Below are 262,479 nucleotides of genomic sequence, written 5' to 3'. Positions count from 1 at the left end.
TCAATTTTTTCTGGTTTAAGATGAAAAGAATAAATTAAACTGTACCATAAAACAGACAAGAATGACGGTGTCACCAACAGCGAGAATTAACCAGCCCATACATTCCTGCTATTGACATCATACACGAAACATACAGCTGTGATCATGCTCCAAAACCACGCCATAAATATGTAACAAATTAAACCAGTTAAGGACGTCACGGGAAAATTGGTAAAGTTAGGCATGTTTTGTATACATATAACTTACAGTAAAATAAAGACAGATGCTTTTCGTTTTCCTTCCCCTTAAATTCAGTTGAGCTAAAACAAAACCACATTTTCAGGGTCCCTCACTGGCTGTGTGTCGTTTCACCTCTCTGGTATCTAACAGGGGAGAAACTAGTTTACCTTCATAAGGTCTCTTGACAGTGTCACTCAGATGTATGTAATGAAAACTGTCAGAGTTTGGAGGATGATTGACGTGAATCGTCCGCAACGTGTACCATACATTTATGACAACATGTCCGTCACAGCTGCCAGGACTAAATAATTCAATGACTTACCACCCACAGTTTAAGCAGCTCCAGCCGCTGGTTCCTGTATTTATGAACACCGGCCCTGCAGAGCCACAATTTGACAAAAATGTTTGGATTAAATTTACAGTCGACATGGTATTTGCTTACTGCTATACACTAAAGTTGAAGTTGTTTACTTATGGAAATCACAGCGATATATTATGTTCATTCCTGAAGCTTTTTCACACAAAAAAAAACTAACTAACAAAAATCTTGATTACGATTATGACTTAATATGACCTGGATGAATTCAGTACCGAAATCTTGTTCATACTCATTAACTGCAATACAGTTTAAAGGTGCCCTAGAATATACAACTGTATTTACCTATGAATAATAAAAGTTCTGTACATGGTAAAGACATCTCGTGAGCCTCAAACACAATCGTTTCCTCCTTCTAATGTAAACCTTGTGCATGCAAAAGACAGCTGGAAAACAGGCCAATCTCAACATAACACCAACTGTGATGCAACAGTCGACATGTATGCTCCCAACATTAAATTACACATTAAATTAAGTACAATGCTAAAAACAAAGTTATGACTGCTGAGTTAGCGCTATATGCTAGTTAATGCTATATGCTAGCGTTCTACTATTGACGTTACAGTTACGTTTTGCTAGCCTGGCTCCGCCCTCCTACCTGCTTCCGCTTAATTTTCATTTCGCTTCAGTACTACGTCTGGGACTGCTGTGTAGAGTTTCATTTTCTCCTGCAAAAATCTGCAGGTCCAATCAGTGAACAGAGGGGGTGGCTAAAAACGATGACGTTGAGGTCGTGCGTCAGTTTGAATTGTAGTTCAGTAATGGCAGCGTAGAAAGACGTGAGAAAAGCTATTCGGTCCGTTGTTGCAAAACTGCCGAATATACAGAAGTTAAAGCCGGAGCAAGAACAATGTTTGCTAAGTTTTGTTGGTCTGATCATTCGGACTTGTTGTTTCCGGCCGGTTTCGGCGCATGATATACGTCACAACCACACGTTAGCGATTGACTATGGCAGATCCTGATTGACTCTGGCAGATCAAATAGTTTTAAACTTCACCAGAGAACTCTCCTTAATGGAAGTAACGCTTTGCAATGAAGCGTGGCCAGACTCTCTGTACAAATGAAATTAATGTACGAGAGTCTGGTTGAACCAGGCTAACGTTTTGCAGGTCCATACAGAAAAAAATACAAACTTACCACTCAAATATGTCCATTAACAATCTACAAACAATTATTCCTCAAATTCTGTATCTTCATCTGATAGAGGGTCGCAGACACAGGGTCTGTTTACATACACACAAAGCTACTGAAGGAGCTGTTCTGTGAAACAGCCAATCAGAGCAGAGCTCAACATTATTATTAATAATAGACCATTTCATTCTAAAGGCAAATCCTAGGGTTGTAAATGGACATGTATAACTGGATAATTTTTGCAGGTAAAGGCGGGGTGCATGATCTCTGAAAGCCAATGTTGACAATTAAAATCACCTAAACAAACATGCCTCTACCCAATAGAATCTGGACCTAAATGGTTAGTAGACATGTCCCTTACTGCTGATTGGCTACAAGTGTGTTTTTGGTAATCGGCCCTACGTCCTTTTCCAAAGTGTTTCCAAAAATCATTGAATGATTCAATTCATTCTTTGGCACCTTTAAACAAATGCTATCTGCGCTGGGTACAATCTAAAAAGTGCAGCAAATCCCTTTGGTGCAAATCCTCACGTTTTATGTAATTTAGCCTTAATGCGTTATTTTAATATCATAGTAAACACTATAGGCCTATTAAGGATGGTCACATTTTTACAAGAAACATTTGTTTACATTTACATTGATGCATTTGACAGACGCTTTATCCAAAGCAACTTACATTACATTCAATCTATTTCTTTATCAGTATGTCTGTTTCCCTTGATCGAACCCACAACTACAAGAACACCTTTTACACAATTGTTTACTTGTTTTGTGTAATTGTTTATATGGATTATGACAGCAGTAAATATATACTGTGATATGTTATTTTCAAACCAGCATTTGTTTAACAATGGTTGAGCCCTGCCGTTGGGTTAAATTAACCCAAAAAATGTTTATATTTGACCCAACAATGGCTTAAAACGACCCAGCATTTTAGATTGAAACAAGGTTAAATTACAACCCAATGGGCTGGGTTCGTCCCTTTTTGACCCATTGCTGTGTTGAAAATAACCCAGCATTTCTTAGAGTGTATTATATTAAATATCAGTATTATATATTTACTGCATTAGCAGCACAAAAAAAATTGGGTTCAATCCCAGGGATCACATATAGGCATACTAATAAAATACAGTATAAATCATAAAAGTACTGTAAGTCACTTTAAATCAAAGCATTTCAAAAATTAATAAATGCATGTAAATGTTTTCAAAATGCGACAAAATGTGATACTCCCTATGAAAACCCAGCTAAAGTCAATTTTTTGTGATTTTACAAATCATCCTACATAATGTACCTACATATGTTGTATGAAAATATATGAAGTAATAGCCATTAAAATTAATGTGAAATCATTAATTGATGCTCTTAATCTCCTAATTAGATTATAATACATTAGCCTGAATTTCACAGACAGGATCACACATATTAGTCATGGGCCCAGACAAAACAAATATTCTACAACAATTGAAAAACTGTTGACATACAGACATGTAAACTTCAGAACTGTACACACAGCTGTTGTTTAACTCGCTTGCCTTGCTGAGGTTTAAACAAAACAAGTGTTTTACTACGGCATGGTTTTGTTTTGTCCCATTTGAAGGCAGCTCGACTACATGAGGATAATTAAATGATTTTGGATGGTAAAAAACAGGAAAGCAAACCCATAATCAACACGCTTGTCTCGTGATGGACATACGCGCCATGCTCCTGACACATCAAAGAAAGCCTGCGGCCTCTTGTTAAAGCTCAACAACATCTCCCACTGCTGTAAACCTTCCACAAAACACACAGGCAGCACTTTCCTCCCAACGCAAAATAACTGTAAATGTTTAATTACTTTCATAAAGTAGATAGAGGCTGTAAATCACCCGGGGTGAACACTTGTGTGTTTGTGTATGAACCAACAGAATAATGCATTACAGTAACTGTTCTTTGCATTAAGGGGCTACTTTTGGGTGGGGAGCACACAACAGTGGCATGCTTATATGGAAGGGGGTGGCCAGTTTCTCTAGAAGTAAATACATTAAAAACCTCATATAAACTATTCTAGGCCTTGCGGCTGGCGTTGAGTGCATCTTGAGGTGGGGGCAGAGACTGAGCTGATGGGGGCTCAGGGTGGGCCAATTCCTGCTTGCTGATGGGTACATTTTAAAAATTATGACCAGATGTTCATTAATGAGCTTTCCGAGGACCACTGGGGGAGATGAGTAAGAGAGGGTGAGAAAGAGAATTAGAAGAACTCAAGACGAGGACAGAAGGGAAAAGTTGCTGTTTGCGTGCCTGAAGTCTGTGGGTAACAGAGCTGAAGAATTGATGCCACCTGCATCGGCCGCCATTGGATGTCTTTCACAAGAACTTCTTTGTTAGCTCATTGTCCACACCAGCTGCAAAACAGCGGCGGTTTCACCCTGGGAAAAAACCCAGAGAACGGATAAGGTGATGAGATCTTAAATAGGCCTTTCAGCACAGAATGGTGCAACCATTACCAACAAAACATAAATGAATGTATTGTACAGTTGTTTGTAAACAACATTCTGCAAAAATATAACCTTGATATCTTAAAGGTCACGTTCTTCCTGATCCCATTTTTCAAACTTTAGTTTGTGTGTAATGTTGCTGTTAAGCATAAATAATACCTGCAAAATGATAAAGCTCAATGTTCACTGCCAGGCGATATATTTTCTTTAACAGAATTAATCTTTCAAAGCCTACAGCGAACGGATGGTTTGGACTACACCCCTCCATTTCCTGCTTTAATGACGTCAATAAAAGAGTTTTTGACTAAACTCCGCCCACAGGAATACGTCAGTCGCTCTGCTAAGCTAAGTTGCTATCAAATCACAACACACTAAACAAGCTACACAATCAGAACTCGATACGTATTTCTGAAGGAGGGACTTCATAGAACAAGGAAGACATCAGCCCGTTTTTAGGACAGTGAAAACAGCGCTAAAGAGATAAATAAATTATGTGAAACATTACCACATGTTTTATTGCGCAATATAAACACAATTAAAGCTCTAAAAACACAGAAAGAACCGGACCTTTAATATTGACTGAGTAAGGTGATGACAAATATTGAAATTAATGTGAAATCAATGATTAAAATCAAACTTTGATGCTCCTAATCTATTAGTTTAGGAGACTTTATTTTGAATTTGGCAGACAGGATAACAATTGTTTATATCTGGTAAAACAATAGCAGACATCATACGAACAACTCACTGTACATGATCACATTAGCATGTTTTTCATTAAACTGCTAAAAAACATTTGCTTTGTCAGCTTTTATTTATGCCCTGCAGTATAATAAATTTTTTTGCAGAATTGGGCATGACTGAATTTAAAAGAGTCATCTACACAGTTACTTTGGAGTAAACTGATAAAAATGGTCTTATTGTACAGAAAACGTTGTGCTCCACAACTTAGATATATTTTTTTAAACAATTGAATGATGCAGTTTTGGACCCACCGGCGCGTCCGCAGAGTGTACAATACACTTTTGTCATTTATCCCAGCTAACAATTTAACGTTATAAAAACGTTCCCGTAACGTCTTACGAAAGTTTGGAAAATGTTTATTTTTTAGCGTTCTAACAACGTTAAAAGCGTCCAGTTTTTTAGACGTGGTATTAACGTTAATGTTTAGTTATAAGAACGTTATTCAAAACGTTTTTAGAAAGGTTCAGTCTGTTGTTATATTAATGTTCTAATAATGTTTTTAAAAAAGTTATTGAAACGTTAAATTCACCATTATTTTCATGTTTCATCAGCAGGTTATAGAAACATTGATTAAACGTTCTTAGACAGTAAAAGCGTCCAGTTTTTTAGACGTAGTATAAACGTTATTGTTTGGTTACAAGAACGTTTGTAAAAACGTTTCTAGAATGGTTCGGTTTGTTGTTATATTAATATTCTAAGAACACGTTTCAAAACGTTATCCAAACATTCCATTCACCATGATATTAATGTTCTAAGGACGTTTTTAAATTGTTCTTGAAACGTTCCATTTGCCATTATATTAATGTTCTAAGAACGTTTTTCTAACGTTTGTAACTGGTTACAAAAACATTAGGTTTAAACGTTTTTGGAACGTTAAAAGCATCCAGTTTTTTAGACGTAGTATTAACGTTATTGTTTGGTTACAAGGGCGTTCTTAAAAACGTTTCTAGAATGGTTCGGTTTGTTGTTATATTAATGTTCTAGGAACGAGTTTCAAAACATTATTAAAACATTCCATTCACCATGATATTAATGTTCTAAGGACGTTTTTAAAACTGTTCTTGAAACGTTCCATTTGCCATTATATTTATGTTCTAAGAATGTTTTTAAAAACGTTATTTAAACATTACATTCGCCATTATATTAATGTTCTCAGAACGTTTTTCTAACGTTTGTAACAGGTTATAAAAACATTGTTTTAAACGTTCTTAGAACGTTAAAAGCGTCCAGTTTTTTAGACGTAGTATTAACGTTATTGTTTGGTTATAAGAACGTTATTTAAAACGTTTTAGAAAGGTTCAGTCTGTTGTTATAATAATGTTCTGAGAACATTTTTAAAACGTTATTAAAAAGTTCCATTCACCATTATATTAATGTTCTCAGAACGTTTTTCTAACATTTGTAACAGTTTACAAAAACATTAGGCCCTATCTTGCAGCCAGCGCAATTGACTTTGTCAGTGACGCATGTATCATTCATATTTTGCACCAGCGCACAGCGGGTTTTTCCCTCCACAGACGCACGTCGGCAAACTAGGGAATGAACTTGCGCTCCCTGGGCGGTTCAGCGCAAAAAAGGAGGCGTGTTCCGGCGCAAACCATCACTGGTGCTATTTTGCAGTTTCAAAAAACAATTGCGCCACTGATCAGAAAAAAAAATTTTAAAGTCAGTGGCGCGTTTCGCGTTGTTCAATATGCTATTTTAAGGGCGAATGCTTGACCATAATGTATAGCATGCACAACGCGCATACACTTTGCTTATCTAATCTACACAGATGCAACAGTTATTTTTGCAAATCATAAATTGTTACACTAAAAAATATTAATACACGAGATAAGGGAAATCATAGTGGTGAGCATTGTGGTGATAGTTTTTATTTATTGTGTGGCTGCGTTAAAAAATTCTCATGCAAATAACGATTAAAATATTTTCATAAGTTTGTTATGTGGCTTTATTACGTTTATTTTATGTAAATAATAATTAAAATGTTTTCATAAGAAACCTTAATGTATATGAACTTGATTTGTTAGTGTACTTTGGGGTTGGACCTGGTTGCGTTTCTTGGGTCCGATTTCAAAGCCCCCAAACCCTTTCAGCGGTGAGGGTGGACGCAGCGATGTCCTCTGCTGGCGTCAGGTCCTGAGGCAGATCCACCTCCCGTTACACGGCGTGCCCAATTTATGCTGGCAAGCTTGGGATTCCCCCGTCTCCTGAAATCATTGTAGTGCTTGGCGCAACGATGGGGATGCCAGCTGATGAGACAATTGTGGCTATTTCCTCTCACGCCTGTTTAACCGACGCTGATTTGGGCGGGTTTCTCCTATCCCCAAACAACTCTGTCTTTGACTGCTCTTACAAGAACGTCGGTCTCCTCGGCTGTAAACCGCTCCTGGCGTGCGCCTGGTAAATCCGTCATAATAATAGCAACCCGCCATGGAACTTGCGCCCTTGCGTTTAAAGGGAATGTTGGCTAGCGTTCTGATTGGTTTATTTGACGTTACGCCAAAACCACACCTATGAATAATGAACCTACTTCAGACCAACCCCTTATTGATTTGCGCCCGGCGCAAGAGTTATTTCTCACGCCGGGAAAATAGCAACAGCGCCCAAGATCCGCCCACAAACTCACTTGCGCTTTGCGCTTCGTACTTGCGTTTCAGATCGTTAAAATAGGGCCCATTATGTTCTAAACGTTCTTAGAACGTTAAAACTACAATGTTTTGACATTTTTATAAACTTTATTGTTTGGTTATGATAACTTTATTAGAAAGTTTTTAGAACGTTCCAGTCTTGTTATAAAAATGTTCAAATAACTTTAAAACATTATTATAATGTTTCACCCACATTATATTAATGTTTTCCTAACGTTTGCATTACAGTTTTTCTCCATTGGTTTGGCTCATTTCTTACAGTTCAGCTCAACATAGTTTGCTTGCAAAAGCTCATATATTTCCCAAAACTGTTCACTCATGCTTCAAAACTAAATTCCTTTCCCATATAAAGAGTCAGTGCCACAAAAATGGCAAATATCCTTCTCAACTGCTTGCCTCATTTCTTGAAACAGACCGGACGTTCTCAACACTCTTGGTGCTTTTGTCAAAATAAAGTGGATGGTTCGGCACAACACCATGGTTCACCTGCAAAAGCTCATACCTCTCCCAAAATAGTTCACTCATGTGTCAAAACTAAATATCCTTCTCATTTTAACAGTCAGTGCCCCCAAAATGTATCGTCCCTTTGGCATTGTGTAAGCACTGCAAGTCGAAATGTTTAGATGTTTTGTCACTATGGCAGGGGACCATTGAAATATCTCTTATGTCCACCTTTCAGTCTTAGCCCTTTATTGACAATGGTTACTGTACTGTTTTTTGTCTAGCTAACAGAATACAATTGTGTATAAAAAAAAAAAAAAAAAAATGATTTTAGGGAAGAGCAGCCTCCAAGGTTTGACACCACACATTGCACTCACACTGCCAAGGAAATTGTAACGACTTTTATTCACACACAGTAACTTTCATACACCAGACCAAAATAAAATATATAAAGCATAATATACTCTTATATAAACACAAAAAACAATGAAAATTATATGCAGCCTGCTGTAAATAATGCAGGAGTTTCAGAACTAACATTTCTTCACTGGTCGCTGTCCTCACCCTTCCTCTCCTGGCCACCATCCTCACCCTCCTGACCATCCACACGCTGCTGTCTGTCTGGCCACAGATTCTCATCCACATCACAGTGTATTATTCTCCCTTGCGATGCAACGAGGGAACAAAACGGCGTGCCTGTCGCAACCATCCCCTACACTGATCTCCTGTAATATCCTAACACGCAGCGTTCATCATGGAGCAGGGACCTTTGATTTTGAGCCCTATGCTCATATATCTCCACCTCCTAGAGGAGAAAAACTCAATAGGATTGAGGAAAGGAGAGTAAGGTGGTAGGAACACCATGACCATCCTCGGATGAGTAGTGAACCAGTCCCTGATTAGCAGGCCACGGTAGAAATTCACATTGTCCCATACAATGACATATTGTGGTAGGTGAGGCCCGACGAAGATGAGGATGCGGTCCAAGAAGATGAGGAGCATTTGTGTATAGTATGGGCCAAGACTGGGGATGTGAGTGGCCACACCATTCTCAGATATGGCATCAAACATAGTAATATTGCCCCCTCACTGGCCTCGGACATCCACCGTGGCCCGGTCGGCAATAATTTTATGGCCACGTCTTCGGCCCTTGGCCAGGTTGAAGCCAGCTTCATCCACAAACACGAGGATGTGGGGGGCCTCGTTTCCTTCCAATGCCATTATTCTCTACAAAAGCGTAAACTCCTACTTTGTTAGTCAAGTTTTAGTTTTACCTGACTGTTAATTGCTGTAATAAATTTATCAAACTTTCAAAGCATTCATATGTGTTATTCATGGTATTATGTTCTTGACTAATTTTGCCAATTGAACAGACTATTGTGCATGTGATGACTTATACAATGAAATGACGCTGACACATTTTGGAGTGAACAACCATTAGACTGAAAATCAACCAATCAGTTTAGATCAACAAGATCTATTCACTTGGAAATTGTGCTAAATGTAGGCTACCTGTACTTAATCAGTTGCAAAGATGTACTGAGCTATTGAGACATGTACTTAGATATTTGCAATTTGATGAAATGAATGAGAAATTCAATTCTGTTGTGAACACTTGCCAAGTGGTTTGGAGGTTTGTCCATGTTGTTTTGAGAATGTAATTTCTGTTTCAAGAAATGAGCCAAACCAATGGAGAAAAACTGTAAATTATAAAAACTTTGCTGAAGGTTTTTTTGGTTATAAGAACATTATTCAAAACATTTTTAGAGGAACATTCAAGTCACTTGTCAGGGACAGAAGAAATGTGCAGTTGAGCAAAAATTTGCTGTGTTTGGGTGTGTCCCTTTAATTGCAAATGAGCTGATCATTGCACTAAAATGCAGTGCAATGATTGGATGGTGCAGATTAAGGGGCGGTATTATCTCCCTCTGACGTCACATAGGAGGCCAAATTTCAATTACTTATTTTTTCCCATGCATGCAGAAAATAATTTATCAAAACTAAGTTACTGGGTTAATCTTTTTCATGTTTTCTAGTTGATAGAAGCACTGGGGACCCAATTAGCACTTAAAAATGGAAAAGTGCGATTTTGATGATATGTCCCCTTTAAATATCTCATTAGTAAAAAAAAATAGTTTCCCCAGTAGGGAAACCACTGTTGTAACTTAAATGACCTATGTTTACGATAATACAGTACATACTTTCCTTTATCAGCATTTCATTGCCCTGTACCATAATTTACTGTGAACAGAGCACTTCTGTGCATCTTTATTATCTCAGGATTCACATTTAAACCACCTTCACCTCATCTTGGTTTGCTTCATGCCTGAGGTTTTGCCAGCTTTACTGAGGGTGGCTTTACCTAAGACCTGCAGTGAAGCTCGGGATCAGAGCTTGAGCTGATCTCAGAGCAAAACTGCTTATTCAAGTGGTTTTGGCACAACTATAGACCATAGATGCAATTAGCTTCAGGTGACACGAGTCAGGACGGGGGCCAAAAAGTTTGAATCCCGCTACTTATTCGCAAGTCTCGTTTTTTTCCTGATAACATCTAGTAATGTGGTTCAGTTTACTTTACAGGACAGGGATTAATTGTGACCATCAATGCCACAGCATGTAAAAATGAGAGGGTATGGGAGAGCACGAGCAATGATTGATAAAGGAGAAAGAATAAATTAGGCTTTTCATGTAGCTCAAATGGTACAGCAATGTGCTTGCCATGCAAAGGTGGACTTGATTTCCAGCATACTTATAGCTAGAATGCACTGGACATGAACGTTACATGAAAACAGTGTAAAATCCAAACAAAGACGTTTATTAAAACACACAAGGCAGACGTAATCCAATAAACAATTCAATGGAACAGGCACAATGATCATAACATAAAACATGGACAGTGAAACGCTCAGTAAGCAGATATACTGACAATACTTTGGAAATCTGAACATGGATAGAGCATGGCTTAAATATACTACAAACAGGAAGTGAGAGTAGAATGAGATAGTCCAGTTTGTAAAAGGGTGCCATCTGGTGGCAGGATCAATGGGCACACGCCCATTCCTTACTGTGCGTTCACACTGCCACAGGCAAGAGCGTCAAAGTGGCCGGAAGTCATTCATTTTCAATAAGAGACGGTATCTTGGATGGTGTGAGCATCAAGGAACGTTTTAAATCAGCTCAACTTTATGGTAATGAGCTATGACGCAGTTCGGCGGCAACCAAACGGAAGGCGCAAACATTCATCAGCAACCAAACGGAAGGCGGAAAAGTTTGGCGGCAACCAATTGGAAGGAGGAAACCTCCTCTTGAGAAGATTTCAGAGAATGCATTTGAGCGTCAGAGCCTCCACTACACTTTTCCTATAGCGTTGTTGGCAGAGCAGCCAGAGCTTTTTTTTTACGCTCTCGCTGCTGGAGTGAACGCACAGCACTGTATGTTGATTTGCTTAATCAAATGCATCATTGTAAAAAGTTCTAGGACTTCTATAACTTTTTACTTGTTTCCATCCATTTAAAGCAACACTATGTCGTTTTGTTACGTTTAAATAATGTCTCTAAAATTATTTCAGTGATTGAACAACTTTTAACTGGACAAACTGTACTGTTGCTGCATTCTGAGCAGCCTCCTAGCTGCAACAAGCACACTAAAGTGGCGGTGGAGGGTAGGAAACACAGCCCCGCCCCTCCCCCTGCCTGCAGAAGAGTGTCTGATACCAGGCACTGTTGCGCTTCTCAATCACATGGGGGAGCTGTAAGTAATTTTTACATGGAAACTACATAGTGTTGCTTTAACTTGGCACAATTACATATTAAAGCTGTAGTGTACGATGTTGAAAATCGGTAGAGAAAGCCTGAGACGGTTAGTAAGTTTTAAAAAACTCATCCCGCCCCTCTGTGCTACCTGATCCCTCCCCCCGGGGAACCACCTGAACAAAGTCACTCATTCAAGCTGTGATCACTGGTAGTAAACATCAGAACAGAGATTTACCGAGCAGTAAACACATAAAGCCTTGAAGGAATGTACAATTACAATTATGATTGTAATTGACGTTATTTACTTTCACAACAACGTTTGGCATACGTTTCCCCTCCTGAGCTTCAAGAAATGACTTTATAAATATAATTATTTTGACCCGTGATACGCGATGCTAAACGGCTAACATTCCGATGCCGACCGACAGCATGTTGTCAGACTCACACAATACAAAGTATAAATAAATGCGTACCTGTTCAACAAAAGTCTGCCGTGTCGGCGTCGGTTTTCAGCCCCAAATCTCCCAGAAGCTTCCTCCAACAGTCAATGGCGGAGCGTCTCTCCAGTATTTGCAATTTTGCAGTATTATTCCTGCTCATCTCGGGTCTGTTCGTACTGAACAGCTTTGCTTTAACATCATACACCCGACAGGAGCTTTTGGGTATCGGTGAGGACTTTACCAGCAGTTTTATCACCAATCTTCGACTCTAGAACGCTAGAACAACCGAGGCTTCGCACTCTACCCGGCCGGGCGGAAGTGCTCGCAGGCGGCGTCGAGATCGTAAACAAAGGCGGGGGAAGCGCGGAGGTCTAAGAGCCAAGCTAAAGCTAACACCGCTCCGGCTCTCTTTACCCAGCATTTTCCTCGCTAATGTGCGGTCACTGGTGAACAAAATGGATGAGTTACGACTCCGCATCACCCACAGTAAGAGACTTACATATTATAGACCTTTATTCTGTACTTACTGCTTATTGCACTTCTGGTTAGATGCTAACTGCATTTCGTTGCCTTGTACCTACATGTGCAGTGACAATAAAGTTGAATCTAATCTATCTAATCTATGTTGCTGCTTCGCTAGCTACCATACACTGACACAAATTTCATGTCGCAGGCAGGAGAGGGGCGGGGTGGTGTGCGATGGGGTGGAGACGCGAGCACGAGGTGGATTTTCAAATGTAGCAGGGATTGGATGAGAGCAGTTAACCAATGTAAGCTGTCCGGCCGGACAGTTTACATTGGTCAACTTATCTGCTACCATACACCCAATAGACTGAATGAATTTTTTTAATTCTTTTTTCTCTTTATATTGTTAGGATGTTACTGTAGAACCATAACCAGCATATAAACGAGGTTATTAATAATGAACAATCTTTGAAATCGTAGACGATAGCTTTAAAGGGGACATATCATAAAAATCAGACTTTTTCAATGTTAAAGTGCTATAATTGTGTCCCCATTGCTTCTATCAAACTAGAAAATGTGAAAAGGATCAACCCAGTAACTAAGTTTTGGTAAACCATTCTCTGCAAGCATGTGAAAAAATGGGTCATTGAAATTTGGCTCCCCTTTGTGATGTCAGAAGGGGATAATTCCGCCCCTTAATCTGCACTATCCAACCACGGCACTGCCATTTAATGCAGAGATTCACTCATTTGTATTTTAAAGGACACACCAAGTGGCAATTTTAACTTGCTATAATAAATAATCAATATGGTATTTAGAACTTCACATACGTATTCTGGGGACACCAAAGATTTATTTTACATCTTAAAAAGGTCTTGTGAAATGTCCCCTTTAATAACAATTGTATGAGCAATTTAATATTTGTCATCATTAAACTCAAATTGGTAGACAACGTAAAAAAATGATCACTGCAGGCACCGTCTTGATTTTACTTCAAAATTTAAGGCAACAATAAAACTCAAGGTTTAAAATGCTCTAGGTTGAATTCATCACATTCTTATGGCAATTTGTAAGTATTTGTATACTATTTATTCATAACTATTTGATCTCATTTTAGTACGATCTGCTTTCGCTTCATTCTTGCTTTTTTAATAATCATATGCATGTTTATGTACAATTGGCATCATACAAATTCATACAATATCACAACCTCCTAAAATAGTTACATTTTCTGTGAGATGTGAGGTTGGTTGAATTTTGTTTACACGCGCTCCTGGCATCAGAGATGGATTAAATGAGAAAGAGAATGAGCTTTATGATAAACATACAGTGAAAGGGACAGCAGATGATCACAGGATAATTTCTGTCTTTTCTAATCAGTGCGTGACATCACACAGATCCGTCTCTGGTACCCAAACTCTTTGCAGATGGCCTGGAATCCGAAACTCTGTCTCTCAGCATAAACAGAAAGAAAGGCTCTGTGAGGGACAGAAATGTGGGGGAGTCAAAACATGTGGGTTTTTGGAACCATTACATGTGCCTGAAGTTCAACCTTTCCACGAGGGAGACCGCTCTGACCCCCAATCATCCCCGTATTGACCTCAACCCCACATCTTCCTTAAGGTCAGCCATGAATTGGCTGTTTGTCTTTTTGACCTGTTCCCTGGTTGATTAAGGGAAGTGTATTTTTATTGATGATTAAAAGTCAAAGAGCGGGCACGGCGTGCACTTGCCGTCCCTAAACTGATTCCTACTCAATTACGTGTGAGAGCCTTCAACAGCAGTAATGCAATCTCTGCTGTCTATCAAGAAACCTGTCAGAGACACCCTAGAAATACAACAAAACTTCCTGTTTGCCTTAACGTGGTTTAGAATGTCAAGCTTGATCTAATGTGGGAATTTGTCTGGCTCACAAAATAAATATTGTTTTATATTGGACTGTGCAGCGGTAGTTTTGTTGATGGCAAAAAGACAGCTCTTATTATACAACACATAATGCATCATTTTTTTTTTCATATTCGTCCATATGATTCATATACATTTATATTATGTTTAAAAGAAACACTATCTCTGGCTTTAATTGTACACGGGCAAGGTTGTTATCAAGGTGTTGGGTGATTTACTTTTCATTTCTTTGTATCAACTTCTCCATTTAGGACAATTTATGATCATTATAAGTCAAACACAGCTTATTGAGTGTAACTGCGGCCCCTGTCTGCAATGAATGTGGTTTTATTAATAGAGCAAACTAGATGGTATCCAATAAAACTGTATTTATTTTGAATTCATTACTCTGTCCCTGCAGACTATCCAGTCAGTAAGTATTTAGATGTAGGCGGGCTTTCGCCCCATAGCTTCGCATAAACACATCTAAACATTACCTCAAAACAAAAGTGCAAGACTTATTATGCCTATAGGCGTATACGGGACGCACTTTATCACTGCCATTCGCTCTAACAAATTTAAATATATGAACTGCAAATACAGACTTGCTCTGGAAGTTTCCCACTGGACTGCCTGTAGCGTTCATACAGGCCTTCCTTGTAATTGGGCATTTGGTCGGCACTGGGACTTAGAGTCCTCCATCTTAATTTAGCACAAGTTCAGAGTGATAGACCGTTCAGTCGTCCTGCCATATGGAGCCCATGCATCAGTCTCTTTCCCCACCAGTCTACATTTGTCCTCTCCTGAGGTGTTGATTCTGCTTCAAAGTGCACAAATAATTCCAGATGGATAAAAGATGTGTGTGCCTTTAAAAAGCTGCTATGAAGCGGTAGTGATTGTACGACCACCCTAAATGTCTTATGCGGGGCAATTAACAGTGCACGTTTTTGTTAACAAACGTTTATTAAATAAAGCTGAGGGATGGCGGTAGGACCAGAGGCATTTTTGGCATTGCCTGACACGTGAAGCAAGATCCATTATAGTTACTTGAGCTTTGTACTTTAATGAATTTAAGATGAATACAGAAATACGTGTGTGTGTGTGTGTGTAACAAATAGAGAGAGAAAGAGACGGGGGAAAATTAGGGTAAATGTCAGCTGCAAAGTTTTGTCCGTTTTTATTTATGGTTTCCTGTCTGGATGAGGTGTTGTGTCATGGCAAAACTCCACCTTGAGGGCAATGGGTCAACACATCAAATAGGGTCTGTCAAAGATAGCTGCCAATTTATTTGAATTAATAGCTGATATTTGTGAAGTATCGCAGAATTTATGTGAAGTGATTATACTGTCAACAGTGTTTGAACTGGCACAAAACAAGAGCTTTAAAAGGAGGCTTCAGTATTCCACATCAACTTAGACAGGGATGTACGACATCAGGAAATTTGTTTAATTTCAATGTCAAAACATATATATTTAAATAGTAATTTAACGTTTTGAAATCGGACTTTTGACTAAAATCACTTTTGAAGCTTCAGCCGCATTTGAATTATGTTCGATCTTGACAGTGTTTGACCACTAAGTATATCTTGGTATTTCTGCTTAGGCTCACTTGTAGGCTACCAAACCACTCGCCACAAATAAGGTCATACGAAAATTTTCATTGATGATTAAAATAATGTGAAATCAGGCATCTGTGGCTTGTGGACTTATACACATTCGAGCCTCATTTGGCAAATCATCACACTGACAAGCAGGTACAAAGAAATTACAGGCCCTGCATCGAACCGTCAGGCTCTTTCGGTGCTTGCTTTCTGTCACAATCACGGTTGCTTTTGGCAATAAAGCAAAAGTGTAACTTGAAACAACTGTTTGACATTTCCTACTCTCTGCGGATTTCATGCTTTTTATCACCAAGCATGCTCTTTCATTAACCTCTGACCTCTCTGGTCAGTAGGAGTGCAGGATGGCTCAGTGGATGTGAAGAGGGTAATTGGAGCAAGAAGAGGAGGATAAACAAAATTAACCATCGACTCCACTAGTCTGACAGCTTTCCTGGACGACTGATTCATATACATTTATATTATGTATAAAAGAAACACTATCTCTGTGTCTAATTTTACATGGCCGAGGTTGTTATCAAGGTGCTGGGTGATTTACTTTTCTTCTTATTCATTTCTTTGTATACATTTCTCCATGTAGGACAATTTATGATCAAACACAGCTTGAGTATCAATACAGCCCCTGCCTGGACGACTGTTGAAATACAAACACTTATAGGCTACTTAATAATTTAGCCTAAATGATTAAAGCTTCTGAATATATGTATTGTATCTATATATTTAAAATATATTTTAATCTGTTTTAACAAGAAAGGACTTACTTGATGTACACTCTTATTCCTGCAAAAAAAAAATCAAGGGGGTGGGTTAAACCCCGCAAGTCTGACAAGAAAATAAAGAATTTTTAACCATATTTATTTATTTTATTATTTTCTATCATCTTTACACATTTATATTCACACTGAGAAATTCGCCAAAAGACTTTTGGCAATAAGTCCAAACAGGCAAAATGCGAGGACACACGCGGAAAAGGGGGTCCTTTTTGGGTCTTGAACGTGGCAGTACACACAAACATGGCGGCAAGATGAAACCCAGAAGTTAATTTCCGCAACTTTATGTTGAAGAAATACGCTTTTAGTTATATATATTTTTACATTTGACAAGTCCGATTTGAAATGTAGTTATATAGGCTGTCATAGATTATGGAAAATGGCGGCATGGGCTGGATTTTCAGAAGACGAGCTGCGAAGAATGCAGCAGAACTCCGATCATCGTAAGTATAAACGTTGACACTTCACATAAACTGCTTTTAAATTGTGTGGTCTGCAACAAAATAAACATGTAACTATAATGATTGCCATTTCGTGCATTAATATTTGAAAAATATTCACAGGTAAAAAATATTTTATTAAAAATATACTTTAAAAAGTGTACTAAGTATATTTTCTACATTTTGTACTATTTTCGTCAAATCTAAGTATAGTTAAGGGTATTCAATTATGTATTAACTTCAACTTAACATCTATTTGACTACACTTAAAGTGTAAATAGTATACTAAAATGGAACAACTTTTTTAAACTTCAAGTGCACTAAAATGCACTACTGAAAATCAAGATTCATGAGCAATTATTAAGCACCCTTACAGTACTATTGCATTGTATCGCCATTTTAATGGAAATACACTTAAAAAGGCAGTGCAGCACAAATTATAGTTGTGTTTAAGTACATTTTGTGCATACACAAAAAGTATACGTTTAAAAAGTACATATTAAATACTCTTTAAATAAAGCACAACATGTAGAAGTATACTTGTTTTATACTTCATGTACTTCAATCGTATTTCTAATACACTAACGTTTACTTCTTTTTAGCATAGATCTTACTTGTGGAACTAATTTAATGCCAAAAATGCTACATTAGGAGCTAATTTTTTTGGACAAAGCAGTCCTGACATGTCTGTGCTTTATTCAGCAAACCAGACTGTGGCTGCCACGTTAGGTCGTGGGCGCAGACTCGCCCCAACTAACCGGAGCAGACAGCAGCTGCAGCGGGAGAAGGCTCTGCAGATGGCCGCCAAACAAAAGGAGGACGTCGGGTCTTTACCACCTGAACAACAGCTTACCAAGCCCCCGGATCCACCTTCTATCAGTCACCCTGCTCCTCTTAAATCTCCAGAGCAATCCAAAGTGATGGAGTCGGAACTGGTTAAGCAGGAACTAGTTAAGCATGAGCCAGAAGAACCAGAAGCAGTTGCGCAGGCACAACCAACAGTCGCTATCAAGGAACTTGACAAACAGGAAGTGGAATTGTTAGTAAGTTTATTTCTTCTGCAGACATGGCCCAAATATAATGTGCTGATAATGAATAATAAAACCAACAATGGTTGGTTAACTGGGTTAATAGTGTTTAAGAATATTTATATTAATAATTATAATAATGTTTAAATGTAACGCTTCACATTAACAGTTGCAAAATATCAAGCAATTATATACAAAACTGTACAGAACTGTTTATGTTACTGTGTAGATGACAGTATGTTGTTATTTAGTTTGATGTAATGTGATATTTAAATTTTAAAGGGATTCCCCTTTTTTTAAATATGCTCATTTTCCAGCTCCCCTGATGATATAACGCACTAACCGAAAATAGTTATCTGCTATTGAAAGTAACCAAGGGGCCATATCTGTCTCATCTATCTATCGCAGCTTTTAATTTTCCGTCCGTCTTATTACACGATGTAACTACAGAAGAGTCAAGTTTTAAATAAGAAAAATATCGAAACTCTTTGGTTATTTTTTAGCGCGATGCTAATGGTCTAATCAGATTCAATAGATTATGCTAAGCTATGCTAAAAGTGCTTGCGACAGACCCGGAGATCAGCTGGATTCCAAAATGGTAAGAATCAAATGTTTAACTCTAGGGGAGCTGGAAAATGAGCATAATTTAAAAAAAGTGGAATGTCCCTTTAATGTAATACTTTACCAAACTATTCTTATAACAGGCGGGAGAAGAGTCGTCTGGAGCAGTTTCAGTGGGAACAACGGATAATGGAAGAGAAAAATAAAAAGAGAAAAGCTTTCCTTACAAAGACCATTGCTGAAAAGTATGATTATTTCATGGTTATGATCAAAAGTCACGTATTTTGTATACATTTACAAAGTTGTTGTGAGCTTTATAGATAAAATAAACTCTTATTTTCCAGGTCCAAACAGACACAGGCTGAAGCTGTGAAACTGAAAAAGATCCAGAGGGAACTTCAGGCACTGGATGATTCTGTGTCCAATGATATTGGGATTCTGAGAAAACTGATAGAGGAATCCAGCATGGACTATTCCTTGGCATGGTATTCATTTCTTTGTCACTTTTTCAGTCTTTGAGTCAGGTAATCGGCAGTTCCACTTGCATTGCCTTGTAGGAAGCACCTGTGTAGTAAAAAAATGTATGCTTCTAACCCTCCTCTTTCTTCCAATGTCTTATCATCGACAGGAAGCGTTTTGAGAAGGCAGAAGCTGAGTATGTTGCTGCTAAGTTGGATTTGCACAAGAAGACTGAGGTAAAGGAGCAGCTCACCGAGCATCTCTGTGCGATCATCCAGCAGAATGAGCTACGCAAGGCCCGCAAACTGGAAGAGCTGATGCTTCAGCTGGAGCTCAATGCTGAGGAAGTCCCCAACCCAGAAGAAACAGAAAAAGAGAACAAGGAGAGCACAGACAACTTGCAGTCTATTTCTGAAAATAATCTTACAGAAGGCATGAAGGGCTGCACAGAGGTGGATGGTTCAAGTTTGAGTAAAGACGGTTCCATTACAGAGCCAAAGATCAGTCAAGACAATCAAGAGATCAGAGCAACAGATGTTTCTACAGATGGGCCAAGCTAGCCCACAATCATCTTTATAATGGAAGCTTCATGATGGTTAACAAAACACTTGTTATTGGCTTTAGAATTTTTCTCATTGTGAGAAAGTTGAACAAAGCAACAGGGCTGCATCTGTGATTGAAATGTTGACATTTTGGGAGAAGACACCGTGTCAGTCTCAGTCTGGTGTCAGGATTAAATTCCCTGATGCCGTAAGGCAGATTCCTGATTACATTACCAAATGACACTAAAATGTTCTTGGCTTCATAGTGGTGATGCTCTGCTAAACTCAAAAGTAATGAGAAGGCTTTAGTGGATACTGTTTCCTGATTGTCAGTTGTTTTATTATTTGACCTGTCTTGTATTAAGAAAATGGGTTAGGAATCTTTTAATTAAAAAATGTCCTTTATGACACTATAAATACCATATGGTATACTGTACTGTTAACTTTAAGACTTTTCCATAACTGTAACATTAATTTATATGGGGTGTTGGCAAATGGTCTGGTGGAAATTTGCTGTTTCGCATAACATTGCACAAGTAAATAGAGAAATAATGATTCAGCTGCAAATGTAAAATAACTATCCAAATGTTAGTAAATCAGCGGCTATTAAATGTTATTCTAAAATAGATCTTGTGTATGTTATTTATACCTTTTGTTAACACTATTGAATGGGTTATGTTATGATACCTTTGTTTTTGGCTTAATGTCGAACCTTATCTAGGTTTTCTTTATCCAGTTATTTGTAGCCTATGAGTGTTTGTATTATAGTGCATATAAAGTATAATACAAATTTAAATTAGTTAATTATTTAAATTTTTTAAAGCGTCAATGAAAATGTGTAAAATTTTGCTTGTAAAACTTTATATTGAATGACAGTGCATTCATTAGGTTATTTGTAAAATAATCCATTTATTTACTGATGAAATTTAATTTATATTTTATGTTAAGAATTTACAGGTAGACATTGCGGTTTATCAAAATATTTGAGAAAAGTCATAAACCTCTCTTTAAATGTCAATTGACTGCTTTAAGTGCTCCTTAAAACCACTTCAAACTTTTAACAGTGATTTATTGAAGTGAAGACATTTCAGAAAGATCACCAGGAATCGTTGTTCAGTCGTTTTTTCCGACAAAACCTCTTATTGCGAAAACACTGCCACATTTATTAAAGTATTGAATATAATCGGATAACACACCTCATTAAATTCGTTTTTACATTACTTACACTCTTAGAAAGGGTGTGTTAATTTTTTACACATCATTGTGCGGTAAGCTTTTAACACATTATGTGTAATTTTAACACATTATGTGTCATTTTGTGTTGATTTTGTGTTAAAATATAACACATGTTGTGTTAAAAGTAACACAAAATGTGTTGTTTCAATAATAACACAGAGATGGGTGGATTCTTTAATCAACACTAATGTGTTGTTTTTAACACATTCGTTCTAAGAGTGTATTTGAAAATCAAAATGATGTTTGATATAGTTAAAGGACAAACAATAGAAAAATAAAAAAATATTTTTAAAGGCAGGTGTGACAAAACAAATGAAAGAAATATAGGAAACGAAAGATTCATGCATTAAAAGAACTCATTTTTTTTAGAGGTCTGTGCATCTTTCAAGACACGCAGAAAAGGCCTCTTTACCCGAGAGAACAGCAGCTTTTATTAAAAAAATGTTGCTTTCTGTCAAGTCCGGTTGTTCATTTTTTTATTCACAACGCTCATATGGACGGAACAAAAAGAAAAATTTGCGAAGACGTCTCGGTTCACTTTCAGTATTTATTAAAAGAAGATAATTTATTAAGGTTAATTAGAAAATTATAAAAGTTCGTTAGAAGTAATTTTCGTTTGTTCATCAGGCGCCTTAACCTATAAATAAAACCTATTTAACAATTGGCAGAATTGTTACACATTTAAACTCAACAGCAAATCGTTATCTTTAATGTGATGTAATAACAGTTGTTTATTAAACAAAATGCCAACAACACAAAAAAATATTTGCGCAAAAATAAATTATATAGAGGCTGAAATCACAACTGGAACGCCTCTTAACTTTACAATGCTTAAAAACAATAACAAAAAACATAGCTTAGGCTACATAAAATCCGTGCTCATGTTATACTGCACTAAACTAAATTATTTGACAAATGAACAGAACATTCCTGACACTCACACCAACTCATTTTTGTTATTGTAGCTTAGCCTATATTAATAAACAAGTGATTTATCAAAAAGCCTTTCTTTAACAGTGCTCTCTGTATTCAGTCGACTAAATCTGTCATCAGGACGGTGTTAAACACTATTAAGAGCGCTCGTGCTGCCCCTTAACCCCTGGTGCTGATGAGACTACTGTAAAATAGGTCCGCTTTTATTTCCCGAAAGCGCCTCCTCCTGTGCTCCAGCTTCAGATCATCAAACTACATATGCTCTGATTTCTCATAACAAGTCATCTACTAAATTCTACATTTCATATTATGGCGTCATGAGCAATAGAAAATCAACTTTTATCAACTGTTGCCATTATACTCGAGGACAATCATCACTGAAAAATAATGCGCCACATCTAGTGTATTTTTTTAATAATCCATAATTTGAGCCTGCTGAAAAACTATTTGCAGAAAGAAGCCTTTGTCACACTTGAGCTTTAAATTTAATATTAGTAAGCCGTAAATATGTCATATTAAAATAAAGTTAGCATTTTAATTAATTTACCCTGATGCGACATTGCTTGATTCGATATTATAGGCCTAAATAGCAAGTCGTATTTCCTTTGACCCGCTAAGTTTTATTAACTTATCGTTTTCACAAAATTGCTCGGTGTATTTTAATTTTTTTGTCTGTTATGTCATTGAAAATAGCAATTTAAACGAACGGATTACACACATTTTTTAATTCGCGAGCGGTCATTGTTTTCCATTTTAATTCTGTGGGTGCAAATGCATGTAAGTATAAGTGTAGCGTCTCTGTTGTAATTCACAGACGTATGGATTGTTGTGCATATCAAAACGCCATGTCAGTCAAAAACACTAGAGTTATGTTTTAAATTAACTTTATATACATTATCTATAGAGGCATCTTATAAAAAACTTTTAAGAAATATATTTTAAAAAAATCACACTTTTCTTTGTAATCAGCTTTATATTTTTACACGCCCTTGATGTAGATTCGTTTTATTGAAAATGTCCATTATGTGCTTTCCGTTTTAAATAAAATTCGTTTGAAAAGAAAAATGTATGTGATGTAGGCTATGTAAGAAAATGACTCCAGGAAAATTATTTCGAGTCCAAACTAAATTTTCTAAAAATATATAAATATTTAGAAGCACTCTACCTAAAATCCATCATGAAAAATCCAAAAGTATGGATTTTTTGGCCATAAACAAATAAACCTCGTAGCACGTCTAAGCTCAAACGAAGATGGGCATATGTGAGAGGAATTTGACAATTGGATGAAAAAGTTTTTCTGGTTGAAAAACGATCAGTTTTACAGACTGTCTCCTATTGCGCGATCCTCTACCCCAGCAGAAGGCCTTTAGAGAAGTCGCTTTTAGAGGAGCTAGGGAATGTGGAGGGAAAACTATAATGATGAAAAAGGTCTACTCCATCCCAACAGCGACTTAATTAAATACATGGAAAGAACGAAAGCAGCACATCTGGTTTAAATCCGTTTCCCTTTGATGGCATCAAGTGTTCTTTTCCCAGATCTGGACTTGGAAGCTACGGGATGTCTGCAGTGAGGAGCCTATAGACTCTTGCCATCGAAAAACATGGACATTTCTACCTTGTTAAAGCCCTCACTTATAACTCTCTGCCCAGCCACTATTGCAATGAGTTTTTATTTATTTTACAGATAACATATAAGCTTCCTGCTTATTTCTTTAACAAACCCTCTTCACAAATGAATGTGCATTAGTTATCTTTGTTTGCCTTCATCCTTAAAATGCAACATTTGGCTATTGCTTATATTTTGCATGTATTCTTTATATATAAGCCTATTTTTATAGTAGGCTACTAAAGCTGCTTCGCTAAAATGTAAAATGGGTAAAAGCGCTATGGAAATAAAATTGAACTAAATTGACAACGGTTTTCTAATGTGCCTTTTAGAATTGATGTACATTTCTTTTATTTCTTTATAATTTATTAAATGTAAACTATAATTTCCATGCGCAATATCTTTAAGGTCACATGACGAACGAATAACTTCAACTAATCGATCATCTCAACAGTTGACGACTTCTGTAACAGCTCTACAAATTTATTTGTGCCACCACTGACTAACTATAAACATTTTTAAAATTGTTTAACGTCAGTTTTGTTGAGTGAAAACCTAATCGGTGACAGATATGTGGGGTTCAGAGATTGGGGAGGGTTAACATTCGTGTGATGGGAGGGAGGGGGACTGTTAAACGTCAAAGACAGCACAAAGTCTTTTGCCACGTAATTAAGAGAGCCTTTCAGCTTCATCTTCTCTCCCAGAGGTCTCGAATTCTCATTTACAATCCACTCCACTGCGTGCCAGTGCGCGCACCGTTTGAAGTGCCAGAACGTGCCTTCCCGTGCATGCGTGTGCATGACTGAATAGTGAACGGCGTGGAGAAGAGGAGACAGCCAACAGCATCGGGAAGGCGGTGGAGTGTCCTGCCTCCTTTCGCCTTTACACACATGCATCTGTAAGGCATCAGCATTTCTGGATCCGCACTCAGTCAACAACTCCGTGGAGCTCGAGGAGGTTTCCTTTTTGATACACAGTGCTGAACAAACTGTGCTTTGCAGAAGTGCAAATATCCTATGGCTATGAGCGAAAGGACGCAACACGCTTCTTGGTATTCACAGCTACATTAAGTTAAACAAATTTGTAGACTGGGTTGAAACGCTGACACCTGGATCATCCGTGGGAGCAATTTTCTTCAAACTAGCTGTTATATTGAGCACAGTCAACTAAATCCCCCCGTTTTGGAGGCGCTGTTTCATATGATTTTGTCTTCAAATATATGCAAGGAGGACCAGCTTGGTTAACCTGATAGCCTACCGCGGCACCGTTTTTTCTTCTGTATCGCATTTGCGTCATGACTTCTAGCTATGCACATGTAATGGACAGACAAGCAACCATATCCAGTAGACTGGAGAGTCCCATTACAGTCAATCTGGAAAACCTGCAGGCCAAAAAGAACTTCTCGGTGAGCCACCTGTTGGATCTAGAGGAGGCCAGGGAAATGGTCGGGTCTCAGACGGACGAAAGTGTGGGAGACACGGGCAGGACTATGCTGGAATCCCCCGGTTTAACCAGCGGCAGTGACACAACGCAGCAGGAAAGTAAGTGTTGGATTAGCAGGATAGATAGATAGATAGATAGATAGATAGATAGATAGATAGATAGATAGATAGATAGATAGATAGATAGATAGATAGATAGATAGATAGATAGATAGATAGATAGGTAGATAGGAATAACTAGCAATGCAAAGAAATTGAGCAAAAGAGAAATGTTTACACATAACTTTTATTTTGACATTCTAGCCAATAATCAGTTTATTTAAACGGGATCAAAAGTTTACACCGTCAACTAATTGTATTGAATTCTTATTAGCATTTGTGCGACGAACTTCCTCTTAAAAACGATTTTCCTCAAATTATTTCATTATAAAAAAATTAGCATAACATTTAAACAACTTTCGTATAAAATATAAATTACAATCACCATCATTTTTTATTTAATTATGTTGGAAATATAAACGATATAAAGCGATAAAATAGACAATTTCTGTTCCTTTAAACACATAATTTGTCCTCATTATTCTGCATCAGGAGGACGTAAATCAGCAATTATATTGAAGTATCAACTTCGGTCTATTAACATAGATCGTGTTTTCCATGCGATTGTTTCTTTTACCTAATTATTTGATTGTTTATTTTACAATCATTTAAGCTTAGAATGTATTTTACATGAGGAATATTTTATTATGGCTCTGTCAAAAGAAATTACACATAAATGAATTTAATTTATTTACCTGTGGTTCTCTCTTTTCATTGTAACAAATCAATAGTTTGGCTTGTAAATTGTCGTTGTTTTGCCAGTATTAGTTTCGGAAAGTTAAAAGTACACCTCCCTGGGTTTTCTAGTGTTTTTAAAAATGTATTTATTCTTAAAATATTATCAGGTTCTAATGTCCTAAGAAAAAATAATCCATATTACTACATTGTTTGACACGATACTACAGACCGCGCCTATGTAGAAGCATAAATACTTTAGTTTAGTAAGGTACGACTCATATTAACGCAGATAAACTGTTAACTCAATATATAAATAAAATACAGGTGTGGTGTGTGTGGTTTTCAAATTACCTTATACTAATTTGTTTGTAGGGACAACAATAAGTAACTTCCGAAAATGTGAACAGATCGTCGTTGGTAGGCGAAAGCAACAGAAATGAAAATATTGGAATAAATGGTAAAAAAAAGTAGTAATTTACAAATACAAGGTAATTATAATAAAAACATGACAGAACAGATTAGATAATGTGAAGTGTTATATTGTTTTCTTATTAATTTATACACAAAGGTGTTGACAATAACAAGCATACTGTCTTATTCAACAGCTTGAGTTCTCATTTAATTGTAGCAAACAGGAAGTTTAAAAAGTAATTAAACTGACCTTTACAATCTGGTGACTCAGACCAATAAAATGCCGCCATTTAACAATCTTTCTAATAAGATGAAATTGCCTGAGCACCCCAAACTGATACACGCCTAAGCCAAAGTTACATTTTCATCATGCTTTACTACGGTTATGTAAAACGCAAAGGGATGGCACCTCGAAAAAGGCTTAATTGCTCCTGTTAGGGTTAAAATGTGCATTGTGGGTCTACTGTCAGGTATGTAGAATTTGACATAAGGCAGAATTAAATTGATAAACAATTATTTTAAAATTGGAATATAAATGGGTTTGTGTGTGGACTAGTTTGTGTGTGCTGTCAGTTAGGTGATTATCATGTCTCATGAGAGCCTAAGTAACTTATGGGCTTTTGGCTGTAAAGTAAGACTACTGTGATAGGACTTTTCAGGCATTTCTTGAAAACATGCCTGTTGATGTTGTCAAAAGTAGTAGAAGACAGATAGTTTTGCTATGTGCTATCCATTAGTTAGACTACAGAAAGTCACTGTCAGGTCACTTCTGATCACTAAACTTGTACATTATATGTCAATAGCAATAGCAAAAATTCTGTTTTTGTCAAAAGCAATTTGAATTTCAAAAAAGCTAATAATTAAAAATAAGTAGAGTGAGGATCATCTAGGGCTATTAATAAATGATTCTTAGATGCTCTGTACAGTAATAACCGCATCTTTAATAACTGGGATCATTTTGTCTATTGCTTTGTTTTGTTAATTCTTTTTATAAAGGTATTTATAGGCAAATGTTGTTTTTCATGATAAATTAAAAACCATACAAAAAATCGTAAATAGTTTATTCATTAATGGTTCCTTGCAACTTATTTTGCTGGTGATATTAAATACATAAAATGTTAATAAAAATTAAAAACAGCCAAAGTTGCTGTGGTATTTTATTCATTTTTCCATTTTTTTCTGATTTTTTGTGTGCAACAGCAATAGCAGAAGAAATGGAAACAATGTTAACAATAATAATGCATATAGTGAACCCCATAAACTCCCCTTAATTGACAATAAACAGTACTTCAAAGTGTTAACTGAAAGGTACAGCTGCTTCTTCAAAACCAAGATAAGTCAAAGATAAGCCTGAGATAACCCTGGATAACTAAATGTGTGTCTGTGCTTTACCAGATGAGCAGCTTAACTCAGAAGAGAAGAAGAAGAGGAAACAACGAAGAAACAGAACCACGTTCAACAGCAGCCAGCTGCAGGCTCTGGAGCGAGTGTTTGAGCGGACACACTACCCCGATGCCTTTGTTAGAGAGGACCTGGCACGCAGGGTCAATCTCACTGAGGCTAGAGTTCAGGTAACAGCCACATGCCCACATCTATTGGTCACTGATACAGTATAGTCCGCTAGATCAGTGGTTTTCAAACTGGGGGCCGCGAGATGGTGCCACGGGGGCCCCAGTTTTATGACATTTTATGAAATACATTAATTTATCATGAATTCTGTATGATAAAACCTAAAAAAATAAGGCTACTAACCAAAAGCACTACTTTTTTGTATAATTTAATGTTTATGTTGAGTTTTAGAACAGTTTTTGTCACAAATTTTCTTTGGGGGGCCGCAAAGGAATGCACCGTACACAAGGGGGGCCACACGCTGAAAAAGTTTGGGAACCACTGTGCTAGATCTACAGTATATAAGTGAAGTTTGTCAAAATGGATCAAAATGGATTAGTTTAGGGTTGATTAGAGAATACATTAACTTGAGTATTTAGCAATAATTAGTAATAGATATTATTTAATAATAATGACTGCATGGACTCATATGTATACTACATTAAGAAAATGACAATGTTTCAGTAGACGGTGCACCAATCACTGTCAGCACACTAAAGCTTTTTATACCAGTCTCACCCTCGTCATCATCCCCATCATCAGTGTTTAAAAAACCTCAGCCGATCACTCTGCCTCTCAGCACATATGTGCTATAGGCACATGCAGCCAGTCTCCACATTTTCCTGTAATGAGAATGTTTTTGTAGAAACGGGATTATTCCCGTTTATAGATCAAGAGAATGGAGAAGGAGAAAGAGAACAAGACATCTGCAATTAATGTGTCCCAGAAAGGGAGCGATACAGAAACGCTGGATAAAAGAGACTCAGAGCTCATTCCTGAGGCGCTGCGTAACCGGACACTGTGCCTCCACCAGACCCGGTGCTGCAGCCAAAGCTATGAGATCTGGGCTCCCGGCTCTGTCTTAAACCATGTTTCACAACCGGCCTTATTTTATTTGCCGGCCTCTGATGTTTCTTTTGCAAACAGGTGCGCACCTGTGTGCCAGAGGCTGGATTTGAAACAAGCACGGCAAATTATGTGGAGGTTCTGATATGGTGTGCCTTGGGTCTTGACCCCAAAATGTAAATGGGCGCGCACACTTTGAATTAACACTGATGAAGCGTCCAAAGTGACATCAATATCAAGGGCTAAAATGCAGTGTGTTCACATTTATTATCATTTCTCCTATTTTCATGAACTTGCATGTTGACTTTTTAGACGTTGTGGTTTAACATTAAGCATGTAAATGCATGAAAAAAGCATTTCTGTAAACCACCACCATAAGTAACAATAATAAGAAAGCATACCACGTATAATCATATGGTCACAAACCCAAAAACAGAAATTTTGTAGTCAAAACTTTGTATATATCATTTACTTTTTGTTTTTAAAACAGGCAACACTATACCAGCCACGTCTTAACTCTAACAATCTGCTTTACCGTACAATTTGTCTTTCATCACAGTGCGAATTATATAAAGTGTAACCACCATATCATATCATTTCGGGTTTAGGTGTGGTTTCAAAACAGACGTGCAAAGTTTCGACGTAATGAGCGGGCGATGCTGGCCAGTAAGAACGCTTCACTTCTGAAATCCTACTCGGGAGACGTGACAGCCGTGGAGCAGCCTATAGTCCCCCGCCCCGCACCCCGTCCCAACGACTACCTTTCCTGGGGGAGTACAGCTCCGTACAGGTAATCCTCAGTACCCTTTCTCATTTAATTTCCTTTCTGTATGCATCAAGCAGTTCGAACCATAACAGCTCTCTGTTTTTCCCACATCTAGTAAGATCTTGCTGTACCCTGACTTCATCTTCTTCAGCTTTCCAAATTTATTTTCTTTAAGACAGCTCATTATAAACTGTGATTTTGGTGAAGTCAGAGACATATTAAACTAAAATTGCATATATGTATTCTAAGCTAGCACAGGCGTACGTTACCCCTTTTTCCGTTACTCTCTGTAGAAAACATGGAGGGCCGAGCCCCTCACGATGAAGTGATAATTTGAAAACAAACCATATCAAATCCGCTCGTGACCCCAGTGACCTTTGGGTCATAGGATACACACTGACTAGCAGAGGAAAAAGTCTATTGGGCAGAATTTTTTGTGTCTGGTTGTGATTTACAGTAATCTTTATTCTTAAAAGGCGTATAGAGTAACTAACCCTTCTGCTCCGGCCAAATACTTTTTCCCAGCAGCCGAAATACGCAACTCAATTGGGAACGTTTTCTGGTTATTCGTTTGACAACCGTGCCAATAAAACAAGCTTACACAATTCTAAGGCACACCTAACACATTACTGTGCACATATTATGCATTTACTTTTTTATGCAGTATATTTGGAGCATTAATAACTATTTATATATATATTCTTAAGCTGGTACCCAAGGCCGGAGGGAGGGCCAATGCGAATGCCACAGAAAATGCTGCCCACAGAAAGCAAGTACTTTTTACATTTCTATTTGAAAGATGTTCATTAAATAGGAGATTTGCATTATTTTTGGATTCAGTTGAAGCAAACAGTCATGTTTTGTTATTTGAGTTTAGCCAAAAAAAGATTAGGGATTAGATTTGGGGCTAAATTTGTGATATACATATGTGACCCAGTCTGTGAAAACCCAGCTGTTTTCCATATAAAATCATCCTACATAATGTACAGAACATAATAAACTTAATATCTTTAAGATTGAGTGAGTTCATGTCAAAGATTAAAACCAATATGAAATCAATGATAATCTCATTATTAGATTATGAATCTATAACCTGGATTTCACAGGCAGTTTAGCATAATATTTAACTTAACTTAAATAAACATTTTCCCAATGTTAACGTTAGCTATCTGTTTCTTATCTTCCTTTCAGCACCATGGCAACCTACTCACCACCCGCTTGTGCCAACGCCACTTCCACCCAGGGAATGAACATGGCCAGCAGTATTGCTAACCTGAGACTGAAAGCCAAAGAATACAGCCTCAATCAGGTGCCCACCATCAACTAAACTTGAAAAAGAGGTAGAAGAAGGGACGAAGAGAAGCAATGAGAAGATCTCAGTGGACATGGATGAGTTATTAGAGATTTTTTTGGCCTTCTGTTCTGCACTGTCAGGGCATAATGGATATGACCTTTCACCCCCTCCCACAACAATGGAATGGCATTGTCATCCCTTTCATTTGGCTTCGTCACAGATGAAGGTATGTTTCAAAGACTGATCTGGAGACTGTAAAGACTGCAAAAGGTCCGCTCCTTGGAGAACAAGTCAATAAACAGGGCTCCACTAAATCAGTACGAAGTAGCAGAGAGAGAGCCTGGATACTGTAAGCTGTTCTTCTTTGTTCTTTTCTGGCTTCATTTTTGGGTCAACTGGATGAAAAGTAAAGAAACTTTTATGGCAAACAACGAAGGACTGACGTTCGCCATTGACCGGTTTAAATAACACCTGTGTGTGCATGTTAAATGCAGAGATTTGGCAAAATAAGCAATCAGAAATTTGCTCTGGAAATAAAGACACATTTGTGGACTTCATAGCCTATGTTTAAAGGCATCACTTCCAAAGAAAGATCTGGGGCCGGATTGCAACATCTTTTAATGTAATTTCTTAAATATTACACCACTGTTTACGGTAAAATGATGTTCCCCATGATGACCCATGTATCTGCTCACAGTACACTTCTGTTCAGTAGGTGTTGAATTTTTTTTTAAACCTATTTTTCTTATATTTTGAAACCATATAGTAATAAAACATTTTTGAGCAATTTATCTTATGATAGTGTGTTGAATTCTGCATTTAAAGACTTACAACTTTGTTTCTGTCATTTTGCTGAATATAACACTTGAGAAACTGTTGCAGGCAACAGAGTAAATACCAACCCAGTCTCATGGAAATCTGTATAAAAAGCATGAAGTGTGAAAACTTGTGCAATACATAACCCAAATTCCAATTTGGCGTGCATACGATACGCCAGACCTTCCTGTTTACTTAAAACAGTGCATCTTTTTTTGTTGTTTTATGTATTGGTTTCTCTTTTTTATTTTATTTTTGGGGTTAGAACAACTTTTTGTTACATAAAATGACATTCTAACCCAAATCCCTATTCTAACGACCATGGCTTAAAAATAGACCAAAACACGGAGAAACCTATATATTAAATAACATCCTAAAGCAAATCTCAAATCTAACCCCATACCAACGAAAATTTGGTAATTTTTTTTTTTTTTTAAACCAATACATAAAATGACTAAAAAAATTGTGCTGTTTTAAGTGAACAGGAAGGACTGGCGTATATGCACACCAAATTGGAATTTGGGATATGTATTGCACAAGTTTTTACATTTCGTGCTATTTATTCGCATCAGGGTAGGCAAATACATGATGACTTAAAAAAATGTGACTCTGGACCACAAAACCAATCATAAGGGTGAATTCTTTTTTTAAATCGTGATTTAGACATCATCTGAAATCTGAATAAATAGCCTTTCCATCGATGTATGGTTTGTTAGGACAATGTTGGACGATATTTGGCCAAGATACAACTATTTGAAAATCTAGAATCTGAGGGTGCAAAAAAAACAAATTATTAAGAAAATGTTCTATAAATTTGTTCAAATGAAGTCCTTGGCAACACATATTACTAATGATAAATAAATATTTGATATAATTCTGGTAAAATTACAATATAATTTAGGAATTTTCATAATCTTTATTTAACATCCTTAAAATCAATCATTTTTACCCATGAATTGTTGGCTATTGCTTCAAATATACCTGTGCAACTTATGACTGGTTTTGTGGTCCAGATTCACCTACATCAGCATGTATTACTTTATGTAAGTCAAAACACCAATGTTCAAATTAAACTAAAAATAAATAGCTCAAATTAGATTTATTTTTCTATCATAAACTCCATCACTTCTCATTGGGATTGTATTAAAATGCGATTTTGAATTTGGATTTAACCCACATGCTTTTATTGATAGCAACCAACTATTTGCAATGAAATGAATGAGACTTTCCATGACACGCATAATGCCATCAGAAATTATTTGAGAATTGTGGAATAGCATGAAATGTATCTGTCAAATGTTATTAATGTTGTGTTAAATCTTTAAAACCCTAATCCACTTAACATCTCAGAACATTTAATACGAACAATATGTTGAAAAATATGTCAATCAAAAGTATACCATAGACTTTTATTCATTTTCTGTTCAGCATATTCCCACTGCATACACTCATATTTATTGCGAGTTTTACATGTTGTTTTAAAAGATGGTAAACGCGCATAATGGAGTAGCTTTTTTACTTCATGTATTATTCTGACGCAAGAAATATAATACAGGTTAGATCCTCACACATGCTTTTACATCTCATGATGAACAATGTGGTGAAAGGGACATTTTTTGGGTGTAGAGTGTGAAGTTGTGCAGTATACTCACGCAAATCGCTGAAATCTTTACCACTGAATCCTCTGCCAATGGACTGATTATTTGTTTAAACACAAGTGTATGTGTATGACGTGACTACTTAGGGGAATTTTACAGAATTTCAAACAGTTTTAGTCAGAGTCTTATTTCATACTGTGCCAATGCACAATTGATAATGTCTGGTCCTATTTTTTAAAGAAGATTGGATTACAGTAATGATTAAGCGAGCAATCAAATTTGTTTATGTGACATAACTAAACTTTTAAATATAAATATGTGCCATACCTACACATAGCATGGTGTCACATGTAAGTCACAGTGGAAAGAAAAGAAACAATCCCATTTGCTTTCTGCTGATTGGTTATTTAAGCCACTTGTTGTTTCATACAATAGGGGTGTGACTTAGAAATCAGAAGATAAACCCAATTTTTCCAATATTTTGCAAAGCATGCAAAGCTAGCATATGGCTTGCATTTCCAGTAAACAGAAAAGTATTTTATCCTGCTTGAATAAAAGGTAGTCTGCAGGGACTCTTTTTTTAGATTTTATAAATAAATTACCAAAATCACCCTATACTTTATTAACTATCAAAGACTGGATTACAAGGTATTAATATACAGCATTCATCTTCAGAAAAATAAATAGTTTGTTTTTCTGCTGTTTATTATAGTCACGCCGATTTATAAAAAAACAGAAAGCAAGTTAGACATATATTTTGATGGCTTATAATGCTTTTGCAAATCTATGATTCTTATTTCTTATCGTCATTCCCAATGCAACCTATTGTAAATGCCTTACTGATTCTTATTTACAAATATTTGACTACGTTTTGATTACTGGTGAGTGATTAAAGACATGACTTACGTGTATTCAAGTGTGTATTCTCGTGTCTAAGTTTGGCTCTCCATCCAGACTGTTGCATGCTCTTCATGCTGTGCTGCTCAGGTCAGGTCGTACCGTCTCACCTTTCAGGCAGCCGGGCCCTGCTGACCTGAAGTGCTTCCAGATGTGTGTAGGCTGTGACCCGGTGGCCCCACCCCCAGCCCATCACCTCAGGCCTGGGGCCCGGGCCCCTCCATCAGGTCTGACAGCATCCCCTTTGGATGGGCGTACGCGCAGCCGCCAGCGCAGATGACATACAAACACCTCACCCCCTTCAGCAGCACATCTGGACCCTATTACAGAGGAGACAGTCGAAGTGAGCATGGGGGGAAGAGTCTGAAAAAGCGTGTGTGTGTGTGTGTGTGTATATGAACTACATGCATGATAAGGTGGAGATGTTTGGGATATGCTTGTGCATGCATGTGCCTGTACACTTACTTTTGTTATTTCCTGTGACCTTTACCCTATATCATTCATGAATCTTATGTTATCCCTGCTGGTCATATTTCCTTTGCTTCATCATAACAAATATACCGCCTTCCCTTCCATGTGAGCCCTCAGGCTATTGGCTGAGGTGCTAAAAACATGTGGCCAAGGCAAGTTTATTAATGCGAGATTTTGCACTGGGGTTTGCAAAGAACTAAACTCCTTTTGTAAAATATGGTGCAGATGTTTACAGTGTGAATACCGAACTGTGACAGCATTGTGCTTGACACATTCTGACGCTGAACGTAAATGCAAAGCTTTCTGTCATGCAAAGCTCAAAGACCACAATCCACCTGCTCCGTGCAAGTAGAAGAACAAAATTACACAGAACTTTGACCTTTCTGATGGCTTGATTGACATTTTATATGTATGTTTAAATGTATGTGTCATGCTGAAATGCCCTTACGTCATTTTCCTTGGAGGCACAACTGCTTTGACTCTTGTGTTTGTATTTATACATGAAGCTATTAGTTCCAGTCCTTTATTTTGATTTGGATTTTATTTATGAAAAACACATCTATGACACGAATCGATTCTGTGTATCATTGTGAAGCACCCTTAGCAAACATACTTAGCAACTTAAACATATGTGAAACATTTCATTGCCGTTTACTGTTGGCCAAGGAATTTTTTTTAGTGGAAGTAGAGCTTTTAGTGATTTTACTTAATGAGACTTGTGTTGATAAATTTTTTTTGCTTAAATATTTGTATTGTATGATAACCATTTCTAAAAGCAAAAAGGTACTCGAGCCTAGTACTTTATTGTGAATAAGTCACGGCTACGCTTCACGACGTGCCTACAACGCCCTTCCACCATCACTTGGTTCACAATACAGCACAGCGTCTCCTTATTGCTTATTGGATATTTTGTACAACAAAACACTCAAATCCAAACAAAAATATGATCCATTATAATAAAACTGGAAATTTTGAATTACACATGAATTTAAGGTAACGTGTGGGTTTTTAGCGACATCTAGCAGATAGGTTGCGAATTGCAACCAACAGCTCAGTCCACACCTCACCCGTCAAACACATCTACGGTAGCTGCCACAGGACAAACATGTCATCATCTGAGACGAAAGCTGTGTCCCAATTCGAAGGCTGCATTCCAAGACCGAATGTGTCACAGCAGCACGACTGAAGGCTAATAAAAGAGGTCGCACACCGGATGAGAAGCGCAGTGCCGCACCGCGCCATGAATCTAAAAACAGAACACATTATTTTCTATAAGTGTACACAGAACGGTGGCGCCTGTTGGCAGCTGTCTGCTGTGACTCTGGACACTGCTCAATTCCCTGTCGCGCCACTCACATAGTTAAACATTTAATAACATCATATTTGCTCCAAATCCTTAGCGATTAACATTGGCTGCTAACGTATATTTTGCATGTTGAAGAAGACGCTATCTAACTTAGCTTGCGCTATTTAATGTGCACTTCCGGTGTACGATACTTTTGAGTTGTCCTAGACGCGGCGCTTCTCGTCTGGTGTGCGACCCCCTTAAGACCGTCCCAATCCGAAGGATGCTTAAAATGGAGCCCCAAAACTTGTCCTTCTTTCATTGAACCGAGAAGGATAGAACGAATCGATCCTTTATAGCTAAAGCCCGGTACACACCACAAGATAATCAGGCAGAATTTGGGCCGATTTTCCTCCTAATGACAATCCTTACGACCATGTGGTTGAACTGATTATCTTATCAGAATTTCCTGTGGTGCGCGGTGTGTTAAGAGCGTCTGAATCTGCTTGGAACCACATCTGGCCCAGTTTAATCACAAATCATAAATATTCAACATGTTAAATATTTACGATCAGAAATCTTGTTGTGTGGGGGAACCCTGAGGACAAACGCACACACGCTGTAGATTGTCACATGAAACAAAACGATACCCAATAAGAAAGCGAAAGTTGCTGATGAAAGACAAAACCATAGCAACTACAGTCTTGGTGCAGCAGGCATGACGCAGCTTAAGGCTATCCCGAGATATATTGCGCGGCACATTCAGAGGACGCGACCTTCGAGGATTTAGCATTCCAACTGGGACACAGCTAAAGCCCGGAATAAACTGCACGATTTTTGGCTAAGATTTCCATAGTGGTGAAACAATCGTCGTGATTTCTGTGATCGTGGCTCTTTATCGGTGGTTTAACGTGTGATGCAGCTGTCAAAGCCTCCGATTCAATAGGTGTCACTGTAGAACAGTAGAAACATGACGGCGACTTCCTAGTAAGGAGGCCCGTGGTGTATGTAGATAAAAAATACTTATTTTAAAGTAATTCAAACAGTACAGTTGATTATGCAAGATCTTTGTGCATCACTAATAATAATATTGCTATGTATATTACATTGCAGTTCTGTCAAGAGATTAGGGATGCTAAACAATTAATCGCAATTAATCGTTAGCAGAATAAAAGTTTTTGTTTACATCACATATGTGTGTAAACTGTGTATAATAAATATGTGTTAATATAAATATGAACACATTCATGTATAATTTTAAGAAAAAAAAGTATATATTAAGTATTTATATTTATATATAATATAAATTATACATAAATATACAAATGTATATACACATGTAAACATTTCTAAAACATATACATGTATGTGTGTACATTTATTTATACAAACTTATTATACACAGTTCACACACATATATAATGTAAACAAAAACTTTTATTCTGCTAACGATTAATCGCGATTAATCGTTAAGCATCCCTACAAGAGATCCTTCTAAAAGTCACACATTTTTGTCGCACCTTTATTGGAATCAATGAAACAATAAAGTGTAAACTAGGGATGCTAAACAATTAATCGTGATTAATCGTTAGCAGAATAATTTTTTTGTTTACATCACATATGCGTGTAAACTGTGTAAAATAAATATGTATATATATAAATATGAACACATTCATGTATAATTTTAAGAAAAAAAATGTATATATTAAGTATTTATATTTATATATAATATAAATTATACATAAATATACAAATGTATATACACATGTAAACATTTCTAAAACATATACATGCATGTGTGTACATTTATTTATACAAAGTTATTATACACAGTTCACACACATATATGATGTAAACAAAAACTTTTATTCTGCTAACGATTAATCACGATTAATCGTTAAGCATCCCTAAGTGTAAACCTTAAATGAGCCATCAGAATGTATTTGAATCCAAGGCTAAGTTGTTGCAAAATACAAAATATAATTGTGCTGATCAGGTTGTTATGCTATTTATGAACTTCAAGCTATAAAATAAAACATTTAGGCATGTTTATGACTTTACATGCTTTCAGATTTTTTATAATAACGCAAAAATACTGGTTCAATGTGAGAGTGTTTTGAAGAGCCTCAACCTTACACAAACCTGCTAAAAGGAAAAAGTAACAGGCACCCATATAACTTTCTATTTCGCTACACTTTCACTGCGGCTATAATTACTGGTGTCTCAACAAGATCAAGAGATGCTAATTGTTATGCTACGTATCCTTGCGGGATGCTAACTGGCTATTTGGACGTCTCCACGGATGAGTGCGTATTTTCATTTCCTATCGCCTAAATCGTCGGCGTGCACAAAATCTGCGTGACAGCGTTCCTCATCATCTCCAAATAATCACCCTCAGCTTCACCCATCACGAAAAGTCACATTTATTCCCACAACAGCTGCACTATTTAAAATATGCTCTGTTAAAAGCCTTTATTTATATATGGGGCAACAGAGAAGTGGAATGGGATTTGGGTTTGCAGCGCTCACAGCAAAACACATGTGAGACCTGGCCCAGCCTGGTGACAGCTTTCAGCTCTCTGTTCTGGAGTGAAGATGGAGAAGAAACGCAGACCAAAGCATCTTTCTCTCCTGCCAAATTACTTCAGAGCAAAAATCTGTCTGTCCTTCTGGTGGTTTGGTTTAAAAAATGTTTTAATGGAATACAATTAACCATTAGTTGACCTTGAAGGGGTCAGTGAATAACAGCAGGGCTACCGTATCAGCTATTAGAATCTATCACATTTAAATTTGAGTGAAAGATACATGGTGAGTAAATAATGGTCTCAAGTCTTATCAAAGGAACTCAAACTCTTCAAATCTCACATAGTTTATACTCTGACTGGCTCAACAAACAACTTACAAGAGTACTTAAAGACCTTTCTGTCAAAAATGTATTAATACGTATATCAGTGGACATTCATTCAAAGGAAGTTTATTGATTCATTTTCACACCCTTTGATCTGTTCGCCAGCACTATGCCTTCCTAAGGAAAGCTTCGGTCCGTTCCAAATTACCATTTCTCTCACAGGCATACTTCCCTTTTTGACACCAATAACAGTGGCTGTTCTGAATAAAATATAAGCATGCACTTGCGAATTCCCACAATGGAAAAAACCATAGCTTTCTCGAACAAGATCAAACCCAAATTTCCCCCTTCAGCGAGCCGATGGGATCTGAGGCCTCGGACTTGTCACTCGTTTGCTGATATATTCAAGGAGTGTGGAATAGGCTGTTTAGGCTGACCTTGGTGTTTAAACTATCACTAATTTGAGCTGGATAACTTCCTGGTTTCATTACTCTTGCAAGCATGGCAGAGATGACAGAAGTCCCAGCGGCGCCGGCCTGATGGAGAGGAAGCAGCGCTGCCACGGCGGCGCCCGAGTCAAACGCAAAGGTCAACGTCCAGCGTGCACCCCAATCCCCAGAGCTCCTGTTAAAACCGCAGGACAACGCAAATAGGTTGCGTCACGCAATTTCCGTTGGGCGGGGGTAATTTAGGATGTTTAAAGGTTAATTTGAACGTACGCACTTCATCAGTTTTTCATCCAAGGTCTACTTAAAGAAGACCCTGTGCAGTTTCAAAAATAAATGCGTACTTGTGTAAAATTAGAGTAGGAAATTAAGTAAACGTAACAAAAGCATCAGAGAGAAAATGTATGAGGCAAGAATCAAAAGAACAGGTCAAAAGCTTTTGTTTTAAGTATCCCCCTTCGCCGTAAGTAATAGTAGTTTGTTTTATATTACACAGTAGAGTCTATTCTTTTAACTTTATGGGGAGAAAGTAATCTGCTCATTAATCTTTATTAAAGCCACAATCCATCATATCTTCTCTACACGGACAATGCTTAGATCTGCTTACCATTGGTTTTTATCTTTCAAAACTGGGAGAAATGATTCTCTCACCGTGTCTTAGGTTTCTATTTCAGAACCGAGTTTTGTGAGCTCTGTGTAAATGGGGGGAGCGGAGGGGTGGGGGGGAGGTACACGCTGAAATGAATATTATTGTCACATCTCGAGCCAGGTCAAATTCCCCAACAAATGTGCAATTTGGAGATGACGCCTGCCACGGAAAGTCTGCCTTTAATTTTCTCCGCCGCTGGCACACACGCTGACATGTGCACGCAAAAAAGCACATGTACACACACACAGATGCGCACTAAGAAAGAGAGAGAGATGAGTGAGAGACACTGAGAGAGACCAAGTGCAGGAAACCAAAGTTAATGGTTTATTTTGCTCAATTGCCTGTTTAGTTTATAAAGTAAGGTTTTGATAGTACTCAATGATCTTTATTAAGTAAAGTCTTTATGTGCAATAATAGACGCTGTAAAAATACACCGACTTGATAACCATCTATAAATGTTTTGCTTCATTTTGATTAAGATGAGATGGGACTGATTTCCTCCCCCGATGCTCTTTTAGAAGTCGATGTGAATTGCTGTTCCCATCCAAATTTACTTCCATATATGACGTAATTCTCAGTGAATCAAGAAAAATATTGAACAAGAAAGTGCACGTTACTCAATGGAAGTTAAAAGAAAAGTTTTACATTTACATCTATACATTTGGCAGACATATTGCATTACAAAGTACATTTTAACAGTATGTGTGATCTCTGGGATCGAACCCATGATCATTTGCGCTGCTAATGCAATGCTCAAAAACATTCGTTTTACATTTTACTAGATTGTATGTTGTATATAGGGCGTATGTTGTAAAATTCAACTTTATAATATTTTTAGCTAACACTAAAATATTTGCATTTGACTTGCATTAACTATACGGTTCGTACATGAATGCAGACGTGCAAACAAAATCATGTACGCTCAACAGGGTAACCGCCAGCCTGCCTGCTTTGATTAGAGAACAAGGATTGATGGGATTTTAAAAGCTGTGTTGTAATTCAGATGTAGAGAACTTTGCGGTTCTCACTTTTACTTACACTAATTGAGAACATAACATTCTTTACATCTGTAACTGTATATTGTACTGAATTACTGTTTATTGATCATTTTAACTCATATCCAGTACATCTGGAGCCTGTTTTAAAGCAAATTTAAAAGTGCATTACGTGACTGTTGAGCTATTATTAGGCTTTGTTTAACTTTATGAATCAAAGGTATATTTATATAAGACCCGAGTATTTTTTAAGCATGTATTCAGTAAGGCTTTGTAAATCATTTGGCTCATAAAGTATTTAATACTCAGTTTGTTGGTGTTTTTATGTTGGCATTTATTAAAAGGCAAGGGCCCCACTCACCACAGGTGACCATGACGTCTTGATTCACATCTATTTATTAGTGGTTCACAAGCTTTTGGGCATGCGCCCAACCTAATGTGGAGTGCATCCCTTCGCAGCCCCCCATAGAAAATTCATGATTTCATAAAACAATCTCAAACTTAGGTTTTGAATGAAACAAAACATATTAAATTATATAATGTAGTGCTGTTGGTATAGCTATATTTTTCTGAGGTTTGATTACACAGAATTTATGATAAAACAATGTACTTTTGTAGTTTGAGAACCAGAACTAAGAAGAAAAAAAAAAAAGAGTAAACCTAAAATCCATCTGTTTGCATTTAATGAAGAACATTCCATCAGCTTTTGAATTAATGAAATATTTAACTGCAACGTTCAAGAATACCTTTTAGATGGATTTATGTGGGAATGTGCTTTTGACATTTTGCCTTTAAGGGATTGAACAGTCCTTAGTTTTTCAAAAAAATTGCAATAAAAATGTGCAATTTTTTAAAAGCAATTCACTTGTTTAATATTGCTTCATAAATAAGTCTTTGTTTTAGTATCTTAACGCAGACAAGGTCGCTGCAAACACCAACATAATGGAAAATAGTCCTTTTTTTGTGCAGGGAACAGCAGCTTGCTCTCCAACTGTGCTGCTCTGAGGGGAGCAGAGTGGAATTTAGTGCATTTCCCCTTTTCGTGAGCTGGTCTTATTCGCTTGCTGCCAACTCTGGGCTCCATTTCGACTCCACATGGATTTTCCCCTCAGGGGTCATCATGAGAGCGAGCAGATCAATAATTAAAAAAACAAAAATGGTAGGCAGTGGACGTGGAGGGCAGAGCGTAGTAAACACAGACACCGGCGAATAACAGAGTGTTATGACAGCTCCAAACAAATCAGGGGATGGCAGAGGGACAATATGAGGGCTGGACAGGGGCAAGACGTTTATGACACCCCACCATCAGTCATAAACGTAATGCTTTTAATTTTACAGTCTGAGACTTTTAAGTGAAAATGCTTCATTTATACAATTAAAAAGTTTTAAGTGAAGTTCACTGAAACAGTTGACATTAATCTTCATTCCAATGTTCATTGTCCTAAACATTGTTTATTTCTAGATTTAAATGAATAAATCCCTGGTTTTCAATTAGACTGTCTTAGTAAATATCTTGCAGACTTACTTTTTGATTAACTTAATTGCATACATTTCCTCAAAGTGGAACATAATGTGGTAAACATTAAATTGCTTGTGAGTAATAGAGAAAATAAAATTAAAGTCAATGGCATCTGTTTTCCTGTGGATATGATTATGTGCTTTATCAGGTCTTGGCCACAAGGTGGCCTTCAAATGCTCAAAACAACCCCACACACATGGGTTTGAGGGTCGTGGGTGGCAGGTACCATGTGTTTTGTGACCCCAAAACATTTGACAGCAATCTGTTTATTTACATATGTTGTTGTGGGTAAATTTTGAAGGTTGAGCTTGTTTTGTAAATTAACTGGTAACTAACACATAATTATGTAAGTGTTGCTCCAGCAAAAATTGTTTCCTCATTTACTAAAAAGGCAAAAGAAACCAAAATATGTCCAAATCTCTATTTTTAGCATTCTGTTGACTCATGTTAAGTCATAATATATTATTATCATAAAAAGAGGTTTTAACATCTTTAAAGAATGTATATTAAAAGTTTACATCACAGTCAGTCATAACCCAATTTAACTCTTTTACTGCCTTTGCAACTAAATTAAACACTGTTTAACACTAATTTGAAGAAAAATACAGTACTGTGCAAAAGTCTTAGGCCACCATGCCAGAATAAGATTGGTTGTTTTTGCAATGTTATAGTGATCAAATATTATTGTTTCTCAGTCTCTTTAATAGAATCCAGAAAATGCAGGAAATGTGTATATAGTATTAAAAACTGTACAAAAATGTAAACTGATCTGTCAAGTTTTTTGGGTAAACTCCCCTTCCACTTGAGCAAGAGAAGAAAACTCTTAAACTTAAATAAAATTAAATCCTAATATCTAATTTTAAAGAAATTAGTATTTTTACTTCATTCTGCTCAAAAACGCTCAAGATGTGTTTAGTGCCAAGAGAGGTCACACTAAACACAGACGATTGATGCCTAAAAAAGATATTTAGTCCTGAATTTTTTTTTTTTACACATTTCCTGTATTTTCTGTTTGTATCTTCTTAATAAAATAGATTGAAAAATAAATATGGATGAACACATTAAAACTTCTAAAACAACAAGTCTGGTGGTGGTGGCCTAAGACTTTTGCACAGTATTGTATCTGTTTTTTATTATTTATTTTTCTGCTACCTATCTTCTTTGCCTTTTTAAAATATATATATATAGGCCTTTGCTTAATATAATCATATTTGCAACATCACTATACTGCTCCTTCAGTTACGTAACTGAAGTCCCTTTAAGGTTGTAACTCAGTTTTTCCCTGTTGATGATGTAGCTCATGGTTACATTTAAATTGATGTGGCTGAAAACAGAAACTGTCTGTTTTAAGCTCTGATTCGTCATCGTAACCCTGCCAGAAATGAGCAACTATAATAAACCATTTTTTCCAACAAAACCATAGGAACCCTAGAGATCAAAAGTTAAACAATGTTTTTAAGATTTCTTAAGGCTGTATGTTTGCTTAAAGACGTAAACATATCTAAAGAGGTCAAAACCTAATAAAAACGTATTAAATCATATTTAAAGTGGTATTGTTAGCCTAAGAACAATTTCTCTTATCTGCATTTCTTTGCCAAGACATATAACTATTCTTTGGTAATGTTATTGGGAGCGTTTACACAGGGGACTTCCCAGTAGCAGTTTTAACACGGTTGCTCTAATTCAAAGGGTCGGTATTTTTAAAAAGGCGAAAAAGTTCTTAGAGCAGTGCAACGCAGACAGTCCGTTGTATGACCACAAAGTACCGCGAGAGCCATTCGAGAGAAACAGTACTGGACGCTTTCGAATTGCTCTCGCGGCATTTTGATGTCATAATCCGATTAGTTTGCGTATCGCTACTTCAAGCCGAACACACTTACAGATACGCTGTGTGAACGTATTTCTGTCACATAATATTGCCGGTTGTATCATGAGGGTAACCGCTACTGTAAAGATTCTATTATTTACCTCAATCTTCGGTTGTGTGTCATCCGAATCTGTTAGATCGAGTCGCTGTCCTAGAAGCTTCTCCGCTGCTGGTCAAGTATGAGAAATAGACAAACTTTGGCCTCTAATAATAACGTCGATAAAACTCACAGCAACTATAAAAAAGTGGTTAAATTTGGTGACAAAATACCTAATCACACGATGGTCATAACAGGAAGGTTTTTTTGTCATTTATAATCACGTGATTCTGAGTGCCGTGGCTGGCGAATCCTAGCTCGCGATTCATTAACCTAATTTATGCTGCTGGGATTTCCGACGTAAAATATACATTTGGTGTTAACATGTGTGGCTATAGGTAATCCGAAATTTGTTACAACTTGACAAATATATGGAGATGAATGGGATTGATGATGCACTTCAAGTGCCATTTCAGACTGAGGGATTAGAGAAGGAGCATACCAAAATTCAGTAATTACGAGATTCTCGCGACTTTTGCGGTCTATTTACAACTTGGAGGCTCAAGATTGTCGTAAAATTCCCATTTACCACTTGACCGCGTTATTGTTACATGCGAAAACACAAATAAATGAACCTGCCTATAAAGCAGTTTTTCATGTTATTTCTCCTAAATAGTTACAATAATCGATTATTGTCCATTTTCGACGAATATTTTAATGTAAAATTAAAATAGGCATAAACGAATGCACTGCTCATACAACCGATGGCATAAGAACGCAGTTAGCTTACTTTTCGTACGAATGAACAGATGATTTCCAAGTCATCTTGGTAAATGTGTGTTCTGTGTGCTGCTTGTGTGTTCACTTTAGTAGGCTAACAGTACTGTTGTAAACATTAGCCTTCATCATAATTTCCCTGACCAAAACCATACGTGAATCATTAGCTATAATAAACGTCAAGCACAAGTACATAATGAATTCATGTTTGGCACCCATCAACAGGAGGAGACCCGTTTGATGTATGATGCTCTCGTGCAGCATCTCCTGCTCTGGCGCGTGCAATATCCGGAGCACTGCCAGCTGTGTATTGAACCACGGGGGGTTGTACATGCACTCTGTACGAATGACAACTGCGCATCCATTTATCGCATCCGAAACAATAAGACTCGTTTTCTGGCACCTGCAATATAATGACAGATTTTCTTAATTAGCCTAGAAGGTTTGACCACATGCGCTATCGTGGATTTTTAGGCAGGCGCACGAGAGATGGACTAATATGGACTGGTCACCGTATGAGGAGCAACACAAGGGAGATGTCGAAAGGTACAGTATGAACAATGAAATCTATGTAAACGAGTTTAATATTTATCTTGAGATGCTATTTTTAATATTATTATGTGTTATAATATTATTATGTATAAAATGTAAAAAAATATTTTGTGTTAGCGTGCTGTGAAATCTCAAACAGAAGACATCATTTTTATAAGCTGTAAAGGGTTAATTACCACATTAGTCAACAGACCTATCTGGACCATGTGACAAGCAAATGCCAAAGCGTCTGGTTCTAAAGTTAATTTTCTTTAAAAACCCGAAAAGTACAAACTTACTATGTGTATTTACAATAGGCCAATGTGAATTTAACACCTTTATTAAACGTGCATATGCATTTGATCAGTTTTGGATAGGTTAGATGTCCAAATTACTTACTTACATTATATTAAGTTCCATGGGAATCGAACCCAAAACCTTTGTACTGCTAGCAATGCTCTAAGAATTGGGGTACCATAATTAATTTCTAAAAACTGTTTTTATAACAATTCTTTTAAATCTGCTTTTGCAAATGGACACATCAAGGAAACAATAAGTTTAGCCTGGGTTTATCAGAGTGTAGGAACTCTAGCTTGTTATGCACATGTCAACGCAGTTTGTGCAGGTTTCAGTACTCTGGCTATTTTGGATATACAATATTCACATAAAGGACAAATTGTCTTACACTCTCAGATATAAGGTACAAAGCTGTACCCTTTCAAAAAGGACCTAAAGAGTGCATATTAGTTCCTCAGCTGTACCTAAATGATACATATTTGGACCTTTTTAAAGGGTACCATCCCAGTAACAGCTTTTTTGACAGTACAGGTACCTGTGGTACTAATATTGTTCGAGTGATGAGAGGAAATGATGTGTGTGTGCAAGGATGTAACCAAATAAGGGTTTGTGGGTTAAATAAGGATTTATTATAGAAAGAAAAACAATTTTTATTAACTAGTTTTATTGTATGTAGTGGTTCAGGCCTTGCATGTGTGTTTTACTGCGACATTGTTTGTGTACACCCTCTGTGAGTTTATTTAAAGTAGATTGTTTGGACTAAACAGAATAGTAAACCACAGATATTATACAATACTACTTGTTTATAGTAAATGTTAGTGTTTCTTAGGGCTGGGTATCGATTCAGATTTTGCAGATCGATTCGATTTCGATTCACAAGCTACCAAATCGATTCGATTCTCGATCCAATTTTCGATTCTGGTTCTCGGAACGGTTTTTATACTCTATTCAACTCAATGAATATAGATTTAATACAAATACTATATTAATAAAAAGAACAGTGAACAGCAGGTTACAAGTGGGTAATAAATAAAATCGACGAAGCACCTGAAACCGCCATTTTAAGCACTGAATGAATGAATGACAGGCTTGCCTCTTGCTCCTTGGTAACATGCGCTACACACAAAAGAGGGTGACATCTAGTGAAGAAGACTAGTAATTCGATTAATGTTAATCTTTCGTTCAATGTTTGCAGAAATAAAAATCGATTCTGCTCTTTGAGAATCGATTCTGAATCGACCACGTTTAAAAAAACGATTAATCGAAAAATCGCCCAGCCCTAGTGTTTCTTGTATCGATATAGTCATTTAATGGTAGAGCATGTGTAAGAGCAGCTTTAACATCTCTCAATGTTGTTCAATAGTATTTTAAAATATAATTTCTCAGAGTCATCTACTTCTTTGTAAGAGAAGATATGTAATACTTGAGTATGAAAGTTAAAAATATCTTTCTTTAGTTGCACCTGCTTACAAATGACTTTCTGATTATAGTGGTTGACATAATATTGTGTTTGCTTCTAAATCACTGCAAGGAATTATAAGTTACACAATTTCATTAACAGATTGTAAAAATGTTACAGAGTTAGTTACGGAGCCCATCACCTCTCTCCCTCCCTCTCTCTTTCTCTGTCTATCACACACACACACACACACACACACACACACACACACACACACACACACACACACACACACACACATACAGTATATATATAGAATGAAGGACATGACCTGTTTCTAATCAGCCTGTCTGTTAACATTGAGGGGATTGCCTGGACTTTATTCCACTCAGATGGAAACCCATAGGTTCCCTGTCACTGTTACAAATTCCCTGTATACAAGACATAGAAGCGTGAACCATTCAACTGATGAAATTATTAAATACTAATAGTCATGGCGTGTCTTCTCGCAAACCATGTAATAGTCAGTAAATGCAACCATAACATGTGAGGTCATAGCCCTTCGAAAGCAGATATGATTATATGTTTCCAAATTCCACTCGCCTTATGCTTAACAAAACATTATGCAAATAAAAAGCTTAATAGTTTTATGTGGTCTATAAATAAAGAGGTCTTGTGATGTCATAGCTATGTTACAAAGTTTCACCTGTTTTCCGAAAGGGAAATGCTCACTATGAAAGAGCCCGCTTTTGATACGAAACAAACTGTGGTTTAGTTCTAGAGGCTCGTGTGACTTGTGGTTCTCCATCAGTCGTACACCCGGGCAGCTGTTCAAATACAGGAGTTTTAGATTGAAGGGTGGGAACATAGTATAGTCTCAGTGGTAATTACAGGGTCACAGCAGCTCCTGGGTTAGACACACTACTTCTTGCTCGGTTATTGAAAATATAGTTAGCTTTAGTGTGCCTGTGAGTGTTTCTGTAGGCTTTAGTATTTCAGAGTTATATTTATACCGGTACGTTGAATCTCAAAGCATCTTTAATCATTCTGTCAAGCCGAGGAGAGTTTAAACAAGCGTGCTGACTTTTCCTAAAAGGGAACGTGTGATATTTCTCAGGCCTGCTAGAAGAATAACAGCAGGTTTAATAGGGAATAAAATGTAGCTGATTGTGAACAGATGATGATGATGAAAAGTGCAAGGATTTTCCATGTAAATGATTGAACAGATTTTGTGAAATTATGTAACTTGCTGGCTGAATGGCGTCAATCATTTTACTATTGAAACCCACCTCAAGGAAAAAGTAGTTCATAACTGCTTAACTGCCAGAACTGGTGAGCTTTGTTTAACAGCTTCGTTTTAACAGAAGTCAAGCATAAAATGTCTTCCTATATCGGTCACTTTCCTAGTGAGAATTTGTGTATTGTGATATTCACACAAAAATTTCCAGACTAAACTGAACTCATCAGCCGCTCCCCACCTGACTGGAAAACACGTCATCCATTCCAGCCTCCCTAAATTCACACTTAGGAATTCCTGTAATCATGGAGCAAGACAGGAGCACACAGTTATGTCTATGCTTTGTGTTTTCTCTCAGTCTTTCACAGCTGATCTTTGTTTTTCAAAATCAGTCTGTCTGTGATCTTAAACTTGCACTGTAAGATTCCTTATCCTCACTTGAAAGACATATTTTATCCGCAGACCTGTTTGAACCTGCATCCCTCGCTCAGAGACTCCACCCCTTCAACCAAGCGTTAACAGCCGGGGGCGAATAGCCCATTTGCAACTTAAAGGATGCTCCTCGTGCCTAGGCAGGAAGGCCTGTCAGTTGTACCGGTTGGAAACCACACACACACCCTCCTTCCCATACATACCCTCACAGACAGAGAAACCTGTCTTTGAGCATGCACAAACAGATCAGCCTTTCAGGACAAGTCAGTGGTGCTCAATGTGTGTGTGTGTGTAATCTCACCTCTGTGCTGTTTACTGTGCGTCTCGCTGACTCCTGGTCTGGCCTTGCCACGTCAAATGACCATTTCTTGCCTACTGTCCAGGGAAAAATAACAGCTCTGCGAATGTTTGTGCTTGTTTGGTTGGACTCCTGACCAGCCTGGTGTATGGAAATGAAGAGTTATTCTCTAAAAGACTGGATTGAGATCAGAGCTGCAGAGAGCCTGGATTTTTGGAGCTGAGCTGTAGAGTTTGTTCCTGTCGGTTTTTATTTTCAACTTTGGTGTGGTTTGGATGGAGTCAAAATGAGTGGATTTCTGTATCGTGGCAGGTAAGGGATTTACCTACTGTATGACTGAGCACCATGTATATGTCGGAAAAACTGTTTTGAGGAATTTGTATGGCAGAATTTGTATGGCAGCATGTTACTCCATGTCTATGGGAACAAGTTTGTTCCAGTAGGAATCCAGGCATAACTTGCAGTTATTTAAAAAATGTGGAGGTGGTACGCCTGGTCCATCTTATTTGTATGAAATAATAATACACAAGTAAACTTTATATACAGTTTTTTTAATGCAACTGCTGTCCATGTGAAACAGTTATCTGTTTATCCAGTAAAGGAATGTGAATACCGTAGACTATGCCCCTTAGTTTATGTTATTCCAATGTTTAAATAGCATTCTGATGTTGGCAACAGTTTGACCATTTGTCAGTTTGGGAAGGGGGGGCTTGGTTTCTCAACTGACTGTGCTTGATTTTCACCCGTGTGATAATGGGTGACCCAGAACAGGTGGTCATGACTCAAGAGTTTACTAGGCGTCTGAATTTGTTGGACTGTTATGTCATGTTTTTATGCCATGGGCATTTTTTCCATCATTAGAGGCAAACAATAGGAAACATTACAAACTGTATTGTCATTGACATGGTGACCCATCCTCCACAACATTTACCCTTACTTATTTAAAGGGACATTCCACTTTTTTTGAAAATATAGTACTTTTCTAGCTCCCCTAGAGTTAAACATTTGATTTTTACCGTTTTGGAATCCATTCAGCTGATCTCTGGGTCTAGCGCTAGCACTTTTAGCATAGCTTAGCATAATCCATTGAATCTGATTAGACTATTAGCATTGCGCTAAAAAATAACCAAAGAGTTTTGATATTTTTCCTATTTAAAACTTGACTCTTCTGTAGTTACATTGTGTACTAAGACCGACAGAAAATTATAAGTTGTGATTTTCTAGGCAGATATGGTTAGGAACTATACTCTCATTCCAGCGTAATAATAAAGGACTTTGCTGCTGTAACATGGCTGCAGGAGGCGCAATGATATTACGCAGCAGTCCCCTTGGTTACTTTCAATAGCAGGGGACTATTTTTGGGCAGTGTGTAATATCACTACGCCTGCTGCAGCCATGTTACATCAGCAATGTCCTTGATTATTACACCAGAGTATAGTCCTAGCCATATCTGCCTAGAAATTCGCAACTTTTAATTTTCCGTCGGTCTTAGTACACGATGTAACTACAGAAGAGTCAAGTTTTAAATAGGAAAAATATCGAAACTCTTTGGTTATTTTTTAGCGCGATGCTAATGGTCTAATCAGATTCAATGGACTATGCTAAGCTATGCTAAAAGTGCTACCACCAGACCAGAGATCAGCTGAATGGATTCTGAATGGACTCTAGGGAGCTGGAAAATTAGCATATTTTCAAAAAAGTGGAATGTCCCGTTAAGCAGACGCTTTTATTCAAAGCGACATACAAATGAGAGAGCATTTAACATTTAGTCTAATTCACACCCTTACATTAGTGAGGGTAAACTGCCGACATTGTGAAGTTGTTGACACCCTCAGCAGTCGGTCATCTGTGCGTAAAAAACATCTGTTCGTGTTGGTTTTGCCTGCTAAACCTTCTGTCAGGCTCAGTAGTTGTCTCTGTGGTGCAATAAAACAATGTGAGCTGGATGTTCTTTGGGTGTTTGTGGATCTTTTAAGTGGTTTAATAGGCATCATGTAAATTAGGCCTATTCTTAAACGTCTGCTTCTTTTGTCTCTGGGATTAAAGTGAAGAAACCTAATGGCCCATCTGTCTCACTACTGTATTATGATAATTAACACTGTGTCTGAGTCTATTTATATGACAAGTGTTAGGAGTTTATATGTGACTGTCATCAGCTATGGACTATGATCCTGTTTACACCTGGTATTGAGGCCACATCCACATAAAGCCAGAGCATTCCCTATCCAATCTTTTTTCCTCATTCTAACAAAAAATTCGTAAACACGGCACCGTCTCAAGAAATATCTGTGTACACATAAAAACCGAATCAATGTAGTATTCATGCCAGACTAGTATGTAATGCTGTAATTCTGCCATGGAGATACACTAAAAATGGAGCATGCGCATAAACCTTGTTGTTGTCCATAATCATTTGTTGCTCACCGTGTAGCAAAGGAGCAGAAAATTTTGCTTTCGTAACACTCATAGGATCACTACCTTTTGCAACATGAACACAAGCATGCAGTCCACCATTGTTGTTGTTGTTGTTGCTGTTACGTGATGTAGCGCAGTGGTTCTCAAACTTTTTTAGCGTGCGGCCCCCCTTGTGCCCTTCGTGACCCCCCAAGGAAAATTTATGACATAAAACATTCTAAAAACATAAAATTAAAACAAAACTTATTACAATTATACAATGTGTTGCTTTTGGTTAGTAGCCTTATTTTTCTAAATTTTAATAATGCAGAATTCATGATAAATTAATGTATTTTATAAAATCTCGTAAAACTGGGGCCCTCTGGCCCCCAGTTTGAGAACCACTGATGTAGCGGTATCTGATTAGGGTCAAGACGTGTGATCATCGTATCACAAAATATATACAGATTGGCCGTACACACAAAACTGCAAGGGTTCTGTTGTGTTCAGATTTATCCACTCTGGGACCCAGTTTAAAAAAGTAGTGGTTTCAGGCTCCCAAAACGCTGGATCCGTCTGGACAAAACACTGATACAATATGATTATTCTGCCAGACAGGCCACCATGTGTCTTTGGACATGCTCAGTTCAGCGTTTTCTATTTAAAAATCCATTTTAAGGCATGTGAGCATGAGAAAGCAACATCTTACCGTATTACTCTATTAGAGCAACACACAGCTGATTCTTAGCTGTATCATGACATCAGTGTATGATGTGATTACTGTGGTATTCTACTATATACAATGATAGACAGACAGACAGACAATTGAGTGCATGGGTAAGATGAGTGCTCTTCTGTCTCAGATGTCCTTGTGTCAATTTGTGCTGATGATTTGCAATTTGAGCTGCATTTTAGAGCATGAGGGCATCAATCAATACAAATGTACTTTGGAGGTTAAATATTAATGTGTGGAGGAACTATGCTAAGTCCCTGAGATCTTTGCTATCTAGTATCAATAATGGGACAGAGTTAGGACAAAGCTGCTTAATTTAATTCACTACATTTATAATTATGGTACATCATTTGTTTATGTTATTATGCTATAGAAATTACATAACCAATCACAAATTATTGTTTGTTTCAGACACTATAATGGACATAAAGCGGCCCGGCCTAAGAGCATGATCGACATGAGTGGTAAGTGTATTGTTCGAGTTCTGTTTTACTTACAGATCAGAAACGAACTGTTTCATCATTTGAAACAGAGAGTGCTCCTGATATTCAATTCTGATAGAATGGGGGGCATTTGAAGAAAAATTCCAGTTTTATGACCACAAATTTTATATTTATGTGCCATGATGATGCTAAGTAAGACAGCCTATAGTTATGCTAATGAACTGTTTTACTAATCAAGAAAATTATCAGAATTACAGTAAGTTTTAAAGGACAACGCCACTGTTTTTTTATATTTTACTATGTCCTTACCTCAACTTAGACGAATGAATACATGCATATCTTTTTTCAATGCGTGCAGTTCATCTTTGTACAGCGCGTTATGAATGTGTTAGCATTTAGCCTAGCCCCATTTATTCCTTAGGATCCAAACAGAGATTAATTTAGAAGCCACCAAACACTTCCATGTTTTCCCTATTTAAAGACTGTTACATGAGTAGTTACACGAGTAAGTATGGTGACACAAAATAAAACGTGGCGATTTTTTTAAGAGGATAAAAACTGAGAACTATATTGTATGGCGGAAGAGCACTTAGTTTACAGCACTTTGACCTTGGCACGCAGTAAAATCATCACTTCTGACTTCGGAAGTTTGAGCGAGAGGGGGGAATTCACAGCAGTGATGATGTTACTGTGCGCCGAGGTCGAAGTGCTGCAAACCAAAGCGCTGTATTTTGTGTCACCATAGTAACTCAGTCTTTAAATAGAAAAAACATGGAAGTGTTTGGTGGCTTCTAAATTCATCCCTGTTTGGATCCTAAGGAATGAATGGGGCTAGGCTAAACGCAAAAACAATCACAACGCACTGTAAAAAGTGCACGCATTGAAAAGATAGGTATGTATTAATTGTCTAAGTTGAGGGAAGAACATAAGACAATATTAAAAAATGGTGGTGTTTTCCATGAATGTAATTATTTATTGAACATTGTCGTCTTTTATTATGTTGCTGTAGCTCAATTGGTAGATCATTAGCAGCACAAGGGTTGTGGGTAAGGGTTCAACACACACACAAACAAACACAAAGTGATAAAAAATGTATATCACATAGATACACTATAAAGGCTGTATATAGTCTGTTTTATATGTGTACATGAACGTAAAAAAATGACCTTAGGTCATTTATTCTTTTTTATACTTATACAGTACTTTGACCTTAAGTCGCTTTGAATAAAAGTGTTCTGCAATGCATACCTTTAAATGTAACACCACCTTACCATATTAAAATTACTATAACTGGCTTTCAGCTTTAAAACTTTAGGGTTGTGTTTTGGCCCAACCCATTCCAAAACCAGTTTTTTAAGAATAAACCCCATATATGTTGAAAAGCAGTTTGTTCATGTCCATCTGTAAAGTGTGATTGGTGAATTTGTGCATTGTTGTATCACATTAAACTCGGCTGGTTTGTTCTGCTTCACGTTTCTGGAGACCAGTCGGGTACAGGCTTTTTCAAAGCTGTTCCTCCCTCGTCCACACACACACACACACAAAAAAGGTTTATTTCAGGACATACTTATATGTTTCTATTAAAAACATAAAGCTAATGGCCAAATTATATAGGTGAAAGTTAAAAACAAAATCTGACCGTCAGCATGTTTGGCATGGCATTGCTTTGGCATGGTTAACGTCTCTGTTTAGCATGCAGCCTTCTCTAATGCACCTCTAGGCTCACTTCCAGTACACATTACTGGCAAGTATTAAATAAAAGTCCTTTAATAAGCTTTAATGAGGCCATGCCATGGTTTTAAAGATCTGCAAGAAGTTTGGGCCTTGCCAGTGTTTTTGTGATTATGCCCTGTGGGAGCTCCTCTCCTCTCATGCTGAGAAACAAAAAAACGAAACATAATTTTAGCCCTGTTCCTGGAATGTTCCTGGTAATTTTTTCTGTAATGGTTCGGCACAGTTGGGCTTCTTATGCATGTGAATGTTTTATATTGATGGTATGTATGTGTGCACATTAAAGAGTGTGTCTGTAATAATTTGAGTTGTTAGTTTTTATTATTAAACTGTTCAATTGCTTTCACAGAGGTCTAACTTCTCGTTTAGTTAAAATTATTTTGTTATTGTCCGAAGTGCAGTTAACCAATGTGCTTTGAGATGCTGAGCTGTGCTCATGTGGGATTCACATTGAATGGCCTCACTTAGTCAATATTAAAGATATCAAGGTTACATATTCACAGAATGCTCTTTACATTATGTAGGACAAATGACTTTCACAGGCTGTGTCACATATATTTCCCCTGTGAGATTTTAACTATTGGTTGTATTTTTAACAGATTCCTCCAATGATGACACTGAGAAGATCTCTGTACTTCAGACACCTAGTGTAAGAGAGTTTGAGCAGGTAGGTGCTTGTCTCTTTTCTACGAAATGGGCTTTTGCATTCAGCTGCAAGCCTGTGAAAACCATTTGTCAGGTCTTGAAGTGCTTTCACCCTTCTGAGAGTTTAGATCTTTGGCATTTGTGTGCAGAAACAGTGATCCGGTGAACCAGCAGATAGTCCGCTCAAACCACACATCCAAACACTATTGCTTTGTTTTCCAAAAATAGTTTGAGCAATCAGAAATCATTTGAGTGATCAGAAGCTAATTGCTCAGAGTAACAGCTCTGACATGTTAATACGCCGTCATGTTGTCGTATTTCACTACGTGAAAGCATGATTTTGAACGTCATCACTATCGACAAGTTACTTCAGCTTGTTGTCCGTTCCAATCTGACTGTTTCCTTGTTGTTGTTCAGTAAACACAATGGAATCCTTCAAGTTTCCCAACAGCTATATGCATACACACATTGAGTGAAGTCTCATATGGTTTTTTTGTAGGGGCTTTTATGTGATTTCCATAAAACACATACTGGAGTAAAGTAGGATCTGGAATTTCTTCTGTACACACACACTGCTGTGGTCAATCTGTATGTGAATTGCTTTCTGGGAAGTGGGCCAGCCTGTTATGCCTCTGATATAACTTCAGCCCTGCTACCTTCAATTACGACAGGCCCGTATAAAAGACTGCAGTTTTTTTAACCTGATAGTACATTGGGATTGTGGTGTACGGTTAACTTTTAGAGACGTTAAAAAAAAGAAAGATATTATATCAGCATATTACACAGATTAGATACAGACTGCAGATATACTGGGGTCTAAAAGTCTGAGAAATTTTACAATTTTGGAAGTGGAAACCTGGAATAAACAGGGTCATATAAAAATGTAAACTTTTGAATAAGAACTGTTACATACACTGACACAATATTTTGAACTATTTCTAGGTAACCAGTGAAATTTGTTATCACAATAACACCTATGTAATGGGCCGTTAACACGATGGATGATAAAGATAACTGTAATATAAAAATATAGTTTAAAGGGGACAGAGAATGAAAAACCATTTTTACCTCGTCTTTGTTGAATAATTGTAGTCTACCCGCATTCACGAACATACAAAAAGTGCTAGACATGCTAAACATCTCAGTCTCATAGAAATTCCTCTTTTAAAAATGTCAGCCAGAAAACGGCCCAATCTGAAAAACTGATGCTTATGACATCACAGGCATCTCACTGCCCCTCCACTTTACAGAACAAGGATAAATACCCCGTTCAATCATTCTATGTCACCTTTAAAAAGTCGTTCAAAAATAAAGAGAATAGTGGAGTTCACATCACAACTATATCGATAAAAATACAAGGAACTATATCATTGGATCAGAGCGATTTTAAACTACAAACAATAAAACATTAACTACACCGATAGATAAAATGAGAGGTGATATAAACTAGATTCACTGTTTAGAGATAGATAAAATACAACGTGCTGAAGATATTTGTTGGTTATAGCCATGTAAAGGCAACAAAAACAGTTTATTATTTACATTATCAATTATATTTAATCATTTGCAAAAGTTTTTTATGAAAGGAAATTTAACAATGTAAGTTAATGCCATTTTAATGTAAATAATTTGCTTGAATACTTTGGCAAACAAGCAAATTAATGTTAATAACATTAAATTATAACATTATTGTTATTGTGGAACCTATATAGGGTGACTTGTTGCCTCATGAGGCAATGACTAGTAAAAAAAAATTAATTAATTTTTTTTTTACTCGACCAATCATAGAATTGTGGGATGATGAAGGTATCTCAGTCAGGAGACAGAAAGTAAACCAAACATTGGATTCGGACGCGTCTTCATGCCTTCAAATGCCTACGAAGGCAGCATTTTAGAGATTTTGGATGCAGCCATAGTTTTCTTTGTAGTTAACGTATTGTGAATGGCCCTTAAGAAAGGTAACATTTCCTTGTTTCCATTTTTTACTTTTGAAAATTTGGAACATTGGAAATTGGGATTTTTGGAACATTCGAGATGGGGCATTTGGGGTTTTGAAACACTTGGAATCTGAACAACCCCCTTTATCTGGACCAAATTTGGAATTTTGGAACATTTTGGAACAAGCAGTGTCAGGTTTTGTACAAGCAGATAGAGTCTAGCAGCTTCAGAGACAAATCAATAATACTGTTTCATTTAAACTTTTTATTAAAAAGTAGTAACAATACAGGTTAAGTTATGCTAATAATATCATGTCTAAAACCATAATGCTACTGTAAATAGAAACATTTTCATTGTGGTCTTAGACTTTTGGAACCTATAGACCTTTTGCGTGTTTGCAAACAGAGATGACGTTTTTTGTGGGCGGAGCCCAATTGGTGGCAGAAAGTGAATGCTTCTCAATAGCTGTGTAAAGTGTTTTAGCATTAAACTGTGATTTTTAAGGATCCGGTGTTCTGTAGAAGTCTGTTTCCCCTATATTTCTCTTAAGTGTAATGTTTCTTATAATGTTTTCACCAAGTTACGTTTATTTTTTAAATAAATTAAAAGTTTTAATGGCTTGGCTACTGATATGCTTGCATGTATGTAATGTATATGTATTGTTCTTTATTGGTAAATCAATTATTTTTACAGTATGAATCTCTGAAGTACTTATAAGAGCAATACTATCATGTATTCTGTATAATATCATTTATTAAACATTTAATCATTTCCTGTTTTCACTTTCTTCCTTATATTTTTATCCTACGTGTTTGATCTAAAACTATTATGTTTACATACAAATTAATTTGTATAGGCCTGTTTATATATTATTAACACTTTACATCGTGTGTGTGTGTGTGTGTGTGTGTGTGTGTGTGTGTGTGTGTGTGTGTGTGTGTGTGTGTGCGCGTGCTATGTTTATATATTTATTAGTAAACATCATAATTTAGAACAAACAGGAAGAAGACATAGGCTAAGATATATGGTAAAAAGAAGTAATAGAAAATGAAAAAAAAAAACGAAAACTTTAATAAATGGTAATATTATTGATATTATGAACTAATTAAAATCTTTAATCTTTCTAAATAAATTATAAACGTAACGTGATGAAAACGCTATAAGAAACACATAGAGGGATCAGACTTCGACAGAACACCGGATATCTTCTCTAATTATTTTCTATTCAAATAATTAAAAGATTTTCAGATGATTTCATCACTCCAGTCTGTCCGGTTGAGGGCTTTTATTGCAACCATAAACACCTACGTTTATCTTCAAATGGTGTCTTCGACGACGATTACGATATACTATAAAAATGAAGGTCATCTATTTTGGCATTCCTATTCTGACACTCAACAGCACAACAAAACATTTTCTAGTGAGTTATATTGTTCGTTTCACTCGTGTCTCATTCATTTCCACTGTTTTTCTGCCACCACATGCGCGCGTGACGTAACTGTGACGTCGACTCGCAAAAGGTCTATACTGTTCTTCTGTTGGTAATGGTTTTGTTATATGACCCACTAATTTCTGATAAAAATTTCTCAGACATAACTGCAGTGTAATTTCCATTCAATCTACATATTCAAAGCTCCCTGAACAGGAATCCCATTTCATGCTCCTCGGTTGTAGCCAAACCATTATATACTTTTCGCTTAACTAAGGTGCATTTTCGCTGATGTGACCTGCTAATGTGGTGCACATGTGCTTTATGTTCTGAGTGTGAGATATCAAGTGAGTAGTAGTGATTCTTTCTCTATGAATATAACGTTTATGTTATTAAACCCATTCATCCTCTAGCTTGTGTTCCACAGATCTGTCGGATCTTTCCACACTAGCTCAGTGAAATATGAATCAGCCAAATATCATTTGTACATGTCAAACATCTCGGTGGGGTGTGATTGGAAGGTGGATGAGTTAAAAGAAAAAAATTAAATGCTTTTTTGTGCATTTAAGAAAGCATATGGTTGCTTGAAGTGATTCAAACTGACCACGGAGGGATTGCATTGATATAAAAAGAAGGTTTGTGGTTAATTCGTGTTATTAAAAGATCAGGATAAATTACAGTTGTTAATCTGTTTCTTTGCCCTTTTTCTGAAGTCTTGGCAAAAAATATTAGAGATTTTGATAGGTGCTGTCAAGACCAGATCACTGATACTTATGGCCTGGCCTTCTGTGCACCTTTCAGCATTAGTAGCTAAATTCAGTAAGCAACAATAAAAGAGCTTTTAAGTTTCTGGCCTAGGTCATTTTCACTGTTGTTTTTCATTTCGTTTGTCATTAGAATAGAAAATAGGTCAGATATTTTTGAATAGCAACATGTGCCTTTAAGCACTGTGCTTTTTCTTGTCTCATATATGTCAGAAATATACTGACGGTCACATTACTAATTCTTACTGAGACATTCTGTACTTTTGTCTAAGTGCACTTTTGGCATTTTAAAAAGTTGACTCAGGTGCCTGGATCGCTGTAATGGATTAGTGCAGTCCTAGCAAAATGCCAGATTGTGCACTCTCAGAAAAAAAGTACCAAAGTTGTCACTGGGACGGTACCTTTTAAAAAGTTCCTACAGATATGTACCTTTTAAGATACTAATATTCACTTTAGGTACAAAAGTGTACTTTTTGAAAAGGTAGTGCCTTGGTGCTAATTATTTTACCTTCTGGAATAGAATAGAGCAGTCTGAACTGTAGATTAAGATAGGAAAATGTAGCTCTTTTCTGAGACAGTTGCTGTTGTGAATCTTCAGCTTATCATTGTACTTTTTATCTTTCCATGCTAATTGTACACAATTATGACTTATTAAAGTGTGTTATTTTGCACCATTTTTGTATTGGATAACTTTAAAGGGCACCTGTTTCATTGCTAAAAAACAAAATTATTTGTGTATTTAGTGGTATAATACAATGTGTTCGCTTTATGGTAAAAAACCAAAGATGGACACTACTTGAGTATATTAGATACATTTTCCAAGCATCTGTGCTTTATCAGAGTGTTTGTCTTGGGAAAACATTTACTTTACTTTACTAAAAAAATCGCTACATTCTAAAGCATAGAATCATACTGTGTATTCCTTTTATATTGCATATTAAAATTGATTTAATACCTCGTTACATTAAAATTGTGTGCTTTTACTTTTTTTAGTAATAGTATGAAAGTACATCTTACTTAAGTAAAAGTAAAAAAGTACTAGATGTTTAATGTACTTAAATATTAAATATAAACCAAAAACTTGAAATTATGAAATGTAGTGGAGTAAACATTATGATAATATGCTTTGGAATGTGTTTTCCAAAGAAAAACACTGATAAAATACAAATACTTGAACATTTACTTTTATGTAGAAAGTAAAATACTTAAAGGTGCAGTGTGATAAATTCAATCTAGTGGTGAGGTTGCAAATTGCAACAAACATTTCAGTCCACCATTCAACGAAACGCATAGAGAAGCTACGGTAGCCGCCACCGGACAACAATGTCATCGTTGGAGACAACTTAGTAAAAAAACTTGTAGAAACAAAATGGCGACTTCCATGTAAGGGGACCCTCTGTGTATGTAGATAAAAACGTCTCATTCTAAGGTAATAAAAACATAACACTTCATTATGAAAGGTCTTTATACACCACTGATAATATAGTTATATATTTTATATTGCATTTCTGTCAAGAGATCCTTATAAAAGTTACACACTACACCTTTAAGTAGTGTCCACCTCAAAAATACATTATTTTCCACATACCGTACATTTTTGTAGCTCCAGATTTTACTCCTGAAATGCACCGATTTTGTACAAAAGTCATCGATTTAAAAAATTTTTGTGTCCCGGATTGGCCAGCTAATCTGTATGTTGGGATTGGCTAAATACCTCTTACGTCAGCCAGAAATGTGACGCTCCTTACCATGTTTGAAAGATTCGGTCACATTTCAATGCTAACAGGAGTTAACTTACAGGCTAAGTCTGAAGCGGGAGGAATTATTATAATGTCGGTCTTGACTATGTCATAAATCCTAGGAAGTAAACTATTGCCTATTGTCCATGTGTTTGTTGTAGTCCAAGAAAAGAGATTTACATTGGAGACGATAACTTGCATCATAGTTTACTTTGGGGTTTGTACCTTTTGCATATCGTTAACATGTAGGCTACTAATACACGCTTACACATCAAAGGAAATGTAAAATCGTGAATCGGTTCATAGGTGCTCTTTAATTATAGATTTGTATGTAAATACCAATGAACTTTAGTTGAGTTGAGTCTTAAGCCGGATGCACTAAGAGCACGCGCTGGATTGTGTAAACTACTGGCTTATATCTGCTCGGTCAGAAAAGGGTATAACAAAGTACACATGGCCGTCTGGGAAACCCAAGCTATACATATGGAAAGCTATCTTTTGATTTTTTTTCTCACTCTTTTTTTACCTCTCCCTCTCATCTCACTCAAATTCATCTGGATTGTTGGGTTATTATTCTCTGACATAGAGTGATACTTGATACAGTTATTCTAAATTGCTTTCATTTCCAATTTACAGAGAGCCTGGGAGGAAAGGTTGGGATTTTGGGGAATGTAGAGTGCATATAGCTCTGAGTTTAACCATCAGCTCCTTGAACGTCTGGTACTGCCCTCTATTGGATTGTACAACAACGTATATCATCTAGCCCCATCCCCATTTTCTCTTCACGTTCTCAGTGATCAGCAACATCAAGCATACACTGAGAGAGCAGAGGCAGACAGCTTAATTCGAGCCAGATCTTCATAGTAAATCAGTGGTCCGCATCAGAGAGACTAGGCCATCACACTGAGTAAATTATGGAGACAGTCATGGCTAATAATGATAATGTAGTGTTAGATCTAATCTGTACCATGCCTGTCTACAAAAGAGACGTGTTTCTTTATAAGGATGTGTGCTATATGCTACTCATACATTTTCTCACTTCCTCGCAGATCACTTCTGTATATTGTGTACTAGTTTGGTTAGGTATCGTCTAAAGCAGGGGTCTCCAACCTTTTTGTGAGCAAAGGCTACCACAATGGGTAAAACTTTTTGTTTTACTTGTTGATTTTATTTGATTTTACTTGTTGATGTGTTTTATTATTGTTAAAAATGTAACATACATAAAAGAAGCCAAGCTAAAATATGTATAAATAAATATTAAAATTGAGGCTATTAATAGAATGTGCTTTGGCGGGTAACTCGCAGACTGAGTGCGGGCAACCTAGTGCCCGCGGGCACCATGTTGAAGACCCCAGGTCTAAAGTGTAAAAATTTCATTACTCACTACTGATGTAATAGCTTGAAGTAATTGCTAGTCTCTACAATACTACATTTAAATTTTGAGTTAATTAAACTTAAAAAATTGGAGACTCAACTTTGTTTGTTTTGATTAATATTTTTGCAACAACCCATAAAAAAAAAGGAAAGTAACATTAATCTGTGACGTACATCAAATTCAATGTTAAAGAATTATTTAAAAATTAAAATGTTAAATATGTACTAAGAAATATTTAGGATTGTGCACTTTTCTGGGTCACTAGTCAAGTTTAGGACAACATCATGTTAACTCAAAAAGTATAGACCAATTTCGTGTTTGCAAACAGAGATGACGTTTTTTGTGGGCGGAGCCAAACTGGTTGCAGAAAGTGACTGCTCCGCAGTAGGGTTGTGAAGTGTTTTAGCATAACCGTGATTTTTATGGATCCGGTGTTCTGTCGAAGTCTGATTCCCCTATGTTTCCCTTTAGTGCAATGTTTCTTATAGCGTTTTAATCACGTTACGTTTATTTTTAGATAGATAAAAAGTTTAAATGGCTTGGCTACTGATATGCATGTATGTAATGTATATGTATTGTTCTTTTTTGCTAAATCAAATATTTTTACAGTCTGAATCGCTAAAAGTACATGTAAAAGCAATACTATCATGTATTATACATAATAGTGTTTATTAAATATAATTTTTTCTTCCTTAATAAATTATAATTGTAACGTGATAAAAACGCTATAAGAAACACATGGAGGGAACAAACTTCGACAGAACACCGGACATCTTCTCTACTTATTTTCTATTCTAATTATTAAAAGATTTCCAGATGATTTCCTCGCTCCATTCTGTCCGTTTAAGGAATTATTGTAATCATAAACACCTACGTTTATCTTCAAATGATGTCTTCGACGATGGTATTCTATAAAAATGAAAGCCATCTTTTTTGGCATTCTTATTCTGACACTTAACAGCACAACAGGACATTTTCTAGTGAGTTATCTTGCTCTTTTCACTCGTGTCTAATTCATTTCCACTGTTTTTCTGCAACCGCATTGCGCGCGCAGCTTGCAGTGACGTAACTGACGTCTACTCTAAATTGGTCTATAGGTTTTTATTAGGACTGGGTATCGATTCAGATGTTCCGAATCAATTCGATTTCGATTCATAAGCTTATCGGATTGTTTCCATTTCGATTCTCTGTTCGATTCCGATTCTCGGATCGATTTTTATACTTGATTCTCGATTCAACTCAATGAATATAGATTTAATACAAATACTTTATTTATAAAAAAACAGTGAACATAAGTTTACAAGTGGGTAATTAATAAAAAGAAATTAAGAGCCACCAACCTGTATATTACACTTTTTTATGTAAGGTACACTTGGGTACATTAAAACAGAACCCATCTCTAATTTTCAAATGCATACAATTATGTTAAATACAATACAATTTTGATGCAAAATGAAAAAGTATGCAAAAAAAGTCAAAGCAGTCACATTCCTTGATCAAACAGGATCAGGTTATTTCATAAAAAAAAATCGATTCGTGGCCTTTGAGAATCGATTTTTATAAAAAAAAAAGATTAATCGAAAAATCTATTTTTTTTTTGCCCAGCCCTAGTTTTTATGGCTGAAATTGGAACACAAACATATATTACAAGGTCTTGTACAAACTTGTCAAGTCTTTAAAGTAAAAGGGGGAGGTACTAAGTAATTACTATTAAATTACATCTATACTTTTTATGGTTATGCTGATAATTTGTATATTAAAAAACTGAATTTTGATTAAATTAGAGTATGAAATAAAAGCATTTACACTTAATCTCAGACCTTTAGACCCCCCTATACATTTGAAGCAGCCAGAGATCTGGATAATGTTTTAAACAGTCTGCTGTGAAATCAGATCTGCATGGACACTGTTCATAGATGACATATTTCCCAAAGGAAGTCTGCGTGTGCAAATATATACATTTGTGAGTCATTCATAAGTCGTTCCCTATCTGTGTGCATTTCAATATTTATATAGAATTCTTTTAAGCCATATGGGAACAATTACATACAAAATATGCAGGGTGGGGGAAAGCCATATTTTTATGAATTGCTTCAGCACTTAGTGGCGGATCTTATGCCCGCAATTATTGTACAATAAAGCAAAGACATTTACTGAGGTCAAAGAACTAGCAAACCAAACTCTACTCTGTAAATCTTGACAGTCGCTGGCCAAATTGGACAGCAGAGCTGTTTTAAAAATGAAGAAACATTCAAACGTACAGATTTAATGAGACCTCGTATGATAAATGGACTGCGGTCAGATTCCTGAATGACAGAAAGATTGGCTAAGTCTTTTTTCCTCCATTTAAAAGGCTCTTAAATCATGAATCAAACTGTTCTTAATTAAATGTAACCTGTCTTTTGAGCACGCCAGCTCTCATATATCAGTGTACTGAGTCACTCTGTAAATAGAAATGAGTGCTGTAATCCACGACTGTGACACTAGTTTGTGCTCACAACAAAAATAGCACCATCGAAGAGAAGAATTGTATACATTTGTTTTTATTTATGTTTTATTTTCTTTGTGTTTACCGGTATCAAAGGACTTAATTTGATTATGTTGAACGGAACTCTTTAAGTTATGTAACATTTTAAGTAATGTTACTACATTCCTAAAAAAATCTTTTTGATCAATTCTGTATTTTTAAAATTTGTGGTGTTTCAAGTTGGTGAAAAGAGAGCAGAAATATTGATGACTTATCTTGCGCTCAATACATTGTATTGTATCTGGCAAATGCTTTTATCTGAAGCGACTATTTTATTATATTTTTTGATTTAACGGCAGTTTAACTTTCGTCAAGAAGTCTGCTGCGAAGCTCGCACAAGTGCGTGCTCAGGGAAAGTGTGCATTAAGGGCGCATATCGACCGAAAGGGGGACCCATGAGCACCAATGGCAAATGGGACACCCTACGCCTACTGTCTTGTGTTCACATGAAGTGAGCCATTTGGGACAGGGGACAAATGTTTTAGTTTGTAAAACAGCAAAAACAAACTGTACTTGTAATTTTTGTATACGTTAGTATGCATTTGATTGAAATTGCATTAAATCTTATGGGTCATCAATCAGTTTTTGAACTTTTTGTCTTGTGAGTGGACAGTGTCTTACCATAAAACTGAAAACAGAAGTGATTGTGTATTAATAAAGAGCTGTGTGATCTGAACTTAAGTTCTGCACACCTCTCACTGTCTTTATTTACTTTGATCTGTTGTTTTAATGCTGTTCAATTGGAGATACAAAATTTGCAGATGGGTTATAAAATTAGCGTTTTTAATATCCAACTTAAAAATTTCACCTAACAAATATAATAAAGTATATTGAACCAAAAAATTGTAGTCGAAGAAATTATTTTGTGTATACTGAATAACCCCTTAACATGTTGCTAATGAATATTAATTGGTTTACTGGACTTAAATACCTAAGTATTTGACCAAAATTTGTCAAAAAGTTTGCTCAACTTAGATAACTAGGTTATCTAAACAAACTATTTTAAAACTAAACAAGCGTTCCCCGCATGCATTGATTGCATCATGTTCAATTCTGTGGTTAAATAATTAAAAAAGATGACTGTTTTAGTGTTTGCTGGCTTTATTTATGCTGTTGATTTTGTCTATTTCTGCTATCTGTTATATTGAGGTTGTTTTATAGTAAGTGATGTTTGTTGATTGTTGTGATTAAGGTTTGTGTGTTCAGTTCGGAGGTCTCTGTGAATGACACAGTAATGTAACTGGTTGAAAATGATCATGCATTCAACAAAAAAACATTTTAAGCAGTTACTTTACCAATTGTTTGGTCTCTCTTAAGGACAGTGTATATATAAATGAAATAATAAAAAAACATAATATTTTAGGTTGGGTGGACTGAAGTCCCTACTGTAGGTGGTTGACTAGTTATATTAAGTTGGCTCAACTAATTTTTCTTTTTTTGTACTGAAGTTGGTATTAAGATTGTTTTCGCTGTGCTGACGAAAGATTTTTTACAGTGAATATGCGCTTCTTTTTTCCCTTTTTCCCATTTTCTTTTTTCTTTTATATATATATATATATATATATATATATATATATATATACAATCTGACCAATTTTCCCTGTTGATTTTAAATTAAATCAGTATCATAGTAAAAAAAAACTAAAAATCAAATACAAAATTTTGTTGCAGTTTATATAGTGACAACAAATTAACAAAACAAATCAGCATTTTTGCCATTTCAGGGAGCATTCCTGGATAATTTTTAACCATAGTTTGGGCTGTTTATTTTTTTATTCATTGCCTATGTAAATTATCTAATCCAGCATCGCATGTAGTTGTGATCATTGTTGATATGAGTGTAGCAAAATTTTATTCTTTCTTTCAATATTTTTTGGCCAGATGTTTTGCTGCAGGGTTCCTCAAACAGCTTTGTTTTGTTCCAGTGTTTGGTGGTTTCCCTCATCATGTTTTAGTATTCACAGCCCACTCAGGTTCTGCAGTTTATGCCGTTACATTTCCTATCATCTAATGACATTCATATATATTCTTTAGTTTTTGTCTATGCTGTGATTGCACTTTTGAGTGGTAGTTTGGAATGCTTATAAAACTAATTTTACTCCATCCTGAGGGAAACTCAAGTCTGTGAGATTGCATTTGGGGATCTCAGTCCAGTTTTAAGATCAAAAGCCCTAGCTTGCATATTTTTACAGACGGGGACCTAATCCCATTTCGAAAATATACCCAACGTCTGTTTTAATGAGGTAACTCAAGTGCCCCATACCCCCCTGTGAAAATATCCTAACTGCCTATGAAATACAAGAATTGAACCATCAAACTCTTGTTAAAGCACTCTGGGCTCAGTGGATGATACTGCAGTGGAAGCAAAGGGCCATTATGTTTTCTGGCGGGTTTTGGTAAAACGGTGGGCCGCAAGGGGCCTGGAAGGACGGAATAACTGTGTTTGTAAATACCGCTCCAATTATCGGTAATGCGGCACTAATAGGAACCAGATGAGCGTTTATTTAATTTGTCAGGAAGGTAAAATTAAGAAGAGAAAATCTCTCTGCTTTAGCCAGTCATGCGAGCGCACCGAGTCCGTATGGAGCTCTCATACCAGCGTGCTTGTGTTATTTTTTGAAGGTCATAATCAAAGATTAGAACCGTCAGGAAATGCCAGGGGTCGAATAACTTCGTCTAATTGGATTTAAGGCTATTTTTCAACTTTTAAACGAAGCATACAACCGAGACTGAATTAATCAGATCAAGTTCTTTACGAAAGAAATATGAGAAATAATTTAAGGTTTAGGTAACTTAAATGCTTAAAACTAGCATGTCTAGTATTATATTTTATTTTGTTAAATTGTTTCCTGAAGCTTAAATATACACAATGATGTTAGCTACATTCAGATACATTCATATGTTCATGTCCTTCATCACTAGAAGGGCATATGAACAGTCAAAAAGTTAAAAACATTACAAACTGTAAAACCCTTTTTATTTGCAGAAAAATTAATTATGACCACCCGTCATGCTATTTCCACGTCTTGTTACTGACCAAGGACTAAACTCGATTGTATTTTAGTCATGTAAACCACTTGTAAACAGTGTTTTTGGGGTAGCAGCACTGCACTATCACAAGTTTTGCAAAACCCAGACTCAAAAAGCCTTTGTGGCAACGGCCAGAAGCACTTGGCTGAATGTGTTGACTGCTGATGATCATAAAAGCTTGAAAGAAGGAAGCCACAAAAGATTCGGATGTTACGCTTCTCTGGTGCGCGTTTGAATACATAGTGTTTGACAGTGGTGCCTTTAAGCATTGCTCTGTAATTTGATGTAATGATATATGGTAAGGTTTGAAATAAGACAGACACCATCGTCCTGTGCAATGTATATGTCTGTGTTTATTTATTTTTCATTATATTTTAACAAATATATTTATATATACATGGGGGTCACACAAGTCTTTCCACAGTGGTCTGTTCTCTATAAAAATCCTTTGTGGTCAAGACCACAGAAGTGGGTTACTGCATTAACTTCTACCCTCAAGCAAGGCCTGTGATTGTTTATTGCCATTTACCTATATATAAATGGACAGCATGCTGGTACACACAAACCCATGCATGTAATTTTATTTTCCGAATATACTGCTGTTTTTGTCAGTGCTCGGAGAGGGTACTTGTAACTTTAATATACATCCATAACTTAAAGGGTTAGTTTACCCCAAAATGATAATTTTATCATAAATCACTTACACCTGTTTCGTTCTAAACCACCAAGTTCTCCGATTGTCTTCAGAACACATTTTTAGATATTTTTTATGAAAACCAGGAGGAAGGGTTGTGCCGATAGACGATAGTATCGTGTATCGACGATCGTCAAACATATCGCTGTTAGTGGGCATTCGTGACGATAGTTGGCGATTAGTTATTATTTTTATCATCATAGTTTCACATTAACATGCGCATTGCATGCTTTGCATGAGAACGCTTGAAACGTGCCTGGTTTCGTCTTGCACGCACCTGGACTTAATGCGGTCATGAAAGGATTGCCCTTAGAACAAGGCAGCTTCTTTTTTGTCCACCAGTCAAATGACTTGTCATAAATGAGTAAAAAATAAAAAAATTAGTAAACCATTGCCCCGCCCCTGATACTATCGTGCATCGGCGATTTCACAGGCTGATGATAGGACAATCTCACAATGGGGAATATCGCCCAATGCTCCTGTCTGTCCCATTGACTTTATTTCCAAAAAGGTCCATGTTCAACAGTCATTCAATAATAATATTATGAAGTGACGAGAACACTTTTGTGCACAAAGAAAACAAAAAAATGGTTTTATTCAACAATTTGTTTTCCTCCTTGGTTGTTCAGAGCTCGTTCAAGACCAGACTACAGCGCATGCTGCTGACGTCACCCGCTGACGTAGTTGCCAGCGTACAGACACAGAATATGCTGGCAAGTAATTTGTGGATTTATACAGGCTTTTGTTAACTATTGAGGCTATTAACTATTGCTTAACTCTTTCACCGCCAGCGTTTTTAAAAAAAAGTTGCCAGCCAGCGCCAGCGTTTTTCATGATTTTCACCAAAGTTTAATGCCTTCCAGAAAATGTTCTTCTTTAAATATATAAACATACAATATACCAAATGAAAGAACAGACCCTCTGCTTTCAAACAAAAAAAACCGTTTCATCCTACCTTTAGTGGTTCTTTTGCAATCAGCTTTTGAATATGGGTAGGTTTTTGCAAAAACACCATATTTTGAGCAAAAAGCAGAGATAATTCCATTTTTATGACGGATTTTTCATAGAGATCCCATTCAGAGCGATCTTTAAAACAGACACGGACATGCAGCAGCTTGCCATAGGGCAATACTTCCGGTTTTAAAAAGTTGCGGAAGGGCGGTATTGCGGAAAGACGGAAAATCTCGTCATTGGCGGGGAAGCGTTTTCTCTTAATTGACGAGATATCTCGTCAATGGCGGGGAAAGAGTTAAATGTTTGCATAATGGATTAAATAAAAAAGCGGGAAAAAAATGCGTTTAAAATTGCCACTAGTGGTGTGACTGTGAATTGCAAGCAACGGCTCAGTCCACAAGTCACCCCTCCCTTTCAAAACACAAAGTACAGCTATGGTAGCCGCCACAGGACAAACACGCCATCATCTGAGACAAAGTAGTGACAAAACACATTATGAACTACCACAGCCAACGTCCCAGTCCAAATTATGGCTTCAGTCAGCATTTTAAAATAACATATATTTACCTGTAGATAGTGCACTGTAAAATGCAGCATAAACTACTATGTTTTGCAAGTCAATTCAACCTACTTTTTTAAGTTTGATTATATTGCATTTCTGTCAAGAAGGCCTCAAAAAACAAAAAACCTAAAACACAATGCATGTTTGCCTCTTTACCACCTCTTCTGTTTGAAACATGAAATTGCAGGTTACTTTATGCATTAATCTTTATGTGTAACAAACACAACTCGCATTTCCCATTAAATCTGACCTGACACTGTAAATTAGAAATTATTATTATAAGCTTACCATTGTGAATCAGGATAAGGAGACAGTTTTCCTGACTGTTTATGTACATGCTCAATATAGAAAAACATTGTTATGAATTTCAGCTTTTACAGAAATAGAAGCACTTGGTACCTTCTGCTTTTTAAATTTCTATGTAAAGCATCAAGTTAGTACAGTAAGTAAGATGCAGACACTGTACTCAGATCAGCTATAAAGGACTCGTTTGTTCCAACAGCAGAACTCAGTCTTGACAATATTTCAAATCCCTGTAATTTCTCATGCAGATGCTGGAAGCCTGCAGTGACCTGAGGAGGTCTGGATGTTGGCTTCAGTTTTTTTTTCTTGTTTTGAAGAATGACTGCGCTCTTTGTTTCTGAGCTCCATTTGGTTTGAAGCAACTTTTCCAATCATGGTAAGAAACCGAAGCAAAAGTAGACAGAAAAACACAGAGAGAACGAGGTGCGCCAAGGAAAAGTACGTTTGGGGTAAATTCTGTTCTGTGTCACTCTTGGACAATGGCATCTGAGGATGAAGTCCACAACAATTGGCAGAGATTTTTAGAATTGGTTGAACTTGATCCCATCATATAGCCTCACCATAAACACAAAGAATTAAAGGCAGATTAAGTCTTTGAAGTGCGATCGGAAAAAACAGCGATTAAAAAAACAGAATTCGTCCTGAAACACAAAATGTTTGCTCAGAGGAGGTCTTGTACGCTGTGTTTATGGTTCGCTCTGGGAATATGCCTTGCCGGACAGCTTGTCACAGATCACACAGTAGTCATTTTGTTGTATTTCCTTTAGGAAAGTTGGTATGATCACAGTGAGATTTATGACTCTTTTTAGGGGAGTGCTGGGCACAACCTAATGCTTTTTGGTTTTGGCTCAATCATTAAAAAAATATTTGAGTTTGATTAATTATATTTTTACACAAGCAACACACACATCTCTGCTACAAATGAGCATTTGAAGTTTGTTTCTAGTACTTACCATTCTTGGACAATTACACCAAACGTGACGGAAGTGCAAACGTTACAACTTACCCCATAGGTGGGGTTAATTGTAACAGCCAGGGGGTGAGTTGTAACACTTGCTAAAAAATAAGTTTGCAGGCAAATATTTCAATACTATTTTATCTATATACTTGAAGTGGATATTGTTTATATATCTGTCTATAATAGACAGATATCCACACTGTATTTATTCATGCAGCACTTTTCTAACAATAGTTCAATTATAAATGGGCATCAAAGTCTGATTTTAGCCATTCATTTTATTATGATTTTAATTTTTTATTACGTGACCTTATTCAATCAATATTAAAGATATGAACAAAAATAAATTTGACACACAATTTTTAATAAGACAGGCACATTTATGTTGGCAGCCAGCAATCATTCGTGTGTAGCCTATTTAAAACAACGGCAAGAATTACGCTAACGTTAGCGGTTTTCATATTGTAAGTGCTGAGGTGTTAGTTGTAACACAGCGTTACAATTAACCCTGCTGTGTCAAAATATTTTCTAGCCCACCAAAAAAGTTGTTAAGAGCTGCAGACATATTTCAAAACGATGCTATGTTTAATCAACAAGACACTGATTAATATGACACAGCATTGGATTTGGTATCTTACACACCCAACTTAGAAACCGAAAAAAACATATTTACTTACAAAAAAATTACTTACATGCCACCAAAACACTGTTCATCAATAACTCTTTGGAAAAACATTATACATTTCCAATAATTTCCAAAATACTGGAAAATAAATCGCTCAACCTTGTGTTACAACTAACCTCGCGTTAGTTTTTGCCCTGCGCACCCCTACATAAACAAGAGTTATTTTCAATTCAAATCAGATATCTAGGATTTTGAACATATTCAGCAAAAATTTGGCATCATTCATTTTACGTTGGTCCAATTATGTAACATACATGAACACAAATACAGATATGGCGTGCCAAGATTCATCATCATAATTTGACATCACTGATGCTAAATGTCAAGTAACCAGTCCGTGATTAGCAGTATGTTACCCTGCTTTTGAAAACCCAAACAAAGTTCTATTGACTGAGTAAAGCCATGTCAAAGTTTAAATTTAGTGTGAAATCAATAAAAATCAAACATTGATGCTCCTGATGCGCTTGTAAAATTTTATCTGTGCACATAGCTTTGTTTAAACACCTGTCAATTGTAGCAACTGCATCCACCAGGAGAGGCTACCTGACCCATGCTAACCATACAAACTTAGACCCTTTGGTTGATTCAGCTGCACCTGCCATCAAATAAAGCCATCTAAGATGGGTGAACCCTTCCAATAACATGTTACTGAGGTCACTTCCTCTTCTGGCGGGAACTCAGAACCTGCACTTCTAGCTGACACAAGAGATGGATGGTAGAGAAGAATTTAAAGGGGGAAAGCGCGCCAGACCCTTAGATCTTCCATAAGTGCAGTAACACCTTGGCAAGACTCTCAATCTCTCTCTTACATCTAGTCTCTGTTTTTCTCTCATGTGCTTTTCCTTCTTAAGAACTGAAGGAGATATGACCAAAGCAGCATATAGAAAACATCTATTACTACTATACCTGGTGCTTTCACATAATAACATTGAATATTGTTGCCAGAATGTGCTGAAAGAGAACAGAGTGCAGTTATCCCTTTTTCAGAGCTTTGATCTGTCAAAGATGAATTGACCTCAGGTTTTTCCTCATGGCTTTATGATGTAGCTGAAACTTTCTTTTAAACTCAGATTACTGTCCTGCATCTCATGATTAAAAACACATGTGGAAATAATCAATAGTTGTTTTTGTGATGTCATAGAAGTGATGATGTATGATGTATTTCGTGTCAGGCATAGCAAAGGGAATATGATTTAACATAAAAGGAATAGTCACCCCCCCCCCCAAAAAAAAAACACTAACATGATGTCATCATTTACTCCATATGTTGTTCCATTTTTTTATTGGTGCATTTATGATGATTTTCAACATGAACTGTCATTGTATGGTTTTGGTACAACATGAGTGATAAATATAACTAAATATAACTTCCTTTCTTTGGCTAAATTATGAGGAAATGAATAAAAAGATGAAATCAAATGTAAAGAAATGAAGACTGAATCATCATGTGTAGTTCGACGCAATCATTCCAGCAGCCCTTATTGTGTCGTATACCCCGAGGTCTGAAATGAAGCCAGGACTCTCTTTGGGAGTATCGCCGTGCTGTGTGGATGTGAGCTCGAATACGAGCACCATCCGTAACACGCCTTGCTCAGCGATGTACAGATTTCCCTCGGTTAAGTATCATAACCTTGCAAGGGCTGGGGAACTCCAGCAGGAACATTAGATCTTCAGCCAAGAAAGCTCTGGTTTGGTATTCAGTGTCAACCTGAAAAGTAATTTGACTGTTAAAATGTATGGTTTCGATTCTTAAATTGTACCAGGACGTAATGTTCCCGCTAGAAGTTCCTGCAAAGAATGCTTTGTAAAGGTCGGCCTCTGGAAATTGGCTGAGCTGTTGCTACCTTCAAAAGTACCTTGGCTTGTTTAGTATCTGTCATTGATGGATCACAGACCATGGCATCTTAGGAAGTTTTTGGTTGGTTTCAGCAAGCACTGCTTAAAATGTTACTCTCCGAACATTTGTGCTCATTTTAGAAATACATTTATTTCATTTACATTGGACATCATTAATCATGTTAGCTCTTAAATGATTCTTTGTCCACTGAAAAATGCTTTTATGACCCCTCCATCTTCACATGAACTCCTTTTTAGCAGTAGTTGCCACAACAAGGAACTGGTGGCTGTGATAGCAAACCTGTATTTTGTAGTAGTAGTTTTTTGAGAGATGTTAAGTCTGTATCCCGTGGCTTGCGTGCCTGTATGTGCTGCATGCTTTAGCTTGCATGTTAGTGGGATTGGCATAGTTTATGGAAAAGCTCTCCCCTCGTCTCAGTGTGATGCTGGCACACAGGCCAAAGCTCTGCTGTACCAGCAGCACCATCTTGTGCCATCACATCTGGAAATAATTTACAAATGAGAGAGGGAGAGAGAACGGGGGGATTGTAAATGGAAAAAAGTGACACAACAGATACAACAAAAGAACATCGGAGACAGAGTTGATTTTGAGGAGGACAGAAATGAGGTCCAGAGTTATTATTTCTTAAACATTTTTATAAAAATATACAACTTGTACCAAACTCAAAAGGAGATTTCTGTTCCCCCCTTTCATCTTTTCTTTTTGTCACCATGGCAACCAAAGAAGGATTTGCTCACAAATCTGGGCTTCTACAAGTTAAGCTATTAAGGAAACCCTGTAAACGGCACAAAACAAAGTTAAAACATGGACACAATTATCAGATTTCACATGAAGCAGTGCAACAATGATGATGGATGTTGTAGATTTGTGGGTTATTTTGTTGTGCACCGATGGTCGTGTGCGGTGTGCCTGTGACTGTTGATTTTCTGCTTGATTTATGTGTGTGTTAAATAGAGCGTAGACGCTGAGGTCTCAACCCTCTCGGGCGCAGACTATGTCAGCTGAAACACTTGAACCATGTCATAATCATAATTACAAGATACGAAAAGTTAAATAAACACAGAAATTGGAAAAAAAAATGATGGTTTTATTGGGCTGTAAAATTGCAGTTAATTCTGGGTTTATTTTGAATCGGATGAACGACATTACAAGCCTTTTGATTTGTTTTTTTATAGCACATCAGGCTGTTTAATATGTTTTTGTAGCATTATCTAAAAAGCATTTCACATGGATATCCAAGACTGTATTGGCTGAGGATAGCTTGCTGTCTTATTTATCATTTAATAATTTAAATATTGCATTACTCATAGCTGTATATTTCATAGCTGAGGTAAATTTATAGTTTTTTTTTTAATAAATGTTTAATTTGCATTTTTAAAATACATTTTAGTTATTCATGAATACATTTCTGCAAGGATGATTCTGGCTGTAGTTAAAATTCCTGTACTTTATTGTTTTGTCGTGTGTATTTATTATTGACTGACTAAAATCATACCAAGATAAATTTAATGAATCAAGCTTGGGTGTTAAATACTGTTTTGGGTACTTACATCTTATAAAACATGAGTAAGAGTGAGATATATTTCATTGTCTTCATGCATTAGCATAATTATGATTAATCCTAGAAGTAATTGATATTATAATGTAGGGCTGCATAACGATTAATCGCGATTAATCTATTGTAAAATAAAAGTTTTTGTTTACATCATATATTTGTGTGAACTGTGTATAATAATTATGTATATATAAATATGCACACATGCATGCATAATTTCAAGAAAAAAAAATATTTATATTAAGTATTTATATTTATATATAATGTAAATGATACATAAATATAAAAATGTATATACTTGTAAACATTTTTTTAAATATATACATGCATGTATGTGTATTTATCTATACAAAGTTATTATACAAAGTTTACACACATACAAACAAAAACTTTTATTCTGCAATAGATTAATCGCGATTAATCGTTATGCAGCCATATTATAATGTCATTTATAACTTTCAAACAAAACCTTATTTGAACTGTGTCATCTGTCGTTTGAAATTACTGTTAAAGCTAATTTATTAGACGTATGCAATTCTTTAAATTACTATTTAGAGCCAGTATACATTAGGGCTCTTTTAATAGCAAAGCTCAAGTACTGAGAAAGAGTCCTGACCCCAAACCTCTGTGAGAGTGAATGGAGAATTTGTGTGTACAGTGCACAGAAGCTGACTGTCTTTGGTCTCTACTCTCTTTATGTCAGACTTGCTCTCTAGATTGTGACAGGAGGACAGAGTCCAGACGCCGATGTGTCTCTTTACAAATATGTCAGACCTTCTATTTTCCCTCCACAACCGAAAACCTCAGACCTCCAAAAGTCAGGATCTCTCGCTGACAGACAGAGCAGCACAATCGACCTCGTGAGACCAGGCACAGACGCACAAGCGCTAGGAAAAATAACTATTTACAGAGTCATTATTGCACTTATAGGAAGCTGTATGCATTTGTTGGTAGTAGTGAGTCTAAGTTCAAATTTATACAGTAAGTGTATAAAGGAGTGTTGATTTGAAGGGACATTTCACAAGACTTTTTTAAGATGTCAAATAAATATTTGGTGTCCCTAGAGTACGTGAAGTTTTAGCTTAAAATACCATATAGATAATTTATTATAACATGTTAAAATTGCCACTTTGTAGGTGTGAGCAAAAATGTGCCGTTTTTGGGTGTGTCCTTTTAAATGCAAATGAGCCGATCTCTGCACTAAATGGCAGTGGCGTAGTTGGATAGTGGAGATTAAGGGGCGGTATTATCCTCTTCTGACATCACAAGGGGAGCCAAATTTCAATTACCTGTTTTTTTCACATGCTTGCGGAGAATGGTTTACCAAAACTAAGTTACTGGGTTGATCTTTTTCATATTTTCTAGGTGGATAGAAGCACTGGGGACCCAATTATCACACTTAAACATGAAAAAAGTTAGATTTACATGATATGTCCCCTTTAATTTACAGGACCCTTGAGATGTTTTTATTAGAGATCCATCAATATTAAATTTTCCACCTTTTTCTGATGGCCGATTATTCCGACTGAGATTTGCAGATACCAATGCTGATACAGATAATTTGGTGGTTATATTAACTTGCATTAACTAAATTCTAAAGAGTGCATTTTCTGAATGTTATTCATTCATATAATGACCATTAATATTATTGAACATTAAACTCATTGAACTTTAGTAATGTTTTTTACATTTTCTATACACAGAGCTCAAATTCATTGCATTTTCCTGTTCTCTTTTGATTTGACAGGATATATCGGCCATGACTATCATCTGTTTTTAAACTATCGGCCGATAACTGTAAAACAATTCCTTTTATATACCGATTATTGGCTGATATTTTGGTGCATCTCTAGTTTTTATCTATGGGCTTCCTTTACCAGTACATTGTTTTCTAGTAGGACTCAAATAAAGGTTTTTATTGGACTGGGTTTGTGAGAATGATATGCCATTGTTTTATTATGTTTTATGCATATACGTTGTGTAAACATACAAATCAGTGCTTGTATTTACATATGAATTTCATAGGTTTTTGCATGTTTTGTGATGAAACACCGATATGACAGCTAATCACGAGACATGCAAGAACCAATGAGATTCAGTGTTACCGACGTGCCATATTTGAATTTACAATTGCTGACATATCTATTTTATATATTTTGCTTCAAAACCCACAATTCAATGCCACTACAAAGCTAGAAAGAGCTAGGGTATTTACAACTCCGATTGTGCACAGGAAAAAAGACGTATACACCTATGATGGGGCAATTTTCATTTTCCAGTGAACTGTTTCTTTGTTTGATCATTTCTAGGGTCCTCATCACCCGGTTGGTATTTATTGTATAGTGCCATAATGACTTGCAAACTGTACATTTCCATTTACGCATTCTTACTAAAATCTGTCACAAAGTCAATTTCTAAACGGATTTCATTTGTAAAAAGTGAATCTATCTTAATGTGGAAGTGTTTTTGTTGATATGTGTATGTTGGTTGACGTTCAAGTAGGTTGACATTATCACGAGAGACAGGGATCCCACTACAGAATGCCTCAGTGACAGCTGGTGCAACATACCTCACAAAAATAACCCTTCTCACCCCACACTACCCACAGATTAGAGCCATACTGCCCTCCTATGGTTAAACATTTTCACAAATAAACAAATAAAATGTGCATGTGAATTTAAGATGAATAGTGCTGGCTTAACATAAATAATGCTACTGTAATAAATTAGATTGTGATGTAATATTACACTTGTGTGTGCCTATGCAGTAAATTTCCAGTGTAATCATAGAAAAATTGTTAATAAAATGGAGAAGAATAGTATAACTGGTCATATAACAAGACTGTATTGTCAAGATGTGTTAGGTGACTGTATTGCGGTTTTGGAGTGATTCTGTACATTCAAGTGGCCAGCAAACAAATAATATAGTTTGGAAAATATTGTAATAACTGTCAATGTTTTGGATATTATTATGAGGTTACCTAATTTGCATGTTTCCTTAAATAAACAAATGTGTTCACACAGGTCAGGTTCGAGCATATTAAAGGGCAGTCGATCCAGTTGAATCTAGCTGGATCTGCTTTTGCCTCCGTTTTAATATTTGGGTCATCTAACGCTTCAGATGCACCAGTGATCCTCACATTTAATTCCTAGGCTGGCTGTTGAAGTAAAAAAAGACCCCCATATCACTGTGACACCTCCTCCTTATTCCTCCGCACCACACTGGGGTCGACCCCTCAGGGAGGAGGACCCTCAGTGTCACTTTATAGTTCATTTAGTTCATGTTGTTGTGGTTGTAGTTTAGGAGAACCGGCTACATCTTAGTAGATCTTGATTAATTGCGTTTTTATGTGAACGTGTGATTTAGTCAGTATGGAGCGGAAATGAGGGGTCTGAGAACCCCAAGGTGAAGAAAGCGGTCATGTTTAACGGCTATCGTACTATTTCACAGCACCTCAATGACCTGAAGAAGGAGAACTTCAGCCTCAAGCTTCGCATCTACTTCCTGGAGGAACGTTTCCAGCAGAAGTTTGAAGACAGCAGCAGCGAGGATGTCCATCGCAGGGTGAGTGGCAATGTAATGAAGGGGTGAGAAGTGTGGGGTAAAACAAGAAAAATGGTTGACTTAAATGATGCCTGGGAAAAGTAAACCAGTAAAATTTTAATAATAAACCAATTATTAGTGTTCATGTACCTCAACTGGTATGGCATTGTGCTAAGGGTTGTAGGTTTGATACCAAGGGAACCTGGATACTGCTAAATATGTATACCTTAAAGTCACTTTGGGTAAAAGTGTCCACCAAAAGCATAAATGTAATTTTATTATAACAATAGATATTTATAATGACTATTTATAATGTATTTAGTTTTTTTCTGGTTTGTGCGACTATACGCCGCCCGTAACATATTTATATTGTAATGCTACAGCATTTGTTTTGCTGGCTTGGCAAATGCTAGGCCCTAAAATATCCTAAAGACAGAGCAGAACACAAACACATCTATAAGATAGGCAGTGAACAACAACTGCAACCTACATATGTGCTACCAAAGAATCTATATAAATAAGCAGCATTAATATGGATCAGCAATATCTCACACCTGCCACAAACTGAGTATCATTATGGGTGGTGTGGTAGACTGACTGACTCTGGGTGGCTCTGGTTACTCTGGAGGGAAGTAAAGGTGACACTCTTTAACAGCTGTTGTCTGTGTATTACTGTACCAATGTGGAACACAGGAAGAGTAAAAGCAAAACAGGACTCCATGAGAAAGAGAATTCACAGATGAGATCTCTTAAATATCTAAAAATTTTCCTGGACATCAGTGAGATGCTTTTGCTTTTAAGGATAGTTTACAGAAAAATAGAAATTCTGTCATTATTTACTCAACCTCAAGTTTCCAAATTTGTACACATTTCTTTGTTCTGCTGAACACAAATATAAAAAGATATTTTAAAGAATGTTTGTAACCAAGTTGATTTGGGGCACCATTGACTTTCATAGTAGGAAAAAGAATAGGGAGTAAATGGTGCCACAGATCTGTTTGGTTATTAACACATTTTTAAATATCTTAATTTGTGTTCAGCAGAACAAAGAAATTCATACAGGTTTGGAATAACTTGAGGGTGAGTAAATGATAACAGAATTATCATTTTCCGTGTCTCAAATATTTCTCCTGAAGAAAAGCCAAGAAATCTCACATATCTCTATTAAAGTTTAGATCTCAGTGTCACAAACTGAGCTCAGATTTGCATTTAAAAGTCAATATTATTGAAGATTTCTCTTCAGGTTTACCCCAAATCCAGATCAGGGTTTCCCACAGAAAATGTGTTATTTAAGCTGGTAGGGTTGGGTGGGGCCAAGGGCGTGGCAATCAAAGGGCCGGGCCATTTGCGTCATGTACGCGTCATGATGAAATTAAAATATTTTTATTTAAAACACTCAAATAAAACTTAATCTTAAAGGAGTGTTACTACTGTAGCGTGTAAATAATGCTCATAAATAAAGTGAGCAAGAGCGCTCAACAATTATATCTAATCAACAGGCACGTGAAACCTAGCTAGCAGGTTGCTCAAACAACAAAATCACCAGCTTACTTATTTAAGTTTGCAAGAACTGTAGACTAATACAATAACAGGCTTAAATAACCCCAAAACATTAGTGCAAATACAGTTCTCATGGACACGCTTTTTATCAACTGGCTATCCTCCAGACATGACTGACCACGTCTTTATCTCATTTCGGCCAAGTGGCACGCGTGCACGCTCGCGGTGTGAAGAGCGTCCAAGCTATTCTCCGAGATGTTTTATCAACTGGCCAGACAGTGACGGTCCGGACCACGTCTTTCTCATTTCGGCCGTGTGGCGCGCATGCCCGCTCGCAAGATGCACTTGACGGGCTTTTGTGCAGCTAATTTATTTATTTATTTATTTATTTATTTTGGGACAACCTAGTTAAGGTGGTAGGGTTTCCCAGCTTAGGCGGGCTGCCCGAACTGCAAAGTGCTGCGGGAAACCCTGCAGACAGTGTTACCTATACGTTTTACATTTTTACAACTCTGTACTCTTAAAATATTTGAACAATTGTTTCATTTTTTTTCTACTTTTATTTCTCCTAAGCAATTTTAAGGAAAACGTCTGAGATTAGATTGATGCTTAAATGAAACACAACCTGAGAACTCCACATCAAATCTCCTGAGCTATGAAAGAGCAACATCTGAGCAATGAAATTGTCCTCTGGGTTCAATTAGCATTGCTTCTCAGTTTTAATAATAATCACAGCTGAAATATTTGTGTGTAACCAAAAGAAACAGTATCACTGCTAAGAAAACACTTTTTTATGAACCTGCTGTGAATAAACAAATATTAGTCCCACTGACCCATATTAACTACATTAGGGGCTTATTCATTACAGCTGTTCCTCACTGCTGTCATTCATCAAAGTTTACTGGCGGAGGATTATTATGGGATACATACCTGTAATATTCACATAAGTGGGTACTTGCCAGCTATGTTGAATCTCTGGTGTTAAGAGTTTAAAAAAAGTCGTAGTTGCTAAGGCCTGGTGCATTGTGGGAAGGGAAGAGTACAGGGGGTGCATGTGAGAGCGATAGCAAAGAGAGCGAGACAGGTGCTTGTCTGTTGGTCTATTTTAGGGTCTCTGCAAATCCATGTGACTGCAACTGTATGTGCAGAGGGCTCACGGCTGCCTCTGCAGAGATTATTAGCAATTAAATGTTTTACATGGACATTCGTGATAGGCCGATATATTGCAATGGCAGATATATCGGCTGATATTTAGATTTTTTCCCGGCAACGGCTGAAACATATTTTCAGTCGGCCAGTAAATTTATCTGTTACTTAAATTTGGCATAAATGTACTGCTTTTATGCAAAGTGACTTAAAGGAATAGTCTACTCATTTTCAATATTAAAATATGTTATTACCTTAACTAAGAAGAGTTGATACATCCCTCTATCATCTGTGTGCGTGCACGTAAGCGCTGGAGCGCGCTGCGACACTTCGATAGCATTTAGCTTAGCCCCATTCATTCAATGGTACCACTCAGAGATAAAGTTAGAAGTGACCAAACACTTCAACGTTTTTCCTATTTAAGACGAGTAGTTATACGACCAAGTTTGGTGGTACAAAATAAAACTTAGCGCTTTTCTAAGCGGATTTAATAGAGGAACTATATTGTATGGCGGAACAGCACTTTTGGGAGTACTTCAACTCGCCTGAAAAATCCGCTCCCCTTCTTCCTCTCATAATGGGAGAGGGAGGGTGTTACTGCGCCGAGTCGAAGTAGTGTTTGGTCACTTCTAACTTTATCTCTGAGTGGTACCATTGAATGAATGGGGCTAAGCTAAATGCTATCGAAGTGTCGCAGCGCGCTCCAGCGCTTACGTGCACGCACTAAGATGATAGAGGTATGTATCAACTCTTCTTAGTTAAGGTAATAACATAGTTTAATATTGAAAATGAGTAGACTATTCCTTTAACAGTGCATTACTAGGTATAGATTTAATCAGTATGTATGTTGAACCCATAATCATTTGCATGCTTATTTAACAGAAATTTGTAGTATTTACTTTATAAAAAAAAACATTTTTCAGCCTCTTAGCTGTAGTTACATTTGTTTTGAGTAATGTCGGAGCCAAACTTGCATGAATTTCTAAAAAAATAAATGTAATAGAGAATCAAAATGATTGACTTAATAGGAAATTCCCCTTTTTTGAAAATATACTAATTTTCCAGCTTCCCTAGAGTTAAGTATTCGATTTTTACAGTTTCGAAATCCATTCAGCCGATCTCCTGGTCATGCACTTCCACTTTTAGCATAGCTTAGCATAATCTATTGAATCTGATTAGACCATTAGCATCGTGCTAAAAAAAATAACCAAAGAGTTTTGATATTTTTCCTATTTTAAACTTGACTCTTCTGTAGTTACATCGTGTACTAAGGCCGACAGAAAATTAAGTTGTGATTTTCTAGACAGATATGGCTAGGAACTATACTCTCATTCTGGCGTAATAATCAAGGACTTTGCTGCTGTAACAAGGCTGCATGAGGCGCAGTGATAGTATGCAGCAGCTGAAAATAGTCCCCTTAGTAACTTTCAATGGCACGGGACTATTTTTGGACAGTGCGTAATATCACTACGCCTGCTGCAGCCATGTAAGGGCAGCAAAGTTTTTGATTATTATGCCAGAATGAGAGTATAGTTCCTAGCCATATCTCCCTAAAAAAATGGCAACTTTTAATTTTCTGTCATTCTTAGTACACAATGTAACTACAGTGAGTCAACTCTTTGGTTATTTTTTTGCGCAATGCTAATGGTCTAATCAGATTCAATGGATTATGCTAAGCTATGCTAAAAGTGGTAGCGCCAGACCCGGAGCTGAATGGATTCCAAACCTGTAAAAATCAAATGTATAAATCTAGGGGAGCTGGAAAATTAGTATATTTTCAAAAAAGTGGAGTGTCCCTTTAAACCATGCAGCTTGAAACCATGAAAGCTACTTCTAGTTGATGCATTTAATGACTGTGAAATGGACAGTATGCTGTAATCACACAGTGCACAAATGTCAGGCATGTCAGGCCTATGTTCTAGAATGCACGTACACAAACACACAGACTATATACTACCATAGTACACAGTTATGATGATGTTTGATGTAATGGTTATACCCTGAACCTGACTATATCACTAAACCTAATCCTCATGCAAACTTTCAAATAGGTTGTTTTAATTTAAGCTCTTGTGCAATGTGCGACACGTGTTGGACATGTTTAAAATGATATAAAATCATAATAAAAGATTATTTTTCAGATATTATGGCCCCAGTTTAGTTGCAAGAAAACCCCAGAATGTGACTTTCATGACTTTAAAAAGCAATCCTGTTGTTTTTCAGAACATTGAGCTGAAGGTCGAGGTGGAGAGTTTGAAACAGGAGCTCCAAGAAAAACACGAGCAACTTGACAATGCACTGTAAGTATATAGATTTCTGTCTTCATATATCCACACATTATTCATGTCTGTCACATTTAGAGCTATGAAATGTGCATAATTTCTGAACCGTAGTGTTTATACTGTTGACGGGAGATTAAACTTAAAATGGCTTTGTTATAGTTACTTCTCAACATCTAAAAACGACACGCATCACATTAATAAACACAACATACATTTACTATAATAAACAAAGTAAAATAATAGTATTTAGCACAGGGGGTGAGGCCAAACCTAGACACAAAATCCATCAGGAAAGCAGTTAAACTGTAAAGAGTACAGTAAATCTATCCGCTCTCCAGTGTGCTGATCCTTTCTCTTGCTCCGACTTCTGGCCCACTATCTGCATACCTGCTTCTCATAGCTAACAGACATGTGTGACTTATCTATCTGACCTGCCAAATGCAAAAAGCCAGACTCCACTTATGTCAGACACTTATCTTCAGGTTGAATGCCATCATACACTTTAAAACATGCATATGGTCCAAAGTCACCTGCCATGTGTCTATAAAAAGTCAAGAAGCAATTCATTCTCTTCAAAATATACCACAATGACGGGATCGAGTTCATGCTTGATGGAAGATCTTTGCTTTATCTTGTATGGTTGGGTGAAAACATGTCAGTGATGTTTAAATTTACAGTCGGATCCACATCACCTATGCTTGAGACCCCCTTCCCTTGTGTTATTCTTTGGGTGACATCATTCTTCATTGGTTTGCTTTGTGCCATTTCCATCACAAGCTCTGTTCATATCTGATGACGTGTCTACCCCAGTGCCAAACAAAACTCCCCTCACCTCTGTATTCTTCATAGCTTCCTCTGAAGCTTGTCGCTTTAAGCCTCAAAACGAACATTTAATACTCAACACTAAAAACTGATCAGAATTCAATGACATTACCTTCTGAACTAAATGACATCTCTGTAGGCTGCGATAAGTAACACTAACTGCTGATGTGAGTGACTGGCTTAAACCACTATTCGCATAAATGGACGTCCTGGCGAGGTAGTCAAAAACCCAGAGGTGCTGTTTGCTCTGGATCAAACGCTTACAGCGGGGTCAAAACCGCAGCAATCATCACTTTTTAAAAACAGCTATGCGGCAATGGAGCATGGGATCTGGAAAAGCTGTTATGAAGCCCTCAAGAGGGCCACTCTTTAGTTCTCGATCGGTGTGTTGAGTGAGTGACCCTCAAAGACACCCCAGAATACTTACAGTGTCAGGACAACACCGTTCGCACACACAGAGGACTATTAAGCATCCCAAAAGAGAGGTGAACAAAGATTGTTACTGCTCCCATTGGGACCCTTTTCGTTTGCTTTCACACTTAATATTTCTTTGAGGAATTGAGAAATGAAACGAAACTGGTTTACTGAGTGTAAAAGGTATGAGGACAAAGATTAAATAAATCAAACATGACAACAAGGAGTAGGAGAGACTTTTTCAAAGGCAATATTAAATCTCATTTAACTGAGAATGATCTGTGTAATATATACCTAAAAACATGATTTTATCCTTAATACTAAAGATTTGTGTAGGCAAGCCAAGGTAATGCATTACTTGCTTACATACAATATCACAGTCTTCCTCTTAAATATCCAAAACTGGATTATTTTGTTTTTGGGTTCACTGTTTCTTCAAGAATTAACATTGGTGTTTAACATTGGGCGGGGGGATAACCCTCGTGGTCCTAAATTATGTGCCGATAAAGAGCTAAATAGATGACAAGAACTGCATTTTTCTGTCTACCTGGAGTTTTACTGTATGTGCTCATCTAAGGGTCCTTTGAGAAAAATCCATCTGGGTAAACAGCATCAAAAGTGTACCTTTCATTTGTCTTGGTAGGTTGTTTTGGTATGCATCCTTTTTTGAATAGTTCACTTAAACTTTTGTTTTTACTCTTATTTCAGAACTTCAGCCGTTAGTCAACATGAAGTGGAGGGGCAATGTCGCTGTAAGGAAGGGCAGCAGGAGATTGGACACATCCAAGAGGTTCTGGAGACCAAGATCCAGATTCTGCAGGAGGTAAACATGCAAAACACTTCAACAAGTTTACATTTTTTATTGTTTATTTATTTTGAGTTTTTGTTTTATGCAGAGGGGGAATTCTCAAACTGGTTAAAAAATTTTAAATAGTGAAATTATATTTAAACAACTTAAAGGGACATTACACTTTTTTTTGAAAATATGCTCATTTTCCAGCTCACCTAGAGTTAAACATTTGATTCTTACCGTTTTGGAATCCATTCAGCTGTTCTCCGGGTCTGGCGCTAGCACTTTTAGCATAGCTTAGCATAATCCATTGAATCTAATTAGACCATTAGCATCGCACTCAAAAATAATCAAAGAGTTTTAAGATTTTTCCCATTTAAAACAGAAAATTAAAAGTTGTGATTTTCTAGGCAGATATGGCTAGGACTATAGACCGTTTCATAGGTGTGCACGTGCAGTGACACGATAATCGTCTAGTCCGAACTTTACTCCAGGTTTCTGTTTGTTTAATGGTCTGACTAGTTGCTGAAACTGAACTCTTAAACAAATACCTTGTCAAAAATAACAAATGTTTTGGGTTCCTATGTAATCTACGTGTTATTTATTTTGCTTGTCATAGAAATAAACTACTTTAAAATGTCTTTGTTGTTATTTATTCTTCGCAGAGTTTACCGGAAGTTACGTAATGACCACGAAAGCTACGTGTTTATGTTGTTACTGCTGAAACGCTCTATACTCTCAAACTGGCGTAATAATCAGTGACTTTGCTGATGTAACATGGCTGCAGCAGGTGTAGCGATATTACACACTGCCCGAAAATAGTCCCCTGTTATTGAAAGTAACCAAGGGGACTATTTTCGGGCAGTGCTTAATATCACTACACCTGCTACAGCCATGTTACATCAGCAAAGTCACTGATTATTACGCCAGTTTGAGAGTATAGTTCTTAGCCATATTTTTTAGTGCGAGGCTAATGGTCTAATCAGATTCAATGGATTATGCTAAGCTATGCTAAAAGTGGTGGCACCAGACCCGGAGATCAGCTGAATGGATTCAAAACAGTAAGAATCAAATGTTTAACTCTAGGGGAGCTGGAAAATGAGCATATTTTCAAAAAAAGTGGAATGTCCCTTTAATAGCATTTAAAATGATTACCTATTATGAGTTTTTTTATTTAAAACTATTATTTTATAATGCATCATCAAGCTTGTCACATGACACTTTACAGTCACAATGGCACTGTATGACTGATGTATCGGTTTCATTTCAGAATTTTCCTCTTATTTAAAATATCCATTAACTAAATTTCCAAGTTGTCACATTACAATATTTTTCTTTAACTCGAGGACAAATGTATTTATTAAATTGTTAAAAGTTTGTGTGACTTAAATACTTAAGAAAACATACTAAGAAGTCATCTAAAATCCCCCCCCCCAACCAGAGTCCCCCAGTGAATTTCTGCCAATTCCAGCCCTGATTACAAGGTGTACATATTATCATACATACTCCCTGTGGATCAAACCCATGAACTTTTGCACTGCTAATGCTCTATCAGCTGAGCTACAGGAGCAGGCAAACTTATACATAAAAACTTTGTGTACAATGGAAACAAAAGACTAGTTCACCCTAAAATTACTCATCCTTAATCCATTTCAAACCAGTTTAACATTTATTATTTTTTGTGAAATAAATACAAGTTTTGAAGGCTTAAGGCGATGTTATCTTCTATGCAATTACAATAAATGACAACTTTTATGGCATTTATGTTGAAAAATAAAAATTTGAGTACAGTTTAAAAGGTTAACATCTGATATGTAAACATTTATTTAGTGTAATATATGTTATAATATATAAAGTGGAACACTGTATGGACCATTCAGCATCCCGGACCACAAGTTTTTTTTATAATAATTATTTTAAAATACTTTTTTAAATTTTTTCTTTCAGGAAGCTCAGCTTGCAAGAACCGAAGCAGAAAAAATGGCTTCCCTTGCTGACTTGGAGTCCCAGCGCTGTTTGGCTCTAGAAAGAAGGATGATGATGGAGATGCAAGGAGATGAACCATCATCTGCCACAGAACAACAGGAAGTGTTGGCGGAGAAGAACAGGTACCCTGAAAAGACAATTACATTCACATTTATAAAACTAAATAACTTCTGTTTATATCTGGATAAATTATGCTTAATGCTGTAACTACTTTGTTTCTGTTAGGCTGATACAGGAACTGAATGAAACATTATTAAGGAGAGAACAGGAGGCAACTGGTCTGATTGCAGAAAGGGATGTTCTTGCTGCCAAAGTAACTCAGCTGGAAGAACAACAGCAGAACCTAAATGGTCCCCTCCAGCAGAAAGTCAAACATGAGCAGGTAACTGTACAATTGGGCTGTTATTGTGTCCAACAGAGACCACGAATCACCACTGCAGTTTTTTTCTAACCTAATTTAATTTGTGTCACATCTGAAGCAGACAGTGTGTGCTGTCACGTTGTGCTTTTTAAGCATAAACATTTGAATAAATAGACGTTGTGCTAATAATAGAGATTATACATATAATTGTTAATAATCATAATTGTAGTTAAAGTAATAACAGTTATGAATATAACAGTAATGGGGTCATGCCATGTATTTATAGATGTACATTTAAAATAATTGGTGGCATGTATTTATAGCACTGGGACATTGTCCTTGTGACACCTAAATCTATGCCTCTAATTTATTTGCTGTAACCTAAAAAGCTGATATCTGGGATATGTGCATGTGAGGTCTTGCTCTACTGTAAATAAATTTGACTGGCCTGTAACTAACTAGGTCACATTGTCTTTTGGCCCCTAGTCAACCCCATAAAGAAAATAGGTTCAGATATCCGACTGTATTTATAAACACAGGGTCTCAGGGTCATGCCATTATAAATGGGTCAGTACCATGATGGCAAATTCTGGAGTGATGTAATGTTTATTCCAGAATAGAATATTTACAGTGTAGGGAATGACAAACCAAAAGAGGGAGCTTTAAATTCACTTTCTCTCTTTGAATTTTTAGGACCTCCGAGAAGACATTGCTCATGGAAAAAACAGCAAAGAGAAGGAGATGCAAGTATGTTTTTCCGCTATATATAAGGGATGAGATGAATTTCCAAAAATTAAAATGATGACATTTATTTACCCTCAAGTGGTCCCAAACCTGTATACATTTCTTTGTTCCTGTGAACACAAATAAATATTTGTAATTAAGCAGGATGCAGGTTCATCAATGACTTCCATAGTAGGAAAACAATACTATGCAAGTGCCTTTGTGTTCTTTTATTTATTTTTTATTCATTTAAACAGGGACAGTGTAAAATATACATAAACCTTAAAAAGGAGAGATGGATTTTACCAAGTTGTAGCACTTGTGCAGAACATAAAAAATGTATACAGGTCTGTAACAACTTGAGGGTGAGTAAATGATGAGAGAATTTTAATTTTTGGGTGAATTCAATGTTTTACTATTTGGATAATACAAACATTATTATTATTAGATGAATTTTTACTAAATGCTCTTCGTGTGTTAATACTTTAATTATATTGTCATAAGCATAAATAAATAAAGCATACATTTTTGGGGAAAGTGGTTAAAACAATTAAAAGTGGGCTGAGAGAGACATCTAGCGGCAGTGTAGAGTAATAGCACGCAACCAAGCATACACATTCACAACCAAAACCACGTTTTAAATGAACCTAGCTGTATTTTAAATAAGTTCACATAACATTTCATCCAGTTCTCTGGAGTTATTTCATAACTATTTCATTCTTTACCATATTATGTTTTTTCTATGCTCCTGGTTTTTGCTTTGGAATGGATAAACGATTATGTCATAATGCTATAAAACATCAGTCAGTCGAGAGAGTTTAAAAATATGCAGTATTCTGTGTCTTGCCTAATTAGCTTTTCAAAATGACGTCATCTTTCTCTAAAATCCTACCACTTTCTTTCCAGAGTCAACCCAAGTATTACAACGTTAAAGTTAATATTTCAATTATAAGCTTACAAATAAACATTTCAATACTGGTGAGGTACTGTACATACTGTAGAGTAATAACGGAAACGCACTCATTTAACTTTACTGGGTCTGACTGTCAGCAAATCTTTGCCATCTCAGTGACTGGTAGACATAAACAATGAGATAATGCTACATTTGCCTGATTAGAATAAATAGGTTTTTGATTAAGGGGAGTTTTTTGTTTTAGTGCTGTTATGGTATTCTGTCCACTTTGTCTAAATTCTAGAGACATGTGAATGACAAATTCACACAGGCACACCAAACAGACTGCCAGACTGTGCAAATATCCCCAGAAAGCATATGTCACCACTTATTTTTTTTCTATGGTCGATGGGATCATTAATAATTCAAAAGATTGGTCTGTTTTAAAGAGTGTCCAAATGGTTGCTGTGAGGGGTATGACAGCAAATCTGATTATTTGTAAAGATAGATAGATAGATAGATAGATAGATAGATAGATAGATAGATAGATAGATAGATAGATAGATAGATAGATAGATAGATAGATAGATAGATAGATAGATAGATGAAAATTATGTTTAGTATGATGAAATGATGCTTAGTATGTAATGGATACTAAACACTGAGATAGATAGATAGATAGATAGATAGATAGATAGATAGATAGATAGATAGATAGATAGATAGATAGATAGATAGATAGATAGATAGATAGATAGATAGATAGATAGATAGATAGATAGATAGATAGATTTTTTAGATTTTTTTTTGTTTGTTGGCCTGTTGCCATGCATTGGAACAGGACAACTGCAATACCTCGAGGGGTGATCGGATAATTGATAAATGGCATATTAATTATCGACACAAAAAATGTAACGATGATTATGGTAGTTTAATATAAAAAGGTACCGAAGCTGGGGTTATGTTGCTTTTAAATGAGTAACACGCATCGTAAATCAAAAAAAATGTTAAACACCCCTCTTTGTCTGTAAAATGGTACGCGCCATTTTTGCCTCAGCTCGCTCTTGCCACATCGCTTCCCGTTGTCTGTATATACTGAGAACCCGGTAATGGAAATCTAGTGATATATTTAGATCGACTGTTTTAATATGGATATTTTAAATATCATTTTCGTGTAAAAACTGTGTAATGGCGGTTATATAAAAATGATGTAGAGTCAGGCGATGGGAATTAAATGATGACAGCGGTCCTGTCATGTCGGCGTCTTCAGACGAAAACCAATGAGACACATCTGAAGGAGAAACCGCGCATCCTTATTTCAACAAGAAGAAAGCATCGCGACAATCTATTATTTCGATATGTACCTCCAGCAAAACATCTATATACCTAAGGGATAAATTAACTTAAGTAGACAACGTGACATTGTGTTTTAATATTACACAATTGCACTGATGGTGGATTTGGGAACTTTCAATGACATGTCCGTTATTTTCAATCCAGCCTTGGTATATTCTTGATACCTTGGCAAAAACTGCTATATATCATAAGTAAATTGAATATTTATAATGCTTGACTCAAAGATGAAGGACGTTTGTCGTATATGTGCGAGGGAGCTGTATGGTAACCAACGGCGATGGATCTTCCACCCCACTGCCAAACTGAGCCTGCAGGTGCTGTTGTCTTATGCATTGGGCAGGGAGATGACCAGAGATGGCCGGGGAGAGTTTGCCTGCAGCAAGTGTGCCTTCATGCTGGACCGCATGTACCGCTTTGACACCGTGATAGCCAGGGTAGAGGCATTGTCCATTGAACGGATGCATAAGCTCTTATTGGAGAAAGACAGGTTGAGACAGTGCATCGGTGGACTTTATCGTAAAAACAATGTAGATGACTCTGGGGTGCTCACGGAAGTGGACGTGGGTGCCGGAGACTCTTCTGTGGTGGATTTCTCTGGGCTGACCGAGGCTAAATACAGTGCTCTGCTGCAGGAAGATCTCACATACTCTGTCTATGAGTCTTGGGCCGAACAAAGCCCTCAAGAGCAGGCCCAGGACCACCCCGTTCAACACCATCATCAGTGCCCCGCCGCACTGGACGGCAGTTCGGGACCCCGTCCTAGAAAGTGCAAGGGTTGTGCTGCACTGCGAGTAGCCGATTCAGATTACGAGGCCGTCTGCAAGGTTCCCAGAAAAGTAGGCCGAAGCACGTCTTGTGGTCCCTCTACACGGTACTCTAGCAGTGCCCTAGACAATCCTGAAGAGTCTGTGCCAACTGCTCCAGAGATCGCTGAGAATAACCAAACTCGCCATTCCAGTGACCCGGAGCACACCAGCGTGAGTCCTGCCACGTCTGTGGAGTCTTTGGACACTGCTGTAGACTCAAAAGTTCAAAATGTTATTGAGGAGGAAACTGAAGAGGAACGTTCCTCCAATAGGAGACCTGGCTCTGTGTGTGGACTGGAGGAGGCTCTCAGCCTCCTTAGAAGTTATGAGTATCACCCAATACAGAGCCCTCGAGGTAGTCGGATTCCTGTGCTCGTCAAACCCAACGCTACATCCGTGGAGAGTCTTTACCCCCTGCTACAGGTACCTCCCAAAGAGATCGCATGTCCACTTTCGCCAAACCTTCAAGATGTTTCTTCCAGCATCCAGCAGGATCTGCAGCTCGAGCTGGCAGAAATGGAGAACCTGTGGATGGATGATTATATGCAGTGCAGACCATTAGGCCTTCAGAAGGTACACAAAAAAAATCTGCATGCCCAGCAAAGGCCTCGTATCACTTTGACATGTGCAACTTATTCAGTGCTTGGAAGAAAACAATGGGATCAAAATGACGAACTGTGCTCCTATCTGTGAAATTCAGGCTAAAGTCATAATATAATAGCAAATTTGGAGCATCAAAGTTTGATTTCAATTTTTGACAACCTTAAGGGCGATTTATAATCGTGCGTAGGTCCTACGGCGTAGCCGCGACGGCGTAGGTTCCACATCGGTTTTTTATTTATACTTTTGCGTCGTCCTCCGCGTCGACGTGCAAACACACGCGAAACCGCTGGTTGGCAGTATCCACGCGTGTAACCACAGTAGCAGCACGGCGGTCAGAGAAGAAGAAGCTTGGGAAGTTAACTCACAAACGAAGAAGAAATAGCAACTTGTTGTGTATAATTTGAGAAGACCAGCAATGATGGAAGTAAATAAACAGCGACTTATGTTGCAGTTTGAGTTAAATCACGCCTCAACTTGGCTCATCTTTGTTTTCACCGTCTCAAACGGAAATACCTATGACGCAGTTTTTTTACCTGACGGGAGGGGTTCTGGTGGACCAATCACAGTGCTTGCGGTCCGCGAAGAGCCGACGCGCGTATAGCCAACGCGCTGTTAGAAATTTTGTGAGGTCCTACGCACGACTATAAATCGCCCTTTACTCAGTCAATTATAAAGATATCAAGGTTATATTTTCACAGAATGTTTTTTTAACATTATCCAAGATGATTTTATGGAGAAAACAGTAAATCAAAAAATGACTTAAGCTGGATTGTCTAAAGGGGGGGTGCATGTTTTTTTATAATCACTTTAGAAAAGGGACTCGGCCCGAGTACCAAAACACACTTGTAGCCAATCAGCAGTAAGGGGCGTGTCTATTAACCGACATAATTTTTGTTTAGGTGATTTCAAATATCAACATTGGCTTTCAGAGATCATGCACCCCACCTTTAAACTTGTTTGTATTAATATAATTATAAAAATAAAAGAAAAATGTATAGGATGCAAACTAGAGATGTAGGTTAATAATTCCTCATCTTACTACAGTAGTTTGCCTATCTAAGCTACTAATGGTGTGAACAACCACTTTCAAAAGGATCCTCATACTGTTGTTCCTCCAGTTTGATCTTAACTCATTCCCTGCCAGACATTTTTTGAAAAGTTTTTTGTGATTTTCAAAAAAGTTTCACAAAATGCCTTTCAGGAAAAATTTCTTCTAAAAATATATAAACATACAAATATATCAAATGAAAGAACATACGATCTGCTTTCAAACAGACAAAAAGGGAAAAAAAGTTTCATCCTATCTATATTTTTGCTCTGCTTATAAACTCTTAAATATGGGTATTTTTCTTAAAAATATTTTTTTTTTTTAGCAAAACGCTGAAATAATTACATTTTTGTGAAGATTCAGAACGATTATCAAAATATACACAGAGTTTAAAATTAGTAAATAATTTTTTTGCTTATAAATTGGATAAGTGCGTCATCTAGTTGATAATCGCGGTATTACAGATTAATATAAAACCTCATCAGGAACACTTTTTTTATGCAAATGTTTTCTCTTAATTGACGAGATAAAGAGTTAAATGTTAGCAGTCTTGGACTACTTTATTACCGTGCCATTTAATCAGGGCTTAATTAGAAACATTAGCCAGAAGCCAATTTAACTAGCATTATTTGTATTTATGTACCATACTTTTTGTTCTATTCATTGTGGATTCAAAAAAATGTATAAACATAAATATTTAATTAAGATTTAATTATTTATAGAAACCATTAGTAAACAAAAAGAGAAATGAAAACAAGGAAGTCAACGACATGCCACTTTGGAAATCTTCCAAACTTCCTGAGGAAGTTGTAGAGAGAAACTTTGGCCAGAACTGTTTGTTCAGCACTGTGCCCCCATGCTTAGTCGTGCGGTGCACTAGATTATCTACACAATATCCCAAAGTGTTTATTTTTATTTGATCTCTGTGTGTGTTTCAGAGTCTGATTGAAGAACAGCAATCTCAGCTGGTGCAGTATGAGAACGCAGCAGGTCAGTGTGTCAGTGAACTGCAGAAAGCCCAACAGCAGGTCCAGTCCCTGCAGGCCAAAATCAGAGAGAGTGAAACCAACAACAAGGTATCGTCAGACTTCTTTCCTTCAACCTCAAATACCAAATATTTTTTGTAATGCTCCGTGTAATGTTGTTTGCTTTGTATGTTGCTATGGTCATGTCCCAGGAGGCATGAGGATCATTAGATCATTATTTTACAAAGCGCTTGTTTTGCATGTGTGTGCACAGACGCTACAGCAGAGGCTCGGGGAGATGGAAAATGAACTACGTTCTTTCAGAGAAGCAGCATGTGGTCAGGAGAGGACAATACAGACTTTGAGCGACTCGCTCAACACTAAAGACTCCGAGGTATGTCTTAAACTGAAGGGCTGACTGGAATATTATGCATTCCCCACAGGCTTAAAACACAATGTTAGTTTGTTTTTAAAAATGTTAGAGACCCTAGATTCTATGAGCTGTATGTGAGCCATCCTATGTGTACTGGATATGACTTCCCACGCCGGCTCTATGTTGGTAAGATTGTCATTGGCTCGCACGAGTCTCTTGACTACCCGTCATATGCCCAGTGACAAACACGTATTCAAAGGACATGCAGGAACCAATGATCATCTTGCGTACAGTCATCTATTCAAGCGCTACATGCCCTCGCTCAATACATAAATAGTTTTCTCACAAATGTATCGTTTAATTTTATATTCAGTACAAATACTGCTTTTTATTCACTCTTAGATCACTGATCTCCACCGGCTCATTGAAGAACAGAAGGAGCTTTTACGTTCTCTTAAGCAACAAAACAACCATTACCAACTTCAACAGCAGCAGGTCAGAGCCCTCAATTGATGCGCAAAGATCACAACCACAGTCTCATTGTAGTAGTTACATATCATGACTGTTTGTGTCACGTGTCCCTGCAGGTATCTGGAGTAGCTCCAAGCCGTCTACAGGCAGATCTCTTGGACCTCCAGGGGTCCCATTTCTCTGCCCAGCTGGAACTGCAAGGTCTCCAGAGATCACAGCAGCAGGCCCAGAGACGAGAAGACGACTTGGCCCGCGAGATCCAGCGACTCCGAGCCGACCTGCAGAAAGCCCTGCAGCATAGGCAGGACACGGAAAGGCACAACCAGGATCTGCTGGCCACTCTGCAGACGGCTCGCTTTGAGCTCCAGCAAACGGAGGAGAAATTAAAAGATGAAAGGAGTGGTCGAGAGAGGGAGGTCGAGGAGAAAGAGAGGACCATCCGTGAGATGAAGACGTCACTAGAGAACAAAGAACGTCTGATACAAGTAAGACACACATTTATGCCACTGCCATTTATGATACTGATAGCATCAGTTTTTAATGCTGTTACATCTCATTTTTTAAACCATATGCACATCTGTGGTCCGTGAGTCCATTGGTTTCAATGGAACATACTTTGAAAGGCAGCGCACTCACCTCTAGCAATGCCAGTTGGTAAAACAAAGCATACTGGAGGTTATACAGTAAAGCGGGCATGTTTGCAATGGAAGCGCCTCGCTTTTCAAAATGCCAGCAGCTGGTGGGTTTTTCTCGCGCCAAGCGCCCAGAGTTAAAAAAATTTCAACTTTGGGCGAAACACTCAGCTCGGCAATCTCACTTTTCACCTGGCCCTCCAATCACAGTGGATGAGGGGTGAGACAAATACCACAACATCCAACCGGCGCATAGTACAACGACTGATAAACAAAACAGAAGTATCATAGCAACCAATGTGCCCAGCTGAAAAAACCCACAGTTGGCATCTGCCTGGCGTTTTAGCCGCGTGTAAACACTTTGATGGGCACAATCCTAATGCAGCGTTCAGACCAGCCATGGTAGAGGCGTCAAGCGCGAGTGATTTCAATGTTAAGTCAATGTAAAGACGCGTTGACGCGCGTCTGGAGGTCTCGCGGCGGAATGAGGCGTTTAGCGCTGCGCGGTAGACGCGATTCTGCCTCATTCGCGCATTGAGCGTTGTTGCAGCAAACACTTTGGTTAAAAAATTGGAACTTTGCCGGAAAAACATGCTGCGTTAACCAATCAGGAGCTTGCTCTAGTAGTAATGTGATTACAGGAAGCGAGCGAAGTCGCAGAAGCCCCTCCCATAAAGTGAATTTCCACGTGAATGTCTCGATGACTAGAATTTCACGCGCAAATGAAGCGAGTAAACACAAAATGTTCAAACAGCAAACTAAACTCGTTAGACGCGAATTTGACGCCTCAAACACGGTTGGTGTGAACCCACGGTAAGAATATTAATCTCTTGTTTCTATGTACAATCTTTGGACAGGACTACAATGAGGTGACTGAGCCAGCTGCAAACAGAGACAACCTCCTTCACAAGCTCAAACAACGCATTCAGGAAAGAGACAGAGCGTTGGAGGTAAATACCCACAGACGTCACAAACCGTTTTGTTAAATATACAGCATAACAAGTGTTTAACAGTACCTTGCTTGCTGTCGTCTCAGCGAGTGATAGATGAGAAGTTTGCGTGCGTCGAACAGAAAGACGACGAGGTGCGAAAATTGCATCTGGTGCTGAGAGAGAAAGACAGAGACCTGGAGAAACTTCAGTGTGTGCTGTCCAACAATGAGGAAACCATCACGGTACTGATGTCACACTTACATGCAACTAAAACTGCTTATCATTACCAGATCATCGGTATGAAGTATTTTGACATGAATTCAAGTATGACGTGTTTTTACAGAGTCTGGAGATGTTGCTACGTGGTAAAGGTTTGGAGCTCGAGCAGGTTTCTGAGGCCTGGCGTAGCGCTCAGTTTAGTCAGCGAGAAAGAGAGGAGTCATACATGTGCAGTCTAAGAGAGAGAGACAATCTCATCGGCCAGCTGCAGACGTCCTTGCACACACGTACCAAAGAGGTGGAGGTAAACACATTATTTTTTTATATTGTAAAACACAAATTAATAAATACCTTCAGATCAAATATCAATACAACTGTTTTCCTGCAGGGGATGACTGCGGTTCTGCTTAGTAAGGTGTCGGTCCCGTCCGGCGAGGTGTCCGAAGAGCTCAAGTCTCGTCTGCAGCTGAAGGAGCGTTTGTTTCAAGAGCTGTTGTCGGACTGCAACAGGCAGACTCAAGAGCACCACCAACAGGTCCAGGATCTGCTAAACGCCCTCAATGCCAGAGAGCAGTACATCAAGGTAACATCCCGTCACTTATCTCCAAACTGCAGTACTATCAGTATTATTATAAGAGATGCTATAATAATATGTGATAATATATGTGTTCATCTATAACACCGTATCTCCTAGGATTCTGCTGAGCGTGTGGATCAGGTGATGGTCGAGCAGACCTCTCGCTTGCAGGAGCTACGCAAACAGCTTGGGTCAACGAGCCCTCGGTCGATCCTCGATGACACACAGACGCTCCGCGATGAGCTCCAGCTGGCTCTGCGCAGAGAAAGAGAGGCCCAGGATCAGCTGACCACCCTGCGCTGTACCTTGATATCCAACCAAGATCAACTTCAGGCCCAGGCTTCAGATCTAGAGGCCTTGGCTAGGACCGTCAACGTTAAGGAGGAAATCATAAAGGTTTGTGAGCTGGTCTTGGGTATATGTGAACATTGACCACAAAACCAGTCTTAAGGGTCTTAATTAAAGCTGAATAAACTTTCTATTGATGTATGGTTTGTTAGGATAGGACAATATTTGGCTGAGATACAACTATTTGAAAATCTTCGACTTTTACGTGCAGTAACATCATCACTCACGCTCAAGCTTCCGTCAATATTATGGCGCCCAAGGTTGAAGTGCTGCATAGTGCTCTTCTGCCATACAATATAGTTCTCATTTTTTATCAGCTTAAAAAATCGGCACGTTTTATTTTGTGCCACCATACTTACTTGTGTAACTACTTATGTAACAGTCTTTAAATAGGGAAAACAGGGAAGTGTTTGGTGGCTTCAAAATTCATCCCTGTTTGGATCCTAAGGAATAAATGGGGCTAGGCTAAATGCTAACACATTCACAATGCACTGTACCAAGATTAAATGTACGCATTGAAAAAAGATAGGTATGCATTAATTAATCTAAGTTGAGGTAAGAAAATAGTAAAATATTGAAAAACGGTGGTGTTTTCCTTTAAAATCCTAATGATTTTTAGCATAAAAAATCTATAATTTTGACCCATACAATGTATTGTTGGCTATTGCTACCAATATACCCATGCAACTTCTGACTGGTTTTGTGGTTCAGGGTCACATATGATTATACATTACATTTTAGAGGCGATAGACAATATATTTAGTAAAGTTCATTTTTTAGGACTTACAAATGCAATTCGTGGAACCTTCGGATTTGCCATTGGTCGAGCGCTTGAGCCAAGAACTACAGGAGCTAAAAGAGAGAGTTGGACAACAGGAGCCCAACTGCATTAATCACAAGGTAAGTCAAGGCATCTATAAAAAGGACTCCCATACAAATTTGCAATGAATTTGGCAAATTAATAAATAAATGATATGTCTGCACCGTTTCCAATTTTCGTATATGTACTGTTTGCTTGTTTTTTAAGCAGGCTGTGTTGGATCCATCGGTGTCCATGGATACGGGACATGCAGCCAAACCTCTTGCTGAATTTGGAGGTGGGCTGGGCTGAAGTTTGGTCTGTAATGTGTCCTCCCAGGCTGCAGAGGAACACTGATGCTTTGATCATTGCATTGAATTAATATTTTGCTAGCTAGACGAGCATGTTCGGATATGAAGAAAAGCTTAACTGTGACCCAGGCTGTGAAAACCGAGCAAAGTCATATTTCGTGATTTACTGTTTTTCACAAAAAAATCATCTTATGTAATGCAAAGAACATTCTGTGAAAATATAACCTTGATATCTTTAATATTGATCATGTCAAAGATTGCAATCTTATAATAGGTTATGACACTTTAGCTTGTGTTTCACAGTCACAAATAAGTAATAATAATATTTGAGTGCTTATGAATTATTTCACTAGGGTGTTTGAAATGATTGTAGGATTCTAATAATGTTATGTTTAACTAGTTTGTGCTTTCACTTACCTGTGCGCATGAGGTTTTTACAGTATGTGATACTTTGTTTTTAACCTAGAAAATTTTTTGTAATTAAGTTTTTGTCTAATTTTTACTAATATATGCCATTGTTGTCATCTAATTAACTGCAATTTATAAAAGCAAAACAACATTAATATATTCATTCTGTACCAAAAATTCTATTATATTTTAGTCACTGTGTTCACTTTAGACTGTAGACAACATTTATCTATTCAATATATTTAGATAGCATGTGTGCATGACTGTATTACTTAAACAGGACTGTTTCATTGCCAGGGCTTTATTTATAATTGTTATTTAATAGAAGCCATTATATAGCCTTTAGCCTAATGTATAATAACAGCATTGTTCATCGGCATGCAAAGTAACAGGACGTGAGGTTTGTAATGCACTTATACCAAGTGAGTTGCATACATTGTGTTGCTGCCTAACAGATGCATTTATGAACATTTGCAAGTCAGAGAAATGATTGTTTAGTCTGCTTTCTTATATAAAATGAATACTTTTTGTATGTCTTTACCCGGATTATTTTGACTCTCAGTAAATTATTTATTGAAAAATACTTGAGGTGAAAAATAAGTTACCCTCTTTCTCTTCTTCGGCATCTTTTTAAAGTCACAAGCACAATTTACCCCCACATGCAAGTGCCACTAACCATAACTGAACCATAAAATCAAAGGGAAATGATAAGTGAAAAACAATGGTCTGTAAAAAAAAATATACGCTGAATTTACTTAAAAATATAGTGCATCATTTTTGCATCCACTTTTACTTGAAGTTTTACTCCATGTAATAAAAAAATGGATGCAAAAATTATGCATTATATTTTTAAGTAAATGCAGCCGTTATTATTTTTCAGTGTAGAAGCAGCTGATCCTGGTTGTAATCTTAAACTTTAAACAAACAAAACTTCTGAAATCTGATTGGTTAATTGAGATGTTGTCCAGGGTCAACATAATGTTGCCCTGAGGACATCAACCACATGGCAAAATCAGGAGAGCCTGCAAGGGTGCTCAAAAATGACAAAATCCTTAACATGCCCATACACAATAGAGATTATCCCAAAATAATGCCAAGAAGAAAGCTTTTTAAATGCTCTTGACCCACACTTAAAATTCTTAAAGCTTTTCAGAAAACACTAAATGACCCTTGCATTTCTCTGCTCATCATTCTTAAATAAATGCAATTTGCCATTAATATGAAAGCATTGATTTGTCAACATACTTATACATACAACTGGGATGTTAATGATAACTGAATTTATTTAGAATAAATATAAGTGCATTCTTATTTTCTAAGCCTTGTTATTGTCATATAAGCAGGAAAAAAGTTTAATGTACCACAAAATTTAACCTACACAACATTAACTTGTGCAATAACGTAACCATGCTGCCAGAAAATTATCTAGAAAATTACTTCTGCCTTTTTTTGCACACTTGCTTTTTGCTACTGAGAGTCAAAATTATCCTGAAATAGTTTAAAAAATCAACCTACTCATATAAAAGAGCCTGCTGTTAGTAAGACGAGCCTCATTTGAGTTTTATGTTCACTAGTCTCCATAGAGATACATGCAACAGTCAGAGCACAATGTCTGTGTGTAAATGCGGTTAGGTGTGTTTCTGTACTGACAGTGCCACATATTTTCTCCAGGTTTCATCTTAGATGATGATGAAGAAGAGGAGGAGGAGGATGAAGAATGCAACAGTGAGTTTGCAGACAGTGCTGAAGATGAGGAAATCTCTAAACTGACTGCTCAGTCTTTGCTCTGCATGCAGGTAGGGCGAACTGCTGTATACTATACTATACTATACCAGATCATCATTTTACTGCAGCATTCAAACAACCTTATACTATACAGCGCCATAGTACATGATCTTGTACATTAGTGCTGTCAAACAAGTAACCTTGATAAATTGCATACAAAATAAAAGTAAGTGTTTGCATTTTTTTTATTTATATATAATTTAAAATATAAATAAATATATATACAGTACTGTGCAAAAGTCTTAGAATTAGATTAGTTGTTTTTGCAATGTAATAGTGATCATATATAATTGTTTCTCAGTCTCTTTAATAGAAAACTTCCAGAAAATACAGGAAATGTGTATATAGTATTAAAAACTGTATAAAAGTGTAAACTGATGTGTCAAGTTTTAAGAGTAAACTCCCCTTTCACTTGAGCAATAGAAGGAAACTGCAGGATCTCTTAAACCTAAATAAAATAAAATCCTAATTTCTAATTTTAAAGAAATTAGTATTTTACTTCATTCTGCTCAAAAACGCTCAAGATGTGTTTAGTGCCAAGAGAGGTCACACTAAACACAGACGATGCCTAAAGAAGACATTAGTCCTGAAAATAATTTTTTTGTACATATTTCCTGTATTTTCTGTTTGTATCTTAATAAAATAGATTGAAAAATAAATATGGATGGACATAAAACTTCTAAAACAACAAGTCTGGTGGTAGTGACCTAATACTTTTGCACAGTAGCCTACTGTATATACACATGTGAATGTTTCTTAAATTCATACATAAATGTGTATATACACACAGTACACACACATACATAGTATGCAAATACAAACTTTTATTTTGTATGCGATTAATCAGGATGAATCATTTGACAACCCTATTCTATATACTAATACCCTAATCTGCTGTTATTACAGTATATAGTTATGCACTGTACTATGCTATACAATACAGTACATTGCCTAATCGCAGTCTTCTTCTTTTTACAGAGCTGTGATCAGCACAGAGGACTTCAAGGTTGTCAGGATGCTGTAGTCGAGGGTCAGGGGCTGGCCGAGGTCAAGCTGCTGGTGGAGCAGAAGGGCGTGGTAGAAAGAGAACTGATGGAGCTCAAATCCCAGCTGGAGAAGAGTGGTTTTTCATCTCTCTCTCAGATGAGGTACAGTTATTCAGACACCAAACGCGTACTTAAAACATGAAAGTCAATCAAAGTGCTTAATATTTGTATATTTCCTGAAATAGGAAGGCATTGTTTACTTTGCGCTCGGAGAACGAGGAGCTCAGGAGTACGATGATCAGAGGAAGATCTGAGAGCGATCAGAAGATCATACCAGATGGGTCTGATGTACATTTCGAGCATGCAGCTGGTATGGGGGTAAGTTGGCCTTATAAAGATAAGACAAATTTGGTCATTTGTATCATGTTATAAATAATGTTTTTATTGTGTATCAAAATGTAAAGAAGCTTCTGGAGGTCTCACCTTGAGATGGATGTTTTAACAAAAATTTTAGTTTTCTAATGAAAGAAAGAAAAACTGTATTTTTGTTTACAAAGGTTTTGACCGGTACTATATATATTTTAACAGTAGCTTCTTTTTTAGTGGTTTCAGTCTTGTGGACCCCACTGTGTGTGTGTGTGTTTCAGTGTAATGAGTCTAAATCTGGACGGAATCCATTAAAGGACCAGACAGTACGTCTGAAGTCTGACCTTGAGCAGGTGCAGCAGGAGACCAAAGAGCTTCAGGAGAGACTCATGGTATCAGAAGCAACAGTTCAAGCCCAAGCCGAGCAAATCAAAGACTATAGAGAGATGCTCAGTGAGTATCATACGATTTAAAAGCAAAGCCTCACCTGGACTGGCTCGGTTCCTGACGTTCCTCTCCGTCCTGTTTTGTTTAGCGGAAACATCAGTACAGCAGCACAATAAGCAGATCCAGGTGGACCTTCAGGATATGGGCTACGAGACCTGTGGTCGCAGTGAGAACGAGGTGGAGAGAGAAGACGCCAGTAGCCCAGGTGACTTACTTTTGTGACCACCAGGGGGCGTTAACATGTTAAAATCAAAAGGGGAAATTCACTAAGAATGAATTGGATCTATTTCTAACGCTGTTTGTTTGAATACAGTGAATTTCATCAGTTATATGCTAATCATTTATAAGTGTTTTTCTCCACTGCAGAGTTTGATGACCTGGAGCTGTGCACATCTCTGTCCTATCGTGATGGAGCATCTCAATGGTGGGGAGCTTCTGCCCCTCTGCACTCTGGGAAGAAGGACCAGGACGTGACCCATCTGCAGCAGTTAGTCGAGGACCTGCGAAGTCAGCTGTCTCGATCTCAGGCTCTGATTCGTAACTTGCAGGCCCAAACTCGTGATCACACCGCGGGCAGTACTCCCCGTAAGGTCAACTGGGGCTTGGAGAACTTTGAGGCACAGAGCACAGCTGAGGAGGACGAGGGCTGGCAGTCGTCAGACGGATTTGGGTCTCTTCCCCGCCAGCCCAAGCAGGACAGAGGGCTGCAGGAGCTGGTCTCTCGTGTGACGTCACTGGAAGAACAGCTCAGGAAGAGTAAAGGTCATGCAGAAGATGGCAAATCTGGAAACTGGCAAACAGGGTAAGTGATAGTCTGTGCAAATTGAAGAGTTAACTAAAACGGTACAATCATCATTTACTCAACCAAATATTGTTCCGAACCTGTATGAATGTTTATCTTGCTTTTTTCTTGCACAATTAAAGGATACAGAAACATGTTTAAGTTTTGAGAAGTGGTTAAGACAGAGGGGTCTTAAAGAAAATGTAGAAATGAAAACACTTGAAGAACATGAAGATGAATAAACAATTACTTTTTGTTTTTAAGACAGAATTTTTATTTTCATTAAGCGAGATGGATATGTAAATGTTACTTTTTCTGGCCCTCATGCAGTAAGTTTGACACGCTGATCCAAGCGCAGGCCCGTGAGCTGTCTCACCTGCGTCAGAAGATGAGGGAGGGCCGTGGCATCTGCCACATTCTGACTCAGCACCTGGGAGACACCACTAAGGTCTTTGAAGAGTTGCTGCGCTCCAATGATATTGATTACTACATGGGCCAGAGCTTCAGAGACCAGCTGTCTCAGAGCATCTCGCTTGCCCAGAGAGTCAACACCAAGATCAGCGGCCGTAAGTACACTGATATATGCACAGATACACAGAAGAACACATCCTATACATGCACAGATAGATGCACTGATACATGCACGGACACATTCACCAATACATGCACCGATGCATGCACTGAAACATGTACCGATATATGCACAGACACATGCACTGATACATGTACCAATACATGCACTTATACATGTACCGATACATGCACAGACACGTGCACTGATATATGCACAGACACATGCACTGATACACAGAAGAAAGCAAACGATATAGGCACCATTGCACAGAAAAGCACATCCGATACATGCACAGATGCATGCACTGATACACAGAAGAACGCATACAATACATGCACAGACACATGCACTGAAACAGGCACCGATTCATGCACTGATACATGTACCGATACATACACTGATACATGTACCGATACATGCACTGAAACATGCACTGAAACATGCACAGACACATGCACAGACACATGCACTGAAACATGCACAGATACATGCACTGAAACATGCACTGATACATGCACCCATACATGCACTGAAACATGTACCGATACATGCACAGACACATGCACTGATATATGCACAGACATATGCACTGATACACAGAAGAACGCAACCAATATATGCACCATTGTACAGAAGTACGCATACAATACATGCACAGACACATGCACTGATACATGTACCGATACATGTAGCGGTACATGCACAGACACATGCACTGATACATGTACCAATACATGCACAGACAAATGCTCTGATAAATGTATTGATACATGCACCAATACATGCACAGACAAATGCACAGATACATGCACTGAAACATGCACTAATACATGCACTGAAACATGTACCGATACATGCACAGACACATGCACTGATATATGCACAGACACATGCACTGATACACAGAAGAATGCAACCAATATATGCACCATTGTACAGAAGAACGTATACAATACATGCACAGACACATGATACATGTACCGATACATGCACAAACACATGCACAGAAACATGCACAGACACATGCACTGATACATGCACCGATACATGCACTGATACGTGTACCGATACATGCACATATACATGCACTGATACATGTACCGAAACATGCACTAATAGATGCACAGACACATGCACTGATACACAGAAGAACGCAACCGATATATGCACAGACACATGCACCATTACACAGAAGAACACATCCGATACATGCACAGAGACATGCACTGATACATGTATTAATACATGCACAGACACATGCACTGATAAACAGAGGAACGCAACCGATACATGCACATGCACTGACACATGCACCGATATACATGCTCAGACACGTGCACCGATACATTCACCGATGCACCTTTCTTAAAGAATAATATTGCATTAAAATGTTTTATTGCTACAGGTGATCACTCTGAACTTCCAGATGATAAGTCGGGCCATGAACTGCTTGCAATACGGTGAGTCAACTGAACACAGACAGACCGACAGACTTGCACGCACGCACGCACGCACACACACACATACACACACACACTCCTCTCATATTCTTTTCAATCAGCCTTAAGATAATATTGATTGTTGTCAGCCAGAACGTATGATGACCACAGCATATGCCGTCACGTTGATTGATCTTCGCTTTTTATTGCCCTACTGTAGTGATACAATCATTTCCTATGTAATTTGAGCAGTGTCTTAACTCAGCATTTGTCTAAATTCTCAATTCAGTCTCATGGTGTTCAGTTACATTAGTAGCATGTTTTATGCTGGTCTGGTTAAATTGAATGACCGCAGAGCCTTGTGCCTTTGTATTGATACAGACATCAGCTGTGATGAGTTTCTCACCCAGTCAGCATCATGGAAACATTTGGTCTGTGTTGTAAATCTCTGATCAATGTGATCATTTTAGTAATGAGACATGCTCACGTCAGTGACCTTTACAAACATTCTTTAAACATTTTGTTGACACGTGTGAGGTTGAGGGGGTTTGACTTCATAAACTAAAAACAACCTTGAGAGTATAAGCAAATTTTTGTTTATCGTAATTTGTTTGCAGAATTCACTTAGTTTTTTATTTTCTAATGCCATAAAGAAGAAAGCTTTCTTTCATTATTTCATTACTTTCATGAAGTGCACATATTTGACTTTGGCCTGCGGGCCCAGATCAGTAATGCTGGAAGCTTATGCCAATGTAAACTGTCAGGAGTTGGCTACAATAATGTCACCGCTGGTTCTAGGGCTGTAGTCTCTTGAGCGTTCAGAACGCATGGGACATTTATGACCCCATTCCAGCACTCCATCCCCCCAGCAGCCTCAGAGGATAGGATATGACCCTAATTTTTCCAGTCAACCGTGCATTGTATTGGGAGGCAGTCACCGGTTAGGCACGCATGAGCTGGAAAGATTTGCGCAGTCTGCCTATGAACAGGGTCATGTGTTTGTGTATTAAACAGAGATGTGGAGAGAGAGAATATTTTTTTGTAATACCAAATAAAGCAAATAAGAACCCATTCACTGCTATATCTATTTTTGTTTTACCATCATGTGGCTTCACTTGAGTCCGTAGCAAAAGATGAAGACGTACACGAAGAAGAATTATGAGAATCATACTAAAATGTCTTAACTAGTATTTTGTCTTGTTTTCCAGGATAAATATCAATTTCAAAAATTGACCCCTACGACTGGTTTTGTGGTCCAGGGTCACATTTCATCATACATAGCCATGATAAGGGAAGCACACAGACAGCATTGATTTCTAGCTTGTAAATTCTCTGTGTGGAAATGTATCTGTTTTTTGTGAGATTGCAAAGAGAGAGAGTGCACAGATTGTCAACCAGATGCATGGCTGGACTTAACTGTATTTTGTCGCCCATCTGCTCATTTAGTTGGAGCTTGTAATTGAGAGAGATTTGCATTGGTTTAATGTGATCTCCCATAAACGTTTGCCATGGGACGGAGCCGTCGTGTGGTTGGTTGTCGTGCTGTGAGCACCAGGCTTTGGATTGGGTGTTGAGTGCACTAATCAGGTTAAGTTATTAAAACCTCAGGAGTGAAATAGGTCAGAGGCAGTTGAAGAGAAAGAGAGAGAGGAAGAAAGAGAGAGTGCAACGAAAAGATACAGAAGACAGCATGAAAGACCATGTGACTGAACGGCAAAAGAGGAGGGAAACATCAGTATTAACTTACACGTGGAAAAGGATTCCCCTGTGTTTTCTTTTTTTGTCATTTGGACATTTATTGGATACGGTGCTGGATCAGGTTTTATCAGTAAGGATGTTATGAACGTGAAATATTACTTACAAAATCAGTACAGACGTTATACTTTGCCTTTCTGTTTTTTTTCCAAAAAATCTTTCTTTTTTTTAAGGTTGACTGATTTCAAAATTACGTAAAAGGTTGAACATGCTTTATGTTTGATCACTGCAGAACGGATGTTTCTCTTTTGACTGTAGTACCCATTTATGCGTAGAGGAACACATCAGCCCGATGGCAAGGATCCAGACACACACTTTGTGTTTGTTGTGTTTGGGAGCTCATGGGGAAGGACGTCACGTTTCAGGAAGACACTCTTGATTAGCCTTTTCCTCTTTTGGGAATAAATAGAGGACTCCAAAGGGACTGGTTTCTAAAGAGAAGTACACTCTGAACATTCAATTTTTTTTTTAATCAAGACGTTAGGAATTTCAGCAAGCTTTGTGAAGGTTAATTTTTCAAGGCTTTGGATTGTTCTTAAAAGAAGGACCTAAATAGGAGACGTACTATGCTGGACATCACTGTTTCTGCATTTTTGTGGATGTGTATCTAGTAAAACTCTCCGTTGGGGATTGGACAAACGGAGTACTTTCTGGAAATCGGCACTTTGTGTAATCTAGGGATTTGCTTTGCTGTCTGCCTGTTGGAGATTCCCAACTCCTCCCCCACTAATCCACGCTATCCGGGCAACCCCCCAGATCTTATTACGTGAATGATCACGGTTCAGTTACAACGGAGATCCAGCTGACGGACGCTACGCCGGCGGCCAGATCGGTGGCCCCCGATCTGCTGCTCTGCGTTCCTCAGTCGGCATTGAATACTGGAGGTGGAGATGAAGTGACTATAACCGGGTCCCAGGGGAGCGCAGGTGGTCAGGTTGGACGTGAGACCATGGCCCCACTGTGGAGGTCCATGTTGTCCAAAAACAGCCCCATATACCGTGAATCGCTCTTTTCCTTTTCACTGTGGGAATGGCAGGTGCAGAAGAGGGAATTGTCAGTTTTAAAGAAACAACTGCACAGACAGATGGAGAAGTAAGAGTTTTAATTGTCAGTAGGGTTTTAAAGGTTTACTTTTGTAGATAGAATTTTCCAGTAGGCCTATATATGAGAAAAAACTTTTGGGGATAGTTGCTTTAGTTGTTGGGTATGGAATAGAGCAAAGTTGAGCGGTTTATTTGTTCGTCACTTTGTCTGGTAGCTCCTGTGGATTTTATTTTTTATTTTTGTTGGATATAAATTATTATATACTGTGGGGGTTTCTGAGGTCTAGATGTGCAAGTACAAATGCTGACTATGTTTTTTTTTGGAAAACAAAAATTTGTGCATTTCAGTGCTGAGACAAATACATTTTTATGTTCCAAAGAGCACCTTTGGTGTTAGTTATGCGCGGGTCGGGTATTTTCCAACCTGCGGGTCCCGCTTTTATGAAATACTTGTCACTCCCCACACCATTGTATCTATTTTTACAACTCGCTCCACCCCTTACCAGCGAACATTAAAATAGACATACTAGGCATTTGTAATGTAAACGAATATATTATTGCATTTTAATCTTTATACATAAGCGTTTGTATTATCTATTCACAAATTCCCGACCTTAATTTCTCCTGCACCTCGTCTTTCATCTTCACTTCTCCGTTTGTTTTGTTGTCGTGGCTGGCAGGGCGAGCTGACGCTTTTGTGACGTACGGCCAAAGGTTTGGGTACATCAAGGCCTACGTATTTTAACCCTATCAAAGTACCCAATTAAATATAAAAATATATATTCCCAAATATTTAATTTAGGCTTTAGGGAAATGCACGCAACATACATCTTTTTTCATTTAGTTTTTAAAGGGATAGTTCACCCAAAAATGAAAATAATGTCATTAATGACCCACCCTCATGTCATTCCAATCTTGTAAGACCTCCGTTCATCTATAATTGCATAAATAATACCTGTAAAATGATAAAGCGCAAAGTTTACTGCCAGGCAATATATATTTTTAACAGAATTCGCCTTTCAAAGCCTACAGCTCTCTACTTCCTGCTTTAATGATGTCAGTAGAACAGTTTTTTTTACTAAACTCCGCCCACAGGAATACGTCAGTCGCCAGCTAAGCTAACGGCAAGCTAAGCTGCTATCGAATCACACAACACACTAAACAAGCTACACAATCAAAACTCGATACATATTTCTGAAGGAGAGACTTCATAGAACAAGGAAGACATTTTTTGAGGACAGTGAAAACAGTGCTATACAGCTAAGTAAATTGTGTGGAAAAATACCACGTTTTTTTTACACGTGAAACATGAACACATGTTATATTGCGCACTGTAAACACAAACAAAGCTTCAAAAACACAGAAAGAACGGGATTAATTATTTTTTATATATTTATTTCTTAGGATGTAATATTTTATGTCATTTTCCTTCTCAAGTAAATTTATCTGAATTTAAGATGATTTTAGATAATCTGTATTGGAAAACAAGACAAATATATTAATTCTTCATGTATTTAGTGAACTAGACATCAGAGTGCATAATATAAATTATTTATAAATTTTACATCATGCTTTTTTAAAATCCTAAAGGTTTAAATGAAAGAAATCTTGATCTTGGATTTTCAACATAATGTCTCACATTTGCTGATGTTATTACTGTTACTCTTGAGCATGTGAACTGTGAAAACGACAGAGAAAGCACATGTGAGACAGATGATAGACGCTGGTGTGGTGTTTCCTTATCTGTGTGTGATCTGGCTTCAGCTCAGACTAAACACAAACAGGCCCTAATTAATCTAGCTTACAAAATGTGGGTACAAAATTAGCCTAATGCACCGCATACTGGATGCACTGTGAACATGTGCCAAACGCACAGACTAAGCTGCAGATTTACATGTACAACCCAAGTTGGGTCCAGGTGCATGGGCTTAGATGAGCTAGATGATTCAATTATATTTGACAATGACATAAATTCAATTATCATTTTGTTTGATATCACTTATTTTTGTTAAGCAATAATGAAAAACTTCTTTTGTGTGTTTTGTTTGCTTTGAAAGTTGAGTGAATACATTACTTACTCGTACAGCACTTGATATTAAATTGTTAGATATTTAAGTTCTGTTTTAAGATACTGAGCTTATGTTTGGTGGCTAAATATGAAGATATTCAGATTTAGAAACACAATGTGAATAAATTATTTATATTATGAACTATTATGTCTAGTTCACTAAATATTATATATATATATATATATATATATATAAACATATATATATATATATATATATATATATATGTTTTTTGATCTGTCTAATGACAGATACAGCTTCATTATAATGCATATTATAATAGTCTGTGTTTCTGCTCTCAGGTTGAGTAAAGAGCTACAACAGAAAGACAAACTCATTGAGTCGTTGCGCTCTAAACTCGACCAGCAACAGCCGCGATCGGATACACCGGCAAGCAGCAACGCCCTATCCGAGCCAACAGATCAATCAGACAGGACTTCTTTTGTGTCAGATGACCACGGCTCAACCAATGAGGATCTAGAGTTGTGCTCTGAACTGGATGCTGCCAGCGAATATGGCCAAGAGGGGGCAACAAGGAGTGCCACAGGTTTTGAAAAATATATTTGTATGCTTATGTTTGATTGTATGTTTACGGTTTTTACATTTTCACATCCAACATTCATCTTTTCATCCTCCATCTGTTTTTTTTTCAGACTCACATAGTCATAGAGGCACAGCTTCATTACATCCATCCCGTGCACCATCCATTACATCCTCTCACAGCCGCCAGTCCTCCAACACATGCCCCAGCATGCACTGCACAACACACAGGCCAATGGAAACCCAAGCACAAACAGGTACTGTAGGAAAAGAGCAGAATGGTATGAAATCACAGATTATTGATTACTCACATACAGGTTTATACAGGTATCCTTATTAGCATCACCAATAACAACAAAAATATGGATTTACCTATTCAATTATTATTTATAAAGTAGTGATTGAAAAAGTTTTTCTTTTTTTTTCTTTAGTCTGCTTCTCAGTCAATCAAAAATCTTTTTTAGATCTCCTATCTTCTGTCTTTTTCCATCAGGCTTTTCAACTGGACCTCTGTCCACCTCCCATTCTTCCTCCTATTCCTCTCACTGTGTCCTCAACCCCTCATCTCAAATGTCCTGTCCACCTGTGTTTGACCCTCAAACTCATCCCTTAAGGACCCGTCACCATTACGGTGGAGGGTTCTCATTGGCAGAGGTTCATCAAGAGCTTCAAACTCTCCAGAGACAACTTGCAAATAGTGAGCGTGCATTCGAGTGTAGCTGATAATGACTAACACCAACTAAATAATTCCACTGTACAGTAGATGAGATTCACAGAGGAATGGATTGTGCCGTTTAACACATTTGTGTGCATGATTTTGAGGTTTCACGGAGGTTATCTGATCATTCACAACACTCTGCTTGACTTTGTGGCGTGTAAAATTAAAAGTCTTAAAAAACACCTGGTTGTCTGACCTTTGCTCACACATACTTCTCATTTTTGTCTATTAATATTTGCTTTTTTATCCCTTATTAGGCTACCACAGTCCTCAGGTCAAACCTCTGCCTGGGTTTCCACTGGGCTCTCATAGGCAGCCTGACCATGGCAGCTTACACCTGCTGTCACATCATGGCTTTCAACAGTCTCCTCTCAGCAGTCTGCACGCAAGTCCTGCTTTAAAACCTGGGGCAAGCCTTCTGGAGAGCAGTGCGATGTGGGATATGATGCACGACCCGAGACAGTTAAGACCAGGAGTGTATGGAGATGTGTCCTCTGGTTCTTCAGGATATCTGTCAGGACATACAGGTACTCAAGCTGTTGTTATTATATTGATGTTAAAGAGCCAAAGTTGCTGTGTCATGCTTTATGTAAATTATGTTTTGAATGAAGTTTCCCAATTCGCTATAGGCGCAGACCTGATGGAGGAGCACCTCCGAGAGATTCGCACATTGCGACAGCGTCTAGAAGACTCTATCCAGACCAATGACCGTCTGAGACAACAACTAGAGGAACGACTGGCTTCTTCCGCACGAAACACAGGTTAGACACTCAACAGTGTGTTTTTGCTATAGGCTGTAATATCTTAACTTGTCATTCATACCAGCAAACACATACGGGTGAATCTCACGACAACCAGATTTAGAAGGTGTCCAGCATCAGAATTTTTAAAAGCACTTAAAGCCAATTTTTTACATACAAGATTAAGGTCTGAACTTATTATAACCATTACTTTTAGAGGATTTTAAAAATATTTCCTATAGAATTATTTAAATTAATCAATATTTTAAATCATTATCCAAAATTATCATTACCGCAACATGATATTACATTAAAATATATTCATTTAAAAACTCATGTTTCGGTAATGAGAACTAAAAAGTTGTCTAGGTACTATGACAAAGAAAATTTCAACTTTTATCTGGAGAGAAAAAATAAGAACTGCTTACCTGGTAGCCATCTTGAGTGTCACAGTCAATTATGTCCCTTCCAACAAATTTTTTTTTTTTTGAAAATGTTTCTTGAGGGCTTAAACAATGATTGAAAATTTGAGAAAATTTTTCTTGGACACATTTATATTCCTTATTATTGTCTCTACATTTACCAATTATCACCAAATACCACATGTTTCTTTACGGTAAATGTTTATAATATAACATGCACTGAAGCTTTTTATTTTTTAGAGTTTTTAATTATAAATATTTCCATGTCAAAGAACCCAAATCCAGTCATGGACACGTTGCGGTAATGAAAATTTTCCCCTTAAATGTGGAAAAAACAACAAAATTGGTTTGTATGTCATTTGAAATCATGTGCAAAATAGTACATGAAGAGATGTTTTTAACTGTATGCTTCTAATTTTGATAGCATTTACTTTTATTATCAAAATGTTTCATGACACCTCATAAGTCTAATTTCACGAGAATCACCCATTCATGTTTTTATTAGGGCTGTCAAATGATTAATCGTAATTAATGACATACAAAATAAAAGTTTATGTTTGCATAAAATATGTGTGTGTCCTGTGTGTTATTAATATGTATATACAAATACACAATCATGTTTTTATTAAAGAAAAATGTATATATATATAAAATAATATATATAATATTATATATAAAAACCCTTTTTCTTAAATTTATACACGCATGTGTGTGGTTTTCTATACATAATAATTACACATAGGACACACACATATATTATGCAAACATAAACCTTTATTTTGTTTTTTTCAATAATTGCGATTAATCGTTTGACAGCAGTAGTTTTTATAATAAAAATATTTCATATTTCTGTTAGAAAGCCTATGCTCTGCAGTGTAACTTTTTTTGGTATAACATCATTATATGGTGATGCAGTTTTGGACCCATCGGTGGGTCCGCAGTGTAAATGCATTAAAGCCTACATTTACATTTAAAACCCTGCTGATGCTATTTTGTTCCATACACCAATTAAATAACCCATTATGTTGCATCACAATCTCTGTTAACGTTTACCTTTCTCCAGCAGGGGGAGCAGCACCCACTAACATCTATATTCAGGGTCTCGACTCCGTAAGCCAGCTCTCCAATGAGATTCGAATGTTGAAAGAGGAAAATCATGCCTTGCAGAAACAACTCCAACAAGCCAGGACTGGTAAGATCTCAGTCTTGCTATGTACTGTGTGTCATCTTCAAAATAGTATGCCAATATATATCACCATGATTTATCACCTCCAGATGGCTGTAAAGAGATGGAGCGGCTGAGAGAGACGGTTCTGTCTGGGCGTGGCCAGTTAAAGCAGGCGGAGCTTGATGCGGACCGGTGGGCGGATCAATGCAGGCAACTGCAGGCTCAAGTTAGAGAGCAGACTCAGGCGATACAGCAGCTCAAACGAGACAAACAGAACCAACTGGACAACAGCACCAGGTACAGCTAAACCTACACTATGCACTTAAATGTGTATTAGATCTGGTTGAAATTTAATGTGTGTACATATGTATGGGTCTGTAAACAGGCTACAGCATGAAGTGAATGTTCTCCAGCAGCAGTTGAGTGAGAGTCAGCGTCTGCTGCACAAACTACAATGTGAGCTGCAGGTGTACCAAAGAGTCTGTGGTACCACCGAGAGCAGCACGGGTAAGAAACAACTGTAAAAAAAATGTCGATTTAGGATACATAAGGCATTTTGTATTGATTATCTTGCTTTTTCATCTCTATGGCTCAGGTTTGAGTTTAACCTTTGACCTGCGAGACTCTAACATGCATTTATTGGAGCAGCAGTTGAGGGAGAAGCTGGATCAGTGTATGCCCCGCCTCTCAGCCAGGAAACAGCTCTTCCATGGTATGACAATGAATTTATCATGATCATAATTTCATGAGGTTTAGGGTATCATGGATAACTAGTTCAATGAATTCAAACGACTTAAACAGACGCCATTTTTATTATATTTTGTTAATCCCGTCTGCTATAGACCAAACCCCATCTCCTCCTGTTCGAGATACAGGGTTCTCCAGCCCTGCTTCACCGGCGGTTGAACCTGATGACCCACAGTCAACTGCTAGTGGTAAGTCATATAAAACAAATGCTAACCGCTACTATCACAGTACACAGATTAATTTTGTGTCCTTTAAACTATCTATCCCTCATGTAAACATGTATATGTTCTGGTTAGACTCATGTAAGCCTGGCACTGAAGGTCTTGAAGGTGAGGCCCCAGATGGCTCCTTCGCCTGCAGGACCGGGCGTCATGTGATCGGTCATGTGGATGATTTCAGTGCCCTTCAGCAGCAGCTATTGGAAGGAAAAGTTATCATACGCAAGATAGAGGCAGCGCTGCAGTCCAACACAGAACGGACCCTGCCGGAGGTCAGTATAAGTTGGGACGCATAATAAATATATATAGTTTATTGGTAAAGCATTGTTGGGTTCAAACCCAGAGAACACACATAACATGTTTACTTTGTGAAGCACTGTAAGTCGCTTTGAATTAAAGTGACTCTCCACTTTTATGAAAATATTCTCATTTTCCAGCTCCCCTAGAGTTAAACATTAGATTTTTACCGTTTTGGAATCCATTCAGCCAATCTCCTGGTCTGGCGGCAGCACTTTTAGCATAACTTAGCATAACCCATTGAATCTGATTAGACCATTAGCATCGGGCTAAAAAATAACCAAAGAGTTTTGATATTTTTCCTATTTAAAACTTGACTCTTCTGTAGTTACATCGTGTACGATGAACGACGGAAAAAAAAGTTGAGATTTTTTTAGGCATATATGGCTAGAAACTATATTCTCATTCTGGCGTAATAATTAAGGACTTTGCTGCCGTAACATTGCTGCAAGCAAGTGCAATGATATTACGCAGTGCCTGAAAATAGTCCCCTGCTATTGAAAGATACTATCCAGTGTAAAATTTAGCATTCTGTCTTTTTTCACGTTCTGTTTTTTTCTCCGTATAGGGTTATATGAGAACCTTGTACCCCAGCACAAAGACACTAAAGCAGATTTTGGATGAGACGAGCTCTCTCTTGAGAATGTTCTGGAGGGCTGCCCTACCCACCACTGACACTTCTGCCCAACACCTCAAAAAGGTCAGAGGGACCTTATGACATCACCCATGTCTATCTTTCGGTATCTTTGCAGTAAGGGACATCACTTACCAATACTATGTGTGTGTTTGTGCAGGAGCAGTCTCTGAAAAAGGAGGTTGTTCAACTGAAGCGTAAGCTATCGGAGCAAGAGCTGCTACTCAGGGACACGATGGAGAGTCTAAGAAACGCCACTCGCACTAAAGACGGCATGGAGCAATTCATTGCCAATCAACGTGAGCGACCTCTTCTGATCTCGTCTCATCTATTTTCGGTTATCGTTCCAATCTTCACAGTTTTCTTGTTTATTTTCAGTCTCAAGAACGCGAGATGTGTTAAAACAAGCTCGCTCAAATCTAGAGGTGAGTTTATTCATATCATGCACGCCCACTGGTGTCACTCACCCTATTTTTTCCAGCCTCATTTGTTATTTTATTGTAGGATAGGTGTAGCCCAATGCATATTTGTAGTTGGTTTTAGGGGAATAGACCTTTAAAGATATTAAAGATTCTCGCTTTCTCATCCGATAATTTCCTTCTCGTCCATCTGTCTCTGTCTTCTGAGTTACTCCAGAAGAATGAACACAAGATTTCCTCTCTAGGCTGCTCCTCTCTCCCTCCATCCTTCTTTTCCTTCTCCTCCAAACCTTCTAGAGGTACCGGCCTGTACCCTGCTTTGTCTGTGTGCATATAACCCATGTTTTACAGTTCATTGATGTGTTTGTCCAGTAATCTGTGCATGCCAGATTTTGTATTGACTTGTGCAACGACTTGTGCTCCTGTAGCTCAGCTGGTAGTGCAAAGGTTTTAGTTCCAGTCCTTCCAGAAAAACTGTGTTTTTTTGTGATTGTTGCGGGCAAAAATACTTGATCTTGCGCCATGTTTTCTTAAAAAATGTGATGAAATATGCGGAATATTTATGCAATTTTATGCAATGAAATTGAGGGAAAAACTGTTTGCAGCTTTTCAATGATGTTCACATCACATATTCACATTACTTTATAACGTTCCCATGGCAACAGGGGACATGGCTACGCTTGTGTAAAGTAAATGCAACATTTTTTAACTTTCTGCTAAGATATGTGATTATTGATACAATATGAAATCATGCAAGCCCTGCATATTTTGCGCATGGAAATCTGCAATTTGTGCTGCAAAAGTGCGGCGTATTTGAAAAAATGCAGCCTTCGCATAAATATGCGGACTTTGGCTGATTATGCGTTAAATAGTGTGATCGCATAATCACGTTTTTTGAAGGACTGTAGTTCTATCATTACTTTTTAATAGAGATCCATTCAAAAGCTAAGAGCAATGACTTGCAGAAACAAAGCAGAAGGCAGATTGGAATTGCAATGACATTATGCTGTCCTTTCTTTGCTTTGAGTGAAAATAACTATTTGTTTTTGTTTACTTACCATAAATTAAAGGTGCAGTGTGTAAATTTTAGCGGCATCTAGTGGTGAGGTTGCGAATTTCAACCAACGGCTAAGTCCACTGCTCACCTCTCGCTTTTGAAACACAAGGAAGCTATGGTAGCCAGCACCGTACAAACATGTCATCGTCGGAGACAACTTAGTAAAAAATGTGTCCGTTAAGGGCTTCTGTGGAAAAATGGCGGCACAAAATGGCGACATCCATGTAAGGGGACCCAAAGGGGTGTATGTAGATAAAAAGGTCTCGTTCTAACTTAATAAACACATAACGGTTCATTATGAAAGGTCTTTATACACCCCTGATAATATAGTTTTGTATAAAATTTGGCATTTCTGTCACAAGATCCTTCTAAAAAATTACACACTGCACCTTTAAATAAAGAATATCACTCTATCTTTGTCCTCAGTTTGTGTAACTCTTAATCATTTATGCAACATTAAAATAATCTCTCCCATTCTCCCATACTCAGATGAGATCGCACGAGCCTCAGGCAAACACGCCGCCTCTTTTGGTTGGGATATCATGAGCGCTCACACACTGGAACAGAACAACATGACGGGCAGACCATGGAATGCTTATGGGAGTGATGAACAGCGCCTCCTAGAGGTGTCCTATAGAGCACAACCAAGATTTGATGCTGCTGTTTATTTATGAGGTGTCAAATTAAGTCACCCTAAAAGTTTAGTGATGTATACAGAGTATGCATGGTTTTAAATGGATTTGTGTTATAGACATTTGGATTAGGAATCGAGTTTTAAACCAAAGTAACTTCTCATGGGTTTATGTTGTGTGTTTGGGGTTTTATTAAACCTGCAACACTAATAATGTGCAATTATAACAACTACTGAGTTACCAGCCAGATAAGACTGTACAACACTGTAACCTTAAGTCACCCCAGGGATGAGCTGAAGATCGATGGTGCAATAATATTTTTATGGGATGTACAATCAATGAGAAAATCTTCGTTTTATGTTATGTTTAAGCCAGACTGCTTTTGAAGCATTAATCCTCTGCAATGTTTTGTCCATTTAAACCTAGTCTTTTTGTTTTTATTTCCTAATACTGAAATATATCAAAGGAAATATTTTTTATCTTTTGGTCCAAAAAAGGTCAGTGTTGCTTTTGAAGCATTAATCCTCTGCAATGTTTTGTCCATTTAAACCCAGTCTTTTTGTTTTTATTTCCTAATACTGGAATTTAATATTTTTTTTATCTTTCGGTTTTGGTCCAAAAAAGGTCATTGTTTTATATTTCTATTTGCTGTATCAGCTCTTTCCGATGGACCATTTTATTTTTAATTTGTTTAGTTTCCTTTTGTTTTTATTTTTCAAAACAAACAATGTCTCACTACAGCTGTTATTTTCAAATTATTAGACATTGCAGATGATTTTGCAAATTTTAGATGTCATACACTACACTGGTTATAGTATTTTCATGTATGTAGCTTATCGGTTTTAACATTTTGTGCAATGAACAGATTGCAATGTGAAATGCCTGTTGCCTCTGCATGAACCACATAAACACAGGCTTTCATATGCAGTATGTCAGTATTACATCATATTATTCAGTATTTCAGTGCAATGTATTGGGGTTTCATCTGTATGTCAACTCATCGGCTGTTTGCTATGTATATTATGTGTTTGTTTGTGAGTCGGGATAGGATTTCAGCGAGTCGGTGTTTACTGTCAAAGGTCAGGCATACAACAAAATGAATGTTATATTACTTCTGATGCACCGAGAGAGGTCAAACTCTGTTTCTATGACAATCAAACTCAGATATTTGTAATCTTTTTTGGAAATGCAGTAACTGTACAATTTGATTTTACATTTCCCTTTGCAAAGCAATGTAAATTGAGAGATTTGTTAAAAAAAGCCTCTGTTCATACTTAATGCATGTGTATATGAGTGAAAGGCTTGTTGAGGTAACTCATTAAAAAGGGAATATTTAATAAAAAGGGAATCTTATACAGATAATGGTCAATGTGTTTTTTTACTTTGCTGGATCTAAAGTTTTAAGCACTGCTTGACTTGTAATGTATCAGTTTTATTCAGATTTTCGTTGACAAAACATCTTAATTATAAGAACATTTTCCCTTTTAAAATATATTCTTAAAGTTCGGATAAAGTCATTTCAAAGAACTAAACACAAGAAATTTATTGCTGAAATACGTTACAAAGACAGAGTTGTGGAGTTACGCCGTTAAACAGTTTTTCCATATTTGTCTCCAGGATTATTTGGGCAGGGCTAAAACGGTGGCTTGAAGATGCACTGGAGCCACCGCGCATTGCCCCGCCCATTACATAATCGGGAGAATCCGGCTGTATTTGAAAGTTAAAGGTGCATTGTGTAACTTTTAGAAGGATCTCTTGACAGAAATGCAATATAATTTATATTATATTTATATTATATATATATTTATAACTATATTATCAGTGGTGTATTAAGACCGCACATAATGAACTGTTATGTGTTTATTACCTTAGAATGAGCCGTTTTTATCTACATACACCCTAGGTCCCCTTACATGGAAGTCGCCATTTTGTGCCGCCATGTTTATAGCACTAAACGGACAAATTGCTCTACAGAGCACATTTTTATTTTGTCTCAGACAACAACATGTTTCTCCTTGGGCGGCTACCGTAGCTTCTCTATGCGTTCTGGTGACCGGTAGACTGAGCCGTTGGTTGCAATTCACAATCTCACTGCTAGATACTGCTAAAATGTACACACTGCACCTATAAGGCAGCTCTCCCGCGAGTGGGCGTAGTTTCAGCGCCTACACATCGGACATGCCCGGCGTTTGAAACAGACAATCCTGCCTGTTTTTCTAAAATTTTGATAACTTATTTATTTGCCGTTTTTTATCACATTTTTCTGTGGTGTCAAACTAACTAAGAACACATTTAATATCGGACTTTACACAGACTTTAAGGGGTGGATTCCCGGACAGGGCTTATCCCTGTCCCAGAATAAAATGCATGTTTGAGGTGTTTTATTTTAAAAGACTGTGTCCGGTTTCATTTTAACATATATCGGTGACATAGTTTTGTCTTAAGATGCACACCTGTGTTTTTTGTAAGGTTTGTTGGTAAAAACTTCTTAAATGACTTAATATAAATAAGGCCTAGTCCTGGATTAATCTAACCCTGTCCGGGAAACCACCCCTTTGGGCACTTTTGCCACTCATCAAAGTGACTTGAACAGTTGACTCATTCATTTTAATATTACATATTTGGAACAGCAGATGGCACAGTATATATTTACTTCATATCAGGTCTTATGATATGCTTAACACGTTGCCCATACATTAGTTGTGATGATATGGTTACACTATCTAATCTTGGCTATCATTCAAACATTAACATAGCTCGGACCTTTGTTTATGATTTACATACAAACACACTGTACTGTGTAGAGTAACTAGTTAGTTAATCCTTTAATATTCTCAGTCAAGCTCTTATCAAAAGGCAATGCTTTGTATTGTACTGCACTGAAGTAAATCCATACACATTGAGAAATCTAGTGCTTTTAGATGTCTACTGTAAAATTTGTAATCCTTTGTTACAGTACAACCTTAAAATTTCTGTATTTTCCAACCCACAAACCCAACGATTAGTTTACATTAACCTAGAAAATGTACGTTTTGTTTTTCATTTTGACCTTACACACTTAAAGGGATAGTTCACCCCAAAATGATAATTAAACCATATTTTACTACCCTCAAGATACCCAAGATGTATATGACTTTCTTCTTTCAGCCAAAACAAAGTAAGAGTTACTGTGAATAAATAATAATAAAAGTCTGACTCTTTCTAGCTATATAATAGGACTGGATAGTGCCCCATTTTTTAAAGCTCCAAAAGCTCACCAATCCATCAAAATCTAACCACTACAATAACAGTATGGATTATTTTATTTCTTTTGAGGTAAATTATTCCTTTAACATTCGTATTATGCCAATAAGAATGTGATTTGTGCAAATGTGCAAAAAAACATCACAACAAACTATTAAAATACAACCTTTAATATAAACAGGAGTTTCTAAACAGCAAAGCATTGAGGATAAAAGGCCACACGTTACACCCAATGTACAGTGTCGAAGGGAACCCGCATGTAAAACAAATTATAAGGCACATCTCTTTGTTTCGTAGTGTGCAAAACAATTCATTGTCTGACATGTAATAAAATGACAAAATTATGAACCCACTAACTGATATCACACCCATCTCCCATCCAAAGTACAGACAGCACAATCTGGACTGTTGCCCTTGTTTGTACAAATAACTAAGTGGAAACGAAGTTAACAATGTAAATTATAAAAAACAGGGATATTTAATTTTATTTATTTATTTATTTCAATAGTCCCTGTTTAAGTGTGAATGCAATAATACTTTGGTTTATGTATTATTTCAAGAGTGATTCTAATCCTGATAAGCATACAGGGTCATAAAAGTCTTAGCTGGTGCTTTAATATATATCTAAAGCATCAACAAACAATGTGACAAAAAAAAAATGAATAAAATGTAAACAGGAACTATTTTCGGTGCACCAATCTCAGTGTAAAACACCATTATGGAGATATTTTGGACAGATATGCTTTGGTTTTTGGTGCGCGTGTAAACACATGCAAGACTTCACACACAGACACACACTCCTCTCTCACATACATAGAGATACATCATTTAGAAATGCCTAATCCAGACCTCATGTACTCATACACCACATAGCTGATGCTCACAGCAGGAATGACCTTCATGAAGTTAGGCAAAATCCCACGGTACAGTCCAAAAAATCCTTCCTTTTTAAGGATAGTCTGCACCAACTTGGACATGGACACCTGCTCTGATCCCAAAGACGCTGAGAAGAGGATATCAAACACAGTTAACATTAAACATTTAAGACATACAAAAGCAAAGCAAGAGTATTGATAGGCTATATAATATTTTGGCCCGAGTGGCCCGTATTTACCCTGGGCCTGCATGCGTGTGCGGATCAGGGCGAGGGGGTAACTGGCCAACTGGCCACATGTGCTAGAAATGGTTCCACAGCCAAGTAGCACCAGTATTCCTGGGTTGGCAGTGTCTTTAGCATAGCGTGCCAACCAGGTATTCTTGAGCGTCTGCAGAGTGAGTAAAATCATAATGTTTTGCATTAAAGGCATGATCTCTGAAAGCCAATGTTGACATTTGAATTCACCTAAACAAACACGCCCCTACCCCAATAGAATCTGGACCTTCTTTTGATAGACCCGCCCCACACATATGCAACCCAGGCACAATGACGGTTAATAGATACGTCCCTTACTGCTGATGGTTGGCTACAAGTCCGTTTTGGTACTCGCCCCTTTAATACGTTTTTAACTTTTAAATAGGTTCCTGCTCTGATCACGGCTTGTTAAATTCCCGCTAAATCATGCCCCCAATATAGGACGCATACTGTACAGCAGAGGTAGGCAACGTCGGTACTGGAGTGCCGATGTCCTGCAGAGTTTAGCTCCAGCTCTAATCAAGCACACCAGAACAAGCCAATCAAGGTCTAACTACAGGTAGGCAAGGTTTTATCAGGGTTGAAGCTAAAATCTGCAGGACATCGGCACTCCAGAACCCTACCCCTGCTGTACACAGAGTACTACCAAGAGAAATCTTTTGCATTTTCACATAAAGTAGGTCACAAACTTTTATTTCGCTCACCCCGCTTATTCCATAGATCTAACTGTTTAGATGTTGTTGATAAAATAAGTATTGAAAATCAACATTTTGATTCTTCTACGCAGTCTTTAAACCTTGAAGGTTTTGTGGGCCTCTTCTATGAACTCTGATTTTTAGTTCTTTCCATTGATTTTCAATGGGATTCAAGTCAGGTGATTGTCTGAGCCATTCTTGCATCTTTTTTATTTTCTTTCTCTGAAACAAATTGAGAGTGTCCCTTATGCTGGGTACACACCAAAAGATTTCCCCCCTTCCGACAATCCTTGCTATGTCCCGATTATCTTGATGGTTCAACAGATTATCCTGTCCGATTTTCTCTTGGTGTGAGGTGTGTTAAGAGTGTCCAAACCTTCTCGGATGAATGTTGGAGCCGCTCCGATCGTGATAATCTCATGAGCATGAAGCGCATTTGTCCTAGCAGTTCCCCCCAAAAAATCTTTAATATTTATGATCAGAAATCCTGATGTGTGGGGGGAACAGCAAGAACAAACGTGCGCATGCTCTTGAGATTATCACGCGAAACGAAACAATATCCAATCAGAAAGCGAGATGATGGAAGACGGAAGCAGTCATGGTGCAGCACAAAGTGCCGTCGATATATACAGCAGAGATGCACCATATTCCCGCTGTCTCCAAGACTTCACCCAAACCCTTTTCTTTTTTTCCTTAAATTTTCTGTGAAAATCATTCCAAACAACATCACTGAATTTCTTCCTGCATATCGTCCGCCATGCTTATTCTAAAGTCTCGCAAAATTATAGGAGCAAAACGGTTAAATCTAGGATTTTTTATTCTTATGTTTGTTGTATATCACATTTTGAAAATCTTAAAAGATTTCCGACAATCCTATCTATGTCCCGATTATCTTGATGGTTCTACAGATTATTTTAAGCCCGGTGCACACTGTGAGATTTTAGCCACGATTTAGCTGTCTGGGACAAATTTTGAAATCCTAAAAGATTTCTGGAATCCTAGGCTAAAATCTGCCGTCTTTGATCGCTAGTTTGACATGTTCACAGACAGCCAATTAATGACCGTTGCAATCAAAATTATCCTCCGACAAAATTCTGGCAGTGTCAGAAATTTTGTGAGACAATCCTGCTATGTGACATCTCCCTATGACAACCGGCAAATCAAGACCCAATAGAAGCACAGAACCAGATGACGCAATTAGTGTGGCGACAACAACAAATCAACACAGACAAATGTCAAAAAGAGCCAGATAGACTGTACTGCAGAAAGAGAAACTTTTGGAGTTACGGAAACATAAAGAGTGTTTGTACAATGTGTCATCGCCACTGTATAGGATAAAAATGAAGCAGCCTGGAGAGAAATCGCGCTGGAAATACAAATGCCAGGTACTCGTCTCCTTCGTTTTTTCTTCTTTTATGCTTGAGACAAGTCATGATTAAAATGAATGATAGATGTTGTTTCGGTTTGCTAGCCTAGAGATTTTGTGAGATTTCTTGTGTTCACAGTTGAGACTCTGCTTGAAAATCTGTTGACACATCATGGCACACCACACACTACAGGAACAAAACAGTTAAATCTAGGATTTAAATGTCACATATAGAAAATCTTATAAGATGTAAAAAATCTTTTGGTTTGTACCCAGCATGAGGATTAGGGACGTTACTCTTGTAAATGCGTGAATGTGTGAATTGTATATGTTGTTTTTTAATATCTGGTAAAAATGTATGTCTATCCGTTGTTAAGTCTGACGTCATGCGCTGCTTCCGTGTCCAACCACTCACAGATGTCATAGAGAAATAACAAAAAAATCATGGCTATGATACACTTGTATCATAATGAAAAACTAATCTAAAACACCCAATCCTAATTTTTATCTCCATAACAAAAACCGAGATGACCAGACATGGATTTATGGACGTGAATTTTTTATGAATTATTCCTATTTTGCTGTCTTTGATTCTGGTAGCCTGAAACTGCAGTATACACATGATTTAAAAAAAAAAAAACTTAAATGTGGGCTATGAAAAAATAGTGCTCATAAATGGCTGTTTGAATGTGGTTGCTTGGAGCTGGAAACGGTATTCCTTACGTCATGACTTAACAAGCGGATAATGTGAGCATGGAGACTGCAGTTTACATGTGAGTTTATAAAATTTCCGATCAAATGTGTGATATGAATAAATAGCACTCATAATCGCTTTATAAATAATATCCTCTATTGAAATGAGTGGAGGTTTGGACCCAGAAACAGTGTTCCTTACGTCATCACTTAACAACCGGATAACACCTTTAGAAATAAAAACAATGGGGACTTTAATACTTATTTTACCTGCTGTATGTGTTGTCTCCCTCCTCTTAGCTTTATTGGATGCTTACATATATGTGCACTTGTTATCTGTTGTTATATTTGGAAAACTTTAAACATTTTGGTCAAAAAAGGTAGATCACAAACTAGAGCTAGAATGCCCCGGTCCAATGAACTGAAATATTTAACACCTATAATCCTGTGGCATTTCACAATGTTCTAGAAAGTTTCTACTTCTACTCACCTCATACACTGCTAAATCTATTCCTGCATAAGGAATAATCCCTAGAATATTGGGAATGTAGCCTTTGTAGAAAGCCTTCACTCCCTCTTTCTTCATAATCTTCTTGGCACAGTCAAACATCCCAGAATACTGTCCGGTCTTTCTCAGAGTAAGTCTGGTCTTCAGCACCTGACATTTAAAACAGTTTATATGTAATATCAATCTTATCATTTGTGACCCTGCCATTAAAAACCCAGCAAAAGTCATTTTACAAAGTCAATGTACATTATATTATTATTTCTATAATATTGACTGAGGAAGGTCATGTAAAAGATTGAAATCAATGATTAAACTTTGATGCTCCTAATCTCATCATTCGATTACGAGACTTTATCCTGTACGGAACATAAGGGTGGTTTCCTGGACAGAGCTGATCATACTCCCGGACTAAAATGCATGTTGTTGGAGCTGCCTTAATTTAAAAACACCTTGTACCGACATATCTTAACATATATCAGTGCCAATCATTTGTCTCAAGATGCACACCAGTATTGCTTTTTTAAGGTTTGTTTGTAAAAATTACTTAAATGTCCTAATATAACTAAGGCCTAGTGCTGGATTATTCACTACATCTAACAAAACCATATAAAGACTGATTTAAATATTTGTTCTTATTGATATATGAATACAGGTGATGTTGAAAGATACATTTTAGAGAGATCTTAAAGGATAAGTCAATTTTCTTAAAAAAAAATCCAGATCATTAACTCACCACCATGTCATACAAAATGTTGATGTCTTTCTTTATTCAGTCGAGAAGAAATTATGTTTTTTGAGAAAAACATTACAGGATTTTTCTCATTTTAATGGACTTTAATGGACCCCAACACTTAACAGTTTTAACGCAGTTTAAAATTGCAGCTTCAAAGGACTCTAAACAATCTCAAATGATGCATAAGGGTCTTATCTAGCGGAAAGATTTTAATTTTTGGCAAGAAAAATAAAAAATATGCACTTTTAAACCACAACTTCTCTTCTTCCTCCGGCTGTGTGACGAGCCAGCACGACCTCATGTAATTGCGTAATGCCGTGGAAAGGTCACGTGTTACATATATGAAACGTCGGAACGGTCCTCTTTCTCCACACTTGTAAACACTGGGGCGTAGTTTCGCATACTTCATCCTTGACCTCTTGACGTGATGACGTATTACGTGAGGTCGCGCTGGCGCATCACACGACCGGAGGAAGAGAAGTTGTGGTTTAAAAGTGCATATATTTTATTTTTCTTGCCAAAGAGTCCTTTGAAACTGCAATTTTAAACTGCATTAAAACTGTTAAGTGTTGCGGTCCATGAAAGTCCATTAAAATGAGAAAAATCCTGGAATGTTTTCCTCAAAAAACATAATTTCTTCTCGACTGAACAAAGAACATTTTGGATGACATGGTGGTTAGTAAATTATCTGGATTTTTTTAAGAAAATGGACTAATCCTTTAACAGCAGGTGTAAGGCCCAAAACAGTGCTTTGTTCTCCAAGTACATCTAGATGATACAACATGTCTCACTTCTCACCTCCATTGGATAGATGGCTGTCTGAGCGGTCGCTCCTGCTAGAGATCCGGCCATAAACCTTTCATGAGGTTGGATTTTCCCACCCTCTTTTGTCAGCAGCTTCTTATACTGTCAAACAGAAAACAAATCCCATTGTGCAACACTCATTTAACATGTAAAGGCATATGCAAGCAAAACTGAAAAGGTTGATATCGGTTCTGTTTTCATTAGCTATAGAAACACATTCCTCTCAATTGCAGTTATCCTCTGTCCTCCATAGAGGATTAATGTCTCTTCTGTGAAGCTCTCACTGAGACGCTGCTTGTGTAAGACAGTTAAGCAACATTACACAAGCAAGAACACTGTTTTATACGAATCATCAATTGTGACTCAGCCATAGGCCCCAGGCCGGAGGTAAATCCTGGTTGGCATGAAACTTTCTGTCTCTAAATGAGTCTAAGACCGAGGTAATAGTGTTTAGCCTAACTGATAAAACTGAGCCTACTTATTGACTTCTGATCTGTCACCTTATACAAGTGTGGGTGGACTGCAAGCGAGGTTTCTTTGCTTTTTTGAAACTTTATTTCCTTGCTGAGCCATTGTGAATATAGACAATTGGGACGATAAAAAACAGCGACATGTCATATAAATAATATCAGCATACTGCTTGTACAATACAATTAGTGGACGAGGACTGACTTTAAATGAACAGAGTATATTGTCTGAATTTAAAAGAGGAAGTGGTTTTCAGTGTTGATGGGAGTTTCATGGTTACGTGAGTTTCTAAACATACCAATGTGATCTGTAAAATGTATCGGAAAGTTCAAAAATAGTACATCAAGTGTTACTGTTGCTCAATTGGTAGAGCATTGTGTTAGCAATGCAGAGGCTGTGGGTTTGAGTCCCAGGGAACACACATACTGATAAACAAATGCATGTGCATAAATTGCTACATTAGGATTATAAAGGTTATAAAGGACTACAACCTGTACAGCTCTGTTTTTAAAAGGTGCCAAATAATGCATAGATACAATATGTTAAATGGTTCTCCGATGTCTACATAGAAGGTATGTGGCTTTATTGACTGCTAAAATGATCCAGAGACGGTTTTACAAGTCTTACAACCACATGATTTGTGCCCAGAATTATATTGTCTGTTATTACCTTATTTGAAAGGGTCATGAATAATAATGTTAAGCTCTGCTCTGATAGGCTGTTTCTCAGAGCGGCTAATTTCAGTAGCTCTGTGTGTGTGTAAACAGTGGTAAGTTTGTGTTTTTTCTAGGGCTGTGACACACGTGAAAGTTTCTCAAATAAATACATACATACATGTATGTGTATTTATATATACAAAATAATTACACACAGTGCACACACATATATTTAGCAAAAACAAACTTTTATTTTGTATGCAATTAATCGCGATTCATCTTTTGACAGCCCTAGTTTTTATCAATATGGATCTGCAAAACGTAACTGTAATGTCAATAGTAGAACTTCAGTCTAAACGCTAGAGTATAGCATTAACTAGCATATAGCGCTAACTTTGTTTTAAGCATTATAACAACATTGTACTTAATTTAATGTTGGGGAGTACATAACAACTGTAGCGTCACAGTTGGTTTTATGTTGAGATTGGCCTGTTTTCCAACAATCTTTTTGCATGCACAAGGTTTACATAAGAAGGAGAAAACAATAGTGTTTGAGGCTCATGATATGTCATTACTAGGGTTGGTAACCGAGAACCGAGTTCTGTTTTTTAAAAGGAACCAGAACCACACGTAATTCTTAAGTTTCGGTTGTAAAAGCGGTTCCGATGTGATGTTTACAGTCATGCAACCAAATTAACGCAGAAAACACTCGCGCTGCTGAGGTACACTTTGTATACTTCGTGTCATACATGTCTAAAAGAAAGTCAAAAGTGTGGATTTTATGGCTGTTGATGGTATATTGTGACCCGCAGTGGTGTGCACGTCACAAATTATGAGAAATATTTTTCATAGTTTTTTGTTTTGCCCAATGAGATGTCTTCAAGTTTGTGTGAACACAAACGGCCACCAGACTCAATGAGGTAAGATGAGGTAAGATATTCTCTCTTGGTCAAGGTTGCGAAAAAGTATTAATATGCACTACCAGTACAGCATCAGAATGCATGCGTTTTCATCGCGGTTGGAGACATAACCCCAAAAAGGTTCCTCACTGGAACCGTGTGTTGTTTCACAGATGAAAGTGATACAATAAACACACACAAAGATGCTGATCCCGTGGGTGCTCCGGTGCTTGTCTCAATTCAACTCAATTTCTTAACATTTGCTTCAAATTTCATGTCTAAAACCATGCAGAAAATGTGACCCTGCTGCTTTCCTCCTCTTCAAAGCGTTTGGGGGCTCCAGAGCATCTGTATATCTTTTATTATGTGGATCCGGAATCGGAACCGGGAATCGTTAGGCAGAACTGGAACCGGAAAATTTCTTACGATACCCAACTCTATGTGGATCCGGAATCGGAAATGGGAATCGTTAAGCAGAACTGGAAGCAGAAAATTTCTTACGATACCCAACCCTATGTGATATGTGGATCCGGAATCGGAACCGGGAATCGTTAGGCAGAACTGGAACTGGAAAATTTCTTACGATACCCAACCATTACCATGTATAGAACTCTTATTATTCATCTATGCCTAGGTAATAACAGTTTTACATTCTACTGCACCTTTAAGGGTCGGCTTTACTCACCTGTTCATAAGCCATAAACTTGATAGCAGTTTCTGGAGCAATTTTTATGACGTTGACTCCATTCCCTCTCCACAATGAGGCCACGCCCCCTTCTTTAATCATCTGCTTGAATCCACTAACAAGACTGATATTGTTCGTTTTTGAGGCATGAACCTGTAAAAGGTACCAGATTGTAGTTAACGTTTTAAATTTGGGCTTCCGATATGAACATCTGCAGGCAAACAGAGACTGACAAACACAGCTGCTCTGTAAAGCAAATACTGTACCTGCATGAAGACTTTCATTCTATCCAAAGGGGCGGTGCCTGTTCGAGAGACCGCCCCTGCCACGCCCCCAGCGAACAGCTGCCTCCACCAGATGCCTGTGGTTTTCTCTTCTTCGGTGAACTCATCTGGAATAGTTAAACTATCACCTATATCCAACACCTAACACACAAAGAGGTGATGTTAGCTAGCTACTAACCAAATATAATACAGATTAACTTATTTTTTTATCCTTTGTGAGTAAACAGTAAGTTATACGTAATTATTAATATTTAAATTGTGGTTCTTAAGCAAATATGCAATTAATATGATCACAATACTACTTATTTTAGACTACAATTTAAAGTTATGTTACATGCATCGCACTTACATCATATCTGAACCCTAACAATATTAATTCCCTTTTTATAACCTTCAGATACATTTAATTAAATTAATACATCAAAATAATACATTTTCTTGCTTCAAACAGGAAGTTCAGCAATTTTTCAATAAAACACAATGGCACAAATGCAAAACAATTACTTCTACCACCAAACATTTTTATTAGATATAGTCTACTGACCAATGTGTCAAAGACTTTCTGGCGTTTATGAATGAATGAACTGTCGAGAACCTACCATATCTACATCATTCACATCTATAGCCTCTTCATCCTCAAGATCAATGACGAACCATTCACTCTTGGGCTGCTCCTGCAGCAAACCCATGCCGACCTACTGCTGCCAGTCTGTCTGATATCCCTCATGAATGCTAACAGAGGCAATACAGACCTGCTGGTTCACCTGCACTCCTCTTTTATCACTCCATCAGACAGATAATGAGTATTTCCAGGGCTAATCCCAAGACGGTCTTAAATTAACTTTGATGCAATTGGCTGTGACGTTGACGGCTGAACCTGCGGCGCTATGCAAGTCGGCCAGTCTCTCCTCACACTTACTAGTAAAGTTTCATCAGTCTTGTTTTACGTTTCAAATCATAAGAGTGGACTTTGCTATAGGGACAAATGCTCTCCTCTGAGGTTAGTTAAAGGGATAGTTCAACCAAAAATGCTGGAGATTTTGATAAACTATGGCAAGCACACAGTAAACTGTACCCATTGGCTTCCATAGTAGGATAAACAAATACTTTAAAGTCTAAGGGTACCAATAGCTGTGTGCTTACCATCATTTCTCAAAATATCTCTTTTGTATTCAACAGAATAAAGAAACTCCTACAGGTTTAATACAACATGATGGTGCATATTCTGCGTAAATTGTTTCATTTTTTATTTTTCGGTGAACTATATCCATTCAATCTGACAAAGCCTTCTGCCCTGGAAAGCCCTTAAATTGAAAAAACTATACAAATCTCATTATTTCAATAGCTCTATAACGAAAATGTGACATTTGATAACATCCTAATGTGATATTAAGTATGCAATACAACAATGCATTACGTTTGTCCATTTGTACTAATTTCAAATCTATGCAAACTATATTTAAAATACACATAAAAACGCAATTTTTGGCAATTTTTCCACACATTAGAGCATATGTACTTATACACAAGGTCACCTTACAGACATACAGGCACCAACATTTGTGTGCCACTCTCTCCGCTATCTATATCAACCTTAAACACTGATTCTACATAACTGTAAAGGAATATAAACATTTTATAATTTGCAAGAATTATGATATATTGTGCAGCCCTATATCCTTACAACTACAGTGAAACATGTTGAAAACTAATTTGTGAGGACATCTGGTCTTTACTATTTGAAAGGCAAATTCAGCAAAGTCACATTTTGATTTATGCCTTATCCAGCACACAGGGTTCTGTGTTGGTAAGGTTTCATAAAGTAAATGTAATTGTAAATATAAAAATCGTGAGAGGTGTGTTTGTCTATGAGAGGTCGTCCCTACAGCCTATAAGAATTTGTGCAATAGATGCAAATTAATAATAGCGGCTGCACAGATCAGATGTAAATGCATATATATGAGTGGTTGTGTTTAATAACTTACAGTGGAGTGTTTCCAATAGCGTATGATCTCTTGAAGGTCATCTGCTGGGTTAAAGAGGAAATGTTGTCTCCACTCATTCCAGTCCACAGACATTGTTCCATCTACATCAATACTGCAGGAGATAACAAGTCAGATTAGAAATAACGGTTTGGGTGGGTCTAGAAAACAGTATCTTAAAAATAATGTTGCATTGAAAAAACTGTATGCTCTTAAAAATAAGCAGTATGTTCTTTATGCAGAGTACACAGTTACAGTACATATGTTTTGATTTATGGGTAATATATGATAAGGACATTTCTTTGTGAAATACATCATAATATTACACTCATGTCTTTCATTATACTCACAACTACCTTTAACCTGAAACATAATGTTGTCCTGTCTAATATCGGTCACATAAAATCAGCAACTTATCAGACATTTTGACTCTTTTTACAATACTTTTATCACAATTCCAAACAGATTTTAGTTTGTTTTTTTGTCTATTTATTTATTTTGTAATGTCATTCCAGCTTTTTAGGGAAATAGTCATGACGAGAACCAGTCCACATACAATTTCATCCATACACAAGCTGGGTAAGGACAGTTTGGCATCTCCAATTCACCAAACCTTCATGTCTCTTTGGACTGTTGCATCAAAGGAAGTAGTGTTAAAGGGATAGTTCACCCAAAAATGAAAATAATGTCATTAATGAATCACCCTCATGTCGGTCCAAACTCGTAAGACCTCCGTTCATCTTCAGAACACAGTTTAAGATGTTTTAGATTTAGTCCGAGAGCTTGTTAACCCTTCATTGAAAATCTACGTACTGTCCATGTTCAGTATACCGACTAAAGTCACGTGACTGCAGGATGACGTGTTATTCTCAGACACGTTTGCGAAGTTGTTGTTTTTTCAAACTTACAACGTGGGTCGTCCTCAGACTGTAAACGAAGCCCGGGCGCACAAAAAAAAAACAGCTGGGGCGCACCAGATAACACGTCAGCCACGTCACTGCAGTCACGTGACTTTAGTCTCGTGCATGTGCTTCACAACAGATGCGGAAGAGAAGACAATGCTGAATAAATTCGAAAAAAACAAAATGTATTTTCGATGCTTCAACACATTCTGACTGACCCACTGATATCACATGGACTACTTTGATGATGTTTTTATTACCTTTCTGAATATGGACAGTATACTGTGCTTAGATTTTCAATGAAGGGTCAACAAGCTCTTGGACTAAATCTAAAACATCTTAAACTGTGTTACGAAGATGAACAGAGGTCTTACGAGTTTGGACCGACATAAGGGGGAGTCATTAATGACATTATTTTCATTTTTGGGTAAACTATCCCTTTAATGGGTCTCATAAAAAAGTGAATCCCAGTCCTTGATTCTGATTGGCCAATAGCTGTGGTTTATTTACGATGACAATGCACGAAACAATTTTGTGTATCACGAAACAATTTTGTTTATTTGTGTGTATTTAGTGCCTGCTTAAGATTACCTGTGCAAGATCTTTTCTGCAGCTTGATCTGACAAGTTTATGCCGAGCTCCTTAAGGGACTGCTGAATCTCTTGGACTTCGATGCGACCTGTGTACACATTTATGTTTATGTTGTGCAAAATATTAACTTAAAATAGTATAATATAAACATGCTTAAAATCATATTTGGATTAGTTAAGGAGACTAAATGATTGGAGAAATTTTTTTTGTCCTTCCAAATCCTACCATCATTATTTTTGTCCAGACTCTTGAATGTCAGCATGAGTTTTTTTTCATGTTCTTTCAGGTACTTTGAAAACTCTTCAAAGTCCAGCCCCTCGTCCTTATCAGTGTCTCCAGAGGAAACAATTTTCTGTCAAAGAAAAACATAACAGATGTCATTACTTTTCCAGTGTCTGTTTGACCTAATGAGTTGCAAAGATAATTAATGATAAAATAGCATTCGGCAAAGATTTATGTATGATAAGGGATCTTGTCTTTGATCCTGCTCGTCTCATTTCCTTAAGTAGGGTGAGGTTTATTTGTGGAGTGGCTTAAAACTTCTCAGCCTGCCTTCCTAGACAGCACTATAGGCATCTCTTATGATGCATAAAAGGCGGTCTAGAAAGGCAGCTTACTAGGTTTTGATACACAGTCAATATCAGCTGTCAGGTAAAGGAATGTGGGTTTTGTTTGAGCAATACAGGAGTGTCTTAACCTTAGCAATAAAATCTCACTCTTCCGGTTTAGTTCAAATACTATAAGACTATAAAACTCGATTTAGTGAATGTCAAACCGCCGTCCGTAGTATATCTGTGGGTGTTAAACATGCTGCCATGGCCATTTTATATTTCAAACTTGAACAGTACAGCACGTGCATATAAGTCAGAGAGGAGGATGTCAACTAGCACGGGATGGGGTATTAAATCTTTAAGCTTGTGCTGGTTTTATTTTAATGGTTTATCTTTGACGCACGCACAATTAAACATAGACAGCAAACGTTAAATGCATTTATCCTGATAGGAAATTGAGGCTAATATAAGATCTTAATCGTCTGTCAGCAGCACGGTTTATTGGTTTTTGTGTGGTTTACACTGCACACTATACTCAAATACGCCTCTGCAGTATATAATAAAAACGACCCAGCATAAAGTAATGCAGAGCCCTTTGTGGTGTTAAACTGGATTTACCTGCGCTTCTCCTTTCCCCATAGAGAAGCCCATGGCAGCCAGGCCCGTCTTCAGCTCCGACACATCCACTTTCCCATCTTTATTCACATCCAACTTCTCAAATAACTCCGCGAAAGTTTTCGCGCTTTCATCCCCCAAGCAATGCGAGTCGGTAAACACGAATTTTCTTATAGCCTGATACATCGCGATGTTTATTCTGTATGTATGCTTTACCGCACGGGACCCAAGATTGCAGTGTAACCGCGGAAGAAAACAGATGTTGCCTGGCACCGAACCTCCCTAGTCACTCACTGTATCAGACTATCGTAGTCATTATTTATTGCCTGTATAATCGTTAAAAACTCAACAATACTATCGGTTTTAATTTGTAGACACTCAGCCTCGCCTCCTCAGAGAAGGAGGGGTTTATATTGCTGGGTTCTTTTCCTGCGGTACCTCCTCGATTCAGAGGGACACACCCAATGTATAAACAGGCTCCTGCCAGCCAGTTTAACGCAACTGCTTCTCGCTAGCAAGAATTACTTAGCATTTAGTAAACCTTTATCAACTTCACATTTTCATTCAGAAATTGACACTACGGGATATAATATAAATATTTGCAATAATACCATTTATTTATTTTCATATTTCCCCTTATACCCCTATACTGTCTGACTGTAAAGCTGCTTGCAAACTTCAACCTTTCAGTCTTTCCTTTTGTCTATTAAACAGCTGTCGAAGTAAATCCTACACACCATCCTAAATATAGTAGGTTACCATAGTAGTCAGATATGAATAGTGTAAACATAGTTTGCATATGAATTATAAAAAACTAAAAATGTCAGGAAGCAATGCATGACTGGAGTTTGTATTTTTTTCACTTTTGAAGCTCATGATTTTTCACAACATTACTGTGTGGTAACAATAACACTTTCATGATGCTAATAGCTGTCGCCAAAATACTTTTCTGGAATTCTGTCATTAATTTATTTGTTTCAGAAATTGTTGAGAATTATTTTAGATAAGACTCACGTTGTTTCCATCTATATATACAGAAAAAGGTATCATATGAACACTAGAGGTCCTCAAACGTTACAGAACGAACTGCTGTACTGCTGTAGGGCTCAGTGAACGTGCTGACTTTACGACAAAAGCTAAGTTTTGCTTTACGACAAATGATTCCGCTTTACGGCGGAATGTAGCATGCTCGCCTGCTGTTGACATATTTGAGTTTTCACCGTAGTATACTGTATTATATTTAGATTGTTTCCAACATGGGAAAGCCTAAAAAGAAAAGTAAGTATTTAACGTTACTTTTTTGATTTTATGACTTTATTCACAGGGCGCGATTTTGTAATATAATGCTACTGACAGCATGTTTAAATGTGTGTCTATTGGCTTGAACATTGGTTTAACATCTTAATTATGGGAACAATTCATCTAAGTTTAGAATTAAACAACGGTTTTTATATTGCTTGGTCACCTACTTTCAAATTACTGTCAAATAAAGTTAACAAAAATGTGAATCATGCTAAGTCTTAGTGCTGACTTTTTTGGATATCCTGACTTAATGTAAAGTATAAGCAAGAGATTTATTTTACTTTCTGAAAGACAAGAAGTGTAAAAGTATGTATTAATCCAAGTTGTTTATTTTAAAAAAGTAACCAGTTCAGATACTATCCACTACTTATCTGGGTGCATTTATATGATGTTTCCTTAAAGGAAAACACCACCGTTTTTCAATATTTTACTATGTTCTTACCTCAACTTAGATGAATTAATACATACCTATCTTTTTCAATCCGTGCACTTTTAATCTTTGTACATCGTTTCTTGAATGTGTTAGCATTTATCCTAGCCCCATTCATTCCTATGGCTCCAAACAAAAGTTGTATTTTGTGCCACCATACTTACTCGTGTAACTACTCATGTAACTTTATATAGAGAAAACATGGAAGTGTTTGGTGGCTTCAAATTCAGTCCTGGTTGGAGCCATAGTAATGAATGGGGCTAGGCTAAATGGTAACACATTCATGAGGCGCTGTACAAAGATTAAAAGTGCACGCATTGAAAAAATATATAGGTATGTATTAATTCATCTAAGTTGAGGTAAGAACATAGTAAAATATTAAAATATATTGTTTATCTTTAACATTACCTGTTTGTTGAACTTCTTGTCTGTCTCATCAGGTGACTTCAGCCGTGCAGAGCTGATGATGATGACAATTGCAGACGTCATTAAACAGTTAGTTGAAGCCCACGAGCAGGGAAAAGATATTAACCTTAACAAGTCAGTGTTTTTCATAAAGTCATTAATATGCAAATCTATGTGTCAAGCCTGATAGTTGCATTTTCATACACCCTGACAAATCTTTCAAATTTAGAAATGTTTGACACTCAAAATATGATAACCAAAGCATGTTTGTAACTGATTTTTACTCTAGACTCAAGACAAAGACATCAGCCAAATACGGCCTTTCTGCACAGCCACGGCTGGTGGACATCATAGCTGCGGTGCCACCTCACTATCGACGTGCCTTGGTGCCTAAATTAAAAGCCAAACCTATCCGTACTGCCAGTGGGGTAAGAAAGCCAACCACAAGCTTAGTTCACTTTCATTGCCTTTCTTATCAGAAAGTATTATCATAATTCAGAAATGAAACGACTACATAGACTCATGCTGACTGTCATGTTTTTGTGTAGATTGCAGTTGTTGCTGTGATGTGTAAACCCCATCGCTGTCCACATATCAGTTTCACCGGCAACATCTGTGTGTGAGTATGTCCAGGAAGGATAGTGCTACTGTCTCTGTGTATTTCTTATACAAAACTATATTTTATTCAAACTATTAGAGCATGGGACTGTCTGAGAATGCATAAGATGCATTGCATTGGATTGGACATTTTATACTGAAAAATCTGACTTATTACATCTTTAAGTCCACCTAGAAAATGTAAAAAAGAAGAAGAAAGCAGAAACTTACTTTGGGTAAACCATCTCTCAGCATGCAGGTGAAAAATATGACATTAATATTTGGCTACCCTTGTGATGTCAGAAGGGGACAATACTGCCCCCTAATCTGCACTATACAACCACGGCACTGCCATTTAGTGCAGAGAGAAAGAAAAAAATGCAGTTTTCACCACAATTTGTGTCTGTATACTGAGAAATGTTGACTTGTTTAGCTCAACAGGACAAGTTTTAGCTTGTTCTGTATCTTATTAAAATCTTTTTGCACTTCTGTGGTAAGTCATCTGGTTCAAGCAACTAGCATTAAACTTTAATAGGCGGGCAGATTTTTATGGGCACACAATAGTGATATGACTGGTCACAGATGGACTGCAATTTATGAACAGTAAAAATACGTGTCTTGGATTCCGATGCTGATCTTCTTTTTTTTGTCTTGCTCAAACAGCTATTGCCCCGGAGGTCCAGACTCAGATTTTGAATATTCCACACAATCTTATACAGGATATGAGGTTATTCTCCATCTGTCTTTCAAACCAACACTATCACACAATTGTTTGAATAGTGCCTTGATGTTGCGAAAGAATAAACATAATTTTTCTTGTCTTTTCACCCTCTTGCCCAGCCCACGTCAATGCGAGCCATCCGTGCACGCTACGATCCCTATCTCCAGACAAGACACAGGGTGGAACAAGTGAGTCATCTTCATACCCAAGTTCATACCCGTCAGCGGCATTTTATTGTCAAAATACAAAGTATCCATAAGCTATATAATGGTTTTGGTTTTATGATCACATTATGCTGAGTGTCAATGATGTTCTCAGTCATTTCCGCTCATTCTGATGATGTTAATATGAGCAAACTGCTTTGTCTAGCTCAAACAGCTTGGTCACAGCGTGGATAAAGTGGAGTTCATTGTGATGGGAGGCACATTCATGGCACTGCCTGAGGAGTACAGGGATTATTTCATCCGTAACCTCCATGATGCGCTGTCAGGACACACGTCCAACAATGTCACGGAGGCAGTAAGGTACCAGAGATGCATAATAAACCCATCTGAGTGACTGAATCAGGCCACACTTGATTATTAGTTCAATAGCACAAATTGTTAGTCGTGGAAGTGGGGAAGAAACATTTTACTAGTGAGCGCTGTGCCATATGTAACAATGGCATGAATGGTATCGAATCAAATAAAAACTTTATTGTAAAATTCTGGAATGGATCAACAAATAAAACTATATTATAAAATTACTGAAATAATACAGATGAAATCACTATGCTCACTAATAGCAGAAAAATAGATCCATGAAATTTCCAATATTTTCCAAATAAAGACAAAAAGATCCACACGACCTTTCAATTTTGGTAATTTTTCTTTCAATCTTTATTATGCAACACAATTAATTGTGCTGTTGCATAATAAAAGATTAAAAGAAATCAGCAGGAAGGTCTTTATTTAGAAAATTATTGTCATAGAAAAATGGAAGTTATGTCCAAAGGAGTTTTCTGTTATCAGTTAGAAAAGCTTAATTAAAGGAAAACACCATCGTTTTTCAATATTTAACTATTTTTTATCCCAGCTTAAACAAATTAATACATATCTATCTTTTTTCAATGCGTGCACTTAATCTTTGTACAGCGCCTTGTGAATGTGTTAGCATTTAGCCTAGCCCCATTCATTCCTTAGGATCCAAACAGGCATGAATTACAAAGCCACCAAACACTTCCATGAGTAGTTACACGAGTAAGTATGGTGGCACAAAATAAAACGTGGCGATTTTTTAAACGGATAGAAAATTAGAACCATATTGTATGGAGAAAGAGGGCTTAGTTTGCAGCACTTCGACCTCGGGTGCAGTAATAGTGATGGAATATTGAGCGATAGGGGAAATAGTCAGTATTTTGTGCCACCATACTTACTCAAGTAACTACTCATGTAACAGTCTTTTAAATAGGGAAAACATGGAAGTGTTTGGTGTCTTCTAAATTCATCCCTATTCGGATCCTTAAAGCAACACTTAAGACTTATTGCTCTTTGCTCCCCCTACAGGTTAGAAGCGTAATTGTTCATTTACCACTGTCGTAAATACTGCAGCATAGCTGGCTCTGATTGGATTGTAGGTCTGCCGTAAAGCAAGTTTTTGTAGTTTTCACTCGAACTACAGGACCACTACCCGATGGTTGGAAACTTCTTTAGTGCGGTTTTGACCGATAGAGGGCTGCAAAGCGAATGTGAAAGTGCCGTTCACCCTGTTTTGAGTGGATGAACCACTGAAACTTTTTTGGAAACGTTATTTTAAGGTAAAAAAAACTCTTTGGTGTTGCTTTAAGAATGAATGGGGCTAGGCTAAATGCTAACACATTCACAAAGCGCTGTACAAAGATTAAGTGCACGCATTGAAGATAGGGATGTATTAATTCATCTAAGTTGAGGTCAGAACATAGTAAAATATTGAAAAACGGTGGTGTCTGTTTTCCTTTGCGTGCATCAAATGTATTAGGAAATGTATTGTCTTTAACCTAAAATGTAGCTGGTCTAAGATCAGTTCAAAAGTGCAGAAATTAAAGTGCATGAGTTAGATGAAGGCAGAAGAGACTAGAGCAGCTGTGTTGTCTGGAAACTAAAATGCTTGTTAATAAGCTCTGACCTGAGATCGATGCTTGTTGTACACGAGTAATTTAATTCTAAATAAGTAAAACTGATCTTTGGATCAGTTAAAACCCCCTGGTGAGCAAATTTTGGACAGTGGCGGTGTTGGGAGGAATAGCTGTTTCTTTTGAATCTGTCTTCCACTTTACAAGCAGCTGCATTGGTTCTGCTATCTTCACAATCAAAGAACAATAAGAGAGAATTTGGCGTCTTGATCGGCCTTTGATTTATAGGTCTCGTTCCTTCTGTGTTTTTGAAGCTTTGATTGTGTTTATAGTGCGCAATATAACATGTGTTCATGTTTCACGCTGCATTTTTCCACACAATTTACTTACCTGTATACCGCTGTTTTCATTTTCCTAAAAACAGGCTGATGTCTTCCTTATTCTATGAATCCCTATTTCAGAGTTTAGTCAAAAACTCTTTTATTGTCGTCATTCAACCGGGAAGTAGAGGGCTGTAGTACAAACCAGCTGTTCACTGTAGGCTTTGAAAGGAGAGTTCTGTTAAAGAAAATATATTGCCTTGCAGTGAACTTTAAGCTTTATCATTTTGCAGGTATTATTAATGCTCTAACAGCAACATTACACACTAACTAAAGTTTGAAAAAATGGGATCAGGAAGAACGGGACCTTTAATGATGGTCACAAGATAGTGTGCTATTAGTCACATCTCCTTTTTAATAGTTTAACTGTGACACAAAACAACTTGTTTTTAATTATGCATTTGTCTAACCACAATTTTATTAAATTTAAATGTTCAGTGTATCATTTTTATGCCACCAGTTGTAATTGAAAAAACTATTTCCCTTTCACACAGTGCATTCATCCTATAAATTTGCCATAAATTTTCCAGAGTGCCATTTGTGTGAATGCAAATACGTCCTGAGACCGTAACATTCCCAGAAAGCTTCCCGTGTGAACAAAGGCAGCCAAAAAGCCATAAGGAGTGTGTCATAGTGTGGTGGGCCCAACATGGGGGTATTAAATGCAGATTGTGCTTAAAAAAAAAAAAATGTCTGCAAACTGGAAAGAAGCAGCGATCAGGGAGATCCTTAAAATCCACACAAACGTGATGCACTAGTTTATAATAAAATCGGAAAATGATGAGATAAATCCTTAAAACATTATAGTGTTTTTCCTTTAATCTATGTGAAAATGACTTTTTTTGTACATTGAACTCATGCGATTGGTTAAACTTGTTTTGACATGTCAGGTTGTTCTGATAGCATCACACCTTATGTACTTTTTAGGGGAATTAATTAATCTATAGATTTTCTACCTATAGGTATCTCTTCATACTACACTGAAATAGGAGAACATTATTACATCAAAACATTTCAAACATCACCTTAACAAATACCTATCTCTCGACTATACTATATAAAGTATTTGAAAGTTCAAGACTGTGTATCAAAGGTGGGGTTGGCACATCGTATTCTTCCTGCTTAATTTACTTGAACCTGTTATCTTTTCGAAAAGGCTGCTTGCATCCAAATTGGCCAACTGTGACTCAGACCCTGCCAGTGACATCAGCACCAACTTTTTGAAGTTAGAGTGACAGGCGAGGGAAATGACTGCAAGATGAGGATAGACGACCACTGCATGGCGCTGTTAGTTTGTCGGCGTGTCTGTCATGTTATTAATTATCCTGATAAGAGAGCGCGTGCTGGTTGGCAGAGGTCTGCAGGATTGTCAGCCCACCGCAGCTTATCAGCGGGTTTGTTAAGATGACACGATTGCCATAATTGTTCCGCCTGCTAATCGGGTAGAGATGGGGGAGACAACAGTTCGATTTCAGCCACAATTCTTATCTTAGCAGAGGGTGTGTGTGTGTATGTGTGTGCGCGTGAGAGAGAGAGAGAGAGAGGAAAAAGAGAACGAGAGAAAATGCTAGTACAAATGACAAACAGTCTATTGGTTTTATAACTATAATGGCTAAAATTAAGAAAACCAAAGTTAAGCTGACCAGAGACAAAGTGATTTTGGACAGTTAGTCCATTAAAAAAAAAAAAAAAATGTCATGCGTGACATGGAAACCAAAAACCGTGGATTTTAGAAAAACTAATGCAAGCTAATTTAGTTCATTAGTTACAGTCAATTAAGGTCTTAAAACTATTTTCATAATATCATCAGATCGTCTAGCCATTTCATTCCTTAAAAAATAAAAATGTTGGGCTGTTTTAAAACATTGTTTGGTACAATTTTAATGAACCCAAATGTTGGGTTTAGATTAATCTACACTGTGTTGTTTCAATCCAAGGCTCAGTCAGGTATGGGAGTTTTCTAGGTTAATTTTAACCCAAAGTTTGAGTTTGTCTGTATTTTACTTAACTATTAGTTGAAACAATCCACTTATTTAGAATGTATGTCATGTATCTTCAACAGGGGGTCTGGGTCCTCACCCTTGGGGGTCTGTGGTGGTATTACTGGGGGTCCTCCAAATATTGGCTGTTTCTCAATGTCAAGGATACGTCCTTGGCAGGACCGGTCCTTTCAAGTTACTTCCTTCAGGGGCTAGGCGAGGCTCCTCTTTAGAATTTGGAGAACACGTAAATGGAACAGGCTAGCATTGTGGGTGATCTGAGAGCATGAAGAGCGCGAAGGATACACATATGCATCCTTTCCTGTATATGGGATATTTTTCGAACGAAGGACTCAGTCCTTGGTTGCAATTCCTTCGGATGTCGATGACGTAGGATCCTCGAAATTCTGGCTTCCGAGGATCCTTCCTTGACATTGAGAACCAGCCATTGTTTGAATGCAAAATAATGTTTGGGAAAATGAAATTAGGCATCAAACAAAAATGCATTAATACGTTAATAATAAAAAATGTAAAATGAAAAGCATAACGTTCTATTTAGGTAAATTAAAATGTTATGTAGTTTGCTAAAAAGTTGTTATTAATATTTTAATATCTTAATATTTTAAGTGTATTATTTGCATATCTTTGTAACCATCATAACAAAGTATGTGTTATAAATAATAACACTGTCTTCATTTGATACATGGACTGAGGTCTCTGCTCCTCTTCTTTATCCATTTCAGGGGACATTTCACAAGACTTTTTTAAGATGTCAAATACAGTTTCCTTGTCCCCAGAGTACATATGTGAAGTTTTAGCTCATAGCATTTTTAAATTAGCACTTTGTAGGTGTGAGCAAAAGTGTGCTGTTTTGGGCTTGTCCTTTTAAATGCAAATGAGCTGATCTCTGCTCTAAATTGCAGGCCATGGTTAAATAGTGCAGATTAAGGGGCGGTATTATCCCCTTCTGACATCACAAGGGGAGCCAAATTTCAGCAACCTATTTTTTACATGCTTGCAGAGAATGGTTTACCAAAAAACTAAAGTTAGTCGGTTGATCTTTAACACATTTTCTATGTTGATAGAAGCACTGGGGACCCAATTATAGCACTTAAACTTAAAGTCTGAATTTCATGATATGTCCCCTTTAAGGGGTCCTTGGCCTCTGGTGTATGTGATTATGTGTTTCTAAAGGGGAAATGTGTGTTTTTGTAATATTGAAGTTCTTTTATTACAATTTAAATTTGCATAGACTGCTCTAAAACATTTATTGGTTGACTTTCCAAGCAATAAAAACACTCTCTGTTTGTTTTTGCGTGGCCTGACGTTTAACTTTTAAATCTGTAAATTGTGTGAACATGCTCAAGAAGTATGATTTGTTGCATTTTGTTGACTTTTATTATATTATGCCCTGGTCATAATTGTCACTTTGTGTAGTTATTGATATGATAATAAGCTGTTTATACTGAATAATGTCTTTGTTCCTCAAGGTACTCTGAACGCAGTAACACCAAATGTGTTGGCATCACAATTGAGACGAGGCCAGACTACTGTTTGAAGAGACACTTGAGTGATATGCTGGCGTACGGTTGCACCAGACTGGAGATTGGCGTACAGAGTGTTTATGAGGATATAGCTCGAGACACCAACAGGTCAGGCTTCAATAAAGACATAGTTTACATAGACCGGCATTATAGTTGGTTTTAAATAACGTGAATAAGAACAATGACAGCGTCAACTTTAGCTAAATTGAACATTACGTTAATGTTTATGTATATGCTATGTTCACAGGGGACACACTGTCCGGGCCGTATGTGAGTCTTTTCATCTGGCTAAAGATGCTGGTTTTAAAGTTGTAGCTCATATGATGCCAGACTTACCCAATGTCGGCATGGAAAGAGACGTGGAGCAGTTCATAGTGAGTATTTCATTTTTTCCTTTGTTGTTTATCTGCTAACGGCAAAAGTCAACAACGTGAGGGAAAATAATGAAAAAGTTCTGAGTGTGAACTTTCCTTTTAAAAAAGGAAAAGAAAAAGAAAATGATAAAAGTGTCACTGTAATAAACACAGGATTTGAAAGGATTTTTTTCAAGTTAGACTTTCAAGTAAGTCACATTTATGCAAATATTTATTTTGTTCGTTTTTAGGATTTATTCTCTAAGCTTTTTAATGTAAATAAACTAAGAACCTGAGAGAAACAACTGATTCCTTATGCAGTGATTTATCTCCTGTTTTGCACTCACAGGTTTATCTCATTTCAGTTTGTGCACCTGGTTTACAAAATGTCAGTTTCATCAGCTAAACAGGTTTAATTATTCAACGTCAACCTGTTGGGATATTAATGATTTCCATACGGCTTTTATCTGCTCACTGAAAGCAAAAAACTAACAGGCAGCGTTGACTTGATATTATATTAGAGAAAAGCAGCTCTTTTGTAAATTTTGTAAAATAAATTGTTTCCCATATCAACAAGCCCACGGTTATAATACATAGTCAAGCAAATGTTATATACGGTAAATGAAACATAAAGTGCAGGAACACTAAAGCACAGCACTCTCAAGCTAGCACAGATTTGGGAAAATTCAGTTTTTGTCGGGCGCGGTAGCTAATTATTACATAGCGGGAATGACAGTTGAATGTAAATGAAGTAGGGAGTGATGTACCATGGCAGGCTGCTCTTTTATAGCCCCTGTCAGTGTCCAACTGTGACGCATTGGTTCACATTATCAGGGGCTTCATTATGTGAAGTGAATAGAGCATTCATTATTGTGGGTTTCATTACCAAGCCATGGAGATCCAATCGGCGACTGGGCTCTGGAACCCATTCAAAGTGCTTCCCTACGAAAACTGTATTAAACACCAACCGGGAGCAATCCAGGTGCCAACAGGTTTCTTTCATGTCTTAAGCGAGTACTGCCTGGAGTTTACAGATACTAAAGCGGGTGATAATTTCCCTTAAGGTCCTATAGACATGAAGTCAGGGTGATGGTAATGTTGCATAAGAAACTAATTTAAAAGAGTAAATTTTCTGCATTTACAGTCACATAAATGTCACTTAACGATAGTGGGGAAACGATTAACTCTCTAGAGTCTCTGCGGTCCCTGCAGCTAAATGTATTTAGTTAGATTTGTACATTGTTGTACCAATCCCACATTGCACCTCCCTCATTTCCCCCGGGAGCCTCTTTCTCGCCTCCACAACAAACTGACAGCTTCAGAATATTTAGTCGGTAATGCTTTTTTGTTTTTTATTTGCAGTTTGTATCAGCTTTAATTTAAAAGATATACCTAGTTATCAAGAATGTATGAAATAAAAACATTTATAACATACATATTTATTTTCAGTGCTCTTTATTAAGATACAGCAGAAATTGCAGGAATTATTTACATAAAAGTATCCAAAATTTTCAGAACAAACTGTCTGCTTCTGGAAAAAATCTATATTTAGTTTGACCTCTTTTAGCACTAAGCGCATCTTAAACTCGAAGTCATTAGATTAAAATTAAATCATTGCTAAAAAGGTTATTTTGTGCATATTTCTGTGTATATTTGTGGAATATTGTGGTATTTTTTTACAAATAACTTATCTTTGAGCTCCATTATTTTTTAATTTCATTGCTAAGAACTATGTTATTTTGTGTATTTGGTATAATACAAAGTGTTTGTGTGGTTTATGGTTAAAAAAACACACTATTTTCCACATACCATACATTTTTGTAGCTCCAGATATACTGTCTTCCTGAAATGCATTGATTTTGTACAAAACTCATTGATTTTGAAAAGTGTTGTGTCCCTGATTGGCCAGCTAATCTGTACGTTGTGATTGGCCTGAATACCTCAGACTAGAGGTCTTCACGGGTCCACTTAGATCCGAAAACCCGAGGTCCGACCCGAGACCCGATCGGGTTCGGGTCTAAAAGTTTCACATGTGCCTCGGACACGGGTCGGGTACAATAATAGCGGCATCGGGTCTCGGGTAATTTAAAAATGAATGTGTTTTTTCTGAACGGACCCGAGAAGACCCGAACTCTCTCGCCTGTGTGCGTTAATGTCCTTTTCAAACCTCTCATCTGTTTGCCAAGAGCGCTTGCGACATTGTGTGGTTGTCGGAAGGTTCATTTTCGTTGAGACAAACATGTCAGTCAATTATAAATGTACATTTTAGCGGTTACGTGGGTGTCGTCGTCAGATAACAAAGTAAAACGAATGAAGCAGCTCGCCAAATTGGTTGCAAGGCCACCGGAGTTTCTTTCTGTCTGACTGCTGCGCGTGGGTCTGCAGAATGCACACACGTCAGTGCCGTTTGCATTCGGTTCCAGTCGGGTTCAAAAAAAAATTTCACTAGTTCGGGTCGGACTCGGGTCTAATTTTCTCGGGTTTGTCTCGGGTCGGGTCTTTCTTTAAAAAATTTTTATTTATGCACGTCGGGTTCGGGTATGAAGTGATTCGGGTCATTTCGGGTCGGGTACATTTCTTTGGACCCGAGAAGACCTCTACCTCAGACGTCAGCCGGAAATGTGACGCTCCTTACCGTGTTTGAAAGATTTCCTAGCCTGGTCCAACCAGACTCTCGTACATTCATTTCATTTGTACAGAGAGTCTGGCCAGGCTCCATTGCAAAGCGTTACTTCCGTTAAGGAGGGTCCTGTGTTGAAGTTTAAAACTATTGGATCTGCCCAGAGTCACTCAGGATCTGCCATAGGCGATCGCTAACATGTGGTCGTGACGTATATCATTCGCCGAAACCGACCAGAAACAACAAGTACAAATGATCAGACCAACAAAACTTAGCAAACCTGGTTCTTGCTCAGGCTTTAACTTCTGTATATTCGGCAGTTTTGCAACAACGGACCGAATAGATTTTCTCACGTCTTTCTCCGCTGCCATTACTGAACACAACTCAAACTGACGCACGATCTCAACGTCATCGTTCTTATCAACCCCCTCTGTTCACTGATTGGACTTGCAGATTTTTGCAGGGAAAACGAAACTCTATAGAGCAATCCCAGACGTACTGCTGAAGCGAAATGAAAATTAAGCGGACGCACGTAGGAGGGCGGAGCCAGGCTTGCAATTTCCATCCAATGGGCTGTCATTGATGACAGACTACCTAATTCAAAGTGTAAATCCATTGTCAGAAATAGCATTAAAGTGCAAAAGTAGTGACACAATCACACAGCATGAGTCAAATTTAAACAAAGTACAAACTAGAGATTAAATTTTGATTATAAAATGATTTTACAAGTGCACTTTTGTTTTGCATAAACATCAAATAAATAACATTAACATTAATCATGGCACATTTGGGTTTGTGAGATAAATGCTCATGTAGTTCAGATAAAAATCAAGTGAATAAATCAGATTTCCACATTTTGCGTCTTTTGCGAGCACAAAAACATCATTTTGAATATAGATGGTTGCAAGTGCGCTCAAACAGAGAGCAAAACGGTCGCGGCGCTCTTTTTTTCCTGGCACATCGGGTCGGTATAGTGCATTGAAAAGAACGAGGAAAGTGGCTCGGCCGCATTTTTCGTGTGGTTTTGGAAGAGAAATGTGAACTGCCCCTTTTGAATGGTGATAGATAGATAGATGTATTTACCTTTAAAATGTCTGTATGTAAATGATGTTTTGATTGTCTAACCTTGCATGCTAGTGTAATTCACACTGTTGTACATATGGAACAGCAAAGGTGTTGAATGCTATAGGTATTGATATATAAACATAATGTAATGTGTTTTTAAAGCTGACACTTTCCACAAAAAGGGTATAAAATGTCACTTTTTTTGAAGTTACACACCTCTCATTGGTATCTGTAGTGAGTCACACCTATAAAGGCACATGTCAAATGATCCTTTCTGACCTGAAGCAGTGCCTGTCATTTCATATTCCTGACCACGCACCCTGTACCAACCCTTCAAGTTGCGTCACTGTGGGGCTTTTTTGACGACAATGCTATTCGCTCCGCCGCTTAATTCCTTTAATCTTTTTTCGAATTCGTTTCACGCATGGGTTTGAGCATTTATAAAAATTTCCCCACTCATACCCGTTGTGATATCTTTGTGATAGACTACCTAAAGGAGGTAGTGTGTCAGACCGGAGAGAGAAAGAAAGAGAGATTAATGGCTTTGGATGGTGCTCTTTGACCCTGCTGCTATCAGCACTGCTTCTCCACCGTGTGCCCACACAACCTCAACTGTGGTTTATCTCACCTAACTTGCTTTCGCTGATGCCTACGCTGTCTTTTTCCCCTCCCACTTCTGTATTTACTCGCTCGCTTCACCTCGTGTACCCCCCAAACACCTTAGGAGTCGGGGACCTGTCGGCACTATCTCAGGATGGGTGTGCGTGGTGGAAAAGAGCGTAGCTCTGTGATAATGGAATCCCATTACAGAGTCGTCTGACTCGCACTTCTTACTTATCAGACCGTGTGCAGGCTCCCCTCCCTAAATAAAAAAGTAAAAGTCTCATTTCATTCCTCTATGGAAGAGTAAGAGAAAGCTCATATGCTACGGCTATTCGTGACTCAAGCAATCCGTCTTTTCAATTCGTCTGTGAAAGGAAACTATTTTTATTTGCTTGCCTTGACTCTATTTGAGCCTTATGCAATCTTCGTTCAGATCCATCAAGTGTCCAGTTTGATGATTTGCTTGTGGGTCAGGAATCAAGACAGTGATGATTTAGTGACCATCGACGTTGTCTCTTTGATTATAATGGATACATTTTAAGTGTTGTGGTATGACCTCTGGAGCTATCTAAGTAACAAATTCATCACGATTACACAACGGAGTGTTTCAACCAAGGACACGAGCAGTAACCATGTCCTAGGTCAGAAGTATTTATTTAGTCATTACCAATACCTGTCATAAGTCATTGCAATAACATCACTCTCAAATTACTTTATGTAATTGAAGTGAAATCACATATCGACTTACAGTCTTTGAAATCCCAGCTAAAGTCATTTTTCTGATTTAGTGTTTTCTACATAATGTAAATACCATTCTGTGAAAAATAACCTTGATATCTTTGTCAAACATTAAAATTAAAGTACAATCAATAATTGAAATAAAACTTAAATGCTCCTAATCTCATATTTAGATTATTATGAGGCTTTAGCCTGGATTTCACAGACAGGGTCACATTTAAAGTCACCTTGAATCGGAAGTCGCGATCGACTTTACTTCCGGGTTGTGCATATTTTCGAGTGAAACAATGGCTTGGGTTTTCCACTGTGCTTTGGTTGGATTTAGAAAAGTAAGTGTTTTATTCAGAAATGGAACTGGCATCAGACTGACAGTTGAAGGGGGCGGAGTTAAAGGAATACTCCACTTATATAGATGGATTTCAGTCATGTGACCTTTTACGTCATGCCGCCATCTTGAGGACCTACCGAGTACCAGTAGGTTTTTGACAAGCATTGGCTACCTTGCTACGATTTACGGATTTCTTATCTTTTACTGTCTATGATTTTTACGGATACAGTAAAGGGCTACGAAAGACAACATGTTGCATCTCGACTGTCATGAAAATAAACGATACTTTAAAAAAATATATCTTGGTTAGGGTGTGATGCCTACTCGATCCCTGATGCGTTCTTCCAGCCGCTGTTTGCTGCTACCGAACTATCACTATTTTACAACATAAGAAGCCGTGACCCAACATGAAACTTTGCTTGAAGTATCACCTGGATCTCTACACATGAACGCGAGCATTGAGAACATTGTTTGTGTACACTAAAAAGAAAGGTTTTGTCAGAAACTGACTTTGGCTGTTATGGTGTCCGCTCGTCATCTCTGCCAGACGTAAATAATCGATTTCCGAAGGGGAATGAATGAATCTCATATGAGGCTCCTTTTTCAACTAGAAGGTCAATATTGTTTTTCACTTGCGACAAAACAACGACTTATCCGTGCATTTTTATGGAACTATGCTTTAGGAGATATCAATCTTCACAATCCTCCCTCCTTACGTCGCAATTGGAGATCGATACATCTTGACTGGGAAGAAGGCGGCGAGCGGACGCCAAATCATCCAAAGTCAGTTGTTCAAAACCTTCTTTTTAGTTAACTCTCTGTTCACAATGAATGTTCTCAATGCTCGAGTTCTCTTGTAGAGACATAGGCGATACTTCGAGCAAAATATCATGTTGTGTTGAGCCTTCTTAGTGTTGTTAAAATAGCGATTTTGATGCTCACAGCATATTGAAGGCATAGCTTCTAGTTCTTTTGCGACCACTTCAGGTCCTCAAAATGGCAGAAGACAAGTGAGTGACTGATATCCATGTATAGAGACATAGGGCATTTATTCTAATTGGAAAACCACGCCCACCGGGGGAAAACAATCCAACCATCTCCATTCACTTTGTATTGCGAGAGGCTGCCTCCTTGTCATTTTTGGCTTAAAACAAAAAACAGAATAATGCCTAAAAGCTGCTGTGTGACAAGGTGTACAGCTAACAAGCTAAAAAAACAGAAATAAGTTTTTATAAGCTACCGAGCCGTAAAACCCAGCCTTTAAGGAGACAAAAGTGGATCGCAGATTACGTTTCCCTCCAGTGGGTGCAGTTCTCATAATAGTAGTACCATGAAAAGTTGTCTGTATCCACTTTTTATGGCTTTAAACATTCGTTTCTTGGGATCGACAGCTTATAAAAATGTATTTTTGGCGTGGTTTTTAGGTTATGACACGTTGCGCTCTGTCTCTATAAAATTAATTCTGATAATTTACTCACCTCCATGTCATCCAAGATGTTTATGTCTTTCTTTGTTCAAAGAAAATACCACAGTTTTTCAATATTTTACTATGTTCTTACCTCAACTTAATTATTAATTATTAAAATACAAATGAATGCATACCTATCTTTTTCAATGCTTTTACAGTGCGTTGAGAATGTGTTAGCATTTAGCCTAGCCTCATTAATTCCTTAGGATGCAAACAGGGATAAATTACCTAACACTTCCATGTTTTCCCTATTTAAAGACTGTTACATGAGTAGTTACATGTAAGTATGGTGGCACAAAATAAAACGTGGCGATTTTTTTCCTGGATAAAAATAAGAACTATATTGTATTGCGGAAGAGCACTTAGTTTGCATCACAACGAGAAAAAAGTACACATGATCGTCACATGAGGCTGGAAGTTCTTTTTTCAGATTTTGATGGAACTTTTGAGGGCACATGAATTAAAACAATAATGACTTGCACTGATAATTTGTTTATAATAAACACTGCAATATTACATAAAAAATAAGAATGGTCAGTTTCTGCATTCCTTTACCAATTGAGCTAGGACACAAAGTCAGTGGACTTTGTACTCTTTCATTAAACTTCTTTTTTTTGCCTTTGTGTTTATCTGTTCAGGAATTTTTCGAGAATCCCGCATTCAGGCCAGATGGGTTAAAACTTTACCCTACTTTGGTGATCAGAGGTACTGGACTGTATGAGCTGTGGAAAACAGGCCGATATAAGAGCTACTCTCCCAGTGCTCTGGTTGACCTGGTAGCACGAATACTTGCACTGGTCCCACCGTGGACACGTGTGTACCGAGTGCAGAGGTAAGAGGTTCAAAACTTGTGTTGTAAAGGAGGGGTTTTCACTCAAACCCCTTTACCTAAATTATGTACTTAAAGTACCCCCTGAGATTTAAAGTAAATATTTTAATAATTTAAAGGGGACATATTGTTAGGGGTTTTTTTAGATGTCAAATAAATCTTTGGTGTCCCCAGAATACGTATGTGAGGTTTTAGCTCAAAATACCATCTAGATAATTTATTTTAACATGTTAAAATTGCCACTTTGTAGGTTGGGCAAAAGTGTTCCGTTTTGGGTGTCATTTTTAAATGCAAATGAGCTGATCTCTGCACTAAATGGCAGTGCCGTAGTTGAATAGTGCAGATTAAGGGGCGGTATTATCCCCTTCTGACATCACAGGGGGAGCCAAATTTCAGTGACAATTTTTTTCAAATGCTTGCATGGAATGGTTTATCAAAACTGGGTTGATCTTTTTCACATTTCTAGGTTGATAGAAGCACTGGGGTCCCAATAATAGCACTTAAATATGGAAAAAGTCTTTTTTTCATGATATGAAATTTGAATTTTTAAATTATTAAATATTTAAAAGTATCTATTTAAAATCTTTTCAAGGTTTTTTTTATCAGTAGTATTTTAGGTATTGTTATTATTACCCTTATCTGTTAATTTTTGTAGTGTTGTGTAATGGTCACATGACATGCAGATTAAACAAATAAAATGTATCTTTTGTGAGTAAAAATCTACTTTGTTAGTGTTTTTTTTAATTTATTTTTACATTTTGTGATTTAATTGTAAGTAATTGATTAAACATTTTTCAATAACTCACGAACCCCCTGCAAGTCCTTTGCGAACCACTAGGGATTCGCGAACCCCAGTTTGGTAAACCCTGGTGTAAAAGATCAGTCACACCAGATTCTGTATTTACCTTTTCATGCATGTGAGCGAATACTCAAACTTTTATCTTTAGCATACACTAAGTTCAAGTTTGGTGAACTCTGCCCAGGTTATTATTGTTGGATGAAGACAGTTGACCAATAGAGAATCTAAATGTACCAATTGGCTGAAAATCAAACAGAGGAAACTCATAATGGTGGCTTGACACCTATACATAAAGTTTATTTAAAGTTCGGGAGGAGTGTGGTCATGTAATCCAACCAATCAGCGTGAAGAGGTGTCTTTATATCGCCGTCCCTTACCTCTGACAGTTTTTGCAGCATCCCTCCTCCACCCCATCACCTCACTCTTAGCTAGTACATCTATCCCAGTTAAAGAGGGGGAAATACTCTCGGTTTGAGCTAAAATTCAGAGCTTGGAGCTCTCCCCTTGGACAGCACGCCAAATATGCTATATCTCATTTCCCTATTGATTACTCAATCTTATTACTCAATATAAACTTGAGTAATCATTGTTGCATCTATTTTTGATTACCATTCAGTTTAAATCTAAGAGGAAAGCTGTTAATCTCTGGTCTTTTTCAGGGATATCCCCATGCCACTGGTGAGCTCTGGGGTGGAACATGGAAACCTTAGAGAGCTGGCATTGGCCAGAATGAAAGACATGGGGACTGAGGTAACATCACTTGAATCAATAGTTGTATGTGCTTCTTGGTTGTATGAATAAGTAGGCACTAAGCATGTTGTTGGTTCCTGCAGTGCAGAGATGTAAGAACCAGAGAGGTGGGCATACAAGAGATCCATCACAAACTTCGACCATACCAGGTAATTCACGTTTAAGTTATTTGTGTTACTGAAAAATGCACAGTTATAAACTAAAAGGGCTTTGTGTGCGCTTCGCACAGGTTGAGCTTATCCGCAGAGACTACGTGGCTAATGGCGGCTGGGAGACCTTCTTGTCTTACGAGGATCCGGAGCAGGACATTTTAATTGGTCTCCTGCGTCTTCGCCGGTGCTCGCCGCAGTCCTTCCGGCCAGAGTTGAAGGGCGGCGTATCCATCGTCCGAGAGCTCCACGTCTACGGAAGCGTGGTCCCTGTCAGTAGCAGAGACCCTAGCAAATTTCAACACCAGGTAAGGGGCACTTTATTTCTGCAGATAGAACCGTAGCTATTTGCTTTAACAAAATGATCTGTCATATGCCGATAAGTGCTTAAAGCTGTAAATTTAAAATGGTTCCACTCATGTCATTTTCTGAAGTAAACCACAGAGAAATATGTAAATCGCTCGGCAATCTTAGAAACCTCTCATTTTCTTGCAATTTAAGGCTTTTGTCTTTTACAAAGACTATTTACATAGCCTCACACTGTGTTTTTTCTCCCATGCGCTTTTTTTGTAGGGTTTCGGGATGATGTTGATGGAGGAGGCGGAGAGAATAGCCAGGGATGAGCACGGCTCAAGCAAACTGGCTGTAATCTCGGGTATCAAAAATAATCGCTAATGGAAAAAAGCTCATGCATTTTGTTGGTTCTTTCCCTTTTGCTCACACTGAACGAATATAAGATACTGAAATGCGCATCTGCTGCAGGATAGAGATAACTGCATTTGGGAAATACATAAAAATCTGCATTTATATTATTCTGTCTCCGAGTATCCGACGTGATATTTGCTTGTGTAACAAAAAGCATATACAGGAACGCCAAAGCCTTGTGGCACGATGCTGTAGAGAAATAAGTAATAAATTGTTTATGTTTTGTATTTGTTTCAGGTGTTGGAACCAGAAATTACTACCGAAAAATGGGTTATGAACTGGAAGGGCCGTACATGGTGAAAAGTCTTTATTGATGGTGTAAAAGCAACCAGAGGATATTGTATAATTTTAACTGACTTTAAGGGGAACTTGTGGTGTGTGGTCAGCACAAAGCAACCATCAGGCAACAAATCTATTCTGTACATGAAGATCATGATGCCTTTATGCTTGTTTATAGTTACATTATTTTCTCCTGTGCATACATTGCTCTCATTTTCTTCAGCTGAACTTTGGATATAAAAGGGGGAAATGCAGAGGCTCTCTGTTATAGAAACGCACATTTTATGTGGATTACGGAGAGGAATTAATGCCAACAGCTTGGTGGATTTTGATTATTTGACATTTACTACAATGCTGTTAATTTTGTAGATTGATTGCAATTACATGTTTTTGTCTTGGCTTTGCATTGAAAGTTCTCATTGGCTATTTTTATCCGTTAATAAAAGATATTTATATGGGATGAATTTTACACTTATGTAAAGCACATATTGGCTTAACAAGCAGAATAATTTGGATGGCGTTGAATAGACACAATATACCCATCACTGGTCATTGAGAATAATTTATGGGTAAAAAATCATCCACCATGTTCTCCTATTTGGCCAAAATGATTGAAGTCGAATTGATTTTACTTTTGAGGGAATAAAAAGTTTCTCTTCACGTCGTTTTTCACTGTACTCTCTTGCATTTTGATGTCCGTCTTCACACCACCAATTTCTGAGAAATGACGCCCGGCGTGGTGAGTTCTCTTCACAGCGGGAGACCTCATGATATGTCCGCTGATGGGTTTTTACTGCTCCATTTGACATCGCAATACCCGATTATATCGCTGTCTCTGCTTGTGAGCCAAGGTGTCAGTCGAATGATGACTGACCGCCCTTTTAAGCTAAGCTCCGATGAACGCACTCGAGGTTTGTCGTCACAGAAATGATTTTCAATAAATTGCAAGATGTTCCTCTCTATTTTTTTTAAAGTCTATGGTTCCTCTACGTCAGGGAGATGTTGCTTTGCCTCCAACCCACAATAAAGGGATGACTTAACAATGGTTCCCGTAATTTCCCGCCACATACCCTTTGTCGTGACTCGATGGAACCTGATGGTTAACAATAAACCAGTCACACTAGTGCCAGCCCCTGACTTATTATGATATTGTATGGTCATTATTCCCCATGAGTGAAGTCTTTCCAATACAGATTAACAGCGGTGTATCTGAGATGATGACCTTAGAGGATGAGTGCGCTGTTTAGATAATGTGCATATTTTGCTGCGGAGGTCGAGGTGAGCAATCCCAGTGTTTCATTTGCAAACCGGTGAAGCGTAAGGAAAAGGGCAAAGTGTCTCCAGAGATGGAAATGTCACAGATGAGATCCACTTAGGAAAGTCTCAGATGCTTTATATTATTGCCGGAGAAGGCCGTAGGGTTTCATACCACTCTCAATGACCCATTTGCACATTTATCTTCATCATCATCATCATCCTTTAAATCAACACTGCATTTAACGACTTGATCAATTTTATATAGAACCAAAAAAAAAATGTCGGACTGGAGCTTTGTGGTGTGCAGTCAGGAAACTACTGAATTGAAATAGCGTTCGAATCCTAGCGGATATTATTATATCCATCATAGAAGGAGACTCCAAATTCTGCTGGAAGATGGAGTACTTTGTCCAAGCAAAAACCCATTTGATTTCCTGTCTTGTGTGAGTAAAATCACAAAAGGAAGATTGGCCACTAAGCGTTGAAAATCTTGTCCGTGGAAAATAGGCGATCTGAATGATTGATGTGTGCCATTTTTCACAGATGCACATTTCAAAGACTTGGGAAGCTGAAATATCCCTTTAGCAGTGAAACTTCAAAGGCTTGAGTCAGTGTGGCTTTCTAAATTAAACCGTTGCTTTAAGGTGTTGATTTGTAGTGTGACCATCCCGAATCCTTCATTTTTTTGTGTGTTTAGTTGTTTGACAACACAACCGAAAACTTGATTATGACATCTGAACAGGCTTTCCTCAAGCGTAAATGCTGTTGAAACAACTTGAGCATCTATGTGTAATGCAAGCTTATTTTCATTGAAAAGAATTATTATACAGGATGGTGCCGATACTTAAATTCTTCTTTAATAGTCTCTTTAATAAATACGTAAAACATAAAAAATATCATAATACAGCAAAGATTTAATAATATGCTTGTACAATTCTTTCACCACCACCACCATACAGATACGCAACACACAATGTGACATGACACAAATATAAATTTATCTTTTTTTACAAAGTCTCAAACAACATACAACATCACAACTGCTTTAACTTTTATTGGCTTCATGGTGAAAATAGAAGAGTCTCTTGTGCAGGTATGCTGTTCTGAGGTCAGTTCATCTGTATAGCAGAGTGGACCCGCTTCTTCAGCTGGTCGGCATTGGGCCGAGTGTCGGGGTCAGAATTGAGCATGTCCAGCAGCAGCGAGCACATGGTGGGGTTTGGAGTTGGCGGCAGTGGGGGAGCGCGTCGTGCCCTCATAGGGATAATCAACTGCAGGTCGGGATTCTCACACAGCGCCTCTCCTAGCGGTGCAAGCCAGCGGCCTCGCATCACATACGCTCCTATCAAAACACAATATAGGGGTACGGTTCATAAATGTAAAGCAGTTTAAGCATTTTGACAGGTCCTTGTTGAAGTGCTTATTTAAATTCATCCTATTCCTGCTAGGTCATAATGACAATTTTGAGAAATTTCTAGCTAATTTCTTCAATGCATATTCATCATTCTTCACAAAACTGCAAGGCAATAACACATCGGTGTTAATCGGTGGAAAGATGAAAATTGCCCTTTGAATGAAAAGGCATTTGACCTTTCTGTATTGCTACTTATCGTGCAGTCAGCAGAGTTAAAGTCATTACTGAACAGCTCTATATCCAAACCCTGAGTCCTTTGACCACTCTAGATTATCAAAACTATTACATATCAAGTTAATGGGCCACTAAGTTAAGCGCTTAAAAACAAGCACGCAACAACACAGCTTTCCCACCGATCTCAAGTCCTCCAGATGAGGTAGCTACTGTAGTGAGATAAGAATAACCAAAATAGCCCTCTGCCTGCCAATGCTAGGGAAATGAGGCTTCAAAAATTGGGACAATTGCTATTCTTGGGCTTTGTAATGCGGTTCTGACAATCACAAGATGATGTTTTTTATATTTTAACTTTCATGTTCTGTTGGGTTTGTGACAGCCAGCGGTCCTTTATAATGACTCGAAAAATTTGATATTTCAGAATCTGGTTGAAACTTGGTACATTTTCCTAATCTATGAAAAATGATTTTCAACTTTCCTTTATAAAAACTATTACTTTTGCTCATCTCAAAAGATCCAATGTCTGAGACATGAATAAATTCAATTTATTTCCACATTTTAAGATTACCTGATGTTGAATATTGCGCTAAAATTTTACAGGATGCGTGTGTACTGATTTCATTGTAATCATAGAAACATAAATCTCCAAAATGATTAAATGAAATGAACATGTGACACATTAAAACATATTGGGGCGGATTCCCGGACAGGGATTAGACTAATCCTAGACTAAAATAAATGTAAGAGCGGTCCAAGTAATGTTTTTAGTATGGTATGTTTGTTAAAACTAGTTATATTTCAAAATTAAACTAAGGCCTAGTCCTGTCCGGGAAACCGCCCCATTAATGTCATCTTAAAGGGATAATTCACACAAAAATGAAAATTCACCCGTCATCCTGGTGAACATAACTTAAATACAGTTGACGTATCCATTGACTTTCATTGTAGGAAAAACAAATACTATGGAAGTCAATTGGTACCGTCAACTGTGTGTACCACCATCCTTTATCAAAATATCTTCTTTAGTATTCACCAGAACAAAAAAAAACTCATACAGATTTAAAACAACATGAGGGTGAGTAAATGATGACAGAGTATTCATTTTGGGGTGAACTATCCTTAATTTATTTCTTTGACTCACCTAGTTGTTCTTGACTGCTGCCATCCTCAAGGAATGTGATTCTTTCCAGCACGGCCCAGAATAGCACACCCAGAGAGAAGATATCAGCCTGGGCTGTATAACTACGACCTGCCCACACTTCTGGAGCCATGTAGAAGTCTGAGCCACACGTAGAAGACAGAGTTAGTCTACTACGGACACCATCTGTAGGACTGTCGACCATCTTACTCAGGCCAAAGTCTGCCACCTGTAATACACGTGAAGAGAGTTATAACATAAAACATAAACATGTGTCATTAACAACTGGAAACTGATCAACCAAAAGATTAAGAGACATTAAACACATTTTACAAAATTACTGCATATAATAATAATGTAAGAATGGAAGAGAAAGATGTTAAATAAATGCACTTGTTAAGGCAGGCATCACTACTAGTAGTGGTCAGTCCCAGGGTTTATGATTTGAAAATCTGTTTACGAGTTTACAACAACATCTAAACACATATGACAATAAAGCATATTTGAAGTGCTGTTGAAGGTGAGAGCTTTCATTTTAACCCGAACTCAGACTACTGCCTCTTCTTAATAAGAATGGGTACTAGTCGAGTGAGGCAATGGGGTGGAGGAGGGATGCTGCAAAAACTAATGGGACAGAAGGGAGGGATGGCTAAATATGGAGACCTCTTTATGTTGATTAGTTAAATGACATGACATGACCAAGCTCCTCCCGAAATAAATCTCATACATCCCACATCTTAAGACAACAAATACATAGTTACAAATAAAATCTAATGGTTTAATGTCATTGCAAATGTTTAGCAAATAAATTTTCAACCAATTCCAACTTGTATCAATCCCACACTATTACTACACCCAATGAAACACTAGCCTTAAAGGGACAATTGGACACTCATTTTTCAGTTCCTCTAGAGTTAAATATTTGAATTTTAACGTTTTCGAATCCATTCAGCCCATTTCCAGGTTTGGCAGTACCACTTTTAGCATAAATTAGCATAATCCATTGGATCTGATTAGACCATTAGCATCGCGCTCAAAAATAACAATTTAAAACTTAACTCTTCTGTAGTTACATTGTGTAATAAGACCGACGAAAAATTAAAAATTGAGATTTTCTAGGCCGATATGACTAGGAACTATACTCTCATTCCGGCATAATAATCCAGGACTTTGTTGCTGTAACATGGCTGCACAAGGCGCATTGATATAACACAGTTCCCGAAAATAGTGTGCTGCTATTAAAAGTTACCAAGGGGACTATTTTTAGGTGGTGTAATATCATTGCGCCTCCTGATAATATCACTTTTAATTTTCGGTTGGTCTTAGTACACAATTTAACTACAGAAGAGTCAAGTTTTAAAGGAACAGCATGTAAGAAATGTATATAAATTAATCATAAAATGGCCCTGATATGTCACTAGACATTAAGAAATCCTTTTCATTTCAAATACTTATTTCACTCACAACAGTGGTCTGGCCAGGATATCGTCATTTAAAAAGTGGAGTTGCAGCCCTCAACTGATGTTTATGTTGTCATGTTGTGTATTGCCCACCAGTTGTGTGATTGCAGTACCAGTTTTAGCCACAAGTTTTGTGATTGCAATATCAGTTTTGGCCACAATCCTACATCTTTCAAGAGGAAAAATATCGAAACTCTTACAATGCTAATGGTCTAATCAGATTCAATGGATTGTGCTAAGCTAAGCTAAAAGTGGTACCGCCAGACTGGAGATCGGCTGAATGGATTCCAAAACAGTAAAAATAAAAGTTTAACTCTAGGGGAGCTGGAAAATTAGCATATTTTCAAAAACCGTGGAGTGTCCATTTAACACATGAAACTACAGACAAAGATTTTTTAACAATTAATTTGAAACTTTATCTGTAAGGTTATTATTTTCTTAGGTCCTTTTTACAGATGAACAGAAAAGGTTTGAAAGATTCAGGTGCTTTGCCATCTGTGACTATGCAGTAATTTAGGGAAGACATTTAGAACTTCAGCAAAAATGTAGATATTGATAAATAAGATATTCAGACAAGTTTGAATGATCTAAACAAGAATAATGATTACGCTCTGTAAAAACAGAGCAAATATAACACATGCAAATCATTCATTTTTATTTCCTCCCAGAAAATAAAATCTAGCTAAACCTTTAAATCAAATAAAACTTCAGACAGTGAAGTCGCTGAAGTGTCCATCATTCAAATATAGCTACAACTTCAAAAGCATTTCTGCATTACTTTGTTCTTTATAACTGCTTTGCTATTACTGAAACATTAAAAGCGCTTTTATGCCTCCAAGCTAGTAAAAATGAAATAAAACATGGACACAGGAGTAGAAAAAACTAAATGATGCACCCAAATGCAATATGAAAGCTTGTATAACGGCAAAACAAAATTGCCCTCAGTTTAACTCCTAGGAGTCATTGGCACTCCAATGTCAAAATTGTTGTTGGTTAGTAAGGCATGCATTGTACTAAAACTTTGTTAAATCTCATATTAACTTTTTCTGATAGTACCTTGACCACTGGTCCTGTTTTTGTAAGAGACACAAGCACATTATCCGGCTTTATATCACGGTGCACTATTCCACATCTATGCAGGAACGCAATGGCACTGCTGAGCTGCTGAACCACGACGTGGTTGCACTCAGCATCCGGTGGCCTGGACAGAATGTACTGGTTCAGATCGCCTTCCTCACAATACTCCATTACCAACCATAGGGCAAAGCAGCGCCTGGGGACCTCTTCTGTGGATATCAGTCTTCTCTTTGACTTGGATGGATTCCTCATTTGGGTTTTTGAGTTATTGTCCACCACTTTTCCTTTGAGAGTGCTCTCTACTAAGTCCAAAGGCAGTCGACCTGATCTCAGGGGCTGCAGTGTTTTTGGTCCAGTCTGTAAAAGGCAGTTATATAGAGCAATGATGTTGGGGTGGTTTCTCGAAGTGATTTTCATAGCCCAGAGCTCCTGCAAGTATAGCTCTATACTCTCTGGGCTGCAACATGGTAGACGTTTGATGGCCACAGTGTCGCCACTTTGGCCCCACCAGCCTGTCTCTGACACACGGCCTTTGAAAACGACCCCGTAGCTTCCTCTTCCCACCATCTGCTGCAAAGTGTAAATATCATCCATCTTTTTTCCGGTGGTCACCACATCAAACTGAAAATCTGCCGGCATTCTCAGGTGTTGTATGTGGCTGTCCTGTTGAGTTACAAGCATGGTTTAATAAAAACGCAAACTTATTATATTTAAAAAATTTCATGTACGTTAATGTAGATTTAAATAAAAACACACCACACTCCCAGCTGTTTATGCCAGCATGAGAGTAGGCCTTATCTATAAACGTCATCTAAATTACTGCTAGTTTGTTCTTTTTAATCAGTTTATAGTTTTTATAAAAAATATATATTATAATTAACAAAAGCAATATTATTGGTCTTGGTATTTAAATAGCACTTATATCCCTTTACGATAACAGATAACTAACTAACTGTCTACTGGCATTTCCATTGTTGTTGCTATCTGCAGACAATAAAATGAAAGCGAAAGAAAACACGAAACTTACTCTTAAAACCGCGGTAAACGTATAGTATGGTTATTCCAACGTGTTTTTATCCAAACTGAAATTATTGCTATAAGCTGTAAACAACGTGCGATTTAAACACACTCATTATTGTTTAAATCAAACGTAAACAGCACTTCCTCTGTCAAACTTCCGTCTCTTTTAGATCTTCGCGCGTACCGCGCTGTTCTGCGTTTCTATTGGACAATGGCGTTCAGACGTCAGAGTTTAACATACGGAAACGCCCACAGCGATTCAAAATTGACCAGTAAAATACGACCACTCGCGATGTGTGTCTATTTAAAAATGAAGTCGTCCCTTTTTACGCCCCTGTGGTTTGTTTAACATGCTCACATCATAGCAGGTAATGTTAAATTGATCAAAACTGGTGGTACGTTTTCAAGTTGTGTCAGAAATAAGGTGAACTTATTTATGAGATGAACGCGGCACCATAAAGTTGTAAATACGAGAGGAATGCTGGATTTCTTTGAAAGCAGCATGGGCATTTTTCTTCTCAAGTTTCCGAGTTGTGGGCGTGTCAGTGAAAAAACAACAGAAGCAATGAATGACGTCCGAAGTTAAAAATTTATTCGACCTCAGAAGCTAATTTTAGCGATTTTGTTATATTTTAAGATAAGTTCTCACAAAATGGACTTTACAGAACGTGATGTTGTAATTACGAGTTCTTACGTAATTCCTAAATACAAACCTCCCAGATGGAAGCTTACGAACATTTTCTGTGGTTTTATTATAGCAATAGCGTAGTAACTATTGCCATCTTTATTACTTTTTGGTTTACAAAAACCTTTGTTCAAACTATGGTTATTGTAGCAAAACAATGGTTTTACTATGGTTACCATGTTATTTTTTGTTTTATTGGTAGTACGGCCATGATTCATTTTCATAAGTATTTGAATGCACCAAATTCACTTATTTGTTTGTCATAACAAGCGGCTACATCTACATAAACAATAAACAACTTTATTCATCATCATAGTACTATAATAGACAGCTGTAAATTTACAACCTTAAAAACACATGTGTAAACTTTACAACTCAAACTCTACTTGGTGTAAATCCTGGCACAATGTGGCCCTTTAATGCTTCCCAAAAGTTACCTTAACACAGATAAGGAAAACCTCATCGACTTATGACTGTCACACCTACGTTCTCACAGAACAGAAAATATTCAACCAATTATTTTCTTCTTGTTTTACTTTCTTGCTAACTATAGCAGCATCTGTCTTATCAATTACCAAAGAGTTTCCCATTTTTTTTTTTACAGTCAGTGAGGTTAGCTGAGAACTCTTCACTTTTACTGTACCACATTTTTTTTGTCATTTCTGTGAGGAATAGAAACTTTGTTTCATAACTTTGTTCTAGTTATATAAATGTACAACATATAAATAACTTATTTTTAACCTTTTTTCTACCCTCAATCTGACAGTGTATCTCAGGGGATAAATACATTCAACATGTGCTGAATAACAGCACGAACAACATATGACTTAATTTTCTTTTTCAGCATCTTAAGAACAGATTTACTACCAATATTATTTTAATTTTACTTAAGAAAAGTAAGATTATTATATAATAATTTACCACAGCGTCAGCATCCAGCAACCTTGTTAGTTTGGGTTATCCTCATAGGCTGATTTCGCAAAGTGGTTGATGTCCTCAGGGAAACATTGTATGTTGACCCTAGGACAACATTTCAATCAACCAATCAGATTTCAGAAATAAATTTACAGTTTGTTTCAAGTTTAAGCTTACAACAAGGATTAGCTGCTTCTAGACCATTGTTTTTCACTTGTATCATTACCCTCTGATTTTAGGGTTCAGTTAGGGTTGGTTTAGGTTTTATTTACAAAAATGTTGTCCTTGGGTCAGCGTAAGTCACTCAGTTCCAACTAAATAACAGGAAAACTCTCTGATGTCCTCTTATGTAGTTAAAAAGTATGTATCCATAGTCCACATAGTTAACCCGTTTAAGGGTTAAACTCTATATCCCAGAATAAAACTGCTGTTTAGGTTGAAAAGACACTACTTTCATCTTTCATATGTATGATCTTTTTTGCTCACTCCACTAAATATTTCTCACATTCCTTATTGACTTTTGTCTTTGAGTCATTCTTATGAAATCAATTATAGCGCATTAATAGACCTTTAAAATGATCGCCATAGGCTTCCCATAAAACATGGCAGTGTCTCCCACAGAGATGTGGACATGCCTCAGTGCTCTTCACCGCCTCATATAGCAATAAAACTTGGCCCCGGCATGATGAAGGGAATGAAACAACATTGACCAGAGAGGCCTCCAATCATTCTGCGTCACACAGGTGAATAAGCCCACTTGTATAATTGCATATTTGTGAAAAACCGACTTCAATTTTTCTTTTGAGGTGGCATCACACCACAATGCATTCAGGACAGGTGTTGGACCTGCTTGTGTGATTCAGCCGCTTCGGTAATGTGTTGTGGCACAGAAATTTGATGAGTTTCGGCTGTAGCCCCACAGTGCATTTCAGTTTGTGTATAATATGTAATTCCAGATTTACTTTCAAGAGACGTATGCAATGCATTGGACTCAGAAGATAAGCAGTTTTTTTATTGTTTATGATTTAGTTTATCAAAGGTTGAATATTGGGAATATTATAATTGTAAGGCTTATTGGTTTAGTTCCTCAGTGAGACTAATTCATCAAAAGCATGCTTTTTATTAAAGGGATGTTTCACCCAAAATTAAAAAAATAATTTTGTTTGAGGAATGTTTGTAAGCAAACCGATCATGAGATCCAATGAGTTCCAAAGTAGGAAAAAGAATACTATGGAAGTAAATGGCGCTCATGAATGGTTTGGTTACAAACATTCCTCGAAATATCTTTCTTTGTGTTCATCAGAAGAGACATTTACAGGTTTGTAACAACATGACTAAATGAGAATTTTCATTTTTGAATGAACTACTCTGCAAATTTGGAGATTAATTACAAATCAGGATCTGGTTTATTTTTTCATCTAATCCTTGTTATTTAACAGTCACTGAAATGATGCTATTAGAAAGATCAGAGAGTTTTTGTTGCTTAAAGAAAAGTTGAATCCAGACCAAGCTGGTCATACCCAAAATTAGTTCATTTTTCAATAGTTTTTCATAATCTACAAGCAATTATTATGATTAGTAAGGGATAATGTGAATAATTTGAAATATATGTAAAATTTTTAATGAAAGCAGACATTCCGCAAGGAAAACTCGTTTACTTTCAGATTAAAGATAAAACAAGACGTTCAAATATCATGAAAGCGCTATTTGGTTTAATCTTTGTAAATATAATGTCATATACAGTACTGTGCAAAAGTCTTAGGCCACCACACCAGACTTGTTGTTTTAGAAGTTTTAATGTCCATCCATTTTTTTTTCCAATCTGTTTTATTAAGATGTAAACAGAAAATATGTGCAAAAAATATTTTCAGGACTAAATGTCTTCTTTAGGCATCGTCGGTGTTTAGTGTGACCTCTCTTGCACTAAACACATGTTGAGCGTTTTTGAGCAGAATGAAGTAAAAAGAAATAAGGATTTAAATCCTAAAAAGAAATTAATTTCGCCCCCCCAACCTTGCCTGTTGGCACTGTTAACTGTGGCGCACAGGTCTGTTAACAACATATACTTTTAATAAGGTAGTCAAATATTTTTACTTTACTTTTTACTTTAAAGGGTAGATTTAAATAAAGAAAATTGAAATGTTTTGGGTAGTTTTTGACTCGTGACTAACTTCTCTGCCTTCTCTTTTGTCTATAAGGACCCACTTTTATGTTTATATTTGTCCGTCCTTAATGTTTATGTAGATAGCCACTAGTAACCTCTTACACTGTTTTCTTTTTTTTTGGTGCAGTGATGCGTCATGTAAAAAAATTATGGCGTAGTAGTCTACGGCAGCTGCGGAGTGCAAAAAATTAAAATAAACGCAAACAAGAAATAAAAAATAAGAAATCACTACACATGATATGCATACAAAAATATATGTATTGCAGCCACAAATAAAAATTAAATTGAAAAAATTTTTTTATTAAAAGCTGGGGCGAGCCCAGGGCCGGGCCCCGTATTGGCCAGGGCCCATTTGCACGTGCATACCCTGCATGCCCAGACGCTACGCCACTGGTTCTTTGTAGTAAAAAATGGTTCTTTAAATTATAAAAAGATATAAAACAAATGGTTCTTCTATGAACATTTGACCTGTGAGGAACCTTTTGAGCCCCTTTATTTTTTAAGAGTGTTCCTTAATAACCACTGTCGATTTTGTCTAGTCAATGAAAGCATAAGCTCTGTAAAAGCCCAACATGTGCATATCTGAATATGGGATAGACTGCATGTGAAAAGCATCCAGACTCTTATTCCATTATCTGGACACACCTGCAGAGGTCTGGCCCCACAATTTGAACAAAAACATGGACACAAATAGATTTCATTTATATTCTGCATGATTTATACATCTTTTATCATATCAACAGTTATCTTAATTCTACCAGTACACAACCTGTCTTCCTTGATGGCGTCTTCACGTCCACCGAGACTTCCCTTTGCCTTTGGGAGACTTTGTTTTTCACCTGTATGCACCGCTCAACTGTAAATTGCATTTCGGTCTTAATTTGCAACTTGTTTTCCCAAGCCATTTCTCTTCTTGTTAAACGAACGTTATCACAGGTAAGTTTTAGATAATCATTTAACTGATGGGAACTACATTTGGACATATACAGTCAACACATTATTATATAAAATTAGCAATTGTCTTGCTCGCAAATCAAAAGGCTCGTATTTTTAGCCCAGGTAACGTCTTGTGGGGTGGAGAAAGACGTGACGTTGATCATTTCTCGTACGTCAGCATTGACTAAAGGTTGTGTGGCTACCCAGGTTGTGCGTAATGCCCCGTTAGTGTAGCCCCGTCCACAGATACTGGGGGGGGGGTGATCCAGAGGAAGGGGTGTGTCAATATAAGAGAGGAGAGAAAGGGAGCAGGCAAGCAGTTGATCAAGCCCAGAAGCTGAAGATTGGACATAACCACAACACTTCAAGACTGAAAGTGAGAAAAAGAGACAGAGAATACATCTCAGACTGCAGGTAAAACAAAGTGTCATGGTTTTTCTTTTCACGTTTCTTTGTAATGGATCTAATTTCACAGTGAATGGGTGCCGATTATGCTTGTATTGTTGGGTCATTGGTTGTTTTTGGCCGTATGCGATGGTATATTTTCCCATTGTTGGTCTACTTTTAGTATATAAATTTTAGGTGATATTTGTTTAAGCCAAAATGACTGCTGTTCAGTTTTGCTATTCATTGTTAACAACCCTAATTTTATAAGGGGGTGTATAAAGTGGGCTAATGTTAATGTGAATAGGTTGTTTAGGTCCCTGGGTGATGTTTTAATGATTAGTGTTACTGATCTTTTTCCATTAGTCATGGTTTTCCCAATGAATCATCTTTGTTGTTAGTTAACCAGCATAATATCAGAACCATAAAAAACTTAGAAGAATAGCTGTTTTTGTTGGCTTGCAAAGTTTGGTAAAAAAGTTGTCTCAATTTATTCTATTCTATTCATTATTGTAGTAATTTTTTATTTTAACTATTGTTGTTTGGCACATTTGTTATACGCCAGTGTTTTCAAAGATGTAGCATTAATAGTAGAACAGAATATTGAATTATTTGGATGGTATAACATTTTTAAGTCCACCTAAAATTGAAAATCCAAATGTATGTGCTCTAAAGCTTTATTGCCTCTGGGTACTTGGCTTTGATCACAGACACCTGAGCTGCTGTGTTCAGTTTGAAGTCAGTAAAAAGGGGTGCACAGTAATTTTGACCCTAAAATTACTTCTAATTTCACAGATATGATTGATTCAACCAAACGCAATACAATGAGGTCCGCTGTGAGTCAAACATTGTCATTGCAACCTATGCGCAAGAGCAACAAGTTTGTTAACATGATGACTGAAATAAAACAGCAGACAGGCATTTTAATGTGAGAAATTAGCAAGTTAATGCAGCAAATCACAATATTCAATTTGTATATAAACAGACATTTCCAATAAATGTACCAAATTAGTGGAAAAACAGTTCACTCAATACTAAATAAATACATTTCCTAAAATGTGAAAATGTTTTTATAAATAAAAATTCTGACCAATATCTCTGTAGCAAACATGAATAAATTTATTTTAAAGATAATGCACATCATTTTAAATCTATAGGCTGCAGAACTGCAGTATGCAACATGTGTTCACTAAACTTCAGAATGTTTTTTCTCATTTCCTACCTACATTTAAGACAAAAACAAGTAATCTATGCATGCGCTAATAAATTATTCAATAAAATATATTTGTTTAAACATGAATGCATGTTTGTAATTTTATGTAATAATTAAACGTTGCAGTGCTGAGTTTCCTTCAAATTAATGACCTCATTGATTTTAACCCGAAATCCATTTCAGCTGAAATGTTGCATGTGTAATCGCTTACATCTATCAATTATGGTTGTACTCTATAAACAAGCAAATGTAAATCTATTAATTCAATTAAAGTCCTCATGGATTTCCTAATGTCCTAAACATTTAAGCCTGAGCAAGTTATTCAATATTAACTGCAATGATAAACATGACTGTACTGTAGTTTGCATGTGATCACTCAAACAGGAGCAGCATTAAGTCAACGATGCCATTTTTAATGTTCTCTCTTAATGAATGTAATGATAAATAATTGTGACATTTAACTGATTGCAATTCATCCCATGGGTCTGGCTATGTAAAGTCACTGGCATTGTGAGTATCGTTCAATTATTTAACTAAAACTTTTTCATGAAGTCTGAGTCATTCTGCTTTTACATTAATATCGCAATCCCTCTGAAGAAATTGGGACTGTCTGTGAGTCAAACCATCTATATCAATGCATTTGGCAACGTTCGTTCAACCTTTGCTTTTGATTTAAAAGGAACTGACAGTGGCATTTATTCAATTTTCTTCTCACAATGGAAAATCACGCCCTCGAAAGATAAATAAATAAATAAACTTTTCGCTCCCTACTCCTTTTCTTTATGGTAAATTCAATGCTTATTGTCATGACCATGGGCAGGATAATGCAAAGATTGCTGCTATTTTTCCAGGCAGTATGTGTGTGGAGAACCATGATCAACTGCAATGGCACTCCAGACTCGCAGCCCTACGGCAATCATTTTGCTTTCAATTAAAGTAACCATGCGAATCCCCCATTCCTCAGTGAAAATGATTATGACAACGACTCGAGTCTGGATTATTTCGATTTGATAGCATTGCGAAGGACAAAAAACAACAACCGCAAGATGTAGCGAACAGGTGAACTTATGTTTACTGTATAATAAATCTGAGATGCATTTACATTCAGGGTAAAATAGTCACAATGTGGACCAGAAATTGTGTTCTTCCTGCCGCAGGCAAATACAAATGCTTATTGTTGATTCTTGACATGCCATGACGTGATTGCCAGAAAAAAGAAAATAATGACAAAAGAGAAAGCAGAGCAGAGGTCCAAGAAAACCACTAGACGTGAATTCACAGAATCGAATGTTTAAGTATCTGAGAGCTTCAGCTGTGGGACAGAATGAGAATTGGGTCTGGTGTTTACTGGAGAGGTGATATGATCAGACTGTGGGAGACGGCAGGCCGGCCTAATCGGATTAAACGCATACCCTTTGATTTGTCACTTCAGGTGGGTAAAGGCTTCGGACAAAGGTATCACCACAATACTACATCATAAAAAAGCTGGGTTGTTTTTAACCCACGCTGGGTAAATTTTGGACGAAACATGCCGCTGGGTAAAAAATTACCCAATGCTGGGATTTTTCAACCCTGCTGGGTTTTTACAACCCATGGTTATACAACAACAACCCAGCATTGGGTCAATTTTAACCCAGTGGTGTGTTTTGTCCAATACCCAGCGTCGGTTAAAAACAACGAATGTATGACCTTAGATACCAAAACATTCATTCTATATAAAAATATAGATCAAAATCTTTGTGTGGTATTTGAATTTAGTATTTTGCACCAATATCTCTTATTTCATTTTTAATACATTTCCCTTTATAGTTGAGGGATTTCTCTTAGACAGCAATACGTCAGTCTGACATCAAGCTGTATGTTGGGTTTATGTCATAAATTAACTTCGACCTGACTTCAAAACCCAACGTTAGCTTGACGTACAGATGTAACTTTGGGTTGACGTCAAAACCCAACGTCAGCCAGACGTCAAGCTCTAAATTTACCTTAAGACTTACAGTTTTATTTATTTAAAAAAAATAACTGCTTAAAGTGCACCTATTTCATTGCTTAAAACAATGTTATTTTGTGTATTTGGTATAATACAATGTGTCTGCGTGGTTTATGGTTCAAAAAACACTTTATTTTCCACATACCGTACATTTTTGTAGCTTCAGATTTCCTCCCTTCCTCAAATGCTTTGATTTTGTACAAAACTCATCGATTTGAAAAGCTCTGTGTCCCTGATTGGCCAGCTAATCTGTTTGTTGTGATTGTCCTTAATCCCTCTGACCTCAACCGGAAATGTGACGCTCCTTACCATGTTTGAAAGATTCGCTCACAATGCAATGCTAACATGAGTTAACATTTACGTTACAAGCGATAACTCGCATAATCGTAAAATTTGGGGTTTGTACCTTTTGCATATCATTTACATGTACTAATACACACTTACACACCAAAGGATGTGTAAAATCATGAATTGGAGGATAGGTGCTCTCTAAAGAACTATATATATATATATATATATATATATATATATATATATATATATATATATATATATATATATATATATATATATATATATATATATATATATATATATATACACACGTGTGTGTGTGTTTTATAATCTTTTTGTTTCAATCAAGTTAGATATTACTACCTCACTCTAAATCAAGGGTAGACAACGTTGGCCCTGAAGTGCCGATGTCCTGCAGATTTGAGTTCTAACCCTGATAAAACCTCGCCTACCAGTAGTTTTCAGGTGACTCTTTAGACTTTGATTAGTTGTTCAGGTGTGCTTGATTACAGCTGGAGCTAAACTCTGCAGGACATCGGCACTCCAGGACCGACATTGCCTACCCCTGCTCTAAATTCTGTTGGGTTATACTGCCTAACATGTGTTCTGTCTGATATTTAACATGCATTGGGTTAAAAATATTCCAGCAGAATTAAGAGTGCTTTAAGATTAATTACTTCGTTATTAAATTATTTCGAATTTAAATTTCTTCATTTTGGTGTTTTTTTCACTCGACCGACCAAAACTCAGCCAGATCCAAATTTTCTTTTTTTGACGTACCACACTCAAGCCAGGAGTGCCTTTTTCTTTTAGTTGCCTAGAGTTACACCACAACTTAACAAAAGAGTGAGTTTCATTTGTGTTTTGTTTGACACAAGTAAACAAAAGAGTCAGAATTAAGCCAGGAATGCCAAATGTAAGCCAGATTCGGAGATTAAATTGATAGAAAATTTAGTTAAACATTTCAATAAAATTCTTCCAGTGGTTTCAGCACTCTCATGGAAATTTGTTCTTATTTTACGAGTTGACAAATTTGTATAAATTCATACAAATTGAATCGTATTAAAATGATAAAAAAGGAGAAGGATACCCCACCCTACCTGCTCAAAACCCATTGACACATGGTCGAAGGCAAATGTACAAAAACGTATGTACAAAAATTTGGCTGTATGAATTCATATAAATTGTTAAGTGTGTCAAAAAGTGTCTCCCTTTTGTCGGAGCTGATGGTGTAGTGGGCAGCGCTCCGACATATGGTGCAAATGCACTTCCGGCAAGCCAAGTTCGAATCCAAGCTCGAGGTCCCTTGCCGATCCCATACCCCTCTCTCCACCCTCTACTTTCCTGTCCTCTCTTAAACTACTGTCTATTAATAAAGGCAAAAATACCCCCCCCCCAAAAAGTGTTTCCCTTTCTCAAGTCTGAAACATAATTGATCTTTGATGCTGGAGTACAGAATTGTGCCATAGAGCAGTGGTTCCCAAACTTTTTCAGGGTGTGGCCCTCCTTGTGTACGGTGCATTCCTTCGCGGCCCCCCAAAGAAAATTTGTGACAAAAAAACTGTTCTAAAACTCAGCATTTTTATAAAAAAAACCATTAAATTATACAAAAAAAGTAGTGCTTTTGGTTAGTAGCCTTATTTTTTTAGGTTTAATTACACAGAATTCATGATAAATTAATGTAATTCGTAAAATGTCATAAAACTGGGGCCCCCTAGCGCCATCTCGTGGCCCCCAGTTTGAAAACCACTGCCATAGAGTACTAAAATCTTTTGCTACATTCCAGACAACTCACCTTAACCCGGAAATGATGTCTGGAACGGCACTCTTTTAACGTTATTATACATTATGTTACTAATATTAATGTTAACACTTTAAATTATGTTATTAAATACATTTAATGTTATTTTAATTCCGGTGGGAAATATCCTAACTTTGAGTTGTCGGGAATGCAGCATTACACCAAGTTTAGTCCTAAAGCATTAATAAATGAAATTAAGATGATTAAATAGTTTGGACAACAGTTGACAACAGTTAACAATTTTAGTATTGCAGTATGATGAATTTGATGCTTCGTTTTTACCTAAAGCTTAATACTTTTCGCTTTCACGTTTACCATTATCTCTGACACACACTTTCAATACGCGATTATAGCAGGAGTGATCATAAAAAAATCCATCAAATCACTCTCCAAATTGAACTGTATTATTCATGCTTGCGATTGAACAACTTTTTAGTGTAATGATTTTTGATAGAGCGTTCATTGTCCACATCATCTATAATTATATATATTTGTTCACAGAGCCCCCAAAATTCATTACTTCTCTGATGTTCAAAAAGATTTTTGTTGGCTTTCATCAAAAAAAGCTTTTAGAAGTGTGTGTGCGCGAGCGTGTTTTTCTCCTAATGCGGTCGTGACTAATGTGTGCTGGCGCAGCGCGTGACTCAGAGTGGGAAACTGCATTCCTGCCCTCTCTCCCGCTCTCATTTCCTTCTCATTACCCCACACACACAATAATTCAGCTGTTAATTATGGCCTATGATGAGTTTCCTTAATGAACTTCAATGTGTGTGAAAAAAACAGATGGTGGTTTGCAAATTTTGATGTTTCATTGGTAGTAATCCAAAGTGTTATACACTCTTAGAAATAAAGTACAAAAGCTGTCACTGTCACCTTTTAAATAGGTCCTAATATGTACCATTTTGGTACAGATATGTACCTTTCAGGTACCAGAATGTACCTCTAAAGTACCAATATGTACATTTGAGGTACCAGTATGCACCTATAAGGTACAAAAGTGAACTTTTTGAAAAGGTGTACCACCACAGTGAGAACTTTTGTACCTTATCTTTTTGTCTGAGAGCGTAAATCTCTTTTTGTATTTTTTTTATATGTGGGAACTTTTCAGATCTGTGAGGGAATTTGATTCCCTTTGAGTGACATGATGTTATCTGTACAGTGCTATCTTCGGCTTTAGGGAAAATTGCCCATGTGTTTATCTATCTGGGGTTTAACCTAAATGCTTCATTATCGGTTAATATCAGGGATTAGTGAGAATTAATTCAAATTAATTGGAAGGGTCAAACAGGCTGTTAAGCTACAGGTCATTTTGGCTCTGCAGTGCACATAAAGGTTCCTAAAAGGTTCTTATTAGGTTGCACACATTTTTTGTAGTGAAATAAGGTTCTACGTATTATAAAAAGGCAAGAAAATGGTTCATTTGACTGAAAGGTTATTCAGGGAATGGGAACAGAAAGGACCCTATTAAACCCATTTGTGGCACCTTTATTTGGAAGAGTTTTTTATGGTGCGTTTACACCAACCGTGTTTCAGGCGTCAAAATCGGGTCTACCGCGCCTAGTTTGCCGCTTGAACAGTTTGAATGCATTCGCGCGTGTAGAGCAGAGTAGACGCGCGGAAAAAGCAAACATTTGACGCGAGTCAGAGGCAAAATCCGCTTCTTGTGGGAGGGGCCAGTGCTATGCGGTTGTCTGTTTGCAAGATGACTTATGTTGATTGTGCATTTATCAAGAGAGTTACCAGTTTGTATTTGGTAACCTTACTATAGGGGGAAAATAAACGGCGCGGGTCGATAAACGGCGTGGGTCAAGAAACGTCACGTGACTCAAAAGTGAAGTGTGTATTACAACTTACCAGGTTGCCCAAAGCCCTCACTGACACTCTTCCAAGCGAGGTCCTTTTTATTCCTGTCTCATCTATAGAAATAAGAACTTGTGTCGTATAGCTCCGGGTGTCTGCTTATGGACAATATCAAGCGTTGGTTGAATGAGTGACTCCGGACGGGGCTGCCACCACAGCAGCAAGCAGGCTCCTGATTGGTTAACGCGGTGCGAAATTCCACCAAAGTTAAAATTTTTCAACTCTGGCGTCAGCCGCAAATTAGTTGTGAACCACAAAATGCACAGACGCGTGAATGAGGCGGAAACGCGTATTCCGCACCAACCTCTCTTCCGCGCCGCGGGACCTTCAGACGCGTCTTCACATTGACTTAAACACTGAAATCACTCGTGCTTCACGCCTCTACCGCAGTTGGTGTAAACGCAGCATAAGAGTTCACCTGCAAATGCAGTTGAACAGTTTATGGTAAACAATTTGGGCTTGCTGTCCTTAAAGTGAAACGAGCTCAAAATCAAACCCCCTACACTGTTACACGTGTAATTACTCATGTAACAGTCTTTAAATAGGGAAAACATGGAAGTGTTTGGTGGCTTCTAATCATCCCTGTTTGGATCCTAAGGAATGACTGGGGCTAGGCTAAATGCTAACACATTCAGGACGTACTGTTCAAAGATTAAGTGAATGTATTGAAAAAAGATAGGTATGTATTCATTCGTCTAAGTTAAGGTAAGAACATAGTAAAATATAAAAAAACAGTGATGTTTTCCTTTAAGGAACAAATTTGTTCCAGTTCGATTTTAGGGGTACAAAATAGTTAACTGTACCTTTAAAGGTATACAATACAGTAGATCCTTAACTTAAGGTACATTAATGTAGCCAAAAAGGTACAACATTGGATTATTTTCAACATTGTATTATGTTTAGTTTACCTGTATAGGTACCCCAGCGACAGAAAGGTGCAGTTTTGTACCTTTTTTTCTGACAGTGTATAATGAAACTGAACAGAAAAGGTCTATATAGAAGATGGGGAAGAGGAGGGATGCTGGAAGAATAGTCACTGGGAAAAGTCAGAGACTGCTGCTTATATACGCTCATGATGATGATGATTGACAAGACTAAAAGGCTCCTCCTGAACATAGGTGCCCAGGCACACATATAATTGTACATGTGAAAGGTACCATGGTCATAAAATGAGAAATAAAAAGAACCAGACAAAAACGCAAACAGCTGGAAGATTGCTGGCTGTTTTATGTAATTAAATATAACTTATTTAAAACCCTGGTGCAGCCAAATTGCATAACATATTACAGTGCATTGATTTTCAAACTGGGGGAGACTGTGCCAGGAGGGCCCTAGTTGTATGACATTTTATAAAATAAATTAAATGATAAAATTTTTGTTAGTATACTTACAAACATTGTATAATTAAATATATGTTTTAGAATGTTTTATGTGGGGGGCATGAAGTAATACACTGTACATGGGGGGGCACGCCAAAAACGTTTGAGAACCATTTCATGCAGTATCAACTGAACATATACCTTCAATTTCTTGTTAAACAACAAAACTTAGAACCAACTATTCAGTTTCTTTTTCCAAGATGTCAATGCAACTGTTGTAGGGATTGACCGAAATGGATTTTTGTTTCATCAGCCTTAGCCGATGACTGATACAGGCTGTTGTTTTTCTTTAGCCGATATTTTGAGCCGATACTACTTTTGCTCACTCAATTTACATCATTTAAATCACACAATGATGATGCCAAATGTTACAAGTCTCAATTTTAAAAAAGTAACATTTATTGAACTTAAAAAAAAACTATATTTAACAAATAGTAAAAACAGGTGAGGGTGCTATGGAACCATCTTTCGATGTTGTCATGGAAATGTTGGTTATTTTTAGCCACATGACCTGCAATCGCTTGTGGCTTCCAGCACTCTGTCTGTAAATAATGCCGGGAAAAAAACGGTGAATACGGCAGCCACGTATCGACCGATGCCGACATAAAACTTGCAAATATCGGTCTATCACTAAACTGTACACTGCAAAAAATGACTTTCTTACATAGTTTTTTTTGTCTTGTTTTCAGTAGAAATATCTAAAAAAATTTAAATCAAGATGTATTTTCTTGATGAGCAAAATCACCTAAGAAAATAATACTAGTTTTTAGAAAAAAAAAAAAAACAATTTTAGTGAATTTGTGCTTAAAACAAGCAAAAATATCTGCCAATGGGGTGAGAAAATTTTACTTGAATTAAGTGTTTCAGAAAAAAAAATCTTATTTCATAATTTTTTTCTCACCCCATTGGCAGATAATTTAGCTTGTTTTAAGGACAATTTCACTTAAATTGTGTATTATTTGTCTTAAAACTAGACTTATTTACTAAGGTCATTTTGCTCATCAAGAAAAAGCATATTAATTTAAGAATTTTTAGATATTTCTACTGAAAACAAGACAAAAATACTAAGTAAGAAAGTCATTTTTTGCAGTGTAGACACCTCTGAGGCTATTTTGACTAACCTTCTGCTCTGTTTGTTTGTTGCAGACAGTGCGTGTTCAGTATATCAGTCATGAAGACCCCATTTTGGACCCTTCTACTTTTTAGCTTGTGCAGCCTGGGTCACAGTGACTGCCAGGGGGACTGTTTAACCTGTGGGCTCCTTCTACCCGAACAGCAAGCTTTTAATACACTTGTAAGTGCCTTCAACTTTGAACCAACAGTTTGAAGAGTAACATCTTCTGGTCCACTTTAATAAAGGGAAAGTTCACCGAAACATAAAAATTACTCTGAAGTCGTTACAAATCTGTATAAATTTCTTTGTTTTGCTACACACATTTTTTTTGTATATTTGTAATCAGGAGCACCATTTAATTCCATAGTAGGAAAGAAAAACTATGGAAGTCAATAGTGCTCAAAAATGGTTTGGTTACAAACATTGCTTAAAATATCTTTCTTTGTGTGGCTGTTTACACTTGGTATTAAGATGTGTTTTCATCGATCGGATCACAAGTGGACGATAGAGACACATCACGTTTACACCTGGTATTTAAATCCGTCTCTTTTGTCCACTTTTGACCGCTTTTGTCCTGAATACTTTGAGGGGGTGGTCTGTGAGACGGTGGTCTTTCTGCTGTCATTCAAATGCAAGCGGGAGTAATTACGAGTTTATATGGAGGTGAACTAATATTATGTCGGGGTCCGCTGCTTTTTTACCAAGTAAAGATGCTGCACAGAGTTTTGTACGTGTATATGTTAGAGCTTTTCCACCAATCAACGTAAACACATGTTAATGCCAAGTGTAAACAGCCTGTGTTCAGCAGAACAAAAAAACTAAATACAGACTTGTATCAAGGATTTTCATTTTTGGGTGAACTATTCCTTTAAGTCTAGGGTGGATATTGACTGGACTGCAGAGAACCCAGATCTAAATCCCACTGTATACATCAGAGAACATATTTCCTGTGTTTTCTTTTTGTATTGTATCTTAATAAAATAGATTAAAAAATAAATATGGATGGACAATAAAACTTCTAAAACAACAAGTCTGGTGGTGGTGGCCTAAGACTTTTGCACAGTACTGTATATTTTCTAACAGTGAAGAAGAGTGTAATAAATACAGGAATCAATTACCTATTAAAACTATTATGGTTTTGCCAATACATTCTGAACAAGCAAAATTAAAAGCTCTATGATGCCACGACGATGCCATTTTACTTTCTAGTCAAAGGTAAACCCCTCAAATGTCTAAGAGGTCACACAACAACATCAGAATAACCAATTTTATGAGGAAGCTGATATAAATGAACTTGGTTAAAAGTTGTTTGGTCGCTGTCACAATCGCTATCACCAAAGTTGCTGTAATCAAGTAGCTAATGACTGTGTGGATCAAACAGCTGTGACTGGGGTTACTGGGGTAATGCCTGACCATAATTGGCTTCTGTGGTGCTGATGCTGTGGGGAGATGAGATTGACACTTGGTGCGGACACTTTAGTCATAGCCAGATGGGTCCCTGTGGGGCATGGTTTTCCTTTGTGGTACAACAGTGACATCACAACACAGCATGTCACATACACAGACGTATTGGGGGAGACGATATGTGACCCAGTCTGTAAAAACCCAGTTTTGACATTTATTCATATTTACTGTACATAAAGTATGCATGTGTGTGTTTCAAAGCACACGTAAGTCTAACTACACTGATATGTATTCTGTATCCAATCTAAAATTTCATTCTCAAGGGTCATGCATGTGATTTCTAGTCCCGCTTCACTGCTATGCCATTTATGATCTATTTGCTCCCTGTAAATGGTAGATACGGAAGCATAATCCTCGTCAAGACCCCTGAGCATCTCATGAACATTTTGTGAAATCAGCCAGCTTTCCAATAGAGATGACACATACAATGAAGATTTTATCCCCATTTCAGTCACTCAATTATCATATTATTTCTTGCATCAGCGCCTACATATCATTTCACGTCCCATTTCACACCTAAGATTGTTCTCAAGTAGCAACCACGGGCATATGAACGATTTGCAAGTAGATGTGTTTGAAAAGTTAGGATTAGCTTTACAGTCAAAAAGAGTAGGGAGATCGATATATTTTTTTAAATATCTCTTTTTCGTTTTACAGGTGTGTATCCTGGAATGTGATGCACAGGCGTCCCCAGCCTTAACCTGGGATTTGTGTTATCAAGCGTTGGGTTTGAACCAGCTTCATCTTACATTACAAGAGGAGGAAACATCAAAGCGCTCTGATAATGAAATAATAGAGCCTGTGGCCACAGTCAGCATAGAAAATGATAATGGTGTCGAATACACAGAGGCTTTGGAGCGGTTTCGGCACGCGGCACAAGCTCTCCGCAGCCAGGAGGCCACAGAGGACATGGAGGCCCCACAGAATTTGGGAATTTTATACGATCCGGGGACGGAGGAAGAAGAGAAGAGCGACGACGCGGTTGTAAATGTATCCAAGCGATTCGGAGGCTTTATGAAAGGTCGCCACGGTTTCCGAAAGTTGGTGAGCTCCGGGAGGCCTCTGCAGAAACGCTATGGCGGTTTCATAGGGATAAGAAAATCCGCCCGGAAGTGGAACAACCAGAAGCGCGTGAGTCAGTTACTGAGGCAGTACCTGAGCTTGACAGGCCGTTCGGGGCGTTCCGGTCGATCGGGTACCATCAGCAACCTCTCCAAAAGAATCTGAAGACAGAATGACATGTAGGGCTCTTTGTAGTAACGCTGGCTTTGGTCTTTCACTTACCTCAGCTCAGCTGCTCATTGGCCATCAGTGACTGCGACCTTATTTCGACCCACAACCCTGAGCTAGATTCATTTGTGTTTAATAATCGAACAAGAGAAATATTTTGTGGAGTTGTTTTAATTTTCATGGTGCCTCTCCTGACATAAAAACACATTGAAAGTTGTTGTTAGGAAAGTACTGATGTTATTGTGGAAAAAAAATAAAAGCAAAGCAGTAAAAACTTGAATCGAGCACGCGCGTGAATCGGTTACAAGAGAGCAGCGGGTTTAATGAAGTCAGGGATCAAGTTGGATTTTTTTTTTTTTTAAAGCACTTTATATTTACCTTGCACATGGTATTGTGCTAATATTGGCTGATTTGCACACATTTTAAAATTGTGTATTTTCTTCCAAATCAAAAGCTGATTGTCTTTAGTTTAAATAGGGATTGTTACAACGTGAATAACAATGCCAGTGCTGCCCCCTAGAGCTAATAACTCGAATTATTATTGAAATCTGCCGAAAAAAATACAAAATAAAGGTCACTACTACTTGGCAAAAATTACCTGTTTAGCCACACAATGTCAGACAGGACAAGTATTCAGGAAGCCTGTTGTTAACAAATTATTTTGCAAGCAATGCATAAACTGCATCTTTAATCGTTTGGCTTTACTGTATTTTCAGGCAAGACTGGCAATGAGAATGTCTATTTCAGGTTTGCACTCATGTCACCTGTCTGCATTTACTTATGCATGGATGTATTATATAAATAAAATTATCTAGTGTTTGAAAGATTCTCCCTCACATCAATAATCATTGGTTAATGTCATGGATGATACATTTTTAAATCCACCAACATGCAAAGAATGAGCAGATAGTGTAAGTGTACTTTATTCTGGGTATAAATGTACAGTACGTGTACAGTATTGTTGGTATAAATGTGAGACTTTATTTCCATAGACATTTTGGCTTTGTGAATGATTTTCATTTCAGACACATTCTGCAAGCATTTCTAGAAAGTGAGCTTTTCTTTCATACTTTTCACTACATGTACATGAAACGTACACAAAAATGCCAATAAAATAATTTTACGATTGTTTTCGTTATTTGTCAAGCACAAATGACAAGCTTTTGAAATGTGCATATTTTTTCTCGTGTCTTGTTTTGAATCTTTTTTCAATATAGTGTTAGGCTGTCAAATCCTTTAAATGTAAAATCTTTTGGGTAAGATCCAGCATTGTACAACAAATAAGACCTCAACACTGTTTGGAAGGATAAGAAGTAGCGTACAAAGGGAAGCGGTCCAAACTGTTCTCAGAGCAGTATTCAGTCAAACTCCCTTTTACTCGGCTTTGCAATAGCACTTTGGTATTCCATCAAAAGATTATAGCTGCACTTTAATCTCCATCAAACAACATCCATCACATCATTTTTCATTCGACATCACTTTAGCTTTATATCTGGCAGTTTTGATTGATTAGGAAGCGCTATGGCAAAGAGCCTCAGTCAAACCCTGCAGAACGTAAAGTTGTGACTAACTTCTGTGTAAATACGTAGAAAAAAGACGATACATGGCATCACAATGTTACACCGGCAAACAAAACAACAATAGAAAACATCATGAAAATGTTCAAAGCAATACAATGACCACAGTATACAAAAATCAACAATCACTTAAATATCTCAGGTGTATAAGTGCACGACTGGGTAGACCCCCCCCCCCCCAAAAAAAAACACAGTCAGATACAGGGCTACACTTTAGTCTCATAGGAGGGAGAAATTCAATTAGGGTTCTGATTTTACTACTTCACACAGTATCTATATTTACCGGCAGTCATTTTTTAGGAAAACGTGACAAAACACTTTTAATGTTGGAAAACAAAAGGTAGAAAAGTGAAACGAGCGATCCTCTACAGTGCAGGAAATATCTGGAAGAAGAAAGAAAACACAGATTCTTTCTCATAAAGTCTTTCATTTTAGTCTGGAAACCGCTGACAGGCTTTCTTCCAGCGGCAGGCAGTGCACCATTGGTCCCTGCGCTCCACACCATATACTTTCCGGCACTTTTTGGCCTCGCCTCGGCCCTTTCTATGAACGCACAAAAACAAAACATACACTGTAAAACTAATGTTGAATAAATGTAAATATACATTATAGATCTTTGTTTAATTTGACAAAAGAGTGTTGGCAGGGATGGGCAGAATTTCAGATACATGCATTTAAAATACATTTAAGATGAGTATTTATGTATTTTCAAAATTGATTTCTGTGCCAGTCAACCTCATTATCATGTCATGTTCCCCCCAATCCCAACATTAATGCACATGAGCTGCAGCTGTACAAATTAGTGACTTTTCTGGAATTAGGTGAGGATGTCATGGTCAATTTCATATGTATTTTAAAAATACAAAATACTATATTTTGTATTCAAATACATTTTTCACACATTATTTTGTATTTGTATTTCATTTCCATGTATTTATGCCAATCTCTGAGTGTTAATTCACTCAATAACTGTCAGTGTGTAATACCTGAATGAACAGTGCCCTCTAGAGGGAGATGCACTTATTGTCTGTGATCTGGTGGGGGCGCTGTTTCGCTGCAGCCACTGTTCTCCGACACTCACTGACCGGCTGCGAGGTGCTGGAATCTACGGGATAAATGTCAACATTTTACTACTATACACTTTTACAATATCTGTTTGTTTCTGGCATTTTCTCTGTCTGACGTACTGTCTGACGTCTCACGTACTAAAGTGCAATGTGTGTCTAATGGTACAAAAAACTGAATATCTGCTGGGAACAGCTGGATCAGTGGTGAGTCCTGCAGACATTGCAGGATTGCAAACAGCAGGGCAAAATCAAAATGCAAATAATAAAATGTGTATTACTATTTGTTCATAGCAAGCAAGTAATGTGAAATAAATGTCGGACAAAGCATTTATTTTATCTCGGTTATCCCATAGCTAAGTGATGTGGAGATCTCGTGTGATAATGTAGATTCATGAGTAACTGTAGCATCACCTACAGTGATTTCAAATGTTATTATATATTCGCCAGATGGACATCTTTAGCGGTTAGGCCATATCTCACAGTGTTTTACAAATTTGTCAAAAATAAAACATTGTTCTGCATGCTTTGTCCATCTTTACTAAGTTAAATAAAGCCACACCCACAAGTGTCACATAGTTTTACACTGCAAAAAATGACTTTCTTACTTAGTATTTTTGTCGTGTTTTTAGTGGAAATATCTAAAAATTCTTAAATCAAGATGTATTTTCTTGATGAACAAAATGACCTTAGAAAATAAGTCTAGTTTTTAGACCAAAAATTTACAATTTAAGTGAATTTGTGCTTAAAACAAGCAAAATGATCTGCCAATGGGGTGAGACAATTTTGCTTGAATTACTTACCCCACCCCATTGGCAGATAATTTTGCTTGTTTTAAGCACAAATTCACTTTAATTGTATATTTTTTGTCTACAAACTAGACTTATTTTGCTCATCAAGAAAATACATCTTGATTTAAGATTTTTTAGATATTTCTATTGAAAACAAGACAAAAATACTAAGAAAGACATTCTTGCAAAATGATTTAAGAAAAAAATCTTAGTATTTTTGTCTTGTTTTCAGTAAAAATATAAAAAAAATTTCTTAAATTAAGATGCTTAATTCAAAAATAGCTACATTTTCATGAATTTGTCTTGAATTTAGCGATTTTTTTGCTTACCCCATTGGCAGATTTTTTTGCTTGTTTTGTGCACAAGATCACTTAAATTTGATATGTTTTTTCTAAAAACTAGGCTTATTTTCTTGGGTCGTTTTGCTCATCAAGAAAAAGCATCTCAATTTAAGAATTTATATAGATATTTTTTACTGAAAACAAGACAAAAATACTAAGATTTTTTTTCTTGAAAATAATATTTTGCAGTGTAGACTATCTTTAAGGTCTGTTGTTATTCTGCTTTAAAATCTCACTGATATGTTTATGCATTCGATGGCTTTGCATTTCTCATTTTTAGCAGCCTAAAACTGTAAACGATAAATAGTATTGTTTTTCGCATGTGTCTAGCTTGTAAATCACATTTTTGCTGCTGTCTACGCTCATCATTTTTTTTCTATTCAACCTGTCATGCTTAAAATTTAGCATAGTATTACTCCTATGCACTTTAAAGTCAAATTAATACATATTGTAATTTGTTACAATGAACAGTTTGTTACTTTGTTGGGTTGCCACTTGATGCCCAATGTAAATATGGGCCCTGAAGCAAAACCAGGTAAGAACCACTGATCCAGTCTATCACAGTTCCACAAGAAGATAGAAAGACTCAGGATACAACTTTAACAAAGCAAAAATACTGGTTAGCAAAAAGTGCATTAGAAAGCATCAGATCAAGAGAAAAAGATGCTTTTAAAAAGACAGACCAACCTGAGATTTCTGCTGGACATCACCAGGCAGGGTCCAGTTACACAAGGAGGGAGAACCTGGAGATACCGTCACCTGAATGGGCGTGCAGGCCTAGAGGAAAGAACACAAAATGTGCATGATGAAGACATATATCAAAGCTGAACTGCAGTGTTCCTGTAGCTTATTTGCTAGAGCATTGTATTAACAACACAAAGGCTTGATAAAATGCATAGGTTATAAACGCTTTAGATAAGTCACTTGATAAAATGTTACTTTAGTTTGGTTTCTATGCACACAAATCTGATTTTGCTCCTGTGTGCTAAAAGAAAAATGCTTAATTTTAAAACAACATAATCAGTCCTTTACCTGATAAAGATGTTCAGTGTGAATTTGCCACACGCTGCTAGGAGCTGATTGGCTGAGAGGACTTGACTGGACCGTATCTTGGCATCCAGGAGTGGTTTGGCTTTGTGTTGAACTACAAGAAGTCCAGACCCCGCTGGAGAACGATGGGGCGGGAGATGAAGGTGCAGTCTCATCATCTTCAGAAGAAACCTCTGTGTAGTAGAAGTCTTCCTCTCTGTGAGACTGCTCTAAACCACCACTATTTAAAAGGAAATGCAATTTGTTGCTTATTTACAATTTTGGTAAATGATCATTTATTTTAAAGGTTGATTGGTGAGCACATACTCACCCCAAGTGAAGAATGCGAATGTGCCGCTTCATTCCAAACCGTGACGTTAACACTTTCTCACAGCCGGGCCACAGACACCTGTACGCTTCTCTGCTTAAGCTCTGTCAGAAAGAAAGTGACTCAGACACACTTATTTTTAAAACATCCGCCTTCAAATCTTTTCTATTCACCGACAGGTTCAGAAGCCGTTTCATCATGCTCACCTTGTACCTCCTGGCCTCCAGATCCTCACATGCAGATTGGTCCAGTTCCATGTGCAATCCCTCATCTGTCGGCTGGCTCGGGCTTCTGTCCATCTCAGTGACCGATAGGGAGGGGGCGGGGCTTACACTCCCATGATCCCAACTCCAATATCCACTGCTGCCGCTATCAGACAGCTCACCTCCGCCACATTCCATGTCCCCTACAGCCACAAGAGTTTGTGTTTTACATATATTCTATAGGAGGTTTCATCGGACAGATGTGCGTTGTTGTGCTTGCGCGTCTGGGTGGAACTTAACTTCCTGTCTCTGTTTGTTTAATGGTCTGACTAGTGGCTAAACTGAACTCTGGAGGATTGGTAAAGACGAGGGGAGACGGCGATCAATCATGGATCACCGCTATGTAAAGGGAGGTTTGGCAGCTGATCTGCAGTTAAGACCATATACATTATATAGTACACATTTTACACAGTATCGTTAGCTCAGTGTAGGTTTTAAAACACTTTAGCTGTAATTTGAACTAAGGTAATCTACTTGTTTGTTTATATTGCTTGTTATCAGAAATAAACTACTCTGTTGTTATTGATTCTTTGCGGAGTTTACCGAAAGTAACATTTGTTCCACAAAAGCTGTTTGTTTATGTTGTTACTGCTGAAACCGTCTATAGCTGTGATTTTCAAACTGGGGGCCGGGGCCACCAGGGGGGCTGGGAGATGGTGCCGGGGGGCCCCAGTTTTATGACATTTTATGTTTTACCGATCATGAATTCTGTGAAATTAAACCTAAAAAAATAAGGCTACTAACCAAAAGCAGTACTTTTTTGTATAATTTAATCTTTTTTATTAAAATGTTGAGTTTTAGAACAGTTTTTGTCACAAATTTTCTTTGGGGGGCCGCGAAGGAATGCACCGTACACAAGGGGGGCCAAACAGCTGAAAAAGTTTGGGAACCACTGGTCTATAGAGTTAAAAAGTTCTAAAAAAATTTAAAAGTATAAAGTAAAAATGTATAATATAAAACATGGAGTGTCACAGGTGTAGCATTCAAATTTCATGTTTTTAGAAAGGTGAAAAAACTTTAATTTATTATTAACTGATTTTATTTGGAATATTGTTATGCAAAGATTGATAAGATCTAGCTTTTAAAAAATCAATCTCACCTGGTAGAAGATCCCTCTGCGGAGGGCTTTGGACCACAGGACTACAGGACAAACTGGTGAGCACCATTGCTGCCATGATCTCATCCATTTCCACTGACTCTGGACTTCTGAAATATGACAATAAAAATGTTCAAGCCATCATAAACACTTCATTACACAATACTGCATTTCAAAGGAAGTTTGGTTCCAAAACACGATAAACGACATTTTTTCATTAGTTACCACCAAAATCAGAATTGTATCAGGTCATTATTAAAAAGTAAATTAGTAATTTTACTCAAACAGGGTTGCTGCAGGTTTCACAGAGTCAAATTTAAGACTTTTTAAGACCTTTTTAAGACCATTATGAGTGAAATTTAAGACCAACGCGACACAATGATCTCAGAAATTCTCAAAACATTATATTTTTTATTTTTATTATATCATTCTTTTTTTTGACAAATAAAATCCACTAATATGGGAAGAGCAGTATGGTCAGCTGCTGATATGTGCCTTGTTAACGTTTTACACTTTTTCCAACCATACGTTATATGCATAAATATGCACTATACCGCCATCGCATTTATTCGCCTCTCTAATTACACAATAATTAAATGAAAATGAAATTTACCATTAAAAGGCTGTTCGTGGTTTGTTGTGTGTTGCTAACAAGGCCGTTTCTAAATCCGAAGGCTGTAGTGATGCATGGAGCAGTGAGGTAAACAAAAGCTTCCTTAGTGAAAACTGTGCAACACTAAAGTTGACTCGTTGTTGGTGGCTCGGGACTCGACGGACTGACTGTTTAAGTTGATTTTCAATAAAGCACTGTTGATTTTATCACTTCTGGGTCCTCTGTTTCAGAACCTGGCAAATGCTCAGGTAAGCCACGGGTAGTTGGTTAAATTAACACACAAAAGAGTTTTGCTTTTACAAACTGCATTTAAGGTTTGTTTCTCGCCAAACCGTATACAGTCAGATCACAACACCTGAAATATAGCTTATGGCATGAATTGCGTGGATTATAATAGCCTACATTTGTATCCTCTTAAAAAAATAATGATTAAAAACTGGATTGAAGTGCGATTCAGTGATGCGCGAAGTGTGGAACTTTTCTTTTCAGAGGCCCGCCCATCAAACACTTTCTTCCACCATCACTGATTAGTTCTACAGCATTTTAAATTACTATTTTATTTTTTGCAGACAATGCTTTTCGGGAATAAACAAAGGTAAGAAATTTAAGACTTGGGTTAATTAAATTTAAGACCTAGGATGAAAATCTGGCTATTTTTAAGACTTTTTATGGCCTTAAATTTAACTTTCTGAATTTTAGACTTTTTAAAGCAACACTATGTAGTTTTTTTACCTTTAAATAATGTCTCTAAAATTATTTCAGTGATAGAACAACTTTTAACTGGACAAATTGTACTGTTGCTGCAACCTGAGCAACCTCCTAGCTTCAACAAGCACACTCTGAAAGTGGCGGTGGAGGGTAGGAAACACAGCTCCGCCCCTCCCCCTGCCTGCAGAAGAGTTTCTGATACCAGGCACTGTTGCGCTTTTCAACCACATGGGGGAGCTGTAAGTCATTTTTACATGGAAACTACATAGTGTTGCTTTAAGACTTTAAGACCCCGCGGGAACCCTGTCAAAATCCAATATCCGTCGTGTTCTTCTGTAATCTTTTCTCCCTTTTTTCCAAAAACGCGATAAACGCCAGTCCTCCTTCTCTGCAGAATGCAATAAACCCACTCAACAAATCAGAGCACACCATCCCATGGCGCATTGAATACACACGGAATCCTAATTTTCCTAATTTAAATTTTCGTTGTACTTCGTGATCAACAAACAAACAAAAACAAAATAATACTTTTGATGGCATTGATAAACCTGATCCCAGGGAATTTTATGAAAAACTTTCCATTATTTTACTCAAAGTCAATGAAAATCGAGCAGGACCTAAACATTTTACAGCTGATCATTTTCAAAAAAGTTTCCGGATGATGTCCCAAGGATGGCAGCAGCAATGACAGTGTTCTTAATATGACAGTAAGTGTTTTGATTAATGCCATTAATGTTTATTCAGTGTATACCACTAGTCAACTAAATGAATATAACATGGAGAAGATCATTTATATATTGATTCAATAGATTTATAGCATTTTGAAAAATAATTGTCATGAATTTATTGTATCTTTTGGAAAAATTATGGATTTTAATTTTTTATGTTATTATAATCTAAAGATGCTATGTGAACGTTTGTAACAGAAAATATTGGTTTTCATCTTGTCACTTTCTTGGTATAGATACCAAAATTAGTCAAAATGTATTTATTGCATTTTGGAATCAAACTCTTTAAATAGTTATATTGCAGTTGCATTAAACCATAAAAGTTATTGAATCAGTCATGATACCTGCAAAGTTAACACAGGAGTAGGAAAAATCACAAATGTAATCTCTTTTTATATATCTATTGTCACCTAAACATCAATAAGATTAAATTAAAAGCATGATATGACCTAAAATCTCATCAATAATATGGATTGTGCTTAGATTTTGTACTTAAGTCTGCAATCTATTCTCAGCCATGGCAGTGATCAGACACATAGTACAACAGCACTCTGGGCGACCCATGTTTGATTTTTAGTTCTTTTCCGATCCTGCCCTCTCTCTCTCCTCCCACTTTACTTCCTGTCTCGCTCTACTGTTCTTTTAAAAAAAGAAAGGCACAAACCAAAAGATATACAACAACTTTTAAAGTTTGAGATCTCTGGGATCACCTGTAGGTGGGAAGGTCCACACCGGAAGATCGTGGGAAGGTTTGAAGCCTTGTTTGCTGTGTGTTGGCATCGATTCTTTGCCCCGTGTTCAGCTTCTCCTGTGCACTCACACCCTTTCCCTGCCAACAGCACTGCATGTAGATCTGTGAGTGATATAGAAAACAGTGGTATAGTCTTTAAATGCTTTACAGTTTAGCTGCTCGCAGCACTCATCTCCACACATTCGCCCATCTAGATTAGAAATACATTACTTATTGCTATACACAGTAGTAGCTACATACCAACGCATCCTGCCTTTGCCTTTCTGTGCCTGTCTGTACCCAATCCAGTCCTTTAGATCTCAACTCAGCCATTCTGTGCCCTCTCACTACTGAGCTAGGCTAAACAGCTGGCTTGGCTTTCAACAGGAAAAAGCTGAAAGCGTGGTAATGCATGTTTAGACATTGTGCATTTACAGTGCACTTTTTAATCTGATAATAACACAGGCTTTGCGGTAACACCACGAGGCCACGAAAACGAGGCAAAAATAAATAAATAAATAAATGTACAAACAGCAGCGTCTATTACATTTCAAAATAAAGCAATCAATGGACCAGTCTAGTAGATCAGATAAAGGTACAATTATATTAATCATGCAACACTGTTACATAAGAGAAAAGTTACCTTAATCAAATACACAAAATAGATTTTTGCATTAGAACAAACGGCGCAGTCGGAGGTTTCACTTTGCTCTTACTATTTTTTTAAGGCAACACACCCCCTGACTATCAGCCTCTAATATACTGTAATTCTGGGTTTGGGAAGTGAAATCATGGAGAGATTCAAACCCCGGACCAGAGCTCGGAATGTATTACACATTCTTCATTTAATGTGTTAGCAAAAAAAGGCTACAAATATAAGCTTACCTTAAATTTACCACTATGCTTTTGCAAGTTTGTTTCATCATTACGCTCTTGCGGGTATTATTATGTTTTTACTGCCATTTTCTTTTACATTATGCATTTTGAGGTATATTCTTGTCTTAAACTTTATGCTTTTGCTACAGTTATCTTTAACATAATGATCCTGCTGCCATTTTCATAATGCTAGATTCTTTATGTATTTTTAAAATTAAGTATTTGCTGATAGTTTCTTCGTGTAAAAAATATTTTAATTAATCTGTGCCATTAATCCATATCCACACTTTGGATGTTACGCTCGTGATGGGCGTCCACATCCAGCAAAAACAACCTTCCCATTGGGGGCAGATACTGTGCGCTGATTGGCTAAATCGCTTTACCACATGACACACCCTCGCCGAGCAACGTGTTCGTGCACGAGTTTCTGCTCAAGCGCCGTTAACACATTTCAATGAGCATAACAACTGCCAGTTGCAAAAAATAAAACACACTTGCGCACATGCTTCTCAAAATAAAAATTCGCATGATTCATAAATAAAATGCATGAACTGAATATATTTATTTTATAAATCGAAACAAGATTTTTCTCGAAACAGAATCGCGGTAAGATTAAAATCTAAACAGGTCATACCAACACCGGCTACACGTTTATAGTAGTTTAAAGTCTATAAACATGGCATAGCGAAATATAATTATTTATCCTCTGTTTCTACAATCCCATCACAAGAAAAGCGTCTGTTTTAGGGTTTTACCTGAAATGTTTTTGCAGTAGAGATCCCGCTGTCTGCTACGCTCCTCTGCCGTCATGAAGTCAGGGGGCTGGGCGTCGTGCACGCGCAGTTTACGTGTGCTTATATTGCTCAGCAATGACAGAAGCTTCATACAACATATCATATTTTTTATATGTGCCACACAAAAAAATATGTGTATTATGTAATTAAGACAGTGGTTGTACTTTTAACATATGTGGTTTTATTATGTTAAAAGGAATACACACCATTTAAATAGTTATTTACGCATTTGGCATATTTTTAATTTATGTATTGATTTTAAACACACTTTTGTTTAAAGTAAGAGGAGGACTGTTGTTTTGACCTAAGACAGGCTACTCCTCTTATGTTTTCAATTAAAATACTTCACATTCAAGCTCATTTTGGTCGTGAGCATTGTTGCATTCATAAATGTTTAATATTTACAGTGCAATTTTTCATTAAATTTCATGTGTAGACATTTTTCAAAGCAGTTCACTGATATGACCTTTCACCTACATAATTTCAGTTCACACTATTTCCGAAATATACAGCATTGTTTATGCGTAAACAGACAGACAGGGACGTCCGTAATGTCGGGGGATTATAAGATTTCTTCTTTTAGTCGCCAAAAGGGATTTTCGGTCTGGACACAACAGGCATGTTGTGTTTCAGTCTGAGTCCAGTCTCGCTTCTCGAAGCATCGTGTCATGTGACTCGTAATGACCTAGAATAACCGAGGGGTGGTTGGCTTCTTTTATACAGTTTTATTAAAATTGCAGCAATACTGATAGCCCACGTGTAATAGGCTACATGATATGTGATATGTGACAAGCTTGCAAAAACACATTAAAACTGCTTAAAGGCAAAAATACAAAGACATTTTTAAAAAGGTAAAAAATTAAGTAAAAAAACTGTATGCAATATTAGTGATATTTCTTAAATATAAACATGTGTGTGTGTGTGTGTATTTATATATATATATATATATATATATATATATATACATTATTATTTTACACAGTACACACACATACATGATGTAAACAAAAACTTTTATTCTGCAAATTATTAGTTGTTATAATCTTTAAGGAACCCCTTTCATATTTACAATAGTAAGATTCAAAAAACACCAAAGTATCTTGAAAGTTTAAACACTAGTGTACTTAAGCATACTTTATATGCACTGTAAGAAAGGAATTTTTTTGTGTAATGCTATTTAACACATTATGTGTTATTTTTGTGTTGATTTTGTGTTCAAATAAATAAAAGGGACAACAGAAGATGTGATTCAATAATAACACCGATATTAGTCTAGTTAGGGACAACACATTAAATGTGTTGTCCTTAACTAGACACAAAATGTGTTGTTTTAACACAACTGTTTTAAGAGTGTGGGAATGCTTGTAAAATGTAAATAAATACAAAACTATGATGAATCATATCAAACATTGCAAATTAAAAAGTGAATTTTAAAGGGATAGTTCACCCCCTTTGTTCTGATGAACACGAATGAAGATATGTGTAACCAAACCGATCATGAGTCATATTCATTTCCATAGTAGGGAAAAAGAATAACTGGTCCCTTTATTGATATTAGAAATGTTTATCTGGAATGGGAGGCACAGCCTCCTCAGTACCATCAATCATGTCATCCACAACATATGTGTCAAATACAGCTTCTGGGTTTTTCGGAGTTTTTGTTTGCCAGTTCACTGTAGCGTAAACATCAGTTGGTTCTGAATTAGTCAAAGATTGGACAGTCAGAGCGAGAGGTTGCTTCATTTCATGGTTGTTTACTGGGTTACTAAGCACTGTGCCTGAGTCTTTAACATCAAGCTGCGCTGGCTTCGTCATTATCAGAGAAGATTTCCCTTCAGGTCTGACTGACAGGAGTGATGGAGTCTCATTAATGCATTCGTAAGGATTTTCTTCATTCAATCCAGTGTCCAGTAGAGAGTATGTATGATCAGTTAGATCCTCGGTGGTTGTCATGTATTCATCACTGATGGATGTGTCATTCCTACATTCCTGATGATGAAATGAAGGCGTAAGTCCCAGAGGCTCTGAGTAAACCAAGGGCTCCGATGGAAGAAAGGGAAGTTGTAGAGTTTTAACACATTGTGGATCTGAGGTTCCCATAGAAACCGTAGGAATTTGAGAAGGGGGGGAAATAAGTTCCTTGGAGAAATGTCCATGCGAATGACCTGTATAAGAAGTTCGGAAAACAATAAAATGTGTCACTGCTGCTAAAGTAATGGTAGGAGGAGTAATGGTGGTGGGCCAAACAATACACTCACCTAAATGATTATTAGGAACACCATACTAATACTGTGTTTGACTCCCTTTCGCCTTCAGAACTGCCTTAATTCTAAGTGGTATTGATTCAACAAGGTGCTGACAGCATTCTTTAGAAATGTTGGCCCATATTGATAGGATAGCATCTTGCAGTTGATATAGATTTGTGGGATGCACGAAGCTCCCGTTCCACCACATCCCAAAGATGCTCTATTGGGTTGAGATCTGGTGAACTCATTGTCATGTTCAAGAAACCAATTTAAAAATGATTCGAGCTTTGTGACATGGTCCATTATCCTGCTGGAAGTAGCCATCAGATGATGGGTACATGGTGGTCATAAAGGGATGGACTTGGTCAGATACAATGCTCAGGTAGGCCGTGGCATTTAAACTATGCCCAATTGGCACTAAGGGGCCTAGTGTGCCAAGAAAACATCCCCCACACAATTACACCACCACCGCCAGCCTGCACAGTGGTAACAAGGCACAATGGATCCATGTTCTTATTCTGTTTACACCAAATTCTGACTCTAAATTAGTAACGTCATCTAAATCATCGTCCTGTATATTAGACCCCATTCCCACAAAATTACTAAAAGAGGTATTTCATGTAGTGTCCGACTCGGTACTAAATATCTTTAACTCATCGCTAGAATTAGGATACGTTCCAACAGCTTTCAAACTAGCAGTTATTAGACCGCTCATTAAAAAACCAAACCTTGACCAGGGAGATCTTAATAACTTTAGACCAATCTCAAATCTACCTTTTCTTTCTAAAATATTAGAAAAAATAGTGGCAAGCCAGCTACGCACATTCATAGCGAATAATAATACATATGAAAAGTTCCAATCAGGATTCAGGCCCCACCATAGCACAGAGACAGCGCTGCTTAGAGTTACAAATGACCTCCTATTAACATCCGATCGTGGTGAAATCTCAATCCTTATATTACTAGACCTTAGTGCAGCCTTTGACACAATAGATCACAGAATCCTACTCAATAGACTAGAAAACTATGTTGGCATCAGTGGTCAGGCGTTAGCCTGGTTTAGATCGTATCTAACCAATCGATATCACTTTGTTTATGTAAATGAGGAAGAGTCACATCACTCCCCCGTTAAATACGGCGTACCTCAGGGATCAGTTCTAGGCCCTATCCTATTCTCGTTATATATGTTACCTCTAGGAGACATTATCAGGAAACATAACATAAGTTTTCACTGCTATGCGGATGATACCCAGCTTTACATCTCGTCACATCCTAGCGAAACCCACCAGTTTGCTAAGCTAACAGACTGCATTAGTGATATTAGGGACTGGATGGCACATAACTTTCTTATGCTAAACTCCAATAAGACAGAGATACTTATTATTGAACCAAATCGCTCCAAACATAATATGTCAGATTACAAGTTGCCCATAGATGGCTGCACGGTGGTGCCATCTTCCACGGTTAAGAATTTAGGCGTAATGTTTGACAGCAATCTATCTTTCGATAGTCATATCTCCAACGTCTGCCGCACAGCATTTTTCCATCTTAGAAATATCTCAAAAATACGCCATATGCTGTCTGCATCAGATGCAGAAAAGCTTATCCATGCTTTTATGACCTCTAGATTAGACTATTGTAACTCGTTACTCGGGGGATGCCATGCAAATCAGGTAAACAAGCTACAGCTGGTTCAAAACGCCGCCGCAAGAGTGCTTACTCGATCTAAAAAGTATGACCACATTAGTCCAATTCTGGCATCTTTACACTGGCTACCAGTTAAATATCGCATACAATTTAAAATATTACTAATCACCTACAAAGCCTTAAATGGCCTAGCGCCCTCGTATATAAAAGAACTACTATCAGAATACAATCCACCACGTAAACTGCGATCACAAAATTCGGGTTACTTAATTATCCCTAGAATATCAAAAGTGTCTAAAGGTGGTAGATCCTTTTCCTACTTAGCCCCTAAGCTCTGGAATGATTTACCAAATAATGTTCGAGTATCAGACACAGTCGAACAATTTAAATCTAAACTTAAGACATTCTTCTTTAACAAAGCATTCACATAGAATGTCCAGTAAATGTACTTTTCCCGCAGTAGTTATTTTGTCTAGAACAAAGCACTCACATACCTCATACGGGTAATTTACTCTTGCCGCAATAGTTAGCCTGTCTGGAACCGAGCTGAATTAAACCACTATAATGTATGACACTTGCATTACATGCGAACGGCCCCTACGCTAATAGAATTCTGTTTTTGTCTCCCTGTCTCGTCCTCGACTCTGAGGACAATGAGACAAACAGACCCAGTTCCTGTTGCTGTGAAGGTCATCGCACCACTAATCAACTGGCTGTCCTTCAACGTGACGCCCAACCGATGCGCGACCAACGGCCACCGGCTGAACCAGTTTAATCCGCTTACACGCTTCCTATCCCTACCGTGTCTATATATTATAAATATAAATATTAATCTCTCCCTAGGGTTTTTTGTCCTTCTAGGATTTTTTCCCATTGGGTTTTCTCCTAGGGGGTTTTTTAGTCCCAGGGAGAGTCAGCCAACTTTGGCTTAACTTAGCACTTTACTGTATACGTTACATTATTAATATGCTCGCTTACACGGTTTTTTATCCTTAGCCGCTATATTCTACTTCTTATACTATGTATTGATTTTCAATGTTCTCCTCTACATCTACTCATGTAAAGCTGCTTTGCAACAATTAACAATTGTGAAAAGCGCTATATAAATAAAATTGAATTGAATTGAACTCTACCATCTGAATGTCTCAACAGAAATCGAGACTCATCAGACCAGGCAACATTTTTCCAGTCTTCGACTGTCCAATTTTGGTGAGCTCGTGCAAATTGTAGCCTCTTTTTCCTATTTGTAGTGGAGATTAATGGTGCCCAGTGGGGTCTTCTGCTGTTGTAGCCCATCCGCCTCAAAGTTGTGCGTGTTGTGGCTTCAGAAATGCTTTGCTGCATACCTCAGTTGTAACGAGTGGTTATTTCAGTCAAAGTTACTCTTCTATAAGCTTGAATCAGTCGGCCCATTCTCTTCTGACCTCTAGCATCAACAAGGCATTTTCGCCCACATGACTGCCGCATTACTGGATGTTTTCCCTTTTCATACCATTCTTTGTAAACCCTTGAAATGGTTGTGTGTCAAAATCCCATTAACTGAGCAGATTGTGAAATACTCAGACCAGCCCGTCTGGCACCAATAACCATGCCACACTCAAAATCTCTTAAATCACCTTTCTTTCCCATTCTGACATTCAGTTTAGAGTTCAGGAGATTGTCTTGACCAGGACCACACCCTTAAATGCATTAAAGCAACTGCCATGTGATTGGTTGATCAGATAATTGAATTACTGACAAATTGAACAGGTGTTCCTAATAATCCTTTAGGTGAGTGTACTGTATAGTGGGCTCAAATTACAAAAAATGATGCATATTAAGTGAATTCTGACATGATACTAGTAATGTACCAACCATGTTCAAGTCTGTTTAGATTTCTGCAGGACAGTTCAGTGACCCCAGGTGTTTTCTACAGTGGTAAAAGAACATTTACTTTTGTTCAGCTTTATTTACTGTATTCCACCTCACATTTTAATTTATTTCATTTGACATTTTATGCATTATGTACTGTATCATTCAGTAATGGGAAGACCAGTATACTAGTCTTTAATGCGTTCTGAGTATAAGTTGTGTTGCATGTGAGTCTCTTACGTTTTGTGGAAAAGGAATTTTGTTTTTCTCTTGTCCGGACAAACGCATGTCACTGTCATAGAGAATACGTAACAAGAAAAGTCATTATAATGCTAGAAATCTTACAGATACCACATCCACCACCATGCACTCATACCATGCATTTTTTTTACATGTTCTTTTGCAAAGATAACATTATTCCTAAGCTTTAAAAGTACTGGAGTTGACAAACTTAGGTCTCTTCTTACAATACAAAAGACTTGAGAGATAAAAACATTTGACACTTGTGCGTCAAGTATATCAACCCACAGGTTCTCTTGATCTAAACCTGCCATAGCACATTCCACTGAAATCACCCACTTGAATTTTCTCAGTATGCTCAGTCTGCTAATGTGAAGTATGCTTTGCAATCACACCCTTTTCCTGGGTGTGTTCTGAATGAGCAACAAATAAAAAACAATTCCTTCAGGATTACTCAAATTCAAATCACATTTCGAGATTATTCCAATAGTTAGATTTGGATTATGGCATCCAAGACATTATCCTAAATCCAATAAAAGTCAAAGCGAGAATATGAAATACCTGTAACAGCTTGCACAAAGACTGTAGAGCGTAACATACATGATGATGAAGCAGGCTGACACAATGCTAATCTGTAGGGAGGAAGAACACCCTGATACCCAACCTATCACACCCTCCTCAACTGGTGCCATTCAGTATAAAGACTGTAACAGACGTAAAGAAATAAACTCTAAATGCAAAAATATCATATATTACATACACTTGTATTATACGACAATCTTCTAAATAACAACTAATATCGAAAGCATATATAATGTATCACATGTGAGCAATTACAACTTTCACGATGCCTGCAAAGGCAAGTCTATGAATTCCAAGTCACATTTTTTATGTTAACAAAGACATGTTTACTATAATTATAATGTACAGGTTACATTAAATGTTTTTATCAAATTAAACATATACATATATACGTGACTAATGTGCTACAAAGCAATTTAGTATGTATGTAAAAAGACACAATTCTCTTACCTGCCCTCAGTCATACGACTGTGGATCACCTGTCTTCATCTTACCTGTCAGTAGCAGGGCAGAAACACACTGACAAACACAACAGACGCAACTTCCTTATTAAGCATTCCAGCCACTCCAATGCTTCATTGTTTCATTCATTTTTTAATCACTTCACATGCCTCGTTAATTTGAAACAATAAAGTTCTTTCTTTAAAAAAAAAATGATGGCATTACTTATAAAGTGCAATTTGGTTTCAATGTTAGCTCTTTGATTTTGAATGTTATTTAAATAATTTAACCAATTGACAATGTTTGAATGGAACTTTGCTGCCTCCTTGTGTAGACTGGAAGGATAAAATACATTGCGATATAAAGGTTTCAGACCATTAATTCTTCTGATTTACATGTTAACTACGTCTGTTGTTAATAATTAAATGTATCAGCCTAACAACTTGGAAGTGAAGTAAATTATATACACCCATTTCAGAATTTCTTAGTTTTTATGCCTCCTCCACACAGCACAAATACACGAGCTGCAGGGGTCTCCAACCTTTTTGTGGGCAAGGGCTACCACAATGGATAAAACAATCTGGAGGGCTACTTTTTGATATAGTCTACTCAAAACCTATTTGTTTTACTATTTATTTTACTTGTTGATATGTCTTAGTGTTGTGTCAAAATGTTAACAAACGTAAACCAAGCCAAGCTAATATAAAAAATATGTAATAAATAAATAAATATAACAATTGAGACTATTAATAAAATGTGCTTTGGCGGGCACCTCACTGACTCTGTGTGGGCTACCTTGTCCCAGCAGGCACCACATTGGAGACCCCTGACTACTATATATGCAAATCTGGATGATCCATGTTATTCCAGAATGCTTGTTTGCTTTAACAAAACAAGGAAATCTTACAAATATGCATTTTACCCTTGCCAAATTAATCAGAAAGGTAAAATGAATTTTTCATAATAAATGTCATTTTTTCAGGTTTCTCAGAAAACACAAATAAATGGACCTCAGAGGTTGAGTAGATTTGTGTTCTTCTTGATGCAGCTGCCATTTAGAAAATCTTGTAAAATTGCTCAATGGCTTTCGACTTATAGGCAAAATAAAACAGCCTAAGTCATGCTCTTGACTTAGGCAATTATACTACAAGGGTAGAATAGCATGATCTGTTCAAATGAGGATGTGGGCGATTTTACCAGACGTGGCCAGGATCATGAGGAGATGACTTATGCAAAAAAAAAAAAAAAAAGTGACGATATGAAAATACTGAATCTAAAATCTGAGAAAAAGCAGCTGATATTATTATTTGTAAAGAAAATGGTACAGTACTATAGAGTTAAATTTTGTTTATTACAGTTTTCTGGTCATAAATGGGGGGGGGGCAAACGTCAGATAATTCACTACTGTGTTTTAAAAAGAAATTCTCCACAAATTATTTTGCTATAAATTATTTTATTATTTTCTACATATGTTTGCAATTGTAAAGTGCAATAATTTTATACATTGGCATTGTTTTATAGTGCTTCCACTTACTCTTTATTCAAGAGTCACTTTTTATTGGTGAAACAAATGCAAAAGTATCCAAATTAAAAAATATTTAGGGAGTAGAGAATGCACACACTCCAAAAAAATTTGTAAATTAAGATGCTTTTCTTGATGAGCGAAATGACCGAAAAAAAACTGTTATGTTTTTAGATAAAAAAATACAATTTATTGAATTAGTGCTTAAATCAAGCAAAGAGGAAAAAATATTTTCTTGAAATAAATGTTTAAAGTTGCAATGAAAGTAAAATAGAAGACTGTAATTTGTTTTGTAATATTGTGATATTTTTTTACAAATGATTTATCTGTGAGCTTCATTGATTTTTAAAAATTCATGTGCCCTCATAATCTTTAATAAAAAATGCAAATCTCCTCCCCTCCTAAAAACGAACTCTCTTTACTTCCGGTCATAATGTATGGCAGGTGGGCGGGGTCCGGGAGAATACCGCTGCGATTAGCAATTAGCAACACGACCCAACTTCAAATGATCCAATCAGATCTCGATGGACAAATTCAAATCCAGCCCTGCCTTATTCCATTTCAGAGGCCGTTTTACTCGGATACACGTCACCACGGGGAAAATTAGGCAATTGATACTTCCGTTTCATGGCGACTTTAAATAAATAATTTTGCACTGCCTGAAAATAGTCCCCTTGGTTACTTTCAATGGCAGGGGACTATTTTCAGCAGTGCATAATATCACTACGCCTGCTGCAGCCATGTTACAGCAGCAAAGTCACTGATTATCACGCCAGTTTGAGAGTATTCCTAACCATATCTGCCTAGAAAATCACAGCTTTTAATTTTCCGTCAGTCTTAGTACACGATGTAACTACAGAAGAGCCAAGTTTTAAATAGAAAAAATATCGAACACTTTGCTTATTTTTTAGCCCGATGCTAATGGTCTAATCAGATTCAATGGATTGTGCTAAGCTATGCTAAAAGTGGTAGCGCCAGACCTGAAGATCAGCTGAATAGATTTCATAACGGTAAAAATCAAATGTTTAACCCTAGGGGAACTGGAAAATGAGCATATTTTTAAAAAAAAGTGGAATGTCCCTTTAAATTGTACATTTGTTGTCTAAAAATGAGACTTTTTTTCTTTTTGCTCATCAAAAAAAATGCATCTTGGTTTAAGAATGTTTAGATATGATTACAATACAAAAAAACTAAGTTAGAAAGTCATTTTTTGCAGTGCATATGATTTGATCTGTTCTTAATACAAAACAGTATACTAAGTGCATAATAAACTTCTTTGTTCCTCTGATCACCCCATCCCTCCCCCCTCTAAAAAACATGATTGTACCAAATCCACCTTTACTTCATGATCTGAATGTTTTTGTGTGGAGTCCCATGTAAATGTGGCAGTTATCCAAACTCATACAGTACTGAATTTTACAGGAATGTTGTCAAACTGGATTATCCTATAAGCAGTGAATGCAATGGTGGAGAAAACAAGCATTTATGCTTGTTATGGTTATGAAAGGAATTTGGTAATAAGTCATATGTCTCCCGAAGCGAAAAATTCGATATACAGGATATCAGAATGTGATGATGGAGCTTTGCAAATAACACTATACTGACCACTGAAATAATTATTCTGAATCTGTGTGTCTGAACGTCTCCGATTGATATGTAAATTAAGCAAACATGTAAAGATTATTGTTCAGTCTTTTTTCTCGAGCTGTCTTTGCACTACTTCTCTCATGAGAACCACGGTCACAACACTACACAAAACCAAGAGCAAGAAAGACCCTGCAGCCAGTAAGATGATGTTTTCTCCATGCACCTCTATTACGGACTGATGGTGCTCCATGAAGTCTTTAAGTATTGCCTCCATCTGGCACATAGTACACATGGACAAGAAGACGTGGAAGATCTGATGGCCATGGCCCACAATGTCACATCTTCCTGGAAAGAAACGCTCTGGGATAGGTAAAGAAAAAAACACCCCTCCTAATATAAAAAACACCACTTGCAGGGCGTGAAAAGTCATCACTGGCTTATCCCAAGATTTGGTGGCCAGACAGTAAGCGACAGGGCTGATGTCGAGCACGTACGCCAGGCCGGTGGGAATGATCTGACAGATCTTCCTGGAGAGTGGGTACGGACGACTGTAACAGGCTTTGGCGAAGCAGCAGCTGGCGCAGGACAGCCAGGCAAGCACTGCGGCACCAGGCAGATACACATCGGCCACTAGGCTCTGTCTCCACTCGGGAGTGGCACAATAAAAATACAGGCCTAAAGAGCAGCCATACTGGTAAACCGCAACTCCAACATAGTCCACGAAGAAGAGGGAGTAATGTGCCAGCTCGGAGCGTGACTGCAGCAGGTGAGCTGCCACGCTACAGCAAAGGTAGTTAAGCGAGGACAAAGTGTATAAAAAAAGAGGCAGAGATGCCACATTCAGACTCAGCCCCCATGTCCACGCAAAGAATGAAAAGCGGAACAGAAAAACAGGGATTACCAGCAGGTGTGTCCACACATTGAGTAACTCATTGTGGATTTGGAAAAGACTTCCCAAGTAGTTCCTCCAGTCCTGATTGAGAGGGCGGTAGCCTGACAGGATAAAGGGCTCGCGAAACAGGCTGGGTACATCTGAGGCAAGCACGGTGGCTTGAGGTGAGGGAAGAGAAGGTAACCAGCTTGACAGGCGTGGTAGATGACCCAGCTGCTGTATACTTAATGTCAGTGCGCCCACCCGGCCCCAAACTCCACTCGACATGGTGAAACTTTGAGTTAAGAACAGAAAAGTGCCGGCCACAGGGTTCAAATATACTGCGAAGAGAAGCAGAATAATATATGAGGGTGGATGATATTTACAAAAATGCATTGCCTGATTCATTCCTCTGCCTGACAAAGAGTCGGTTCTTGTTAAACTAACCCTCTTACAGCTGATAAGTTAATAACTGGCCTTGTTGCTTTGTTCATTGTGTTTACCAAACACTTACATTGTTCATCCATGGCTCCAAACTATGCATTCATAGCATTTTGTGTATAGGTTATAGTGACCATCTACATACACTGTATTATCTACACATAAGCAATTGTATAGCACTACATACTGTATTTTTTTTATTTAAAGCACACAAGGTTTGTGGAATAAAGAATGCAGTTTGTAATTTCATATGGTAGTTTATATCTTTGTAAAAATGTAAATAATCACGAATCACAAGACAGCAATGAACTCCTGACAGATTCAAAACTGTACGTAGTAAACATATACTTATATTAAGCAGCTCCTTACCTGTTGAACGAGCTTCTTTTACTCTTCTCGAATACTTTTTTAAAACTGTAGGCTGAGTTTCATGTCAACCTAAAGATTAAATCTGTGGTTCAACTTTTACATTTTTAACCCCAGCGACAGCGCTGTCAAAGCGTCAACTGAACGACCTGTTACGCCGGCTCTTCGTGAGTTTGGGCGGGGTTACGTCATATCAATCATATTTAAAGGGACTCAAATGCCTCTTGTACAAATATGTACAAAGCTTAAGAGAAAAGTTATGGTTTAACTTCGGCACCAAAGATTATATGTATTATATGGTTATATATTAATTTATTAACACTTCAAGTAAAATTGACCAGTTAAAATGTACCAGTTGGACCAGTTTTTAAAGTATATATTATGTATCACTCCAAATTGAAACTTTTGACAAAAAGCACAGAACAATTGGACCCAAGTGAAAGATTATACTAAATATATAAAATGCAAGATGTCATTACAGATATCAGCCGCTAGGTGGACGTAAAAAGGCAGATAAATGGTTAAATAGCATTAAACACTCTTGAAAAGTAGTTCTGTTTGACATCATGTTAATAGTCAGATGTTGTTGTTGTTGTTTTTTAACCTAGTTTTTTTTTTACAAGACCACCAGGGCCACTATAACCAAGAGAATGGCCCTCCACTTGGCGTTTTAATATTATTTATTTTGTGCAGAAATGTGTTTAGATGTGGTACTGTCTTTTTATATCTAACTTGGATAGCTTAAAAGTTGAAAATATAAAGCAGTAAATTCACGCGAATACATTGGCTATGCATGAATAAAATCCACACATCCAATATTTTATCGAAGGATTTATTTAATCGTCATTTGACATATTAATGCCACACACAGGACGATTTGAAACCTAGTCTAGGGAATGGTAATGATGGCATTTAAATCGTCTTCTCTTCTTTTCCTACAAACATGAAATGTTTTACCGATTTACCGCGACACTCTCCAACGCATGGCGCATGCGCTGTAGTGCCGCCACTTTTCGCGCGAAACACAAAAAGGGGCTGGGCAAATTCTCATTATGTACATTTTGATTGGATGTCGCCATCCAAGCTAAAGAACACGCTGATGATTGATGGATGTATTGGCCAATCAGATTTCAGATTCGACTGTGAGCGAACGCGGACTGGCGCGAAATGACACACAACAGTGCCGCATTCTGCACGAGGAGTACTGTACTGAGTATTTTCTTTATATTTTTTAAAGCAAAATAATAAAATGGCTGCTGAAGTCGTAGACGATCATGAAATGAGAGAGGCGCAGAGGGATTACCTGGATTTCCTTGACGATGATGTAAGTTTAACGCATTTATTATGATATTATAAACTTTAAACTGTTGAAGCTGGTATGTTCGTATAGAAACAAAGGCCCGATTCACATAAGTCACAATTTACTTTCTCCCAAATGCATTTGATCGAGTTTGTTAATAGTTTATTTGTTTTTACCTTTAAATACAGCAAGACCAGGGCATTTACCAGAGTAAAGTACGAGAGATGATCGGTGAGAACAAATCCAGACTTATTGTGAACATCAACGACCTGCGTCGGCGCAACGACAAGCGAGCAGCCAAGTAATATAACTTTACCAATTAACTTATTTTAGTATACAGTAAAGTAATTCCAAGATGCTATAGTGTTGTTGATTCTTCTACAGCCAATATTGAAATTTTAAAGTTTATAAATGTTACCCATGATTTTAGCAGTACTACATTTGTAATAAATGCGCCAAGAAACATGGTTATTATACTTTTACTATAATAAACAAATGGCTTATTTTCCTAAGGAAAAGCAGATAAATTAAACAATGGCTTGGAAAATGCCTGAATTGTATGTTACTATTTAACTGCAGTTTCCTGTTTATAGTTGAGTAAATTTTTATGCAACATCTTTTACTGCGTTTGCAGAGTGATTTACATAAAGTAAAAAATGCAATAACAGAAAAGGACAATTATGCATGCATACACAAGTAAATATAAAATTACTAAAATTATTTAACTGAACAGGCTGCTGAATAATGCATTTGAGGAGCTTCTGGCATTCCAGCGTGCCCTGAAAGATCTGGTGGCATCAATAGATGCAACTTATGCCAAGCAACATGAGGAGTTCTTTATCGGCCTGGAGGGAAGTTTCGGCAATAAGCACGTCACCCCTCGAACCCTGACCTCTCGCCTGCTGGGCAGCATGGTGTGCTTGGAGGGCATTATCACCAAATGTACGTTCTAGCATATTTATATGCATCTCAAAATCTTGCAAAATATTACTTAAAGATGTCTTTTTTTGCATTACAAGCATTCTCCTTGTATCCCCAGGTTCTTTGGTGCGTCCCAAGGTAGTGCGTAGTGTGCACTACTGCCCAGCCACTAAGAAGACGCTGGAGCGCAAATACACAGACATGACCTCTCTGGATGCCTACCCTTCAAGTGCCATCTATCCCACTAAGGTACCACTTCCTGGCTCATACCAATTGGATTAAGTTTTTATTGGGGGCTGTACTTGTACTTTTGAATTAAACTAGTTGTTTCCCAGAAGGAAACTGGAGAGAATACATGTGTATTTCTAACACTTTGCATTTATTTGTCTGTGTTTAGGATGAAGAGAACAATCCACTGGAGACCGAGTTTGGTCTGTCCATCTATAAGGATCACCAGACCATCACGGTGCAGGAGATGCCTGAAAAAGCCCCAGCTGGTCAGCTGCCCCGCTCGGTGGACATCATCCTATACAATGACCTGGTGGATTATGTTAAACCAGGGGACCGGGTTCAGTTGATTGGCACTTACCGCTGCCTGCCTGGCAAAAAGGGCGGGTTCACATCGGGTACCTTCAGGTAGAGCTTTGTGTTCTTTTAAACAATCCGTTCTATTTAAATTTTAATACAGATTGCCGGCATCATATGTGCTGTTGATCACTATAAGGCTGAAATTATAATGAGAAACATGGGGATGAGTAACCTGTCAATTTAATGTCTATTTCCATGTGCGTTAAAGGACAATTATGATCGCCTGCAATGTCAAACAGATGAGCAAAGAGATCTCTCCTTACTTCTCTGCCGATGATGTGGCCAAGATCAAGAACTTCTGCAGAGCACGTTCAAAGGTTTTCCTCTATTTATTTTATTATTATTATTATTTTTTAAAGGGACAATCTTTTTTTGAAAATATGCTCATTTTCCAGCTCCCCTTCCAGCATTGATATTACGCAGTGCGCAAAAATAGTCCCCTGCTATTGAGAAATACTAAGGGGACTATTTTTGTCTTCTGTGTAATATCATTATGCCTCCTGCAGCCATGTTACGGCAGCAAAGTAAATTTTCAAATAGGAAAAAAATATCAAAACTCTTTGGTTAATTTTGAGCGTGATGCTAATGGTCTAATCAGATTCAATGGATTATGCTAAGCTATGCTAAACGTGGTAGCGCCAGACCCCGAGATCGGCTGAATGGATTCAAAAACGGTAAAAATCAAATGTTTTAACTCTAGGGGAGCTGGAAAATTAGCATATTTTCAAAAAAGTGGAGTGTTCCTTTAAGTCATACCGATGTATTACAGTATCTGTTTTCTTGAATTAAAACAGCACTGCACATGGGAACCCATCACGACGAGTAACTGCTTATCTGTGTGTCCCTAATATGAATGCATCATTTGTTTTTACTTCAGAATGTGTTTGACCAGTTGGCTCGCTCCTTGGCACCAAGTATTCACGGTCATGAGTACATAAAGAAGGCGATCCTGTGTATGCTTCTAGGAGGGGTGGAGAAGGTTTTGGAGAATGGCTCGCGCATTAGAGGGGATATCAATGTGCTTCTTATAGGTAGGAACAAATTGATGGATTGTATTTGCAAATTGCGACCACATCAGATAATGTAACTAATTACATTTCTTTATTCAATGTTTTAAAGCTATAAATATGTGTTATCGGTCCATACACTATAGTTGCATTTTCTCCATCTGTTCCTCAGGTGACCCCTCGGTGGCCAAATCGCAGCTACTTCGGTATGTTCTTCACACGGCTCCTCGTGCCATTCCCACCACTGGCAGAGGTTCATCGGGTGTAGGTTTAACTGCAGCCGTCACCACAGACCAAGAGACAGGTACTTTAAAAGAGCGCTCGATTTACACACATAGTAGATAGGACAAAATGCATGAATCTTTGAGTGTTCAGTATTAAGCTCAGGTTTTCTGTCTCTCAGGTGAGCGTCGTCTCGAGGCTGGTGCCATGGTGTTGGGAGACAGAGGGGTCGTCTGTATTGACGAATTTGATAAAATGTCAGACATGGATCGCACTGCTATTCACGAGGTCATGGAACAGGGCCGCGTCACCATCGCCAAAGCCGGCATTCATGCCCGACTGAATGCCCGCTGTAGCGTCCTGGCAGCCGCCAACCCTGTGTATGGCCGGGTAAGGGCTTTAGTTTTAGTCTTAATCTGTTAGTTTTCAATATTACATTTGAAGAAGATATTTTGATAAATGATGGTAAGCACACAGCTGCTGGTACCCATTAACTTCTATAGGTCAGCTTATGATCAATTATCAGAATATCTGCTTTTGTGTTCATCCGAATAGAGAAACCTGTATAAGTTTAAAACAACTTGTGGGTAGTAGATGGACAAAATAAAAATTTTGGGGTGAACTATCCCTTTAAATATGTAGTGTTTTCTCTACATGTAATGATTTCTCTTTCGCTCTTTGTCTACAGTATGATCAGTACAAAACCCCCATGGAGAACATTGGTCTGCAGGACTCCCTGCTGTCTCGTTTCGATTTGCTGTTCATCATGCTAGATCAGATGGACCCCGAGCACGACCGTGAGATCTCCGACCACGTGCTACGCATGCACCGCTACAGAGATCCCCGTGAGCAGGATGGAGCTGGTACGGGCCGATGCATAGAAACCCACAGGATATCTTTTAAAAAATTATTTTTTTAAACACATTTGCTTATGTTTCAGCTCTGGCTCTCGGTGGTTCAGTGGACGCATTGGCCACTGAAGACCCCGATGCAGCCCAGGAGGAAGAGGAGCTACAGGTGTACGAGAAACACAATCCACTCCTTCATGGAAGCAAGAAGGCCAAGTATGGAGAATACTTTTCTGCCTTTAAAGCAAACCTTTTAGTATTATGTTATATGTATAATTTTAAATTGGGGATCATATATGATATGTGTTGTCTTTTTAGAGACAGAGTGGTGAGTAAAGAATTCATGAGGAAGTACATTCACGTCGCCAAGGCGATTTCTCCCGTGCTGACCCAAGAGGCAGCCAATCACATCGCAGAGGAGTACTCAAGACTGCGCAGTCAGGACCAGATTGGCTCTGACATTGCACGGGTAAATACAGACAAGCTTTTAGTTGGTTTGCTGGTATGGTGGTGATTAGATATAGATCTGAACCTCATAGAGCAGACATTTTTATCTACAGCGTCTTACAAATGAGTGAGCATATAATGTGTTTTGACCCTCAGACATCACCGGTCACTGCGAGAACACTGGAAACTTTGATCCGTCTGTCTACGTCTCACGCCAAAGCCCGCATGAGCAAAGCTGTGGAGCTGCAGGACACAGAAGTTGCTGTGGAGCTCGTGCAGTTTGCCTATTTCAAGAAGGTCTGTTTGTCCACCTAGCCGGTTAATATTGTGGCTCATTCACAAAACAGTCCTAGATGTTAATGTCCGGTTAAAATCCAATTGAAAGTAATTTCTCACTTTTCTTTCATCAGGTTCTAGAGAAGGACCGTAAGCGGTCAAGAAATGGTCAGCAAGATGAAGCATCAGAGGATGAAGAAGAGGATGAAGCACCAGAAACACCCAGACAACAAAGAAAAAGGTAATACATCGGAATGATCTGGCTGGATCATGTTTTTTTTTAAACACTGTTTGTTGTTATGTTATATGATCTGTTTATGGTATATGTTCCTATAGCTCAACTGGTTAAGCTTTTTTAATTTCTAGGCATAAGGTGTCTGCTAATGTGATTGCTGAAGGCCCTCTAGTGGCCAGTTGAGTGAATGACGTGCCTGATGTGTATATTTATATTTTTTGTCCTGTAGGAGGCGCCAGTCTGAGCCCAGAGCATCTCAGGGCAGTGAATCTTATGATCCCTATGACTTTAATACAGAGACTGAAATACCAGAAAGTAAGATTTATGATTTTTTTGGCATATTATATTTTGAAACTAAGGAATATCGTTTCAATACATTTAGTTTTTTGAGAATAAAAATGTGCATTTATTAATATGACAATTCTGTTTTCAGTTCAGTCCCCAGCTCCTGCGAGGGAGAGTGAGGAGCCGATGGACACACCTGATCAGAACGGACAAACAGTATTACCTGCGGACAGGTAGGAGGTTTTACTGAGATTTGTGGATTTTTATACTCATAAAATATTACATTTTTTGTGTTAATATGAAGTACTAAACAAAACCGCATTGCTGATTGTTTTATACGCAGTAGGTCTAATGCACATGTGTTTGTTACAGGCTAAAGGTGTTTAAAACTGCATTATCAGAGGTTTTCCACACTGCTCATGCCCAGTCAATGGGTTTGATGACTCTGATGCAGGACATTAACAAGAGTTGTCCGTCGCCATTCAATGAAGCAGAGGTCCGTTCTGCACTTAACACCATGCAAGATGACAACCAGGTTATGGTTGCTGATGACATCATTTTCCTTATATAAAAATATATATACAAGATCTTGGAAAAACTTTAAAAAAAAATTTAAGTTAAAGCTTCAAGTGTGGATTTATTTCAAAAGATTTGCAACTTGTGTGCAATGTTTATTTTCCTGTGTTTGTAGATGCATACACATGTATGCATGTATTTCTTAAAACTATTCTAGCACATTTTACATTCTTACAGTAATCTGTATTTGTTTTTTTTACAACTGTAAAGACATGGATTGTTTTGTTCTAAACATAACATTGTGTTCTTTGATTGTTGGAATTTTTCTGTTTTTATTTTAATTTTAAGTTTAGGTTTTTTTTTTACATGATTTAACTTGTAAATACTGGTGTATTATTCAATGAAAGACTCCCTTGAGATCTTCAGTGATTTGTTTTTATAATCGAGTTGTTCTGTTGAGCAGTGGTTATTGTTTAGGGGAAAGTTTGTTTTTAGTTTATCCCAAGTTTATCCCGAACCCATTCCACCAACACCCCAAAATATCCTATCCTGTTTATTGGCATGGTAAAAAAACTACTGCCAAAATATTTTCCCTAAAGATTCATAAAAAATGCTTTGTAAAAATGTCAATTAAAATTAGCAAAAGTTCACAAAATATTTTTTTGAAGAATATGCCTTTTTCTGATTTAGTTTATTCATCTTCATTTTACTGTGCTTTTTAACAAAGAAACAAAAGCTTATCTTAAATGACATCAAATCACAGCCCTTTTGCGTAACACCAAAAAGCCACATAACCTCAGACGGTTCTTGGTTCACACATTTTTAATCATCATAGCCACTGTTTGCTCTTTCAGTTTAGTGTAGGCAGAGTCTGTACCGCTATGACTAAATCATCTCATCAATGCCATACATGGACCAAATATTTTTTATACACCAAGTGCAGATCCTATCTATAAACATACTTTAAAATGCTGCTTGCGTTCTGGCTTCCCAGCAAGCAGTAGTCATCATTTCAACATCTAAAGACCAGATGTAGGCTGGCAATGAGTAACCCACTAACAAAAATAAACTTGATTTTGGTTACATGCCATTTTTGCCAAAATAAATTGTAAGATGTATGAAATTTAATCATGTAAGCAAATTCAACAGTGATATAAAGGGGTTTGGTTTCATTTATTTCATTTTATTTTATTTATTTTTGGGCTATAATTTCCACTGATGGCCCAAATTTTCCCTTGTTTTAGTCTAGATATCTGGGCTGTGTTTGGACGGCTATTATACATCTTTACAATTTTAAATTGCTTGTCAGAGGAGACATCTAAAAATAAGAAACATCTTGGTTTTCGCTTGTTTTAGCTTATTTTAATGCTCGTTTTGTCCAATTTTTTTATAATTTTAAGTCATCTTGAGATCCCTCTGTGGGCCTCGACCCCCTGGTTGGGAAACACGGCTGTATAGGATGATGTTGCATTAATTTGTAGGAAGTTACATTTATGTTGGGAGAGGATTATAAGACCCAGAATGGATTTTTATCATAATCACGTGCATTTATTTGAGCAGAATAATTTTCTTTGCATTCATTTTTAATATATTTCAATACTCATCCATAAGTGACTTTCAACCTTTGAGGCCATGCTCTTACGTCCGGACAGTTGCCTTTACGTTTCTTACAAATTCATCAGAGCCACTGGTCTACTGGTAGGGTTGTGTTGTGCGCAGTGGTCAGGGCAGATGTACTTTCGGAGACCTGAGTTTAAATATTGGCATATTTCGATTTTATTAATGTCGAACCTTTGTCAGGTAGCCTTTTATGCCCAAGTCTTAATTTCATTTTTAGCTGCTGTCATGTTTCTTTTGACCATGAGATTGCATCTGCATGAAAATTTATTTAAGGTTCAGTAACTTACAGTCCTCAGTTTATTTACTGTACTTCTGATATTTTAACCCTGATGAAAATTTTAATGTACGCATTGACTTGAGTAGGAATTTCCCACAAAAATGCTTTTCTTTAAAGGGGACATTTCACAAGACTTTTTTAAAATGTCAAATAAATCTTTGGTGTCCCCAGAGTATGTATGTGAAGTTATAGCTAAAAAAAATCATATAGATAATTTGTTATAGCATGTTAAAATTGCCACTTTGTAGGTGTGAGCAAAAATGTGTTTGGGTGTGTCCTAAAAACTAAATGGCAGTGCTGTGGTTGGATAATGCAGATTAAGGGGCGGTATTATCCCCTTTTGACATCACAGGGGGAGCAAAATTTCAATTACCTATTTTTCCACATGCTTGCAGAGAATGGTTTACCAAAAATAAAGGTACTGGGTTGTTATTTTTCACATTTTCTACTAGGTTGATTATAGGGTCAGAGACGTGTGTTAATTATATAGGGTTAATTGCTGAAAAAGTACGGCCTCTATCGGCTCATCCTCGTTAGTATAGTGGACAGTATCTCCGCCTGTCACGCGGAAGACCGGGGTTCGATTCCCCGACGGGGAGACATTATTTTCGTTTTTCACTTCTCCAAACAACTTGCAAAAAAGGAAAGCAATGCGTTGGCCGGGAATCGAACCCGGGTCAACTGCTTGGAAGGCAGCTATGCTCACCACTATACCACCAACGCAGGCAGATGCATACTGCTCAACACGACTTCTAAACGGCCTAAACCCACTGTTGTTTCAGGGCTGCATTGAATTGATCCCCTCCAGTCGATTCCCTTCCATATGTCCTGCTTGTGTCTGTAACTTGATAACAACAGAAGAGTAGTCTTTTAAAGAGGAGGTTGACCGGTGGAGGGTGACCATTGTGAGTTTATTGTATTTTTAGGTGCTCTGCTCACAGCGGAGCTGCGTAACTTTGGTCAATTGCAGAGAGTCTTTCAATATGTTTTTTTAGTCGCGAGGTGGTCAGTATGTGCAACATACATTTGACCGGGTTCGATTCCCGGCCAACGCAATGCTTTTTGCTCCACCACATCGTGAAAACGAAAGCAACGCAGGGTAAGTTACTTCTTCAGTCGATTGGATGCGTTGCGGTGGCTCGGGCAAGTTGTTTGAGAAGTCCAACGAAAAGAGGACCTCCCCGTCGTGGAATCGAACCCCGGACTTGCTTACCACTATACCACCAACACCTTAATTTCCCTTAACTTTTCCCATTCATTCTCTATGGTAGTGCTTAACATTACGGATGCAATATACTTTTGGCCACACGTAGACGTCATGGCGTTGTTTCATCTTTTCTGTGGGTCCTCAATCAATCTTTGTCTGTATTTTCTCAGTCTGTCCGCTCTACTTTCATCTTTCCGTCTATGCATATTGGCAATTCCTATCTCTCTGTAGCTATCTCTACAAATTAACCAAAGATATTTACATTTACATTATTAGTGTGAGCCTGCCCTGTCTACACTATGATACTGATAAGTGCTATCTGTTATATCAATTATATAAAGCAATCAGTCAAAGTCCCGCTTAATTAGCGCAGAAAGTTTTCCTAGAGACCAGAGGTAGAATCATATAGCCTTCATTTATCTCAATAATGAGTCAAGCTACTATGAATTAATTAAATTAATCTGGCCTAGTTCATTTTATCTTAGTTTGTAGTCCTAGTCAAATCACATACAACATTACAGAAATATGACTTGACAAATTATTTGAACTGAAAAATAATATATGTGCACTTGAAAGTTTCCATTTATTTATTAAAATAAAGAAATAAGTGTCATTTTGTCACTACCAAAACAATCACGTCACAACCGTTTCGGTTGTGACTGTTTCGGTAGTGACAATTAACCTACTGCTAAGATGCTAATCAGTACGTAGTTAGCCAGCACAGTTCTCGACATTGAAATATGAGTAAAACCTAAATTTCCAAACTTTTGATCACATTTACTTCAAAACCATGGGACTGATCTCACCATGCCACGTACCACAAGGGAGCGAGGCACAGACAAACTTGCTGGTTCAAAATGGAGGGGAGTGGCTTAAAGCAGTATTATATTATTGACCAAACTATGCAATGTTTCGGTAGTGACGTGAAAATGCGGGACAGTGGTTTATGATTATTCATGATTTTTACTGAAAATATCCAATACATATATTTTTGGTTTTAATTAACAAAGGTATTCAAAATGATACTTCTTTAAAAAATAATAAAAAAATTATTTCATATTTTTTTAATTGAAATAATTGTTTTTAGATCTCCGCCTTGTAAGCGATGCCGAATCTCATTAACATATAAAAGAGGACCTGTCAACGTCCGTATCCTTTATGAGCAGCAAGAATGGCTTTTATTTCTAAAAACTTCTAAGAATTTTCTTCAGAGTTTTTTATCTCAGAATAAGTAAACTCAGAGTTCAAGTTTTAACTTTGAGTTGGTTGAACTTGAACCTCCTTACTGAAACGGGCCCCTTGTAGGGTAGGTAGTAGGTAACCTTCTCCAGACCTGCATAACAATCAAGTGACCTGATAAAGGTGCAAAATGTGCAATGTGACCGCTCCATAGGACTTACTGGGCTGGTCTCCCGGACAGGGTTTAGGTTACTTTAGGACTAGGCCTTAGTTATATTAATACATTGGCCTAGTTTTTACAATCACCTAACAAAAAACATTAAAGGTGTACATCTTTAAAAAATTAAGAGACCACTTCAAGATAATTTTCAGTTTTTCTAAATTTACTATTTATACGTGTTTAAGTAAAATTATAATTTTTGTTTCATTCTGTCAACTACTGCCAACATTTAGCCACGTTCCTAAATAATGTTTTTATTTGCATTATTTACTTATAATTTAAATAAGGAGAAAAAGACAATGTTTTCCAATCTTGAATACTGCAGAGAAAACAAGTTCAAATGAATATCTCAATAACAAAATGCTAATGTTTTTACATATATATATTAGGAAAATTTCAGAAACATAAATTATGGAATAACCCTGATTTTTAATCACATCTTTAATGTGTCCTTGTATCCCCTCAGTCTTTTACATTGCTGTTGGGTGACTTTATGCTTTTGTTGGAATTCATCATGACTGTAATACATGTAAATTATGATTAAAGACAAAACTATAGTGGTCTCATAATTTATTAGTTTTAAGATTAAGGCAGCTCATACATGCATTTTGGTGTGGGACTAAGCCCTGTCCAGGACACCACCCCAGGTGTATCTAGTAGTCATATACACTGGCAAAAAGTGTCTTGCTAATTGTCACCAGTTATATCAATTTTTTGACAAGATCTCGCTTTGACACAGTAACATCTTTTCCAAGACCACACGATACCTCTGCCAACATCAAGAACAGGAAATATGCTACGCACTGCATCAGTTATTGCCGTATAAAAAAGATTAATCGCTGCAGTAATGATCCTGTCATATACACTAAAACCCATGGCTTGGTAAAATATGGAAAAACACAGCCGTTGGATTAAAACGAACTTGGGAAATGTCCATATTTGACCCAACTCAGCATTTTTAGAGTATAGCCTTTTAAGTGTTTGCTTATTAAAATTCATAAAGGGACTTTTTGGCCCGACAGGTTTGACCGTAACTGCAAAGCTTTGCATTTACAATAAAGCAGTATTTCATGCAACAGCACTGGTTCTCATACCTTACAACCTTTTACATACCATTGGGTTTCCATATTGTGCTTATGTCATTTCTAAGAATGACTCAAGAGATGCTATCATTTGTCTGTGGTTGTACTTCGTGTTGACTGTTAGAACCTACAGCGTTCCAAAAACAAAATCAGCACTTTTAGTGACCTGAATTGAGTAAAATGGGGGAGTGCAAGAGTCTCGCCTGAACCCACACACAAAAACTGGCTGTAACTGCATTAGCATGTCGCACTAAAACATTATTACTATTTTATTGATCATTTATACCTTTTCAATGAGTGCTATTATATACCCAAGACAAATGTTGCTTTATATTATATTTTTTCACATGGTTTTATAGAAAATGTAATGTGACTCTGAGTATTGGGTTAGCAATGCAGAAGCCATAGGGTTTGATCTCCAGGGCACATACATATAAATGTAAATATAAAATGCATTATAAGTTGCTTTACTGTGTATATAATTGTAAATACCCCACTGCACAGATTGTAAACCTTAGGAAATCTCAGTAGTGAGATTGCATTTAATGAAATCGGTGAATTTCAATTGAGATTATGGAAGTTTTAAGCTTTGTTTTTTGTGCCATTATCATGTGGGTTACTTCGAAAGCCTGACAGAACATTTCATATTGAACACAACTTGTGAAAGTGGTTGACCCAGTTAACATGCTATGTATGTTTTACCGGTGTACAAGTTATACAAAGGTTAACTCCTGTGTGAGGAGTTTCAATTTCTTCCAGTATCTATGACAAATACCTGCTTCACATGGATTTCTTTATCTACGTCAAGACAAAAAAGTACACCAGACTTTATAACCAACGGGTAAAGACAGGTCTCTAACACTTCTGCTGTCCTGCGTGGGCTGTTAGCGGTTCAGACAAAAAGTGCGACCAGGACATTGGCGTTATCATTCTGAAGATGCAGCTTCCATTGGTATGCCACATACAACACATACTAGTTAACCAAACAATCATACGAGTTTCTCAATACTGGTCGAAGAGTTCAAGCAAGAAATAATACAATGAAGAATGCAGTTTACAATTTGATAGCATAATTTAGCTTTATTTTAGCTTTAGCAAGTGAGCATTTTGAGTTGGTTTGGCTGTTGAACTAGATTTTTGTGGATTTATACCACTTTATTTTAAAACTACATATAAAGATGTTTTAACTGAATGATGTTGAAATGTGATGTGTAATTCAACATCTTCTCTGTCTACATCTCCTCAGGCTTTCAAAGCGGCGCTGCTGTTGTATCTGCTTGTCCTTTTACTGGATGTGAATGGTTGTTCTGGGAAAAGATGTAAAAAGAAAGAACGTTCTAGAAGTTTAAGTATTGGACGCAAATCCATATGCTTTAAGAAAGAACTGTCAGTCTGTATGGATCCAACTCTGAACATGACCACCTTTGCTTCTCCGTCCCCAGGCAGATCTTTGTCTCCATGGACATATATGTAGGTCTTTGTTTCGATAAACTGTATGCATTTGTTTTAAAGTATTCTACATTTATTTATCGGCTTTACAATAACGTTTGCTTTTACAGTACACGTGCATTATATATGTGAATTTAAGCGATGCATAGAAACATCACCTTTACTGTAGATTGTCTTTTTGAACTATTTTGTAGGAAATTAAAACAACAAATGAGGTCTCTGTAATATCCTTATTATTTCTTGACAGCAATGAGATTACAGAAAACAAACAAAGACTTTTGCGTTAGGCACGTTGTCTCAAAAGACAAAGATTTCAGTATGGATTTTAATTTCTTCTGCATTACTCCAAGTAATGCACATTTATGTTATTGATTTATACTTCAGGCGAACAGTAACTCAACATTTGTGTTTATATTTGTTGATGCTTTTGTAATCGAGACATGATGAGGATGTCTCCTGAGCTATAAATAAGAAACAAAACTATAGGATTTATATAAAATCTGGTATATTATAGTTATTTTCTGACAGATTAAAATGCTGTTCTGTCCAGTTGTACTTTATAAAAATCACTTTCTCTTTCATTCCAGACCTTCAACTGATCCTGCACGAATCCCTATGCAAATATCTGAGGCAAAATGTGAAAAAAGAGGCTGTTTAATGGAAAATGGTGAGGAAAATTTAGGACTGGAGTCTAAACCCATCTGGTACCAAATCAATGTGCTGAGGAGAGTAAAGGGCAAAAACAAGCGCTACACCCTTAAACTGGAAAGTAAAGTTATAAGTGTGGGCTGTACGTGTGTTGTACCTGTTGTTTTGCCACAAAAATAAGCCTATACTGCACTTTTTATTTAATGGACTGTGTTATATTATTGTATTAATCTGAATTTTTAAAGAAATTAAAATAAATGTTGGCTCAATTTAAAAAAGTAAGTTGGTTGACTTAAAAATGTAAGTTCTTTAAATTAGAAGTATTAGTTGACACAACAATTGTTATACAACTTAAAAATTTTTTTTTAAGTTGAATGAACTCAAAATTTTAAAGCAACAATGTTACTTCCTTTTTAAGTTTAACCAACAATTATTTTTATTATAGTGTATTGGACTATTTTTATTAGCTTTGTAATATTGCAATATTGATTTCTCAGCAAGTTTATAGTTTCACATTGACATTGTAGTTTTCATTAAATGCAAATAAATCAGACACAAATCAAACACAAACAATATATATATATTTTTCTGTTTAGGTATGAGAAGCATTTATTTGACTCTGTTCAGAAACTTTATAGACATGTGGGCATCACAAACACAGATGGTTAAATTTTCTCACACAATTAAAGTCAATACCGATCTTTGCACATACGGCGACTTGTTTTGATGTTGTAGCCAACATCACTGACACAAACACCATTGTCTTTGTATAGAAGTAATATAAATGAAGACCATATCAGAAAGCACGATGACATGCAAAGTGCACCATTCGTATCTAAAGCTGAGGAACATGTAATCCAAATCCTCACTTTTTGTAAGTCAGACTCACTGTAAAAAATTATTGCCGCCTTAATTATTTTATCAAATCAAAATCAACTCGGATTTACAAGTCATTTTAACTTACTAATAGATGATTAGTTGAAATAAGTCAACTTCATTTTATAAGTGGTACTCTTCAGTTATCAGTATAAATAATCCTATGACTTGTAAATCTTAGTTGATTAAACAAAAAATTTAAGGCAGCAAAGATTTTTTTACAGTGCAAAAACCTGAGTACTTTTATTCTTCATTTCTAAGATGCAAATACAATAAATAAAAAATCTTAATGTGCTTTTGAGTTGTGCATAAAGTGTCACTGTGCTCCAGTTTGTTATCACTAATTTAATTTAATCACTGCAGGAAATGTAATATTGTAATTCCAATACTAATCCATTGCTTAATATATAGTATATAGTAGATATGCCTATATATTTAGTTGAGCTATGAAATCTTGTTGATTATTAAATAATATTAGTAAATACAACCAAAGTCACATATTTTACATGAAAAACAGTTAGATTTTAGTTTTAGTAAAGTTAGTTTCTGGTTGTCTTAGTTAACATTCATCTGTACTGATTATGGAGTATAAAAAGCATCTCTTTTTTTCCACTCGGTGTCATTTCAAACAATCTGATTTGTAGACACGATTCGACCATCTTCCCTGAATCAACCTTTGTTCTGCATCAAGCTCCTTAGTGCACCTTGCATTGCCATCCACACAATGTTCCTATTATGTTTCGCTTAATAGTTTTTAATAACATTGAATCGTTTTTGAAACGCACAAAAGTTTAGAGTTGCAAATTGTCATTAAAGTCCAATATTTCTCTTTTATTGAGATGCATTGGTTACCATTTGTGTGTTGGTTTCAACAGTAAATCTTTTCCCTTTAACCAAAGCAGTTCTGTGCAGCAGGTGATTCTCTACCGACAGGCTTCTTCTTTCAGCTCTTTGTTCTTCCTCACCTCCTCTGCATGTTTGTCCTAAATATAAACACACAGAAGAAAGCTTGCAAAGAGAGTTCATGCTTGTAGCGGTGTGTCTAGGGGAAGCTAAATAAAGCATGGTGAAACACTCCCACGCTAATGTATATTCATAAAATTGGACTGAGAAGGGCGCAGAAATAAAAATCAGCTTTTTTTGACCCTGTCTGTGAAATCCAGGCTATAGTCTAATAATCGGATAAAAATGAGATAAGGAGCATCAACATTTTAATAATAGATTTCACATTAATTTCAATCTTCAACATGACCTTACTAAGTTAATACCAAGATATCAAGGTAATATTTTCGCTTTATATTATAGGATGATTTTGTGTAAACATTCCCAAAAAATGACTTTAGCTAGCTTTCGAGTTTCTATGCGTTCAATACATTTATATGCAACTATATGTGTACCTTCTCCTGTAGTCTCTCCAGCATGGCTGCAAGCAGAGCCTCACGGTTCTCTTTGTTGACCTCCATCTTCTGTTCTAGCTTCTCTTTAGCATTCTTAATAAAGTTGTTGTTCTCCTCGAATGCCTTCTGGATGACCTCTCTCTCATGCTCCCTCTTCTCAGCTAAATGCTTCAACATCTCAGCTTCCTGGCACTGTAGACAAGTATACAGTTCTGAATCGGTCTTTCATCAAATTAAATCAGACCAGAGCAAGTGTGTGAGTGTAAACTCGAACCTTCCTCCTCTCCTCGGCCGCCTCCAGCTTCTTCTGGATCTCCTCCAGGGAGGGGTCCTTACGCTGGGGCATGGACGTGTTGAGGTCTGGCACACCGTCAAAGGAGGGGGGTTTGAGGATCACCTCGAACGCTTGGCCCGAGGTCCGCTTGTTCAGCTCAATGACCTCCATATCTTTGATCACGCACCAGTTGAGATCCACCGCATCTTTAAAAACGATTACTTATCAGTAGAAGTCCAGTGTGACCCCTTAAATCTCATAATCTAATTGTATCAAAATTCAATTGACAATCTTTGACATGACCTTACTCAGTCAATATTAAAGATACACTGAGAAAAATGATTATGTGCCTTAGTAAATAATTTTTTTTAAAATTCTATAAAAGAAAATGTAAAAAGTAAAAATAACACAAAAAAAATTAAGTAATTCTAAATTAACACATTACTGAGTAAATTTAAATGTCATTTTAATTATGTAAAATCCACCCAAATTTGTAAGAAGGAAATAAACTTAATAACTTTGTGTTGAAACTAATTGAATTATTTAATTAAATATAACTACTAGGCAGTGGACTTGTACTTCCCAGCATGCTTTGCATGGGCTTGCGTTTGGAGAGTAAAATTTGAAATTAAACGCTATTTTATGTGTTTTTAACAAAAAAGAAAGATGTGTTAGTGTTTAATGTTCAATTATCTTTCAGATTCAGTGGATCTTAATAAAGTAAGAGGTGAAAATATTGCATTTGCTTTATTTTTCTGAATATTAATGAAAGTTAAGATTGAATAAGAGGTTAAAAAAATATTGGATTTAATTTTTGTATGTAGAAATTAAACTATTTAATTAATCTGGTTGCACATAATTACTTTTAGCGTACTGAACATAAAAAAATAGTAAATTCTACTCAAAACAGTTTAGCTAATATTATGAATATAATTAATCTAAAATTATTTAAAAAATACAACCAAAAGTACAACCAACTTAAAAAATATATCTGGATTTAGATAAATTTATTTCGTGCAACCCCTTGACATAATAACATTAAGTAAATTCAACATAACATTTTTTCAGTGTATCAAGGTTATATTTTTTACAGAATGTTTTTTACATTATGTAGGATGATTTTAGGAAGAAAACAGTAAATACAAATTTTTTTCACAGATTTGGATCACACTAGTGTTTCATATTTATCCATTGGACTAACTATAAGCAAGAACCATAATTTCACTGTAGTGAGAACTGTGAGACAGAGTTTTGTTTATAAAGATATAACATGTAGAGGAACGTTTTTTTTATTTACCTTCAACCTTGTATATGGGATTTTCAGCAGGGTTTGAGTTGATGCAGGAGCACAGAAATGACACTAGAGGAAGCTCCTTCAATTTATCTCGATATGCTGCGTGGAGAGACATGAGGTAAATTTTTCAAAAACTGGTACAAAACTAATTTGAAACATCTTACATAAATCATTGCAAAGCTTCTAAAAATAAAAAATATGACATAATTTGTTCCACAACTTGACAGATATCACTAAAAAATGAATCCTGAGAAATGACAACTTTAAACAGTGGCGGCTTGCTCATTCAAGGGGCGCAAATTCAAAATAAGTATTCGGAGTGTCATGTGTGTTGCTCGTGTTTTTAAAATATGTGTTTGTTGCGTCATGTAAACCATGTGCATCACGTGTTTTGTCAAAATAAGTGCCTGCTGCACATGCGTCACAACACTCAAGTTCACAAAATACACACAAGACACTCCCTTAACAGTAAACTCTGATTAGGCATAAGATTATATGAGTATCTGGCAAACGCAAGCGTCTCTTTTATCATAAACCCTTGCATCTGCAGCAGTCACTTATTTTGACAAGACACGTGATGCACATAAGATCACTTGACACGCCGAACACATATTTTGAAATTACGAACCACACACATGACGGGCTACATACATGTTGTGGCGAACTTCGCATCGAGCGCCCTCAAAAAAAGAAGTCACCGGCCGCCACTGACTTTAAAGGCTGATAGCTATTTAGTTGTAGCTTACCTGCTAAGGTCATGTTTAGATTTTGTTGTGTGTTGCTTGGAGGAGAGAGAGAGAGACAGAGAGAGATGATTAGGAGAGAGAGAGTTCATTTACATTTGCCTTCAGAGCATTCAATCTGTACATTTTCTGTTATCACATGTAAATATTTTGGTTAGATATTAAAACTAATGCATTAATGTGATGCATCCAACCTGTGAAATGCACATTCATTTTAAATGAGTGGTGTCACGAATTATATCACAATGCTTCTGGGCACTTTGGTGAAAAAGCAACATGAATTTAGATGAGGGCAGCAGGGAGTGTCACCCACAATATCTGTATTGTTACTCTTCCTTCAGACTGTCTGAAAGTTGCCACTCTCGCCACCATTCAACAAAACAATACAGACATGCAATACAAACATTTTCCCTCGTATAGCCTAACCTGCAAAAATTATTTTCAAGAAAAAAATTCTTAGTATTTTTGTCTTGTTTTCAGTAAAAATATCAAAAAATTCTAAAATGAAGATGCTTTTTCTTGATGAGCAAAACAACCCAAGAAAATAAGTTTAGTTTTTAGACCAAAAATATTACATTTAAGTGATTTTGTGCATAAAACAAGCAAAAAAATCTGCCAGTGAGGTAAGCAAATTTTCTTGAATTTTTCTTACATTTACTGTTTAAGAAAAAATGTTCAAGATTTTTTTGCTCACCCCATTGGCAGATTTTTTCCTTGAAAATCATTTTTTTGCAGTGTAATAAACCAATAAATGTTCAAATTTTAGGACACTAGATGTGATGTTTAATAGCCCTGTAAAAATTTGCTCTTGTGACATTGTAGAAGCAGGCGTAAGCCCAAAGACACCCTGTTTGACTTTAAGAGATGGTTGTTTGGGCGGTCACCTGGTATACGCCTGTCTCACCACACAATCCTGAATAACACATGAGACACCACTGGGAGAAAGTCATTGCCCTGCCCTGCTCCCCCTCCATACACAACTTTTGCTCACACATACACACTAGCATTTGGATCAATAACCACATCCTGCATGTGTAGTATTTATTTACCGGCTGTCAGATGAAGATACATGGAGGTTAAGTGTGTGAAAGCAACTTTATTGATTATATTTTACTGTATCTACAATTTTTTTGTCAATATCTTTAGTCATTGTATTTGCATAACATTATTATGAGATAAATTATTGCTGTGACCTCATTAGATAATTCTGAACTGTTGTCCCCAATGACACAGATGATGTCAGACATCATGTCGGCCAAATACAAACATGAAAATATAAACACAAAAATGAAGAATATGATACCAGTTAAAAAAATAAAATTTGAAGACACATCGGAGAGTGCGTATCTATGTGTGTGTGAAGGGTTGTTTATTGACGTATATGCTTTGAAATAAAGGAATGACATAATCTCACCGATGGACTCCTGATCTGATAACGCATTGGCACAACTACAAACACACAAATACATAGACCCTTTTGCCCATACATTCCCATAATCATTCACACAAAAGTTGCATTGGATACATTATTTATGGCAGACATATCGTAATATACAAACACTATAAGCTTCCATGGATGTCTGGTGCAACGCATTCAATAATCTTTATAGTAATCAATACCAGCATTAGAGCACAGCGAGTGTCCTCCACACTTACCTTGTCTTCTAAATGAGATGATGTCCCTTTCCCCCTTTCTCTGTCCCTCTCTTTCTCCTCTTTTTGTCTTTCTCTCTTTTGCAGTCCTGCTGCTGCTCCTCGGATACAAGAGCTCAGCAGCATCAGCAGCACGGCCCCTCCCACTGCATGACATCATCTTCCAGTTCTGTCATTGGACGAGGTGAGTGGCAGAGGCCGGTGGAGCAGCACTTCTCCATCAGAGAGAAGGATGGGTGTTAACTCTTTGTGCTTTAATGCAGGTGTCCATACCAAGTAGAGGAGGGGTGTTTCCCAGTACAAAGATGACAAAAATTTGACAAAAGAGTTTGTATTCACTGATTTTGTGATACTAAAATTAATAGTACAATAACACAAAATCATGAATAAGAAAATAATGGATGAAATAGATAAACAATTAACATTAAGTAGGTTAAATTAAAGTAAAAAAAGGATTCTTAAATATAATAAAAAATTATAAATAAAAAAACAATAATAAAAAAACAACTATAATTATTTGTAAATAATACAATTATTTAAATGTATTATTTTATAATAATAATAATAATATAAAATAATACATTTAAATAATTTTATTATTTTAAAATAAGTATTGTTGTTTATTTTATTTTTATTATTGTTTTTTTATTTAAATTATTTTATGCATCGCAGTTATGTTCCTAAAAAAGACTTCTTATCCAATGGCAACAAAAATAATATTACATATTTTTGTTATTAATTGGTTATGATCATGTTTTGAAAAGGAATATGCTTTATTGATTTTTTACACTATTCTTATACTTTACAGAGATATTTCATAAATATTGAAGACATCCTCTATGGGAAGACAACTTTACGGGCATTGCGTGATGCTACAGGAGCACCACTTCGAAAGAGGACAAGGGACAGAAGGTAGGGGTGTCTGGCAGCAAAGTCGCATTTGTTATAAACTAATGTATTCATGATGGGTGTGTCTCTATATTGTACTGCAATACAATAAAAACTGAATTCTTCTGTTGACAGGAAGACAGCAAGGCATTGCGTGTCCTCTAATAACACTGACTGGAAACAGCGAGAGATCATCACAGTAAAAATGAGATGATGTGATTTAGACTTCATAGCCAGTAACTCCACTTTGCAGCATGACATCTGCAGCACTGTTTATCACCTATACAGATAAAAGTCTTAGACCACATAAAAAATCTTGGATGGGATTTTATGTAAAACCTGAAAATGAACAACAACAAAATAATTTAAAATAATAAGAAGGTTGCACTTTTTTTAGGTCACTAATGAAAGTAAAGAAGGAACATTATGTTACTTTCTCAATTCAATTTGTGTCCTAAGTTATTGTGCAGGTAATATAAATTGTAATGAGAAGCTCTGTAATTAGAAAAATGCAAAATAGCAGTACCTTCAATAGCGAGTTCAATTCTTTGGACACCCTTTGTATAACATATATTGAATTTTCTCAATGACGGTTAAATTAGGACTTCACTGGAATGCCTGTGCATTGATCTTGAGGTTTAATGGTTAAGCAAATTGACTGAGAAACACATTTAAATCCCTGTGAGGTGTGACAGACATGGAATGTCAATGAAAATTACAGCCACATTCTATCGGCATTCATTCTATCTATGTACGTATTGGACTTAAAAAATAAAATTGATAAAAAAAATACTATTTGTATTGTCTTTCCCTGCTAAAAAAATGTATCTTGTCTGGTCAGTAACATATGTTGTTTTGGATGTTTTGTAGCTGACCTCTAAAAATTGCTGCAGCGTTGGGTCAAAGAGGTACAAACTCAACCCGTTGGGTTATAATTTACCTATGCTGTGTTGTTTCAGTCCCAAATACTGAGTTAACCAATTGTTGGGTCAAATATACACATTTTGGGAGGGAGTTTGTCCCTCTTGACCCAAGGCTGGGTCTATTGCTTGAAAAAAAAATGTCTTTTGACATTGTATATACATTACATTACAACATAAGCTGTCTATTCACTACTCATACATACAAATAGCTAGTATGAGTCAGTCACGTATAACTCTGAATATGTAATCTGACATCATCTTTTTGATGACATCACTCACACAGATATTGATTCTCTTGACCCAGCAGGATCGCATCCTGAAATCCAATTAATTTGACTTTCTGGGAAATTGGTGTTGAATTGATGTTGTTTTTTATTTCCAATCCCACAAAATCTCTCTGACATATTTAAATGTCAACTCAACGTCTGTTAATCGTCTCTCAGGGTGGTTGTGGATATGATGTTTATTTTATTTTTACATTTCTCTTTTCTCTGGAGTGTTTTGGTTGAGAGCTGTAATCAGAGAAATGACACAAGTGGTGCTATCAGTCTGAAAAGCAGTAAATATCGAAGAAAATAACAGAGAGAGAGAGAGAGAGAGAGAGAGAGAGAGAGAGAGAGAGAGAGAGAGAGAGAGAGAGAGAGAGAGAGAGGAGAGAGAGAGAGAGAGAGAGAGAGAGAGAGAGAGAGAGAGAGAGAGAGAGAGGGAGAGAGAGAGAGAGAGAAATGAGAGATAGATTGTTTGTGTGTGTCTTAGTCTTAGTGAAAACTAAATGTCTTCTCTTTTGATCTTCACACAAAGATATGCCAAAAAATCGAGTCTATGGAAAGGGTATTTTCCAAACCTCTGAAAAGATAGCAGAGTCTGGGAACACTGACAGTACTCACTACTAAACCCCCACTCGTCATCCCACCCTAGACAGCATCCCTCTTTGGCAACTTTTGGACCTGTTGACATGCCAGATGCTCAGTTCTCTTCACATGCTTGTTGTCATGGTCACAGTCTTGCACCATCTATAACTGTCTGGACATTATCGACAGCTTTGGAAGATTGGTTGCTTTGCTGCAAAGTTTTTAGTGGTTAACGAAAAAGACCAGAATCTTGTTTCCAAGGTAATTATGAAAACCACAAGAACATTTTGGGGTATTGTGGTTAGATCTAAAGTTACAATGAAAACAAAAATCTTGGCCAGCTGTAATCACACATGCATATAAGCTGGTTTTTATTACAGTTAGATTGTTTACTTTATAAAAGGTTAACCTCAGAGCATGTACATTTTTTATACTCTTTGGGTATCACTTCAATGTGACTCATTTTTAATGCAAACATGATCAACCAGTTCATCAAACCATAAACCTAACATGTAAACGCCATAATATCCATTATTCCCACAACAGTTTTTCCAGATGTTCAGAGTGACTTCCTCCGGTCAAAACCTTAACATATAAAACACCAGAGGGTGGTCAGGAAATGCTGCCCCTTATGTGAAATGCTATACAGAAGAATTAGGTTGTTATGGGTCACATCTGTAAGGTTAAAGTTTATGGGTGAATTGAATTGCATTCAAGAATGAAGTGTTTATGAACAGGACCTCCTCTGGTCTTGCCAGCTTGGATGCATGGACATTGCTTGGTAAAAAACACACTCCTCCAGCACATTATAAATATTTACTATATTTAAGGGATTATTATTATACGGCTATTTACCTCATAAGTAAGGTTAGGAACATTCAATATTAATTTGAAATATTTGATGATGTCATTTTAAACAAATGCAGATAGTTATATTATAGACATTGATTATAAGATATAAGATAGATAAACAATTATATATAGACATATTTAAAATTCAACATTTTCCTGTCTCAGTGTTTCTTAGCCTTTATCACTTTGTAGACATATGCATGTATGATGTGAGAAAAATCTGGCTTTCATAAATCACGGTGCCTCTGAAATTCTGACTCCCCCTTGTGGAGAAAATAAAAAGCATTGATTGCTGCTGTCCTCTTTCCCAAATTGTTCAATAGGCTGAGAACAAATTCATTAAAACCCCTTACAGGTCAGCATACCGACTGTGTTCCCCCTTTAATTTAATCTGCTTTTATTTCCATTAGCTTTTCACAAGCGGAACAAAAGGAACTTAAACAAAGAGCAATGCACGACCACTGACAGGGGGCAGGTGATGTACACACCCAAATTAACTGCATCCACAAGCTTCTATAGTGTCTGACCTCAAAAGTTTTAAGGGTCACCTCAGTGGGTGATTGTAGACAATGTACCACCCCTCGACACGGCTCGGCTTTGACTGCAGATTGTAAAGAGACCATAATCAGCAGGGTACTACCAATAGTCAAACTGCATCATTGCTCAATTCAGATGGCAGCTAACAACATTTTTTAAATTACCAAATGCAAAACATATAATTTGTACCTATACAGAAAACATACAAACAACAGCAGTCAGTATAATACATATATAGCAAGTTTAAGCTTGAATAATTTGAATATATCATATTTATATACAGATTATCTTATAGATTCTATAAAATTTATCTATTGTCAAATAAAATGTATTGTCCTATCAGATGATATATGATACAGTATAGTTGCTTAATCTAACTCAATAATAGAAAAGATTACAGAAGCAGACCAAGTAGATGATCGGAGTTTAGGTAGCTCATTTCATCCTCTAAACTTGTGCCTCTTGATCAGGGTTAATAGAAAACAGGTCTTCTGCTTCATTCCCATGCTTTCATGTGGAATTTCAGGATGAGGTCTGAAGAGTGTGTGTGTTTTTTGTAACAAGACCCTCATTCACTTAATCAAATAAGATGCAACCGCCCCCTATTGTTAGGTTGAGACAGAATGATGACATAATGAACAGGAAGGGAAAAACAAGAAGCAAAAACATATTAACGGTCATTCTTACTTAAAGGGATAGTTTACCCAAAAATGCTACCTCATGATTTACTCACCCGCAAGACATCCTCGATTATATCCTCAATATTTAAAATACACAAACTAAAATAAATTGCTTCATTCTCTTCTGTAAAGGATGGAAAGACTATTTTGGGCTTCAAATCAGAAGCACCATTTACTACCATAATAAAGCTTGGAACAGCCAGGGCCGGGTTTCCCAAAAGCATCGTAAGGCTAAGTAGATCGTAAAAACGATCGTACGAATCATCTTAGAATTACGGGCTGTTTCCCAAAAGCTTCGTAACTTAAGTTGCACTTGAAAATCATCGTAGATCTACGAGTGGTCTGGAGTAATCGTTCATTCATAAGTGCATCGTAAGACAACAGAGTTACAAGGTCACCTACAGGACAACCAGCAAATTGCACTCCTGCAATGACGATAATGTACAGGGGCGGGGCCAGGGGGGGCCAGGGGGGCACGGGCCACCCCCACAATTTGATTGGCCACCCCAAGTGCCCCCCCTCCCACTCCATCAGTCTCGTCAGTATTAATTATGTACTAGTGGTTTTGCTTTTCTTAAAATAAAACTTCATATTTACAGGGCTTTGATTTATTTATATTTAAAAAAAATGATTAGCTTAAAATATTAAAATGCAAGTCCGCATTGGGGAGGAACCACTCTATCATGACATGTTGTTATCGGAGTCAATTAGTAGGCGCACACTTAGAGTAACGAACGGTGGTGGCACCAAGAAAAACAAGGGAAAAAACAGAGGACGGAGAAAGGAGTTTTATGCAGATGGTGAAAAAGGACAACAAAGTCATAGTCAGCTGAGTTTTGATATGTTTCTTTAAATGTGGAAAGCTACGATTAGTAAGTTAGAGCTAAGTCCTCTCTGTTACTGTCGAGAATGCTCATTACTAAAGTTGAAGACAACCTAACGGTACGTTAAAATTATATATAAAGTCACGTTTGCCTTTGCGTTTGTAATAAATAGTGGTGTGACAGATCGCAGTTTATCCATATCACAACCCACGTTTCGACCCGCATGCGATTCGATCGCGAGAGTTGCGCTATTGTGTCTCATAGTGTATGGAATAGATCAATGAAAAACAACGTAACGTTTTTATGTGGGGTGACTGTTTAAGCTGCGCCGTCTGTTTGTGCGCGGGTTTATTTAAGACGACAAGTGCCCTCAATAGTCGACACACGGAGAGAGCTTTGCGTTGATTCGGCGCATGCAAAAACATTAACATGTCATAAGACTATGAATAAACGTTTACAATTTCCTCAGCCTCTAAACTTTCATTGCTATAACTGTTTTCCTATTGTTAACTACATTTTCTGTTGCATGAAGCTGGTTTCACTTTCAGGCAGGGGCGGCGTTTGCGTATGGCAGTTGCCATACCCTAGCATTCAGACAAAACACCAGAAATCAACATGCTATAATGAAGCTCATTAAAAATAATGTTAAATATTTTCAGTAGAACATATCTGAACATTGGTACATCACTAATATGGATAATTTACGGGTGTGCTCGACTTCATGCTATAATACAGGAACCGACATGTGGATGACATTAACGTGCCGCGAGAGCGGTCTGAAAGCAAACTCTTCCGATGATTTCTCGCCTCACCCTCGCGGTACTTTGATGTCATCAACCTGTCGTTCTTGCAGCGCAGCTTGAATTGTGCAGGAGGTTTCATGATGACCGCCGTTGTTGTTATAATGTTTTTGTTTTAACATTCAAACAGACTCACGGTTCTCCCCCACACTCGCGCAATGCATATTGCATACATAATTTCAGAAGTAAAATGATTTGTTCTCTGTGGATAAATAAACATGTTCTCTTACACTGGGACATTGTAGCGCAGTAGAAGTGAATTGTATGAATTATTTGCGCGCGTTTTTGATTATGGCGACTTGTGGAATAAAAACTGCACGACAACAAAAGGTAAGACTTGTTTTTGCATTTAGCCCTGTTTTACTAAGTTTTATTTGATGTTTTAGTCTTAGTTGGTTAGCTGGCTGGGTTAACTACGTGTGCTACATCACATCATTAAAAGTCTTTATTGTGTTTTTATAAGTGTTTATTGGCGGCTGTCATGACAAATTTGTGAAGGGATGTTACAGTTTTTGATATTATCTTGTTTTAGTTTATCTGTTGCTGGAGTTGCACTTAGTTAAGAATGACAACATTTGAAAAGCATTTTAAACAACCATGATTTCTATTTTGTTTTTCATTTGTATTGCTTCCGTATTGTTGTCAGTAAGTGTACATCCGTGCAATCATAGTATGATTTTATACAGGTTGGTGGAGTATGTACACATATGGATATAATGTGGTTTTATAGATTCGTTATTTCAATGGTCTTTTGTACGAAGAATTTTTGCCATACCCTAGGTTTTCGTGAACGCCGCCACTGCTTTCAGGTGCACAGGCTTTGCAAACTCTGGATAAAACACAAAGTTTAAACCAAGCATTGTCCAACATCTGATCCTGATCTAAACCAGTTTGGATTTATCTGGATTTGTCGACTCCAAACTTACTCTGAATTCTGAAAATTAAGAGTTTGTTGTTCAAATAGCTTCATGCAACAGACCACAGCCTCAGTAGCATATTTAAAGAAAACAACATAGGAAACATTATTTTTTTCTATACATTAACTCACTGGGGCTCTGTGCAATATGCCATGTAATACAACCAAATGTAATATCTTTATTAAGATGATATGCGGACAACATTCTACTTTAGGAAATAAATTAGTTTATGACTTGACAAAGTAACTGAGAAAAATGCATTATTATTTCTTTAGGGACAGACAGACAGTCAGATACAGGCAATAGGACCAATGAAAAGGTCTCAAAAAATTCAGAATTTCTTCATTTTGAAGAAAAAAAAAGAGAGATAGAAGCAGAAAGGCATGAGGAGAGGGATGAGAGGAAGACCCAGCAGCAGTCCACTGACTTTTCTGAAAACCAAGGTATGTGTATTACATGCAGAGACCAGAGGGAGGTTAAAAGAAATACACATCAGGAGGTTTAAATGTACTGAATGTATCAGGATACAGTATACAGTATTATTACCTTCAATGTAGGGCAAGTTACACTAATTCACTGTTTATATGTATTTAAATGTGCCACCCCTCTCTAAGTCTATGCCCCAGTCCGGCCCCCCCATGAAAAATTGTCTAGACCCGCCCCTGATAATGTAATGTTTTCAATGTAGGCTATATTTATTTATTGGGTTTGTCTTTGTTTATTTTATATTAAATATATAATATAATATATTTAAAATTCAAATGAGAAATCAAATTTAAATGGCTAAACATACATTTATAAAGAAGGAAAATGTATTTTGTACAAGTTGGTAAAAGTTTTTTGTATTTGGTAAAAGTTGGTTTAGCAAATTGATAAATGGTTCATACCGATTGCTGCTATAATTCATCTAAACATTGTTTTGAAGGGAAATGGTATCTAATTAAAGAAACCAAATAAATATTTACGGTAAAATGCAATAATCCATAATAATAAATAAACATAGATAATAAACAACAAATAATAATAATAATCTAAACTATAATAGAAACACAGAAGGCATTTTGCAGTGGGATGAGTCCTAACTAAATACGGAAAAGAATATTAAATAAATTATTAAAACATTTAAAAAGTCATTGAACAATAATGAAAATATATTATTAAAAATATTACTGCACATCGGCTGAAGATCATTCGCCTAAACAAGCTTCAGCTACAAATTCAAGTCATTCTATTGGTGACATTTCAGCACTTGACAAATGGATAGCGACTCGTAAGTAGCACTTAAAACCCAGCTGCGAGCGATCGTTTCACGTGCATCTTTGGGAAACGCACGTAAATGAACAACGAATTTTCGTTAAGTAGCTTGTAGAAAGCGCTCTTAAGTGCTAAGTTCAATCGTTATCGGGAAACCCGGCCCAGGACATTTTCTAAATCAACTGAAAAAAGCTAATAATATACATTTAGGATGGCTTCAGGGTGAGTTAATCATGGGGTTCAATTTTCATTTTTGAGGGAACTATTCCTTTAAGAAGTAAAGGATGCCATCAAGGTTCCTTAAACAAACAAACAAAATAAAAAAAAAACAGAAAGAAAGATGGTACGAAATATGGTTCAACTAATTTGAAACACTTACTCAATTTTTTAATACTCATTCTATATTGTATTCACATTTAAGAACAGTAAATTCATCAAACCTTTGCAAGAATATACATTATTTTGTGACTAAAAGCATCTAAAATAAACCAAAACAAGTTTTTTTTAAGTAGTTACCCTTTGCCTAAAACTTGCAAAATCTTTATACATTTACATTTGGCAGATGCTTTATCCAAAGCGATACATTTTAATCCCTATGTGCTCCCTGGGATCGGACCCATGACCTTTTACACTGCTAGCTCATTACTTTACCCCTAGGAGCATGTAAATCTAGCAAAAACTTGTTTAGTTTTCAAAAGAAAGCAATTTACACACTGAAAAAAATTATTCATTCAATTTATAAATTTTTTTAAGCACAGTGGTTTATTTAAGCTACATTTAAACAAAAGTTTTTTGTTTTGTTTTTCAAATTTTTTGTTTAAATGTAGCTTAAATAAATTTATTGCGAGCAGTTAACTTAAAACATTTTAGTAAATTGAATGAGTAATTTTTTCAGTGCATGTCAGCACAACCATATTTTTGTCTAAAAAAGTAATTTCAAACATTTAAAACATACATTTTTCTATTTATAGGGTTGTTTTATTCATTCACAACTACTATTTTTATAGTACTAATTTTATACAGTTAGTTTGGATGGGTCTACTCACCCAACCCACCCAGCTCTCAACATTGTTGTCTTTAGGGAAAATACGGACTTCCAGGACATCAGCAATGGTACTACAATGGATGTTAGAGTGGAGATAAGACAGGAAGTGAAGTAATTGGTCCAGCCATTACTACTTTAGCATTATGTATAGGCTTTTGGGGATGCGATTCAATGGTTAGATTCAAGAGCAAATCGTTAGGAAGATTACAGGGAGGGACAGGAAACTCAAGCACAGGAACTATGCTACTGGTATCTCAATAGACTCACAGATGTTTCATGCAGAAGTCTGTCAACACTCTTAAAGACGGCATTAAACGGAAGTAACGATTGTCTTGTTTTCCCCCTGGTGACGTTCATCCAAGTGAAACGTCTTCTGAAATGAAATAAGACAGGGCTGGATTTGAATTCGTCTATTGAGAACTGATTGGATCATTTGGGATCAAGTTGGTTACTGATGCTACTTGCTAATCGGAGCGATATTTTCCCGGAACCACCTACCATAGAGATTGTTTTGAGTAGGGGAGGAAATTTGCATTTTTGATTAAAGATTATGACAACACATTTTTGTAAAAAAATGCCACAATAATCCATAATAAGTTACAGTTTTTCATTTTAATTTCATTGTGACTTTAAAGGAGAACTTGCATTGCAATCCTGACTATTGTCTTTAAAGGGGACATTTCACAAGACTTTTTTAAGATGTAAAATTAATCTTTGGTGTCCCTTTAAATTTGTCAACCAGGAAGGTAAATTGGGTAACTTTACAAAAAATGTTATGTGTAGCCCCCCTCTCAACTGGACCAATGAGATGGCAATGGAGTCCCACTCATCTCACAATGACTAAAAGTTAGTTACAAGCAGACACATTGCTAACAAAGCCCATCTGTATTCAATCATAGTTAGCGTGCGCATTGTTTTGACCATAAAACTTACTTTGATGTCATGCATTCAGCGAGGATCTCATAAATGGAAAAAATATCACTTTGGGAGTGAAAGGAACTACACACGAAATATTAATTTCCACACATGTGAAAGAAAACAATAAGGGTGCTCTTTTAAAATTTATTGGTTTAATATTATCCTCCCTTATTATTCTGAGACTCTGCAGCTACTGAAAACATAAAAGATATAACTCACAGATAATGAACTTCATGAAGGCGCTGAAACAAACCGATGTGCCGGTATGGAATGTATGATTAAGGATTACGGGAGGCCTGAAAAGGGAAAAATAGAAGATAAGTCCATTTATCTGATGGTTGATGGAGGGAAACAGTGGTCATAGGTCTTCAGTGTCACACTGAAAAGGTCTCAACAGGGGATGATCAAAGGTCTGAACAATGACTCTAGTGTTTTTCTGGCTTGTATTTCTTTATCCTCTCTCCCACAATTAAGAATATCCTGATTATTTATAGGTTGCCTACAAATCCAGAAAACTATAATATTATGGTTTCAGCTTCATTAACGAAGGATTTTCCTTGTGGCGTTTAAGGAAATTTTCTTCAGTAAATAAGGCTATTATTCAATAGCATCATATTTCTTATATTGACAAATTGCAAACATTTTTTATTTTATGAGAGACATAAAAATATATGAAAAATTGACCATAATAATGATGACAAGAAATATCTGATGTGAATTTACATTAACACATTTAGGAAATGCCTCATAGGAGGTGCATTCAAGCTCTGCATTATGGGTTCCCTAACATTTGAACACACAATCTTTTGCACTGTTTGCTCTACCTATTGAGCTCCAAACATAATATATATCATATATGAAACATATAACTACAAACCATCTATTTTTATTTTTTTTATTTGACTTAAAAGTATAGTTCACCCCAAAGTAAAATTCTGTGAACATTTACTCAATCTCATATTGTTATAAACAAAAATAAAGTTTCTTTATTTTGTTGAAAACAAACAAAGATATTTTAAAGGGCTCACAAACATTTTTAAGATGTCAAATAAATCTTTGGTGTCTCCAGAGAATGTATGTAAAGTTTTAGCTCAAAATTCCATATAGATCATTTATTATAACATGTTAAAATTTGTACATGTAGGTGTGAGAAAAAATTGTGTCTGTTTGGGTGTATACTTTAAAATGCAAATGAGCTGATGAAGTGCAAACACTGATCACAATGATGGTGGTTTGTTACAAGTGAAACTCAATTGTGCTGTCAATTATTTTTTCTCTCTTTCTCTCTGCACTAAATGGCAGTGCAATGGTTTCATATTGCAGATTAAGGGGTGGTATTATTATAATAAGTTCCCTTTATGACATCACAAGGAGAGACAAATTTCAACAACCTAATTTTTCACGTGCTTGCAGAGAATAGTTTACCAAAACAAAGTTACTGGTTGATCTTTTTCACATTTTATAGGTTGGTAGAAGCACTGGGGACCCAATTATAGCACTTAAACATTGAAAAAGTCAGATTTTTAAGCTATGGCTTCTTTAATAAATGATGGAAAGCACACAGTGGATGGTACCCAATGACCATTCTACAGATGGTTTCAGCAGTAACAACATAAACAAACGGCTTTCGTGGTCAACACGTAACTTCCGGTAAACTCCGTTAAGAATAAATGATGACAAAGTAATTTAGACGTAGTTAATTTATATAACAAGCAAAATAAACAATAAGTAGTTTACCCAGGAAACAAAAACATTTGTTATTTTCGACAAGGTATTTGTTTAAGAATTCAGTTTAGCAACTAGTCAGACCATAAAAAAAAGAAACCGTAAGTAAAGTTTTGACCAGGTGCGTATCGCCACACGTGCGTCCAATAAAACCGTCTATAGTAGGCCTTTGTTTTTCCCATAGTATTTGAATTTAGTTTTCTGGGTGAACTATCCCTTTAAGTTTTGTATTTGGTGGTGGTACTTATAACAGACTTACACAAGCAGTGTCTTCATTGGCTATGATCCTGATATTTGGATCTGAGATTTAAACTGCTTAGAAAGACCTCTGTTTAAATGCTGTTACATGAGCTCAGTTTTAAAGGAATGCTGGATTAAGCATACGCTTTGCCAGGATTAGGAGCGAGGCCACAAAGAGAGCTCTTTATTTGACATATTCACATGCGTCTGATGCTCAACTCCACCCAACTCTTTTAGTTTTTTCCATCTTAATTTTCTTCTGTTTAGCCAACAGGAGATCTGTGGTGCATGGTCTGTCCGAGACCACTCACATATAGTGCACTCCACTGTATTGAGTGTTTACCATAGTGATGTTTGAAACCTAAGTGAATAATTTAGTACCGTCAACTACTTCACTGAGCTAACACACGACACTCTGAACACTTATTTTAAATTTGCGCCTCTCGGAAGATAGGTCACCGGCCACCACTGAACAGGCATGTATTTTAAAGGGACTGTAAGTAGGATTTTAAGTGTTTTATTAATCAAAATCAATGTCTTTATTCATAAATATGTCCTTGTTGGTGTCAAATGACCTCTGCCAGTGATCTGACTTTTCTTTGTAAGCTTAGAATTTCTTCTCTTTACTTACATTGAACGGGTAAGTCCAAGGAGGCTTCCATGTCGTTTCGCCGTATTGATAAACTATAATAGCAGAGAGGGACAAAAAGCACTAGCCTACCAACGCGTTTCCACAACGGTTTTCATTCAGAACACGTGAACAAGCTGCAACGGACAAGGAGATCAGTTAGTACATAACGGCTACCGTAGTTGCAACACGCATTTGGAAAGGCGAGGTGCTAGAGAGCACTGTTCGTTTGAATGCAAAATACAATTTCACCACTAGATGGGGGTAAATCCTACTTATTGTCCCTTTAATGCACATAGGTTCCCATGATGCGCTGAACACATATTTTGACATGATGAGCCACACACTTGACAGGCTAAATATATGTTGTGATGAGCATCGTGCGCCCTCGAAAAATAAGTTACCGGCCGCCACTGGATCTGGCAGTGTAGTTAAAGGATGTACTGTATTCGAGCACTTGGCATTAAATGATCCGCGCCCACTTTCTGGTAACCAAAAAGAGAATGATTGTGTAAAGTCTCCCTGGGTATTTTTCTTTTCCAGTGATGATTAAATATGTCTTGTTTTTGCGGTCAGTGTGTAGATCCGTATCATTACATTTACAGTAATATAATTTAGGACTTGCTGCCCACTCACATAGACCGGCACAGTGCTGTTAAATTTACTGCTGGAATTGAGCGGGTTAGACAGACGTAGGCCTGCTCTCGATCAGTGTGAGGCATTTATGCCTTCTTTACTGCACCGCCTGTGCCTGATAAATATCAGTGTAAAGGATGACGTTAAAGGGAACAAACGACCTATATCTAAATATGCTTCTCGTCCATGTGGCAGTTCATTATTGTGGTACTCAGACATTACCTTAAAAGTACAGTACTGCAGCGGTTTTGGCTAGGAGTAAACTTGGATGCGATGTTTTGTATAACTTTTAGGGTTGAAATACAGAAGAATAAACTTGGATATGGCATGTTTCAGTGACAAGGGAAATATTTATCCGGTGTCTAGAAAACCATAAAGCTGTTCAACAACTGACAATTCTAGTGTCTGAGGTTTAAAGTCTCAAGTGTTTAATGTTCTCCTCGACTGACCTGTACGTCTTGCAAGGACAAACCATGGTAGTTTGTGTCAACAGCTTAACTAAGATGTAGTACATCTGAATTCATTCATACTATCCAAATTTATACTTTATAGTAGTCTATCTACTGTTTTAAACGTTGATAAGTAGGTACTTTATCTAATTCAGTACTTACTGACACAGTATGCAATTTCAGACGCAGCCAACGATTAAGTTGCAAGTTAAGTTTATCCAACCCATCACTATGATTTAAAGCAGCATGCAGCCCAGCATGCAACCCACTGATAAACTGGGACATGATAAATTCAATGTAAGCTTCTGGTTGTGAATCCTCTTATTGCGTCTGTCTTTTCTCACTATGACCATGTTCACCAACTCCCCCAAGCATGAAAAATAATGACTAGCTGTGAGGCTTTACATCTGTTTGTGTTGTTCTGAAAACATTTCTTATAGTGGAGGTCCTGCCCTATCTCAGAGAACCAAGGGTAAAGTCGTCAATTATTTAGTCATGATGAATGCTTGTGTTATCTTGTTTTGTTGTGGGATGTACCGTATGTCCGCATTTCAGGGTTGTGTGTTTTTGCTACATGTGAAGGAATTTTGACAAGCATATTTTGCGAATGTTTTTAATGACCAGGCCGAATGGTCTCTCAAGACGGTCATGGGAAAGATAAAGTTGAGCTTGAAATATTACACATGCTTTGAAAGTCACTACTGAAAAAATGATTTGTTGGTTAAAAAAGTAAGTTACCTGGTTGCCTTAAAAATTTGAGTTTATTTAATTTAAAAATATTAGTTCAAATTTATACTGATATGTTAAAGGAAGAGTGTGTAGGATTGTGGCCAAAACTGGTATTGCAATCACACAACTTGTGGCTATAACTGGTACTGCAATCACACAACTGGTGGCCAATACACAAAATGACAACATAAACATCAGTTGAGGGCTGCAACTCCACTTTTTAAATGACAATATCCTGGCCAGACCACTGTTGTGAGTGATATAAGTATTTGAAATGAAAATGATTTCTTAATGTCTAGTGACATATCAGGGCCATTTTATGAATAATTGATATACATTTCTTACAGACTGTTCCTTTAAAATAATAATAAAAAAAATTGTTATGTGTAAAAAAACTTTTCAAAATTTTATGGCAACCATATAACTTACTCTTTATAGCTAAATTTTTTTTCTAAAGACGCAAAATTTGATTAATTTATTCCTGTTTTCATGCCTTGAGCAAAAATTTCTTTTTCGTGACACTCGCACAAATTTCTATAAATATTTTTTTGCTTCCAAGGCACAACTTTCTTTTTTGTTTCATTTCATGTATTGTTTTCTCATAGTTTTTCCTATTTTTTTACCATTGGCGCTTGTGGTAAGAATCACTTTCTATTACATTTTTAGAAATCCTAAGAATAGTTTTAAAAGTGGAAGAAAAACATGTAGAAACCAAAACATAAAAGTACATCCTAACAAAAAACCCAAATCTAACTCCAACCCCAAGCGACAATGATTTAATAAATACATAAAATGACACGAAAAACAAAGTCATGTCACGGACACCGGAAACTATTTATAGAAATTTGAGTGTCATGAAAAAGACATTCGTGCTCAAGGCCAAAAAAGCTGAATTTCATGCCCCGGACACGAATAAATTGATCAAATTTTGCGTGACTATAACACGACTTTCCGTGAGATCATGTTGCGTAGGTTAGTTTGTTTTGTAGATGTTAAAATAATGGCTCGTGCGTACATCAAGGTGCTGTCACAGCATTAGACAGACATGAATTAACTGGACAAAGGTCGACCTTTAAGTGTGTACGTGCAAAAAGGTGACGCATATTTCCTTTCGTTCTTCTTCATAAATTGTGGCAAGTGGAAGTAGGAAGTTCAAGGCTGATATTTGCATTTCACGAGGGAACAACAAAGAGGATAAAGCTATAACTAAAGCAGGAACTGCACAACATGTGTTGACCTTGAAAGACTGAACAAAAATGGCAGGGATCATAAACCTTTTAAACTAAACCCCACCCATGCACATTTGCCTACCTAATTATTTCATTTTTGGCAAACTCTGAATACTTTAAACCTACTTGCCACAGAAATATTTTCCTTCAGATACAGCCTGTACTTTTGTACAATATTAATGTAGGGTGTCTGACCTCAAGATTGTTTACGTAGAATTAACAAAAAATGACCAAGCTTTTAGGCCAAACTAATGGGTCTTTAATCAGAAATAAAATACACAGTGGAAATAAGCAAACATAAAGCAAGTCCTAGAACTCGCAGATGTTTATATAAAGAGAAGTAATAGGCTGTCACACTTTACAGGGCAATACATAAAACGTGGCATGAGATCATAATACGTCACATTTTGTTTTTGCCTCCCTCATGTATTGTGCACGATATATGCAGATGGTACCAAGCTAAACTGACTTTTCATGATTTTTCCAGATCTTCTTTATAAAGAATAGACACACCTCCAAAGAAAATTCATTCGGTTCCATAGTTCAGGTGCCTGTGTCAGATTCGGCACCCCAACTTCCATAAAACAACACTGTCCGAAATAATTTCTTTGATCTCCTTCCGTGAAAAAAACTTAGACGGGTAATGTTTTAAGCCTAGTTTAGCCCTAAAAGTAGAGGAAGGAGCATTCAGTGCTTCTCTACAGCATTCCAAACACAAGGCATCAATTCAAATCAGCCCACAGGGACCTGCAAGAAACCTATAAACCATCTCAAAAGTGACAGTCAAGATCGAGGACATGCAGCGTGTTAGTTGCTTGGAGAACAAAGAAACTTGAAGCGTGCCTTATAGAATTAACTCGACTAACCAAAGGAACACTTGTCAGAGAGAACTTATAGGTTAGGCACTACAAAAGCAGCCTGAACATGCTTATAAAGTGAAAGTATTAGAGACACTTGCTTTAAAGACATTTTTAAGCCCAATTTTGTTCCATTCAAAAGCAAACATAACTAGGTGCAGCCTAGTTTAAAATGCATCATAAAATTAAAATAATTCATAAAACGCACTATGAGTTTTTATTACAGTGGAGTAGAAGAAAAAAGAAGAAAAAGAAGTAAATATTTTATTAGGAAGGGTACTTGAATTTAGTTTAGAAGAAAGAAAGACCCAGTTGTTATTGATTATATAGGCTTCACATAGCCTGGGTGCCAGCTAAACTAAGCTCCGCCCACAACATTTCAGGTCGGGAAGTTCGGTCTCTTGTCACTCCGTTGTGGCGCAACTATGCTCGAACCAAAGCTGGTCGGACCAATCAAATTGTCAGGGCGGGCTTTATACGATGATGGACAGATGATCAACAGTAACACAATCAACCACGTCACCAAAGAGCGCTTGTGTTGAATACATTTACAACAAAGACGGCTGCCGCTGGAGAATTGAGATGTGAAGATTCTGCCATCGAGTATGTTCTAGAAGATATCGACAGGGCATTGATTTTAAAAGAGGAACAGAGAAACGCGATCAAGGCATTTGTTAATCGGAAAGATGTTTTTGCCATCCCTCCTACACTGTAAAAATACTTTGCTGCCTTAAAATTTTTTGTTGAATCAACTCGGATTTACAAGTCATTTCAACTTACTGTTATTTATCTTGACTATTGATGAGTTGTTATAACTACAGGTGAGTTGTTATAACTTATAAAATTAAGTTGACTTTTCTCAACTATATTTTATACGTTGTGACAACTCATCTCTGTTGACATGACTTATGAGTTGATTTAACAAAAAAGGCAGCAAATTATTTTTTACAGTGTATGGGATTCGGCAAAAGTTTAATTTATCAGCTGGCTCCGATGGTCGCTAAGAAGATGGGACACATTGAAATTGGGCAACTCGGCGTGCACAACAACGTGGATATAACAAGCGGTCATTGCAGCTCCTTTTCAGAAGCCCGTGGATGAAGTTTATCTAACTTACAAATGGTAAAAGATAGTCTGACTGTATGACTTAGTAAATAACTTACAATGTCGTGATATGAATGAGGTAGGTGTCGATGTACATTTGCTATTTCAGACTTAGTACTGAATCATAATGTTAGTCTCATTGCAGCTAAATAACTGGCTCTGATTGGTTGTAGGTCTATCCAATTGAGTGCAGAGGCATTTTTTGTCCTTGTTCAGTTGAAACACGCCCCATAATCATAGCCCAATGGAGCGGTATCAGACCCATATTCTGACTAGAATTGACCATGACAATGTTGGCTAGGCTTCACATGTAGCATAGTTGATAAAATACATTTTATGCATGTGTTTTAACAATTTAGTTTATATTAGAAAATCCAAACTAAATCTGTCTTTTTGCCCAATTTAACATTTGGAAAGCAGTCATATTAAACACATTGCGGTTTAAAATGTATTAATTACAAATCGAAACGCTGCTAAATACAAATCTAGATTAATATGCCAAGCACCATTTGGTAGATGAATAGTTTTTTTATGATTGTGGCCGTGTTAATTCGACATTCCTTATAGTGATGTGTGTAATGGGAGTAAGTACCACTAAATGAGAATGTCTCATGGTTTCATTATTTCTGGCCTGCAAAAAAATTGTCTGTCTTGAGAAATAAGGCACGAAAGATATTTCTTAATTTCCTATTTTAAAGAACTTTTGGCAGTGCATTGGGGCCTCTGGAATAACAGCGGCAAACGAAATCAGTCACCATAATTGTCTGCAGTCTCCTTTTAGTTTCTGTGATGTTTCATTGACTTCAGTATGAACTTATATGTCCATTATCACAGTAGCAAGGGTGATAAATCAAGATTTTTTAATTGTTTAGGCAGCCATGGACGGAAACTCAGAAATAAAACACATGACCTCAATTTAATCAGAGATGAATAAAATCATGAATCAAAGCTAGTGGATAACAGTACTCACAGGATAGGTTAGTTGTAAATATAGCTTTCAGGTTGGGTTTAGAGACCAATCAGACATTGTTCTGGACATCTGCTGATAAACAGGAATGCTGGTCAACATTCCGACCTCTTTTCCACTGTCACTGTCACTGTTCTGAATGGGAACCTCCTGCTTGACGTGGAATGTGCTTATGCCTGTGTCCTAATGTAAATGACCAGTGTTTATTTATTTTATATGTTTTAAAATAATCAAGATCTACTTGTTTAAAGCGTACAGTATGTTTACAGATTGTTTTGTATTATTTACTAATCCACTGTTAGCTTTTAAGTGCTGCGTATATTATAATCATCAGTAAACTTAAATGGAAATAAAGTTATTAATTTCCAAGTGTTACATTCTAATGGTGGGTTGTTTTAACCCATGGCTGGGTAAATATTGGACATAACACACAATTGGGTTAAAAATTACCCAGTGCTGGGTTGTTTTCCCCCAACCATGTGATAAAATAACCCAGCATTGGGATTTTGAACCCAGCTGTGTGTTCTGTCCAATATTTACACATCCATATGTTAAAACAACCCAGCATTTTTTTTTATATTTTGTAATGTTAAGTAAATTGTGATGGAAATAATCCCAAACTACACTAATAACGGTTCTGTAAAGTTTTTTTTTGCAATGATGCCATATAACTCTAAAAAATAATTGATTGTTTCAACCCATAGTTGGGTCAGATATGGAGTTAACTGTTGGTGATGCTGAATTGTTGTCACCCATATATATTTGGATTGAAATCAACCCGACTGTTGGGTGTGTCCATATGTGACCCAACGATTTGTTAAAACAACCCAACATTTTTAGGGTAACCAGTTTTTAAAGCTCCATTTATTCTAAGGTTTTTTACAGAACCATTTCTTCGTTGTTATTTTTTTATAGTCTGAAGAACCATATAGAATAAAACAGCTAGAAAAAAATACATTTTCTTTATTTTTCTTTATTTTAATATTTATTTGCCGCTCTCAGAAAATAGGTACAAAGACTTAAAAAAAAACTGGTGCTAAATATAGCACTTAAAGGCGCTCTAAGCGAATTGATGCGTTTTAGACCATAAAACATTTTTTGTTACATACCGGAAACATCTCCTCACTATCTGCTTGCTGCCTGTCCGCTGATCAAACTGTAAAAAAACGCGATCTCTGTAGACAGCCCAGTCTTCACAAACGGCAATATCAACATAGTGGCCAAACCTAGCAGCACAAAACAAAACAAAGTATTCCAGCCAATAAACTACAAAAAGGATTTGGGGGTGGGGGTTGGGCGCGTTCATGAAAATATACCATTTTGGTATATTTAGTATCTATGCACATCTGAGGTAAGCTATTAGTATGCACTCTTTAAGGTAAGCTATGCAACTCTTTTGGAAAGGGTATCCCTAGTGACTACTTTTAAATATTTTTTACTGAAAGTTGTACACGATAAATAGATAACAACAACACAGGAATGCAAATGGTTAACAAACAATCATCAGGTTGTCCCAGTACTCTAAGCTTTACTCAAATATATAAATCTACCCTAACCCCCCTTATCGACGATTGTGTCTGGGATTGTTTCTGTGACCTGAAAATGATCTGAGTTATTAAATGTGGTATAAAATGTTTTGTTGTATTTGTGTTTTGTTACTGGAGTCTGTGAGCTAATTATTTCACCTAATAATTGTAATCACCTGATGATCCTCAAGGCTTTTTATATAACTGGGCCCTATTTTTACGATCTAAGCGCATTGTCTTAAGCACACGGCGCACTGTCTAAATGGGCGTGTCCGATGCCACTTTTGCTAATTTAACGACAGGAAAAATGGTTTGTGCGCTGAACGCACGGTCGAAAAGGGTTGTTCATATTCTCCTAATGAGTAATGGGTGTGTTTTGGGCGTAACGTGCAATAAACCAATGAGAGTCTTATCTCTCATCCCCTTAAAAAGCCAGTTGCGCTGGCGGGATGTCTAATCCCTATTTAGATGACAGACTTTTTAAACTGAACAACTAAGCGGAGAAAGAAGACCACCAGTTTAAGACTACTGTTAAAAAAAATTGTTGTTTTAATTTTTATTGAAATTTTTAGGATTAAAACGTTTAAAAGGCGTTTTCTTTTAGTCATGGAAGTATTTGCAAATATGCAAGAAAAGGTTTGTACTCTAAAAATACGAACAAGAGATAAATAATTTACAAACGTGCGGAGAACCGAAGCGTTTCAGCACTCAGACAGCGCCATGGGATTTTTAAATAGCATTACTTAATATGTTTCTCATCTCACCATATCCACAGGTACAGAGTCATCATATACAATGAATCCGCAGGGTAGCATTTAAAAAAATTGTAAAAATAGATGCATTTGTTTCAAGCAAAGCATTTTTTACTTAGCAGGCTACAGGTAAAGCAGCTATTTGCGCTTTTTAACGTCTCATAATTAGTCCTCATTTATGTCCAAGAGACTCAATAATAATCTTTACATTTCAATCCTTTAATCTTTCATATTTAAAAGCGTTTTTGTGCTGCTGCGCATTCATGTATGTGATAAGCACATACATGAATGCGTTGTCATCGCATTCATGACCGCATTGTCATCCCGTTTATAGGCGCATATTACTAACACGTTCTTTAAATAACAAAAAACATATTGACTTTAGACTTTAGACCAGGTTTTTGTTGGTCAATGGCGTTTAGTTGCCTCAAAATAGCAACACGCCAACAATGAGCCTGAACACACCTCGTTTTCAGACCAGAACGCCCATGGGCTCAAAATTGGGCGCAAATGCATTTGCTATTTAAACAACGTGGCGCTAAACGTGAAAATTATAATTGTGCCGGGTTTAAACTAGCAAAAGACAATTGCGTTGCACATTGCGCTACATTGCGCTGCATTGCGCTGGGTGTATGATAGAGCCCAACTGAGTTAATGAGAATGGCTACACTGACGAATGGTACAACCCGAAATGTTTGTCTTTGCATCTCTTGTTTTAATCTAATAACGCATTGAAAAAAGATAGGGATGTATAAATTCATCTAAGTTATGGTAAGAACATAGTAAAATATTGAAAAACTATGGTGTTTTCCTTTAACAGAGCATGGGACAGCTGCTAGTTTCAGGAACATATCAAAAATGAAGGTCTATTACTCCTCCAGTATACAAGGCTGAATGTGGCATTCCTTTGCCAAATGCCCAACTGACCGATAAGACCAGATAAATCCGTCTGGAGAGAGCTCACGCCCCTCTTCATTTGGGAATGTTAATGAATAGAATGTTAATAAACACCTAGTGCACTCATGATTAATGTTTGTGATACTCTGGTGTCTAAATGTCCCAAACTGGCTCACTAAAAAATCTAAACAACATGCATACTATTCAAACTTTTTTCATCTCAATGATTACTTTTAATGAAACCTTTCACGCTCACCATTAAGCATTTTTCTCAGGATGTTGGACACTCCTTTGCAGTCTGTGTGTATGAGCGTATGAATGCTGGTCTTTATATCAGCCATGCGGTGAAACACAGCCGACTCCCACCTTTTAATTTAAGGTGGAGGAAAAAGAAAACAAAGTATCACATGGTATTGGGGACTGCAGTGTCCTGTTGCAAATGAAAGCAGTTAAAGTCTCATGTTTCTTTGTTTTGGGTGCCTTAAAGCGAAAATATATTTCTGCTTGTTATTCTGTAATGCAATTTATGGTACTCCATGGTGTGATTTCATTCAAAACATCACGAGGGACTCGTTTCTCTTATACATTACTGTTTACAGGTTCGGTTTGTGACCACCGTTGATGAATTGTTTTCTTTTCATTATGAGCATATATCATTTTTTTGCTCAGCCTGACTTTAAATTTAACTTAAATTGAAGCGTGTTTAGCTTGTATGAGGTTTCAGAGCACAGGGATGCTACCTCCAAACCGTAGGAAAGCAAGAAAGCCGTGGGGGAGGGTGGAGGTTGAAGGTTGTAGATGATTTCTCCTTCATCCACACTTGCACAAAGGAGAGCTTTCTTTCCTTTGCTTTTTTAACTCCTACTGCCATTAAACCCCTGCTCTCCACGGTTCACTAACACACTGACTACCCGTTGGAGCACCTTTGCTCTGGTGGGTTTAAAGACACAGTAGGACCACTTCATGTTCAGAAGACCTCAGTGGACCAGATCAAAACCCCCATCCGGGACTGATCCCTCTAGGCAAGGTAGCCAGAGGGTTTCAACTTCGCCCCATGTCAAAACCAAATCATTCATATATGTTATTTACAGAATTTATAATCAATCAGCTACCAAGATCTTGACTATTAACCACTATGTGTGCCTTTCATTAAAATTTCATTCCAGAATCAGCAGATTGGTATGTGTTTTTATTCAGCGTAATTCTCATAGGATCATCGGAAGGTCATAAGCAGAAACCATGAAATATTAAGGAAATATTAAGACTGTTTTGCCTCGCTCTGTCTTTCCAAAATGAATAAGAAACTGTATTTTTCAAAGCAAAAACATCATCATGGTTTGCTTTTCCCACACGTGGACAATGCCAACAACCAACGTTTGTGACCGCTAACTGCTCCAGAGTGCAGATGGTAAACATTAAGCAATACAGCTTTCTCATAAATGAATGGATTTGTGTAAATAAAGCTTTTTTCACTGTGGTTTGCTATTAAACTTTCACATACACAGTGAGTATAAATGATATGCAAAGGTTTAATAGGAATTCTGTGGCATGCAAGTGGTTGGAAATGGCACGCATATATTTTACAGGTGACATTTATTTTGCAGTAGAAATGACGGCATGTACTGTCACATTTGATGACAATAACATTTTACTCTGGGAAAGTACATCATATAAACCACTATAATCACTATGGACCTAATGGACAGTGGGTCTGTTTGCCCAACAGTATATAACATAATTATTTGTGATTTACTTTTTTTTTTTTACATAAAATCATTCTACATAATGTAAAGAGCATAAGTAAGGCCATGTCAAAAAATTTTTTATGAATGTTAAATCAATTATGAAATCACACTTCTTATCTTAAAATCTAATTATGAGACTTAAGCTTGGATTTTGCCTGGAAGTGTGCTTATCTTAAAACAACCAATCCAATTCAAAAGATTTGATTGAGACATTGAATATATGTATATATTGAAATGTGTGTAGGGACTAAGCATAGGGCAGTGCACTGGGGTTTAATGGCCCTTGATCTACAGTAAAAATGAACTAATTTCAAATGTGGGTTTTATTTAATTGTGCAACTCCTGTGATCTTATAACATATATCCCGGAGTTCGGCAGCATTTCGAAATCCGTGATTATCCTGGGGTGTTTCTAAGTGTAAAATAACAACATACCGAGAACACACACAACTAAACCATCAAACGATGTGACCCGCTGGTGTTTGGATGCCAGGTCAAGGCAGAAAGAATGTAAATAAACTTGAACTTCAGAAAGAAAGGAAGAATCAGGCAAAGAGGCTCCTGTGTGGGATTTAAAGCTAGTGATTAATAAGGGTTTGTGAATATTTTAAGACTCCCCCAAATAGAAAAGTTCAAAAAGGAGGTGATGGAAATACATATCAACATCATCAGGGCTTTTAGCATAACTCACAAATCTGTGCAAACCCATGAGAAAATGTAAGTACAAAACCCCCCAGTTTGTAACTGTAAGTGTCGTGGCCCGAAGCATTTGTTCTCTGATTGTAAATAAACTGTTCCCTCAGGAATTTCAATCTGTTGTACGAAGTCCAGGGACTTAACAGTGCTTTCAGTTTCAAAATGAAATTTGCAATGATTCAGCTTTTAACATAACGGCCAAGTCTGAAGGAAAATCTTAGTCTATATATATATATATATATATATATATATATATATATATATATATATATATATATTGCAAACTGGAGTCAAAACTGGAAAATGACGTCTTGTGGTTGGATGACATTAAAAGGCAATGAATACTATTATTCAGCAAACCTGCACATTCCAGTTCATTAATTCTCTTTAGAGTCCTGTGGGAAACACACATGGATGAAGTGAGATTTAAATTTGTGACACAAAATGATCTACAGTAAAAACTTTAAAAATCTATTTTTGCTCAAGTACAGAGATCAAATTACGAAAGAGAGTTCAAAACATAAACACACGCACTTGTGCACTTTTTCTCATGTCTGGTCAAGATGAAGGATCTCACTTTAAAATGAACCTTGAATACTATAAACTTGATTCACATCAAGCAGTAAAGCCTTGAATTTCCTCTTTCATGCTGCATTTTAAAGAACATAAAAAGTCTTCCCAAGCAGACATCTTATCATCTTTATTATACTCCTGCGACTGATAAACATCAGCTCAGTTTCAATATTTCAACTGCGAACTAGCTGGGCTTTCTTGGTCACAAGTGGTCACAAGAACTTATGTCAAGCCTGTCCATTGCTCTGATTCACTGTCCATACTGTAGAGAGACCTTGACGTGGACTAATGATGCTATTTGAGTTATTTGCTGAGGCTGTTATTCTGGTCCAGTAGACCAAATCTGTCTTTGATGGTTAAGTTAACAGCCTGGATCCTCCCATCAGGAGTTCTTTGAGATCACAGCAATTATATGATGCTATCTCAGCAAACTGTAGATTTGGTAATATTGATGTCTAGGAACTGGGACACCTCAGATTTCCACAATATAACTTTTGTTATGGCCATAAATGATGACAATTCAAGATGCTGGGAATATACAATCTTGTCCCTACTGAAAAATCCAGCTAAGATAAGCTGGTGAGCTGGTTTTAGCTGGTCCCCCAGCTTGGTTTTAGTTGGTATTGCTGGTGTAGCAAGCTGGTCTAGCTGTGTTTTGGTCACTTTTTAAGCTGGTCTAGCTGTGTTTTGGTCACTTTTTAAGCTGGTCTAGCTGGTCATGCTGGAAGACCAGCTGACCCACCAGCTTGACCAGCTTTTCCAGGCTGGGAGGACCAGCTTAGACCAGCTGGTGCCACCTTTAACCAGCTAAAACCAGCTACCAGCTTATGCTGGTCTTTGCTGGATTTTTCAGTAGGGGTTTAACAGGAAAAATATAAACATACATACCTGTCAATGCTGATGGTGTTGTACTCTCTTACAAGTACGCTAATAATAGTTATCATAGTCACATAACTATTTTGGTTCCCCAAAGAACCTTTTCATTTAAAAAATCATTTAAATAATTTTATTCACTACACTTTATGTATGTTTTTTTAACTATATAGTCCAAAGAACCTTATAGAAAAAGAGTCTGGTGAAAAGATCTGTCTGTAAAATAAATAAATAATAAATAACTACAATATGACAAACATCTGTAATAATTCGCGCTCGCTCGCGCAGTTGAAAAAGATTTAGGGGGTAAACTTGAAAGCAGCGCTTCCCGAAAGAGAGAGAGAGAGAGAGAGAGAGAGAGAGAGAGAGAGAGAGAGAGACGAGGGGGTGATCATCATCTCTCCGCGGTAGTTTCACATTGACTGCAAGGGCGATGAAGAAAACCGGACGACATCTCTTTAAAGTTTGAATGCGCTCCGTGTGCCATGGGAATATCGATGGGATATAAACATTTTAGACACTCTGCGAAATGCACAAACTGATACGACAATTTCTAAGCCTTACATTTAGAACTTTATAAAGTTAATCAGTTCTGAGCTTTGACCCATGATGGAGAGCTAACGGAACTCGATGCGTAAAAGCGCACATTGAAGCTGTTCTGCTGGATGTATCATTTTACGATTTTTAAAAAAATCAAATTCTGCTTCTGTAAGTGATGGCACTATATCCTCTTCACTTATTTACTCTATTGTTGATAACCGTGCCTGGATATATTTCTGGAGCGGTATCATACGCACCACGATACACTACGCATGTGGACCAGACTCAGTCTGTATCAGCGGCACAAAGTGGAGCTAAGGTGACAAGTAGACACAGGTAAGTTATGAAGGCTAATTTACCTACAGACTTTTCAAACCTATACGATATGAGATTTTTACATGTATGGTCACTGCTGAAAACGATGCAAATTCTAGTGGTTTCAATTATGAACCATCAGTGGTTGAAACTATTACAAAATTCCTTTATTTAGTACTTCATTCAAGTAGGATTTAATGGTGCTGGTATTAGTTTAAATCTGACAGATAAATGCACCAATAGAAGCCAACACATACCAGTAGAGACCTACACTCTAAAAAAACAAACGGTGCTATATAGCACCAAAACAATTGCTTTGGATCGTAACGATAGAAGAACCATTTTAGTGCCATATAGCACCGGTGAAGAACCAGTGAAGCACCAGTGAAGCACCAGTGAAGCACCAGTGTAGAACCATATAGGGGCCATATAGCACCACATATGGTTCTACATAGCACATGGTTCTACACAGGTGCTTCACTGGTGCTTCACTGGTTCTTCACCGGTGCTATATGGCACTAAAAATGGTTCTTCTATCGTTACGATCCAAAGCAACTGTTTTGGTGCTATATAGCACCGTTTGTTTTTTAGAGTGTATATAGGAATTAAGTTTCTGTTAAAACCAATACAATTCCCATCACACCCATTCATTCTTCCTGATGGTTAATGTTTATTTCACCAGGGTTCTTTCTAAAAACACTGGGTACTTTTCATCTCATGTTTGGGTTAAAAAAGTTCAAATATGCTGGGTTGTTGTAGCCCAAAATGTTGGATTGTTTCAAACAATGGTTGGTTGGACATTTTTCAGATTAATTTAACCCAGAAATGTTTTAACATTTTTATTTATAATACAGAAACAACCTGAATACATTTGATTATGCCATTCATTCTACTGTGTTTTTGTGTTGGATGTGTGAATTTTTAGTTGAGAACTTTTGGAGGTGTGCTCACCTTTTAGAATCACAAGGTGTGCACCATAGGTGCATCGAAAAAGTTCAACTTTTTTGTAAATATGAGGTCATAATCGCAATAACATACTAGGGATTTGGACTAATAAGAAATCAAAGAGTTATGAATTGTATGAGTCAGCTTGTTGGGCAGGTTTGCCTTTTTAGGCTTTACAGACTAAGTGCATGTGCAATGGGACTGAGGCCAATATACATGATGACTTTGTCCTGGCACTGGCGCAGCCCAGTGGATAAGATTGGTTCTGCATTTAAGAAAAGAATGTTGGTTCCTGGCACCACTACTTACGACTGTGGGTTTGAACTCTGTTTTGTTTGTACAGATGTGTGACATTTTACATAACTTGCGGTAGCCACACACCTCGTTTTCTTTGTGATCCATGTGTCATGGCTGTGCGTCTTGAATGATAACAGCTGGATTTGATTGAGTTTTGCTGAGTCTTTCATTGTTCTTCATAAACAGCTGGCTGGTATGCACAATGCTTTCAATCCCAGCCAATTAATTGAACCTGTTTTGCTGAACATTGTGTTGTGAGCTGATTCTTAAAAACAGATGGGGAAAAACTATTCATTGCCCTTCACATGAATTCCAATGGTATTTTCTATCAAAAAACATTTTTCTATTTCTAAATGGATATAATTAAATTATTAAATTGAATTATTTATATATAATTATATTATTTGACCTATCGAATTTTGGCACCATCATTTTCAATACATTACAGAAAGGCTTACCTTTTTTAATTTGTTTGTTTAGCCAGTGCTTATGCATTTCCTCACAATTATAAACGTTTAGTTTCTGCTATAATAACACAGACGGCATTTTTGTGTTATGTAAAGTAGTGGGCTTAACAAATGTAAACATGGTGTTTTGCTTTTTGAAAGTATGTTTAAGCATTCCCACAAATTGTTTACTCTAATATCAGCTTTCTTGTAAAACATCTATTTCGGATAGGAAATGGACACTTTCCTAATCCAAACCTGCAAACATAAGTTGAAAAGAAGTAAATATGATATGGGTGAATGGAGGGATATACAGTAGATCTAGCCAATATGATTATCTTAACTTCATACAAGAATAAAATTAAGCACATGTTTAATATCCATTAAATAGTTTTAAAATAAGGCTGATGGATGAAAAATGAAGAGGATCATCAAAGGATGGATCTGATCTGTAGGCTTTTTGTCTGTAGTTGGCCCAAAACAAAAAGAGAAACTTGGACCTACTATTGCATTTGAGTTTTGTTTATATGGTTTGCTGAACTATGCTGTAGGCCTGCTGGCGGTTTCTGCTTTGAGCGTAGCAATATTTTGATTTACACTGATATTGTATATGCCTGCTTTTCATGTATTTATTAAGATATGTTTCTGCTTGAGATGTTGAAACGATACTCCATTCCTTAGTAAAGTTATGTGAATGTTAAAAAGTGTTTATATTCAGTTCTGTTCAAATTAGGATTGTGTGTGAATGCATAGCCTTGCACTTGAGTCAGGGCATTTTTGTTTATATGAATAAGAAGTGAATTTTATTCTTGTATAAAGTTAAATGCTCTTAGGTGCAGTTTTTCTGTGTTTTGAAACATTACTGGGATGTCTGGCTTAAAAGTAATTAGATTACTGGGAGTGTTTACAGGAGTAACTCTTTCCAAAATAACAACAATGAAAAACCTGTTGCTTCAGTCCAACTGAACAACCATTCGGTCTTAATTACGTGAGACCACAAATACTTGGTACCAGCATGCTATTGGAACTCATTCTTATAAATTATATTTTACGAAAGCGAAAAGGACAAAGAAGCCATTGTGACTCCAACATTTTTTATTTACCTTTTAACTTTCAGATATGCTTATTTTCTGAGAGCCATGAACTATGTGGTATACATGGATCCAGGACCTTGCCCTGCTCTCTATCCACCCCCTCCAGAATTAAGCCGAAACAATGACTCACTGTTTCACAGCCATCACACTTTTAGTTGGGCCCCCTAATTACAATTTTATGTGTCCTATTTAAGTATGCTTGTACATATCCACTTTCTTTTACTATTTGTCAATTATAAAGTTGTTTTGTCTAAATTCATAGCCTCATGTTGTATATTTGCACATGCTGTATACAGGGCATATGTTATGCATTTACAACACACAAATACACAATAAATACAAAAGTGTCATACTTAAGTTTTTTTTCCATCACATCCCTCAACATACACAATATTTGTTTTCTATCATGCGATACCTGAGAACTTTCTTTGATATTAAAATTCACACAGCATGCAAATACTTTAGTGGCCCTAAGTTTAAAGTTTGTGTAGTTCGAAAAAAGCACAGCAGTCCATGAACTTCTGTCCTCTTTGTGTTTGGGCCCCATTTGTTTGTATGTCAGACAGCCTTAGCTGTCTGTGATGTTTCTGTCTCAACAGTGCGCATTATAATGAATGATTAACCAGGATTAATGAGACATTGTTATAGACCCGAGGCTTTGGGTTCCAGCCTGGTTTTGATGCCAGTGGAAAGCATCATTTACCACTTTAATGTGAAAATGAGGAAAGTATAGTTAGTGATTTTGGAATATAATATACACTGCTGCTGTATATAGTATGGTTTGCACAGGATGCAAAGGTTTGAATGACATACATATTACTTTTGATAAAAAAATGCATATTGAACTTGACGAATGCCTGCACAATACTGGGGAAAACCTGACATTGCAATATATTGTTTTTTCTGCTATCTATACCAAATGACTTATTAAGCTCTGTTTAAGAGAAATTAACTTCTGGCTTGCATTTCTTGTATAGCTGTGGGATGGCAGCTTGAGGAAAATAGTTGTGTGATGGTTTTACACACAATGTAAGCAACCAGATCCTCTGTTATGTCACTATGGCAGATGCCCACATTGTGATGTCAATGCTGAAACAATATATTGTGCAGCCCTAACTTGACGTGACTTGGTGCGATACGGTGAATCAGAAGTAGAATTACACTGTCAGAAAAAAAATCACACCGCATGGTCACTTTAAAAAAGAGCAGTGCGGCACGGCTTTTTATATTGCCACCCCATGCAGCTTTTCTGTCAATCAAATATTGAAGCGTTAGCGCTCTTTTGCTGTTAAAGGTGCTCTAAGCAAATTGACGCGTTTTAGACCATAAAATTTTTTTTGTTACATACAGGAAACATCTCTTCACTATCTGCTTGCTGCCTGTCCGCTGATCAAACTGTAAAAAAACGCGATCTCTGTAGACAGCCCAGGCTTCACAAACGGCAATAACAACACAGTGGCCAAACCTGCACCACAAAACAAAACAAAGTGTTCCAGCCAATAAACGACAAAAAGGATTTGGGGGTGGGGGTTGGGCGCGTTCATGAAAGCAAGGAAGGGAGGGGGAAGGGGGAGGAGTTAGCTACGCTCCGTCTGTTTGAAAACAATTCAAACGTTAACAAAAACTAACGTCTCGCAGATTCGCTTAGAACGCCTTTAAATGTCATATTAGCAAAAACTTTAAAATGAGGGCGCTTGCTCTGACCTTGCTTGAGGGTAAAAGGTGCACAAACACATAGGAGAGAGTGAGTGACTCCAGTCCGGTTGTTTCAAACAACTGTAAACTTCCATCACTCATTCGATCGGACAATGGAAAGCCGCAAATGAGGAGCTTCTCCACTCTCAGCGCTTGTTCAAAAACGCGTGCTGTGGCAGACGGCAAAAACGCAAGGCGTTCGGCAAGCCTAAAAAGGTTTACTGTATGTGTATACATTTGGTACCAATATGTACCTTTGAGGCACTAATATATACTCTTTGGTACCAGTGTGTACCACTGAAGTACTAATATGAACTCTGTATGCACTGTAAAAAAAAAATGCAGCATTTTTGTTAAATTAACATATTTTTTATGCTAATTTAAAGGTGGTGTGTACATTTTAGTAGCATCTAGTGGTGAGATTGTGACATTGCAACCAACAGCTCACCCCTCAATTTAAACATGCATGGTAGCCGCCACAGGACAACAAAATGCGCTCTATCTGTTTGTCCATTTAGGGCTTCTGTAGAAATATGCTGACGACTTTTATGAATAGACATGAAAATGGCTCGTTGTAAGGTAATAAAAACAAAACAGCTCATTATGTACAGTAATACACCACTGATATGGAGGACAAAAAATGACTTAAGTGTAAATATATATATATAAATAAATGAATGAATAAATGCAGGAATAAATAATTAAATAAATGTAGAAATGCATAAATAAATGTAAAAATAAATAAATGTAGAAATACATAAATACACATAGAAATACAGAATTTTTTTTAGAAATAAATGTGGTTGTGCAAAAATAATACAATTAAAAGTTGATACTTTTGACAAAACAAAATAATTATGTATTTATTTCTACATTTATTTATTTCTGCATTTATTTATTTCTGTATTTATACATTTATTTATTTATTTCTGCATTTAATTAATTACTTATTTATTCCTGCATTTATTTATTAATTCATTCATTCATTTATTTATGTATTTCTACATTTATTTATTCCTGCATTTATGTATTTATTTATATACACGTAAGCCATTTTTCGTCCTCCATACACATATAATATAGTTATGTATATTATATTGCATTTCTTTCAAGAGATCCTTCTAAAAGTTACACAATACACCTTTAACTTTAATTGATGACGCCTAAAAATGTGAAGTATTTTTAACCTAAATTTTATCATTTAAAGTACAGAATTTAAGTAAAAAAGGTTTAAATATTTTAAGTGTAATATTTGAAGTAATAAAAAAAATCACCATCAATTTTTCACTTAAAGTGAGAAAATGTTACGTTTCTAGTTGAATTAAACTTTTACTGAAGTAATTTTTTAAAAGTTGATCCAATTTTTACAGTGTAGGGACCATTTTTTCTAACAGTGTAGGTGCAAATTTGAACATCTCCCACGTGACTTATTATTTGATAGAACCTCTAAACATTAAAACAATTTCATACAAAAATAGATAAAAAGCAAAACATTTGTTTTCATGTACAAGATGATAGCAGGTCCCCACTTTACTATACTGTAGCATACTGTTTAAAGTGTTTATAGTACAAGAATGCCTACTGTTTTACTCACTATTTAGACAAGGTAGGCAGTATACACAACTCAGTGGTCAGATAATCTAATGTTTCATTCTGTCGTTTAATCCAAACACAAGTGTCTAGCTGAGACAGCAGAAGTTACACCTGGTATTTACATATACTGTATATATAAGGTTTGAGGTTTACAAACAAAGGTCAGAGGTCAGCTGATGAATGACTTCTCCACTTTGAACTTCATTGTAAATATGTCCCAATCCTGTTTGGTTGTGCTTATTAACAGGAACTGGTGTGCCTACGTAGTTACACGGACTGTAAGCTGTGTAATGGAAGATGGGGTGGAGACTTATGTGAAACCTGAATACCAGCGCTGCCCTTGGGGCCAATGTTCCCATGTGGTTTTGTAAGTATTTATGTGCTTTATTGCGCAAAACAAAGCTAAATTGCATCTGATCTACTTTTACTCTCCACATGCTATTAAAGTTTAGCCCATGTCTCTCTCCTGACTAGATGTTTGTTGACTATGTTTATTGTTGCTTTACTGTTAGTTAGACATCACATTTTAGTCATAAGTGCACAAGTTTAAGCTGAAGCTTTCCTATTTCAGTAAAAATCTGATTTATCAAAGACCATCACAGAAAGCCATGCAGGTCCCCTATGAAATACAGAAGCCACATTACAAAAGCTGTATGAATGGGATATAAACAAACTAAATATAGTAACATCTGCACTTGCTCAACTGAAAGTTGAGTAAGACTTACAAGAAACTTGGCAGAGCAAAGCCAACATGTTCAAAGGCTTTAAAGATGTATCATTTATTTGTATTGAAAGCTCTGACTGAATAAAATAACAAAAACTTGCCCAGAAACAACAGCTCAGAGAGAAAGAACAAGCCTTCATTGTATCTTGTTGCCTAGCAAAGTTTGGAAATTGATGCATATGCCAAGAATATGAACAAAACAGGATAAATATTTTCAGTCTGCTCACTTGAGCAGTAGCATAACAGCATAAACATAAGGAAAATACTAACTATATTGGCCAGTATTCATTCATATAGTCTCTTAATAAATACTTACACCATAGGTATCGGACGTACAGAAGACCAAGATATAAGACTGCTTATAAAATGGTGACGGAGATGGAATGGAAGTGCTGTCATGGTTACACCGGTGAAGACTGCAATGATGTTACACAGGTCAGACCAACATCTACAAGTGGTGGATCCAATCCTGGAAGTGGTGAGGAAGGTAGCATTACACACAATACCTTAAGTTTAAACATTTAAACAATATGGAAAAATGTTTAAATGAAAACTACACTGTAGTAATTCCTTGCTGCATTTAAATGTTTAAGTTTAAACAACTTAATAAGTCATTTCAACTTTTTTGACTAGTTAGTAGTTGCTATAAATTATTTAACTTAAGCTCACTCAACTTAATTTATAGCAAGTTATCACTAGTCAAGAAAGTTGAAATTACTTTTTAATTCAACTTGTTACACTTAAAGGGCACCTATTATGCAAAATCTACTTTTACAAGATGTTTGGACATTAAGGGCCCCTAATTGGCTAAAGTGTATGGTCTAAACGGGCGTGTCCGATTCCACTTTTGCTAACGATGGGAAAAACGGTTTGTGTGCCAAGAGCACGGTCTAAAAGGGTTGTTCCTATTTTTATAATGAGTAATGGGTGTGTTTTGGGCGTAACATGCAATAAACCAATGAGAGTCTCAGCTCTCATCCCCTTTAAAAGCCAGTTGCACTGGTGCAACGCCGATTTCCGTTATAGATGTGGAATTTGTAAATTGAAAAACTAAGCGGCGGAAGAAGACCACCAGTCTAAGAATGATATTAAAAAAGTGCTTGTTTTCATTTGTATTAAAGTTGTTATTTGGCTCTGCAATCAAAAAATGTCGTTATAATGGAAGTCAATGGGGAAAAAATGGCCACAAACAATAAATGAGGGAGAAAAAAAATTAATCTGATGCTGCACAAAAACTAAAAATGCATCAAAGCCAATGTTTTTTACCAATCTTTGACATGCCCAAGACTGTGAAAAAGGTGAAAGAAAATCCAGTCCACATTTACTTTTTATATTGAAAATCGGTCATTTTGTGTGTTTTTTTTCCCCAAATCAGTGACACCACTTATAAACTTGGCAATGAAAGAGTTAAAATCATGAAATTTTTGCAAACATTTGGTAGTTTTGATCATTACTGAGGTTGATTAACAGATTTATGCAAAAAAATTTTATCCGTTAAATTTTCACAGCAGTTTAATTTAGTGGCCATTTTTGGCCGCTAACAACACGTAAGGGTAGTAAATTTGCCCACAATATATTGTTGAGTTTTTGAAAAATTTCAAAGCATTTTCTTAAAATATGTGTAAATATAAGATTTGTCACCAAAAATCATTCCATTTGCTGAAACACAGGGAAAGTTGTGGACAAATTAAGACAAAAAATAATAAAAATGGCCAAAAAATGGCCCTAACAACACATAAGGGTTAAATTAGACACTTCCCCCTACTATGTAGACATCTTATGGAGGCTTTTGTTTTCTGTAGTTGCGGTTGACTTATTTGTGTCTTATTTCCTACTTTAAATGCATTTAGTATGCCAGACTTAACAAATAACTCAATTATTCCCACTGAATGCTACATAACTTTTCCTTGTAGGTAGAGGTGACAATGACAAGATAAGGCAACTTGAGGAACAGATTCATAGATTGAATAAGGACCTTCACAACCTCCAGTCAACCATACACAATATGAATCTGAAAATAAACGAGGAGTCTAAAAGGACAGACATCATTGGCGGAAACAATCTGGCCGACGCTGCCCAACCAGGAATGAAAGAGACCATTGACAGCATCCAAACCAAACTGGACATGCTCGACAACATGACACGGGTCCACGACAAGACTCTCATCAGCATCAATAACCATCTGGTAGAAGGAATCGGAAATGAGTTAGACGGTCGCTCGGGCACGCTAAAAGAGGAGATTCTCAGGGAACTGGAGCGAAGGGTGGCCCTGTCGTGCTCTTCCTGCCAAACCGGAGTTGAGGGCGTACAGACCCAGCAAAAGGAGGACAGGGAGAGGATCAGAGCTCTGGAGAAACACGTAAGCGTGATGGACCAGCATCATCGACAAACTGTTGAGATGCTTGAGAGGGAATTGTCACGCTCTCAAAGTTGCTGTGACTCGCTGACCGATCTGGACAGGAGGTTAGGTGCCACTGAAAGAAAAATCAGTTCCTTTGATGAGTCTTTTAATGTTCTTAGAGGACATGTTGACAAAGAGCTGAGAGGAGGCAATGGAAGTCGTGGTAAAGCATTTGATGAGAAACTGAACAGCCGCCTTCGAGATCTGGAGAGGCGATTCAATGGGACTGTTAGAAAAACCGAACAAAAATGCTCTCATACTGAGACGGTCATGAAAGAGTTTGTCCAGCGAGAAATCAATCAGATGAAGAACTCCATCCTTAATCGAGGTGATGATCATGGATCCAAAATATCTACAATGGAGGTAGATGTCCAAAACTTGAGGGATACCATCAAAGATCACAAATTTACTTTGGAGCAGCTGGACATCAAAACATCAGATCTTGACAGTAAGCTTAAGGCAACTATTAATTTGTGCAGTGAGACGTGCGGTCCAAAAGGGAGTGAGACGGTGGATACTGTGAAAAGCCTGGAATGGAAAGTCATTGCCAATGAGAAGGACATTAAGACATTTGACACCAAGCTGAAAGACTTAAGTGTGTCTGGTGACTCCCTACTGAACCGTATTTTAGATCTCAGCCAAGACGTTGAAAAAATCAAAGATTTGACTGGAGACAATGGAGAGCACTTCAACAAAATTCTCATAGACGTAGAGAATATGGGACGCGATTGCCAAACATGCAATTCGATAAATACTGAACTTGTTAACATAAAAAACCTAACCAACAACACTTTTAACACACTGCAAGGAAAAATTACAGATTTACGAAGAAAAGTAGACTCTGATGAGAATGCTTGCTCACAAGTTTGCTCAAATCTGCAGGAGGAAGTGGGTAAACTGAAAGAAGAGGTTGAGAAATGCATAGGACAATGTGAGAACAGCATGATCGACCACCAAAAGTCAATTGACAACCAAAATGCCATAACTCGCAAGCTTGGCAAAGATCTCAAGTCTATTCAAGGTGAGCTCTCAGGGGCCATACAAACATTCAGCTCTATCAATAACACTCTTAAAGATCTCAGTAACACCATTCAGAGGCATGGCGACACCATTTCTGATCTTGATAGGTCTAAGGACACAATCTACTCTGAGTTAGATCAGCTCCAGGATGATTTAACCAAGCACATAGAAGACAGTAAAGGGCAGTTTGATGGCATCAGAAATGATATCAGTAGCATTAACAGCAATATGATAACTGAAATGGGTGAATGCAAGCATTCTCGGGATTTGCTCAAGGAAAGGGTTTCAAAGATGGAGGGTGTATGCAGTAGACTGGATTCGTTGTCGGGGAACCTTCAGAGGATCAAGGATGGGTTGAGCAAACATGTCTCTGGGCTCTGGACGTGTGTTAATGACCTGAACTCCACAGTGATATCTCATGGTGAAGTTATGAATAGCATTCAGAACATTCAGTCGGAGCACACTCATGGAATGAAGAACCTCAACTCCTCCATACTGCACGTTCTCAAGGAATTCCAGACCTTTACTGAACAAGACTTTACAGGTAAGCTACTTATTTAAGACAATACACAAACATTATTTTGTTTTTTTGTGTCAGATTGTGGGGGTAATATGTTTTCTGTTGTTTTTAATCTTTTGAACTAATTCTCAGGACCACCTGGACCACCTGGTCCTCAAGGAGAGAAAGGAATCATGGGACCAACTGGGCCACAAGGACCACCAGGCAGAGAAGGACCACAAGGAAATGTAGGGCCTGTAGGACCCCCAGGTATATGAATAAAATATGACTTAATACTGTGTATACACATAAGATGGTTTTTATTTTACTTAGATACCAGTAATGTATTTGACAAGGTCAATTCTTATTTTTCTTTTACATTTTTTATTTATCTCCTATATAGGTCTAAGAGGTGAAGAAGGTGAGTGTTTTTAGCATTTTATTTAAAGGGACAATCCACTTTTTTTGAAATCATGCTCATTTTTCAGCTCCCCTAGAGTTAAACATTTGATTTTTACCGTTTTGGAATCAATTTAGCTGATCTCCGGGTCTGGCGGTACCACTTTTAGCATAGCTTAGCAAAATTCATTGAATCTTATTAGACCATTAGCATCGCACTTAAAAATGACCAAAGAGTTTTGATATTTTTCCTATTTAAAACGTGACTTTTCTGTAGTTACATCATGAACTAAGACCGACAGAAAATTAAAAGTTGCTATGTACCATGGCTGCAGCAGGCACAATGATATAAAACAGCACTGAAAGTAGTCCCCTTGGTAACTTTCAATAGCAGGGGACTTTTTTCGGTCAATGC

General features: G+C 37.1%; 13 protein-coding genes and 1 non-coding gene across 33 annotated transcripts in view; 8 read left to right on the top strand and 6 right to left on the bottom strand.

Annotated features, from left to right (window-relative positions):
- The first annotated feature begins 17,185 nt into the window (after positions 1-17,185).
- On the top strand, positions 17,186-20,626 carry gorab (golgin, rab6-interacting). Of its 2 annotated transcripts, XM_065268306.2 has the most exons (5): positions 17,186-17,411; positions 18,111-18,447; positions 19,141-19,242; positions 19,342-19,482; positions 19,626-20,626. In XM_065268306.2, exons 1-5 carry the CDS (start codon positions 17,348-17,350, stop codon positions 20,014-20,016), a joined length of 1,035 nt encoding a protein of 344 aa, XP_065124378.1. In that variant the 5' UTR covers positions 17,186-17,347; the 3' UTR covers positions 20,017-20,626. The 2 variants fall into 2 exon arrangements, with proteins under 2 accessions (XP_065124378.1, XP_073667497.1); XM_073811396.1 differs by lacking the exon at positions 17,186-17,411 and having other exon boundaries at positions 18,312-18,451.
- Positions 20,627-24,456: 3,830 nt separating this feature from the next.
- On the top strand, positions 24,457-31,704 carry prrx1b (paired related homeobox 1b). Of its 3 annotated transcripts, none has more exons than XM_065268336.2 (5): positions 24,457-25,314; positions 27,799-27,974; positions 29,466-29,647; positions 30,331-30,396; positions 30,815-31,704. In XM_065268336.2, exons 1-5 carry the CDS (start codon positions 25,068-25,070, stop codon positions 30,948-30,950), a joined length of 807 nt encoding a protein of 268 aa, XP_065124408.1. In that variant the 5' UTR covers positions 24,457-25,067; the 3' UTR covers positions 30,951-31,704. The 3 variants fall into 3 exon arrangements, with proteins under 3 accessions (XP_065124408.1, XP_065124405.1, XP_065124407.1); XM_065268335.2 differs by having other exon boundaries at positions 24,459-25,314; positions 30,331-30,392; XM_065268333.2 differs by lacking the exon at positions 30,331-30,396 and having other exon boundaries at positions 24,458-25,314.
- Positions 31,705-45,440: 13,736 nt separating this feature from the next.
- pde4dip (phosphodiesterase 4D interacting protein) lies at positions 45,441-120,139 on the top strand. 9 transcript variants are annotated; one of them, XM_073811393.1, is made up of 44 exons: positions 45,441-45,668; positions 52,855-52,907; positions 55,217-55,284; positions 79,084-79,197; positions 84,046-84,122; positions 86,049-86,163; positions 88,078-88,238; positions 88,342-88,498; positions 89,171-89,224; positions 94,844-94,981; positions 95,145-95,264; positions 95,646-95,738; positions 95,831-96,199; positions 97,204-97,296; positions 97,383-97,520; positions 97,622-97,801; positions 97,886-98,080; positions 98,192-98,470; positions 99,203-99,322; positions 99,450-99,519; positions 101,612-101,736; positions 102,704-102,873; positions 102,957-103,089; positions 103,359-103,530; positions 103,613-103,729; positions 103,891-104,326; positions 104,636-104,871; positions 106,285-106,339; positions 111,488-111,732; positions 111,839-111,982; positions 112,219-112,422; positions 112,701-112,970; positions 113,073-113,204; positions 114,669-114,797; positions 114,881-115,070; positions 115,159-115,281; positions 115,364-115,485; positions 115,616-115,708; positions 115,817-116,010; positions 116,604-116,735; positions 116,830-116,968; positions 117,048-117,094; positions 117,297-117,387; positions 118,635-120,139. In XM_073811393.1, the coding sequence occupies exons 1-44, from the start codon at positions 45,622-45,624 to the stop codon at positions 118,817-118,819; spliced, it is 6,525 nt and encodes a 2,174-aa protein (XP_073667494.1). In that variant the 5' UTR covers positions 45,441-45,621; the 3' UTR covers positions 118,820-120,139. The 9 variants fall into 9 exon arrangements, with proteins under 9 accessions (XP_073667494.1, XP_073667495.1, XP_073667489.1 ...); XM_073811394.1 differs by lacking the exon at positions 45,441-45,668 and adding an exon at positions 49,291-49,628; XM_073811388.1 differs by lacking the exons at positions 45,441-45,668; positions 52,855-52,907; positions 55,217-55,284; ... (4 more) ...; positions 88,342-88,498; positions 89,171-89,224 and adding an exon at positions 91,137-92,827 and having other exon boundaries at positions 99,453-99,519.
- Positions 120,140-122,172: 2,033 nt separating this feature from the next.
- slc25a24 (solute carrier family 25 member 24) lies at positions 122,173-136,003 on the bottom strand. The gene is made up of 10 exons (XM_065268232.2): positions 135,588-136,003; positions 134,644-134,770; positions 134,419-134,506; positions 132,929-133,040; positions 130,926-131,084; positions 130,660-130,812; positions 127,946-128,053; positions 126,397-126,564; positions 123,135-123,285; positions 122,173-123,023 (listed from the first exon to the last, which is right to left on the bottom strand). Exons 1-10 carry the CDS (start codon positions 135,768-135,770, stop codon positions 122,845-122,847), a joined length of 1,428 nt encoding a protein of 475 aa, XP_065124304.1. The 5' UTR covers positions 135,771-136,003; the 3' UTR covers positions 122,173-122,844.
- Positions 136,004-136,740: 737 nt separating this feature from the next.
- elp3 (elongator acetyltransferase complex subunit 3) lies at positions 136,741-156,377 on the top strand. Its single transcript, XM_065268231.1, has 15 exons — positions 136,741-136,862; positions 137,757-137,856; positions 138,011-138,149; positions 138,270-138,340; positions 138,982-139,045; positions 139,159-139,227; positions 139,409-139,563; positions 144,978-145,139; positions 145,279-145,405; positions 152,845-153,038; positions 154,494-154,584; positions 154,668-154,733; positions 154,814-155,041; positions 155,307-155,388; positions 155,676-156,377. The coding sequence occupies exons 1-15, from the start codon at positions 136,841-136,843 to the stop codon at positions 155,750-155,752; spliced, it is 1,647 nt and encodes a 548-aa protein (XP_065124303.1). The 5' UTR covers positions 136,741-136,840; the 3' UTR covers positions 155,753-156,377.
- Positions 156,378-157,819: 1,442 nt separating this feature from the next.
- LOC135749664 (serine/threonine-protein kinase pdik1l-B) lies at positions 157,820-163,425 on the bottom strand. 2 transcript variants are annotated; one of them, XM_065268270.2, is made up of 4 exons: positions 163,265-163,425; positions 162,217-162,900; positions 159,704-159,929; positions 157,820-158,316 (listed from the first exon to the last, which is right to left on the bottom strand). In XM_065268270.2, the coding sequence occupies exons 2-4, from the start codon at positions 162,874-162,876 to the stop codon at positions 158,084-158,086; spliced, it is 1,119 nt and encodes a 372-aa protein (XP_065124342.1). In that variant the 5' UTR covers positions 162,877-162,900; positions 163,265-163,425; the 3' UTR covers positions 157,820-158,083. The 2 variants fall into 2 exon arrangements, with proteins under 2 accessions (XP_065124342.1, XP_065124343.1); XM_065268271.2 differs by lacking the exon at positions 163,265-163,425 and adding an exon at positions 162,994-163,208.
- A 4,823-nt stretch (positions 163,426-168,248) lies between these two features.
- Positions 168,249-182,438, top strand: pnocb (prepronociceptin b). The gene is made up of 3 exons (XM_065255718.2): positions 168,249-168,371; positions 178,025-178,172; positions 180,114-182,438. Exons 2-3 carry the CDS (start codon positions 178,050-178,052, stop codon positions 180,681-180,683), a joined length of 693 nt encoding a protein of 230 aa, XP_065111790.2. The 5' UTR covers positions 168,249-168,371; positions 178,025-178,049; the 3' UTR covers positions 180,684-182,438.
- On the bottom strand, positions 181,594-191,685 carry znf395b (zinc finger protein 395b). 4 transcript variants are annotated; one of them, XM_065268256.2, is made up of 10 exons: positions 191,586-191,683; positions 190,216-190,348; positions 189,935-190,077; positions 187,179-187,285; positions 186,023-186,222; positions 185,820-185,920; positions 185,492-185,729; positions 185,147-185,236; positions 183,250-183,368; positions 181,594-182,806 (listed from the first exon to the last, which is right to left on the bottom strand). In XM_065268256.2, the coding sequence occupies exons 2-10, from the start codon at positions 190,285-190,287 to the stop codon at positions 182,695-182,697; spliced, it is 1,182 nt and encodes a 393-aa protein (XP_065124328.1). In that variant the 5' UTR covers positions 190,288-190,348; positions 191,586-191,683; the 3' UTR covers positions 181,594-182,694. The 4 variants fall into 4 exon arrangements, with proteins under 4 accessions (XP_065124328.1, XP_065124327.1, XP_065124329.1 ...); XM_065268255.2 differs by lacking the exon at positions 191,586-191,683 and adding an exon at positions 190,598-190,719; XM_065268257.2 differs by lacking the exon at positions 190,216-190,348 and having other exon boundaries at positions 191,586-191,685.
- A 145-nt stretch (positions 191,686-191,830) lies between these two features.
- Positions 191,831-203,558, bottom strand: paqr8 (progestin and adipoQ receptor family member VIII). 2 transcript variants are annotated; one of them, XM_065256053.2, is made up of 6 exons: positions 203,422-203,558; positions 198,641-198,709; positions 198,170-198,312; positions 197,609-197,660; positions 197,372-197,426; positions 191,831-193,789 (listed from the first exon to the last, which is right to left on the bottom strand). In XM_065256053.2, exons 3-6 carry the CDS (start codon positions 198,298-198,300, stop codon positions 193,179-193,181), a joined length of 849 nt encoding a protein of 282 aa, XP_065112125.2. In that variant the 5' UTR covers positions 198,301-198,312; positions 198,641-198,709; positions 203,422-203,558; the 3' UTR covers positions 191,831-193,178. The 2 variants fall into 2 exon arrangements, with proteins under 2 accessions (XP_065112125.2, XP_065112124.2); XM_065256052.2 differs by lacking the exons at positions 191,831-193,789; positions 197,372-197,426; positions 197,609-197,660; positions 198,170-198,312; positions 198,641-198,709 and adding an exon at positions 200,300-202,952.
- Positions 203,559-204,601: 1,043 nt separating this feature from the next.
- On the top strand, positions 204,602-210,718 carry mcm3 (minichromosome maintenance complex component 3). Of its 2 annotated transcripts, XM_065268254.2 has the most exons (17): positions 204,602-204,742; positions 204,907-205,019; positions 205,452-205,660; positions 205,758-205,888; positions 206,037-206,275; positions 206,436-206,544; positions 207,105-207,258; positions 207,407-207,538; positions 207,638-207,846; positions 208,145-208,319; positions 208,397-208,520; positions 208,623-208,773; positions 208,908-209,048; positions 209,162-209,268; positions 209,492-209,577; positions 209,696-209,780; positions 209,920-210,718. In XM_065268254.2, exons 1-17 carry the CDS (start codon positions 204,668-204,670, stop codon positions 210,116-210,118), a joined length of 2,439 nt encoding a protein of 812 aa, XP_065124326.1. In that variant the 5' UTR covers positions 204,602-204,667; the 3' UTR covers positions 210,119-210,718. The 2 variants fall into 2 exon arrangements, with proteins under 2 accessions (XP_065124326.1, XP_065124325.1); XM_065268253.2 differs by having other exon boundaries at positions 208,397-208,773.
- Positions 210,719-212,611: 1,893 nt separating this feature from the next.
- trnag-ucc (transfer RNA glycine (anticodon UCC)) lies at positions 212,612-212,683 on the bottom strand. Its single transcript has one exon. It is a non-coding gene; the product is annotated as a tRNA-Gly (tRNA).
- A 3,961-nt stretch (positions 212,684-216,644) lies between these two features.
- il17a/f3 (interleukin 17a/f3) lies at positions 216,645-218,200 on the top strand. The gene is made up of 2 exons (XM_065256056.2): positions 216,645-217,118; positions 217,685-218,200. Exons 1-2 carry the CDS (start codon positions 216,856-216,858, stop codon positions 217,923-217,925), a joined length of 504 nt encoding a protein of 167 aa, XP_065112128.2. The 5' UTR covers positions 216,645-216,855; the 3' UTR covers positions 217,926-218,200.
- Positions 218,201-218,324: 124 nt separating this feature from the next.
- On the bottom strand, positions 218,325-224,118 carry stmn4 (stathmin-like 4). Of its 2 annotated transcripts, XM_065256055.2 has the most exons (6): positions 223,986-224,118; positions 222,333-222,367; positions 221,590-221,685; positions 220,293-220,498; positions 220,019-220,210; positions 218,325-219,604 (listed from the first exon to the last, which is right to left on the bottom strand). In XM_065256055.2, the coding sequence occupies exons 2-6, from the start codon at positions 222,343-222,345 to the stop codon at positions 219,545-219,547; spliced, it is 567 nt and encodes a 188-aa protein (XP_065112127.1). In that variant the 5' UTR covers positions 222,346-222,367; positions 223,986-224,118; the 3' UTR covers positions 218,325-219,544. The 2 variants fall into 2 exon arrangements, with proteins under 2 accessions (XP_065112127.1, XP_065112126.1); XM_065256054.2 differs by lacking the exons at positions 222,333-222,367; positions 223,986-224,118 and having other exon boundaries at positions 221,590-221,701.
- Positions 224,119-250,498: 26,380 nt separating this feature from the next.
- The window catches only part of emilin1a (elastin microfibril interfacer 1a), a 14,228-nt gene continuing 2,247 nt past the window's right edge, over positions 250,499-262,479 (top strand). Inside the window, exons 1-6 of one of the 2 annotated variants that reach the window (XM_065268249.2) lie at positions 250,499-250,972; positions 257,269-257,388; positions 258,069-258,223; positions 259,659-261,710; positions 261,819-261,935; positions 262,069-262,086. In XM_065268249.2, coding sequence (XP_065124321.1) covers positions 250,812-250,972; positions 257,269-257,388; positions 258,069-258,223; positions 259,659-261,710; positions 261,819-261,935; positions 262,069-262,086 — 2,623 coding nt within the window. In that variant the 5' untranslated portion in view covers positions 250,499-250,811. Of the gene's footprint in view, positions 250,973-257,268; positions 257,389-258,068; positions 258,233-259,658; positions 261,711-261,818; positions 261,936-262,068; positions 262,087-262,479 lie in introns of both variants that reach the window. The other variant, XM_065268248.2, reaches the window with a different exon arrangement.

The sequence above is a fragment of the Paramisgurnus dabryanus genome, chromosome 12 (genome assembly GCF_030506205.2).
Source record: "Paramisgurnus dabryanus chromosome 12, PD_genome_1.1, whole genome shotgun sequence".
NCBI classification, from domain to species: Eukaryota; Metazoa; Chordata; class Actinopteri; order Cypriniformes; family Cobitidae; genus Paramisgurnus; species Paramisgurnus dabryanus.
Note: the sequence above shows the minus strand (reverse complement) of the source record. Positions and strands in the feature narration are given on the sequence as shown.

Bases quoted from the DNA above. Each gene is read 5' to 3' on its own strand.
- gorab (XM_065268306.2), top strand. From the start codon at position 17,348: ATGGCGGCATGGGCTGGATTTTCAGAAGACGAGCTGCGAAGAATGCAG. The intron at 19,243-19,341 runs GTATGATTATTT...CTTATTTTCCAG, and splicing joins ACAAAGACCATTGCTGAAAA to GTCCAAACAGACACAGGCTG. The intron at 19,483-19,625 runs GTATTCATTTCT...TATCATCGACAG, and splicing joins ATGGACTATTCCTTGGCATG to GAAGCGTTTTGAGAAGGCAG.
- prrx1b (XM_065268336.2), top strand. From the start codon at position 25,068: ATGACTTCTAGCTATGCACATGTAATGGACAGACAAGCAACCATATCC. The intron at 25,315-27,798 runs GTAAGTGTTGGA...GTGCTTTACCAG, and splicing joins TGACACAACGCAGCAGGAAA to ATGAGCAGCTTAACTCAGAA. The intron at 30,397-30,814 runs GTACTTTTTACA...TCTTCCTTTCAG, and splicing joins ATGCTGCCCACAGAAAGCAA to CACCATGGCAACCTACTCAC.
- pde4dip (XM_073811387.1), top strand. From the start codon at position 91,658: ATGCTTGACTCAAAGATGAAGGACGTTTGTCGTATATGTGCGAGGGAG. The intron at 94,982-95,144 runs GTATCGTCAGAC...GTGTGTGCACAG, and splicing joins AGAGTGAAACCAACAACAAG to ACGCTACAGCAGAGGCTCGG. The intron at 117,388-118,634 runs GTACCGGCCTGT...TCCCATACTCAG, and splicing joins CTCCTCCAAACCTTCTAGAG to ATGAGATCGCACGAGCCTCA.
- slc25a24 (XM_065268232.2), bottom strand. From the start codon at position 135,770: ATGTATCAGGCTATAAGAAAATTCGTGTTTACCGACTCGCATTGCTTG. The intron at 134,771-135,587 runs GTAAATCCAGTT...TTTCTTTGACAG, and splicing joins TGGGGAAAGGAGAAGCGCAG to AAAATTGTTTCCTCTGGAGA. The intron at 123,286-126,396 runs GTGAGTAGAAGT...CTCACTCTGCAG, and splicing joins TAGATTTAGCAGTGTATGAG to ACGCTCAAGAATACCTGGTT.
- elp3 (XM_065268231.1), top strand. From the start codon at position 136,841: ATGGGAAAGCCTAAAAAGAAAA. The intron at 136,863-137,756 runs GTAAGTATTTAA...CTGTCTCATCAG, and splicing joins GGGAAAGCCTAAAAAGAAAA to GTGACTTCAGCCGTGCAGAG. The intron at 155,042-155,306 runs GTAAGGGGCACT...CTTTTTTTGTAG, and splicing joins CTAGCAAATTTCAACACCAG to GGTTTCGGGATGATGTTGAT.
- LOC135749664 (XM_065268270.2), bottom strand. From the start codon at position 162,876: ATGCCGGCAGATTTTCAGTTTGATGTGGTGACCACCGGAAAAAAGATG. The intron at 159,930-162,216 runs GTACTATCAGAA...CGTGTATTACAG, and splicing joins AAACAGGACCAGTGGTCAAG to GTGGCAGACTTTGGCCTGAG. The intron at 158,317-159,703 runs GTGAGTCAAAGA...GTGTTTTGATAG, and splicing joins CAGCAGTCAAGAACAACTAG to GAGCGTATGTGATGCGAGGC.
- pnocb (XM_065255718.2), top strand. From the start codon at position 178,050: ATGAAGACCCCATTTTGGACCCTTCTACTTTTTAGCTTGTGCAGCCTG. The intron at 178,173-180,113 runs GTAAGTGCCTTC...TTCGTTTTACAG, and splicing joins AGCAAGCTTTTAATACACTT to GTGTGTATCCTGGAATGTGA.
- znf395b (XM_065268256.2), bottom strand. From the start codon at position 190,287: ATGGCTGAGTTGAGATCTAAAGGACTGGATTGGGTACAGACAGGCACA. The intron at 187,286-189,934 runs GTGATCCCAGAG...GTCATATTTCAG, and splicing joins GTGGACCTTCCCACCTACAG to AAGTCCAGAGTCAGTGGAAA. The intron at 186,223-187,178 runs GTGAGATTGATT...TTGTGGCTGTAG, and splicing joins GCAGAGGGATCTTCTACCAG to GGGACATGGAATGTGGCGGA.
- paqr8 (XM_065256052.2), bottom strand. From the start codon at position 202,899: ATGTCGAGTGGAGTTTGGGGCCGGGTGGGCGCACTGACATTAAGTATA.
- mcm3 (XM_065268253.2), top strand. From the start codon at position 204,668: ATGGCTGCTGAAGTCGTAGACGATCATGAAATGAGAGAGGCGCAGAGG. The intron at 206,545-207,104 runs GTTTTCCTCTAT...TTTTTACTTCAG, and splicing joins TCTGCAGAGCACGTTCAAAG to AATGTGTTTGACCAGTTGGC. The intron at 208,320-208,396 runs GTACGGGCCGAT...CTTATGTTTCAG, and splicing joins CCGTGAGCAGGATGGAGCTG to CTCTGGCTCTCGGTGGTTCA.
- il17a/f3 (XM_065256056.2), top strand. From the start codon at position 216,856: ATGTGTAATTCAACATCTTCTCTGTCTACATCTCCTCAGGCTTTCAAA. The intron at 217,119-217,684 runs GTAGGTCTTTGT...CTTTCATTCCAG, and splicing joins TTGTCTCCATGGACATATAT to ACCTTCAACTGATCCTGCAC.
- stmn4 (XM_065256054.2), bottom strand. From the start codon at position 221,701: ATGTCTCTCCACGCAGCATATCGAGATAAATTGAAGGAGCTTCCTCTA. The intron at 220,211-220,292 runs GTTCGAGTTTAC...ACTTGTCTACAG, and splicing joins CGGCCGAGGAGAGGAGGAAG to TGCCAGGAAGCTGAGATGTT. The intron at 219,605-220,018 runs GTACACATATAG...GTTTATATTTAG, and splicing joins TGGAGAGACTACAGGAGAAG to GACAAACATGCAGAGGAGGT.